The following is a 250,192-nucleotide window of genomic DNA, read 5'->3' on the forward strand; positions in this document are numbered from 1 at the left end:
ATTGCCTTTGAGTGAACTTTGGAGATGGCGGCCCTGTGAAGTCCTTCATCCAAAGCTTGCTGAATGCATGGACTGAAACAATCAGAAAACTAAATTAGGATACTGTAAACAATTTATATTTTGTAATCTTAAAATGTAGAAATTCACTTATGCCTAATATGGCAATTCATATTTTCTTTCCAAAATTAATTATTGTTACACAAAAAAAATGCTGTGATAAAAATAACCCAATTTGGGTAATTTCGACAACCCAGCGTTGGGTCAATGTTGGACAAGCACAGCATTGGGTTAATTCAGCCCATTGGGTTTGGGTTGTGCTTAGCGCCTTGGTTGAGCGCTTGACCTAACTGCTGGGTAAATTAGACTATTTTGGGTTAAAACAACCCAATTTATTTTACCCAATAAATTACACATATGGAGTGTGTGACTTTGTTTTTATAGCTTGCAGTTTATTCACCATTAGTCAGCACTACAATAAATAGTTCTGGGTGTGCGCCAGCTCATGCTTTTTTATTAGGGTTGTGATACAAATTCAGCACATTGGGTTGGGGGATTGACCCAGTGTAACAGTTGTCGTCGAGGATAGAGGACCAAAACGCAGCAGGCGGAATGTGGATGCTCATCTTGTTATTTATATTAACTAAAGAGACCACCAAAATAACAAAAAACACACGAACAACAAAACAGTCTTGTCATGCTCACACAGGCAAAACAAGAAACAATCTCCCACAACACCAAACAATTACCCATATATAGGACTCTCAGAGGCAACGAGAAAGCACCTGCCTCCAATTGAGAGTCCAACCCCCCATAAACCTACACAGAAATACCACAAACCAGAAAGAATATAGAGATACAAAACATAGAACATAGACCAAAACCCGGAAATCAATCAAACACCCTACTACAAAAATCACCACCCCGAACCACAAACAAAATACCCTCTGCCACGTCCTGACCAAACTACAATAACAAATAACCCTTAACTGGTCAGGACGTGACACCCAGCAGCTGGGCAATTTACAGTATTTAATCCTTTGGATATTTTCAGTGTTATCCTAATTTCATATTTTTGACTTCTACCTTCCCACACCCTCCCTTTAAGATACGTTGAATTTCAAATAATTTCTATTGCCTGCATTTCAGAACATGCATCACTTCAGAGAATGTACAAGAATATATAATTTTTTTTAAATAGCACATTGAAACAAAGCCCTATTGTCTAAATATGTATTATTTCACGAGATAATATAGGCTTAATTAGAATGCATTGATATCATTTCATGAACCAAACAGACTAAAGCTTCAGTTGAACTTGATGTGCACACGCAGATTGCATTTTGAGAAAAACAAAGTGTGTGTGACTCTGTCTTAAGTGGTATTAACACAGATCTGTCTATCAGACAGTGCCAGAGCTAATCAATAGATATTCACATTCACTGACACACTTTGGCTGTCTTGGATGACAGCACACACCATGCTGTTTTTCCATACAATAATGTCTGTAAAATATTACAATTTAAGGTCACTCTACTAAGGACATGGACTAATGACTCATTACTTAATAACTGTATTTCATTCAGAAAGCACTTTTCACAATCCCCAAAATGTAATATTTGTATTTAAAATAAATTGGTGTGATTGAATGAAAGCGTACCAGGACGCGTTTCAGTAGTTGAACTAAAGGCAAGTGAGCCACATATCGTACTGTAGGCAAAAAGCAGGCACAACGGCATTAAAAAACTACTAAAAGTCAATCTAACAGAGCTATAAATAGTGCCTCATGAGCATATTAGCATTGGAATGAAACAGTCATGACTCATCCATCCATCTATTAATTCACAGGAGGGCTTTGCTTTCTTCTGCCACTTCTCACACTACATACAACAGCAGATACTTATCCACTATTGTTCAGTGGAAAAAATACATTCTCGCAACTGCGGGGGATTCTGTTCCTGGCAGCTGATATAACATGATCTGTAGGAATTCCCATGCACAGTGGGAAAGTTGATAAACACAATAGGGCTTGAAGCACACATCCAGTGCCCAAAGCAGTGTACTTTACTCCAATGCTGGTCCACTAATGAATATAAACACCTGTGAGCAGTCCCTAAGAGCCAACACAAATGGTAGGGTCTGGTCACTGCACCTGGTGCAGGTACTCAACCATGTTGGTCCCATCCTGTTTGAGAAATCATTTTATTTTAGATTATGAGGACTTGTGCAAAGTATGGAGGCACACTGACAATGTCATCACATACACAATTTATTTTGTATATTTTATAGCCATTTCCATCAATTAACACCCAGTTTGATGCCTACATCTTCTATTCATTTGGTGCTGGGGCTCATAGGTTCATTTGCACAACCCTAACCATGTTCCCATCCAACCATTTCATGCAGATTAATTACCTGATGCATGAAAAAAAGCAACACAATCAATTCATGCAAATATGTAGAAAAAGTATTTCAGCAGCAATGTATTTTTGGCAATGATGTTCTACACTGCCTTTTTTGTGTCCCACATTTATATATAACAAAATATTGTTAATCTACCAGGTTGTCACAAAATACATACAGTATAATAGTTCATCAATAAATGTGGAGAAATAGAAGACCTGCAAAACTGTAATTCCCCTGGTGCAACTGCATGGTATTTGCAACTATAACGAGTTGACTATTATAAATTAAACCATATCAATGCAGTTAAACAGGTTCATGTAAAATAATGAGTTGTGTTGGCTTACACTTATGGCACTTCCAAGGCCGTTTCATAATGATTATTACAGTCATGTCAATCATGTTATATACTTAGGCTATTGTAACAAGGCACATGCCAGCAGTGTAGGCCTACTGCCTCTGCCCAGAGGACTACTTTCATGGAAACGGCTGTTAGAGCTCACTTTGCCATGTATGAGCCCTAGTTCGAGTCCCTGTTGCAGCTTTCACTTTCTTCTGCTACATTGGCGGCAGCGTTGGGATCACATCTAGTTAAGTGATCTAGTGTTGGGAAGCATTCTGTTTTTTAACATTGTGTTGGGTGTAATTACATTGATATATCTAATGAACAATGGATTTGACAGACAGAAGTACTCACTACAGGTGTGATCAAGCCTTACTGTACATCAAAGTTGCCTGAAGCTGAATGGAATGTACTATGCCCTGGCCAGTTATTCAGGAGAAAATCATCTGTGACTAGACATTTATAGAAGTTAACTTACCAGTGTGTGTCACGCGGAATGACGCTGGAGGGACGAAGCCGGTACGGGGAGTAAACGTTTAATAAACGACTGACAGACGAGACAGGAACAGCGTCAGAAACAAATACAAAGACAAAAGACAATCAATGCAGCAGCAGGGAACAGAGCAAGGGAACAGACAAATATAGGGGAGGAAATGAACATGTGATAAGTGAGTCCAATAACGCTGATGCGAGTGACGAGGGAAGGCAGGTGTGGGTGATGGATGGCAGGAGCGTGTGATGCACATTCTACCTGTTTAAAGTGCTATTAAAACCATGGTGTTACTGAAGCGTATTTATCTAATAACCTGACAATGATCCACATCATCTGGGTAGACAATGTGTTATGCAGCAAGACACAACTAACTTTTTGGGGGGGTGAAAACCAGTAATATGAATCACTGTTGATCCATCCTGTTCTGATCTAATAAGATAAATGTAGGATTTCCTACAGCCTAGAATTGAGGTCTTTCCCAGTCATAAAGGACGAAGCTAGGCCCCTCTTGGTTCTCATTGGCGAAGATAGGGTTAGGGGCTATACAGTGCATTCGGAAAGTATTCAGACCCCTTTATTTTTTCCACATTTTGTTACATTACAGCCTTATTCTAAAATGGGATAAATAGTTTTTTTCCCTCATCAATCTCAGCTATCATAGCACAGGTAAATGCATCTTCAAAAATGCTATTCTGTTATTTTGAAATTGTCTTAGTAGCATGTTTTTTTTATGACCTTTCTAAACAAAATATGAATCGATTTCTTTGTGATTGTGTATATTAAATGTATATATTAGACTGGCAGCTATTGGTAGGCTACTCATTGAGTCCCAGCTATTCTACTCTTAATATGCATATGGTGCAGGAAACATCACATGCTTATATTCCCCAGCCCTTTACAATATGAATATGATGAAAATAACAGAATACAATAGAAAGGATATTTTCCTAAAATCGGTATTTGCTGATTGTCATCAGTAGTCATGGAGCTGTGGTTATTCTAGGAAAATATTGTTGTTTGGCAAAACTAGGCTCATTAAAACCTTGGAATATGCTTTTCTGAAGAGGGTATAGCAATCAAAACGTCTGGCCTGCATTTGGAAAAGTAAACAAGCACCAGCAAGCTTCTCAAAGATGCCCTCTGGTGGTCGAACTATCATTAATGGCAACAGTGGCTGACAGTAAATACTATGACGCCATGCACTCCTCCATGCCATACAATTCCCCAGCATCCCACAAGCTGTGTTATTAAAACCATGGTGTTACTGAAGTTTATATATCTAATATCCTGAATGTATGGTGCAACTTTTAAAGGAAAACCCACTTTATGTAAATAAGGTATTTCAGTTTTTGAAAAAATTCAAAAAATCTGTTTTTGCTTTGTCATTATTGGGTATTGGGTGTAGATTGATGAGGATTTATTTTTCTTTAATCCATTTTAGAATAAGGCTATACATTAACAAAATGTGGAAAAAGTCAAGGGGAATACTTTCTGAATGCACTGTATGTCACGCTCTTATACCTCTTTGCCCAACATGTTATACCCCAGAGGTTGTAAATAAACCCTTTTTAAGGTGATATAACTTCTATCATTATTATAGGGCTGTGAAAGCCATAGCTGAATGGCTTCAGACTGAAAGCCATAGCTGAATGGCTTCAGACTGAACAGACAAAGCCATAGCTGAATGGCTTCAGACTGAACAAATTGCTGCTGACATTGAACTTATTTTGGGCAACAGACATGTACAACAAAATGCACAATGTGGATCCAGAGGATATCGCTTGAAAGTATGAATTAAAAAGCTTATTTCCAAATAAAAACAATGACATGATAAGACAAGATAAAATTACAAACCATAAATACATTCATTTATATTGACATGCTAAAAAGTGGCACTATTCACTGCACTGCACCCTAACCTTAAAAATCAACCATATTAATTTCACATTAAAACAACCTAGTAATTGCACATACCAATCCTTCAAATAAATACACCTGACCAGAATTAGGGGGCACAAGGGGCAGTGGAGTGGTTTCCCTTACTTAGACAACATTGTCCTACTTTTTAAAGCTATTTTTACATTTATTTGCTTGATCTCCAAGGGAGGCTATTCTATAGACAAATGCCTGTTTAGAAAAACGTGCTCCTCACAGTACTGTTTACTCTTGGGATTTTACAAGACATAACACTAGCTCTGGTATTGTGACTGTTGGTTATAGACCATATCTTACCTGTATAGTTCCCCTTCTCACTTTCCTTCTTAATGTGGTCAAAAAGGTGGACAAGTGTAGAAGTAACAATGTTTATTGTACCAACAGGTACCAACAGGGGCAGGCAAATGTCAAAGCAGGCAGGCTCAGGTCAGGCAGAGGTCGGTAATCCAGAGATGGAGCAAAGGTACAGGACCGCAGGCAGACTCCGGGTCTGTGACGGGCAGGGTGGTCAGGTGGGTACAGGGTCAGGACAGGCAAGGCAAGGCTCAAAAACCAGGAGGACGAGCAAGACTGGAAAAGCAGGAGATGAGACACAAACCACTGGTAGACTTGTCAAACAAGACAAACTGGCAACACAGAAAACACAGGTACAAGTACCCAGGGGATACAGTTGAAGTCGGAAGTTTACATACACCTTAGCCAAATACATCTAAACTCAGTTTTTCAATTACTAACATTTAATCCTAGTAAAAATTCCCTGTCTTAGGTCAGTTAGGATCACCACTTTATTTTAAGAATGTGAGATGTCATAATAGTCGAGAGTCATTTATTTCAGCTTTTATTTCCTTCATCACATTCCCAGTGGGTCAGAAGTTTACATACACTCAATTAGTATTTGGTAGCATTGCCTTTAAATTGTTTAACTTGGGTCAAACATTTTGGGTAGCCTTCCACAAGCTTCCCACAATAAGTTGGGTGAATTTTGGCCCATTCCTCCTGACAGAGCTGGTGTAACTGAGTCAGGTTTGTAGGCCTCCTTGCTTGCACATGCTTTTTCAGTTCTGCCCACAAATTTTCTATAGGATTGAGGTCAGGGCTTTGTGATGGCCACTCCAATACCTTGACTTTGTTGTCCTTAAGCCATTTTGCCACAACTTTGGAAGTATGCTTGGGGTCATTGTCCATTTGGAAGACCCATTTGCGACCAAGCTTTAACTTCATGACTGATGTCTTGAGATGTTGCTTCAATATATCCACATAATTTTCCCACCTCATGATGCCATCTATTTTGTGACGTGAACCAGTCCCTCCTGCAGCAAAGCACCCCCCACAGCATGATGCTGCCAGCCCCGTGCTTCACGGTTGGGATGGTGTCTTCAGCTTGCAAGCCTCCCCCTTTTTCCTCCAAACATAACGATGGTCATTATGGCCAAACAGTTCTATTTTTGTTTCATCAGACCAGAGGACATTTCTCCAAAAAGTACGATCTTTGTTCCCATGTGCAGTTGCAAACCGTAGTCTGGCTTTTTTATGCCGGTTTTGGAGCAGTGGCCTCTTACTTGCTGAGCGGCCTTTCAGGTTATGTCGATATAAGACTCGTTTTACAGTGGATATAGATACTTTTGTACTTGCTTGTACCTCCAGCATCTTCACAAGGTCATTTGCTGTTGTTCTGGGATTGATTTGCTCTTTTCGCACCAAAGTACGTTCATCTCTAGGAGACAAAACGCGTCTCCTTCGTGAGTGGTATGACGGCTGCGTGGTCTCATGGTGTTAATACTTGCGTACTATTGTTTGTACAGATGAACGTGGTACCTTCAGGCGTTTGTAAATTGCTCCCAAGGATGAACCAGACTTGTGGAGGTCTACAGTTTTTTTTCTGAGGTCTTAGCTGATTTCTTTTGATTTCCCCATGATGTCAAGCAAAGAGGCACTGAGTTTGAAGGTAGGCCTTGAAATACAGCCACAGGTACACCTCCAGTTGACTCAAATTTTGTCAATTAGCCTATCAGAAGCTTCTAAAGCCATGACATCATTTTCTGGAATTTTTCAAGCTGTTTAAAGGCACAGTCAACTTAGTGTATGTAAACTTCTGACCCACTGTTATTGTGATACAGTGAATTATAAGTGAAATAATCTGTCTGTAAACAATTGGGAAAATGACTTGTGTCATGCACAAAGTAGATGTCCTAACTGACTTGCCAAAACTATAGTTTGTTAACAAGAAATTTGTGGAGTGGTTGAACAAAGAGTTTTAATCACTCCAACCTAAGCGTATGCAAACTTCCGACTTCAACTGTAAGTGGGGAAGATGGGCGACACCTGGAGGGGGTGGAGACAACATAAGGACAGGTGAAACATATCAGGCAAGTATCAGTGGAGTGAGCTGTTCTAAAGCCAGATTGTAGTTCATAAAGAAGTTTGTGCTCAAGAAGGTATCCCTCAAGTTGATTAAAAACAAATCTCTCAACAACTTTGGATAAGGTGCTGAGGATTGACACAGGCCTGTAGATTCCTACATTTGTTTTACTGCTCTTCTTGTGAAGTGTAACCACCCCGGCTGTTTTGAGATCCTTTTTTTTAACCTTCATTTATACCGTTTTTTCTCCATGACATAACATCTCTTTTCCAAGGGAGACATGGTTCAACTAATAGAAACGTTTACAATATGCACATTAAGCATAGTAGATTGGAAAGGTTGTCCAATCAGTTGTTTTAGTCCAAATAACTGATTGAAGTTATACAGGGCATTTACTAGTGTACTTTTCTTGGGTGATAACTCCACATTTGTATTAAAATTGCCAAGCAGATGTCACGACTTCCGCCGAAGTCGGCTCCTCTCCTTGTTCGGGCGGCGATCGAAGTCACCGGCTTTCTAGCCATCGCCGCTCCATTTTTCATATATCCATTTGTCTTGTCTTGTTTCCATACACACCTGGTTTTCATTTCCCCAATCAATCTACTTGTATTTAACCCTCTGTTTCCCATCATGTTTTGTGTGTAAGTGTTTCCTGTTATTATGGTGTTTTATTTACGCCCTTTACTTTCATGATGTTCCGTGTTTTGAGCGTGTTTTATTTATGTAGTGCTCAGGTTTTTGGAACTAAAATAAAGTGCGCCTGTTTACATCACTCTACTCTCCTGCACCTGACTTCGCCTCTAATACACCCGTTGACAGAATTACACACTGCCAATGGAGTCAGCAGGAGCAGGTACCCCGATTAGAGGAGTCGAGGAGCGCGTCCAGGAACATTCGGCCATGTACAACATCTTGGTGCCTTGTATATGTATATCCCTGTAGCTCACAGTGATGCCAATTTAGCAATTTTGTTGCTAGATTTAGCAACTTTTCAGACTACCCTGGTAAGTTTTTTTTCAAACAGCACCTAGCAACAAATGTAGTTACTTTAAAAAATGTCTTTTGAACTTTTAGCAACTTTTGAAAAGTGACTCAAATGCTAAAATGCAAGCATTTTCCCTCTAAATGACACAAACTATTTTCTCTGGCACACACTCAGTCACAACACACGGGCCTGACTGCAAAAGTGCATTGTGAGTGACATCAGCAGCAGGCCAGCAGCAATTTCAGCAAATTGCAAATCATTGTTGGCTGACTGCAGCATTCGACGAGACAAACCCAATGAATATAGTTGGTCACGAATGTTTGATCTTGAATAGAATTTACAACAATTAACCATGTTAAAAAAATAACCATTGTGTACTCATTTCTGGGGCTGGTTGAATATGTGGGGGGCGATGCCAGATCAATAGTAAAGGTGGTAGTTGAGTTTCTTGAGAAGTGTAACCTTAAAAAAGAGAATCTTCAGGGTATTGGCACTGATAATGCATCCGTGATGACTGGGATGCACAACGGGGTGCACAAGATTTTAATGGAAGAATGTGCATTGCCCAATTTGGTACTCATCCGCTGTGTGTGCCATTCTTTACAATTGGCTGTCAGCACAGCATCCAAAGAAACCATCCCTAGGAGTGTTGAGTACTTAATCAGGGAAACCTACAACTGGTTTTCCATTTCCCCAAAACGGTGCGAGGCGTACAAAGCAGTGTATACCACCATTAATTGTGGCCAGAAACCCCTCCAGATCACTAAAGTGTGTGCCACACATTGGCTATCGATTGAGCCTGCGGTAACTCGTATATTGAGCCAGTGGGAAGAACTGAAACTCCACTTGAGGTGACCAAGGCCAGTGAGCATTGCTTCATGGCGGATGTGCACCACGCCATGTACATGGACAAGACCAACTATGTCTACCTGACATTCTTGAAATCAATCCTGTCTGACGTACAAGTTGCAGTGAAGTCATTTGAGGGAGAGCAAACCAGATCCTGTCAAGCTTTTGGACCATCTGGTACACCTCTTAACATCAATTTGCAGCAGAGTAGTCAACCCTATGGCAAAATTGATGTTCTGAAGGATGCCATTATTGGACATCTCAGTCCATCACCATACCTTCGGTACCTTTTAGCGAGCACGGTGTACCAACTCAGTCTTGCGCCAGAGGACAAAAAGGTCATTTGGAGACAGTGCATCAACTACATTGTTGCTTTAAGCAAGGAGCTCCAAGCAAGGCTCCCAGACAACCTTGCGAAACATGGCCTTGTTCAGTGTTATGGAGACGCTAAAGCACAATAAAGGCACCACTGAAATTACTAAAGTAGCTGAGCTACTGGGGTACCAGCCCCAAACAATGATACAATTGTTTCCCAATGGAGAAAGATCCATCTGTTTAAGTGAATAACTACACAGACTCTTCCGGATCAAATCCTTATGAAGAACTGTGCAAAGCTGCACTCGCTGCCCTCTCCTTGCCACACTCAAATGCAGAGGTTGAACGGCTGTTCAGTCAAATGAGTGTAGTCAAGTCTAAGTTAAGAAATAGAATGTCACTGCAGACTCTCAACTCCATACTCCTGGTGTGGTACGGACTGAAGCTGGCTGGTGATACCTGTTACCAGTATAAACTACCAAGTGAAGTTCTGCAGCAGTTTGGCACCACAGCAGCATACAGCTTTAAGGCCACTCCATCCTCTTCTGCTGGTTCCAGCTCCGTGACAATGCAGTTGGACAGTGAAGATGAGGTTTTCCTTGTCAATCTATGATTCATCATATTTACAGTACATATGCAAGGAGTGGACTTTCTGGAACTGGCGGAGACACACAGCTGATGGTGGCAGTGTGTACTGCAGTGTGTGCGAGAACAGTGGCAACATCTGAAGGAAACCATTGAGCAGCTAGCTAGCCACCCAAGCAGCACAACAACCTGGAGAGAGATGCCTTGCGCACACATCATTATTTGGGTTAAGTTGCTTGTTCAATAAGATGGCATATATACCTTGTTATTAGCTTGTACCTGTAATTGTTGATCAGTTAGGTAGCATGTTCACTAACTACCAAAACACTGCGTAAAACTATAATTGTTCAGAATGTGTAGGTTTACTAGTTAAAATAGATTAAACGTAATTGTTTAATAATGTGTAATTGTTAAATAAAATAAAAATATCTGATCCTATAAAATGTGTTGTCTTACTTTTACAAATAAAAATGTGATAATAAACAAACAAATCTAAACTAAAATGTCAAATGATATTTCTCACCGAGATGGCCAGTCAATTTGAGTAACGTTATTGTGTATTCTATGTAATGACGTCATCACGCAATGACATCACAATGTCATTTAGCAACTTTTAGCAACAAATCAACCTACCTCTAACAACTTCCCCTGAAAATTAGTTGTCAACACTGGTAGCTCAACCTCATTGTCCTCAAAAGTAAACTTGGAGTCTCACAATGATATGTTGTCTGGTCCTCCCTCTACGACTCGGGAAAGCATGCAGTTTATTAGGCTACAGATTAAATACATTTTGATGAACTTCACAGGATGGTGGATGCTCTTTTCCAATAAACATTGAGGGTTTATTCTGGTGACATGATGGGCGACACTTGGCTGCCGTTTGACAAATACTGTTGTTCTTATCCATAATAATCTCACAATGTAGATAGCCTACCCCCACTGTATGTGAGAGCTGTTGGCTAGAGTGCATGTGACAAGCCCAGAGTGGGCACATTTGCTACATAACGCAACAGTTTGTGACAAAACCATCAGAGATGAAAATGCGATGGAAACGCATTTTTTAAAATGCATTCGTTATTTAATGGCAAAGGTTATTTTTATGTGCACTACATCATCACTCACATCCTTTTATCCGCTAAAAGTATGTTTACTTGAAACATCTCCGGTGAGAAAATGCACATATTGTTTTCTGCAGACTTTAAGATATACACATGAAAATCTGTCACATATTGGATGGAAACCTTCCTAATGTTTTGGAGTGCGCAGCTATGCCTTACCAATTTTGGAATGCTGTTCCTTTCATTCAAGGTTTACAAAATGCCAACATCTAATTTCCCCATCAATCTATGTCTATCCACTATTAAATGTACAAGCAGCTTGTCAACCTTTCTCGTCTCATTGAAGCTGGGCCGGAATGTCTTCCTGCCTATCTTGTAGACTGGTGTTGGGAGGACCACTGGCAGAAGTCTTAAAGCGATGTCACCTTGTGTATCTGGAGTATGGTTGACCCCAGTTAGTCGACTGGTCAATTGTTTTGTCGATAGGCTGTCGGTCTTGGTTGACCAACAGCCTATCGACAAAACAATATTTTTTTTTTTTTTTAATGGCACAGGAGATGCCTGTCTGATTCACGCCCATCTCAGTGAACCTTTATTTGTATTTATTTAACCTTTATTTAACCAGGTAGGCTAGTTGAGAACAAGTTCTCATTTACAACTGCGACCTGGCCAAGATAAAGCAAACCAGAGCAACACAGAGTTACACATGGAGTAAACAAACATACAGTCAATAATACAATGGAGAAAGTCTATATACAGTGTGTACAAATGAGGTAGGATAAGGGGGGGTGAGGCAATAAATAGGCCATAGTGGCGAAATTATTACAGTATGGCAAATTAAACACGGGTGATAGATGTGCAGAAGAAGAGTGTGCAAGTAGCGGTACTGGGGTGCAAAGGAGCAAAATAAATAAAATAATATGGGGATGAGGTAGTTGGATGGGCTATTTACAGATTGGCTATGTACAGGTGCAGTGATCTGTGAGCTGCTCTGACAGCTGGTGCTTAAAGCTAGTGAGGGAGATATGAGTCTCCAGCTTCAGTGATTTTTGCAGTTCGTTCCAGTCATTGGCAGCAGAGAACTGGAAGAAAAGGCGACCGAAGGAGAAAGTGGCTTTGCGGGTGACCAGTGAAATATACCTGCTGAAGCGCGTGCTGCGGGTGGGTGCTGCTATGGTGACCAGTGAGCTGAGATAAGGCAGAGCTTTACCTAGCAATGACTTATAGATGACCTGGAGCCAGTGGGTTTGGCGACGGATATGAAGCCAGGGCCAGCCAACGAGAGCATACAGGTGGCAGTGGTGGGTAGTATATGGGGCTTTGGTGACAAAACGGATGGCACTGTGATAGACTGCATCCAATTTGCTGAGTAGAGTGTTGGGGCCTATTTTGTAAATGACATTGCCGAAGTCAAGGATCGGTAGGATAGTCAGTTTCACAAGGGTATGTTTAGCAGCATGAGTGAAGGATGCTTTGTTGTGAAATAGGAAGCCGATTCTAGATTTAATTTTGGATTGGAGATGCTTAATGTGAGTCTGGAAGGAGAGTTTACAGTCTAACCAGACACCTATGCCTTGTTAAAAGTTCATTTGTGGAATTTCTTTCCTTCTTAATGCATTTGAGCCAATCAGTTGTGTTGTGACAAGGTAGGGGTGGTATACAGAAGACAGCCCTATTTTGTAAAATACCAAGTCCATATTATGACAAGAACAGCTGAAATAAGCAAAGAGAAATGACAGTCCATCATTACTTTAAGACAGTTAGGTCAGTCAATTCTGAAATTTTGAAGAACTTCAAAAGGAGTGATCTATCAGCCAGAGTGTTACCAGCTACAATATCTCTGTATACTACATACTGCTATTGTGCCCTTGAGCAATGCACTTTAACCCTAAGTGCCCATGAGCTTCGCCCAGCCTCTGTGTGTGTGTCAAGTTGGTCACTATGACAATTTCAGTGCAAATGACCAATAAAGCAAGTATGGTAAAATTAAGGCCAGACTGACTATGGTATCTGTGCATGTAATGTATCTAGTCCCAAATTGTCTACATGGTTCTAAGAAGCTCTGGTGACGTTAAGTCTTTCAAGTTTCCATTAAGGTTGTACTATTGGTTATCGATGACAATGTGGAAGAAGTAGATGCTATTTTACATAGGGTTAATGAAAATGTGACTGACTACCTCGATTCGGTCTTATAGTATGTAGCAAAATTTGAAATGGTGTTTTACATTGGATAGAAGTAGAGACTCAGAGCTACAAAATGGTATACTTCAGTTGTGGAACCATGGGAAAGTAATTCTGCTTTGAAAGTTTAAACATGTAACCCCACTTTTGAGAAAATGGCCCCACCCATTTCTTTTAGGATTCACGTGATGCCTTGTGCTAAACAGAGTGAGTAGGGTAGTAAACAACAAAAGATTTCAAGACTAAAACTGGTAAAAGTAACAGCCTACAATAAGGAGAAACTAAATCAAATCAAAGTTTGTCACATGCACAGGATATAGAAGGTGTAAACGGTACAGTGAAATGGTTACTTGCATATTTGCGTAGTAGCAATATCAAAAATAGAAAGTCTAAATATACAGTACCAGTCAAGTTTGGACACACCTATTCATTCAAGGGTTTTTCTTTATTTGCAATATTTTCTACATTGTAGAATAATAGTGAAGACATCAAAACTATGAAATAACACATGGAATCATGTAGTAACCAAAAGTGTTAAACAAATCAAAATATATATTTTGAGATCCTTCAAAGTAGCCACCCTTTGCCTTGATGACAACATTGCACACACTTGGCATTCTCTAAACCAGCTTCATGAGGTAGTCACCTGGAATGCATTTCAATTAACCAGTGTGCTTTGTTACTATGAAATAACACATATGTAGCTAACTTTACCACAGCCAATGATATTACTGTAGTTAACTTTACCACTGCCAAAGATATTAGCACTGAAAATGGCTAACTACAGTAGCTTAACGGTCGTTGGCTAGCTAACGCTCAAGCTAACATTTGCTAGCTACCTAATTATGATAGGACAAACTATTGAACCTGAACGACCATCACATTCATAATTCGTAGTGTTAGTAATTCGTAGTGTTTGTTCAGTCAGCCAAAACACCCTTGGTCAGAATAACGTTATCCGTTTTCCACTCGTCAGTCACTCAGTCACACTAGAACTAGAATACTTACAAGTATTCTGGTGAACTTCACGTGCTGGTGGCGGGAAGATTAACCCACTGGCTGGGTCAAATATCCATAGCCTAACCTTAATAACCCAGCACCAACAACCAAACCTTGTTGTATTTACAGAAAACTCCCCAACAATTGACCCAATGCCTGCAACACAGCAACTGGGTCATCCAAACAACCCTTACATCTCAAAGCCATGCATGCAAGAAGCCTTTGACTTACCTTATAAATCTTGAAGACGATACACTCATTTATCACTCAAAATAAGTGTTATGAGTGAGTGCACCACAAACATATTTCCAGGGTGTTGATGCATCCCCCTCCCAAGCCTCTTCCAACACACCGGGAAGGGAAAGGTATCCATCTGTCAAAATGAAGGTTTGCTTTGATGTCAAATCATATCATATTGTTGCTAGCTAGCTACCTTAGCTGTTGTGCTAGCTTATGCTACTGAACCATGACACTAGCATATTGACATGCATATTGGTATTAAGTCAGTAACGTATCTACCTAAAAATGTGTCTAGGCAAATCATTAGTTAACTAGCTACCTATCACATGAATTGAGCAAAAATATGATAGCTAACGTTAGCTAGCTTGCTAAGCACTAGCCAGTCAGTCAGTGGCACTGACAGATTGAAATTGGTATCAACAAAATGTGTTTCATTGTATCCCATGAAACATGTCTTTGCTAACTAAAGTTAGGCTTTATTTAGCTAAAAAATGTTAAAGTTTATTAAGAAGTTAGACACTCACCGGACAACTTTGGTAGGTTCTGTAGCTAGCTAGATAGCTAGTTTGGTTTCCAACAGATGTTTCTAATCCTCTTGATTGATTATCAACGGTTACTGATCTTGGAACTCATGCATTCACCAGAAACAGCTTCTGGTAAACTTCTTCTTCCTCTGATATCATGGCGGTCCACAAACAATCATTTAAGTGCACCTACTGTGCTGGAATGTATGATCAATCATGATCTTCCCAATTCTGTACTACCATAAAAATAAAACCAAATAAATCCCTACTAACTTCTACCACCTCCCTAGCCTCTCTCTGCACCTGGCCTCCACCAAATGCTGCACTATGTCCCCCACCCCCCACAATTACAACACTTAACCTTCACATTTCTCCCACATTCACTGTAATCATGTTCCCCTCCACACTTGGCACATCTTTTCCTTCCTTTACATTGAACAGCTACATTACCCATTCTTTCGCATTTAAACACCGCAATCTCTGACATTGAAACTAAGGAATCCTATCTGTACTTTCCCAGGCATAACCTTCTCAAACCTCAGCAGCACTGATAGGCTTTCACTTCTTTGACCCACATGGCCTCAATCACTCTTCCTCCCTTCAAATGTTCTATAATATAATCTATGGACATAGATATTGGGACCCCAGTAATGACTCCCTTCAATCTAGCATAAGCACCAATGACATGGCTTTTTATTTTGTATTTTTTTTTTGTTACCCCTTTTTCTTCCCAATTTCATGGTATCCAATTGGTAGTTACAGTCTTGTCCCGTCGCTGCAACTCCCGTACGGACTCTGGAGATGCGAAGGTCGAGAGCCGCGCATCCTCCGAAACACAACCCAGCCAAGCCGCACTGCTTCTTGACACAATGCTCGCTTAACCCGGAAGCCAGCCGCACCAATGTGTCGGAGGAAACACCGTACACCTGGCTACCGTGTCAGCGTGCATGCGCCTGGGCCTGCCACAGGAGTCGCTAGAGCATGATGGGACAAAGACATCCCGGCCGGCCAAACCCTCCCCTAACCTGCAAGACGCTGGGCCAATTGTGCGCCACCCCATGGGTCTCCTGATCGCAGCCGGCTGCGACAGAGCCTGGACTCGAACCAGGATCTCTAGTGGCACAATCTTATTCCCATTAAGCTTTTCCATTTTCAGAATCTTCTTTTGCTGAGCCTGGCGTTCACATATTTTAATAATCTACCATTTCCAATAAACCGAGCTAACTTGACTTCACCTACCTCTTTCTCGACTGCATTAGTTGGATAGGGTGTAAATGAGCCTCTGTGGTCTCATCAAACACCATCACCACTTTCCACTCCAACACATTATTACTCTTGTTTCCTACCTTGGCCCTCTTTATGCTTTCTTTACTAGACACTCCACTGCTTTCTGTATCATGATCTCTCTTTCTGTATCATGATCTCTCTTCTTCCTATGTCTTTCCACTACCGACCATTCCGGTCCTTGACCATCATCCTCCTGCTCCATACCATCAGAACTGACACCCATATTGTTCACATTCCAGTACAGCTGTTGCTTCACCGACCTTTTTCTCAATTTCCTCCATTCCGCACTACTCGCCGCCCTTTCCCCTTAACAGCTCACGGAATCTCCACCAGTTCTTTCGTGTCCCTGACCTGTATGAAGCTACCCACAATAAGGATTAGCTTCTGGTAAACTGTTTGCCGCTAGTGGCAATAAATGTTGCTGCCACAGGTTTGCCACAGATTCAAATAGAATCTTGAGAGAATTGTCTGCCACAAAAAAAACTCAGGTGAACTGTTTGCCACTAGTGGCAATAAATATTATTGTTGCCAAAGGTTTGCCGCAGATTCACCACTAGTGGCAAACATTTGCAAACTTCTGGCAACATTTTTTGCACACGTTTTATTTTGCTGCAAATTTGCCACACACTTGCGTGAAGTTTGCATCAACAAATGTATTTTTGGAAGGGTTGGCTATAGATATAGGTGCATGACTGTATTTATACAGTCAAATTAATTGTTGTGATTTCACCATAATGGGTTGTTGTAGTTTTCCAATATTGTTTGAATAGCTCAATGTTAATATATTCTTATTTTCTGTATTAAATTGCCAGTGTATGTGGCAATATTTTATGTATGTGCAAGACGTATTCTCTACAATGGCTTTTTGTTCTATTCTATGGTGTTCTGTTGGGCCAGTATTTGGTCCTGCTTTCCTGTGCTCAAAGTTATGGGTGCAATTCTCCACAAGATGGCAGCAGCATACAGTACTGCCAAGAGGACCCTGCTACCAGGTTTTCCTAATAGCTCTGCATAAGTCTATGGAAGGTTGCTGGGGTGCTACATAAGGGGCCTGTGTTCAAACTCTTAAAGGCCAAACATTTTCTCACATTGAAAGCAAAGTATCACTTGCTGTCTTCCGACAATGCTTTGTTAAACATCTATTTTCATCTACATCCCTCAAACACAATGACTTCAAAGAGATATGCAAACGTCCCATTTGCTGATATGCAAAACTTACCACCTTTCTTTTCACATCCCCTTTAGAGCAACTTCCTGTTGTTGTTTTATAGGGGCTTGACCAACGTTTTCGATCTTTTCATCTAGGAACCATTTGAAGAACATTTTTAAGGATTGTTCTGAACTTTCACTCTCCTGGATGGGATTTTATCTCCCAGAAAATGTTCGATAACTTTCGAGAGATCCTTCAAGGCTGGAACAAGTTATTTTACTGTCTCTGTCACATGTAGATTTCCAGTTGCTGGTGTCAGTCATTAAAATTCTCATGCTGATGAAGCAGATTCTCCAATTCATTACATAGATTGGTCAGCACATTTACCAGCTTGTCCCTAGCTATGACTCATCATTGCACTGAATGACTGGTCAAATTCAGGGTGACAGCCTATTTTCCTATTTGTCCCAGTGGCAGGAAACAAAGAGGCAAAGTTGTCCTAATTGGGCAAAGGGAAAGGGTATAATGGCCCTACAGTATTTCGCCAACAGAGCAAACAGAGTACTCTTGCCACATAATTGTGGCTTGGAACTGCATGCAGTGTGCTGATGTCATGTCACCATCTTTGTTGGAGTGATGAGTTCCATTTGACACCCCGCTTTCATGCTGTGCAACGAGCCTTTCGACAGTGTCAACCTCTATTACAAAATGGTACCCTTGATGACAGGGACAAGGGCAGGAGAGAAAGTGAATGTGGGGCTACTTGTTTTGGGTACACTGGTCACAGTCTTTTGCCACCATCCACCTCCGGATCAGGTCTTGATCTTCCTGTTTGAACTCAGTGAACTGGCAGATCCCATCCCATTGAACTTTACAGTAGGTCCAGGACAGAGAGAGAATGTCAGAGAAATGATGACAGGCAAAGCTACACAGTAAAAAGTTAAAATTGCCACTACTGTACAATATGCTTGCTAGGCACTGGTTTAAAAGAGTGAATACCAGTAGTTGTTTTGAGGGAAAATGTCCTTGCGCCAGCCTTCCTCAATATTTGTGCTCTGCCATGCCACCTATACATCTTCCTTGACTGTTCTACCCATGGCCTTGTGTGTATTTACTAGGCCTACTTTCATGATTTATTAATTGTGCATAATGTCTCTCAAAGCACTTATACCATGTGTCTTTTCTCTGTACTCTGGATTGGCCAGTTTAGATGTCCATCTCCTGTGCTAGGCTGGGATTGGAGGTTGGAGGCAGGATGGAAGCAGGATGCTGGATTAGGCAGCGGGAGCAGGTGGGCCTCAGGTGTCAGAGCAGGCAGGTGGGGAGGGGATCAGGTTCCCGTCATGTGAAGTTGAGTCATCCTGGAGGCAGGGAGTATTCCCATGAGCCAGCAGCACTATGGAGGTCACATGACTGCCTGGATTAGGTATCATGTTTTTACCCGAGCTCATCCTCTCTCAAGGGAAGTCGAGGTGGCCATCGGCCAGTTCACACCCAGCCACAGCCCTCAGCCACAGCCCTCAGCCCTCACCAACAACAATTGCAAGACAAAGGTGTGTGTTTCAAACTCGCATTGGTCTCACATGCAAGATGTTCAAAAAAGAAATTGCACTAGTGAAAGGTTTGCAGTTCTGTTTTTTCAGAGGGAATAAAATGAAACACAAAGGTAAAATAAAAGTTAGGATTTGAGTTTAAATGAAAACAATATTATTGTTTAGCTTTAAGAAATGATTCCCTTCTGAAAATGATAGGTGGTAACTTTTCACAAGTGCAAATGCTTAGTAAATCTGGTCCTAATGTTACATCCTACCACAGCATCATCCCAGTGTCAGAGGTGCTAGTATCAAACCATTGTAAAGCATTTTCTTAAAATAGCAACTGTACCCAGGGGGATTACAGTCAGCACTAGGAACTGTCCAGATAAGCACTCTCTCACCTGTACTTACATGAGAGAAACAATGCGACACTGCCAGGACAGGTGAGAGGGAGGGACAGACATAATATATTATCAAATGATCCTGGAACAAATGATCAATGTCATTATTATGAAAGTGCAGACCTTGTTCTTCCTTGTGAACATCAGTTGGCTGCCCTAGCTTGTTCTGCTATCCCGGTGAAAGAGACAGGCTCGTTCATTCCAAATAAAACTTTTTAGAAGTTTTGTCTCATCATAAAAAAGCTGTTTGTTTGGCTAGCACACAACTTGGTAAAAACATAATGGGCTCTCTCTATAACTGTAGCCTCTGTGTAGTGGAAGTCCTTTCAGTGGTAGATGACGCCATGCAGGTATTGGATTGCAAATGCCCATTGTGCTCTCAACCCTACTGTTTCCATTCTAGCATTGTGGCCCGTAGTGGGTGTAATGACACAATACACAAAATATTTATCTCAGAAAAAATATAGCTGCAGTAATAAATCAAATGTTATTTTGGGAATTTGTTTACAGGACAAAATGACCAAACTAGACATTGCTTAGCTTATTATGTACGTAGGTGCAGTAGTAGTTCACCAACTAACATGTAAACAAGCAATAAGGCAGTCATTTTATTTCTCTGACTTCTAGGCCATACTGTTGTGGATGTGGTCTGTTTATTGTCTTTTCTTATCCTGAACTGTTGCTATGTTCACAATGTGTTGTGTTTATCATTGGTGGTCCATCAGTCAGTCAGTCAATGGTTGGCTAACTAACTAAGGTGACCCTTGCGAATCCCTTAGGCCTATTATCATGACAGAGGAGGACTCTATATTGGACTCTGCTCTGGTTTCAGCACAACCAAAGCAGAAACCCATTCAATAACAACCAGTCTGGTAGGTGGAAGAATGGGATTCTTGTTCCTGCTAAATGACTCATTCATTACCTGTCTATTCTGCCCTGATTCTGTCTTTCATCATATACTGTAATAGTTTGCTTGGTATTAAACTATCATCTGTACTGTTTTGTATTAATTTATTTTCCAAACCTGGATGTTTTTGATCATGTTGCATGGCTTTTGACACAAGGTGTTCACAATGGCTTGTATTCAAGTATTCTCTTTTGATATATTAAACAATAGTGATCCTACCAAATCTCCCCCCATTCTTTCTTTTAACATTATTGTTTATGTTCACTTTCAAAGAGTATTGATTAAATAATTTGGACCCAAGTTTGCATTCATTTGTTCTTGGAGCAGTAGTCTTTGCACGTAGGTCTTTCCTGCACCTCGTGAAAGATATTTTTTTGATTTTGGCATTCAGATGACCGGACAGCTCCCTACTGTCAGGAACAAAGGTTGGCGTCAATACAGCCAATGATCTCAACAACACATTTACAATTTCTGTGGAAAAGTAGTGTACTTCAGTCCCATTTTGTATTAGTAGTAAGACCAAACCTATTGATATTTGTCCTATAGTTATTGTTCCTCTGGTGGCTTTGAGCTGTAAACCAGATCTGCTAAATGTCCCATCCCTCCACTTGCAAAGCTCCAATCCAGTATTATTCCGGTGCATGTCTTTTAAAGTGTGTCTTGTACCCATTTATGGAATTGGCCTGTTTTCTTTTTAATACAAGCACTGACCATTGTTACATTTACATTTTAAATTTGAGTCACTTAGCAGACACTCTTATCCAGAGCAGCTTACAGTTAGTGCATTCATCTTAAGGTGGCTAGGTGGGACAACCACATATCACAGGCATACAGTAGTAAGTAAACTTTTCCTCAATAAAGTAGCTATCAGCAAAGTCAGAGCAAAGAGGGGGCTTCAAGTGTTGGTTAAATATCTTTTTGGGGAGGGGGTGGTTGAGGTGAGGGTTTATTTCAGATAATCTTTGAAGAGGTATGGTTTCAGGTGCTTTCGGAAGATGGGCAAGGACTCTGCTGTCCTAGCTTCAGGTTCCACCATTGGAGTGCCAGGACAGAGAAGAGCTTGGACTGGGCTGAGCGGGAGCTGGCTTCTCGTAGGGGTGGGAGGGCCAAGAGACCTGAGGTGGCAGAACGGAGTGCTCGGGTTGGGGTGTAGGGTTTGGGTATAGTGGTAGGGAGGGACAGTTCCTCTTGCTGCTCCGTAGGCAAGCACCATGGTCTTGTAGTGGATGCGAGCTTCGACTGGAAGCCAGTGGAGTGTGCGGAGGAGCTGGGTGGCATGGGAGAACTTGGGAAGGTTGAAAACCAGACTGGCTGCAGCGTTCTGGATAAGTTGCAGGGGTTTGCTGGCATAAGGGGGAGCCCTGCCAACAGCGAGTTGCAGTAGTCCAGATGGGAGATGACAACTGCCTGGATTAGGACCTGCGCCGCTTCCTGTGTGAGGTAGGGTTGTACTCTACGGATGTTGTAGAGCATTAACCTGCAGGAGTGAGTTACTGCTTTGATGTTTGCAGAGAATGACAGGGTGTTGTCCAGGGTCACGACAAGGTTCTTTGCACTCTGGGAGGGCGACACTGTGGAGTTGTCAACCGGGATGGAGAAGTCTTTGAGCAGGCAGGTCTTCCGCTGGAGGAAGAGCAGCTCTGTCTTGTTGAGCTTGAGGTGGTGGGCCGACATCCAAGCTGAGATATCTGCCAGGCATGCAGAGATGCGAGTCGCCTCCTGGGTGTCAGAAGGGGGGAAGGAGAAAAGTAGTTGAGTGTCATCCACATAGCAATGATAGGAGAGACCATGTGAGGATATGACAAAGCCGAGTGACTTGGTGTATAGAGGGAAGAGGAGAGGGCCTAGAACCGAGCCCTGGGGGAGACCAATAGTGAGAGTATCCTCTCCACGTCACATGGTAGGAGCAGTCTGCCAGGTAGGATGCAATCAAAGAGTGTGCAGAGCCTGAGACGACCAGCCCTGAGAGCGTGGAGAGGAGGATCTGATGTTTCACGTGTCGAAGGCGGCGGCTAGATCTAGGAGGATAAGAACAGAAGAGAGAGAGAGTCAGCTTCGACAGTGCAGAGAGCCTCTGTGACACAGAGAAGTGCAGTCTCAGTTGAGTGACCCGTCTTGAAGCCTGACTGGTTAGGGTCAAGAAGATCGTTCTGAGAGAGATAACGAGAGAGTTGATCATAGTGAAAATTCACTTTGTCTGAGAAATACAGAGAATTTGACCCTAATAAGATGTACTAGCTATTATTTTTTTAAGGCTATAGGCCCATTATCGTATCCAGTTGTTATAGCCAAGGTCAAGAGAATATATAAGATGCACGTGCCTAGGTTAAACGTTATGCAATTATTAAGAGGCTAAGGAACAAAGAGCTAATATCTTGCAATGTCCTTCTCAATGTCCTAGCATTAAATGATTTAGTTAACCTTAGCTCAGAGAAGCACAGTTAGAGACCGAGCATACATGCTATGTATATTGCTAACAACATTTACTGTTAGACACTTCACCAAATAATAATAAGTAATATTACTCAGAAATGTGAGGACTACGGTTCGTATCCATTTAAAAATAATCCGATTTATTACAGTTATGCAATAAGAATACAATTAACAAATGGTACATATCAGAAACCTTCACGATAAAAATAAGAAGTCTTAGCAGCATAGAAAATTCACCGCTACGACATACAAATGTGCATAAGGAGATCAGTTTTCCTAAGACTCCATGAGTAATGTTTAAACCCAGTTTTTGTTATTATTCCAAGAGCGCCAAATCCTGGTATCTCCAGTCTAATTAACATCACTTTGTATGGCCCAAAACATTAAAACAAAGACATGAAAACAACACACACATTCTTGGATCTAGTCATCACAACTCGTCGTTAAAGGTAGACCAAGGCGCAGCGTGTAAAGTGCTCATATTTCCTTTATTAATGAAAACACTTAAACCAAAATAACAAAAATGACAGCCAACAGTTCCGTGAGGTACACTGACAAAACGGAAAACAACTACCCACAAAACCCAAAGGAAAAACAGGCTGCCTAAGTATGGCTTCCAATCAGAGACAACGATAGACACCTGCCTCTGATTGGAAACCATACCCTGCCAAAACATAGAAAACAAAACATAGAAATCTAGAAAAGCCCACATATAAACAGAAAACCCAAAACCACCCAAAACAACCACCTCTCATGCCCTGACCACTCTACTATGGAAAATTACCTCTTCCAAGGGTCAGGACGTGACAGTGGGAATGTCTCTTCCTTGAGATTGCCACAGATAAGTTGTTTGACCCCTGTGATAGCCCACAGATGGTGTCATTCTACCAATACTCGGCGCCAGCAATTCACTAGGCGCATCTTCATCACTGGCCTTCATCATCGTTCACATTTGTTCACTCTCTTTATATTTCCACTACAACAGCATGCTCAAGTGTTTTGGAAAGTACATAAAGAAGGGATAAAGGTCTATAGTTTTTGACCTCAGATGAGTCGAGTGTTGGTTTCTTGAGGAGGGGAGCAACTCGGGACATTTTGAAGTCAGAGGGGACGCAATCAGTGGTCAGGGATGAGTTGATGAGGGAGGAATGGGAGAAGGATTTAGCAGAAGGGAGAGATGATAGGATAGAAGACGATGGAGTGGTGGGAGAGATTGCGACGGCTCATGACCATCTGGGTAGGGGCTGAGTGGCTATGGTTGGTGGAAAGGGAGAGAGAAAAGGAAACAAAATAGGGATCAGGGGGGTTGCAGTGAGAATACTAGGTGAACAGCCTCTAGTATTGCTTGCCTTGTGAGCGTATTGCTTGCCTTGTGAGTTGGAGGGGATTGACAAAGGGTGAGGTCAAAAGAGGCAAGGAGTGGAAAGAGAATTAATCGAAGGCAGACGTCAAGAGGTTGAAGTCGCCAAGTACAAATAGTGATATGCCATTGTCAGGAAATTTGCTTTTCAAGGTGTCAAGCTCATTGAGGAACTCTCTAAGGGCACCTATTGGGTGATAGAAGACAACAATGTTAAGCTTTAGTGGACAAGTGACAGTGACAGCATTGAATTCAAATGAGGAGATGGACAGGTGAGAGAAGAAGAAAATAAAACATCTTCACTTAGGAGAAATGAGTAGCCCTGTGCCACCACTGCGGTGACCAGATGCACTTGGATTATGAGAGAAAACGTAGTCAGATGAAGAAAGAGCAGCTGGATTGGCAGTGTTCTCTGGGGTGATCCATGTCTCTGTCAGGGCCAAAAATTCAAGGGACCGAGGGGCAGCATAGGCTGAGATGAACTCAACGTTCTTGACCACAGATCAGCAGTTCCAAATGCTGCCAGAGACCCAGAATTCCACATGGATTGTGTGTGCAGGGTACACTAAATTAGAAGGGTTGCAGCCAAGGTGTGTGGAGCGTCTGTAAAGCCTACAGGGAGAAGAGCAAACAGGTATAGAACACACATACACATAGTTGCCAAAGCTACAAAAGAGTGTCATTCATTTTCAGGCGTTTTCAAGACAGAATTTACAGTCACCTCAGGCTCCATACTCACATAGTTATTTCCATAATGTTCATTATTTGTTTTAAAAGTGGACATTACCAGGCCACTGACAGTAACATGAGGCCATAGCCTACACAAACAGATTTTAAGAGTCTATATGAAACATGTAATGTTCATGTGAGGGACAATTTCTCCTCCTGATGTTCAACAGGTTCACTTCTCAAACTATTTACAATGTCAATCTTGTATTAGTGGTGTGGCTAATTTGGCAAAGAGGTAGATTTATGTGTTCTGAAAATATTTTGATATCATGCCATCACAGATCTGGCACCTGAGGGCTGTGGCACCCATCTTACAAAGTAAAGGTTGAATAAAAAATGTAATAAAAAATATATAAACACATCCAGGAAAGAGCAGCTTAGCATTACCACGATACAGGAGTAAACAGCATATGACTGACAGGAACAACTTCTATGGAAATGTAGCCGTTTTTTCAAAATGATAATTTCTTGCAATTCTACACTTTTTGTCCAAGGGGTGGAGAGGAAATTGTGCAGTTTTAAAGCAAATGTCCTGCCATTCCACACATTTTGCCATGAGTTATGCAATATTCATATGATATCTGAATGAGAGTGACAAACAAAATCAATGGGGGCCCACTGGATGTCAGGGCCCCTGGTCACAGGTACTCAGTCAGTAATTCGGCCACTACAAGGTTTAGATAACTAGGTGAGTCTAGCCAGCTATCTATAAAATGTTAGCTGACATGGCCTAATTAAGTGACTGTCAGTAACTGATACAAGAGAGTAACTGCTGCTTTTTCATTTATTTATTTTTGTTTTGGTGGTCCCCTAGCGGATGGTTGTCGCTTATGTCTAGAAACGGCACTGCTCAAATCATTGCTGCCAGTACGACTCCTGGGTCAAGTCATCGTTCCTGTCAGTCGTGTGCTGTTTACTCCTGCATCAACGTTCATGCCAAGCTGCTCGTTCAAGGATTTGTTTATTTATTTATTTTAGTCAGTCAACCTGTATTATGCTGGCCCAAAACAATGGAGGGAATGTTCTGATCAGTGGTATAGTGATTGGTAAACACACATAAACACCCTAGTGTTTGTCTTATCAGAACAATCTGACATCTAGAAAAATCCAGAATAATTATTGTGGGAGTTTGTATATTAATTAAAAGCTCCATCGCCTATTTTGGAAGATATCTGCCATGGAGCCAGACCTGCGATTGGCACGATATCTAAATCTTTTTATATAATCTGTGCCAAATTTGGTGCTTTTATCACAAACTGAACAAGTATTATGCTTAGTCACCCCAAGATATGGTCTGATTTATAAATGTCCTCACTGCTTGAACATTTAATGAATCTAATCCCCATGTAACTCAACAATGGCCATGTTCCTAAATCAACGCTGGGCTAGTATGCACTTCCACCAGAGCACATGCCACTCAGTTACTTTCAGACCAGCCCTACATCTAAACATCTTGTCTTTGTCTTTGCTTTCTTACAAGCCCTTAACCAACAATGCAGTTTTAAGAAGTTAAGAAAAAAAAGTGTTAAGTAAAAAATAGATGGGTAAAAAAAATAGAAAATAAAACTAACAAATAATTAAACAGCAGCAGTAAAATAACATAACGAGGCTATATACAGGGGGTACCGGTACAGAGTCAATGTGCGGGGGCATCGGTTAGTCGAGGTAATTGAGGTAATATGTACATGTAGGTAGAGTTAAAGTGACTATGCATAGATAATAAACAGAGAGTAGCAGCAGCGTAAAGAGGGGTCTGGGTAGCCCTTTGATTAGCTGTTCAGGAGTCTTATGGCTTGGGAGTAGAAGCTGTTAAGAAGCCTTTTGGACCTAGACTTGGCGCTCCTGTACCGCTCGCCGTGCTGTAGCAGAGAGAACAGTCCATGACTAGGGTGGCTGGAGTCTTTGACAATTTTTAGGGCCTTCCTCTGACACCACCCGGTGTAGAGGTCCTGGATGGCAGGAAGCTTTGCCCCAGTGATGTACTGCACTGTACGCACTACCCTCTGTAGTGCCATGCGGTCGGAGGCCGAGCAGTTGCCATGCCAGGCAGTGGCGCAACCAGTCAGGATGCTCTCGATGGTGCAGCTGTAGAACTTCATAACAATTTCATGAAAGACATTTGATGAAGGTAGGCTTTATAACGCCTTTATTTCACCTCATGAATATGCCTCCGTTAATTTAAAATACCTTCTGCACACATTGAAGGCTTTACCTTTTAAAGTATCCTAACAATACATAATATTACAGCAATACGGTACAGTAACTAATGGAAAATTGAATTGCTAATCTATTAACAAGTACTCTTGCCTTAGAAAAAATAATTCTAGTATCTAAGTAGCACATGCAACATAAATATGGACTGAAGTGGAAAATAGCTCTGTCCATCAGAGAACTTTCTTCTACAGTCGTACGCAATGAGCTACGTCATCTGCCGAGCTATCCACAGCCAATTAGAATCATATTTTACAAACAGGCTCTCTCCCACTCCTCGGAATCGCTCGCTCCGAAGCTGCCGACAGCCAATAACATTGAAAGCTGATTGAATAATATTAACCGGCTTATGTCCAGTAAGAACGTATCAATGGGAGCCTATAACGAACGGTAGGTATACTTGCGTATCATAAAATAATAAGTAAAGACCGCATAATGAAAATGTAATAATGAATTGTGGATTTTAAATGTTTTTTAAAAACTTTAATATCAGTATTTACAAAGGCTAACGACGGTGTAGTAAGCGCTGTGGATTTTAGTTTCTTCACTGGAGATAAAAGGATCCTAGAAGACTCTTCTGCATAATTGTGTCCTGTCTTCTGCGAGGTATCCCGACAACCATCGATACTTCACTGATCAATCACTATGGAAGGCGAAGGAAAGGTAATGACAAAGAGATACCCCAAAACTGGTGAAATTAGCCGAGTAGCCAAAGTATCGTGATGGGCAAAGATAGTCTTGTTAGCATGTACAGTTTGGTTTGTCTGCATGACTTATGGATAGTCTACTAATGTTAACTTTTTTGCAGAGTATATGGAATAGCCTGGGCTGCACTTGGGCACATGCCATGAAACGACCCGACACAAAGGATGTTTGTAATGTAAACCTTTGACAATGTCTAGTGTTGTTGGGTTAGGGTTCAACGGGATGGTTCAATTTGTTTGTGGGACCAAAGTCTCAAACTGGCATATCAGTCTAGACTGGATCCTTATACTTAAAGCAGAGTCCATGATGGATTGTTTATTTTGTAAATTACATACAACGAAATGCTTACAATTCTTTACTTTATTTGAGCTAGACCAAGTGTCAAAACATCTACAGTTGAAGTCAGAAGTTTACATACACTTAGGTTGGAGTCGTTACAACTCGTTTTTCAACCACTCCACAAATATCTTGTTAACAAACTATAGTTTTGGCAAGTCGGTTAGGACATCTACTTTGTGCATGACACAAGTAATTTTTCCAACAATTGTTTACAGACAGATTATTTCACTTATCATTCCCTGTATCACAATAACAGTGGGTCAGAAGTTTACATACACTAAGTTGACTGTGCCTTTAAACAGCTTGGAAAATTCCAAAAAATTATGTCATGGCTTTAGAAGCTTCTGATAGGCTAATTGACATCATTTGAGTCAATTGGAGGTGTACCTGTGGATGTAATTCAAGGCCCACCTTCAAACTCAGTGTCTCTTTGCTTGACATCATTGGAAAATCAAAAGAAATCAGCCAAGACAAGAAAATAAATTGTAGACCTCCACAAGTCTGGTTTATCCTTGGGAGCAATTTCCAAACGCCTGAAGGTGCCACGTTCATCGGTGCATACAATAGTATGCAAGTATAAACACCATGGGACCACGCAGCCGTCATACCGCTCAGGAAGGAGATCTAGAGATTTACATTTACATTTTAGTCATTTAGCAGACGCTCTTATCCAGAGCGACTTAAAGTAGTGAATGCATACATTTCATTTCATGCATTTTTCTTTTTGTACTGAATGAACGTACTTTGGTGCGAAAAGTGCAAATCAATCCCAGAACATCAGCAAAGGACCTTGTGAAGATGCTGGAGGAAACGGGTACAAAAGTGTCTATATCCACAGTAAAACGAGTCCTATATTGACATAACCTGAAAGGTCGCTCAGCAAGGAAGAAGCCACTGCTCCAAAACCGCCATAAAAAAGCCAGACTGCGGTTTGCAACTGCACATGGGGACAAAGATCGTACTTTTTGGAGAAATGTCCTCTGGTCTGATGAAACAAAAATAGGACTGTTTGGCCATAATTACCATTGTAATGTTTGGGGGAAAAAGGGGGATGCTTGCAAGCTGAAGAACACCTTCCCAACCGTGAAGCACGGGGTGGCAGCATCATGTTGTGGGGGTGCTTTGCTGCAGGAGGGACTGGTGCACTTCACAAAATAGATGGCATCATGAGGTAGGAAAATTATGTGGATATATTGAAGCAACATCTCAAGACATCAGTCATGAAGTTAAAGCTTGGTCGCAAATGGGTCTTCCAAATGGACAATGACCCCAAGCATACTTCCAAAGTTGTGGCAAAATGGCTTAAGGACAACAAAGTCAAGGTATTGGAGTGGCAATCACAAAGCCCTGACCTCAATCCTATAGAACATTTGTGGGCAGAACTGAAAAAGCGTGTGCAAGCAAGGAGGCCTACAAACCTGACTCAGTTACACCAGCTCTGTCAGGAGGAATGGGCCAAAATTCACCCAACTTATTGTGGGAAGCTTGTGGAAGGCTACCCGAAACGTTTGACCCAAATGAATTATTCTGACATTTCACATTCTTAAAATAAAGTGGTGATCCTAACTGGCCTAAAACAGGGAAATTTTACTTGGATTAAATGTCAGGAATTGTGAAAAACTGAGTTTAAATGTATTTGGCTAAGGTGTATGTAACCTTCCGACTTCAACTGTATGTGTGTGTGCGTGTGCGTGTTGCCGTCCTATGTCAATGGTGCATGCATCTCTCCTGACTGACAACATTTGAAACGAATCATGTTATTTTATTACTTATTGCTCAGCCTGAAAAATTATAGGCAGAATCCTAGTTAGATAAACGCCTTATATGTTATAATCACCAGATTAATTAATGCCTTTTGGGGAACCGTGTCCCCGTATGGCAGTAAACACATGGTAATATTCCTACACATATTAAGCCACTTTTCAGCATCCTTATACAGTACATTCGGAAAGTATTCAGACCCCTTGACTTTATCCACATTTTGTTACGTTACAGCCTTATTCTAAAATGGATTAAAAATGAATAAAAACTCAATACCCCATAATGAAAAAGAAAAAAAGTTTTAGACATTTTTGCAAATGTATTAAAAATAAAAATGAAAATATCACATTTACATAACTTTTCAGACCCTTTACTCAGTACTTTGTTTCAGCACCTTTGGCAAAGATTACAGCCTTGAGTCTTAGGTATGACGCTACAAGCTTGGCACACCTGTTTTTGGGGAGTTTCTCCCATTCTTCTCTGCAGATCCTCTCAAGCTCTGTCAGGTTGGATGGGGATTGTCGCTGCACAGCTATTTTCAGGTCTCTCCAGAGATGTTCAAGTCCGGGCTCTGGCTGGGCCACTCAAGGACATTCAGAGACTTGTCCCGAAGCCACTCCTGTGTTGTCTTGGCTGTGTGCTTAGGGTCGTTGCCCCAGTCTGAGGTCCTGAGGCCTCTGGAGCAGGTTTTCTTCAAGGATCTCTCAGTATTTTTCTCTATTCATCTTTCCCTCGATCCTGACTAGTCTCCCAGTCCCTGCCACTGAAAAACATCCCCATACCATGATGCTGCCACAATGCTTCACCGTAGGGATGGTGTGAGTTTTCCTTAGTTTGACCGGGCAGCCAGCTCTAGGTAGAGTCTTCTTCCATTTAAGAATGATGGAGGGCACTATGTTCTTGGGGACCTTCAATGCTGCAGAAATTGTTTTGTACCCTTCCCCAGATCTGTGCCTCGACACAATCCTGTCTCGGAGCTCTACGGACAATTCCTTCGACCTCATGGCTTGGTTTTTGCTCTGACATTCACTGTAAACTGTGGCACCTTTATAGGTGTGTGCCTTTCCAAATCATGCCCAATCAATTGAATATACCACAGGTGGACTCCAATCAAGTTGTAGAAAGATCTCAAGGATGATCAATGAAAACAGGATGCACATGTGCTCAATTTCGAGTCTCATAGCAAAGGGTCTGAATACTTATGTAAATAAGGTATTTCTGTTTTTTACTTTTAATACATTTGCAAAAATGTCTAAACCTTTTTTCGCTTTGTCACTATGGGGTATTGTGTGTAGATTGATGAAAGGTTGTTATTTAATCCATTTTAGAATAAGGCGGTAACGTAACAAAATGTGGAAAAAGGGAAGGCGTCTGTGTATTTTCAGAATGCACTGTAATTATATGTGCCTTAGGAGGAGGCAAACATTCACTGTCTCTGAATTGTGTGGCTGGCTAGTTGTATAAAACAGAGGTTGCCTTGGTTCATCTGTCGTGCGTGTGTAACAGTATAGCTTCAGTCTGTCACATCGGTCGTCAGGAATGGACCAAGGCGCAGCGGGTTGCGTGCTCATCATTGTTATTTATTAGTGAACACGAAAAAAACAAAGAAACACGACAGTACAACAGTCTTGCAGGCTATACTAAAAGGCTGGGCCGGAGGACAGGCGGGCCGCTCTGGCTGGGCCGGAGGACAGGCGGGCCGCTCTGGCTGGGCCGGAGGACAGGCGGGCCGCTCTGGCTGGGCCGGAGGACAGGCGGGCCGCTCTGGCGGCTCCTGACTGGCGGGCAGCTCTGGCGGCTCCTGACTGGCGAGGCTGGGCTGACGCACTAGATGCCTGATGCGTTGGGCTGGTACAGGCCGTGCCAGCCTGGAGACACGCACCTCAAGGCTAGTGCGTGTAGTGGGGAACACTGGACCGTAGAGGCGCACTGGCGGTCTCGAGCGCAGGGTTGGCATCACCCCTTCAGGCTCGATGCCCACTCTCCCCTGGCACATGCGGGGCGCTGGTACTGCGCATATCGGCCTGAAAATACCAGGCCTCACCACAGCACCTACCCCAAAGCACGGGACTTGTCCAGTCTGTTTCTATCCAACAAGGGTACGGGGAGCTGGCCTGGGTCTCCAACCTCGCCCCGTCAAACAGCCCTTGTGCCCTCGGGCTCCCATACCCGCCATGTTCCCCAGTCCTCGCCAGAATTCCTCCGCTGCTTGGTCCTGGTATGGTGGGTAGTGCTGTCACATCTGTCGTCAGGAATGGACCAAGGCGCAGCGGGTTGCCTGCTCATCAATGTTATTTATTAGTGAACACGAAAAAAACAAAGAAACACGACAGTACAACAGTCTTGCAGGCTATACTAAAAGCAATGCAAAAACAACTACCCACAAAACCCAAACCAAACACACACCTAATTATAGGACTCTCAATCAGAGGCAACTAGAAACACCTGCCTCCAATTGAGAGTCCAACACCCAAACCTAAACATAGAAAAACTAGACAGAACGTAGAAATACATACAAAAACACAAACCCTCTGCCACATCCTGACCAAAACTAATACAATTACTCCCTCTGCTGGTCAGGATGTGACACCGTCCCTCTCCTCGCCCCAACCTGGGCTCAAACCAGGGACCCTCTGCGCACATCAACAACTGACACCCCACGAAGCATCGTTACCCATCCCGCCACAAAAGCCACGGCCCTTGCAGTGCAAGGGGAACAACTACTTAAGGTCGCAGAGCGAGTGACCTCACCTGATTGAATCGCTATTAGCACGCACCACTTCTAACTAACTAGCCATTTCATATCAGTTATACTCACCCCCCTTTTCGCAGCAACCAATGATCCGGGTCAACAGCATCAATGTAACAGTATAGCTTCCGTCCCTCTCCTCGCCCCAACCTGGGCTCGAACCAGGGACCCTCTGCACACATCAACAACTGACACCCACGAAGCATCGTCACCCATCGCGCCACAAAAGCCACGGCCCTTGCAGTGCAAGGGGAACAACTACTTAAGGTCGCAGAGCGAGTGACCTCACCCGATTGAATCGCTATTAGCACGCACCACTTCTAACTAACTAGCCATTTCATATCAGTTATACTCACCCCCCTTTTCGCAGCAACCAATGATCCGGGTCAACAGCATCAATGTAACAGTATAGCTTCCGTCCCTCTCCTCGCCCCAACCTGGGCTCGAACCAGGGACCCTCTGCACACATCAACAACTGACACCCACGAAGCATCGTTACCCATCGCGCCACAAAAGCCACGGCCCTTGCAGCGCAAGGGGAACAACTACTTAAGGTCGCAGAGCGAGTGACGTCACCCGATTGAATCGCTATTAGCACGCACCACTGCTAACTAACTAGCCATTTCATATCAGTTATACTCACCCCCCTTTTCGCAGCAACCAATGATCCGGGTCAACAGCATCAATGTAACAGTATAGCTTCCGTCCCTCTCCTCGCCCCAACCTGGGCTCGAACCAGGGACCCTCTGCACACATCAACAACTGACACCCACGAAGCATCGTTACCCATCGCGCCACAAAAGCCACGGCCCTTGCAGTGCAAGGGGAACAACTACTTAAGGTCGCAGAGCGAGTGACCTCACCCGATTGAATCGCTATTAGCACGCACCACTTCTAACTAACTAGCCATTTCATATCAGTTATACTCACCCCCCTTTTCGCAGCAACCAATGATCCGGGTCAACAGCATCAATGTAACAGTATAGCTTCCGTCCCTCTCCTCGCCCCAACCTGGGCTCGAACCAGGGACCCTCTGCACACATCAACAACTGACACCCACGAAGCATCGTTACCCATCGCGCCACAAAAGCCACGGCCCTTGCAGCGCAAGGGGAACAACTACTTAAGGTCGCAGAGCGAGTGACGTCACCCGATTGAATCGCTATTAGCACGCACCACTGCTAACTAACTAGCCATTTCATATCAGTTATACTCACCCCCCTTTTCGCAGCAACCAATGATCCGGGTCAACAGCATCAATGTAACAGTATAGCTTCCGTCCCTCTCCTCGCCCCAACCTGGGCTCGAACCAGGGACCCTCTGCACACATCAACAACTGACACCCACGAAGCATCGTTACCCATCGCGCCACAAAAGCCACGGCCATTGCAGCGCAAGGGGAACAACTACTTAAGGTCGCAGAGCGAGTGACGTCACCCGATTGAATCGCTATTCGCGCACACCACCGCTAACTAACTAGCCATTTCTCATCGGTTACACATGCATGTGTGTGGTTTGGTTTACATCCTGTTTTGTTGGTGTTTAAAGAATGTACTCATTGACCCCAAAAGCTAGTTTGCTCTCTCATTTACTGATGTTTACCTTTCGGCAAAGCCCCCCACCCACACACACACACACACACACACACACATACACTTTCCATTCAGACTCCTCGGCTTTTCCTTCACAGGGGACAGTCTTCCCCCGCTGGGCTCGTCCTTCACAGGGGAGAGACTTCCCTCGCTGGGCTCGTTCTTCACAGGGGAGAGTCTTCCCTCGCTGGGCTCGTCCTTCACAGGGGAGAGTCTTCCCTCGCTGGGCTCGTCCTTCAAAGGGGAGAGTCTTCCCTCGCTGGGCTCGTCCTTCACAGGGGAGAGTCTTCCCTCGCTGGGCTCGTCCTTCACAGGGGAGAGTCTTCCCTCGCTGGGCTCGTCCTTCACAGGGGAGAGTCTTCCCTCGCTGGGCTCGTCCTTCACAGGGGAGAGTCTTCCCTCGCTGGGCTCGTCCTTCACAGGGGAGAGTCTTCCCTCATTGGGCGGCCAGGAAGCTAATGGGCATCCGATACATGTCCATGGCCACGGTGAAGAAGGTGGAGTGAGCATGACACAGCAGCAGCTGATCTCTCACAAAGCTGCACGCTGGTCGACTCCGCTTCCCTGCATATAACCTCCACACAGGAGCACTGTCAGACACAAGATAGGAGCCAGATTACTAAACTATTAAAAGTCCACTGACGTAACATGTTCAAGCCTGAACAGATAAGATGGATATTGTTTTGCTGTTTAAGCATGGGCAGGACATATGTTTTTGTTGATACCCAGTTTTAGAAGAAGTTATGGTATGTATTGGTGTAGTGCATGCTGCATAAGGTCCAAAAATAATTTCACTAAGAAGATTTGTAGAAGTAGGAGTAAAGCTACTCTTAGTGCGTCTCTCTTTTGACATAATAGATTCTCAATGCAGATCCTAGAAGGTGAAATGGCTGAGAGATTCCTGTCGATTTGAGTAAGGGTGAAACTTCTATGGATGTTATTGTGACTGCAACTATTTCACATGGGGTTGAATAGCTAGCTTCCTGTTGATGTGATCCCAACATGTGTGGCTAGATCTTGGAGATGGTGTCGCTCACTAAGACGACCTGACACAAAGGATGTTTGTGATGTAAAACTTTGACAATATACACTGAGTGTAAAAAACATTAGGAACATCTTCCTAATACTGAGTTGCACCCCCTTTTGCCATCAGAACACCCTCAATTCGTCTGGGCATGGACTCTATAAGGTGTCGAAAGCATTCCACAAGAGTGCTGGGCAATGTTGACTACAACGCTTCCCACAGTTGTGTCAAGTTGGCTGGATGCCCTTTGGGTGGTGGACCATTCTTGATATACACAGGAAACTGTTGAGTGTGAAAAACCCAGCAGTGTTGCAGTTCTTGACATATTCAAACCGGTGAGCCTGGCAAGGCTTAAAAATCCTTCTTTAACCTGTCTACTCCCCTTCATCTCAAGGTCCTAAACGATATCTTAACCGCCATCGATAAGAAACAATACTGTGCTGCCGTATTCATTGACCTGGCCAAGGCTTTCGACTCTGTCAATCACCACATCCTCATCGGCAGACTCAATAGCCTTGGTTTCTCAAATGATTGTCTTGCCTGGTTTACCAACTACTTCTCCGATAGAGTTCAGTGTGTCAAATCGGAGGGCCTGTTGTCCGGGCCTCTGGCAGTCTCTATGGGGGTGCCACAGGGTTCAATCCCTGGGCCGACTCTTTTCTCTGTATGCATCAATGATGTCGCTCTTGCTGCTGGTGAGTCTCTGATCCACCTCTACGCAGACGACACCATTCTGTATACTTCTTGCCCTTCTTTGGACACTGTGTTAACTACCCTCCAGACGAGCTTCAATGCCATACAACTCTCCTTCCATGGCCTCCAACTGTTCTTAAATACAAGTAAAACTAAATGCATGCTCTTCAACCGATCGCTGCCTGCACTTGCCCACCCGTCCAGCATCACTACTCTGGACGGTTCTGACTTAGAATATGTGGACAACTACAAATACCTAGGTGTCTGGTTAGACTGTAAACTCTCCTTTCAGACTCACATCAAACATCTCCAATCCAAAGTAAAATCTAGAACTGGCTTCCTATTTCGCAACAAAGCATCTTTCACTCATGCTGCCAAACATACCATCGTAAACTGACCATCCTACCGATCCTTGACTTCGGCGATGTCATTTACAAAATAGCCTCCAATACCCTACTCAATAAATTGGATGCAGTCTATCACAGTGCCATCCGTTTTGTCACCAAAGCTCCATATACTACCCACCACTGTGACCTGTACGCTCTCGTTGGCTGGCCCTCGCTTCATACTTGTTGGCAAACCCACTGGCTCCAGGTCATCTACAAGACCCTGCTAGGTAAAGTTCCCCCTTATCTCAGCTCGCTGGTCACCATAGCAGCACCCACCTGTAGCACGCGCTCCAGCAGGTATATTTCACTGGCCACCCCCAAAGCCAATTCCTCCTTTGGCCGATCTTTCCAGTTCTCTGCTGCCAATGACTGGAACGAACTACAAAAATCTCTAAAACTGGAAACACTTATCTCCCTCACTAGCTTTTAACAGCAGCTGTCAGAGCAGCTCACAGATCACTGCACCTGTACATAGCCCATCTATAATTTAGCCAAAACAACTACCTCTCCCCTACTGTATTTATTTATTTATTTATTTTGCTCCTTTGCACCCCATTATTTCTATTTCTACTTTGCACTTTCTTCCACTGCAAATCTACCATTCCAGTGTTTTACTTGCTATATTGTATTTACTTCGCCACTATGGCCTTTTTTGCCTTTACCTCCCTTATCTCACCTCATTTGCTCACTTTGTATATAGACTTATTTTTCTACTATATTATTGACTGTATGTTTGTTTTACTCCATGTGTAACTGTGTTGTTGTATGTGTCAAACGGCTTGCTTTATCTTGGCCAGGTCGCAATTGTAAATGAGAACTTGTTCTCAACTTGCCTAGCTGGTTAAATAAAGGTGAAATAAATAAATAAAAATAAAATCTACACTGAATGAGTTTAACAAGTGACATCAATAATGGATCATAGTTTTCCCCTGGATTCACTTGGTCAGTCTGTCATGGAAAAAGCAGTTGTTCGTAATGCGTTGTACACTCAGTGTATATTGCTGTTGCGTTAGGGTTGAACTGGATGGTTAAATTTGTCTGTGGGACCAAAGTCTCAACTGGATCCTGATACCTAAAGCAGAGTCTATGATGGTTTGTATATTTTCTGAATTACAAAAGGCGAAATGCTTAGACTGAGAGATTCATGTCGATGTGAGTAAGAGGGAAACTTCTATAGACATGAGTGTGACTGCAACTATTTCACATCTTGGAGGGGGTGTCACTCACTAAGAGCCTACGCACTTAGGTGTGTTTGTTACGTAAGTTTAAGTGTTTGCGTGTGGCTTGGCTCAGTGTGGCCTGTGTAAGCAAGCTGTCCTGTTTGCGTGCCCTGGTTCTGATGTTCCTCATTCCTTAAGTGGATTATACTGAATGGACCACCAGTCTCACTCAGCCAGTGCTACCATAGTGTCACAATGGTGGTGCACCTGCGAAGCTCAAGGATATGACAGGTGTCCAGATCAATGAATACTTTTAATAAAGCGGATACTCTTTGTTGTGAACAGTTTACAGACTTCAGACGTGTTGTTCCAACATCAGACATAGCTAGAACATTTGTCATCAACTGTTCCCTCCAGAACACACTACTCTCACTACAGAAATGTCCTTCTTCAAAATAACAGTTATAACAGGCCTCACATTAGAGACACCCATGAAAAAGAAATGTGCACCGCATTTCAAGCATAAACAACTAAAACAAGGACAACTTTAGCATATTACTGTAACAGAACATTACTGATGTTCCTCAGTCCCTAAGGGGATTACACTGAATGGACCACCTGTGTCAGCCAAGTGTTACCGTAGAGTCACTATCACTTGTTAACACAGAAGAGTCCAAGTCAGGTCTCAATTTCTTGTGCACATTTATTAAGTCTTAGTCCCAATTCACCTGTCCTCTCATCCAAGTCCGAGACTTCTTAAATAAAAATCAGATTAGGCTAAATATACCCTCTCTCAAAGATAGTAAAAAAACAACAACAATTACTTGTAGGCTAATGCTTTAATGCATGTGTTCTGAAGCGGATAGAGCACTTTTAGCTATTCTTTGTTAAACTGAAGAGATGTTTGTTTTTCCTCTGTGCCCACAGGGGGTGACGCTCCAGCTGATGATGGCAGTGGGGACAGCTGTGATTGGCTCGCTGCAGTTTGGCTACAACACAGGGGTCATCAATGCTCCCCAAAAGGTGAGTGAGAAAGGGACAGTTTCAAATGGCACCCTAATCCCTATATGGTGCACTATTTTTGGACAGAGCCATAGAGGCCCTGTATAGAGAATAAAGTTACATTTTGTATGCATATTCTATGTTTGTGACCCTTAGAAGCCTGTCCAAATCCATTGAATGTGAAGACAGTATTCTTCCGATTCTTTCTTGACACCCTTGACTAGCTCAGCAGGTTAAGATGTTCCTCAGTGATGCATGGCGCTCATAGATCTCCTACCCAAAGGTGCCGTAATGCATGTCCCGACAGATTGCATCTCATCTCTCCAGCAGGAGCCCTGCCAGGTCAATCAAAGGTGATACATCACATACATGTAGGATCTTTGACTGACGTGGTGAGACTCGCTGGTGAGATGCAGTCCTTCTACTGAATTTAACACTTGGCTAAGTGACAGTCTGGCAGATATACTGGAGAGACTCTGGTACTGTATGTACTTCACTCCAGCAGCTTCTTAAGAAAGTTACTTGAGGTTTCACTGATGCCTGCTCTGTAAATAAGAATGTGTGAGTGCATGCACTTACATTTGTGTGTGTGTGTGTGCGGGCGTACGTATGTCCCATGTGTGTGATTTGGGAGGTGTAAGGCGAACGGTGAATCCTGGAGCCTCTTCAGGACACCTGAGCACATAAGCACTGTAAATAGTAGCGGAGATTAAAGATTACATCAGTCTGAAGGTGTGTAGGCCAGTGAGGTAGCTACTAGGATCCAAGCCTCTTTGATACTTTGTTATGCAAGGCGTGTAATTGCCTCCATGGTCTAGGGTGGAAAGTCACCATCTATTATAGCAAATTCTAGTAACTTTCCCAAAATGCCCAGGTTTTCCTGAAATCCCAGTTGGAGGATTCACCGATTTCCATCTTATTCCAGGAAGCCTCCAACTGGGAAGTTTGGGAAAGGTTTACCATTGTGATCAATTCACTTGTGGTGTGTCCATTACACCTGGCAGAGATAACAAGGATTATTGTCAAATTCACAGGATTTAAGGGGAGGCTAGAGGAGTGTAACTGAGTTGTCCAATGAAACGAGTGTTTTTTGCATCCCTCTGATTTTTGAAGTGGACATTGTGCACCAATATAGCATTTTAAAAGCCTGTTATATTAAATGAAGTGCCCTTCTATAAATCTCATTCAGCATTTTGACATGTCCATCCGTGTCACTTCTAGGAACATTTTAACCCACTTAACGAAAAATTTTACCATGTCATTGGATTTAGGTTCAAAGTTGGGTGTAAAAAATATGAAATTCACTTACCTTGATGACTTTCTCAAATTCAAATCAGTTTTCCACGTTGATTCAACGTCATCACATTAACTTTTTTTGTTAAAACATGCTCCAATGTTTTGTCACGATCATTTGGACAAATCACAATTTCGCAGATGATCGCATTGTTCCAATTTCGGAAGGGGATGGGACATTTGGCACATACTTGCCCGTAACTTGCAAAGAGAGGGGGGTGGAGCTACCGCCCTACTTCTGCTCCTCGTTCTAGTATCTTTTATAACACATCTTTCTCTAGAATTTAAACAAGCATCTGACTCAATTATGCAAGATTTTAGTTCTGGGCAATATCTATAATTTCACTGTATGGTTGGTAATTTACTATGAAGTGAACTGTGACTGTGTATGTATGATAATTATATTATTTAACGTCTCCATCAACCTTCAATGATGACTATAGTTTATGTATATTCTTCATGTGTTATGTTGTATTGTACCGTAGATCATCGAAGGCTTCCTGAATGACACGTGGAACAGCAGGTACTCTGAGCCCATCCCTACCACATCCCTGACCACCCTGTGGTCCATCTCCGTGGCCATCTTCTCTGTCGGGGGCATTTTTGGCTCCTTCTCCGTGGGCCTCTTTGTCAACCGCCTGGGCAGGTAAAACTGCAGTGTTCATGTATTTTAGGCTGGTATTCACATTAAAAGGGTGTGGTAATCAGTGGCGATTTTAGCATGTAAGTCTTGGTGTGGCAAACTCAACAACAACAAAAAATGTGATGCATGCCAGCAAAGCCCACAACACAACACTAAACAGTACATGAATTGCACAATAACGGTGACAAACGGTGCCCACAAACTTTTAGGGCCATAAAGCTGCCCCAACAGCAGAGTCCCAACAGCAGTCCCAACACCTTACCACTGCTACACCTGGCTATCAGCGGAGCCTTCTCTGGCAGCGAAACAGTTCGTTCAGCCTCATTTACTGCCTTTTAAAAAAACATAGCTGACATGTCTGACTTGCTTAAACAAATGTGGTTTCTAATGACAATTGAAAAGTACAAACTATGGCATAAGGCGATGACGAGCGGATAAGAGGCAATCCGTATTTTCGATTAAGACATTAATGAGCGAGCTAGGACGGACGTATTCAATATAACTATTTGTTCAGCATTTTGAAATGTACAGCGACAAAATCCAGAACATGGGCCGTTCTTACAGTATTGTCCCTGTACAAGTCAGAACCGTAGGATAAATAAAGGAGGCATTTAAGCAGACAATGAAAGCTCTTACATTTCTCTAAAACAGGCTATAGGCTACATGTGCACCATCAAGTCAGAACAGTAGGCTGTTATGAGGGAGGAAATGGACCAAATTATTACGGTGAGGCACATGGGCTAACAGCTTACTACACAACATACACTTAGTATTACTTTCTTGGCTACAGTATACATATCTCCCTGGCATATTACATCATTCATCCAGCAGCATACAATACATTTTTGGACTCACTTTTTTGTGCTGTGCTCACTTGAACAGGAAGGTGGCGCGGCGGTCCTTCTTGTGGGCTCTGGAAAGAGGTCCAAAATCCCGACTTGGAATTCCGAGTTGGTTAACCGTTATTTTAGGTATTTTCCCAGTCGGAGCTGGTTCCCAGTTGTCTTGAACTGAAGTCTGAGATTTCCCAATTCTGAGTTTCCAGTTGATTTGAATGCGGCAGAACTGATGCTGAATTGACACCATGGCAAATGTTTTCAAACCTTTCTGCCCATGGCGTTACTCCTTTATTCGTGATATTCGTGATATCCAATTGGTAGTTACAATCTTGTCTCATCGCTGCAACTCCCCTACCGACTTGGCGAAGGTCAAGAGCCAAGCCGCACTGCTTCTTGACACACTGCTCGCTTAACCCGGAAGCCAGCCACACCAATGTGTCGGAGGAAACATTTGACCTGACGACAGCTTGCAGTAGCTCGGCTCGCCACAAGGAGTCGCTAGAGCACGATGAGACAAAGACATCCCGGCCTGCAAAACCCTTCCCTAACCCAGATGACGCTGGGCCAACGGTCACTGCCGGCTGTGACATAGCCTGGGATCGAACCCCGGGCTGCAGTGGCGCCTTAGCACTTATTGGTGAATTTGCGATTTCCAACTTGTTGTGTAATGTTTATGTCCAATGGCCGATGAGCACCGATACGCTTTATCTATAATTTCTCTTCATATGACAAGGATTGAAAAGGATTTGCCAGTAGATTGTCGACTTGATTCATGATGATGAATGCTAGCTTGCTAGCTAAGATTTTTAAAGTATGATGTTGACATGATCAGTCCAATCAAGGCTACTGTAGATATAATGTGATTTGATGTCATTTTAACTGTGGCCAATGATCTTGAGACTTCTTGGATTGGCACTTCTAATGTAAGTCTCTGGCAGCACCCAGGGGGCTTGAATTTTCTAGCTCTCCCCATAGCTTTTGCGGTGAGTAGTGTCCCCATGAGTGACAGAACACTGAGCCAATCACGGCACAACTAGAGAACTGGCTGTCTCACCACCACAGAAAGCACTGAGCTAGGCTGAAACACCTGCAAAAAAGAGACCATGTTTCTATGCAGCTTTATTAACTCAGTTATTATTCTTTTTTTTACATTGTTCGCAAACTGATATGTGACACGTATTAATGGCAAAATAATAACATGCTAAACAGGCAACAACAACAAAAAAATATATATATATACATATTTCTTTAGCTAAACAGGTGGGGTTCCCACCTGCCCTGAATGACGTGTCGCCACTGGTGGTAATCATGGGTCATCTCGGTTTGTTGTGCTGTTCTGTGCACCTCAACAACAGTATAGCATTTTTGTGCCTTTAGGAAGTGAAGAAGACCTCTGTGAATGATTTGCAGGAGAAACTCGATGCTCATTGCCAACGTGCTGGCGTTCATCGCCGCTGGGTTCATGGGCTTCTCCAAGCTGGCGGCGTCGTGGGAGATGCTGATTATCGGGCGCTTCGTTGTGGGGCTCTACTCCGGCCTGTCCACTGGCTTCGTGCCCATGTACGTGGGGGAGATTGCGCCCACCTCGCTCCGCGGGGCGCTGGGCACTCTGCACCAGCTGGGCATCGTCCTTGGCATCCTCATGGCACAGGTAGGCACTGTCCGTCGGGTGACTTTATTTTTTAAGCTAGTGATACAGCACAATCATCTGGACAAATATGGGCTTCTCACCAACCAGTACTCAAGTAAGTACTCAAGTAACCTCACAACCTTACCACAGTGTATTTCCATGGTAGTTTATCTTTCATTGACAGCATAATTACAGTGTAGTTAAATATTGTTTCTTACAGGTGTTTGGGATCGAGTCGATTATGGGGAACTCCACTCTGTGGCCCTTCCTGCTGGGCTTCACATTCATCCCAGCAATGCTGCAGTGTATCCTGTTACCCTTCTGCCCCGAGAGCCCCCGCTTCCTCCTAATCAACCGCAACGAGGAGCTCAAGGCCAGAGAAGGTAAGCCTCTGACCAGCTACTGCTACACCCTACACCCCTCAAACTCAACTCTGGACATCAAAGCCAGTTCCACTGCATTTTTTCATTGTTCCCCTCTAATCAGGGACAGATTTAGACCTGGGACACCAGGTGTGTGTAATTAATTATCAGGTAGAACAGAACACCAGCAGGCTCCAGACCTCGTAGGGAAACAGTTGAGTACCCCTGTCCTACACCCCTATTCCCACGAAAAGTAGGAGAGCTCTTGGGTGTGCTGGCTTTTGTTCCAGCCCTGCTCTAACACACCATTGAACTTATCAAGGTCCTGACCAGAAGCTTATTAATAGAATCTGGTGTGTTAGAGTAAGACTGGAACAAAGGGCTTAACCTCGAGTAGCTCTCCAGGAGGGAATGGAGCTGAGATGTGTATTTCCCTGCAGTGCTGGAGAAGCTGCGAGGCACTGAGGAGGTGGGCGCCGACATGCAGGAGATGAAGGAGGAGGCCAGGCAGATGATGAGGGAGAAGAAGGTGACCATCCTGGAGCTGTTCCGCTCGCCACTCTACCGCCAGCCCATCTTCATCGCCGTCATGCTCCAGCTCTCCCAGCAGCTGTCTGGCATCAACGCTGTGAGTGTGGGACACTCTGGGAGACACACACTGACTTGCAAATACACACATGCTAACTCATGCACAAACACACACACACACGCACTTCAAACTATATGGTCCACTCAATTATTACATTTTTGTGCAGGTTTTCTACTACTCCACCAGGATCTTTGAGAAGGCGGGAGTCTCTCAGCCAGTCTACGCTACGATTGGTGCCGGAGTGGTCAATACAGCCTTCACTGTTGTGTCTGTAAGTCTGATAAACACTGTACAACATCCATAAACAGGAGCCCAGTCCCAGTGATCATATGAGCATCTCAACAATGAGTATTAAGATATTTGGGTGGGAATGGAATTGATCAAATAGGATTATTGTTTCCATTATAATAGATTAGGAGATAAATGTATTGTCCATCTGACTGTAACAACAGAAATGTGTCTTGGAAATGAATCCACTTCCCAACCCCCACTAACACCACCATTCTTCTCCTCTTTCTCTCTCTCTTTATTTAGCTGTTCGTTGTGGAGCGTGCTGGGCGAAGATCCCTTCACCTCACTGGGTTACTGGGGATGGCATTCTCAGCTGTCCTGATGACAATCGCTATGGCGCTACTGGTATGTATAATGGCGCAATAAAAAACATCACTGGATTTGCATATATCATATTTTATGTAGACGATTACCTCAGCTAGCCTCCTCCACTGATGTTCCCCATGTTTTTCCTCAGGACCAGCTGCCATGGATGTCCTACGTCAGCATCGTAGCCATCTTTAGCTTTGTGGCCTTCTTTGAGATTGGCCCGGGCCCCATCCCCTGGTTCATCGTGGCTGAGCTCTTCAGCCAAGGTCCTCGGCCCTCTGCCTTTGCCGTTGCTGGATTCTCCAACTGGTCGGCTAACTTCATAGTGGGCATGACCTTCCAATACGTTGAGGTAAGGAGACAGAAAAAACTCAGATTTCTGGGTTATTGCCTTGATGGCTCTATTACATATGTATATCAATTATTACAAACCGTGTAGTTTGGGTCCTGGGTGCTGATTGGCTGAAACAGCATTTCAGCCGTGTCTATATCCAACAATATACCACAGTTATGACACAAAAATAGTTGTTTCCTATTCTATTTATGTTGGTAACCAGTTTATAATAGAAATAAGGCACCTCGGTGTTTGTGGTATATGACATTAGGTTGTGCCTAAGAACAGCTCTTAGCCGTGGTATATTGGCCATATACCACACCCCCTCGTGCCTTATTGCTTAAATATACCACACCCCCTCTGGCCTTTTTTCTTAAATATCCTCTATGGGCTAGGTGGGACACAAGCGTCCCACCTACTCAACAGCCAGTGTAATCCCGTGGCGCGTTATTAAAATACCTCAAAAATGCAAAAACTTCAATTTTTCAAACATATGACTATTTTACACCATTTTAAAGACAAGACTCTCGTTAATCTAACCACACTGTCCGATTTCAAAAAGGCTTTACAACGAAAGCAAAACATTAGATTATGTCAGCAGAGTACCCAGCCAGAAATAATCAGACACCCATTTTTCAAGCTAGCATATAATGTCACATAAACCCAAACCACAGCTAAATGCAGCACTACCCTTTGATGATCTTCATCAGGACAACCCTAGGACATTATGTTATACAATACATGCATGTTTTGTTCAATCAAGTTCATATTTATATCAAAAACCAGCTTTTTACATTAGCATGTGACTAGCATGTGACTAGCATTCCCACCGAACACTGCCTGTGAATTTACTAAATTACTCACGATAAACGTTCACAAAAAACATAACAATTATTTTAAGAATTATAGATACAGAACTCCTCTATGCACTCGATTTGTCCGATTTTAAAATAGCTTTTCGGTGAAAGCACATTTTGCAATATTCTCAGTAGATAGCCCGGCATCACAGGGCTAGCTATTTAGACACCCAGCAAGTTTAGCCTTCACCAAACTCCGATTTACTATTAGAAAAGTTTGATTACCTTTGGTGTTCTTCGTCAGAATGCACTCCCAGGACTGCTACTTCAATAACAAATGTTGGTTTGGTCCCAAATAATCCATTGTTATATCCAAACAGCGGCGTTTTGTTCGTGCGTTCAAGACACTATCCGAAAGGGTAAATAAGGGTGGCGAGCATGGCGCATTTCGTGACAAAAAAATTCTAAATATTCCATTACCGTACTTCGAAGCATGTCAACCGCTGTTTAAAATCAATTTTTATGCCATTTTTCTCGTAAAAAAGCGATACTATTCCGACCGGGAAAGCCTGTATACGTACAAAGAGAGAGAAAATAAATACATCTCGTGCCCTCGTGCACGAGCGTGAGTCTCAGAGTACTCTGACCAGCCACTATCCAAACGCGATAATGTGTTTCAGCCAGAGGCTGCCTCGATATCATTCAGCTTTTTCCCGGGTTCTGAGAGCCTATGGGAGCCGTAGGAAATGTCACGTTACGGCAAAGATCCTCAGTCTTCAATAAAAAGAGCCAAGATGAACAACAACTTGTCAGAGAGGGTGCTTCCTGTTTGGAATCTTCTCAGGTTTTTGCCTGCCATATGAGTTCTGTTACACACAGACACCATTCAAACAGTTTTAGAAACTTTAGGGTGTTTTCTATCCAAAGCCAATAATTACATGCATATTCTAGTTACTGGGCAGGAGTAGTAAGCAGATTAAATCGGGTACGTTTTTTATCCGGCCGTGTCAATACTGCCCCCTAGCCCTAACAGGTTAAACACAGAGTATACAAAAGATTAAGAACACCTGCTTTTCCATGACATAGACAGACCAGGTGAATCCAGGTAAAAGCTATGATCCTTTATTGATGTCACTTGTTAAATCCACTTAAATCATTGCAGATGAAGGGGAGGAGACGGGTTAAATAAGGATTTTTAAGCCTTGAGACAATTGTGACATTGATTGTATGTGTGCCATTCAGAGGGTGAATGGGAAAGACAAAAAATGTAAGTGCCTTTGAACGGGGTATGGTAGTAGTTGCCAGTCACATCTGTCTGTGTCAAGAACTGCAACGCTTCTGGATTTTTCACGCTCAACAGTTTCCTGTGTGTGTCAAGAATGGTCCACCACCTAAAAGACATCCAGTCAACTTGACACAACTGTGGGAAACATTGCAGTCAACATGAGCCAGCATCCCTGTGGAAGGCTTTCAACACTTTTTAGAGTCCATGTCCTGTCGAATTGAGGCTGTTCTGAGGGCAAAAGGGGGTGGGGTGCAACTCAATATTAGGAAGGGGTTCCTAATGTTTGGTATACTCAATGTACATTGATAGTACATTATATATAATTAAATATATTATTATATACCTGTAGTTTTATAATAGACCTGATGACTTCCATTTTCAATTTGAAATTGAAGTTGAAATTCAATTTATGAATGGAAGAATGTGAAAATAATGTTACTTTTCTGTCTTCTCTGTAGCAACTGTGTGGCCCCTACGTCTTCATCATCTTCACTGTGCTACTGCTGGGCTTCTTCATCTTCACTTATTTCAAGGTGCCTGAAACCAAGGGACGGTCGTTTGACGAGATCTCCGCCGGCTTCCGCCATGAGGCCGGACAGTCAGGGGAAAAGTACACTGCTGATGAGATGAACAGCCTTGGGGGAGCCGACTCTCAACTCTAAGCTCTCCGACAACACCCCCAACCACCTTCAATACTACTGATAGACTGGGTGGGCAACATACGCCTGGGCATTTCTAGTTTAGGGACGAGTGTAACTCCTATAGGCCTTCAGAGTCCCACCTCTCCTGCTCTCTGTGGTAAACTGATGACTGCAGTATGCATGGGGTTCCAGGAGGGGGCGATGAGAGACTGCGAATTCACAATAGAGATGTGTAGAGATCGCAACGTTGTATGTTTCATTATGGCGTCTGTGACAGCATGGGCAGCACCATTGAGGCTATCGCCATTTTAAAGTAGTACATTTTCTTTTTCTTTTGATGTTTGAAAAAAGTGTAAAGCTATTGTGATTTACCACCACCTGCAGTGCTGTAGTCTTGAACCAAATCTGGTTAATTTATTGTGTCCACTAGATGGCTGTGATATAGCTTAAAAGCCCTTTACAAACTAGGCAAAACAATTTGAAGAAGACAATGCTCTGATCATTGGGAGAATCTCAATTGCATACTCCTCTTGTCTCCTTTTCCAAATCTATTGGAAGAGGTCAGAGGCGAGGGACCTCTGGCTTTCTCATCCAATGGGTTTTGAGAAGGAAGAGAGGAGAGAGAACGCGAGGAGTATGCAATTGAGATTCTCCCATTGGCTGATCCCCACCCAGCTGACTACTTTAAAATGGTGGAAGACCTCAATGGCAATGTCCATGCAAAAATTGGTTATTTCCAAGTAGCGATCTCTATACATCTCTATAGTATTCACAGGAAGTAGAGGCTCTCCTTGTGAACCCTTGGGTAATATTGGCAGATATCCATATCAGAGACGGAAGAGAAAGCGAGACATCTCACAGGCAAAAAAATGTCATGTCCATTCGGGTGGTGCAAGAGGGGGAGAGGGGAATAAGTAGACCAGAGCCAGCTGTTATAAAAGGGCATTTATGAGACATCTTCATTATCTTGTTGGTTTAAATCCTCATCAGCCTGAAAGGGAAAATAGCTCCTTATCCTCTTTTGGTCTCTTCCTGCAGCTTAAAAGGGCTGACTAGGTTGCTATTAAGATAACAAAGTGAAACATTGAATTAAACATGCTTAAAGATGCTTTCCATTCCACTTATCCAATACTTAATATCACCACAAACTATGCAGTTAGTGAGACACATTCTCAATTCCAACTGTTCATCCACAATTTACTTCAGCAATCTCTGACAATAAAAACAAAAACCCCCGACCAATCTTATTGACAAAAGGTTATAACAAGGCACCATATCCCTGACCTAGCCGAGATATTGTAAAATGTATGTCAATATTTGACTTATTTGTGTCTTGGCTCTTCTGTTACTGAGGAGCAATATGAACAATCTTTGCTAAAACGTTCTATTTACGCCATTAGAAATGAATGAATTATGAAGCCAACTCTATTCATGGAAGTTTGTGATTATATATCCCTCAATTATTTTCTTTATTAGGTGAAGTGTTATATTGTATCTTAATATATGACTCTGGTAGGACCTAATGCTTGTATGTAATGGAATACCAACAGTAATAATGTCTTTTTCATCCCTTTATTTAATGAATTAATTTAATTAAAGTTTTACAATAGCCTTGATCTTTGCATAAAACCTTACTGTGACTAAGTGGGACTTAGTAGTTTCAGCACACCATTCCCTGAAAATAACCTTACATTTCCTCAACCACTGTCTATTGGCATAATGATACTGCACATTTGGTTGAAAATGAAATGTCAAACTATACTAGCAACAGTGGTGTAGTGGAGGGTAAACGCAAGTAAACACAGTTTACCCAGCATTTTTTGCCCAACAGTTTACCATGGTCTTTTCAAATTGTTGAACTAGATCACATTTTATAATTATTTAATCCGTTTTTTTCTCTCAACACAATTGATTTATATAAAACCAAAAAAAACAGAAACTTTAAAATTATATTGCATAATTAGATAATGTCAACTAACCAGGCCTATCAAGTGTATTATTGAACTATATTTATAATATTTCTGTATCTGCCCTTTGATCTGTTTAGCAAATTGTAGCTGTTGTTGATCCTCAACGTTGCTTTTGGAATATGCATTTAAATGTGTTCACCACCACAATATAAACTCAGCAAAAAGAGAAACGTCCTCTCACTGTCAACTGCGTTTATTTTCAGAAAACTTAACTTGTGTAAATATTTGTATGAACATAACAAGATTCAACAACTGAGACATAAACTGAACAAGTTCCACAGACATGTGACTGACAGAAATGGAATGTGTCCCTGAACAAAGGGGGGGGGGTGTCAAAATCAAAAGTACCAGTCAGTATCTGTTGTGGCCACCAGCTGCGTTAAGTACTGCAGTGCATCTCCTCCTCATGGACTGCACCAGATTTGCCAGTTTTTGCCGTGAGATGTTACCCCACTCTTCCACCAAGGCACCTGCAAGTTCCCAGACATTTCTGGGGGAATGGCCCAAGCCCTCACCCTCCGATCCAACAGGTCCCAGACGTGCTCAATGGGATTGAGATCCGGGCTCTTCGCTGGCCATGGCAGAACACTGACATTCCTGTCTTGCAGGAAATCACGCACAGAACGAGCAGTATGGCTGGTGGCATTGTCATGCTGGAGGGTCATGTCAGGATGAGCCTACAGGAAGGGTACCACATGAGGGAGGAGGTCTTCCCTGTAACATTGAGATTGCCTGCAATGACAACAAGCTCAGTCCGATGATGCTGTGACACACCGCCCCAGACCATGACGGACCCTCCACCTCCAAATCGATCCCAATCCAGAGTACAGGCCTCGGTGTAGCGCTCATTCCTTCGACGATAAACGCGAATCCGACCATCACCCCTGGTGAGACAAAACCGCAACACGTCAGTGAAGACCAGTCCTGTCTGGTCCAGCGACCATAGGCGACGTTGTTGCCGGTGATGTCTGGTGAGGACCTGCCTTACAACAGGCCTACATGCCCTCAGTCCAGCCTCTCTCAGCCTATTGCGGACAGTCTGAGCACTGATTGAGGGATTGTGCGTTCCTGGTGTAACTCGGACAGTTGTTGTTGCCATCCTGTACTTGTCCCGTTGGTGTGATGTTTGGATGTACAGATCCTGTGCAGGTGTTGTTACACGTGGTCTGCCACTGCGAGGACGACCAGCTATCCGTCCTGTCTCCCTGTAGCGCTGTCTTAGGCGTCTCACAGTACGGACATTTATTGCCCTGGCCACAACTGCAGTCCTCACGCCTCCTTGCAGCATGCCTAACCACGTTCACGCAGATGAGCAGGGACCCTGGGCATCTTTCTTTTGCTGTTTTTCAGAGTCAGTAGAAAGGCCTCTTCAGTGTCCTAAGTTTTCATAACTGTGCCCTTAATTGCCTACCGATGTTAGTGTCTTAATGACCGTTCCCTGGTGCATGTTCATTAATTGTTTATGGTTCATTGAACAAGCATGGGAAACAGTGTTTAAACCCTTTACAATGAAGATCTGTGAAGTTATTTGGATTTTTACAAATTATCTTTGAAAGACAGGGTTCTGAAAAAGGGACGTTTCTTTTTTTGCTGAGTTTATAATAATACAATGGGGTGTTCACAGGGTAACCTTTTCAAATGAAATATTGAGCAATGAAACCTTTTATGGTATTTTCTATAATCTATACACCGAAGACTAAGTTTCAACATTAATAAGTAGGACAAAGATATCAGCAAATGTGAATATATACTTTTACTAGCAAATGTTACATACAATCCACTTGAACCTATGTATTTTAGAGGGTGACTGCTTTGTGACAACAAATGGGGATTTGTAGTGTGTTCTCTGATTTTTAGAAGTATAGCTACTGTAGTCTTTCAATCATCTGAGGCAAAACATTTTGGAATTAACTGATTTTATCCTTGTCTTTGATCAATACAATGTATAATAATTTCCCTACTTGTTTCAAGCTGTGTGTGTGTGTGTGTGTGTGTGTGTGTGTGTGTGTGTGTGTGTGTGTGTGTGTGTCCGTGCATGCATGCAATTGTGTCCCTCTCTCTCTCTTTCTCTTGTGTGTGTCCGTGTACACACCACAAGTCACTAGGCTATGTATAGTGACTTTTCTTTAGTATTGAACACTTGCTGTAAATAACATAAAATATAAATAATTGTAGTTGTATAACCAGAACAAAAGAAAATCCCATGTAAGCTCTAACTTGTCAATTACAGAGTGGGGACATAAATAATTTTCTAAAACAAATAATTTATTAGTGAGCTGTACAAATGTATTGTATAATAAAAATAAAATCTGTGTGTTGTGCCTAGGGGGTGGGGGTGTAGATTTTTAGCTTTCTTTTTTATGTAAAAACAATGTGCCAAGACTGCTATGTTCACGGTTCTTCCCCTTTTTATGAGATATTGTATCGTAGCTGGATATTTGTCTCAATAAAAACCAGCTGCACCCAGGGAACCATGTTCATGGTTGTCTTTTCTGTTATTTTTTCTGTTCAACACATTTAAACAGAGTTGAAGGTTTTCCAAATAATATCATATAGAACTGTATTTTTGCTGTACAATTTTGCCATATCTTTACCACATCAAATCAAATTTTATTGGTCACACACATGGTTAGCAGATGTTAATGCGAGTGTAGCGAAATGCTTGTGCTTCTAGTTCCGACCATGCAGTAATATCTAACAAGTAGTCTAACAATTTCACAACTACCTTTTACACACAAGTGTAAAGGAATTAATAACAATATGTACTGTGGCGTACAGCAGGTCAGCAACCAGGGGGAGACTCCTCGAGGCCTGGTGACAGACGGAGTATACGTCGAGGCGATGGCTCCATCTGTTGGACGTGCCAGGTCTCGACGGGCTCTCCGGCCAGGACTAATTGGGGCTGATTGGGAGTTTGTGAGTAATCAAGGGCTGATTGCTCACCAGCTGTACAAGTCCCATAAAGCTGGGGGAAGACTGAGGGAAGAAAGGACTCCTGTATAGTTGGGGACAGTTACAGAGGTAACAGGAGTGAGGTCAGTTTTTGATCACCACAGGATACAGCAAGACCCGGAGCCCAGAAGATGGTATCTCGGAGAGGGTCTCATGGGGGAGACCTTTTCTTTTTGAACTATTATTTTTAATAAACACCTTTGAAACTGAGCTAATCTTACTCTGTCCGTCTCTGATCTGTGTAAACGTTTTGACCCAACCCCCTGGTCTGCCCACAGTACACATACATATATGGATGAGCGATGGCCGAACAGCATAGGCAAGATGCAGTAGATGGTATACATTTACATTTAAGTCATTTAGCAGACGCTCTTATCCAGAGCGACTTACAAATTGGTGCATTCACCTTATGATATCCAGTGGAACAACCACTTTACAATAGTGCATCTAAATCTTTTAAGGGGGGGGGGGGGGTTAGAAGGATTACTTTATCCTATCCTAGGTATTCCTTAAAGAGGTGGGGTTTCAGGTGTCTCCGGAAGGTGGTGATTGACTCCGCTGTCCTGGCGTCGTGAGGGAGCTTGTTCCACCATTGGGGTGCCAGAGCAGCGAACAGTTTTGACTGGGCTGAGTGGGAACTGTGCTTCCTCAGAGGTAGGGGGGCCAGCAGGCCAGAGGTGGATGAACGCAGTGCCCTTGTTTGGGTGTAGGGCCTGATCAGAGCCTGAAGGTATGGAGGTGCCGTTCCCTTCACAGCTCCGTAGGCAATCACCATGGTCTTGTAGCGGATGCGAGCTTCAACTGGAAGCCAGTGGAGAGAGCGGAGGAGCGGGGTGACATGAGAGAACTTGGGAAGGTTGAACACCAGACGGGCTGCGGCATTCTGGATGAGTTGTAGGGGTTTAATGGCACAGGCAGGGAGCCCAGCCAACAGCGAGTTGCAGTAATCCAGACGGGAGATGACAAGTGCCTGGATTAGGACCTGCGCCGCTTCCTGTGTGAGGCAGGGTCGTACTCTGCGAATGTTGTAGAGCATGAACCTACAGGATCGGGTCACCGCCTTGATGTTAGTGGAGAACGACAGGGTGTTGTCCAGGATCACGCCAAGGTTCTTAGCACTCTGGGAGGAGGACACAAGGGAGTTGTCAACCGTGATGGCGAGATCATGGAACGGGCAGTCCTTCCCCGGGAGGAAGAGCAGCTCCGTCTTGCCGAGGTTCAGCTTGAGCTGGTGATCCGTCATCCACACTGATATGTCTGACAGACATGCAGAGATGCGATTCGCTGCCTGGTTATCAGAAGGGGGAAAGGAGAAGATTAATTGTGTGTCGTCTGCATAGCAATGATAGGAGAGACCATGTGAGGATATGACAGAGCCAAGTGACTTGGTGTATAGCGAGAATAGGAGAGGGCCTAGAACAGAGCCCTGGGGGACACCAGTGATGAGAGCGCATGGTGCGGAGACAGATTCTCGCCACGCCACCTGGTAGGAGCGACCTGTCAGGTAGGACGCAATCCAAGCGTGGGCCGCGCCGGAGATGCCCAACTCGGAGAGGGTGGAGAGTAGGATCTGATGGTTCACAGTATCAAAGGCAGCAGATAGGTCTAGAAGTATGAGAGCAGAGGAGAGAGAGTTAGCTTTAGCAGTGCGGAGAGCCTCCGTGACACAGAGAAGAGCAGTCTCAGTTGAATGCCCAGTCTTGAAACCTGACTGATTAGGATCAAGAAGGTCATTCTGAGAGAGATAGCAGGAGAGCTGGCCAAGGACGGCACGTTCAAGAGTTTTGGAGAGAAAAGAAAGAAGGGATACTGGTCTGTAGTTGTTGACATCGGAGGGATCGAGTGTAGGTTTTTTCAGAAGGGGTGCAACTCTCGCTCTCTTGAAGACGGAAGGGACGTAGCCAGCGGTCAAGGATGAGTTGATGAGCGAGGTGAGGAAGGGGAGAAGGTCTCCGGAAATGGTCTGGAGAAGAGAGGAGGGGATAGGGTCAAGTGGGCAGGTTGTTGGGCGGCCGGCCGTCACAAGACGCGAGATTTCATCTGGAGAGAGAGGGGAGAAAGAGGTCAAAGCACAGGGTAGGGCAGTGTGAGCAGGACCAGCGGTGTCGTTTGACTTAGCAAACGAGGATCGGATATCGTCAACCTTCTTTTCAAAATGGTTGACGAAGTCATCCGCAGAGAGGGAAGAGGGGGGGGGGGAGGTGGAGGAGGATTCAGGAGGGAGGAGAAGGTAGCAAAGAGCTTCCTAGGGTTAGAGGCAGATGCTTGGAATTTAGAGTGGTAGAAAGTGGCTTTAGCAGCAGAGACAGAAGAGGAGAATGTAGAGAGGAGGGAGTGAAAGGATGCCAGGTCCGCAGGGAGGCGAGTTTTCCTCCATTTCCGCTCGGCTGCCCGGAGCCCTGTTCTGTGAGCTCGTAGTGAGTCGTCGAGCCACGGAGCAGGAGGGGAGGACCGAGCCGGCCTGGAGGATAGGGGACAGAGAAAATCAAAGGATGCAGAAAGGGAGGAGAGGAGGGTTGAGGAGGCAGAATCAGGAGATAGGTTGGAGAAGGTTTGAGCAGAGGGAAGAGATGATAGGATGGAAGAGGAGAGAGTAGCGGGAGAGAGAGAGCGAAGGTTGGGACGGCGCAATACCATCCGAGTAGGGGCAGAGTGAGTAGTGTTGGAGGAGAGCGAGAGGGAAAAGGATACAAGGTAGTGGTCGGAGATTTGGAGGGGAGTTGCAATGAGATTAGTGGAAGAACAGCATCTAGTAAAGATGAGGTCAAGCGTATTGCCTGCCTTGTGAGTAGGGGGGGGAAGGTGAGAGGGTGAGGTCAAAAGAGGAGAGGAGTGGAAAGAAGGAGGCAGAGAGGAATGAGTCAAAGGTAGACGTGGGGAGGTTAAAGTCACCCAGAACTGTGAGAGGTGAGCCATCCTCAGGAAAGGAACTTATCAAGGCGTCAAGCTCATTGATGAACTCTCCAAGGGAACCTGGAGGGCGATAAATGATAAGGATGTTAAGCTTGAAAGGGCTGGTAACTGTGACAGCATGGAATTCAAATGAGGAGATAGACAGATGGGTCAGGGGAGAAAGAGAGAATGTCCACTTGGGAGAGATGAGGATTCCAGTGCCACCACCCCGCTGGCTCGATGCTCTAGGGGTATGCGAGAACACGTGGGCAGACGAAGAGAGAGCAGTAGGAGTAGCAGTGTTATCTGTGGTAATCCATGTTTCCGTCAGCGCCAGGAAGTCTAGGGACTGGAGGGTAGCATAGGCAGAGATGAACTCAGCCTTGTTGGCTGCAGACCGGCAGTTCCAGAGGCTGCCGGAGACCTGGAACTCCACGTGAGTCGTGCGCGCTGGGACCACCAGGTTAGAGTGGCAGCGGCCACGCGGTGTGAAGCGTTTGTATGGCCTGTGCGAGGAGAGAACAGGGATAGACAGACACATAGTTGACAAGCTACAGAAGTGTTGTTTCTTGTATTATTGTCTCTTGTGTCTTTAGAGAACTGTTTCACTTTGATATCCTTTTTCTTCTGTCCTGATTTTCTCTTTCTTTTCTTCTGTTAACTAGATATTCTTTGTTGTTCTTCGTTAGCTAGCTAGCTTCTTCAAAAAGAGTCCCTAGCAACTGCTTAGCAACTGGTAAACAATTCAGCTAGCTAAGATAATAGTTATTTTTCAAAAGCCTATCTTCTTTGTTTGTTGCTTGTTTTTTTTTGTATAGAGTACAGTATATACATATGAGATGAGTAATATAGGGTATGTAAACATTATATAAAGTGGCATTGTTTAAAGTGACTAGTGATACATTTATTACATCCAATTTGTAATTATTAAAGTGGCTAGAGATTTGAGTCAGTATGTTGGCAGCAGCCACTCAATGTTAGTGATGGCTGTTTAACAATCTGATGGCCTTGAGATAGAAGCTGTTTTTTAGTCTCGGTCCCAGCTTTGATGCACCTGTATTGACCTCGCCTTCTGGATGATAGTGGGGTGAACAGGCAGTGGCTTGGGTGGTTGTTGTCCTTGATGATCTTTTTGGCAGTGTAGGTGTCCTGGAGGGCAGGTAGTTTGCCCCCGGTGATGCGTTGTGCAGACCTCACTACCCTCTGGAGAGCCTTACGGTTGTGGGCGGAGCAGTTGCCATACCAGGCGGTGATACAGCCCGACAGGATGCTCTCGATTGTGCATCTGTAAAAGTTTGTGAGTGATTTTGGTGACAAGACAAATTTCTTCAGCCTCCTGAGGTTGAAGAGGCGCTGTTGCGCCTTCTTCACCACACTGTCTGTGTGGGTGGACCATTTCAGTTTGTCCATGATGTGTACGCCGACGAACTTAAAACTTTCCACCTTCTCCACTACTGTCCCGTCGATGTGGATAGGGGGGTGCTCCCTCTGCTGTTTCCTGAAGTCCACGATCATCTCCTTTGTTTTGTTGACGTTGAGTGTGAGGTTATTTTCCTGACACCACACTCTGAGGGCCCTCACCTCCTCCCTGTAGACCGTCTCGATGTTGTTGGTAATCAAGCCTACCACTGTAGTGTCGTCTGCAAACTTGATGATTGAGTTGGAGACGTGCATGACCACGCAGTCATGGGTGAACAGGGAGTACAGGAGAGGGCTGAGAACGCACCCTTGTGGGGCCCCAGTGTTGAGGATCAGCGGGGTGGAGATGTTGTTTCCTACCCTCACCACCTTGGGGCTGCCCATCAGAAAGTCCAGGACCCAGTTGCACAGGGAGGGGTTGAGACCCAGGGCCTCCAGCTTAATGACGAGTTTGGAGGGTACTATGGTGTTAAATGCTGAGCTGTAGTCAATGAACAGTATTCTTACATAGGTATTCCTCTTGTCCAGATGGGTTAGGGCAGTGTGCAGTGTGCAGTGTGATTGCGATTGCGTCATCTGTGGACCTATTGGGGCGGTACGCAAGTTGGAGTGGGTCTAGGGTGTCAGGTATGGTGGAGGTGATATGGTCCTTGACTAGTCTCTCTTTTTGTCGTCCGTGATTGCCTGTAGACCCTGCCACATACGTCTCGTGTCTGAGCCGTTGAATTGCCATTCTACTTTGTCTCTATACTGACGCTTAGCTTGTTTGATTGCCTTGCGGAGGGAATAGCTACACTGTTTGTATTTGGTCATGTTTCCGGTCACCTTGCCCTGATTAAAACAGTGGTTCGCGCTTTCAGTTTTGCGCGAATGCTGCCATCAACCCACGGCTTCTGGTTGGGGAAGGTTTTAATGGTCGCGGTGGGTACAACATCATCGATGCACTTGCTAATAAACTCGCTCACCGAATCAGCGTATACATCAATGTTGTTGTTCGACGCTATCCGGAACATATCCCAGTCCACGTGATCGAAACAATCTTGACACGTGGAATCAGATTGGTCGGACCAGCATTGAACAGACCTGAGCACGGGCATTTCCTGTTTTAGTTTCTGTCGATAGGCTGGGAGCAAAAAAAAGAAGTCGTGGTCAAATTTGCCGAAAGGAGGGTGAGGGAGGGCTTTGTATGCGTCGCGGAAGTTAGAGTAACAATGGTCCAGAATTCTATCAGCATTCAATATGCTGATAGAATTTAGGGAGCCTTGTTTTCAGATTAGCCTTGTTAAAATCCCCAGCAACAATAAATGCAGCCTCAGGATATGTGGTTTCCAGTTTACATAGAGTCCACTGAAGTTCTTTCAGGGACGTCGAGGTGTCTGCTTGGGGGGGGGGGGGGGGGGGGGGAATACAAAACTGTGAATATAATCGAAGATAATTTTCTTGGTAGATAATGTGGTGGGCATTTGATTGTAAGGAATTCTAGGTCAGGTGAACAAAAGGACTTGAGTTCCTGTATGTTGTTATGATCACACCGCGACTCGTTAATCATAAGGTATACACCCCCGCCCTTCTTCTTACCAGAGAGATGTTTGTTTCTGTCGGCTCGATGCGTGAAGCAACTGGGTGGCTGTAACGACTCTGATAACGTATCCCGAGTGAGCCATGTTTCTGTGAAACAGAGAATGTTACAATCTCTGATGTATCTCTGGAAGGCAACCCTTGGTCGGTTTTTGTCTTCCTTGTTGTCAAGAGACTGGACATTGGCGAGTAGTATACTCGGGAGCGGTGGGCGATGTGCCCGTCTACGGAACCTGACCAGAAGACCGCTCTGTCTGCCCCTTCTGCGGCGCCGTTGTTTTGAGTCGCCTGCTGGGATCCGATCCATTGTTCATTGTAACAGTGTAAGAAATAATACATAAAAAAACTAAATACTGCATAGTTTCCTAAGAACGCGAAGCATAGATTAAGGACGATCCAACTTGTGTAACGGCCGTCGTTGAAGAGAGTAGACCAAGGCGCAGCGTGGTTAGTGCTCATCATGAATTTATTAAAGATAGAACACTTTAAACAAAAAAACAAGAAACCGACAGCCAAACAGTTCTGTCAGGTGCAAAACACTAAACAGAAATTAACTACCCACAAACCCCAAAGGAAAACAGGCTGCCTAAGTATGACTCCCAATCAGCAACAACGATGTACAGCTGTCCCTGATTGAAAGCCATACCAGGCCAAAACAAAGAAATACAAAGGATAGAAAAAAGGATATAGAATGCCCACCCAAATCACACCCTGACCAACCTAAATAGAGACATAAAAAAGGCTCTCTCAGGTCAGGGCGTGACAGTACCCCCCCCCCCCCCCCCCCCCCCCAAAGGTGCGGACTCCGGCCGCAAAACCTGAACCTATAGGGGAGGGTCTGGGTGGGCATTTCTCTGCGGTGGCGGCTCTGGAGCGGGACGCAGACCCCGCTCCACCACTGGCTCACCCCACTTTGGTGGCGCCTCTAGAGCGGGGTCCCTCGCCGCGGGCCCCGGACTGGAGGGCGACTCTGGCTGCGCCGGAGGACAGGCGGGCGACTCTGGCTGCGCCGGAGGACAGGCGGGCGACTCTGGCTGCGCCGGAGGACAGGCGGGCGACTCTGGCTGCGCCGGACTGTAGGGCGACTCTGGGAGCTCCGGACTGTAGGGAGACTCTGGGAGCTCCGGACTGTAGGGCGACTCTGGGAGCTCCGGACTGTGGGCCGTCTCTCTACGGGGCACTGTCGCCGGAAGCTCTGCACGGGGCACTGTCGCCGGACACTCTGGACGAGGCACTGTTGCCGGACACTCTGGACGAGGCACTGTTGCCGGACACTCTGGACGAGGCACTGTTGCCGGACACTCTGGACGAGGCACTGTTGCCGGACACCCTGGACGGGGACTGCGCACTGAAGGCCTGATGCGTGGGGCTGGCTTAGGAAGCGCCAGACTAGGGACACGCACCACTGGGCTAGTGCAGGAGCAGGAGCAGGACTGGCACCGCCCGTACTGGCTGGGTGCACACTTCCCCACGGCAAATCCAGGACGCTGGCACCGAGCACACCGGCCTGTGGATACTCGGCCTCGACGCCGTGGGCATCACCCCATAGCACGGGGCCTGACCAGTACCACGCTGCCTCTGGTAAGCACGGGGAGTTGACTTAGGGCTCAACCCTGGCCCTGCCAAACTAACCGTGTGCCCCCCCCAAAAAAAATGTTTTGGGGCGGCCTCTCAGGTTCCCATAGCTCCCTTCGCTTGTCCTCCCAGAGTTGACGTTCCAACTCCCATGTCCATCCTTCCCCCCGATGCTCCAAACCACGCTGCTTGGTCTTCTGTTGGTGGGTAGTTCTGTAACGGCCGTCGTTGAAGAGAGTAGACCAAGGCGCAGCGTGGTTAGTGCTCATCATGAATTTATTAAAGATAGAACACTTTAAACAAAAAAACAAGAAACCGACAGCCAAACAGTTCTGTTAGGTGCAAAACACTAAACAGAAATTAACTACCCACAAACCCCAAAGGAAAACAGGCTGCCTAAGTATGACTCCCAATCAGCGACAACAATGTACAGCTGTCCCTGATTGAGAGCCATACCAGGCCAAAACAAAGAAATACAAAGCATAGAAAAAAGGACATAGAATGCCCACCCAAATCACACCCTGACCAACCTACATAGAGACATAAATAAGGCTCTCTCAGGTCAGGGCGTGACAACTTGTAGTAACCTGGTATATTTATTTTAAGTATTATGTTTATAAATAGATTGCAGTATCACCTCAATATGGAGTTTGCTTTCCGCTATCTCTAGCCCTTAAAATGTCTGCCATATAATTGTGCTCAAGAGAAGCCTCAGGTAGCTTATGCCAGGTGCATTCTTGCAATGTTATTTTTAAGTTACAATTAAATACTAAAAGGTACTTATGTGTCCGAAGTCATCGATCTAAGAAGCATCCTAAGATACTAATACACGCTACATTGATACTAATATACGCTACAAAAGTATGTGGACACCCCTTCAAATTAGTGGATTCGGCTATTTCCACCTTCCAACAAGTCAGTTCATCAAATTTCTGCCATGCTAGAGCTGCCCCGGTCAACTGTAAGTGCTGTTATTGTGACGTGGAAACGTCTAGGAGCAACAACGGCTCAGCCACCAAGTAGTAGTCCACACAAGATCAAGAAGAGCATAGTGCGTAAAACTCATCCGTCCTCCGACGCTCGTCGGATATGGCAGGGCTTGCAAACTATTACAGACCACAAAGGGAAGCACAGCGGCGAGCTGCCCAGTGACATGAGCCTACCAAAACAAGCTAAATTACTTCTATGCTCGCTTCGAGGCAAGCAACACTGAAGCATGCATGAGAGCATCAGATGCTCCGGACGATTGTGTGATCACGCTCTCCGTAGCCGATGTGAGTAAGGCCTTTAAAAAGGTCAACATTCACAAGGCCGCAGGGCCAGACAGATTACCAGGACGTGTACTCCGAGCAGGCGCTGATCAACAGGCAGGTGTCTTCACTGACATTTTCAACCTGTCCCTGGCTGAGTCTGCAATACCAACATGTTTCAAGCAGACCACCATAGTCCCTGTGCCCAAGAACACTAAGGTAACCTGTCTAAATGACTACCGACCCATAGCACTCAAGTCTGTATCCAGGAAGTGCTTTGAAAGGCTGGTCATGACTCACATCAACATCTTTATCCCAGAAACCCTAGACGCACTCCAATTTGCATACCGCCCCAACAGATCCACAGATGATGCAATCTCTATTGCACTCCACACTGCCCTTTCCCAACTAGACAAAAGGAACACCTACGTGAGAATGCTACTCATTGACTACAGCTCAGCGTTCAACACCAAAGTGCCCTCAAAGCTCATCACTAAGCTAAGGACCCTGGGACTAAACTCCTCCCTCTGCAACTGGATCCTAGACTTCCTGACGGGCCACCCCCAGGTGGTAAGGGTAGGTAACAACACATCTGCCACACTGATCCTCAACACGGGGGCCCCTCAGGGGTCCGTGCTCAGTCCCCTCCTGCACTCCCTGTTCACTCATCACTGCATAGCCAAGCACAACTCCAACACCATCATTACATTTGCCGACGACACAACAGTGGTAGGCCTGATCACAGACAACGATGAGACAGCCTATAGGGAGAAGGTCAGAGACCTGGCCGTGTGGTGCCAGGATAACAACCTCTCCCTCAATATGATCAAGACAAAGGAGATGATTGTGGACTACAGGAAAAGGAGGACCGAGCACGCCCCCATTCTCATCGACGGGGTTGTAGTGGAACAGGTTGAGAGCTTCAAGTTCCTTGGTGTCCACATCACCAACAAACTTTTATGGTCCAAACACATCAAGACAGTCGTGAAGAGGGCACGACAAAGTATATTCCCCCTCAGGAGAAAGAAAAGATTTGGCAAGAGTCCTAAGATCCTAAAAAAGTTCTACAACTGCACCATCGAGAGCATCCTGACTGGTTGCATCACTGCCTGGTATGGCAACTGCTCGGCCTCCGACGGCCCAGTACATCACCGGAGACAAGCTTCCTGCCATCCAGGACCTCTATACCACGCGGTGTCAGAGGAAGGCCCTAAAAATTGTCAAAGACTCCAGCCACCTAGTCATAGACTGTTCTCTCTGCTACCGCACGGCAAGCGGTACCGGAGCGCCAAGTCTAGGCCCAAAAGGCTTTTTAACAGCTTCTACCCCCAAGCCATAAAACTCCTGAACAGCTAATCAAATGGTTACCCAGACTATTTGCATTGTCATCGTCCCCCCCCCCCCCCCCCCCCACTCTCTGGTTATTATCTGTGCATAGTCACTTTAACTCTACCTACATGTACATATTACCTCAATTACCTCGACTAACCTGTGCCCCCGCACATTGACTCTGTACCGGTACCCTCTGTATATAGCCTCGCTACACTTATTTTACTGCTGCTCTTTAACAATTTTTTTTATTTTTTTTTACTTATCTATTTTTTACTTAACACTTATTTTTCTTAAAATGGCATTGTTGGTTAAGGGCTTGTAAGTAAGCATTTCACTGTAAGGTCTACACCTGTTGTATTCGGCGCAAGTGACAAATAATATTTGATTTGATTTGATTTGACAAGCATTACAGAGCTGAAATCCTATCGCTTCCTCCCTAACCTCTCTACCCTCTTAGCTCCACTGCATCAACTGTTAAGGAAGGGTGTGGCCTGGAAATGGTCAGAAATACAGGAAGAAGCTTTTGCTACGTCTGAAAACAGCAGAAGTACTGGGGCACAACTCAGCAGACAGACCTCATCTTATCGTGTGACGCCTCATCGTATGGTGTGGGGGCGGTTCTATCACACCAGATGGAGAATGGAGCAGAACATTCACTATTGTGACCGACCATAAGCCTCTGAGCTCTATGTTCCATGAACAAAAGCCAGTACCACAATGGTATCTCCAAGAGTTCATCGTTGGGCTGTGTGGCTCAGGGCCTACGAGTACAGAATAATCTACAAGCCAGGTAGATACCATGGGAACACTGATGCTCTGAGTAGACTGCCCGTTCCAGAAATCATCACTCAGGAAGGAGTAAATTAGCAAGTCTTGACGATCGATGTGTTGGATGATGCATCGGTGAACACAGAACATATCAGGCAATGGACTTTAAAGGATGTAACGCTATCACAAGTGCATGAATTTATCCTGAAAGGATGGCCTACAGTGACAGAGCCTCAGATAATGCCTTACTACGCTCACCACTTGGCCTTGAGTGTTCGAGATGGGTGTGTACGTACTATGGGGTTCAAGAGTAGTTATCCCACCACAAGGGCGGGGTATGCTACTGTAGTTGTTGCACCGGTCGCATCCAGGTACGTCGAGAATGAAAGACTAAGCGAGGTGGCCAAAGATGGACAAAGACGTGGAAAATGAGGTCAGCCTGTGTACAGATTGTCAGAGTAATAGGAAGTCACCCCCCACCGTGCCATTACATCCATGGAAATGGCCAGGAAAACCATGAACACATGTGGGCTGGATCCTTCCTAGGAAAAATATTCCTTGTGCTGATCAATTCTCATTCAAAGTGGATGAATGTTACCCCATGAGCACATCACCATCACACGCTATGATTGAGAAGTTGAGATAAAGCTTCAGTGTCATGGGATTGCCTCAAATGTTGGTTAGCGACAATGCTACTTGTTTCACAAGCACACAAGTTTCATGAAGCAAAATGGAATTCAGCATGTAACGTCAGCCCCTTTTCACCCATCTTCAAATGGATTAGCAGAACGTGCGGTTCAGAACTTGAAGGAGGGGATGAGGAAGATGCAAGGGGACAGCATTGAAACAAAGGCGTCAAGATTCTTGTTTATCTACAGGATCACTCCTCAAGCTACAACTGGGTTCTCATCTGCAAAAATGCTGATTCCAAGGAGGTTAAGGTCAACCTTGGATCTCATCAGGATCACTTTTTACTTGAAAGTGAAAATACAACAAAAACAATGGAATCAAAAACGAAATCATGACAACAGAGCCAAACTCAGAAGTGTCTCACCTGGAGACGATGTCTACACAAGAAACTATGGGTTTGGTCCCAAATGAATTCCAGCTACAATCGAGGATTGCTCAGGACCAGTATCATATAATGTGATCAATGGAAGTGGACAAAGACTAAGGAGACGTGGATCAGTTCCGAGCTCCAATTTCAGTTCTATCCATGGACTTGGATCAATGTTTAAACGAGCAGGACAAGACATTGGAACATTCCCCAGAGATGCAGTTGGACAAACAACCTGAGACCAACAAGACTCAACTTCCTGAGACCACCAGTCCGGGACAACCACTTCCTTTGAAGTCTCCACAAAATGACTTTGTTACATCAGCAAGTGGTGAAGTGCTGGTGACACCAGCTACACCACCTCTGAGATGCTCTATTAGAGAGAGATGTCTACCAGACAATTTCAGATCCTAAGGGAGATCATGTTATTAGAGGTCAAGGAAGTGAGGGTAGTCCACTCTGATCTTCTCAAAAGACTTTATAAAAAAGGGATATTGAATTGTGGACATTGCTATATATATATATATATACAGTGGGGAGAACAAGTATTTGATACACTGCCGATTTTGCAGGTTTTCCTACTTACAGAGCATGTAGTGGTCTGTAATTTTTATCATAGGTACACTTCCACTGTGAGAGATGGAATCTAAAACAAAAATCCAGAAAATCACATTGTATGATTTTTAAGTAATTAATTTGCATTTTATTGCACGACATAAGTATTTGATACATCAGAAAAACAGAATAATTGGTACAGAAACCTTTGTTTGCAATTACAGAGATCATACGTTTCCTGTAGTTCTTGACCAGGTTTGCACACACTGCAGCAGGGATTTTGGCCCACTCCTCCATACAGACCTTCTCCAGATCCTTCAGGTTTCGGGGCTGTCGCTGGGCAATACGGACTTTCAGCTCCCTCCAAAGATTTTCTATTGGGTTCAGGTCTGGAGACTGGCTAGGCCACTCCAGGACCTTGAGATGCTTCTTACGGTGCCACTCCTTAGTTGCCCTGGCTGTGTGTTTCAGGTCATTGTCATGCTGGAAGACCCAGCCACGACCCATCTTCAATGCTCTTACTGAGTGAAGGAGGTTGTTGGCCAAGATCTCGCGATACATGGCCCCATCCTCCCCTCAATACGGTCCCCTTTGCAGAAAAGCATCCCCAAAGAATAATGTTTCCACCTCCATACTTCACGGTTGGGATGGTGTTCTTGGGGTTGTACTCATCCTTCTTCTTCCTCCAAACACGGCGAGTGGAGTTTAGACCAAAAAGCTCTGTTTTTGTCTCATCAGACCACATGACCTTCTCCCATTCCTCCTCTGGATCATCCAGATGGTCATTGGCAAACTTCAGACGGGCCTGGACATGCACTGGCTTGAGCAGGGGGACCTTGCGTGCGTTGCAGGATTTTAATCCATGACGGCGTAGTGTGTTACTAATGGTTTTCTTTGAGACTGTGGTCCCAGCTCTCTTCAGGTCATTGACCAGGTCCTGCCGTGTAGTTCTGGGCTGATCCCTCACCTTCCTCATGATCATTGATGCCCCACGAGGTGAGATCTTGCATGGAGCACCAGACCGAGGGTGATTGACCTTCATCTTGAACTTCTTCCATTTTCTAATAATTGCGCCAACAGTTGTTGCCTTCTCACCAAGCTGCTTGCCTATTGTCCTGTAGCCCATCCCAGCCTCGTGCAGGTCTACAATTTTATCCCTGATGTCCTTACACAGCTCTCTGGTCTTGGCCATTGTGGAGAGGTTGGAGTCTGTTTGATTGAGTGTGTGGACAGGTGTCTTTTATACAGGTAACGAGTTCAAACAGGTGCAGTTAATACAAGTAATGAGTGGAGAACAGGAGGGCTTCTTAAAGAAAAACGAACAGGTCTGTGAGAGCCGGAATTCTTACTGGTTGGTAGGTGATCAAATACTTATGTCATGCAATAAAATGCAAATGAATTACTTAAAAATCATACAATGTGATTTTCTGGATTTTTGTTGTAGATTCCGTCTCTCACAGTTGAAGTGTACCTATGATAAAAATTACAGACCTCTACATGCTTTGTAAGTAGGAAAACCTGCAAAATCGGCAGTGTATCAAATACTTGTTCTCCCCACTGTATATATATATATATACATATAAATATATATATATAAAATTGTATATATATATATATATATATATATATATATATATATATATATATATATATATATATATATAGCAAGGACTCAATATGGAGTTTGCTTTCCACTATGCGTAGCCCTTTAAATGTCTGCCATATAACTGTGCTCAAGGGAAGTCTCAGGTAGCTTACGCCAGGTGCATTCATGTAATGTTACTCTAAGTTACAATTAAATACTAAAACGTACTTACGTGTCCAGAGTCATCGATCTAAGTAGCATCCTAAGATACTACACAACTGATTCTGAATTATATTTGCTTTGTTTCATTCTCAACTCCTTGCCTATGGTGAGTAAGAGGATCCATATTAAAACTATTCGGATATAGCCACCAGATGGAACCACATTTAATAAACATATCAATGAGTAAATAATAAGAAATATAATAATCTGATTTTCATAATTCATTATTTCTTTCTGTCTTTAACGCTTCCTATTCAGGCATTATTTTGGCCAACCGCTTGCTGGTGCGAAAGGACCTCTGTTTATTTTCATGTCTCACCGTTATTATACCAATATTTGGTCTCACATCTCAATATTGATAATATATATTGAGAATATACAATTATATGCAATGTTGAGTTCGAGACTACCTAAAGCGAGACCGATTCAAGACCAAGACCGGAGCAAATGGAGTCTGAGTCAAGACCGAGACCTGGAGGGGGATAAGGGGTTCACCAAGTCAAGACCAATCATCACCATAATAAGAGTTCAAAATGTCCAGTATTTCTGTGTTCATATTTCAGATCAACATATGGATTCTTTAGACATTCAGAATAGTGAATAAATGCATGCTGAGGGAAGATAGAGCCGCTCTACAAATTATTACTAACCCAAACACAGTGGGGAACAATGGGCCTTCTACGCCTTCAGAGAAGGGCTAAGGATTAAAAAAAGAACTGTTATAATAATATAATAATGATTATAATTATATTATTACTTTCAATGATATTCTGATTTCACCTCTTCAGTTTTTGTTGGAAAGGAAAGGGTTAATACTGAAGAGAAAAAAGATCCAATCAGGATTTTTCTTTGCTGGTCTCTGGGGAGATAAATCTAGCTAGCTAACTCAGCCATTGCCTAGGACATCAGAAGCTAGATAATTCTACTGTCACTCATTTTGGAGTGACAGTAGACTCCACCAATCACATTTTGACTTAATGGGTGAGACCATTTTTTCATAAACTTATAGAAACTTCTGCCTTCATGAAGGCCTGACACGCCTGCTCCCGCTCTCCCTCGAGAGCGCCAGGCTGCCCTTCACTACGCACACCTGTCACCATCATTACGCGCAGCAGCCGCTCATTGGACTCACCTGGACTCCTTCCCTTTGTTGATTGCCTCGTCTATAACTTTCTGCTCCCCCATTTGTTCCCTGTGTCTGCATTAATGTCGTTCTGTGTTCATGTCCAGACGCTGTCCTGTTCCATGTCCGTTGTTAATTAAATGTTCACTCCCTGTACTTACTTCTCGTCTACCAGCGTCAAGCCTTACAGAATGCTGACACCACTAAAAGAAGCATCAGGGAGTTTTGTTTTTTGTTTTGGTTGGTGACGTCGGGTCCGGGTGCCATCAACGAGGGAACCGGGGGTGCATCAGCTAGCTCACCGGGCTTCCACGCCTTAGCTGGCGGCTCGAGATCTTCTTGCCTCGGTGGGATCGTCGGGCTCCCATGCCTCAGTGGAATCGTCGGGCTTTCACGCCTCAGTTGGATCGTCGGGCTCCCACGCCTCTGCCGGTTCGTCAGATTTCTACGCCCCAGCCGGCTTGTCCAGCACCCATGCCTCGGACGGCCAGTCAAGCTCGCCCAGGTGGGACGCCGGGGGGGGGGGGGGGGGGTACTGTCACGCCTGCGCCCGCTCCCCCTCTCTTGTCCTCGAGGGCACCAGGCTGCCCTTCATTACGCACACCTGTCATCATCATTACGCGCAGAAGCGCTCATTGGACTCACCTGGACTCCTTCCCTTTGTTGATTGCCCCGTCTATAACTGTCTGCTCCCCCGTTTGTTCCCTATGTCTGCATTATTGTCGTTATGTGTTCATGTCCAGACACTGTCCTGTCCTCTTCCATGTCCGTTGCTAATTAAATGTTCACTCCCTGTACTTGCATCTCGTCTACCAGTGTCGATCCTTACAAGGCCAACAGGTCACTGAGCAATAGTGAGCAGTGGTTTTCCCACGGTCTAGCTAGCTAGCTTTTGTTGTCGGCTAGTTTGCGGCTGCTGCAGCAGGTGTTATCAAAGAGGATGTGGTTGCTAATTTGTTAGCTTCTCCCTTTTAAAGAATAACTCTCAACAAGAAGTTAAGTTTCAAATTATCATCATCTGGTGAGTGGAACTGTGTTATTTTTATTGCGCATGCTTGCTGTTAGTCATCTCTTTGAAAATAACTTGTGTGTGAAACCTTGTGCATTTAAAGTGGAACTAATAGCATTTTAGCAACATGAAATCTTATTCAAATCTGTCATATACACCCCCAGGAAGAATATGTATATATTTTATGACAAGTGACCACTCAGATATGGTCATTTTCATAAATTCTTAGAATGTTTGGTAATTACGTACACTACCGGTCAAACGTTTTAGAGCAGCTACTTATTCAAGGGTTTTTCTTTAGTTTTACTATTCTCTACATTGTAGAAGACATCAAAACTGTGAAATAACACATATGGAATCATGTAGTAACCAAAAAAGTGTTAAACAAATCTAAATATATTTGAGAATCTTCAAATAGCCATCTTCAAATAGCCCTTTGCCTAGATGACAGCTTTGCACACTATGGCATTCTCTCAACCAGCTTCATTAGGTAGTCACCAGGAATGCATTTCAATTAACAGGTGTGCCTTGTTAAAAGTAAATTTGTGTCATTTCTTTCCTTAATGCGTTTGAGCCAATCAGTTGTGTTGTGACAAGGTAGGGGTGGTATACAGAAGATAGCCCTATTTGGTAAAATATACCATGTCCATATTATGGCAAGAACAGCTCAAATAAGCAAAGAGAAACAACAGTCCATCATTACTTTAAGACATGAAGGTTAATCAATACGGAAAATTTCAAGAACTTTGAAAGTTTCTTCAAGTGCAGTCGCAAAAACCATCAAGCGCTATGATGAAACTGGCTCTCATGAGGACTGCCAAAGGAATGGAAGACCCAGAGTTACCTCTGCTGCAGATGATAAGTTCATTAGAGTTAACAGCCCAAACAAATGCTTCACAGAGTTCAAGTAACAGACACATCTCAAAATCAACTGTTCAGGGGAGACTTTGTGAATCAGGCCTTCATGGTCGAATTGCTGCAAAGACACCCCTACTAAAGGACACCAATAAGAAGAGACTTGCCTGGTTCAAGAAACACGAGCAATGGACATTAGACCGGTGGAAATCTGTCCTTTGGTCTGATTAGTCCAAAATTGAGATTTTTGGTTCCAACCGCCGTGTCTTTGTGAGACGCAGAGTAGGTGAACGGATGACCTCCGCATGTGTGGTTCCCACCGTGAAGCATGGAGGAGGAGGTGTGATGTGTGGGGGTGCTTTGCTGGTGACACTGTCTGTGATTTATTTAGAATTCAAGGCACACTTAAACAGCATGGCTACCACAGCATTCTGCAGCAATACGCCATCCCATCTGGTTTGGGCTTAGTGGTACCATCATTTGTTATTTTCATGCTAACTGGCTAAAGTTGACTAGCTCGCTAGCTAGCTACTTCCAGACACAAATGAGCGAACACCTCACTGACCATTTTACTCGCCATAGCAGAGCTGGTTAGGCTGTTTACATGTTATCTAGAGAGTTCTTGACTAACTATAACTTTTTTTGCCTACGTTTACTGACACTGATCATATTCAGCGGGTGTTGCACGTTCATAAAATCATCAGTAGTTCTGCGCTCTGGCACACTCAGATGAGAGTGCTCTGAAATCGGAGTAGATAGCCAGAGTGAATTTGCGAATACAAGAGATATGCTAACTGGATAACAATCGTTCAAGTTCTTAGTAGCTAACCAAATGACACCTGCATCTCTAGATGTGTATAGCCAAAGAAAAACAATATGAGGGGGAAAAGTCATTCACTCACCCAGTCCTCCAATGCCATGACATCCTTCTTACAGCTAGCTAGTTAGCTATCTAACTAACGTTAAGCTCTGTGTTTTTAGCTTGCTACATAAATAGATATGCTAGCCTATTAGCGACATTATGACTGACTTGTGACAAATGCCCTTGCTAGTTTGATTGTATTGACATTCCCAGCCTTAGTTACACTCGTCCGTTTTTGTCGAGAATATTGAGTCATTGAAACTGAAACAGATCACCCCCAATGGAGGCAGCAAACAATGTGCCATGCCACCTGTGATTTACAACCTGATAGCAATATTTTTTGGTCTACCAAGAAATGTTTTGGTGAATTATATTAATCAAGCATTGAACTTCATCCATCTATTCTGCCAACAATGCCTTAGTATACGTTGTGGAACATTGAGTCAAATAGAACCTATTTTTAAAACTTCTTATGAAGTTGGTTTTATAGAATCAACTGGGAATTTGATATGTTTGACTGATATTATGATTGTCTGTTTGTTTCATATCTGCAAAGTGGTTAAAACGCTGTCAGTTCCACTTAAAACTTTAGGTCACCGGTTACTTTGTGTGCTAAACATGAAATGTTTTTGCAATGGGAACTAATAGTTGTACATTTCGATTGGGAAATGCCTAATGTTTTTTTGTATTGTTATGATTTGGACCTACTTGCTTATTATATCCAAGTTTATGGACAGCTTATCCTTTAACATGATGCTGTGTGTGACTGCTGTCTTTCCATCGGGCCCAATGCAGTGGTGTAGAGGTGCCTGGAGAAGTGGCTATACTCTAAAGTTCCCAAACGTTCCACCCAGCGAAGGAAAGGCACCCTGTGTGAAAAATCCTATGTTTTTTTTATGAGTTTTCCTGTAGATTTTTCTGATTTTCACTGGTAGATATCATAAATTGAATTGACATAAATTATTGTATTGTTGCTCCTTAATTATATATAATATGTCTATTTTTTATTATAACTACATTGTTGGTTAACCTTTCTGGGAAGGGGGTTCCGCTAGCGGAACACCTGGCCTACAGCCAGTGAAATTGCAGGGCGCCAAATTCAAACAACAGAAATCTCATAATTAAAATTCCTCAAACATACAAGTATTATACACCATTTTAAAGAGAAACTTCTTGTTAATCCAACCACAGTGTCCGATTTCAAAAAGGCTTTACGGCGAAAGCACACCATGCGATTATGTTAGGACAGCACCTAGCCACAAAAAACCATACAGACATTTTCCAGCCAAGGAGAGGTGTCACAAAAGTCAGAAATAGCGTTAAAATTCATCACTAACCTTTGATGATATTCATCTGGTGGCACTCCCAGGACTCCATGTTACACAATAAATGTTTGTTTTGTTCGATAAAGTTAATCTTTATGTCCAAAAACCTCCTTTTTGTTCGCGCGTTTAGTTCAGTAATCCATATGCACACAAAGCGCGGGCACAACATCCAGACGAAAAGTCTAAAACGTTCCATTAAAGTTTGTAGAAACATGTCAAATGATGTTTCTAGTCAATCCTTGGGGTGTTTTTATCATAAATATTCAATAATGTTTCAACCGGACAATACCGTTTTCATTAGAAAGGAAAGGGAACGAACGTTGTGCTCACGGCCATGCGCGATAAACAACTCATGGCTTTCAGCTGAGCCACTTACTCTGAGTGCTCTTATTCTCTCCCCTTTCACAATAGAAGCCTGAAACAACTTCTACAAACTGTTGACATCTACTGGAAGCCTTAGGAAGTGCAATCTGACCCCACAGAGACTGGATATTCGATAGGCATTCACTTGAAAACTACAAACCTCAGAATTCCCACTTTCTGGTTGGATTTTTCTCAGGTTTTCGCCTGCCATATGAGTTCTGTTATACTCACAGACATTATTTTAACAGTTTTGGAAACTTTAGAGTTTTTTCGATCCAAATCTACTAATTATATGCATATTCCAGCTTCTGGGCCTGAGTAACAGGCAGTTTACTCTGGGCACACTTTTCATCCAAACTTCCCAATGCTACCCCCTATCCCAAAGAGGTTTTAAGGGCTTGTAAGTAATCATTTAACTGTAAGGTCTACACCTGATGTTTTCGGCACATGTGACAAATACAATTTGATTTGTATTGTGTGGGTTGTGGTGTAAGTGAGTGTGTGTGTGTGTGCAGAGTCCAGTGTGTGTGCATAGAGCCAGTGCAAGAGAATTAGTGCAAAAAAAGGGTAAATGAAGGTAGTCCAGGTAGCCATTTGATTAGCTGTTTAGCAGTCTTATGGCTTGGAGGTAGAAGCTTTTCAGGGTGCTGTTGGTTCCAGACTTGGTGCACTGGTACCGCTTGCCATGCAGAGAGAACAGTCTATGGCTTGGATGGCTGGAGTCTGACAATTTTTAGGGCCTTCCTCTGACACCACCTGTTATAGAGGTCCTGGATGGCAGGGAGCTCAGCCCTAGAGATGTACTGGGCTGTACTGTACTCACCACCCTCTGTTGTGCCTTGTGATCAGGTGCCTTGCAGTTGTTGTACCAAGCGGTGATGCAGCCAGTCAAGATGCTCTCTGCAGCTGCAGAACTTTTGTGTGTGAAGTTGGTATGTGATGATTGATCAAGATGATCTTGAGATGAACAGTACTTATGTTCTTCTGACACATTATTCATTTATCCACAGGTACATTTCAGGTCATGATCCAGAAAATGTAGCATTCTCCGGAGGAAGGTGTATTCACTCCAACCACACCCATCTCTGTTTTATTGTCTTTTTTTAATTGAACAAACGCTTGAAATATCCTGCATGCAGACATTAGCATTGTGACATACAGTTGAAGTCCAAAGTTACCATACACCTTAGCCAACTACATTTAAACTCAGTTTTTCACAATTCCTGACATTTAATCCTAGTAAAAAAAATCCCTGTTAAAAGTCCGTTAGGATCACCACTTCATTTTAAGTATGTGAAATGTCAGAATAATAGTAGAGAGAATGATTTATTTCAGCTTTTATTAATTTCATCACATTCCCAGTGGGTCAGAAGTTTACATACACTCAATTAGTATTTGGTAGCATTGCCTTTAAATTGTTTAACTTGGGTCAAACGTTTTGGGTAGCCTTCCACAAGCTTCCCACAATAAGTAGGGTGAATTGTGGCCCATTCCTCCTGACAGAGCTGGTGTAACTGAGTCAGGCCTGTAGGCTTCCTTGCTCGCACACGCTTTTTCAGTTCTGCCCACAAATTTTCTATAGGATTTAGGTCAGGGCTTTGTGATGGCCACTCCAATACCTTGACTTTGTTGTCCTTAAGCCATTTTGCCACAACTTTGGAAGTATGCTTGGGGTCATTGTCCATTTGGAAGACCCATTTGCGACCAAACTTTAACTTCCTGACTGATGACTTGAGATGTTGCTTCAATATATCCACCCAATTTTCCTCCCTCATGATGCCATCTATTTTGTGAAGTGCACCAGTCCCTGCTGCAGCAAAGCACCCCCACAACATGATGCTGCCACCCCCGTGCTTCACGGTTGGGATGGTGTTCTTCGGCTTGAAAGCCTCCCCCTTTTTCCTCCAAACATAACAACGGTCATTATGGCCAAACAGTCCTATTTTTGTTTCGTCAGACCAGAGGACATTTCTCTAAAAAGTACGATGTTTGTCCCCATGTGCAGTTGCAAACCATAGTCTGGCTTTTTTATGGCGGTTTTGGTGCAGTGGCTTCTTCCTTGCTGAGCAGCCTTTCAGGTTATGTCGATATAGGACTCGTTTTACTGTGGATATAGACACTTTTGTACCTGTTTCCTCCAGCATCTTCACAAGGTCCTTTGCTGTTGTTCAAGAATTGATTTGTACTTTTCGCACCAGAGTACGTTCATCTCTAGGAGACAGAACGCGTCTCCTTCCTGAGCTGTATGACGGCTGCGTGGTACCATGGTGTCAATACTTGCGTACTATTGTTTGTACAGATGAACGAAGGTACCTTCAGGCGTTTGGAAATTGCTCCCAAGGATGAACCAGACTTGTGGAGGTCTACAATTTGTTTTCTGAGGTCTTGGCTGATTTCTTTTGATTTTCCCATGATGTCAAGCAAAGAGGCACTGAGTTTGAAGGTAGGCCTTGAAATACATCCACAGGTACACCTCCAATTGACTCAAATTATGTCAATTAGCCTATCAGAAGCTTCTAAAGCCATGACATCATTCCTGGACTTTTCCAAGCTGTTTAAAGGCACAGTCAACTTAGTGTATGTAAACTTCTGATCCACTGGAATTGTGATACAGTGAATTATAAGTGAAATAATCTGTCTGTAAACAATTGTTGGAAAAATGACTTGTGTCATGCGCGAAGTAGATGTCCTAACCGACTTGCCAAAACTATAGTTTGTTAATAACAAGACATTTGTGGAGTGGTTGTAAAACGAGTTTTAATGACTCCAACCTAAGTGTATATAAACTTCCGACTTCAACTGTACATATCATATTTGTTTTCATCTAATTTCTTTCTACTGTATTATTGTTTATTATGATTAATGAATTTAGTATTGTCACAAGCATTGCACATGAATCATATTATTTTGTCTTTATATCTGAAAAATATTATTTGCACTGAGTGTTTATTAAAGACCCAAGTCTATTTTGCCTTTGTATCCATATAATTTGTTATATCGGCCTAAATAAGTAGGCCTAACTTGCAAAAATAGATACTTGTTTCCCACTTCATGAATATTAGGCATACAGGGCATGCTTCTGTGCAAATGCACATGTATTATCTGCAGTTGATTGAATCCTGGATTGAATAATAACAAAATGAAGACGTGTTTTTAGAAATCGTTGCTAATTTATTGAAAATGAAATACAGAAATATGAATATCATACTTACATAAGTATTCACACCCCTGAGTCAATACTTTGGCAGCGATTACAGCCGTGAGTCTTTTCTGGGGTCAGTCTCTAAGAGCTTTCCACACCTTGATTGGGAAACACTTGCCTGTTATTATTTTTTTTAATTCTTCAAGCACTGTCAAATTGGTTGTTGATCATTGTTAGACCACCATTTTCAGGTCTTGACATAGATTTTCAAGTAGATTTAAGTCAAAACTGTAACTCAGCCACTCAGGAACATTTACTGTCTTCTTGGTAAGCAACTCCAGTGTAGATTTGGCCTTGTGTTGTATGTTATTGTCCTGCTGAAAAGTGCATTTTCCTCTAGGATTTAGCCTTTGCGTAGCTCCATTCCGTTTATTTTTTATCCTGAAAAACTCCCCAGTCCTTAACAATTACAAGCATAACCATGACATGATGAAGCCACCACAATGCTTGATAATATGGAGAGGTACTCAGTAATGAGTTTTATTGGATTTGCCTCAAACATTCCACTTTGTGTTCAGAACAAAAAGTGAATTGCTTTGCCGCATTTCTTTTGCAGTATTAGTTTAGTGTCTGTTTTGGAATATTTGTATTCTGTACAGGCTTCCTTCTTTTCACTCTGTCAATTAGGTTAGTATTGTTGAGTAACTACAATGTGGTTGATCCATCCTCAGTTTTCTTATATCACAGCCATTAAACTCTGTAACTGTTTTAAAGTCACCATTGGCCTCATGGAGAAATCCCTGAGCGGTTTCCTTCCTCTCCGGCAACTGAGTTAGTAAGGACGCCTGTATCTTTGTAATGACTGTGTGAATTGATACACCATTCAAAGTGTAATTATTAACTTCACCATGCTTAAAGGAATATTCAATGTTAGATTTTTTTTTATTTGACCCATCTACCAATAGGTGCCCTTTGCGAGGCATTGGAAAACCTCCCTGGTCTTTGTGGTTAAATCTGTGTTTGAAATACAGTGCTCGACTGGGGGACCTTACAGATCATTGTATGTGTGGGGTAGAAAGATAAGGTAGTCATTCAAAAACCATGTTGAACACTATTATTGCACACAGAGTTAGTCAAATCAAATCAAATGTTATTAGTCACATGCGCCGAATACAACAGGTGTTGACCTTACAGTGAAATGCTTACTTACAAGCCCCTAACCAACAGTGCAGTTTCACAAAATATGGATAAGAATGAGATAAAAGTAACAACTAATTAAAGAGCATCAGTAAAAAATAACAATATATACAGGGTGGTGCCGGTACAGAGTAAATGTGTGAGGGTACCGGTTAGTTGAGGTAGTATGTACATGTAGGTAGAGTTATTAAAGTGACTATGCATAGATGACAACAGAGAATGGCAGTGGTGTGGGGGGGGGGGGGGGGGGGGGGGGGGGGGGCAATGCAACTAGTCTGGGTAGCCATTTGACTAGATGTTCAGGAGTCTTATGGCTTGTGGGTAGAAGCTGTTTAGAAGCCTCTTGGACCTAGACTCGGCGCTCTGGTATCACTTGCCATGCGGTAGCAGAGAGAACAGGCTGTGACTAGGGTGGTTGGAGTCTTTGACAATTTTTAGGGCCTTCCTCTGACACCTCCTGGTATAGAGGTCTTGGATGGCAGGAAGCTTGGCCCCAGTGATGTACTGGGCAGTTCGCACTACCCTCTGTAGGGCCTTGCAGTCGGAGGCTGAGCAGTTGCCATACCAGGCAGTGATGCAACCAGTCAGGATGCTCTCGATGGTGCAGCAGTAGAACCTTTTGAGGATCTGAGGACCCATGCCAAATATTTCCAGTCTCCTGAGGGGGAATAGGTTTTGTTGTGCCCGCTTCACGACTGTCTTGGTGTGCTTGGACCATGTTAGTTTGTTGGTGATGTGGACACCAAGGAACTTGAAGCTCTCAACCTGCTCCACTGCAGCCCCGTCGATGAGAATGTGGGCATGCTTATTATGTGACTTGTCAATCACATTTTTACTCCAGAACTTAATTAGGCTTGCAATAACAAAGGGGTTGAATACTCATTTTTAAACCTCCAATATGTAACTTTTTGGGAGACCTGACAAAATTCACATAGAAATGTGATTTATAGATATGTCATTCTCATTGAAAGCAAGTCTAAGGAATGGTAGATTTGTTCTATGCGCACAATTTCTATGCTTGCCTGTTTTAAGTTTCATTTTTGCATCTTTTACTTTCGAGTTTTGTACACTAGCTTCAAACAGTTTGAAAATACAATATTTTTGGTTATGGAAAAGATATTTCACAGGGGTTTAGACAGTGATTCTCTACACTATACTTGCTTGTTTTGTCACATAAACTGAAATTAGGCAACCTATACTAATTTTAGCAATCAGGAAATGGCAGAGGGATTTCTACATAGTGAATCTTTAATTAATTAGTAAAAAAAATAAAATAATAATAATTCCACTTTGACATTATAGGTTATTGTGTGTAGGCAAGTGACAAAAGAAAAATCAAAATGTAATCCATTTTAAATTCAGGCTGTAACCCAAAATGTGAAAACTTTCTATAGTTACTGTACATTTTTGCTGATAGCTGCTTTTTTAGGGCAATGACTGTGATATGTGGTTGTGATGCCTACATTAGTTGACTGTAAATCGCTCTCAGGTTTGGGTAGGTTACTTTCTAAGTGTAATCCCTTATAGTTACCTGTCCAAAATTGTCAACAGTAATGTAATTTTTGGTTTATCAAAACTCAGTAACATAATCCTATTATTTTCAGTTACATTTGGATTACATTTCCCATGAGGAATTAGAAAAAGACAAAAATAATCCATCAAATGCATTTGGTGTGTGATCATAGTGGTCTCTGACTTGTGGTCAGACATGCTCAGGTGGAACATATTTACTTGAGCCTATTTTCAGTGCTGAATTGAATGTCATAGACACCTGAAACACCACCTCTTTAAGGAATAGGATAAAGTAATCCTTCTACCCCCCCCCCCCCCCCCCCCCTTAAAAGATTTAGATGCACTATTGTAAAGTGGTTGTTCCACTGGATATCATAAGGTGAATGCACCAATTTGTAAGTCGCTCTGGATAAGAGCATCTGCTAAATGACTTAAATGTAAATGTAAATGTAAAACACAAAGGTGTCATAATGTTTTTCTTCTTTTTTACAAACATCCTTTCTGAATTTAAAAGTTATCCAATAAGTAATAATCTACTTTTTCAAAAGTATCTGTAATCTGATTACAATATTTGTGCTAACATTACAGTATTTTTTTAAATCAGATGTAGAGGTTATTCCCCAACTCTGGTCACTCTCTGGATAAGAGCGTCTACTAAATGAGCAAAATATAACTAAATGAAAAATAACAGAATGTGGGCAGAGATTGTTGGTTTTAAAGTTTGGGGTGGCAGGTAGCCTAGTGGCAACCGAAAGTTTGCAAGATCGAATCCCCGAGCTGACAAGGTAAACATCTGTCGTTCTGCCCTTGAACAAGGCAGTTTACCCACCGTTCCTAGGCCGTCATTGAAAATAAGAATTTGTTCTTAATTAACTGACTTTCCTAGTTAAATAAAGGTAAAATAAATTTAAAAAAGTTACAGAAACTCCTCACGTGACAGGAAATGTAACTTGAGTATTCCGTAACGTAGACAATCGGGAGCCAATGGAAAACCGATTGATCTGGACGAGGCTGTTGATTGGCTGGTTCAAATGGCGAGAAACTTTAAACGGTTTCGCCAAACCTCCTTTGTTATTTTGCGCTCGCAACACTGCAGTTCAGCTGACGGCTCACGCGATTTCTATTACGTGTTGGTTGTGTTTAAGAGGTACATTATAGTATTTTGTATTTTAATGGACATCTCTTCTGTATATAATTTACCCAGAGAATTTTGATCAACAGTAAACTTACAATAGTTAGCTAACGTTACCTGGTCGACTAATGCTACCTAACGTTGCTTGTTTTTTCACGAACTTGTTGCGTAGTTAACTTCAATACACAATTTCTGGTATTAATTTGGATTTTATATAGCTCTCGCGTGTTTGCTGTAATAACGCATATTTTGTTGCAACGCAGTTAAATGTGTTGTGAATGAATAACCTTAACTAACTAACTCTGCTAGCCCCATTTCAACAACTCATCATGTATCTAATCTGCTTGTTTAGGGGGAGACAATAGTTGCGGCGATGGATGCTGAGATGGCGCAGGGTGAATCCGCTAGTCACTACGAATTCGATGCACCGTCACATGTCATTGATTTCCAAGCATTGGATACGGAGGACAACGCAGATATTTGGTTTGGTAAGATGGGTTGCTAACTATGTTTGCGTGCTTGTGAACAATATTTTGAATGTCATTGAATTCTGTGTGAGGCTCACGTAAGGGCATAAATGATAGAAGAAACGTTCCTGATCCAAACTAACGACTTCAAGTCAATGTTTTATGAAGTTATATTATAACTTTACCAGTTTTCCGTGTGTTTGGTCCTTTTGCAGGTAGGAATGAGACAATATCCATCTACAGGAAAATATAATTACATCAACTTTTCAAGTGCCAGAAATCTGAACGCACTTGAAGCATGTGCACAAGATGAAAATGCATGCAGGAGACTCATTCATAGGTGTAGAGTTCCTGCACATGCTTCAGGTGATAGAAGTCTTAATGCCCTGCCAGGCTTTGAAAAGTTTATGTAATTACACTTTCTGGTGGAAATATGGTCTCACAATCCTACCTGCAGAAGGACCAACTGCAAGGACTTTGGTCAATTAAGTTAAAACCATTTTATCCAACATACTGGCTTTTAGAGGTCTTGACAGGTAACTTTAGCTGACTAAATGCAATTCAACTTCAGGTCTCCAGGCTAGTAAGAATAGTGCTTCTTAGGATGAATGCATGTATTTCAATGTTTGTCAGCATGCTCCAATGGGGGCCTGACTACATGCTTTTGAAGTGGCAGCTAACTTGCCAAGTTCTTGAATTCCCACAATGTATTCCTGAATCGTTTGATGCTCTGCAGACCAATGTGCTGGCCAGGATGAGAGACTGTTTGGCCATCTTGCCACCCCAAACAGAAACAACATACCATTTGGTGCGACCCCCAAAGCACACTTGCCCAGGGCGATTGTATCTCCCAGGGTGAAAGAGAACTCCGACTCGGGTTGGTACTTTAGACAGTTGTGACTATCTGGCCTAGATAAATCACACAAGTTTGACTGACCATTGTGTAATGTGCTAATTATTCATGTTTCCACAATAGAAGCCCCAAGCACATCCTCAGTACCCACCAGACCAGATGCCCCGAGCACGTCCTCCAACATTGTCACATCCTGGGGAAATAGGCCAGCACCGGTAGCTGCCCCGCCAAAGAAGGGACCGTCTGCCCGACCACGCAGGTATTTTGTTTCTAGAACACTCGGCTAACATCTTGTTTGAGAGTTCTGTGAGGCTCTACATTGGTCAAGTTGCGTTTTCACAAACCCACAGATCATTTATTGCAGCTTTCGTCCTGCTACATTCATGGGTGTTCATAATATTTTGTTTATTGTGAAGGTTAAAAGGAAAGATCACAAGGATTAAAAAGGTTTACTCTAAAGTATTGTCTCTGTTCCAAAACAAGTTTCTGCCTGTTTAGCTGTAGACCAGTCCAGGAGTAAATGAAGTTCCAGTTGTATTTGACCTAACTAGTCAGCATTAGACCAACCAACTGTATGCTTCCAAGTGGCAATCCTGTTTCTTCACTGAAGGGTGTCAAAACGCAAAGATGCAGCCAGCAATGAGGAAGGACTGCACACAGCCCCTGAAGCCACACCACCTGCTAAGAAGCTGAGGAGGTCTGTAAACATTTGCACTATCCTGCCACCTGTCTATTGTTATCATGAGCAGCTTTGTGCCTGGGATGATTAAATCCAGCCCTGGACGTAATCATGGTAGTCATCAGTTTAACTGTTTACAGCTCAAACCCAACTGCTGTAAGAACCTTTCGCCCACGTCGAAGGTAAACAACTGGAGGGTCTTCCCCCTTCCCACCATGGTGAAAATGTTTAGAGGGGGCTATTTTAGCATGGTCAAAATCTACATTTTTGGGATTGGAATTATAAACAAACATTGGCTGTTGGTCAATAGTGACTGTGCCAATGCATTACTATTTCACATGCGTATATATATTTTTGTCACCGTTGCATGGCATACGCTTTTAGTGTAAGGACTGATGTTTAATAATTAACCTTGACCAATTGTCTTGTGGAGAAAAGTAACCAGACTGTCTTGGTTTGTCTGTTTCCCAGGAGCTTATCACTACCCCCCAGACGCAGTGGTAGTGTGCAACTCAACCTCAGAGCAGCCAACCAGGCCCGGCCTGCTGCAGCAGCCGCGAGCACCACACAGTAAGGGATTCAATCACTAATGGATTCGGCAATTGGTCAAGGAGGCATCATGACCTGATTGGTGCCGACAAGCCTGTCAGTCCTTTCGTTCATGGCTACGTTAAGGAATTTGAGTTTTTACATTTCCCTAGACACATCTAACAGTGTTATAGCCCTAGCAGTAACACCTTATGCAACTAACCAAGTGTTTGCACATGGCTAGGACAAAAGCCCCACAACCAGTGGTTCTCTAGGACCAGGATTGTAGAACACTGCCTTTGAAGGTTAATATCCTTAGATTGTGTCTTCACCCAGGCATAAGAGCTCTGAGCAGCAGGAGATGGTGCACATCAAGACTCTTCAGAAGGAGGTGGCTGATAAGCTGAAGAGGAACGAGGCCAGCTACAGGGCTGCCTTGGCAGGCAGTAAGTACCCCCTCCTATCTTCCTACGAGTGAAGCGTTGCAAGTCATCATGGCTTAAGAGGGATTTCATCTTGTCACTCAGGTCAGCTCCCTAAGAAGCTGGCTCTGGCCACCACCGTACCCAAAGAGTTTAACTTCAGCACAGATGGACGCGTCAAGGCGGGCACTGCATCAACCCACAGGGAGGTGGACTTCACTGCTCAGCTCCGCAAGCACCCGTCCTCCCCCGTAAGTTGCTAGCTTTCTGTTTGGCCACATCCCTGCTATGGCAGTTAAAAGGATAGTTCACACAAATGATTTTCCACTTACCTACATTGTCAATTCACCAGACATATCTTTGTTTTTCTTTTAATTAAGCTCCTGAATTATTTCCTTCTCAGACCAAGGTGCCAAAGGGTGCCACTGTTCCCAAGCCCTTCAACCTGTCCACTGGCAGCAAGAGGAAGGTGGCGGACCCTGTCCCTTTCATGCCCATGGCCCAACAGATCGAGCTCTTCCAGAAACGGACTCCGACCCGCTACCACCTTCGTAGTCGACAGAGCCAGGAGAGGGGTGCGTATGTTAGCTTTGGCTCTGTTGTACATTACAGATGATGGCTGGCAGTCACATAGCATACCCTGGGATGTGCTCACTGTATGCATGGCTGGGATTCATGGGAAGTGTGACGTTGGAGGGGGGTGGCAGCAAATTACCATATCATTCCTTCAGGCCCGTCACCTGTGAAGAGTGAGCAGCTTAAGATCACCCACCCTCACACCCCTCAGCTGATGACCCGACAGAGGAGCCGTCCCACGGTGGTCAAGAGTAGCGCTGAGCTGGAGGCCGAGGAGCTCCAGAAACTCCAACAGTAAATCCACACTTATGGCTTCTTCACGATCTAGCCTTCTACCCTCTGCATAGTAGTTATTAGACTGGGTTACTTTTACCTGTGTACTCCCAATGAGACTTGAACAAAGCCAAAATGTTTACTGTTGCTCCAGCTCATCCATAGTCCAACAACCTTCAGCCTTGAGGCCTGTTCAGAAGGACAGAACTTTCAGATAGTAATACATTGTGTAGAACCGATATGATTGTTCGACTAGGGAATTGTCTCTACTTATTCTATTGCTATTTGCAATGAACACGTTCAATAAATTAATCCACCCCTGTCCTGTATATTCCAGGTTTAAGTTCAAGGCCCTGGAGCTAAACAGGAAGATCCTGGAGGGGGCACTGAACCCCAAGAAGCCCACTGTGAAGGAGTCCACACACCCAGAGGTATTCCATATGCATATGGACAGGAGACTTGCGGAGCGGCAAGCCAGCAAGAAGCCAGATGAGCCTGAGGAGCAGCACACCTTCCACTCCCGACCGCTGCCTGTTAGGATCCTGGAGGAGGTGGTGGTGAGTGCTACACGACCAACTTGTTTTTACTGGATTGTCATGAATTTTTACATCGGATTGGTTATACAGTTTTTCACGTCTGCTCCATAAGCAAAAGATAACCGAAGATGGGCACCCAGGCTAGTAGTATGCGGCTTTCAGATTTTTTTTACCACCATACCTTCTATTCAAAGCATTCTAGCACTGGTATAACACTGACTCTATGGTGTGATGGCTCTGTTAATGGTCTACCAATACCTTTTGGTTCACAGGGTGTCCCTGAAAAGAAGGTGCAGTGTCCCACTGTTCCAGAGTCCCCTGCATGGGCCCTGAAGAGGATGCGCATGGACAGAAAAGTGGAGGAGGTGAAACCCCCAGCCCCGCTCAAGGCCCACGCTGTGCCCCACTTTGGCCTGCCCTTTCTGCCTAAGCTCCAGGACAAGACCCAGGTGGAGGTGTGCCCCTTCTCCTTTGAAGAGCGGGAGCGTGAGAGGCAGGTGCTGAAAGAGAAGAGGCTGGAGGAGCTGAGGCATGAAGAGGTAGCCCCATTAACTGCCTTAAAATAGTTTTCTCCTCGTATCATTTGCCTTACATTCTATCAATATGGGTAGACCTGATGAATGATGCCACTAATGGCATTACAGATGCAGTTGCCTGTCATTCGATGGCGGCGAGAGGTTTTATTTTTGGATGCTTTGTAAGACTTATGAATCAACATTTTTGGGGGGGATAAAGAATGATAGCCTTTTGCTGTAGAACTAAGTGTTGGTCTGACAATATAGCCTAAATAGTTGTCTGTTAATTATTTAATGTTCTTAACCCCTCAGGTGCCAACGTTCAAGGCCCAGCCACTGCCAGACTTCCATGCAGTAGTCCTGCCAGAGAAGAAGGTGGCTGAGCCCACAAAGCCTGAGCCCTTCAAGCTCCTCCTTGACGAGCGGGGAGCCGCCAAGAATGACCGCTGGGAGCAGATGGTAAGAAACCTTTATTCAATTCATGCCCTTCTGTCCAATGTCATGCTGTTGCTTTCATACTTTGACCATATACAGTACAAGGAATAACTAATTGTTTGATTCTGGCACCAGAGTGTCAGTCTTCATGCATGTTTACAACAAATGGTACAATCATATTCCCTGCCCCATACAGTATTTCCTCCGTTTTGTTCTCAGATGAAGGAGGAACAGAAGCACCAGGCGGAGGCAGCCACCTTCAAAGCTCGACCAAACACGGCAATTCACAAAGAGCCGTTCATGCCCAAGAAAGAGAACCGCTCAGTCCTGGGTACGTATGACCACAACTGCCTCGCTTACCTCTGCTTTCTGCACTGGTGGCCATGGACAACCCTGAACCTGTTAGACTTCTTTATTCAACTCCTGAAATGTTTCCACCATTTTTATATAAGGGATTCCAACATTTTGTCACACAGCAGTACTGTTGGATCATTACCCATCTCCAGGGGAAGGATGTATCAGTTGAACTGGAGCATATTTATTCCCCCACTACGACTGACTGTCTTGTTTTTCTTAAGTCTCTAATTTCTGGATAAGGTTGCCTACTCCTTTACATGGGCTTTGTTTGGGAAACACTGAGCTTGGCTTCTGCACCCCTAACCCTTTTTGCTTCCCACATTTTACTTTCCAATTTTGCTCCCACCTTTAAACACCTCACCACCCAAACCCTCTTCACCCCCACCCTCTTCCTTCTCTTCCAACCCCTTTTCCTTGGCACTTTTTTAGAAGACATTAATAATTCCGTAGTTCCAGAGGTCTTCCAGCTATCCACAGAGCGCCGTGCCAAGGAGCGGCTGGAGTTTGAGCGGGCGGTGAGTGAAAAGGAGGCGCTGAGGGCTCGCGTGGAGGAGGCGCAGCGGATGGAGCTGGAGGAGTGCGAGAAGGAGAAAATGGCCAGGCTACGCCAAGAGCAGGTAACTACGCAAACCTTAGACCTTAAACCTTTTAATTTAATTAGGCAAGTCCGTTAAGAACATTCTTATTTTCAATGACGGCCTAGGAACAGTGGGTTAACTGCCTTGTTCAGGGGCAGAATGACAGATTTTTACCTTGTCAGTTCGGGGATGTGATGTTACTAGTCCAACTTACAATATAATGGCTAATGTGAATCCAAACAGAAGGGGAAAATTGTTGCAGTGTGGTAGCACTTAGTGTCCATAGACCATTATGAACCATTTTCTCTACATGAGGTGCTGGCTTTTGTTCCAGCACACACACTACTGGGTATTATTCCTTGGGTATAATCTAGGAGGGACTACCTGAACTTCTTCATGAAATATTTCTGTTACTAAATGTTTACCCTAATTAAGACGTGTCTGCTCCACCACCAACACACCTGATACTACTAATTACTTGCCCTTTAGGCCCTTTGATTTTAGTTGAATTAGGTGTTAATGTTGGAACAGAAGCCCTGCTTGGACCTTGGTGTAAACAGGTGCATGGGTGTTTGAACTGCGTCTTAATGTCCCCTCTCTGTCCCTCAGGTCCACAAAGCCCAGCCCATCAGACGCTACAAACAGCTGGAGCTGAAGAAGAGCGACGTCACACTCACTGTGCCCCAGTCCCCAAATTTTTCTGACCGTTTCCGCATGTGATGGCTGAGGGAAAGGTTTTGTGTGTTTGTGTATATATCCCTTGCCATTTTAGTTGCCAGACATGCATTTCCCAACCTAAACTACACATTTCTATGCGACGTGGCCACGTAACTCTACACGAGGCATTTCTTGCGCGATGTAAAATACATGCGTTGTAATCTTCATTATTCGCTTGCTTTTGGAGAACCACCTGCAAATGAACATGCATTACTTCTGAGTTGAGCACAAAAGTATTGTATCGTAAAGAACAGGTTAGTTGGAAAATTTGCTTCTGACCCCTTTCTACTAGCCAAAGTGTAACGCTATTATGGGACAGTTCACAAACATAAGTAACTACTTCTAATCCTATGAAATATTTTAACTTCTCATTCCCATCTTAATTGTAAATGACCTGTACTTTTTGTTTGTTCTGATTTACTGTCTGATTTCAATTATGTATAATAAAGCTTTCACTTTTAATGTAGTAAAGATTTAGTTCATACACCAGAATTGACATCATTACTATCTTTTGAAGTAATATCTGCATACTGAACAAGGTTTTTTTGTTTTTTTTAAAGCAAAAATTTCATTTTTTTTTTTAACTGAGTTACAGTTCATGAGCAACTCAGTCAGGTGAAATGTATTCACTAGGCCCTAATCTATGGATTTCACATGACTGGGAATTCAGATATGCATCTGGTCACAGATGTACAGTGCATTAAAAGAAATGGGCCTCAGGATCTTGTCCCGGTATTCTTGTGCGTTGATTTTGCCATCGATATTACAATTGTGGCCGTAGCTTATGCTTGCCCATGCCATAGCCCCACCGGGGCACTGTCCCCAAGGATAACGTCAGCAAACCGCTTGCCCACATGATGCCATAGACGTGATATGCGGTTGAGGCCGGTTGGACGTACAGCCAACTTCTCTAAAACGACGGTGACTTATGGAAGAGAAATGATCATTCAATTGGCAGTGGATCTGGTGTCTATTCCTGCAGTCAGTATGCCAATTTCTATTCTTACAAAAGGAGATGTCTGGAATTGTGGCAGCTGCAGACATGTCATAAACAACAGATGCCATTAATAAGGGGCTAGAAGCATCTTACAGGGTGAGTTACCGAGTGACTAGGACAGGCAAGCTCCATACTATTGTGGAGGACTTCATTCTTCCTGCCGCTCCGGATGTGGCTGGGGGAAAGGCCAAAAACTACACAGTGCCTTCATCAAACTGCTTCAGTGACATGGCAGGAGATGCTTTGAAATGATTACTGCTTCGCATACAAGCCAGTGAATTATATGCGTTACAGCTGGATGAGTGAACGGACGTGGCCGGCCTGGCACAGCCCCTGGTATATCTCATGTTTATGGGGGGTCAATTAACCCTTGTATAGTCTAAACATTGTCTAAAGGGTCAAAAATGACCTGCCTTCACTAAACCCCTAAAATAAAGCCGCTTAATTGAATTTTAAACCCCGAATCTAATTTGCATGAAACAACCTGTCATTCATCAAACTTTGTGAATATCTGGGTTTAATCAGTGGACACCACTCGTTTTTATTACAACACACCTGTCATTTCTTTACTAAAGTAGGGAATTATTATTATTGCTAAAGGTACTGCATAGGTGTAAACATTGTTTTGTAAGAGATAGCACTTGTATAGCCTAAGAAAGTAGCAGATGTGCAGAAAGTCGTTTTGAAAGCATTTTATTGAAGGGGAACAACAGTCTTGAACTTTTTTGCCAACATAGTGATATATTCTTATATACTGTACAATGAGGAATTCAACTACAAAATACTAGTCTTCCATTTTTCTTACCATTGCCCCCACCCACAAGCTGTATGAACAATAAGAATAAAATAAGGTAAAATATACAAAACAGAAATGTGAAGAACCGAATTCATTCAACTCTAATTAGCACATGTAGGACAGTGTGTAAGTGTGTGTGCATGGACTTTACAGATGTATTTCTGCAGCACCTAGTATTTGTTTTACAGTCCTTTGGGGGGCAGAATTGGCGTCTCCTCTTGCCTGCCCCAGCTGCAGCCTCAGGTGGACCAGGACAAGATTCAGCCCCATGAACCGTTTTCACAAGTGCTGCAGAGGCAGCTGTGCGGGGGAGGCGCTCCCTTCTTTGAATGTGTGGGGTTACAAGTGCCTTTCCCAGCTGCTCCAGGAACACCCTCTTGTTCCGCTTATCAGGCATCCAGGTAGGGTTGGTCGTGTTCCATATCACGAAGGCATTGTATGAGGACACATCAATGATGTTATGGAAGATGACCAGGGGCCAGTGGACAGTCATCCTCCTGCAGCTGTAAGTTCCAATCACCTTGTCCAGGTTGTCCACGCCTCCTTTATTGTGGTTGTAGTCCAGGATGATGGCTGGCTTCATGTCCTCACGATCACTGATCTCAGCTGTTTTGTGCAGTGTGCTCAGGAGGACCACATTCTTGTTCCTCTTTGGGAGGTAAGAAACTAGAGCGGTGGGGGTGAAGGCAAACTTTGATGAGAAGATCTTTCCCCCTTGTTATGAAGAGTGAAGGGGGGAGCTCAGGCTTGTTCTTTCTAACTGTACCAACCATGGTGATCTTCCTCTTCAGGAGCTGCTGGCTGAGTTCATAAGAGGTGAAGAAATTGTCACACGTGACATTGTGTCCCCTCAGTCCATCTGTCACATCAAGCACAACCTGCATCCACTGGTTCTTCTCCGGGCCTCCACTGGTCGGCTTCCCTGTGTAGACTTGCATCTTCCAAGGGTAGCTGGATTGCGTGTCACAGGCCACCCATATCTTGATGCCATACTTTGCTGGCTTGCTGGGCATATACTGCTGGAAAGGACAGCGACCTTTTGACAAAAGAGATTACTATCAGTAATTAGTATCAGTGTCACAGAAAACAATCACATAAATCAATAATATTACAGGAATACATAATACAATTAAGAGTGAAAATCACTTACACTACAGATATAAACATGTACCTCTGAATGGAACCAGTTGCTCATCCACTGTTACTTCAGGCCCAGGGTTGTAGAGGTATGGCAGACGCTCCACCCACTTCTCTCAGACCTCTCTTATGGCCGCCAGTTTATCTCTCACACGTCTTGCAGGTCTTGTCTCACGGTTATAAAATCATAGCATTCTTGAGAAAGTGTGAAAGACTTTCAGTGGAATCGTGGCACAGAAAATCGCCCTTCCACTCTCTGCATCCCAGAGACTACATGTAGCCTCGCCTCGGGACCTATACACACCCGCTAAGATTAGCAGCCCTATGTGGGCACGCAGGTCAATCTCATCCATCCTTTTCCAGTTGTCTCCATATTTACAGAAACCCTCCAAATCTGTCATCTCCAGGATGATTTTTTTGATGGCTGGTGTGATGAAAATGTAGAATGTTGAGGCGATGTCCTGGGCATGGGCAACTGCATGTCTTGTGGGCCCTGGGGTCATCCTTATGACATTTTGTGCTGCCATCCTGCCCTGGTTGTCATATGGTGACAAGGACCATTTTATTTTGCTGTTCTTTGACAAAAATGTCTCTCAGCTTGGGGGATTTCATCTGAAGATGTTGCATTGTGCCCTGGGTTGTATTCTTCCCCATCTTCTTCTTCAGAGACCTCCTCCTCTTCTAAATCATTGTTCTCTTGTTCCTCCTGGACAAAAAAAATCTGATCTACATCCCATTGGGCACTGAAACGTGCACTCATGGCTTCAGCAAAGAGAGAACTGGGGGGACTGTCATCTGTAGCACCTTTATAGCCTCTGACTGCATTCCCCATTAGTAAACAATGCTTTCAAGAAATATTTCTTTTGGCTGAAATGTTGTTTATTTTGTCTGTGAACTTGAGTCATGTGTGGGGTCGTGGAGGGGAGATGCTGCACATGCACAAGAAAGTTGTAGTTTTGTCTGAGTTCAATCAGTAGCGCACATAATCAACATTTTTCATTGTGCGTGTGTGTCTTTGTGTTTTTTGTGGTGTGTAAATTATTTTATAACTGCCGGGTCAAAAATGACCCTAAGACAATCTTTGTACCCTGGTGGTGCACAGCTTTCATGAAAATATGAACAAAGGCGATGTTTCACTTTTTCTAATGTTGGGGTCACTCTAGGAAAAGTAATCACATTTCAAGTTGAAACAATATAATTTAGTTTTTTTTTCTGCTGTTAAACATAGTGGCGGATCATTTTTTACCCTTAAGACAACACAAGGGTTAAGGAAGACTTCCTCTTCTGCAAACCACTGGAAACCAGGACAACCTGAGAGGAAATTCTTTAAGTACAGGACAGCTTTGTGACATCAAATGGACTGTGGTGGTCAAGATCTGTTGGTATCTGTACTGATGGCACAAAAGCCATGACAGGGAGACGCGTGCAAGCAGTTGCTCCCGATGCCACTTGGGTTCACTGCAGCATCCTCCGAGAGGCTCTTGCTGCCAAGGGAATGCCTGACAGCTTGAAAGACGTTTTGGACACTACAGTGAAAATGGTTAACTTTGTTAAAGCAAGGCCCCTGAACTCTCTGTATTTTCTGCATTATGCAATGATATGGGCAGCAACCATGTAACACACTGGTAATCAAGGGGCAAAGTATGACACGTTTTTTTAAATTGAGAGACGAGCTTAGAGTTTTTACTGACCATAATTTTCACTTGTCTGACCGCTTGCATGATGACGAGTTTCTCACATGACTGGCCTATCTGGGCGATGTTTTTACTTGCCTGAATGATCTGAATCTTGGATTACAGGGACTCTCCGCAACTATATTCAATGTACGGGACAAAATTGAGGCTATGATTAAGAAGTTGGAGCTCTTTTCTGTCTGTATTAACAAGGACAACACACAGGTCTTTCCATCATTGTATGATTTTTTTTGTGCAAATTAACTTAAGCTTACGGCCAATGTCAAATGTAATATAGCGAAGCACCTGAGTGAGCTGGGTGCTCAATTACACAGGTACTTTCCCAAAACGGACAACACAAACAACTGGATTCCTTATCCCTTTCATGCCCTGCCTCCAGTCCACTTACCGATATCTGAACAAGAGAGCCTCATCGAAATTGCAACAAGCGGTTCTGTGAAAATTTAGTTGAATTATTTCTGGATAGGGCTGAGCTCAGAGTTTCTTGCCTTGGAAAAGACACTGATGCCCTTTGCAACCACGTACCTATGTGAGAGTGGATTCTCGGCCCTCACTAGCATGAAAACTAAATACAGGCACAGACTGTGTGTGGAAAATGATTTATGTGCATCATTTCAAGCACACCCACCATTTTTTATGAACAAATAAGGTTTTATATGTAAGATGCCTAAATAAAGAGCAACATTTTTTATTACTATTATATTATTATTTGTGCCCTGGTCCAATAAGAGCTCTGTCACTTCCCACAAGCCCGGTTGTGACAAAAACTCACACTCATTCTTATGTTTAATAAATGTATTGTATAGTGTGTGTGTGTGGCAGGCTTACAATGATGGCAAAAAACAACATTTGAGAGTGTGCTGACCCTGGTGCTAGAGGGGGTACGCAGCTGGAGGTTGAATGTTTGAAGGGGTACAGGACTATAAAAAGTTTGGGAACCACTGGTGTAGACTAACCATCTTGGGGACCAGAGCTTGAGACACTGAGCTAGTGGGTAAGGTTGGATGGAGGCCAAACTGTGTCATTTTAGTAATCAGCTCATTGGGAATAGTATTATGGGGGAACAGTATCTGATAGTTTAGTGAGACTATTAACACACCAATAAATATGCAAATGAGGGGTCTGGTCCAAGCCTGGAAAGGATTGGTTGTAATTTGATTAGCCAAGACCCAGACATTTGGATCACTGCCTTCTATGCCCAAATAAAAAAAGAATTGTGTGCACATGCTCTCCTTCATCAGAGGAACTGCGTATGTCCTCTTGACGTCTGTCTGGCCTGACATGCATACCTTCGTTATCTGCTATTGTTTCCCAACCCTCGGCGCCCTTGCCCTCGCTTGCCTATTTCTGGACCATGAGGCTGTCGCTGGAAGAGATAACGGAGCAAACCAGCTCACTGCGGCATTCTGCTCTCTGGACAGGACCAACCCCTACTGTCTGACTCTCACCAATACTGGTCTTTCTGCTTGGTTACCTGATATGACATTCTTCCTACTCTGCCTTCTACAGCTTTCATTGATCTAAGAGGTAGGTACAATTTTAAGAGCTCTGAGAGGAGGCCTGAAGAGTGACAACCTTTATATTTTTGGAGGGAGTTGTAACCAACTGTCCTGACTTTTTTTATAATCTGTAACCCGCCTTTTCATTTCTTGAGGATAACTCTGCCTATGTCTTCTATTCTAGAGGCTTGTGTTTTGCGGAGGCCTATTGAGGACCACTGTTCATTATGGGTTCCGTGCGGTGTACGCCACCTGTCCCACTCCCCACAAACCTACCTGTCCTAGAGGCCAAAGTAGATAACTTGACTCACAAGTTGGATGAGCTCCTCTCCAGACAAATAGGTTCCTGCTCCATCTGCTCCACCTGCAGTCTGCACAGCGGCCAGACAGATGCAACAGAAAGGCAGCTTGTGGCCCAGTCCAGGCTGCTAGAGAACTTTGAGAGGAAGATCGGTGAGATGCAGAGGACCTTAGAGGCCCTGGCCAAAGGTAACGTTCAATCGATCTGAAATGACACATGGAAGTATTGTATTGTTATTGACAAGTTAAGTTTGACTGAGCTCACTACAGGATTGACCCATGGTTTAGTATTTCAATGTCTCAACCAATACCGTGTATCTGCATTAAAGTTTCAAACTGCATTTCAAAGGAGATAAATAACTGTGAAGTGGACATGAATTACAATGATTTTGCTCACACAATGTTGATGTTACAACAACGTCCATGCTACTGTGAAGATGACAGAGGCTTGTAAGAATTGTGTCCAATTTCCTTTGAGGATAATTCTGTTTTGTCTTGTAAATGAGGTCTGGAGCAAAGGAACCCCCATACCTGCCAGGAAGCTTCCCCAGCCCCACCCATTGAGCCATCACCTAGGACAGTATATCTGCCAGCCAGGACCTCACTAGTCACTTCTAAGGTACTTTCAGTCTGTTTCCTCATTGTGTGAATGGTTGTGTATACACTGCATTGTTTTTTTCCTTGTTGATACATGTCAACATGGTAAACATGTATATCTAAATGACAAAACATAAAGCAACTGTTTTAGTCTGTCTGGTGCTATGTTCTCTCATGGTCAGGATGAGATCCCGGATCAGTTGGAGACAAACAGACAGCAGGATAAGACACAACACACTCCTACCACCCCAGCAAAGAAAGGTAACTATTCATACTCAAATGAGCTCTAGACCAAATGTAGGTGACTATAATCCAGGGTGGATTCAATTGGTGTATTATTTGATAGAGACAGATGCAAAGAAAACATTGACACGGCTGGCAGTAGCAGTTTTCCCATCAATGGCGCACACTCAAAAGATTTTGACTCAGACAAGGACCACAGTGACGAAGAACCAAGCGGTGAAATCCATCGAGGCGTCACTTAGGACAGCATCTCTGCCCGTCAGTGATTCATTAAGCACTGAAAAGGTACTCTTATAATATGTTTCTTCATTGTGTGAATGGGTTTGTGTATACATTGCATGGATATGTGTCTACTTCATATCTCTAATTGGCAAAACATAAAACAAGCCTTTTAGTTGATGATTGGTCAGTGGCACACCTGGTGAGATGCTCAAGCTGCCTCTGTTTCTCTCATGCTCAGGCTGAGACCCAGAATCAGTTTGAGATGAACAGACACCAGGAAACAAAACAACAGACTCCTATCGCTCCTGCAAAGAATGGTAACTCACTTCCATTTTAGTGGTATGCCTATAGTCATGTCATACTCAAGAACTACATTTGGCTAGATTGAGCTGACCAACATTCATGAATTCGATGGGTGTTTATGTGTTATATGATAGATAGGAACACAGAGAAAGCATTGAATTGAATGAAACCATATGAATGGATAGACATACAGTTGAAGTCGGAAGTTTTCATACACCTTAGCCAAATACATTTAAACTCAGTTTTTCACAATTCCTGACATTTAATCCTAGTAAAAAGTCCCTGTCTAAGGTCAGTTAGGATCACCACTTTATTTTAAGAATGTGAAATGTCAGAATAATAGTAGAGAGAATTATTTATTTCAGCTTTTATTTCTTTCATCACATTCCCAGTGGGTCAGAAGTTTACATACACTCAATTAGTATTTGGTAGCATTGCCATTAAATTGTTTAACTTGGGTCAAACATTTCGGGTAGCCTTCCACAAGCTTCCCACAATAAGTTGGGTGAATTTTGGCCCATTCCTCCTGACAGAGCTGGTGTAACTGAGTCAGGTTTGTAGGCCTCCTTGCTCGCACACACTTTTTCAGTTCTGCCCACATATTTTCTATGGGATTGAGGTCAGGGCTTTGTGATGGCCACTCCAATACCTTGACTTTGTTGTCCTTAAGCCATTTTGCCACAACTTTGGAAGTATGCTTGGGGTCATTGTCTATTTGGAAGACTCATTTGCGACCAAGCTTTAACTTCCTGACTGATGTCTTGAGGTGTTGCTTCAATATATCCACATCATTTTCCTCCCTCATAATGCCATCTATTTTGTGAAGTGCCCCAGTCCCTCCTGCAGCAAAGCACCCACACAACATGATGCTGCCACCTCCGTGGTTCACGGTTGGGAGGGTGTTCTTCAGCTTGCAAGCCTCCCCCTTTTTTCTCCAAACATAACAATGGTGATTATGGCCAAATTGTTCTATTTTTGTTTCATCAGACCAGAAAACATTTCTCCAAAAAGTATGATCTGGTCTGGCTTTTTTTATGGTGGTTTTGGAGCAGTGGCTTCTTCCTTGCTGAGCAGCCTTTCAGGTTATGTCGATATAGGACTCATTTTACTGTGGATATAGATACTTTTTGTACCTGTTTCCTCCAGCATCTTCACAAGGTCCTTTGCTGTTGTTCTGGGATTGATTTGCACTTTTCGCACCAAAGTACGTTCATCTCGAGGAGACAGAACACGTCTCCTTCCTGAGTGGTATGACAGCTGCGTGGTCCCATGGTGTTTATACTTGCGTAATTTTGTTTGTACAGATGAACGTGGTACCTTCAGGCGTTTGGAAATTGCTCCCAAGGATGAACCAGACTTGTGGAGGTCTACAATTAATTTTCTGAGTTCTTGGCTGACTTCTTTTGATTTTCCCATGATGTCAAGCAAGGAGGCACTGAGTTTGAAGGTAGGCCTTGAAATACATCCACAGGTACACCTCCAATTGACTCAAATGATGTCAATTAGTCTATCAGAAACTTCTAAAGCCATGACATCATTTTCTAGAATTTTCCAAGCTGTTTAAAGGCACAGTCAACTTACTGTATGTAAACTTCTGACCCACTGGAATTGTGATACAGTGAATTATAAGTGAAATAATCAGTCTGGAAACAATTGTTGGAAAAATTAATTGTGTCATGCACAAAGTAGATGGCCTAACCGACTTGCCAAAACTATAGTTTGTTAACAAGAAAATGTGGAGTGGTTGAAAAATGAGTTTTAATGACTCCAACCTAAGTGTATGTAAACTTCCGACTATAACTGTATATTAATTAAGGGGTGTCTGCTGGTATGGGAGCAGAGCAAAGAGACTGTGTTGGAGAGCGGTGGATTGGAGAGAACCAGCAGGGGGTCAGAAGTCAACCAATGGCAGCAGATTCCCACAGACAGAGTGAAACTAAAAGGGGTGGGATGAGAGAGGTTCCAGCTGTAGCGGTTGTACCATCAATGGCGGACACTCCAAAGACTGAGACGAGGACCGCAGTGACGGAGAACCAAGCAGCTGCTCCATCAAGTCCCGCCCCCGCCCCAAAAAAGCAGTCTGGGTTGGCTGTCCTTATGCCAACCGTGGAGAGCTCCCCCCTCAGACAAGTGCACAGCTGTCCAGAGTCCTTGCAGAGGTAAAGGCACTTACTCATCACCTAAAATACATACTAATAAAAATGATAAATTATTCGATATCATATCTATATGTGAAAAACTCAACACATCCACCACCAATTTGAATCACATTGCTTTCCACCAAACAAATTATAAATGCTACTCAGGTCTGATTGTGCTGGCCTTCTTTCTGGTCCAGGCTCCAGAGCTCAAGGCCCAGGCCCCAGTCTGTCTGCCCTGCCCGTGGACCTGCTGTTGGGAAGACCTGCAGTGTGTTGGCAAGGGATAGTCCAGTTGCAGCCAGTGGAATACAGATCATAGTAGTCCCTACTACAGCAGAAAGGACCCGGCCCAAGTCCCCTACCAAAACTTGCCATAAGGTCATAGGTGAATATTGACTTCCGTGCACAAAAGGCCTTAGTGTGTTTGAGAATTTGGGGATTAGTATGCTATTATACAGAGACGTGTACTGACGTTGCGCTAATGAGTGTTGCCCTCCCAATCTCTCCCTCTCACTCTCTCTCTTTCTCTCAGATGACGTTCCCCCCCAGCCAGCTCCTTTCCTTCACCGCTGTGTGTCGTTGCGATCCAACCCCCCATCTGACACCTTCATCATCCACACCAGAGAGGTGCTGGGGAGGTAAACTGACATCTGTAGCCTACTGGTCTGGAATAGTGGTAGAACTAGTAATCTCCCAGATGTTATCTACTAGCTATTGGGTTTGTGTGTTAATGAGTTAAGAAAACATATTTTTCCCTCAGCGGACGCTTTGGCAAGGTGCACAAATGCACTGAAAAATCCTCTGGACTAAAGCTCGCAGCTAAGATAATCAACACACGAACTGCTAAAGAGAAGGTGAGTGAGTGAGTGAGTGAGTGAGTGAGTGAGTGAGTGAGTGAGTGAGTGAGTGAGTGAGTGAGTGAGTGAGTGAGTGAGTGAGTGAGTGAGTGAGTGAGTGAGTGAGTGAGGTACACATTTGTATGTTCACATACACATTTGCCTGTGTTGTTCTCTCAGGAAAGGGCAAATAACGAGGTGCAGGCAATGAACCAGCTGAGTCATCCCAACATCCTCCAGCTCTACGAGGCCTTTGAGGCCAAGCACCAGCTGGTGTTAATTCTGGAATAGTAAGTGGCTACTATTCCTTCATATTCCACTTTGCTATGCAGTGTCATTGGTTAGCAAGATCTCCATTACACTGTGATGCTTCCAAACATTCTACAAATCATTTTACAGGGATCAATAAATTAACAATTAATTAATATACTTTAATGATCTCCTGAGGGGGGATTTGGTTTGCTGGCAGCAGACACTAAAGTACAAAGTACAGACACTCAGAGACATAGATACGGAACACTGAATCACCACAAATATGGATACATTATTAAAACAAAGACAAAGTGCATTACATACAGTATACCTCAATCAATAGTACACAATGGAAAGGGGAGAAAGGAGCAGTGGAGTTGCTCAACCTGATGTCTGTGTGTGGCAGTGTTGAGGGCGGGGAGCTGTTTGACAGGATTGTGGATGAGAGCGCACCGTTGACCGAGGTGGACGCCATGGTGTTTGTCAAGCAGATCTGTGAAGGGGTCAGCTACATGCATCAGATGTACGTCCTCCACCTCGACCTGAAAGTGAGTATGGTGGACTGGATGTGCATTCTAGATTTCAAGGCTTACCACCGTCACAAATGCCAGGCATTTTAATAACCACTTGAAGCACAGCGTGGTCAGTCCCACCATAACTCAGAGGCATCCATATGTGTGTTGTTGTAAGAAAAGTAATCAATGGTTAATCTGATGTTTACAGCCGGAGAATATCCTTTGTGTGAATCGAACTGGCCATCAGGTGAAGATTATCGACTTTGGGTTAGCAAGAAGGTAATGCCTCTCTTCAGCTGTGGGTGTGACTTTGGGGGATTTATTGTGAGCATTGGTAGCAGCTCTCTCAAAAAGAACCTTGAAGATTAATTTTCTTTCTTCCTCGGAATCAGATACAGGCCTCGGGAGAAGCTCAGAGTCAATTTTGGAACCCCTGAATTTCTGGCCCCAGAGGTGGTCAACTTTGATTTTGTGTCCTTTCCCACAGACATGTGGACCTTAGGGGTCGTCACTTATATGCTGTGAGTCTAAAATATCAGTCTCATATTCCCTAACATCTAAGTTAAACCGTAAGTTGTATGGGGCAAATTTACTTCCACGTAAATAACATTTTTACTTAGTGTCCCATTGACATCAATGCATGACTAAGTACAAATGTGACTTAAGTGGAAGTTAGGCCCCCCCCCCCCCCCCCATGTCCCTACCATGCATGCTCTTTCATTCTGACCTGTTTCCCTGTGTATGTGCATGCGGCACTTCCTTCCTCTCATCCTCCGCAGTCTAAGTGGCCTTTCACCCTTCCTGGGTGATGATGAGAGCCAGACCCTCAACAACGTCCTCTCTGCCAACTGTTCTTTTGAGGACGAGGCCTTTGAGCACATCTCAGCTGAGGCCAAGGACTTTATCTCCCACCTTCTGGTCAAGGAGAGGGGGTGAGGGCCAAAGCTGAAATAATAATCATAACACTCATGATTGTGATGATTATTACAGTTTATTAGTTATACTTCTACCCTGTTCCCTGTTTGGCCAGAGGGCGAATGAGTGCTTTACAGTGTCTAAGACATCCGTGGCTCAACAACATTGCAGAGAAGGCCAAGGGCAGCAATATAGTACTGAAGTCCCAGGTCCTGCTGAAGAAATACCTGGCCAAGAAACTATGGAAGGTCAGTCCAACAGATTTCCTCCACCACACAGTGTGGTTCATTTAGTTGGTTTTGTAGTTGGAAGACACATTGTTCACATTATGGTAGTTTTATCCTCTTTGCACTGCAATCAGCTGTTTCATGTCAATTGTTTCCGGCCAACCATTGTTGATGAGACGCATCCAACCTTCCTGCCCTGCTCACTTTGTTGTAAATGTGCTTCTGTGCTTGTTGACAGAAAAACTACATTGCGATAGCAGCAGCCAACAGATTCAAGAAGATCAGCAGCGGTGGGGAACTGACCTCTCTGGATACGGAGACGGATACAGTACCTATAGCAACGTAACAATGTCACCCATTAATACAGTACCTGCACTGCCACCTTACAATGTCACACCCTGTGAAATCTGTACTGACCTACGCTGGACAAACTGCATACTTGTAAAGACCTCCCACATAATCTGTCAGAGAAGGTACGCTTGTCATGGTCTGTCTGTGTAAACAAAACTGGACACAGTGTGTGAATAAATAGTGGCTACACAACATAATTTCACTCATAAAATGAACAGCAATTTTGTACTTTAATATTTTTATTTTCTTGTGTGGAAATGTATGGAAGCGGATTCATGCCAAAAGATATGACACTACATCTATAAAGGAAATAGTGAAAGTGTTTTTTTATTTTAACGTAACCTTTATTTAACTAGGCCAGTCAGTTAAGAACAAATTCTTATTTACAATGACGGCCTACCTCAGCCAAACCCGGGCGATGCTGGGCCAATTGTGTCCCTATGGGACTCCCATTCACAGCCGGATGTGATACAGCCTGGATTCGAACCAGGGTGTCTATAGTGACGCCTCAAGCACTGAGATGCAGTGCCTTAGACCGCTGCGCCACTCAAGAGCACTAATAACGAAATAACGAGAAACCAATCCAATCTAATAGGTACTTTATTGTTTACATTCATACAATAAGAAAATGCTTCAAAGATAATATGATAAGAGCAGTTCAGCAATTCTTGTTTTGTATCTTCTTCTATAGGGTGATGGAACAAACAGCTAGAGCCTTGTCCTAAGAGCTAACGAGAATGTGATGCCTGCATACTAGTAACGCTTCCAGCTAATTTTACTGCAGGCAACAATGCAATTGAATTAAATGGAATCCTCATTCAATACAATATGATGGGAACTTAACTATTGGGCATAACATCCTTTCGTCAATATGCTCAGCTAACCTCAATACAAATCTATTACTATAAAGTGTGCGTTCGTTGAACTGACAAAAATAAACTCTACACAAATGTTTTCTCTGCAATTACAAGTTGCTCTTTTCTGAGGTAGTCAAAGGACGCGTTCCAGGCTGACTACATTTCAGACAGTTGCATTGCATCAACCAATGGTTGCGTGCTACTTAATTGACTGCGCAGTCGGGCCTCAGATTGCTATATCATATGATGTGGTTAGGTGATATGTTAAAACACCTATCCAGGTGTTGTGAGATTTGGCAGGCGTCTGCAATGTAGTCTGTCTAAAACGCTGCCAACAAGGATACAATCATCATGGGCGTGGAGGAACTGATCTCTACTTATCAGGAAAGGATTCAATACATAAGTACTGGTAAAAGAGAACAATGTTCAAGGAGGAAAGATGTTATTCCGTACTGATTGTTCATTTTAACGTAACAGTTACCTCCACGCCAAGAAAGAAACGGGTACTGTAATAGGATAAGATAGAGGTAGAGATTTTATGGGTCAATCAATGTCACTGTCTGTTGTATCTAAACAAAACAAGCAATTTGATTAATAAAACCTACATTTTCACTTTAGATCTAATGGCACAAGTTAGAGCCAAAGTAACTAGGAAAGAGATTCAAATGATATACCCTAACCCCAAAGGACAGAGTTGTGTATTAATCTGTTCATCTAGGAGAGCATGTTGTTGAGGTAAAAGGAACAAAACATTTCATAAGACATCAATTCTATCCTTTCATAATGTCTTAAGTGCTTAAACCCAGTCAATAGAGTAGACACCCAAGAAAAACAACAGTAGCATTTTTTTAAGACATCGGTGCAACATTTCACTGAATAAAGGATACAGTCAATGATATGCAGTAATATGAAACCCATTTCAGTAACACTCTCTAAAGCAGTGTTTGACAAACCTCTCCTCGAGTACCCCCTGCCATTCCACTTATTTGGTATATTCCAGAACAAGCACAGTTGATTGAACTGGTCAACTAATAATCAAGCTCTTGATTACTTGAATCAGGTGTGCTAATACTGTCTGGAACAGACCAAATAATTGGAATGGGGGTCCTGGATAGAGGTTTGGGAAACTGCTTTAAAGGAACTTAAAAATCAAACATCTCTAGTTTTTGTATAAATAAGCAGAACATGATAACACAAGTACACTTTTATGCAAACTGCTGTTAAATATCTAACATGACCATTGTCATACAAGTGACTAACATTATTGGAAAACAAGATGAGTGGCAGATGTCATGTAGCACTTATGTCCACATTGTATAGACCTTATGCGGTCTTTTCTGAACAAAGTGCAACCATTTGGCCTATTTCTAACAGGTTTCAATAAAACAACATTTTGGTTGCTAAAACACACTTTCTATTCTCCTTCTGCTCAAGTTTCTTATTATCGGATGAGGTAATACTGATGAAGTGGTTCTTTGTGTTCAACATCATCATAACAAAAACTATTGCTACTGAAAGCTTAATTAGCATCATTAAAAAAATACAATTCCCATATTTTTTCCATAAAAAAAATAAATGCAAGCACATTGGATGCCTATATGTATCACTCGTATATTCAACACTTTCTAGACACTCGTCCTTTATGGGAGGCTTTATTCAAGAATATTTGGAGTGTCCCTTGGCCTGGTGCTGGGGTCACATGGTATCAGGCTGCTCACTGTTGAAAGGTCTGGTAGTAGCGAGGTAGGGAGGTGGAAGTGCTCATTCCAGGATTGCTGAACCCCTGAGGTAGCTGGTTGTTGTTGTGGTTGTGGGCTCCGGGGCCCTGGGGTGCGTGAAGTTGTGGGGGCTGCAGGAAGGTGAGACCTCCTGGGGCCTGATAGGGTAGGGGGCTGGAGGAAGAGGGTGGCACAGTGGAGGTGGAGGTAGACGGGTAGCCCATCACCAGACCTCCCATACTCATATGAGCACTGTAGGGAGGCAGGCTGAACGGCAAGAAGCCCAGAAGAGGACCCAGGTCCATGTTAGCAGCGCACGACAGCTCAGCTGAGGAGAGAGCGGGGCTCCTGGACAGAAGGTGGGGGTCCCCAGCCACTGGGCCCCCCTGGGTTTCTGAAAGCACTTCCCTCTGAGGGGAGGCGGAGGAGGAGGTAGAGGAGGAGGTTGTGGTCAGGTGTGGGGGCAGCCCGCTCTGCAGGTCCATTAGGAAGCTCTCCATGTCAGTGCGGGGATATGAGGTAGATCCATGCTGATACCTGGCCATGTGGCCATAAGGCTGCTGTTGCTGCTGGGGGAGGTGGTGGTGGGGATGGGGAGAAGGGCCTGGCATGTGGAGGCCCACCCCCATGGCCGTGGACAGGGAGCCTTGCATGAGAGAGTGGTGTTGGTGGCCCATGCCTGGATTGGACATGGTCTGCAGGGGGTAACTGCTGTACATGTCAATGGGGAAGGCCTCTACATGCTCCTTGGAGGAGGGTCCCATGCCGCATTGCACCGGACTTGGCTCCTCCTTTACGGGCCCAGGTGTGGTGGGGGCTGGTGTGGGGGTGGTGGTTGTGGGCTCCTGGACGTGGCTCTTCTTCAGGTGGCGTGTCAGATGGTCCCTGCGACCAAATCGCTGGGCGCAGCGCGGGCACAGAAAGTCGCGGCGGCCCGTGTGCACCACCGCGTGACGCCGTACATCCTTGCGAGTGTAGAAGCGCCGGTCGCAGCGCTCGCACGAATACTTCCTCTCCCTGACGGTGGCGGTGACCTCCAGTGGCGGAAGGCTGTCGGTGTGGCTCCCTAGCTGCTCCAGCAGGGCAGGTGCCCCCTCTTGGCAATGGAGCTCCCCAGGAATGGTGGCGCTGGAGGCAGGGGCGTGGGCGGCCAGCAGGTGGCGCCGGTAGCCCAACTGAGTGCTGTACTGTTTGCCACACTCCTGGCAGTGGAACACCTGCCTGTTGGCGTCGTGGGCCTGCAGGTGGCTCTTTAGGTGCTCCTTCTGTTGGAACATTCTCTAGCAGAGGGAACGGCGCTGGGTCTTCTGCAGAGGGCGACGGGCCATAAGCATGAGCAGACGGACCAAACACTCATGGGGTATTTTAAGAGAGGACCTTCAAACTTGACACCATTGGCTGCACCGTTAATGGAGAGTAAGGTGTTGAATGCTGCTGAATGCTGCTAGTGGAGTGTTTCGTATTCTCTCCAGGTGAGGGTCTGTCCGCCTGTCTCCCTTTCCAGTACGAGCTTCTATCAGATGGGGGGGTTCTGCGGCAGCAGCTGCCATAGCAACCCAATAGGGCCTGAGCAAAGAGAGCAGAGTCACTCACTCAGCTGCTAAGGCTCGGACTAAATATGGGCAAGCATCCCTGAGCTTGTGTGAGTTTTATGTTCTTGTGTGTGTATGTGTGCGTGTCTCCGCAGGGTAATTCTTGGGTAAGGCCCAAAGTTGTGTGCTTCTTCTCCCTGTCTCATCCAGCCACACGAGCCAGAGGACCGGTTGAACGTGAGTGGCAATTTTGCATGACCACAGTCCTAAAAAGAAGCACAAGGTTAAGATCAGCCTACAGTTGTTGTGTGATGAAATTACCAGGGTCAAGCTGATGCCGGACACACCCCATGTATAGCACCCATCCAAAGCGATGCACTTTACATTATTTTACCCTATACCTGTGTAATAACCATAGCTATACATCATTGGTAGTAACACTTTTATTACATAAACCTTTAGTCATTACTTTGTAAAGTAATGGAGTTGAGCTGTTTTTGTGATTACACATGTGAAATAAGGAAAACTTTATTAATACTGTAATAGAAAAAAATATTACTTGGCTTTTTAAGTTGAAGATTTACTATGGTTAGGCTAATTGTGCAAGTGCTGCAGATCAATATTCAGGGAACAGATAGTGTCATCAAGTGAAACCTGGGGTGGAATGATATGAGCCTTGTATTCTATATTAGAAAATGATCCTTTTTACATCTGTACAAAAGACACTCTGATCTGAACAATGTAAAGCAAGCTATGCAACTTTCACTTGGAAACGAATCAAGAGTCTATATACAACGAACATATGGTTCATCATCAACTCGCGCTGATCAGCATGTATATGAAGTCAAAAACACACAAAAACGTATTCACGTAGTAACTTAAAAACACAAAGTAAATTAACTTAATTCAATAAATGGACTCGTGTAATTCGTGAGCAATGATTGAAAAATAATGAATGGGGAAACGTAATACGAAAATAAGGACGTGAAGATAACATTCAAAAACCTTTTTTTTAAACGTTTGTATTCTGAAAATGTGATGAGCGCTAACAAAACAGTTATGTTTTTCTTAATTACATAAAGTAATGAAAATAAATATACATATTGCACAACTATTTGAAAAGTGCTAAAGAAATTTAGCAAGTTCATGTCACCGAATTTGATCGGTATGAGTCGATTTTTACTATCAGCCTGGCAGGCGTATATTTGGGACGTTTCCGTTGAAAATTGGCGTAAACGTACCTTTAAAACTTTCGCGATTCGGTTCTTGGTCCTTTTCTCTCAGATGTTTTGTAAAACAATTTTTCCAAATTTTTAAAGTTTTATTATTTTCGGGGCCTGGGTTTTTCCTCGGCGGCGCTGGAGTTGCAGAGCGCTTGCATTATGGGAGTGTGACGTCAGACACACCACTTTTTTGACAAACTTTTGTAGGGGTTGCTAACTAAATAAGGTTCACCAACACTGTGCGACCTAGTATGCAATACTTCATATTAAACCTTAAGAAATTCACAATATTTTAAAACTTGGAAAATAAACTTCCATAACATCATTGCATATACTCATTTTTTCTGTAGGAAAGTAAAACTGTTGAATTGAAGGTGTTGTACGCTCAAAAAACAAGAGGATGGTCATATGGACTCCACATCTTAACACTATATAAGAAGAGAGGATGATGGAGGTAGCGGACTCACTTAAGACGGGTATGAGGAGAAGATCCTCATCGTCTTTTCCATCAGATTTTCTGGTCATAATCTGGTTCTGGTTCTGGTCAGGTTTTAGGATGACCAAAAATCCTAATATAACCTTAATCCATGGAGGAACTGTTTGCAACATGGATTTAGGTTGCATTGATTGTGGAGTAAGGTTGCATAGCCTACTGCTTTTGTCATTTGTCTTATACCAATAGCTTCAAACTATATAATGTCAATCTCACAGACTGTCTGTCCAGGTTCGCGTTCATAGCTCCAGCTGCAAAATGTGTTTTTACATTCCCCCAGCCCCATCCCTCAGTTCACCAAACAATGTGGCAGGATCAGGCTGTTGAAATGACAGATTGTACCTATTTTATTAATGTGGATGTTCTCTGTGTGACTTGATTTGGGGGTATGGGCAATCATAATGACAAGTACTCTATTTTTTTACAGACTATAATCCGTTTTTGTTTGATAATAACCAAAATTATTTTATTCGCCCCTTACCCCAATTTTAGTGTGTGCTAATAAATAGGCAGTTAAGGCTGACACAGACACATGCCTTTTCCACTGTCATTTGAACAGCACTGCACACCCTAAGCAAACTAGACTTCTGGAACATCAATGAAAAATATGGCTAGCCCTAGGATTTTATCTTAATGCTGTAGTAAATATAATTATGTTCCCTTATGTCTTTATGTAATTAAATAGTAGCCTAGAAAAATCTTATTTATTCTTGGATTTTTTTAAATCTCAAAACAGAATGTCCCACTGGGCACACGCTGGTTGAATCAACGTTGTTTCCATGTCATTTCAATAAAATAACATTGAACCAACGTGGAATAGACATTGAATTGACATCTGTGCCCACAGGGGTGGTCTCAGATTTTTCCTCTCCATGTTTTCCTTCAGGTTGATCTCTGCCAGGTTCGGCTATAGGCAGGTTACATGTTGATGCCATTGTGACCAGTGCTTGACTTGGGCAGGAGCTCACCGGAGCTGAGTACCGGCACCTCAAATGTTCTACTGCTTGAGCTCCTGTTCCTCTTAGAGAATATTAGCTCAAAAGTATTGTGGAGCTCCTGCACCTAAATATAAACAGTACCGACACCCCAAATGAGTACCAGCATCTATTTCAGTCCAAGTGTAGCACTGATTGTGGCAAATTTTGCAGATAGCGGAGCCACAATGGCTTGATCTCTGTCAATTCTCTCCCACTAGCGTTGGTTTGTAGAGTGACTAGAGAGAGAGAGGGGGTAGGGAGAGTTGTTTTGTGTTTCATTCCTGCAGTGTTTTGACCCTTGACCTCATTGTTGTGTTCTGTCCGCCTTGCATTCCAAAGTGACTCACTGGGCAAAAATTGGTTGAATCAACATTGTTAACACGTCATTTCAACCCCCCCCCCCCCCCCCCCCCCCCACACAGTACAGCCAATGACATTTCACGTTGCTTGAATTCACCTATGTTGAAAGCTCAACCAAATGTAAATCAAAACTAGACGTTGAACTGACGTCTGTGCCCAGTATTTTTAGCATTAGCATATGTGCTAACATGCATCTATAGGTACAGTGTGGAGATATTTGAATGCAGCACCTATTTTTTTTCTCAAAACCATTCAAGGAGAACAGGATTGCAGATGATTTTGAGCATTAGCATTACATATGCAAAAATTAAGTTGTTAATAGTTTCCTTGTTTTTTTTTATATATATCAATACCAAATTCAGTGTGGTCAATCTTAGGGATGTCCATGAGGGTGATGACAAGTTTCAAGTTGAAAGACCACTGAGGAGTGGATTTACAGTGTTTTAAATGAAAACGTAAAACCTGATTTGTCAATAACTCAGCCATCTTGTGATCGATCCCTTCATTAGTAAATTCCAAATTTGGTTTTTATTCGATTTTTTTATGTATATTTTGCACATTTTAGCATATGTGCTAATATGCATCAACTGGTATAGTGTATAGTGTGGCCATCTTTGAATGCGTCAATGTTGTTTTCTCAAACTCTTTAGGGACTATTGTAGTCCAAAAACCAGATTTGGAGTGAATCTGACATTTAGTCCATGAGAAGAATATTATTTATGATTATTTTTTATGATTATTTTAAGTATTAGCATTACATAGTCAAAAAACTGAATTGTTAATAGTTTCCTTATTTTTTAAGACATCAATGCCAAACTTAACATGGTTCATCATGATAATGGCTTTGATGACCTTAGAACGTGTCAAGTAGATAAGCCATTGTGGAGTGGATTTAGAAAGGATTTAAATGGACACGTAAAATCTGATTTCCTGATGACTCCGCCATCTCTTAACCAATCCCTTTGCTTTTCTCCAACTTAGTTAAGGTTTCCACATGGCCATATTTCCATGATACAGCGCTTGTTTACGGAAAACAGACGGGAGACACCCCAAACGTGATGTCATTGAAAAATACTGTCGGTTGCAACTATTAAAACCGGTTAAAGTGAGATCCTATTTGCGCGTTCTAGCATGTATTTACATATTGAAGTGCTCATGTGAAATAACTCAATTCGCTCGTGCACTCCTTCTAGACAATGCCAAAAAAAAAAAAAAAATCGGCAAAGGGTAAAGTCTACAAAACGTAGTCCACTCTGTTCGTAGCATATTCTAGTTTTGGGAATAGAAAACTGTATTGAGATAAAATGTTTCATCGATGAGAACATTTGCAGAATGTCGGCCAAAATCCATCTCGCGCCATCTTCTCCAATGCAGGCCACTGGGCTTCCTCTCATCACCATGGTTGGTGGTGAGTGGAAACGCCAACTGGATGCTTCAGATTTATACATCCAGTGAAACATCTGGCTCATTGGTCTATCTTCGGTTTCAGTGAGACTTCTTCATACAATATGTCGGTCAGCAAACAAATGTTTAATCTTCATGCCGCCACCTACTGTGCTGGAGTGTGTTAAGTGAGACTGCTTATAACAGCGCCACCTATAGGCCAATATGTGACATTATTTTTTACCAAGTTACTCTGTGCCAATTTAGAAAAAAGTTACACATTTATGCTTCAGTTATTTCACCATGTCAAGAAATATAATAAAGAATACAGGAGAGATAAGCAATAGGTTAGCTTCGCTGTGAACCCCTATTAATACAACAATATGGTTTAGTATGCGACGTTAGCTAGCTAAGCTCATGCGCAGAAACAAGTCATCAGGTCTAACGGTCCATCGATATAAAGTCGTTTTTGACGAAAATGAAAACGTGTCAGTTTGAGGTTGGAGTTATAACACAATCAGCTACTTAAGACATTGGCTCGAATCTAATGTGCCTTCAGAAATCGAGAAAACGAACAATTTAAGGAAGAATTGTCCACTTCTCTCTTTGACTTCCCAAACCCCAGTCTCTTCTGTTGAGTCCACTGAGCTATAGGTAGAGTCTTGGGAAGTATCGCGATGTTGGGCCCTCTAGGTTTAGAAACTCTGTGGTAGTAGCTTCAAGACGACAGGCGCTCGCTCGTTACTGCGCCCCCCGTATGTGTTTATTAGCTAGCTAGCTTCTTACTAGCCTTTAGGCGCGTTACCGTGCACTAGCGTAGAACAATAATAGTTTATATAGCTAAATGAATTAGCTCAACAAGAGGCGTGCCTACCGAGCACCAGACGAGCAACTACGTGGTGGGAAGGCTAGCGAAACGGAGAGAAACAGTTCAGTTAACGTTAGCTTGCTAGTTCGGGCTTTCTTGATCCACCGACCGTATTTAGCTTGCTAGGAAGCTAGCTGCTGCTGGAGACGCAACCGATAACTAGCAAGCTACTAGAGGGGAGGAAATGAAGGACAAACAGAAGAGAAAGAAGGAACGCACGTGGGCTGAGGCGGCTCGCATGGTAATACTGTCTTTAGTATTAATATAGTAGCTAGCTAATGTACTGACAGGGAAGACGAACACTCAGCAACCAAACAAATATTAGTCGGAGCCTGGGCTGCACGTTAGCTAGCAAGGAGTGCTCGGATAATCTCAAATTAATTTAGCTAAATCGCCAGCATGTTAACAGTGAAATTAGTAAATGCATTGAGCTCCTGATAACGAAATACTTTTATTATTCATATGATTAACGTTAGTCATTCCACGTTTGGTTGTAGCCAGAGTTATCATTAGATGGCTCTGGTTGTATCTAAGCTAACGCTCATTGTTGACAGGAGCATAGCTAACATACGGGTACGTCTGCCTTCCAGTTTGACCCTTTGTTTGCTAGCTAGCGAGTTAGCATAACCCACTGTATTGGTAAATTAGCCAGACTACCAGTGGTACCACCATTCATTGAAAATGTAAACAAATAACTATTTCAGAGTTATCCACCCAAGCTAACGTTAATTACACTGTCTGCTCTTATTTTAACACATTTAGACAGGTCCCTCTGGTTATGGTCAGAGCAGGGGTCAGGGGAGTACCACCCCAAGCTATAGTTAATGTAATCTTGGTGGTAACTAGCTACAACCATTCAAAGATGGATACAGTTGTCTTTATGTAGCTATCATCATGGTTATTGGATAGCTAAGCTGGTGTATGAATGTAAAGTTTTTATTTAGCCATATTGATAAAGAAGACAGCTAAGAAGTTGCTTGTAGGCTTCCAGCTAACGTTACAACCCAATGGTATACAAATCATGTCTGTGTTCTTGTGGCTTTCTTCAATGACCATTGTAACATTTTATTGTAATTCAATTTTCCATTATGTTTTTTTCCGCAACAAGACACCCTATTCTCTATTCTTTGTAGAGTGGTCTAAATATACAGGCCTACTATATGAGGTAGATTACATTTATTTATATTGTATCAGAGAGTACTTGGATTAAAATTGTATGTAAAAAGGATATACGATTGGGAATGTCATGAGGTTGCCACTCAGAGCTGTGTCTTGATGCAGAGTAGGGTAGTCAGGTACCAACATTGTGTAGTTATGCAGAGCCCTAACACACAGTGCCCATTTACTGCTGTAAACGGTCTGCATTTGGCAACAGTCTATTCATTTAAATGGTAGGCAGACCCCTCTTCTGCGACTCCACTGCCAGATGAGGCTGTGTTGCATAGCAGTATCATTGGTGTTTCTTGAGGATTTTGACCTGGATGCAGTTAATGACATTTTATTCAGTTCTTATAGCTATAAAGCCTACCATATTTTACATTGTGCATGCATACTGTAGATGCATTATAGCTCAACTTCGGCTAATTTCTCCTTTCTAATATGGGTGTGGAAGTTACTTAAATTTTAGGGTGGGGCTCTATTCCGTTGCCAGACCCTACTTTTCTGTTCCCTGCCTATCAGCATCCTTGCACGCCACGGCAGCGCTACATAGCTCAGTGCCATTTTTGGTTTTCACTGTGTGGGGAATGCATGTATTTATAACCCAAGCCCATATGTCACTGCAGATCCTTGTGGTGCGAATGTTATGGCTAGGCTAGCTTTTGGGGAGCCTAAACAATATTCATAGGCTGAGGTGAGTCCAGTGTGTTCCGAAACTTGTGCTAGGCCATGCTAGCTTCTCATTATTCTCTGAGGCATACAGGAATAACAGACCGATTTAGTGATAAGAGATAAAAACAAATACAGACTTTCAAGCGTGGTTTGAGAACCGCTAGTGAAACACACAAATACCTAGCTTGCACGCTCACACATTCAGATAAATGGGGATGGGCCGGTGTGAAATTGTATCTTCAACGAGATAGAGGAACACGCTTCGACTGCACCCACATCACCATATGGAACAAATCCATTTAGGGTTGCATAACACCACATACAAAAAAGGAGAACCTTCAAGACACTTTTCATACTATTACCAACAATGTTATGTTGCCTAGACAACCATAAGCACAGTCTGTGTAGGCTAGTTTATCAGTTTCATATAGGCCTATCTGTAGTAAGTCAAAAATAATCTCCCATGGCATTAATCAAGAGTTTGGTAGTGGTGTGTGATGGGTTTTCTCCATGCATGACTGGGCAGGTTCTTTTCTCCACAGATTGCAGAGAACCCTGATAGGTCTAACTTATCCACCATCTGCCCCCTTGAGTTCCTCAGAGACTGTTTTCAGTTTCCTTTTTCTGCAGGGACAAGGACAACATAATTGTTACATTGAATGCCACATGTCTTGGTATTCTGTAATCAACGCCTCACTGAATCATGGTGCATACTGTTGCTCTATTGTGATGTGCATCTTTAGTGTGTGCCTGTGTTGTCAGTGTGTGTGTGTGTGTTGTGTGCGTGGAGTTGGCTTTGTCTGCTGGTCTCCCTGACCGAAATACTTTTTCCTCTTCGTCCAATTTCCTGCACGTGTGTCCTTGGGTTAATTATGTATTGTTCCTTCTCATGCATCCTGTCATGACACACTGAGAGGCGCTGGATTGATGGCACAACCTCAAGCACCTATCTCTGGTCTTATTAATGGAAATGAATCAATAATTCACTGTATTTTTAAGGGAGTGGAGGTGGCACTTAAAACCACAAATGCTGCTAGGCTATGTAGTGATGTCACTTTATTAGAATTAGTGGTGTAGTGGAGGATAAACATTGTTTATGCACCTTTTTATTTTGCGTGATTGTTTACCCACCGTTTGCGTAAAAATGCATTGAAAGTATAATGAGCGTCACTTTTTTCACCATAGCATTTACCCACTTTTATTTTTTATCACGATATCACTTATCTAAATTGTTATAGTATGTTTATATGAATTGGTTCTCCTAGAGGGATAGGCCGAGTTGTGGGTGTATTGTCTGTTGTGCTATTTCACTGTCTTAGTGGATATTAAAGCCACATGCTTTCTGCTGACAAAGCTTGAGTGGTTAACTCAGGCGTTTTGAAACATTTTAATAAATGGACGCTAGTTTTATACACTGCCTTTTGTGAATCTTCCATTCATAAGGTATGGAGTTCACATTTTGTTGCCTTTTTTCACCAGATATTTCTGAAGCTGCTGTATTCACTTACTGGATGTATGGTATAGTTGGAGGTACATCTTAAATTGTATCTGTATGGGCTATAACATGTTCGTGACTGACTGTAATTTTTCCAGGTTCTAGAGAACTTCTCTGATGCCCCCATGACGCCCAAGCAGATCCTGCATGTTATACAGACCAAGGGGCTCAAGGAAATGAGGTAAACCACCACCACACACACCTTTAATGCGAGATTCTGGCATTTAAGCTGTTCAACCACATCATTCTAGAAAATGATGTCATGGCTTTAGAAGCTTCTGATAGGCTTATTGACATCATTTGAGTCAATTGGAGGTGTACCTGTGGATGAATTTCAAAGCCTACCTTCAAACTCAGTGTCTCTTTGCTTGACATCATTGGAAAATCAAAAGAAATCAGCCAAGACCTCCACAAGACTAGTTCATTCCAAATGCCTGAAGGTACCATATTAATCTGTACAAACAATAGTACGGAAGTATAAACACCATGGGACCACGCAGCCGTCACACCGCTCAGGAAGGAGATGTGTTCTGTCTCCTCAAGATAAACGCACGTTGGTGCGAAAAGTGTAAATCAATCCCAGAAAAACAGCAACGGACCTTGTGAAGATGCTGGAGGAAACAGGTACAAAAGTATCTATATCCACAGTAAAACGAGTCCTATATCGACATAACCTGAAAGGCCGCTCAGCAAGGAAGAAGCCACTGCTCCAAAACCGCCATAAAAAAGCCAGACTACGGTTTGCAACTGCACATGGGGACAAAGATTGTACTTTTTGGAGAAATGTCCTCTGGTCTGATGAAACAAAAATAGAACTGTTTGGCCATAATGATCATCGTTATGTTTGGAGGAAAAAGGGGGATGCTTGCAAGGTGAAGAACACCATCTCAACCGTGAAGCACGGGGGTGGCAGCATCATGTTGTGGGGGTGCTTTGCTGCAGGAGGGACTGGTGCACTTAACAAAATAGATGGCATCATGAGGGAGGAAAATTATGTGGATATATTGAAGCAACACCTCAAGACATCAGTCGGGAAGTTAAAGCTTGGGTCTTCCAAATGGGTCTTCCGAATGGACAATGAACCCAAGCATACTTCCAAAGTTGTGGCAAAATGGTCTAAGGACAACAAAGTCGAGGTATTGGAGCGGCCATCACAAAGCCCTGACCTCAATCCCATAGTAAATTTGTGGGCAGAACTGAAAAAGCGTGTGCGAGCAAGGAGGCCTACGAACCTGACTCAGTTACACCAGCTCTGTCAGGAGAAATGGGCCAAAATTCACCCAACTTATTGTGGGAAGCTTGTGGAAGGCTACCCGAAATGTTTGACCCAAGTTAAATAATTTAAAGGCAATGCTACTAAATACTAATTGAGTGTATGTGAACTTCTGACCCACTGGGAATGTGATGAAAGAAATAAAAGCTGGAATAAAAGATTCTCTCTACTATTATTTTGACATTTCACATTCTTAAAATAAAGTGTTGATCCTAACTGACCTAAGACAGGGAATTTTTACTAGGATTAAATGTCAGGAATTGTGAAACTGAGTTTAAATGTATTTGGCTAAAGTGTATGTAAACTTCTGACTTCAACTGTAGAACAAGGGCTTAAATGCCAGAATCTCACATTATACTTTTAAAGCCCATCTTTATGGTAATGTATACCAGCAACAAAACCAAGAATAGAATCGCTCATGTTTTATGAAAGATAAGTCAATATGTTATGAGAATATCCATGAGAAAGGAATGTTTCAACTTTAACTCACATTTTTCACAATTCTTCCATGATCTCTACCTGGCCTGATCCACAATATGCTCAACAAAATCAGAAGGTAAGATGGCACAAGAACAAAGGGACAATATTTCCATTTTATGTTTAGCTGTCTCTTTGCATACCATAGGTATTGTTCTGTTTCTCACACTCATCTTCTCCCCACTCTTTCTCCATCACCCCACCCTGTCTCTCTCTCTCTGTCCACCAGTGGCACAGCCCCTCTGGCCTGTCTGGTGACCATGCTGCACTCCCAGGTGAGGGGGGACAGAGTAAAAAACAGCATCTTCTTTAAGCTTCCTGGCAGGATGAGTCTATTTACCTTGAAGGTATGGAACCAGCCCAATCCACACACCCATATCTCAAACACGCACGTACCTCTTATCCCTACTCCTAATAAACCTCATACAAACCCATATCTGGAATACACACGCATGCATGTTTGTGATAGCAATCTCTCTTCTGACTGTCCCTCTGCAGAAGAACGCTCTGCAGTGGACCAAGAGTTCGACGGAGGCGGAGACAGCCGAAGCCAGCACACCGGCTACTGCTAACACAGCAACAGCAGGGCTAACGGATGGTGCGGAGCAAGAGAGCTGTGACTCCATGGAAACAGTTGCAGCCAGTGGAGAGAACGATGGTGTGTATGGTTGGGATCACCACATGCCTTTATCAGTGATCATTTAGTGGAGAGTAAATGCCCTTTTTATTTGGTGTTTACTTCCACTGTAAATTAACATTGTTGAAGTTTACATTACTCAGCGCCCATCTTATCAACCGCCCTTTTACAGTTTATCCACCATTTGTTTATACCACTACATCACTGGTCTTTATTAAGCACACACATCTAACACATCACTATTAAATTTCCCTGACTGCCCTGTTCAAAGGCACTTTAAAAACAACATAGGAATATGTGTCGTGATGAAGGCGGAAAGAGCATGCCTATGATAGAATAAATTGAAGTGTTTTTAAACAACTGCAAACCAGAGACAATTTTCTTATTTTTAGGATGTGATTGTTGCTGTGGTTACGGGTGCACATGAAACTGCCAACCGTGGCTTAGATCTTTTTTTAAAAAAATTTTATTTAAGAGAAACATTTTATTTGGGTGAGAGCTCCTGTTTATCTGAGTACATGGCTGAAAAGTGCTAGATGATAAAGACCACCAATTGTGATAACGGAAACCAAAACATGTGCAGTGTGAAAAACCTCATTGTCAGTGTTTGTGGTCCATGGACCATTTATCATCAACTTAACCATTTGGAACCCAGTAAAGAGAGAACAATTTGGTATCTGACCAAAGCCCCCTCTACCCCTCACAGCGTCCATAGATGAGAGCTCTTCCAGTGCCTCCTGCTCCACAGAGCCCCAGACCAGGCTGAGTAGATCTGGAGTCTCTGGACAGGTGCGCTCTGAGGCCCAGGCACAGACCCGACTAAGTCGATCCAGACAGGTACGCTTTACCCCCTCAACCTGGGCTGTCTGTATGTGTACTGTTGCTCAATAGAGATATTATAGGTGGTTGTGCATAGAGTGCATAGAGTCTAAAGAGGTTTTTAGATGAGTACTACATGCATAGGAAATGATTGCATATCCCCTTTGTCTGGCTTAGTGACAACCTCAGCGTTCTATTACCTCTCACCATGTCCGTTTCTCTCCTTCGCTGCAGTCAAGCAGACAGAGGAAGAAGGCTGTGATGATGCCGCGAGTGGTCCTCACTCCACTCAAGGTTAATGGTGAACACGTCCCATCAGGTGAGCACTTCTCTCTGCTAGCCCTTTTGCTACCCTAACCCCATCTCGCTGTGCCCACACACACACACAACCTCTTCCTGGGCATAAAAATGTTGCAGAATTTGTAGCATTACACAGACACCTCTGAGTCATATTTCTACAGTGGTCTTGAACCATTTCTCACCCAGCATGGGCCTCTACTGCTTTGCCAGTCTTTTTATTTATGTGTTGCCTATTTACTTTTGCAGCAGCATTCTTAGACTGTAACCTCTTCAAGTTTCTCAGTAAGCTCTGGGTAACAAAAACACAGTCTGTGAATGGCCTTTAAACTGTTTTAGTGCTATCTATGGGAAGAAAGTGTAGGAATGGCTAGTGTTCCTGCAGGTGTCGTGTTGACTGAAATGTGACCTGTGTGCAGTTTTGACCTTGCTCCTCGTGCACACCGTCTTTCTCTCATTCTGAGGATCCCCTGAAACCCTCCCCTCTTGTGGCTGATTGTCTGTCAGTCTCTACGTGCAGAATAACCCTCCTAGCCACTCATTGTCTGAGTGCAACTTCTGTCCTCCCTGCTTCTTTTTGTGTGCACCTGGAAATTCCAGTCTCATATCAGTCCTTCCCTCCTGCCTCACATTTAGCTGCCCAGTAAACCCAATTGCTATCTATGAGGTGGGGGAGCTCTTTCTGAGATTTCTGCTCCACCCTACCCCCCACCCTCCTCTCTCTGTGTTAATGTGGGACTGGGTAACTGCTCCCTTTGCTTTGTCTGTATTGCTCACCTGTCCCAATCCCCCCCACCCTGTGCTATGGGCTCTGCTGCCTCCCTTTTTGGCTTGTCTGCCTGACCTGCCCACCCCCACCTTCCCGCTCGTAAGTCCCCCCTCACACACGTGACCGGAGTGTCTCACCAGGCTCCCCCTCCCCCCACCTCTCCCCCCCAGGAGCAGCGGGGAGGCGCAGGGAAGACTCTAGGGGGGGTCCAGGCCCCACGCTCCGTGCCCGCCCTGAGCTGGCTAGCTGGAAACGCCCCCAGCACTTCAAGAGCTTGCGTGGCTACCACTCAGGTACAGGGGTTAGACCCGGGTATAATAAAGCCCACCAACCCAACCAACCTCACTCCAGTAAACCCTAAAACACCAACCTCTCCCTCTCCCAGTTGTAACCCAGTTTATTTTCCTTTCATCATTGTTCAGGACACCTTTGGCAAAGAGATATGCCTGACGGAACCTGAACTGTAAACAACTTGACAAATCTGTATATCTTATGAATTTAGCTGTCACAAATGAAGAGGTCAAACAACATAATCTGGACATAGAACACAATCTGTAGAACTATTAGATGTATGTCTCAGTTTCTACACAGGCCTACGAATAAGTGTCAAACCTGGACTTTGGGTCAATCCCAGACTGACAGGGTGATTTGGTAGCTAACCAATAGTACACTGGTCCCTAACATTGTCAGGGATGCATTGGTCACTAATGCTAACTGAACAGCAGTGCATTGCAGGTTGCTAACTGAATGCCAGTGTCGGCTAGCTATCCCAACACTGGCTATCCGGCCAGGACATACTTAACCGCTCACTGACTGATAGCTGTTGTGATTGTGTTGGCTGCTAAACTAAACGCCTGAATGACTGTGCTGCTGGCTCTTAACTGGAGTTGTTGGCTTGCAATGGAACGGCCATGCTGTGCTTGCTGTTAGTTGAATGAATGAGTTTTAAACCCATATCCATTGGATAGCATTAGCCACTTGCGGGCCTGTGGTTGTGTTTGTCTGCAGGGCCCATGAAGAGGAGCCGAGGCGGGGTGGAGGTGGACTTTGAGACGCCCGGCTCTATCCTGGTCAACACCAATATCAGGGCTCTCATCAACATGCGCACCTTCTCTGCCTTCCCAGCCCACTCCCAACAGCAACTCCTGCAGCTCCTCCCCGAGGTCGACCGCCAGGTGAGGGAGCATGCTCATCATTTAGAATCCTAGTCATCATTTACAGTTGAAGTCAGAAGTTTTTCATACACCTTAGCCAAATACATTTAAACTCAGTTTTTCACAATTCCTGACATTTAATCCTGTCTTAGGTCAGTTAGAATCACCACTTTATTTTAAGAATGTGAAATGTCAGAATAATTGTAGAGAATATTTTATTTCTTTCATCACAGTCCCAGTGGGTCAGAAGTTTACATGCAATCAAATACTAATTGAGTGTATTACCTTTAAATTGTTTAACTTGGGTCAAACGTTTCGGGTAGCCTTCCACAAGCTTCCCACAATAAGTTGGGTGAATTCTGGCCCATTCCTGGTGTAACTGAGTCAGGTTTGTAGGCCTCCTTGCTCGCACACGCTTTTTCAGTTCTGCCCACAAATTTTCTATAGGATTGCGGTCAGGGCCACTACCTTGACAATACCTTGACTTTGTTGTCCTTAAGCCATTTTGCCACAACTTTGGAAGTATGCTTGGGTTCATTGTCTATTTGGAAGGCTCATTTGCAACCAAGCTCTAACTTCCTGACTGACGTCTTGAGATATTGCTTCAATATATCCACATTATTTTCCTCCCTCATGAAGCCATCTATTTTGTGAAGTGCATCAGTCCCACCTGCAACAAAGCACCCACAACATGATGCTGCCACTCCTGTGCTTCATGGATGGGATGGTGTTCTTCGGCTTGCAAGCATCCCCCTTTTTCCACTAAACATAAATGGTCATTATGACCAAACAGTTATATTTTTGTTTCATCAGACCAGAGGACATTTCTCCAAAAAGTATGATCTTTGTCCCCATGTGCAGTTGCAAACCGTAGTCTGGCTTTTTTATAGCGGTTTTGGAGCAGTGGCTTCTTCCTTGCTGAGCGGCCTTTCAGGTTATATCGATATAGGACTCGTTACACTGTGGCTATAGACACTTTGGTACCTGTTTCCTCCAGCATCTTCAAGGTCCATTGCTGTTGTTCTGGGATTGATTTACACTTTTCGCACCAAAGTACGTTCATCTCTAGGAGACAGAACGCGTCTCCTTCCTGAGCAGTATGACGGCTGCGTGGTCCCATGGTGTTTATACTTGCGTACTATTGTTTGTACAGATGAACGTGGTACCTTCAGGCGTTTGGAAATTGCTCCCAAGGATGAACCAGACTTGTGGTCTACAATTTTTTTTCTGAGGACTTGGCTGATTTTCTTTTGCTTTTCCCATGATGTCAAGCAAAGAGGCACTGAGTTTGAAGGTAGGCCTTGAAATACATCCACAGGTACACCTCCAATTTACTCAAATTAGCCTATCAGAAGCTTCTAAAGCCATGACATCATTTTCTGGAATTTTCCAAGCTCTTTAAAGGCACAGTCAACTTAGTGTATGTAAACTTCTGACCCACTGGAATTGTGATACAGTGAAATAATCTGTCTGGAAACGATTGTTGGAAAAATTACTTGTCATGCACAGAGTAGATGTCCTGACCGACTTGCCAAAACTATAGTTTGTTAACAAGAAATTTGTGGAGTTGTTGAAAAACGAGTTTTAATGACTCCAACCTAAGTGTATGTAAACTTCTGACTTCAACTGTATAACTCAAGGACAGTTTCCCGGACCCAGGTTAAACCTTTCCCTGGACTAAAGATTTTTCAATGGAGATTCTCCATTGGAGTGTGCCTTTTTAGTCCAACCCATAATGTCTCATAATTTCTCAGTGCCATATTGTTTTTTGGATTTCTCGTACAGCTCTGTCTGTGAATGTAACCCACTCTTCCTTCTTCTCCAGGTTGGACCTGATGGTCTGGCTCGCCTCAGTAACTCGGCTCTCAACAATGAATTCTTCACACACGCCTCCCAGAGCTGGAAGGAAAGGCTTGCTGAGGGTTAGTACTTTATTATAAAGTACTTACTTAATTATATACTATGGTTGGTATAAAGCCCCACTGATATCACGTGACTAGGGGTTAGTGACTGGCTACACAGGTGGGGAACTCTTTCCGTTCAGGAGTTAATTCACTAGCAATTTATTTTACTCTACAGAAATTGGCAGGTATTTTTCTAGAAATAACATGGTGTACAATAATATCCCATGAATTACTGTCTCTTGGGTATTCAGTACCAGAAAGTACCCATTGATGCTGTCACATAGCTTTCTACTAAATACCATGCGAATATCAGGGGAAACAGAAATCAGTCAATACATGAAGGTATTATATAAAACGCTATAGCCAGTTATCTGTAGGTTAATCCAATATTGTTTGACCTGCTCAGGGGAGTTCACCCATGAGATGCAGGTGCGATTCCGCCAGGAGATGGAGAAAGAGAAGAAAGTGGAGGCATGGAAGGAGAAGTTCTTTGAGGAGTACCACGGTCAAAAGTAAGTCTTCTGAACATCCACAGCCACAACATCGGCTGTTATTTCTTTAAGCTCCCTGTTATTCCATGGACCATTTGCAAATTTACTTGATTATTTCAACTGTATAACAGTGTCTTTTATAAAAGTGTATATACTCTTTATACTAATGTTGTTCTATTGCTGCAGGTCTGGCCTGACCCGAGAAGAGTCTCTGAAGTTGACGATGAGCGAAGCGGCCGATGCTGCCACCAGTGTTCTGGACAGCAAGGTGGCCTTGGTGGCGGCGGGAACGCCCAAGCGCCGCAATGTGGGCAGGCGGAGGCGCGATGGCAGGATGAGACGGCGAACGCGGGCAGACTTGAGACGCAGGGCGCAACGCACCCTCTGTAAGACCAACTCCCCTACCCTGCAGTCCTCCAAGCAGCTGGAAGGCACGCTCACTTTAGATGCAGCTTCTGTTGCCTCTGTCCCCTTGCCCGTCCCAGAGGCCACCACAGTGCCGGGAGGAGAGGTCGTGTTGCAGGCCGACTGTGAACTGGAGGTCCCAGCCCAGTGTGCCTCCCTAGAGCCCGTGCCCTGCCCTTCCCCTGTGCCTGCGTTCCCGTCTGTGACCATGCCTGTGCCCACCCCGACCCCCAGTCCCAGCCCTGTATCCATCAGCGCCTCCGATGAGCCTGAAGTCACCGCCCGCCTGCTCCCCGAAGAGCCTGCACCTGCCGTCGCCTCAACCTCCTCTCCCTCCTCCTCGTCTTCCTCCTCCTCCTCCTCGTCCTCCTCCCCTTCCTCATCTCCCTCCTCCAACTCAGAGAGACAGGGGGGGTTCACCGCCGGCTTGGATTCTTCCTCCTCGTCCTCTTCTTCCTCCACGGCCGCTGCCACCGCTGATCCACTGGACGACGGGGCCTCCATGGTCACCTCGGTCACGGGGGGCACAACCACCAGTAGCCGGGAGAGCAGCCCTGCAGCCAGCCCCGCCCCCATCATCGCCGCCGCCAAGGAGCAGAAGAGGAGGCCAGACGAGCCCCAGGCCTTCTCCAGCTTCCCCGAAAAGAGGCCGCGAATGGAAGATCGTCAGTCCTTTCGTACCACAATTGACGGTGTTCACACGGAAAAGCCGCAGCCGACAGCAGAGGAGCCCAAGGTCCCACCTATCCGGGTATGAGGTCACCATTTGTAATTGTAACCCTTTATTGTGGCTGTAGTGGTGCAGTAGCAGGCACTCAATTTCCTACGACCTGGAATCCACAACCTGTAAAGTAAGTTTGATTATTGTGATTTGTCTCCACCAAAAATGTCATTAGTGATGATTGACTGGGTTTCGGTGTGGGATTCTTAGTCAAGCAATGGATGCGAATGTCTGTTATGGCCTTAGTAAAATCCATGTTTGATATGCTCTCCTCTGTATCCCTCCAGATTCAACTCTCCAGAATCAAACCGCCCTGGGTCAAAGGGCCGCCAACCTACCAGATCTGTCCCCGCATCGTGCCCCCCGGCGAGGGCTCGAGGCGCCCTGGGACGGGGGCGCGCACCCTGGCGGACATCAAAGCCCGCGCCCAGCAGGCCCGGGCCCAGCGCGAGGCCGCTGCTGCTGTTGCAGCCACTGGGGACGGACCAGGGCCGGGCGGGGGCAGGGCTGGTGCTGGGCTACAGGATCGCAGCAGTGGAAGACGAACTCGAGAGCACCCAGGACCCGTCGAGCCCGGAGGAGCAGGAGATGTGGAGGAGCAGGGATCGCCTGCGGGCTCTCATCCGCCTGGAACACAACTACAGCAGTCCAAATTAGAGCCCTCTACCCCCACCCCCAACACAGCTGCCTCGTCCCCCTCTCTGTCTACCTCCTCCAACCCCTCCCTGTCCTTCTCCGAGCCCCCGCAGACCCCCACTCCATCCCCAACCACCCAGGAGGAGCGACCAGGGGAGCTGAGTGGGGAAGAGGGGACACCACCACCACCAGTCAAAGGCACCTCCAACGGACTCGCGGACAAGGCAGCGCTGCTGGAGCCTGAGTCTGTGTCCAGCCACCTCAGAGGGCGGGGCGAGGGGGACGACTGTGACAGGACAACGGCCAAAAATGGTCCCCTGGCGCCCACCTCCATCCCAGATTCTCTGCCCAGGTTTGGGGCCCAGGGAGTGGATGTGATCAGGTCCCTGGCTGGGGGAGGAGGGGGTGTCATCCAACATGGTTCCCACCACGTGGGGACACAAGAGAACCCCCCTACCCCGGCCAGAGAGGGCCACAGCCAGGGCGAAAAGCAGTCGCAGCCCCCAGAGAGGGGGAGAGATACAGCCTCCCTCCCTCGTCTCCCACCTTCAGTCAGAGAGGACAAAGCAGGGCATCACAGCGATTCCACGGAGACGGCCTCCGACTGCGAGAACGAGAGCCAGGAGGAGGAGCCCCACCTGAGCATGTGGAGCCACCACCTGCCTGCTCAGCGCAACGGCAACATCCAGCACCTCCAAAGGTTGTCTCAGCAGGCCCACGGACAGCCTGTGATCTGCAGCCCCCCTCTACAGCAGATCCAGCAGCCGGTCATCCAGGCTCACGTGTCAAACCACCACGGCCACAGCCAAACGGTCATCCAGCCCTGCTTCCCCAACGGCCTGCCCAGCCAGAGTCTCATACAGCCAGGCCAAAAACACCCGCAGCCTGAATCCACTCCCCACCCAGACCAACAGACTCTCGCTGCGCCACACTCCCAAACCCAGAGGGGGCACAAAACGGACCCAATGGATGACTACAAAGCGTCCAGCCGGGGCTCGGCTGAGGAGGACTGTAGGCTGGGGCTGAAGCCTTCTCCCATCCACCCCACCGCTGGCTCCAAGAGGCTCCCTAGTTCGGCCCGGCCTGTGTCCACAGTGGAGGCCAACAATCCTCTGGTCACCCAGCTGCTTCAAGGCAGCCTCCCGATGGAGAAAGTCCTGCCGCAGACGCACTCGTCTAGCAAGCTAGAGATCAACCGCCTGCCAGGGGGGCCCCAGCCAGCCCCCCAGTCCCAGCTCAGCCGGCAGCAACAGACCAGGAATCCGGGCCTTCGCTTCAGGGGCCCCACAGAGGCCCATACGGGGGAGTCCCTAGTCCCTGAGTTGTCCTCTCAGAACCAGCAGAAGTCCCCTGTTGGCCGAGGAGGCTCCCCTGGAGCAAGCCGGAGCTTCGGGTCCTCTCCCCCGGGCACAGTGCCCTCCCGCATGGCCTGCCTGCTGGAGGAGGCCTCCTCTCGGGCCACGGCCATGCAGCAGTACCTGTCCCAGCAGCCAGGTGGTGCTGTGCCCCTCGGGGCCGTGCCCGTCATTACATCCCTCTCTTCTTCATCCTCTTCCTCCAGACGGAACTCCCAAGAGTCGGCCGTCATCAGAGAGTCTCCGGAGAGGCACCACAACAACCTTGCTCAGCCCCGGGCCACCCCTGACCTCTGCCCCTCTGAGGTGGTCCCCACTGTCAAGATAAACTGGCACACTTCCAAACAGCAGCTCTCGCCTGCACCCAGCGTGAAGAACGAGGTCACCTCCCGGCCCTCTTGTCAAGCTCTTGCCAAAACCTCCCCCTCTGGCCCCATGGTCGGTGGTGGACCAGGTGTGGTGGTCACCAAAAAGGAGGCAGTGAACTCTATGGACGGTTACCTGACAGGAGGAGGAGGTGGGGCTATGGAGGGACTGCTGAACATGGAGATGTCCTTAGCCCGCATGGCTAAGAAGGAGGCGCAAAGCAAAGCTCAATACTCTTCCACCTCCCCCTCTTCATCTTCATCCTCCTCTTCGATCTCCTCCCTCCCTTTCCAGCTCTACGGTAAGCTGCCCAAGCAGGGCGGGGGCAGCGGTGTGTCGGCGCCCGGCTTCAGCTACACGGCCAACGTGTCTGTGGTGGACGGCAGCGGCTTCTCGAGGAGCATCGCCGATGGCGTCCTACAGCTGCGTCAGCGCCACAGTGCCAGCCAGAGCGCCACGCTCAGCATCCAGGCGTTCGCAGACAGCGCCGCTGAGGAGGTGGCCCTCAAGTGCTCCTGCCGCCTCAAGGCCATGATCATGTGCCAGGGCTGCGGGGCCTTCTGCCACGACGACTGCATCGGTCCCTCCAAACTGTGTGTATCCTGCTTGGTGGTCAGATAGGCGCTTTCTCTGACGTTGCTACAGTGTTGGTGGTTTGGTGTGCTACCTTCAGCATACCTGCTCCATGTATAAACTGTTAACTAACAACACACCCAGGACTTGTGAGAGAAACAAGGGTGTGGGACTTAAGGCTTCGACATGTTCCGAGGGTGGAACACGGGCAGGATGATGCCTTGTATTATACAATCGGTCTGTATTTTGTTGCTTATTTTTTCTAATGCCTTTATGATTATTATTTTGTATTATAATTAATGTGAATTTACTTGGCACGGTTGATTTGTAAATTGTGCCTTTTTTCTTTTCTCAAAAAAACATTTACCTCATCTTGACACCTGTCATCAGTTCAGTGTGAAAATGGTGGCCGTTTGTTATTGTTTTTGTTTTCCCCTCTGGGGAATTTGTTCTAGTCTCTTTCTTGCAAATAAATATTTTTTTAAATCATTAAAGCAAGCATAAATTACGTTCCTTTTTTTGTAATTGCTTTCTTTCAATTTTTCCCGCACAAAGTCAAGACTATACTCTGCAGCCAAGCACAATATTCAAAACTAATCAAGCAATACAACTTTTTAATTTGCTTGCAGTATAGTTTAACTTATTTTAATGATCGTCACGCTACAGTCCTTTTCCAAACATCTTGTCACACGTAGATATTTATTCTAAATACATAATTTTTACTTCCGCTGAACAACTTGACACATTGTAGAACGGAACCGCAAGAAACATTTGGAGCTGGCCAGTGCTAGAGAAGTTTGGCACTGAGAACATCAGACAAAACATTTTATAAACAACCAATAAACACCATCAAAGAGCATTACACTGAAGTTCCAATTAGTACTTAAATTCCTTCACAGGTGGATACACATACATTCTTCACTACTTTGATTACAGTTCTGCAGTAAGAACTGATGGTAAATTGCTATCCCACACTCATTCACTTTTTACCCCTAATCCAGGGGTGTTCTACAGTCTCCCATTATTTGAAAAGAATTCACGAAAAGAGTGAATTTGGGTAATACTGATTGACAATGTGGTCCTTTCATTTCTCTGTGTGCAAAAATGTGTTACTATACCTTAATGCCTGGAGCCCTCGACATTTGCCTGAACAGAAATGGCCTCTTCAACAAATTCCCTGCTTTCACCAGCTACATTCAATGCAGTAAGATATGAACACAGAATGAGCAAATATTTCCACAACATTTGGGGCTTTCAGTACTTGTAAGTCCATCTCAAAAGCTTCACTGAATTGTTCGGTCACAGTCAAAAGCATAATTTTCCAAACAATCACATTTACAAAATTCAAAGGGAATAAAGAAGGACTTGGAGACAGGGTGCCACGGTCAGGCACAAGACAGAAGATACCTCAAAAGATGGGTAGATGGAGTTCACAGGTAGGGCATTGAGTGAGATGATGAGAATTCAGTGTTCAGAGGAGTTGTTGGGATAGTCCTAGGAGGCTGGTGGTGGTGACGTCTCTGGGGCTGACTAAGTAAGCTTCCAATCCCTAACTCGCCATCCTTGTTTTTCCAACTCAACCGTTACCTCCTAGTCACCTCTGGATAGGCGTACCTGGGCTATCAGGGGAGGGGGAGATCCATTACCATATTGCTTCTACTTATCCAATTCTTCTAGATATTCACTTCAACATGAAGTTTTTAGGGGTTCATTTCAAATTCACCAGTTGTTGACTTGCAACTTATTAGGTAGGCTGTATAAAAAAAATAGTGGGAACTCATTTTAGCCATTCTGCTGGAGTTATCAGACTATTTCTTACTTCTGAATCCAGAAAGGGGAGTCAACAAGGGCATAGGGATGGGAACAAGTTAAAGAATGGCTGCACAGCTTCACGTCTCCTGTCCCTCCCTACTTCTCTCTGTAGTGAAGCAGGTACATCTTCAGAAGCTCAGGGAGCGGCAGACCCAGGATCCTCTCTCTTAGCAGGTTCACTGGAGCCTCATGTAGAAGGGCACCACCCTCCCTCCTCTCCTCTTCCTCCTGCTCCTCAGGATCTCCTAGAACCCTGCAGTTCCCCTCTTCTTCCACCTCCTCGTCCTCCTGCTCTTCTTCGGTGTCGGTTCCAGAGCGGTTGTTGTTGTTGTCCATCGGCCCGGGGATGAGGCGGCTCATGAATACGTAGCGGTTGGAGAGCAGGGTGGAGCCACGGTGTTGGACCCGCCTCCGTCGGAACCGCTCCCCGCTGTGGGCCAACCTCCTCCTGGGCAACGGCCCTGGCCCCGCCACTGTCTTCTTCAATGTCAGGCGGATAGAAATGCGAGCCAAGTCCTGCAGAGTCCGCACCTCAAACATGGTCGCTGAGGAGGCGCACACACACCACAGGATGAGACCATTTCACCCTCCCCACATAGTAAGTGATGGAAGTTCTGCATTCTCATTTTCTAACTATTCCAACATGCATTTGAGACAACAGTGTTCAGCTGCTTTCACCTCCTGCCTCCTTCCCCAGTCTCTTGAGTCTCCAGGGCCTGTATTCACAAAGCCTCTCAGAGTAGGAGTGCTGAGCTAGAATGATAATCATTTAGAGGGTGCCTATATTTCTTATTATAGTTTTTGCAAATCCTAACTCCCCCAAGACACCCTTGGAGAGTGGGTTCATGGCTAGGGTTCACCCATTATCAACGGCGACCCTGGAGAAATTAGGGTTAAGTGCCTTGCTTCTGCCTCCCCATCAGTTCCCCCTGTTGTATTCTTTATAATCTAAAATAAAATGTTTTATCCTAGATCAGCACACCACTACTCAGACGCTTTGCGAATAGGGGTCCAGAACTCCAACATGGCTACTCATCACACAAAAGGCTCACTTAGAAAACTACCTCTGCTACAAAGACAATTATATGACAGATATGCTAGTACAGTACTTACGTAAAGGCACTGCTTTAGGTTTACTGTTGTCTCTGTGTTTGGGCAACACCAGTGGGGCAAATGACACAGCAATGATCTTTTTGGTCTCCCAGCTGTTGTAGCCTGTTCGAGTAATCTTGGTCAACTAAGGAGAGGAAGGACAATGATGTGTTTATGTGTACTGGAAATGTGTTTGTATTAAGCAGGGTTAATAAATACATCTACAGTGCATTTGGGAAAGTATTCACAACCCTTCCCTTTTTCCACATTTTGATTGAGGGAAAGATGAATGGAGCAAAGAGATAATTGATGAAAACCTGCTCCAGAGCACTCAGGACCTCCGACTGGGGGTGAAGGTTCACCTTCCAACAGGACAACGGCCCTAAGCACACAGCCAAGACAACACAGGAGTGGCTTCGGGACAAGTCTCTGAATGTCCTTGAGTGGCCTAGCCAGAGCCCGGACTTGAACCTGATCAAACATCTCTGGAGAGACCTGAAAATAGCTGTGCAGCGATGCTCCCCATCCAAGCTGACAGAGGTTGAGAGGTTCTGCAGAGAAGAATGGGAGAAACTCCCCAATTACAGGTGTGCCAAGCTTGTAGCGTCATACCCAAGAAGACTCAAGGCTGTAATCGCTGCCAAAGGTGCTTCAACAAAGTACTGAGTAAAGGGTCTGAATACTTACGTAAATCTGATATTTCAGTAAATTTTTAATAAATTTGTAAACATTTCTAACAACCTGTTTTTGCTTTGTCATTATGGGGTGTTGTGTGTAGATTGAGAAGGGGGAAACTATTTTATCTATTTTAGAATAAGGCTAAAATGTAACAAAATGTGGAAAAAGTCAAGGGATCTGAATACTTTCTGGGAAATAAAGTGCATTTATATGGAGCCCTTCTCTAAACCCAAGTCACAAATGGAGCACAGAGCATTAGCTACACACAAAGGAAACAAGTGTCAAAATGTGTCGATGGTATAAAAAACATTTCTAGGAGCAGGACCAAGAAAGATGAGACAACACAAACTCTACAACAGAGAATGCAAGGGACAGGGGAGATGAAACCACAAGACACCAGAATAGATTCAAGTTCTAAAAATAGCACTGGGTGAAGAGATTAGTTTATTCTAGTTCAGGGATCATCAACTAGATTCAGCCGCGGGCCGATTTCTTTCTTGAGCGGATGGTCGGGGGGCCGGGAACATAATTACAAATCATTTGGAGACTGCAAATTGACCGCAAGTAGCCCAAACAGATAACGTTTGACTAAGACAGAATCATTTCAAACCTTGCTTAGATTTGTATATGATCACGTGTCTCTCTATTATTTGTGGGAATACTTGGGAACAGATTTATTTTATTAAAATCACTTGGGGCTGATTTCCTGGTGGTTTTACAGTATATTATGCCCCCCCCACACACACAAAAAAATGGTCTAAATACTTAGGTACATGTGTTTTTTATATACATTGGGGGAAAAAAAATCATAAAACCAGTTTTTGCTTTGTCATTATGGGGTATTGTGTGTAGATTGAGGGGAGAAAAATATTTCATCAATTTTAGAATAAGGCTGTAACGTAACAAACTGTGCAAAAAATCAAGGGGTCTGAATACTTTCCGAATGAACTGTATAGTTTGTGGGTGTGCACACATGCTGACCTTTTCCTCCAATGGCAGCACTAGGATTCCTCCTACTTTGAGCAGGTTCTTCATGTAGTCTTCCTGCTCCCGCTGCACCCCAGCTCCACAATACACCCGATCATACTGACCACTCTCTGGGGCTATCTCCAGACAGTTCCCTATCACGAAACAGGGCTCGCAGAACTCAAACCTACACACACACAGACAGAAACACACGTTTCCCCCATTCCAGTCTGATGTTTCTTGGATACCTTTAGCCCTCCCGAAACAGTTTTCTCGACAATCTTATCAACGACACTTAACCCAGAATAAATGTAACCTGTACACCAAAGACACAGACTTACTCTGTGTGGTGAGTAGCCTACTCTCAATAACTGTTATCGTACTAGCTTGTTACAGAGTAATTACATTTAACTGGTTGTGCCTGATGGCATTATACCAGAGTTATGGGAGCTTCTGCTCTGTTGACCTCCTTTCTGTTTCTATCACCTTCTCTCAAGCTCTCTCATCATGAAACCCTCCTACCTGTCGAAGCTGTCGCTGGTCTTAATGAAGAACTCCAGTTTCTGGTACGCATACTCAATGACATCTTGGTGCAGCTCCACACCATGGTTCACTCCAAATGGACCTACAGTAAAGGATGAGAAAAGGAGTCAGTCCATCAACAATGAGAGTCCATCAATAATTTACACTTCTCCATTTTCTTTCCCTTAACAGGGCACATCCACAGGCTTGTGTATAGCAGTGGAGACCACAAGTGGCTGAGAGTCTCAATGGCAAGAACTGTGCTCAGCCTCTCTTGCTCCATTGCAATGCACTTATCTAATTTAAGTCACCAAAGTTTTGAGAATATCTAGTGAATCTGGAGCAAGTCTATCCCTTTTCACACAGCCTAGATTTTACCTGGCCAGGTGAGGTTTGTGTTGTCCTGACTCACCCAGTATGAGTCCCACCATGGTGCTGAGGTAGCCCGTGCCACTGCCCAGGTTGAGGAAGGAAAGGCCAGGCTGGAGGTCCAGGGCCTCCATCACCTCTGAGTAGATGCAGGGGGCTGAGAGGTGGATGTTGCCGTGCCTCCAGGCCAGGTCCTTGTAGGCGCTGTCCCGGAACTCTTCCAGATAGTAGTCGGCCCGGTCGATTGCCCTGAAGGCCTGCTCCACTAGGTCCGAACGGATGTACTGGGCCTCCTTCAGGTTGTCAATCAACTCGTCATTGTCCTCCCCCGCACTCACTGCTCCTCCCATCTTCACGGTCTCACAGAGAGAGAGAGAGAGAGAGAGAGAGAGATCACGCTGGTTTAACTAGGATAGAGTCAGACAAAAGGTGTCCAATATTGATCAATTGATTCATCATCCCCCTCTCTCCCCAATGATCCGTACCAGCTTCTGTATTTTCTGCAATGCTGACCTCAGGCTCCAGATAATAACTTTCTATTGCTATATTTGGATTAACCACTGACTTGGGACATTATAAAAAATAAAAATTGTTATTTTCCATCTGCATTCAACAGAGCCAAGCGGTAGCTGGAGAAAATAATTTGTCTTTTAGGGTCTTGAAGGTGTGTGTAAAATACAGGCCTGTTTTATAACCACTTTCTTCAAGTCTTTCATGAAGTTCTTATATCATAAACAAGTCAAATAAGCCCTTTCCCTGTGTTTTCACCAGTAGCCGGGCGGTGGCACTGCCACAGTACACGAGAATCCTGGTGACGATGGTAGAGAGGCATATTTCCCACCAATCAACGAACACACAAAATACAGCTGCGCCACTGAATAACAAAAGAGTCTGTATTACATAAATATATTCTCATTGCCACCAAAACTACTGCAACCAACATTTAGGTCAGCATTTCATACGCATTCGTCATAGTGTTTTGTTATGCCTTATTTCAAATAGTTGGTAAGGCTTTGTTATCAACAACCAACCAAGACGTGCACAAACTGCAGCCGCAATGTGAGCTACATAAAAACAGTATCACCTTTGTCTCTGTTGATGTCGTCTATGAAGAGCTGCTCAGCAGAGAAGAGAAATTATGGTCTGGTTGGAGCTAACAAATACGAAGCAGCTGTCTTTACCTTATGGAAGTGACGTTTAATCGACGCTGCTTTATAGTGTCAACTGTACTTCTGAAAATTATGTTGAAATGGTATATGTTGTTACCTTCTCGTTTCCCCCATACACATTCAATAGATTTCACCACTATTATGGATGTAAACATTGACCAGCTGACACTTAACGTCACACGCAGTAACACCCAAATGTGCGCTCAGCACCCCCGGTGGAGTAATATTAAAAGATCTGACAGGCGCCAGCAACACCTGGGCAGAGGAACGCGCCATTGTGAGAAAAAAAAAACATATTTTTTAATGTAACCTTCTAGGCAAGTCAGTTATCTTCGATTGAATATTCGTCTTGCATCCGCCGAGATGTAAAGTGGCAATTTTTGTCCAATAGAAATGAGGCTTTAAATGCGATTTCGTAATATCCATTTAAAGTTATTTACCTTGTTTGCCATGAAACATAAAGCAGTATGTGGGGTGGGATCTATGCCTATAATATTGCCACGTTCATGTTCTAGTCGGAACTAGGAAACTCTGACATTTCCAACATGCTGATAGTAATTATAAACGTGTCGAGTTCAACCAATCAGCAATTCGGACATTTTCGAGTTTCTTAGTTCCGACCAGAATATGAACGCGGCATAAGACAATTGTAAGCCTATATGGATACAGTGCCTATCTATAGACAGTCTACACCCCTGTCAAAATGTTAATATTTTGTTGCCTTATAGCCTGGAATTAAAATGCATTAAAATAGTTGTTTTTCACATTTATCTACACATCCTACCCCACAACCACAGTGTCCACAGTGTCTCCCGACCCCTCTTGTCTCAGCCTCCAGTATTTATGCTGCAGTAGTTTGTGTCAGGGGGCTAGGGTCAGTCTGTTATATCTGGAGTATTTCTCCTGTCTTATCCGGTGTCCTGTGTGAATTTAAGTATGCTCTCTCTAATTCTCTCTTTCTTTCTTTCTTTCTCTCTCTCGGAGGACCTGAACCCTAGGACCATGCCTCAGGACTATCTGGCCGTGCTGCTGCTCCAGTTTCAACTGTTCTGCCTGCGGCTATGGAATCCTGACCTGTTCACCGGACGTACTACCCGTCCCAGACCTGCTGTTTTCAACTCTCTAGAGACAGCAGGAGCGGTAGAGATACTCTGAATGATCGGCTATGAAAAGCCAACTGACATTTACTCCTGAGGTGCTGACCTGTTGCACCCTACAACCACTGTGATTATTATTATTTGACCCTGCTGGTCATCTATGAACATTTGAACATCTTGGCCATGTTCTGTTATAATCTCCACCCGGCACAGCTAGAAGAGGACTGGCCACCCCTCATAGCCTGGTCCTCTCTAGGTTTCTTCCTAGGTTCTGGCCTTTCTAGGGAGTTTTTCCTTGCCACCGTGCTTCTGCATCTGCATTGCTTGCAGTTTGGGGTTTTAGGCTGGGTTTCTGTACAGCACTTTCAGATATCAGCTGATGTAAGAAGGGCTTTATAAATTGATTTGATTTGATTTGAACTTCGGGGTGAAATTTGTAAAAAATAAATGTAAAAAATTGATTTATCTATAAAAATTACAAAATGAAATAGTGTTGGATAACTGTTCCACTCTCCTTGTAATAGCAATCCTAAATTAGCTCAGGTGTAACCAATCACCTTCAAAATGACACGCCAAGTTAATTGGCTTCCATCTGTGTTAAATTGTAGTGATTCACATGATTCCAGGATAAATTCAGCAGTTCCTGTAGGTGCCTCTGCTGGGTAGTGAATTGCAAAGCAAACATGCAACCATGAACACCAAGGAGTTTTCAAAAGAACTCTGGGACAAAGTTGTGGAAAGGCACAGATCAGGGGATTGGTATACAAAAAGGCCTTGAATATCCCTTGGAGCACTGTCAAGACAATTATTAAGAAGTAGAATGTGTATGGCACTACCTAGACCAAGCCGTCCCTCCAAACTAGATGACCGAGCAAGTAGGAGACTGATCAGAGGGGCTACCAAGAGTCCAATGGTAACTTTCTTATTTTATGGTATTACAGCGGTCTGCAAATAAGCCAACGGCAACTTTGAAAGAGCTACAAGCTTTTATGGCAGAGACTAGTCAAAGTGTGCATGTGACAATATCCCAAAGCACTCCACAAATTTGGCATGTATGGTACAGTGGCAAGAAGGATGCCATTACTCAAGAAAGCCCACCTTGAATCCTGTTTTTAAGTATGCAAACAAATACTAACTCTGTATCCATGTGAAACAAGTTGTGGTCTGACAAAATTGAATTTCTTGGCCTAAATGCAAAGCATTAGGTTTGGTGCAAACCTAACACGGCACATCACCTAATGAATACCATCCTTACTGTGAAGCATGGTGGTGGCAGCATCATGTTATGGGGATGTTTCTCATCGTTAAGGTCTTATCCAGATAGAAGGGGAAATTAATGGAGCAATGTACAGAAAAGTCCTTGAGGAAAACCCCGCATAAATCCAATTGAACATTTGTGGCATGACTTGAAGATTAATGTCCAACGCTCCGCAAGGAACTTAACAGAGCTTGAACAGTTTTGTAAAGAAGAATGGTCTGAACTGGCCAAATCTACGTGTGCAAAGTTGGTAGACCTACCTGACTCACAGCTGTAATTGCTGCCAAAGGTGTTTCCACAAAGTATTAACTCTGGAGATATGCAGTTATGATATCAGTTTTGTATTTTTAATATATAAACATTTTTTTCCACACAAATCCCCTTAAGTGTGGAGTATGGTGTGTGTAGATAAGTGGGAAAAATCCTTATGAATGCATGAAACTAAGGCACTGGCAAAATGTGAAAAAAAGTTCAAGGGTGTGTGGATTTTCTATAGGAACTAAATATATATATATGTGTGTGTGTGTGTGTGTGTGTAGATCGATCGATCTCTCATGGAAATCAATTGCTATTTGCATGTGACATTGTCATGGAATGCACTGGAATATTTATCCACCGTTTACATTATGGCTGGTGGGACCCACTCTTTGATGGTAAACAAAACTAAGTGGTTTTAATTTCATTGAACAATTGTAGATATGCTTTGTGATATTAGCATTTCCTGAACTGGCCGACAGATGTCATCAGAGCTTAGCCATAGGTTATAAACCACCATGTAATACACTGCTCAAAAAAATAAAGGGAACACTTAAACAACACAATGTAACTCCAAGTCAATCACACTTCTGTGAAATCAAACTGTCCACTTAGGAAGCAACACTGATTGACAATAAATTTCACATGCTGTTGTGCAAATGGAATAGACAACAGGTGGAAATTATAGGCAATTAGCAAGACACCCCCAATAAAGGAGTGGTTCTGCAGGTGGGGACCACAGACCACTTCTCAGTTCCTATGCTTCCTGGGTGATGTTTTGGTCACTTTTGAATGCTGGCGGTGCTTTCACTCTAGTGGTAGCATGAGACGGAGTCTACAACCCACACAAGTGGCTCAGGTAATGCAGCTCATCCAGGATGGCACATCAATGCGAGCTGTGGCAAGAAGGTTTGCTGTGTCTGTCAGCGTAGTGTCCAGAGCATGGAGGCGCTACCAGGAGACAGGCCAGTACATCAGGAGATGTGGAGGAGGTCGTAGGAGGGCAACAACCCAGCAGCAGGACCGCTACCTCCACCTTTGTGCAAGGAGGAGCAGGAGGAGCACTGCCAGAGCCCTGCAAAATGACCTCCAGCAGGCCACAAATGTGCATGTGTCTGCTCAAACAGTCAGAAACAGACTCCATGAGGGTGGTATGAGGGCCCGACGTCCACAGGTGGGGGTTGTGCTTACAGCCCAACACCGTGCAGGACGTTTGGCATTTGCCAGAGAACACCAAGATTGGCAAATTCGCCACTGGCGCCCTGTGCTCTTCACAGATGAAAGCAGGTTCACACTGAGCAAGTGACAGACGTGACAGAGTCTGGAGACGCCGTGGAGAACGTTCTGCTGCCTGCAACATCCTCCAGCATGACCGGTTTGGCGGTGGGTCAGTCATGGTGTGGGGTGGCATTTCTTTGGGGGGCCGCACAGCCCTCCATGTGCTCGCCAGAGGTAGCCTGACTGCCATTAGGTACCGAGATGAGATCATCAGACCCCTTGTGAGACCATATGCTGGTGCGGTTGGCCCTGGGTTCCTCCTAATGCAAGACAATGCTAGACCTCATGTGGCTGGAGTGTGTCAGCAGTTCCTGCAAGAGGAAGGCATTGATGGTATGAACTGGCCCGCCCGTTCCCCAGACCTGAATCCAATTGAGCACATCTGGGACATCATGTCTCGCTCCATCCACCAACGCCACGTTGCACCACAGACTGTCCAGGAGTTGGCGGATGCTTTAGTCCAGGTCTGGGAGGAGATCCCTCAGGAGACCATCCGCCACCTCATCAGGAGCATGCCCAGGCATTGTAGGGAGGTCATACAGGCACGTGGAGGCCACACACACTACTGAGCCTCATTTTGACTTGTTTTAAGGACATTACATCAAAGTTAGATCAGCCTGTAGTGTGGTTTTCCACTTTAATTTTGAGTGTGACTCCAAATCCAGACCTCCATGGGTTGGTAAATTGGATTTCCATTGATTATTTTTGTGTGATTTTGTTGTCAGCACATTCAACTATGTAAAGAAAAAAGTATTTAATAAGATTATTTCTTTCATTCAGATCTAGGATGTGTTGTTTAAGTGTTCCCTTTATTTTTTTGAGCAGTATATATTCCTGTTCTCCTTTAAAAAAAAATTATATTTGTTTTTTGTTGTTGTTATATATATATATATATATATATATATATATATATATATATATATATATATATATATATATATATATATATATAATATACCAAAAAAAATATTGCAGAAAAAATAGTATACATACAAGTATACAAACAGACAATGATAACATATGCTAGGGGGTACAACAAATTACAGATTATACAACGACCTTAAAAGATAAACACATATTGATTGTTTTAACAGCTTTCTTATTACAATAATGTAGAATGGTCTTAATGTACTGCTCAAATTCCTTATAGAAAACACAGAAGAGTGTTTTTTTTATTAGTGAATTTACATTCATGAATATGACATTTTTCCATTAGCACAATTTGATTTGAGGTCAAATTGTTTTTCTTTATCCTTTTTATAGTTAAGGAAACCGAGCAGCACATTCTCCCATAAAAAAACTAAAATCATCAAGAATATTAACAATTATTAAACTATTAATATCTTTCCATCATTTCTTTACATGTAGACAATGCCAAAATCAATGCAAAACTTTTTCTGGATTCTCAACACAAAAAGTATGGTTAATGTTAATGTATTTTGAGTTTCTTCATGATTGGCAGGGTAATACTTATGGATCATTCTGAAAGAGACCTCTTTGACCTTGTTAACAAGCAGGTATTTGTGTGGTAATAACCAGACTTTTTCCCGCAACAGATATATATGTCTGTTCTCACCATTTCAATGGTTGCATTTCACAACCTGTGAAAACTATCTTGCTGTAACTGTTGGTTTGAGTTACAGAGGGCTATCGTGGTGGTGTGTCCATTAAAACACAGATGGTGGTTTGCGGTTCAATGGGCTGTTGCCCGGTTTATTATTTCAGTTGAATTGAAGATGAGATTTAAGGATGTGATGGTTAACAAGGATATAAAAACATACATGCATAAAGCAAACAAATTTATCAAAAAGTAAATGTTCTCAATAAAATTATAGTATAAATTAAGAAATGAGAACAAACTTACTTGGTCATAAACGCATCCAAAATACACAATATTACAAGAGAAAAGGTGTCTTGTAACAGAACACTGAAACTGAAATAGTAAGGTCTGCCACACTGATTCTTCTTCTTCTTTGGGATTAGGTTGGCGGATCACATCCAACTTAAAGGTGCATACACTGCCACCTACTATGCTAAAGTGAGGCCAGTCACGGCGTACCTACATTCAATTATCTTAATTATTCCTCTTCCTAAAAATAAAATAAAAAGTGCAACACCAACTAACCCTACACCTATATACACCACTATTTCATAAAAATATAAATCACCACCCCATTAACTCTTCTCCAGTAAAATATCATTGAACCAGGTACTTCTCTGCAGTTGGCATCTACACTCAATAAAAACCCACTACCCCATTCCACTACTTTGACCATATCTGCCCCTGCCAACAGCCTGGGAGGATGGGACACAAATAACTGATGATTGGCTGAGAGAAATTGATGATAAAAACATTTTGGAGGCTGTTTTGTTAAACTTCAGTGTGGCTTTTGACATTATCGATCATAGTCTTCTGCTGGAAAAATGTATGCGTTATGGCTTTACACACCCTGCTATATTGTGGATAAAGAGTTAGCTGTCTAACAGAACACGGAGGGTGTTCTTTAATGGATCTTCAAAATATTCCAGGTAGGATCAGCAATTCCCCAGGGCAGCTGCATAAGCCCCTTACTTTTTTCAATCTTTACTAAATGTACTGATTAACTTTGAGTAAAGCCAGTGTGTCTATGTGTGCGGTTGACTCAACACTATACATGTCAGCTACTTCAGCGACTGCAACACTTAACAAAGAGCTTCATTTCATTTCAGAATGGGTGGCAATGTCACGACTTCCGCCGAAATCGGTCCCTCTCCTTGTTCGGGCAGCGTTCAGCGGTCGACGTCACCTGCCTTCTAGCCATCGCCGATCCACTTTTCATTTTCCATTTGTTTTGTCTTTGTTTTACACACCTGGTTTCAATTCCCCAATTAGATGTTCATTTTTTTACCCTCTGTTTTCCCCATGGTTTTTGTGCGTGTTTGTTTATTGTATTTTGGTCCGTTTGTGTGGGCTTGGTATTTCTACATGTACTTGGTAATTTTGAGTAAAGTTACTTTTATTACTTATCTCTGCTGTCCTGCGCCTGACTCCTCTGCACCAGCTACACCCAGACCTTTACAGAAACACGCCCTAGATAGTTGACCATTAGGGTCAGGGCTAATTAGGGAGGCCACCACTCCACTGGGCATGGTTAAGCAGGAGGGTCACAAGGAGAGAATTCGTTTTTTCCTTATTGATTCTCCTGCGTTTCCCGTGGTGCTTGGCATACCCTGGTTGGCCTGTCATGACCCCACTATTTCGTGGCAACAGAGGGCTCTCAAGGGGTGGTCACGAAGGTGCTTGGGGAGGTGTTTAGGGGTTTCCGTCGGTGCTACTACGGTGAAAAGTCCAGACCAGGTCTCCACCGTGCGCATCCCCTCTGAATATGCCGATTTGGCTCTTGCCTTCTGTAAGAAGAAGGCGACTCAATTACCACCCCATCGATGGGGGGATTGTGCTATAAATCTCCTGGTAGACGCAGCACTTCCCAGGAGTCACATGTATCTCCTGTCACAGGAGGAGACTGCGGTTATCCCTGGGGCAGCGGAACATTCGGCCCTCCACTTCCCCTGCCTCTTTGAGTTTCTTTTTTGTGAAGAAGAAGGATGGAAGTTTACGCCCGTGCATTGACTATCGAGGTATCAACCAAATCACTGTGAGATACAGCTACTCGCTGCTTCTCATAGCCAGTGCGATAGCGTCAATTCATGGGGCGCGCTTCTTCACAAAATTGAATCTCAGGAGCGCTTACAACCTGGTGCGTATCCGGGAGGGGGACGAGTGGAAGACGGTATTTAGTACCACCTCACGGCACTATGAATACCTCGGCATGCCGTACGGGTTGATGAATACTTCATCAGTCTTCCAGGCATTTGTAGACGAGATTTTCCGGCACTTGCACGGGCAGGGTGTAGTGGTGTATATCGATGACATTCTGATATACTCCGCTACACGCGCCGAGCATGTGTCCCTGGTGCGCAAGGTGCTTGGTCGACTGTTGTTGGAGCATGACCTGTACGTCAAGGCTGAGAAATGTCTGTTCTTCCAACAGTCTGTCTCCTTCCTAGGGTACCGCATTTCCACTTCAGGGGTGGAGATGGAGAGTGACTGCATTGCAGCCGTGGGTAATTGGTCGACTCCCACCACGGTAAAGGAAGTGCAGCGGTTTCTAGGGTTTGCCAAGTACTACCGGAGGTTTATCCGGGGTTTTGGTCAGGTAGCGGCTCCCATTACCTCACTGCTGAAGGGGGGACCGGTGCGACTGCAGTGGTCGGCTGAGTCGGATAGGGCTTTTGGTCACCTGAAGGCTCTGTTTACCTCGGCTCCCATGCTGGCTCATCCGGATCCCTCTTTGGTGTTCATAGTGGAGGTGGACGCGTCCGAGGCTGCGATAGGAGCCGTGCTCTCTCAGCGCTAGGGTACGCCACCAAAGCTCCGTCCCTGTGCTTTCTTTTCGAGGAAGCTCAGCCCAGCGGAGCGAAACTATGATGTGGGGGACCGGGAGCTGTTGGCTGTTGTCAAGGCTCTGAAGGCGTAGAGACATTGGCTTGAGGGGGCTAAACACCCTTTTCTCATCTGGACTGACCACCGCAATCTGGAGTACATCCGGGCGACGAGGAGACTGAACCCTCGCCAGGCAAGGTGGGCCATGTTCTTTACCCGTTTTGTTTTCACCCTGTCCTACAGACCAGGTTCCCAGAACGCTAAGGCAGACGCACTGTCCCGGATGTATGACACAGAGGAGCGGTCCATGGATCACACTCCCATACTTCCGGCCTCTTGCCTGGTGGCACCGGTGGTGTGGGAGCTGGACGCGGACATCGAGCGGGCGTTACTACAGAGCCCACTCCTCCCCAGTGTCCAGCTGGGCGTCAGTACGTCTGCTGTCCGCGACCGTTTGATCTATTGGGCCCACACGTCACCCTCCTCTGGTCATCCGGGCATCGGTCGGACAGTGCGCTGTCTTAGTGGGAAGTACTGGTGGTCCACCTTGGCCAAGGACGTGAGGGTTTATGTTTCCTCCTGCTCGGTGTGCGCCCAGTGCAAGGCCATTCGGCACTTGCCCAGAGGGAAGTTACAGTCCTTACCCGTTCCACAACGGCCGTGGTCGCACCTATCGGTGGATTTCCTCACGGATCTTCCTCCCTCACAGGGTAACACCACGATCCTGGTCGTTGTGGATCGGTTCTCTAAGTCCTGCCGTCTCCTTCCTTTGCCCGGTCTCCCTACGGCCCTACAGACTGCGGAGGCCCTGTTTACACACGTCTTCCGGCACTCTGGGGTGCCTGAGGATATAGTGTCTGATCGAGGTCCCCAGTTCACGTCAAGGGTCTGGAGGTCGTTCATGGAATGTCTGGGGGTCTCGGTTAGCCTTACCTTGGGCTTTCACCCCTAGAGTAACAGGCAGGTGGAGAGAGTTAACCAGGATGTGGGTAGGTTTCTGTGGTCTTATTGCCAGGACCGGCCGGGGGAGTGGGCAGCGTTCATCCCCTGGGCAGAAATGGCCCAAAACTCGCTCCACCACTCCTCCACTAACCTCTCTCCCCTCCAGTGCGTACTGGGGTATCAGCCGGTTCTGGCACCTTGGCATCAGAGCCAGATCGAGGCTCCTGCGGTGGATGGTTTAAGCGCTCGGAGGAGACCTGGGACACTGCTCATGTGCACCTGCAATGGGCTGTGAGGCGTCAGAAGGTGAGCACCGATCGCCACCGCAGTGAGGTGGACCGGGTCTGGCTCTCGACCCAAAACCTGCCCCTCCGCCTGCCCTGCCGGAAGCTGGGCCCGCGGTTTGTGGGGCCATTCAAAGTCCTGAGGAGACTGAATGAGGTTTGCTACAGGTAACCCTCTGTTTTCCCCATGGTTTTTGTGCGTGTTTGTGTATTGTATTTTGGTCCGTTTGTGTGGGCTTGGTATTTCTACATGTACTTGGTAATTTTGAGTAAAATTACTTTTATTACTCATCTCTGCTGTCCTGCACCTGACTCCTCTGCACCAGCTACACCCAGACCTTTACAGGCAAGGAATGTTAGTCCTAAATATTTCTAAAACTAAAAGCATTCACTAAACCCTAAACCTCAACTAAATCTTGTAATAAATGATGTGTAAATAGAGCAAGTTGACTGTCATGGTCAAAACATATTGATGCAACAGTAGCTAAGATGGGGAGAAGTCTGTCCATAATAAAGCGCTACTCTGCCTTTTTAACAGTGCTATCAACAAGGCCGGTCCTACAGGTCCTAGTTTTGTTGCACATGGACTACTGTTCAGTCGTGGTCAGGTGCCACAAGAAGGGACTTAGGAAAATTGCAATTGGTTCAGAACAGGGCAGCACAGCTGGCCCTTGGATGTACACAGAGAGCAAATATGAATAATATGCATGTCAATCTCTCCTGGCTCAAAGTGGAAGAGAGATTGACTTCATCACTACTTGTATTTATGAGAGGTATTGATATGCTGAATGCACCGAGCTGTCTGTTTGAACTACTGGCGCACAGCTCGGACACCCATGCATACCCATTTTACATTTTAGTAGACACTCTTATCCAGAGCAACTTACATACATTTCATAATTTTTTCCCCGTACTGGTCCCCCGTGGGAATCAAACCCACAACCCTGGCGTTGCAAACACCATGCTCTACCAAGTGAGCCACACGGGACATGCCGCAAGGGGTCTCTATACAGTCCCCAAGTACAGAACAGACTATGGGAGGTGCACAGTTCTTTCATTGTTATGAGAACCTGCTTGTTTTTACTTAGTGACTACATGGAACTCTATTCCACATCAAGTAACTGATGCAAGCAGTAAAATTAGATTTAAAAACATAAAAATACACCTTATGGAACAGTGGGGACTGTGAAGCAACACAAACATAGGCACAGACACATGCATACACACACGTATACATGGATCTTGTATTGTAGATATGTGGTAGTGGTGGAGTAGGGGCCTGAGGGCACACAGTGTGTTGTGAAATCTGTGAATGTATTGTAATGTTTTTAAAATTGAATTAACTGCCTTCATTTTGCTGGACCCCAGGAAAGATAGCTGCTGCCTTGGAAGCAGCTAATTAGGATCCATAATGAATAAAAATAAAAATACACCACACTTCAACTCACCCTGTAAACCAGGGGTGTGCAACTCCAGTCCTCGAGGGCCTGATTGGTGTCACACTTCTTCTCCATCCCTAGCAAACACAGCTGATTAATCAAATTGCACTCTAAACTGAAGATCATGATTAGGTGATTATTGGAGTCAGGTGTGTTAGCTGGGGCTGGGGCAAAACTGGGACACTAATCAGGCCCTCGAGGACTAGAATTGCCCACCCCTGCTGTAATGCTTCTGAAGATAAATCTCATCTACCCAAATACTTCTCTGCAGCTGCCACCGCAACATCTATTTTCAGTGATTTACTTTCCATTTCTGCGGTACAGTTGATAACCATTACTATGAACGCTAAGATGTCAACCTTACTGAAAAATAACTCACGCGTTACCCTATCCCTCTGTACTGGCTCAAATCTACGACTGACTGGAATCCTATCAGGATCCTTCACCTTTGACCCATCCTCCTCCATTTTCTTCACTGCCTCAGCATATGACACCCTCTGCACTACTCTGACTCTGGCCACTTCTATCTGCCTCTCTCGCAGCTGACACTTCCGATCCCCAGCAACATGAGCACCCCTACGATTGAAACACACACAACTTTATCCTCCGAACCTCCACAATCCTCTGTCCCATGGTTGCCTCCACACTTCCCACATCTTGGAATCTCCCCCATACACACTGCTGCAACATGACCATAAACGTTGCACCTGAAACAGCGCAGTGGATTCTGGACAAAAGCTCTAACAGGATAATTGATGTATCCTAACATGACTTTGTCTGGTAGAGACTCTGACTCAAAAGGACTGACAATGACACTATCTCACCATGCTCCCCACCGGGTCTGCGTCGCACCAAATGGTGGGCATCACAAACACCAGGAATTTTCAACTTCAATTGCTCCACACTTAACTCAGAAATCACTCTTTTCGATACAAAGTCTTTGTTGCCAACCGTGTAACTAAAATCCTGGACCACACATCACCTCAGAACTGGAGGTATGTTGACACACAGATCAACCCAGCAGATGACATCCCCAGAGGAAAGAGTGGCTGAGTTGTCGGCTCCACACAGGTTGAATCATGGCCCTCCATTCCTTCACCTACCCCCGAATCAGTGGCCAAAGACTCCCTCTGTAGCACCACAGGAGTAACTATCAGAGTTGAGAAAACCACTGTGACTCCGCTGCCAGACGCCACTCACTTCAATACCTGGAATAAACTGATTGAAGTCACTTACCAGTCCATCAACCAAACTCCCTCTCAAAACCCTGGTTCTCCAGCTACTGGCGGTTCTCAATGTGAGATCCTGCTCCTCCAGCACTCCCAGAGAAATTCCTTCCCAGAAGACCTCCATACGCTGGAAAGTTGTGAAGTAGTCCCTTTGAAAAGCAGCCTCCAAAACCTCACTCCTGAATTGGACAAGTCTACAGGTCTCATTCGAGTTGGGAGCATGCTCTGGAGAGCTGAGACTCTCGAACCAGAATTGGTGCACCCAGGAGTGCGGGATCCGAAGAACGCAATCACTCGCCTCATCAAACACTATGACAAGCTTTTCCATCCTGGCCCCGATAGGTTGTTTGCTGACATCCACTGCCATTTCTAGGTTCTGAAGGGACGTCAACAAAATATCTGTAGCCATAAACAATATTCATACACTTTCACAATAATTACGCATAATTATAATTAATCATGAAATATTCCATGATGCTTAGTTATCTTAGCACAGGTTTTCCTTTATTTCAAAATCAACATATGGGCAAAGACTAATCCATACACAGCCATCATCACTAACACGTGACATAGACAATACAAAATAAATATACACCAACATCTCCATTCACTTTGTTCTTAATTATCAAATAAATATGAAATACGTTCATCACATTTTTCCTAGTTCATTGCAAAGGTCTCAAAATACTTTATGGAAAGAAAAGAAATGATATAAACAAAAATCGAACTCTTTAAAAAATTATCAAAACTTGTCGGTTACAAAATATTTGCACTTAAAAAAGATCCCAGTATTTCAAATAAATAAGATATATAAAACAATTTATAGTTGATATTTTAAAATATTTCCTCTTTCTCAACAATGCAGAGGATAAACAAGTCCTCTCAGTCGCCGTTTAAAAATGTCTTCAGTGTCTTTTTTTTGTAAAAATAAATAAATAGGTCAATAAATAAATGCTGAATAAATAAGCAAAATTAACACAACATGAATAAATAATATATTAAACAGACTCAAATTCATACACAACAATAATAATGAAACCACAAACTATTCCTGGAAGTGCAATATCTATGCCCATAAATACTATCAACATTACGCAATAGGGTTGGAACACAAGTACACTATTTTGGAGCGTATGTTATGATGGGGTATTGGAGCCAGTATACTGCATTCTTAGTCTGTTCTGTACAATTAAAGTGGATGTCTTTTTTTTATTATACCCCTCAAAAGGTTCCCAAACACCCACACCAACACAGTTTACTCCAATGCGCACAAAAACACTCGTGTGTCCATTGATCCTGTTAACCTTCATGCAAACAGGGAGGGGAGCAACATGAAATGGACAACATATTTTCTCCAAAACAAATCAGAGAAAAACCAAGTATATATTCCAAAAACAAGGGATGATTATTTATGGTTGTTGGGTTTTGTATACCCAGACACCATGTCACCTTGCCTCCTCTCTCCTCTTCTACCTCTCTTTCTTATGTTCCATTATGTCTCACCACACTTTTAGAGACTACACTTCAATGCCTTTTACTGCTTGGTTGATGGACTCCAACAGAGCGCGGTTCTCCGGGTTTTGGTAGCAATCTTTATTGGAGAACATATGGGTCAAGGTGTCCACGTAATTATCGAAGTTCTGGTCCGACATAGGTTCCTGCTGAAGTAAACACAAGTAACGCTTTAAAGACAAGTTGTATGCGTTAATTTGTAAGCGAGTGCGTTGCATTTCTGGAGAGTATGTGGGTGTGCGTGAGTTCATGCATGCTCTGAGTGATCCATCCCTATGTGTAACTCACCATGTGTGGCAGCCGGATGTTGGACAGGCTGCGGATCAGAGCTTGGCTCAGGCCAGACAGCTCCATGTACAGGGCATCATTCCTCTCCTCGATCTGCTTGTTTTCCTCCTCCATACTCTTCAGGTTCTTCTCCATGGATGAAATCTGGAGCAGAGAACCACCAATCAATCAACCACAGTTCTTCAGTCAGCCACAAACCAGTCAGAAACACCCTTTATACAATCTGTTTTTGATTTTGAATTGAATTAGGAATGTACGGTCGGGACAGTATTTAGTGGGTATTGTTAACAAGTATCAGACTCACCTGTGTGTGCAGGTTCATCATATCATCCTCCATCTCTGAGTTGGACTCACTCAGTTCCCCGATCTCTTTGTTCAGCTGCTTGATATCTTCATCATTATCCAGAACTGGGGAAATTAAGCAACCAGTAACAACCAATAAATCAACTAGAAACAGTCAAACACCAGTTTTGCTGATGTATTGTTGACTTGACACACTCATAATGTTGGGACAAATCCTAACTTCCACTGAAATCAATGCATGACTAAGTGAAAATTTGAGTTAAGTGGAAATTACGATTTTCCCTATTATGCAGAAACTGTCAGATTAAACATTTCAGTTACTGTATATCCCCAGACTTACCATCGCTGGCCTTGAACTTTGCTGTAATGTACTCGTCTCCAGGGAACCTAGTTCTCTTCTTATTAGCGGAGGCTTTGGGACAACCAGAGAGACTTGGAACAACAGAAGAGGAAAAGAGAGATGAGGCTGGTGATGGAGCACTGCTAGAATACGGACAGTTAGTTTAGTTCATTTTAATATGCCAATCAGTTTTTTGTCTTTATACAATATGTTTTGCTGGGCTTTAAAAACCTGACTAGATGTAGAAATCTATGAAATGAAATCATAAAATAAACAAACTCAATAATAACCTATAATAGGTTAATAATATTTCAGGTTTAGGCCCAGCTTTTTGTAAAGTGTTTGCACGAACCCCGCCAAAAAACGATTGAATTTGATTGAGTGTAATACCTGCGGTGTGTGAGGAAGCTGCCGTTGGCGTGTCCTGATCCATCACAGCCGGGGGTGGGACAGGTGGGGCCCTCCGTCTTAAAGGCCTTCCAGGAGAAAGGAGAACCGTTGAGGAGCCCCTCCTTCTGACGCCGCGCTGCCAGCGGGCACCCGTAGGCACTACGATGGGTGGCATACTTCCCACTGATGTGGCCCAGGCTGTCACAGCCGGGCACCGGGCATCTACTAATGGAGTGGGGAAAGCCAGGGACAACAGGGAATGAGAGGGGAAAGGATAGAAAGAGAGAGACAGAGGAAGCAATCAGTAATAGTTTGAAAACTAGAGGGCCGAATAAAGGGCGGTCTGTTGTGTGGATGGTAAAGAAAAGGAATGGTTTGTCGTGGACCGACCTTAAAAGCTCAGAGTCTTCCTTGTCATCCTTGGTGGGTGTTGTCTTGACGGCACCTTTCTTAGCACGGGGGCATCCAGACAAACTGACAGAGACGTAGAGAGAAATTTGAATAAAGTCCTTTTTAGATTATCCTCCAGTTGGATTTTCTAGGATTACTTTTGTTTTTAAAACAAAAGCAATAAATGATCTGTGCATACCTTCTATGGGAGGCGTAGTTTCCAGTGATGTGACCTGATCCATCGCATTCAGGGGTCGGACACCTGGGAGTCAACCAGAGAAAAGTCAGGTCAGCATAGCACTGCATGAGATATTCATATTTGTTGCAAATGTAGAGATCATATGAAAGCGCTTTGTCATAAAAGTAGCTAACACTTTCTCTATGGGATAGAATTTGTTTGATACAGGAGTTCGCAGCAGAGGGAAAACACATCCCCGCGCATTGTAGTGACAATACAAAGGGTTCAGTCATGTCAGTATAAAGTAGGGTTAGAACAGGGATAGGAAACTCTGGTCAAGGAGGGCCGCAGTGTGTGAAGGTTTTTGTTCCAGCCCAGCACTAACACCTAATTAAAATCCTTGAAGTCAGACAACAATTAGGTTTTTAGGTGTGTTGGAGCTGAACTGGAACCAATGCCTGCACACATGCCTGGGTTAGAAACAAGGAAGGAAGGAAGGAAGGAAGGAAGGAAGGAAGGAAGGAAGGAAGGAAGGAAGGAAGGAAGGAAGGAAGGAAGGAAGGAAGGAAGGAAGGAAGGAAGGAAGGAAGGAAGGAAGGAAGGAAGGAAGAGGTAATACAAGCACAGACATACTTCAGTTCAGCAGAGTGGGCAGCCATGAGGGTCCGAAGAGACTTATCAGCAAGAGGACAGCCTGACAGACTAGAAGATATGGAAAATATATACATAGACAGAGTATATTGTGTAGTCATTTAATAAGGGCAGAATTAAGGAAAGATCTCAATCACAATCATAACAATGAATACTGTTTACAGGACTCATAAGAGCAATAGAGTATAGTAATTATTGAAAGTTCAGGATTTTTTATACAGATGTGTAGATTAGTTGACATTCAGTGTCAGTGCCTGAAAAACACTATAAATGCAGCTGTAAGACGTACAATGTGAAACAGCGCTACCGACTGCATTGGTTGTAATGCAGGGGAGTAGGGCTGTGTCATACCTCCGATGTGAAGCGTAGTTTCCAGTGATGTGCCCACTGCCATCACAACCTGGGGTGGGACATCTGGAGATAATTGGGAATGATTAGAAATTCATTCATGAATTCATTCAAAAACATGAGGGTGGATGGCAGTACTACTTTGAACTGAATTCTTTATAATGGTGATGTGTCAGCCTTGATATTAGAGTACTAGGTAGAGAGACATAGATAATTAAAATGTAGGTTCTTTTTTACTTATAACATTGTTATGAATGCTGGATTGAAGTTATTTTAGAGTATTCTTACAGTAGAACCTCTTTTTTGCAGTCTTTGGGTGAGAACTGGACCTTGAAGCTGGACGTGGTGACCTCGCCTGGGTACTTCCTGTCCTCCATGCTCTCCTGGGTGATGTCATCATCTTCTGCGTCAGAGGAGGTGTAGGAGTGGGCCACATAGTCCATCTGGCAGAAGGTCAAACAAACACAGGTAAGGGTGGAGATTATAGTTTATCTTGTAATCCACCCTTTATTCAAACCAGGTTGTCCCATTGAGAAAAAAAAAAGCTATTTTACAAAGAAGATCTGGCAAAGATGACAGCTCCAGTATAAAAAATCATGCAATCAGAACATAATCACACAAGTCTCACCTTGCCATATTTCCAATTCTGGTGTATCACTGGAAGCTGAGATTGGAACACACACTAACCTCTCTCAAGACTATTACATTATCATCATTCCAATGGTTTGGTGTTAGTCGCAGGCTTGGCATAAGGCAGTTACCTCATCCTGCTCCTCCTTCTCTTTGGGACAGTTTGGCTTAGTGAAGTCCAGAGGCCCCTCCAACTCCTCTTGTAGGTGGCCCTGGGACGAGGGAACGTCTCCCGGGTGCTGCGAGGAGGAGGAAGAACAGGGGTCTGGTGATTGCATCCCTTCCATCTTGATGGGCTTCTTCATGCTCAGGTCCAGTGTCCCATTCTCATCAACTTCAATATCTATGTCCTGAAGGTACAAGGACTATGTTAGCGCGTGTGTGTGTGTGTGTGTGTGTGTGTGTGTGTGTGTGTGTGTGTGTGTGTGTGTGTGTGTGTGTGTGTGTGTGTGTGTGTGTGTGTGTGTGTGTGTGTTCGTGTGTGTGTGTGTGTGTGTGCGTGTGGGTGCGTGTGTGTGTGTGTGTGTGTGTGTGTGGGTAGTAATGAGGAGGGAAAAATATATTCTTTATAAAGTCAACCACCAACAGGCTACGCTGGGCTGAGCTGGGTAGCAGAGAGGCCTACCTTGCCAGCTGGATCCTGTTGTTTGGTGCTAAGGTTCTCTGGACTCTCCCAGCAGCGTGTGGACAGGTTCAAAATGGCAGTGGCAGCCATGTGAGCAGCCTCAGCATCATGGGTGTAATCATAGCCACTGGAGGACGAGGAGGAGCTGCTCTTTGCATATCCTCCCGAGAAGCTATGGCCCGGGGACGTGGCCTTAGGGAATGGTTTAGCTGTAGAAGAGAGAGAGGGTGGGTGTGTGCTAATTGGAATTTACCTTCACAGTATAACACGCACCAAGCCGCCATTACAGTTCCCCTATAACCAGCAGGGTCATGATCGTAGACTACCAACCAATTTCTCTCATGAATACTGACGTGAAACGAAAAAGTTATGTTTTGTTAGTTAAAGGGACAGTTCACCCAAATTACAAAATGACATACGTTTCCTTACCCTGTAAGCGGTCTATGGGCAAGGTATGACAGCAATACATGCCTTAGTTTAGTTTCCCTGGCATTGTTTTCACATGCTAACGTTTTAGGAAGTCATGGGACTTATATTTGCATTTTTCATGCATCATGTTCAAATCATTTATAAGTGACTTTGTTGAGCTTCAAAATCAATTGGGTGAGACACTCTAGACCCAAACTGCTACAGACCTATTTCTATCCTACCCTGCCTTTCTAAGGTCTTCGAAAGCCAAGTTAACAAACAGATTACCGATCATTTTGAATCCCACCGTACCTTCTCCGCTATGCAATCTGGTTTCAGAGCTGGTCATGGGTGCACCTCAGCCACGCTCAAGGTCCTAAACGATATCATAACCGCCATCGATAAGAGACATTACTATGCAGCCGTATTCATCGACCTGGCTAAGGCTTTCGACTCTGTCGATCACAACATTCTTATTGGCAGACTCAACAGCCTTGGTTTCTCAAATGATTGCCTCGCCTGGTTCACCAACTACTTCTCTGATAGAGTTCAGTGTGTCAATTCGGAGGGCCTGTTGTCCGGACCTCTGGCAGTCTCTATGGGGTGACACAGGGTTCAATTCTCGGGCCGACTCTCTTCTTTGTATACATCAATGATGTCGCTCTTGCTGCTGGTGATTCTCTGATCCACCTCTACGCAGACGACACCATTCTGTATACCTCTGGCCCTTCTTTGGACACTGTGTTAACTAACCTCCAGACGAGCTTCAATGCCATACAACTCTCCTTCCGTGGCTTCCAACTGCTCTTAATTCCAAGTAAAACTAAATGCATGCTCTTCAACCGATCGCTGCCTGCACCCACCCGCCCATCCAGCATCACTACTCTGGACAGTTCTGACTTAGAATATGTGGACAACTACAAATACGTAGGTGTCTGGTTAGACTGCAAACTCTCCTTCCAGACTCACATTAAACATCTCCAATCCAAAATTAAATCTAGAATCGGCTTCCTATTTCGCAACAAAGCATCCTTCACTCATGCTGCCAAACATACCCTCATAAAACTGACCATCCTACCGATCCTCGACTTCGGCGATGTCATTTACAAAATAGCCTCCAACACTCTACTGAACAAATTGGATACAGTCTATCACAGTGCCATCCGTTTTGTCACCAAAGTCCCATATACTACCCACCACTGCGACCTGTACGATCTCGTTGGCTGGCCCTCGCTTCATATTCGTCGCCAAACCCACTGGCTCCAAGTCATTTACAAGTCTCTGCTAGGTAAAACCCCTCCTTATCTCAGCTCACTGATCACCATAGCAGCATCCACCCGTAGCACACGCTCCAGCAGGTATATCTCACTGGTCACCCCCAAAAGCCAATTCTTCCTTTGGCCGCCTCTCCTTCCAGTTCTCTGCTGCCAATGACTGGAATGAACTGCAAAAATCTCTGAAGCTGGAGAATCATATCTCCCTCACTAGCTTTAAGCACCAGCTGTCAGAGCAGCTCACAGATCACTGCACCTCTACATAGCCCATCTGTAAATAGCCCATCCAACTACCTCACCCCCATATTGTATTTATTTATTCATCTTGCTCCTTTGCACCCCAGTATCTCTACTTGCACATTCATCTTCTGCACATCTACCATTCCAGTGTTTAATTGCTATATTGTAATCACTTCGCCACCATGGCCTATTTATTGCCTTACCTCCCTTATCCTACCTCATTTGCACATGCTATATATAGACTTTTAAAAATGAAAAAATGAAAAAAAATTTAAATGCTTTTGGATGATTTGGACATGATGCGCGAAAAATGCTAATATCGGTCTCATGACTTGAATAAGATTTGTGCCACAAATGCTAAAAAGTTAGCATGTGGAAACAGTGCCAGGGAAACAAACCAGAGCATGAATTGCTGTGATACCTTGTCCATAGAATGCTTACAGGGCAAAAAAACGATGTCCTTTTGGTTTCCAACAGAAATTCAACAAATGCCAAGATCATCTTACATTTGAAGGCTTTGGGTGAGGTTTGACTGGTGGCGGGTATCTTTGGAACCAGCAAAGGCTTCCCAAACACCTGGACGTCGAAACTTGCATAGTCGAAGGAGACCTTGGAGTATTTCTCCAGCTCTTTGGCCAGGTTGGCGCGGGGTGTGGCAGGCACCATGTTGGGTCTGTAGCCGTACTGAGGGATCTCCAGCTGCTTCACAAAACACATAGGTCTGTAGGAGAGAGAGAGAGAGAGAGAGAGAGGTGAAAGGTAAGACAGAGGTGGTGAAACAGTCAGAACATTTTGTATAAGAGAAGGGGTAAAAGATTAGTAAAATGCATCAGATGGACAGCTATTGTAGTAAGTGGAGATATGGAGAAAGGGAGGACCAGAGAGGGCTCACCTGAGAACTCTGTCTGAATGGGGGCTCCCAGTTGAGGGCTCGCTGACTGAAAGCTGGGGGTGACTGGGGGTGACATGGCCCCCCTTGGAGAGTTTCTCTGCAGCTGCTATGGGACAACCGGACAGACTGAGAGGGACAAAGAGAGATAGTGAAAATGTATACATTTTCTCATAGAATTCCACCAGAAATACAAGGTCAATGTCAGGTTGTAATCGTTGGATAGTATAATACCTGCGGTGTGTGTTGCGATTGCTGTTTACGTGACCCTGGCCTATGCATCCTGGAGTTGGACACTTCAGCACATTCTCATGCATGGCCAGTACTAGGGAGAGATAGACAGAGAGATATAAGAATGTGGGTCAGATATGCAAATTGTTCAAACGAGTAGGTGTAATGTTTCGCTGTTAGAACTTTGGTATTAGCGTGTTAGTGCTCTGCTAGTACTCACTCTCAGGTGGGATCCTGTCTTTGTGAGGGCACCCAGAGAGGCTGCGGTGGTGGGGGTACAGCCCAGTCACATGACCCGTCCCATCACACCCAGGGGTAGGGCATTTCACCTCCTTCTTTTCTGGATGGGAAGGGGAGGGATGTTGAGTGAGCAAAATCCCTAACAATTGGAACATGATTCTGATTCTATGGCGTGTTAAAAGATATCCTGATAAAGCATAAACTGTCCTACCTTTGCTGTGGTGTCCTCTGTGTCGCATGGCTTGGTCCATGGCTTTGCTGGCCCTGTCGTCGGGGCTGTGGTAGTGCTGGTGCTCTGGAGACTGTTGGTCGACGTGCGGCCCTCTCACCTGCTCGGCCTTCAGGGCGATGGCTTGCTCCAGCAGTCCCAAGTTCCCCCGGGTCATATCCCAGGTCTCTGAGTCATCTGTCACACCAGAACCCTGTGAGAGACAGTCATCTTCCTCCTCATCTTCCTCCTCCTCTTCCTCCTCCTCAGATCGTATCTCAATGACCACTGTGGTAGGTGGGGCTTTGTGAGAGTTGTGGTCCTCTTCTTCTACCTCCCCTGCTTCTGTTTCCTCCTTTTCTTCCTCCTCCTCTTCCTCGTCTTCAGTCAACGGGGAACCAATCTTTACCTCCCCCGCTGCCAGTTCTGTATCCTCACATTCCTGAGCAGGAGTACTAGGGGCAAAAGGGATGGCAGGCTCCATGTAGACCACCTCATCTTCCTCTTCCTCCTTTTCTTCTTCTACCTCCTCTTCCTCCTCTTCCACCTCCTCCTTCTCTTCCTCCTCCTCCTCCTTTTCCTCTCCCTTCTTCTCTTCTTCCTCATCTCCCTCCTCTTTTGCCTGATGCCTGCTATAGTCACCACTGGAATACTGGTGATCTGAGATCTCCTGACTCACAAATTGCCTCTCCTCTTCTTTCTCTTCCTCCCCTCCTCCCTCCTCCTCCTCTCCTACCTCCTCCTTTTGCTTCTCCTCACTCTCTGCTCTCCCTGTTTCATTGTCACCCTTGTTCTGCTCTATTGTTCTGTGTACATCAACTGTATCCTCATCTTCCTCCTCCTTCTCCTCCTCAGCGGCCTGTATCGCTGCCACTACTTGCACCTCCTCTTTGTGTCTGTCTGCCTCTGCCTCTGCTTCTGCCTCTGTGGAAGCTTGCTGTTGGGTTATGGTGGCTGTGTCCTTCTGCGAAGTACCTGCTTCAGGTACAGCTATGGTGTCGGACTCGAAAGACGTCTCTTTTTCGGTGTCTTCGGGTACCACCTGTGAGCAATCGGCTGTGTACAGTGCAGAGTTGATAGATTATTGCTAAATAATGAGTGCTCCCTGTATTTGTCTTTCCATCAATACTTACTTTAGTATCATTATCAATCTGTACCACTGCAATGGCCAATAGCAATCCATGATAAATGTGATATATTCCTTGGATTCTGGTCTTCTCTTGACTCACCTTTCATGGACATGGCTGGGTTTGGCATTTTGTTATTTTCCTTCTCTTTCTGCTCCTCCTCCTCTGACTCCTCCCCCTCCTTATGCTCTGCCTCACTGGTGGCATCACTGTCTGCTGTGTTGAAGCCCTCGTCCATGGCCAACTTCAGGGCCAGGGTCTTTTTCTTGGGGGAAGGTTGATTCTCTTCTGCCTCCGCCTCCACAAGTTTCCTCTTCTTCACTATTGGGCATCCAAGAATGCTATGGGTGCAAGGTGAGGAGATGGGTGTTAAAGTCTTACTCCAGTCTCCTTTTCATCTCTTTTAACACCTGATTTACTTAACAAAAGGCACATCTCAATAGGTGGTCCAGGTATCCTCATGACATGGCACAAGTGGGGGGAGGAGCCTTTCCTCTTTTGTTCTCTACTGTTCCTTGAGCAAGGAGGGTGGCCGATGACATCACAAAGTCACCATCAGACCAATGCCCTACTCCTTGAAGTTTGCAGTTGTCCAAAAAACACTATTTTGCTCAAAACACATTTTTTTACCCTTTAGTGTATGCACTTTACTGTATTTATACATGGGATATTGTTTTTCAACAGGTAAAGTAAAACAATCGCTGGAGAATGTCTTTAAGAGACTATTGAATTACCCTTAATACCACTATATGTGGTATTTTTAATGGAGCTTTTTCTCAATTGAATAGTATTTGTATTTAAAAACCGGTGTTAACAGAGGAGCGCTAAGAGTTGGTGGTGGTTAGTGTAGTTAGTATATCATACCTTCTGTGTCGTGAATATCTCCCTATGACATGGCCTGAACCATCGCACCCGGGGGTGGGGCAGCTACTTAGTGGTACAAACAGAAAACAAACATTTGTTTTATTCATTTTGCACAATGAATACGTTCAAACTCTGTATGTGCTTTTCAGTTCATCACCAGCCTAGTTTATTTGCTCTGAATATCTGCATGCTCTGGTTTTAGTGCACCCGACCAGTCTAAAGCCATATTGCATTTATCAGGAGTGGACTACATGTATACAGAAATAGGACAACTGTGTGGCTGGATTCAATACAGTAGCAGAAAACAAAAGTATTCTCTCACCTTAACTCTGCTCCCACGAGTTCAACGGGTACTGGGGAATAAAAAGACAGAGAGAGAACATCATAAGACACACACTTATCCTAAATACACTACAAATGAAGCCGTTTCAATTAGTGTGTGTGAATGTGTGGCTGCGTGCGGTGGCTGCGTGCGTGTCTACTGTACGTGCATGTGTGTTTGGCCCCAGCTCACCTCTGATGCCTTTTGAGCGGGTCCGGGTTCTCGTTTCTGCTGTGTCCTGACTCATCTGAAACACACAGAGTGTCATGACACTGCACTTACTATCTGTCTCTCTTTCTCTTTTTCACACACACACACACACACCACACACACACACACACACACACACACACACACACACACACACACACACACACACACACACACACACACACACACACACACACACACACACACACACACACACACACACACACACACACACACACAGCTTCTGACTTTGATTCGAAGGCTCCTCTTGGTCTCACAGAATCTGCTTATTCTGTCTCCTCGCGTCCACCTCTGGTTCAGCAGCTGCCCTCTGAACTCATTTTCTATTGGAGAGGAGAGACATAGGACACACAGTCAGGGTTATACATCAACAGCATACAGCATACATCAGGGTTGGGCAAACCTTTTGGCTCGAGAGCCACATGGGGATTTCGAAATTCAATGGAGGGCCGCACAGAGGCGCGCAAAAGTTTGCCCACCTTTGACATACACTACATGACCAAAAGTATGTGGACACCTGCTCATCGAAAATCTCATTCCAAAATCATGGGAATTAATATGGAGTTGGTCCCCCCTTTGCTGCAACAACAGCCTCCACTCTTCTGGGAAGGCTTTCGACTAGATTTTGAAACATTGCTGTGGGGACTTGTTTTCATTCAGCCACAAAAGCATTAGTGAGGTCGGCACTGATGTTGGGCGATTAGGCCTGGCTTGCAGTCGGTGTTCCAATTCATCCCAAAGGTGTTCAATGGGGTTGAGGTCAGGGCTCTGTGCAGGCCAGTCAAGTTCTTCCACACCAATCTCGACAAACCATTTCTGTATGGACCTCGCTTTGTGCATGGGGACATTGTCATGTTGAAACAGGAAAGGGCCTTCCCCAAACTGTTGTCAAAAAGTTGGAAGCATAGAATTGTCTAGAATGTCATTGTATGCTGTAGCGTTGACTTCCCTTTCTTGGAACTAAGTGGCCTAGCCCGAACCATGAAAAACAGCCCCAGACCATTATTCCTCTTCCACCAAACTTTACAGTTGGCACTATGCATTCAAGCAGGTAGCGTTCTCTCCACCAAACCCAAATTCGTCCACTGGACAGCCAGATGGTGAAGCGTGATTCATCACTCCAGAGAATGTGTTTCCACTGCTTCAGAGTCCAATGGCGCGAGCTTTACCGCACTCCAGCCGATGATTGGCATTGCGCATAATGATCTTAGGCTTGTGTGCGGCTGCTCGGCCATGGAAACCCATTTCATGAAGCTCCCGACAAACATTTATTGTGCTGACGTTGCTTCCAGAGGAAGTTTGGAACTCGATAGTGGGTGTTGCAACAGAGGACAGAGGATTTTACGCGCTACACGCTTCAGCACTCGGTGGTCCCATTCAGTGAGCTTGTGTGGCCTTCCACTTTGTGGCAGAGCCGTTGTTGCTCCTAGACGTTTCCACTTCACAATAACAGCACTTACAGTTGACCGGGGCAGCTCTAGCAGGGCAGATATTTGACGAACTGACTTGTTGGAAAGGTGGCATCCTATGACGGTGCCACATTGAAAGTCACTGAGCTCTTCAGTAAGGCCATTCTACTGCCAGCGTTTGTCTATGGAGATTGCATGGCGGTGTGCTCGATTTTATACACCTGTCAGCAACCGGTGTGGCTGAAATAGAAGAATCCACTCATTTGAAGGGGTGTCCACATACTTTTGTATATATTGTGTACATACTTAGACAGGCCTATACTGGTGACTTCCTAACCTATTAGGGATACAAGATATTAGACTGTGTGACATGCTTTATTTTTTCCATGTTTAGCAATTTCATTCCATGACATAATGTAATGTTAATTGTTGGTGTTCTTATTTGTTGTTATTCTTATTTGTGTACAAAATGTTCTAAAAAGATTAAACACAAAACGATCCTTGAAGAGCAGCCCTAGAAAATCATCACATGTTCAATCTGGACAGAGCTACAGGTAAAAACGGTCGATGGTTGATAAGAGGTCGATAAATAACCATGACTGTTATTGCAAACACAACAAGCTCCCCATACACAATAGGGCTGTGTGGTTGGGATTCTCCCAGAGAAATAAAAGAGAACAATACAGTAGGCCGACAAGTACAGAAGGTCTGCCCATGTGCTATCACTAGCGCTGTTAAATCAATGACATTACACTGTTCCAAGATCATGTTGCGTTAAACATGCAGCAATGTGCAAAAAAATACGTATCATATAGCATTTTAGGCATACCTATGATTAGGCCTACTTGGCCTATATACTTGGACGTTATAACCGGTGGTGATTATATTATTTGAGGAATAGCCTTTAATGAACTAGACAGTTAATCAGTATATACTAAAATATTAAACTGCATTTACAACGGCACTGCAACTAGCCTACCCAAAGCCTCCTCCTCGACCATGTTAGCCTATTTTTCTTCTCTCTTTCACATAATGGAATTAGACCTCAAGGCATAGAGTAAGACACATTTTAATACATTTAAATTATTTATGAATATGTGTTTAAAGAGAAAGAAAATGGCTTCGTGGCTTTGTTTATCGGCCTTGCACAAAAACACCACGGTGCTGTCCATGGTGCTGCTAACACGACCTCACACACTCCGCTATGACACAACGCCTTCGAGTTTATCGGTCTTGCTTTAGTGAGAGAGAGAAAGCCTTCAAATATCAAGTTTGGGTGTGTTTTTCTAGTGCTATTATAATAATAAGGTCGTTGTAATGGCACTCTTAGCGCACATAGCCCCGGGAGATGGTGACATTTGAGGGGCACATGATCATCGGCTCTCAGATATGTAGCTCCACCTCCCCCAGTTTCCTACTGACACATTTTACAGTCATCGACTACAAACACGACCTCCTGCAAGCCGAGTAGGAAAGCACAGGCAGATATATAGCAACGCAGCAGTAGGCCCATTGCAAAGTCACTTTGTAACCAAATAACATGCCGGTTTATGCCTTGATCATCGATTGAACATCCACATACAACTGAAATATAAAGACAAAAAACATACACGAGATAAGAACAAGAAAAGTAGGCTACGTTGCGCGTATAAAGGCCTATGCCTCTCCGGATCGCAAAAACACTCAATTACTTTCACAATAGAACCCTAAACCGAAACAAATATGCCTAGTGGTTCAAATATTATTTTATATTATCACCCCGGTAGCCTACTTTTCTATAGGCTCTTCGTAATGGAAAGAAAGGATAAACCATAAAATACAATTACATGGCTATGTACAATGCCACACAATAGGCCTACAGCTTTCAAACTTATCAACATTAGGTCTATATGCCTCTTTTCTCGAAGTTTCAGAAACCCTAAGCAACACGAAGTCCGATACAAATCACACATTAATGTTTTTACAAACTGTGAACAATATAGCTTATCTGAAACTCACATCAAAACGATCAACGTTTTTTTTAAAGGGGACTATCAAAAGAGTTCGTCATTCGTCCGAAATGACATTCTCTGGCCGTTCGGATTACTTTTGGATTACCAAAACAGAACTGTGTGTTCTGTTTATTCATGCCATAAGTCTATAGTACTGAAGGTTGTGTGAAATAAGATACAATTATGTTCTATACGAATTAGCATCCTAAAGAGACTGCATCTTTAAGAATTAAGACCGGGACATCCATTTGTCGATAGAAACCAACAGCAATGGATGTTCGCGAAAAGATAATAAATATGTTTCAATCTGATTTCAAATACATTTGAGGAACACACGCATTTAACTATACTACAGAATTTGAAACCATAATATGATTATAAATACCATTATTGAATGGCTCTGGTTGCTTCGTTGTTTTCAAGTAGGTAAGGCGGGCCTCCTGATTCCTATTTCAACAACTTCTTCTCAGCGTTGAATACTACCTCCACAATATCCCCGCAACTCTTTAATTGACCGTTAGAGACATCAAACATAATCCGGAGCTCAGTGCTCTTCCACCAGTCTTCAGTTTACAAAAGCGGCATTACTCCAACTTTAAATGTAGAATAGCCTACTCCAAAATTCATAAGCAAAAAAACATGGCTTCATTTGCCTTTGTCAGCGAGAACAGGCCTACGTAATATTGCCTTACCTTTCGCTCATGGGTCATTGTTCACCCCTCCCCCCATGCTCTGACATCACCATAGCAAAGCCCATAACATAGGATAAGAGGTGGCTTCGGGTACTCCGGTAATTTTTTTATATCAGTTATCATGCTGCAGCATCAATCATAATTTGTTGTAGTCTACACCCTCCATCAGCATCAGTATCAAGGTAAATCTAAGCACCGTAAAAATATTTTGAAGATTTCAGTAGCCCGGGTGGTGCGTGCCTTAGTTTCAGCACCATGGACAGTAGCTTGAGCGCTCTGCTAAAACGGCGGTCCATAAACATACTGTAACGTTGGTCCTTATAGATGTGGTAACTACTCTCAGAGCTAAATATAAACCACTTTCCAATTCACACCGATTTAAATTCCTTCAAAGTTAACTTAAATACCGATGTTTTATTGGAGAAGAAAAAACGATCGATTGCATGGTGTCTGTTAAAGACAATGTCTTCGTAGCACAAAAACTGAAACATTGTTGTCAAGGCAAAAAAAAGCGTAACTTACCCTTCTCAGAGGGAACAAGTTTTTCTTGTGCAACAATACATAGGCAATACGATTAGGCCTACAGCCTGAGCGCCTCTGGACGAAGTAGTAGTAACCCAACAGTTTTTATTTAACCTTTCTTTAACTAGGCAAGTCAGTTAAGAACAAATTCTAATTTACAATTACGGCCTACCCCGGCCAAACCCGAACAACGCTAGGCCAATTGTGCGCCGCCCTATGGGACTCCCAATCATGGCCGGTTGTGATACAGCCTGGAATCGAACTAGTGACCCCTCTAGCTCTGAGATACAGTGCCTTAGACCGCTGCGCCACTCGGGAGCCCAATAAGTATCTTTGCCTATATTTGCTCTCTACTGATTGTGTTTTGAGGAAAATCAAATAATGTTACAGAAAAAAAGCTACTTTAGAACAATGTATTGTTAAAATAGAGCAGGCTAATAAATGCTAATATAACCACGAATATATAGGCTATGACCATAATCTAGGTCTAATCATGAAGCCTATACCTATACACATTAGGAAAACCAATCAATAATTAAACAAAACGAATATGCTATTAGTAGTTTTATAGTAGTATACACTTTTGAATGCGTGTAAATCAATGTTTTTACTTATTGGGCATATAAAGTACCCTAGTAGGCCTAGTCTATACCCCTCAAACGTCCGGTTGTAAATATGGTGAAAAAATGATCAACATTTTGGCACTATTAAAGCTGGAGCAACTTCAAAAGAGTTTTGCATATTTAAAGTCTCAACTCCTCTTCGGTTACCAGCTGGGGCCATGTTCTCCCCCATCTCAGTCACGTTTTAAAGCCCCAGTGCAGATGGACAGCCCTACTCTGGAATACAATCAGCGTCGGATCTGCTGTGACTGGGACAGGCTGTATAAATATTACATGGTGGGTGACCGACGAGAGGGTAGGCTGCTCTCTCGACTCCCCAAAAACAGATGGACCAATCTGACAGACTCCCCCACCCCGCACAAAAATGTTTAATACGCTTGCAGCCTGACGTCTCCTATACAGAGTTAAGAGCCACTAATCCCTGAGGGGACAAAACTTTCCTTTGTCTAACAAAGTGTCTGAACAGAGTGTGAGTTCAGGAAATCTTTGGTCAGCACAAAGGGCCTTGTGTGGTTAGGATTCAACATTGTTTTTCTGTTAATATAAATTCGGGCATATACTGAAAAACTTTTCATAAACGGCTGAACGGTTAAAAGGCCCAGAAAATTCAGCAACTGGGCACAGACTACAAATCAACCTTTTTTATACGTTGTCGACAAGCTTATAGCTTCCGTACATTTTGGGTTCAATTTAGACATTGTGTAAATATAGTTGATGAGTTTTTGTTAATGAAATACGAAGAAGTACATTAACATAATTGGAGAATGTTTAAATAATGTTGACGCCACCTGTGAGTGTTTTGTAGTGGATGGAAGATGCTTCTTTATCATCACAAAAGCCAATGCAAATACTGACACTTTCTTTACGATGAATAGGCTACTGTGTCTTTAAATGAGTTTGAATAGAGAACATGCCAGTTTAGGCTACAACAGAAGAGCAGGCAAGGCCTATCCTAACAGTCTAAAAAGTGACAGATGCGTAGACCGTCACATCTGCTCCTAACCATAGTTCAGTTAGCCGTCAACACATTGCTTGCTGAAGAGAGAGCGAGAAACAAATGATAAATAGGTGACTCACCTAAAAAAGTTTTACACAGCTTCATCTTCATCTTTGCTGTGACTTTTCCCCTTGCACACCGCTTCCAAATGCAGCAACTTTACTTCATACTATGGAAAGTTGGGTAGAGAAACTTACGATTCGGGAAGGGGGGTATTATTGGGCAGCTGTCGATTTGAACCAATCAGAGGCCACCGGTCCTTTTATTGTTTCCAAAAACAGCCAATGAGAGCGCCGCACACTGTCAGCGTTCCAAAACAATGCCCATTGAAAAGGAACACAAAGGGGTCGCGGTATCCCTAGTAAGTCACAAGTGAAATTCAACTTCTTCCCGGCTCTCTCATCGCAACTCCTCAAAGATGCTTGAGCTTTCAAAGTGTCTCTGAAAGGAAGCTTTCATTTCTTAGAATGCCTCTCTCAGAATCTTATAAGCAGGTGAAAGGAAGGCATACCCTACCAATTTCCCATAAAATGTAATGAAACTAATTATATAATACTGAAGTAGTGTGTACAAATGCACAATCAGATTAATTTAGTCAATGCAATTATGTTGGTAGCACTTTATAGAATAGCATGCAATAAAGTGGTTATAACATGGCAATAGTGTGGAAACAAGTTATAGGCCTAGTATGCCTACTCATAGGTTAATGAAATCTCACATAGCCTATACCCTTAATTTCAGTGTAATTACGTTCTTCCTTCAGGCTATTACACCACATTTGTTGTGCTATAGTACAGCAACATGCTACAGTAAGGTTGTGTTCTGTCAGATAGGGATGCCAAACCCCGATCACTGAGTTCTAGTCAAGGTTTGACAGGTCTATCAATCAGTTACTTACAAATCAATGAAGGACGTTTCTCAGACACATGCCTACCATTTGACACACTGTAGCCTGACTGTCATCTACAAATGCCATCTCTCTCTCTTACTTGCTTCCCATTCTCTCATTGTTTTCAACCGTCTGTCTGTCTGTCTGTCTGTCTGTCTGTCTGTCTGTCTGTCTGTCTGTCTGTCTGTCTGTCTGTCTGTCTGTCTGTCTGTCTGTCTGTCTGTCTGTCTGTCTGTCTGTCTGTCTGTCTGTCTGTCTGTCTGTCTGTCTGTCTGTCTGTCTGTCTGTCTGTCTGTCCCTGTGTCTCTGTTAGTCTGGCCCTTCTCCTCTCCCTGTGAATGGTGCTCTGTAACTTTATGGTTCACCATATGTCCTTCTCGTCCTGAGTGGAGACTGTGCACCTCCATAGACCCCTATGACAGATGGCCTGCAGATATTGATGACCGCAGGCTGCAGCCCCCCCACCACCTCCTTTCTGACAGTGTTTCTGGTTGTCGTAAAGGTATTCTGCAGGCTCAAACTTTTGAGAGTTGAGGCGTATGGCTGAGACCTGATTATGATTACCTTGAAATTTCCTTTTTCGATTTGGTGTTTTTCACATGGTTTTCATCAATGGTTTTCATCAAAATAAACTGTATTTTCTAGTGTTTGCATCAATAGTTGTTTTTTAAAATCTGATGCTGTATGGGCCTATGGATGGGAGCTGTGAGGAGGCGTACTGACGGATGGCCAAGTCCTGCTGCACTGCACACACGCACACACATGCACCCCCTGCCCCCTGCACACTAAGAGCCTGATTACAATAACAAAGGCTGCTCACACTTTGGGGCGGAGCCAGCGGGATGATTTCCAGACCATTGGCTGCTTAATGAGGACTCTGTGAGTGCGTGTGTGTCTGCGTGTGTGTGTGTCTGCGTGTGTGTGTTTGTGTGAATAGTGAAAAAAAGGCTTTTTGCCACAGCTGTCACTCTTCAGTGTAATATCACTCTAGTCTGTCTAAAGTTAGTGTGAAAAGAACGACAGCATCAATATCCCTGGGTCATTTCAATAATTATTTGAAGCTCAAATACAAAAAAAGACACATTTCAGTATTTTCAAGTAAATTTTTCTATTTGTAAAAATGCATCACACTTAAAATACCAAAATATTGAGGACATATTTGGAGTTGTTAGAGAACTGCAATCAAGAGGAGTGTTCACCAATGGGTTTGCGCTCAAAGTTTTAGTACTGTGTGGATAGTATTCTGCCATGCCTTGCCAAATAAGCTCAGCAGATGTCGAAAATATAGGTTCACTTGTTTTGGTGGAGTGAATATGACAACGTGCCAATAGTCCTCTTTTTTCATTCATCCCTCAACTTCTCAATAGACCCCCCACCACACCCCTCCCAATAAGACAATTTGCCTTCTACTCTAGATGTTCATGCCACCTGCCCTCATACACCCTCCCTCCCTCCCACCCAGCTCAGCCCCCCCCCCCCACTCACTTTCTGGTCTCCAGACTATTTTTGTTTCGTCACCTTGCCTCCGGCTATACAGCAGCCCCCATTCCCCCTCGTTCAAAAAGAAAGACAGAAAAATATAAAATCTACCTGCAGACTGCTGAAGCCCAGCCAATATCACTGTTAGATTAGACATCTTCAAAGATGAATTAGTACCGGCCAACACTCCGAAGTATCCATGGTCATTTTAATTCCACATTCCTGTCGCCATGGCGCAGAGCCAAAGGACTGGGTGAATTGCCCCCCCCCCCCTTTCTCATCCAACTAGCCCTAGCCAGGCTGAGTTGGCATCTGTATGCAAATAACGTTCATGGTATATAGATCATGTATGGAGGGTAAGGGGATGTAGGACTCCCCCATATTTATGCACTAAGATATAAATTGTGGGACATTATAAGCAGCTGCCGGCCTGCTTTCTATGGCTGTCATCCAGAGAGGCAAAGCCCCTTGCAATTGCCATTCGTAAAATATTGATTATGAAATTGTTACACATGAAAAAAATACTTAATTAACTCAATCTGCTTACATTATTACATTGTGAACATCTTTTAAACAGTACTTCAAAACCGGGCATTTCTGTGCCTTTGTTATTAAGCTGTTTCCCCATGCATGTTCCTACATCTGTTTCACACACACATCTAAAATAAACAATACAATAAAGAACACAATATTGCAGACAATGTTTTCATGTAGTATTATAATGGCTGGAGACATTTTGATGTCTAGACCTGCACAAAATGAGGACATTTATTAATGAATGATTTACTTATTTGTTATACAATAATGTATGAAAATGTCTTCTGATGACCAACTTTTCACTCTATTCCCTGGAGGTCACAGGGAAACAGGACACCTCTCCCAGAGAAGAAGTGTCATGATGGGCAGCCACACCGGTCACTCTTTGACCCCTGACCTCACGGAGGTGCGTGGTAACAGAGGTCGCCACCCCGGAGAGGTTTCTCTTTCTCCTCCAGTGGGAGCAGGTGTTGCAAAAGGGCTGACCTCTTGAGGAGAATGAAAGGGCTGTTTGATTATTTACTGGAGTTGAATGTGCCACACGTGCCTCTCTCCCTAGGGGTGAGGGAGACACTGCCAACATAGACACTGCCAACACTGCAACTCAATTAAACAAACCTAATAATCACATATGGCCTGCTTATCATTTATTATATACTGCATGAACAACAGGCTTAAAAACATATTATTATCTTAGTATATATTGAATGTATACATGTGCATCTGTTTGAATTTAAAGTATTCATGACAAGGTTTCATGTCAATGCTCTCTGTTACCGCTCACTGACAAACTTCTCTCACCAGGAAAGTGGGGATAGAAGGTGAAATGTGGACCTCTTCAGGGCCTGACTGTTCTCAACACAGAACAAACAAACATGTGCAAAGCAGTGGGTCTACAGAGCCGACCACCTGGAGGTAAACTCATTAAGAGTCCTATAAAAACCTTCTGCCAGCACAGCAAGCCTTGCACCATTCCCCCACCAAGAAAACTATAACAACCACTACTACTGCTCTGAAAAAAGAAACCTGACACAATAGGAGCCTCTTATTAGTAGAGAACTGCCCAGTCTTAACATATGCTCCTACAAGAGAGAGGGAAAGAGGAAGTAGAGAGAAGAGGCTCGGCATTAAGACAGAAGGACAGGGGGGGATACTGCCCAGGACCCTCAGAAGGAAAGGGGAGATGAAGGGAAAACATTTATTCTTTCCTCTCATCTTTCTTCCCTCTTCCAGATCAGTTTCAATCTCATTTCTCTATGACAAAAAAATAGAAGTCTGAAGCTTACAGTTGTGAACACTGGTATTGAAGTGAATTTACAGTCATCTTTTGTTAACATACTAAAAATATTGGTTTTCATTGTTTCTTAGGTTGATGGTGTACAATTGAATAGAATAGGCTATTTCATGCAAAGACATCTCATTATCTGTCATGAAGAGAAAGGTGTGAGTTAAGAAAGAGTGGTTTTATTTCAATAAGGCAACATGCAGCTAAGGCTGAATAGCAGCTAAGGCTGAATTACTTGAAACAAATGTAACATTTTCATTAATACACAATACACAAGAATTATCCATTGCATCGACACAATAAAATCTACACATTTAAAATATATAGTTTCTGGAATGATTGTCAGTGCTGTGGGTATGGTACATACAGTTAAAGGTAACATAAGTCTGACAAAAGTGGTAGTTCATATCTCACGGGTTGAGTAGCCTTGTCATGTAGGATATTCTGCTGTTTTGCTAGAAATTAGATTCAAAGGTTTGGGTGCTGATGCATGTTTGGATATTATTCAAGCCAGTGTAATTATGTTATTAGAGTAATTGTGTTTTTCACATTCGCACTGTTACAGCAGGGGCCATGCGTTTTCTCAGTGAGCAAAATGACAAAGAATGGCAGTCCAATCCGTTCAAAGTGTGACTTGCATCTTAACCCTCTCAACACGTACATAAGGTTTATACAAAAACAGCTTGATCATTTGGAATATAGCATGTGGATTCCGCTTGCATTCAGTATGCAAACACAGAGAGAGCTCAGAGAATGGTGTCCCCTGGTGGACAGTGTAGCCAGTGACTATGAAGAGTCGAAATACGAATGTCTTTCAAGGTAATGCGTTGCATGAGATTTCCTATTCCAAAACATTTTTGGAATATATTGATTCTAAAATAACTTGATTTTCAGTAGGAGACGAATGGACGCGGACATTGGCATAGTACAGGACGAGTAGGACACGAATCAGACAAGTGAAAACTGTTTCAGGTGAGCTCTGGCTGGCTAGCGAGTTAGCTAGCGTTTCACTTCGCCTGCTTTATTAGTTAGCCAGCAGTGTTGGCTGCATGTTAGCGAACAACTCATTCAAGTTTAAAGTTAGCTAGCGGAGGTTGGCGTTTCTTCAACTTTCGTCCAGATATCGAGAGTTGGCACAAATACTCTGCAAGCTAGCTAGCTATCCTTTCAATGTGTTGCACTCTTGCTGCCTCTGCCTTGTGCCATTGTCTCGAGCAACAGGCAAGTTTGCTATTTTTGCCAACCCCGCCTTAAATTAGTAGCCACTGCCATAACATGACAAAACCTCGTTAAAAATTACAATGTTTTAGAGGATTTCTTATTTTTTATTTCAACAGTTTGACCCAGCTACTTTTGTAATGGAGTTCAGACATTTACTCAAACATTTTACGTTATTTACAGTGTTGGGGAAACTACTCTGAAAATACAGTTTACCAAGCTTGCTACCAATGACTTCACACTGGAAGAAGTTAGCCTTTTAAACACAAAATCAGAATTAGGCAGGTCTGATGCTGAAAAAGAAAGAACGTTATTGCCTACTTCACCTATCTTTTCTTTTTGCAAAATAAGTAGAGTATAGTTAGCTTCACCACTACATGGCAAAATAAACTACTGCAAACACTACCAAGGTTTGAATTTAGTTAAACTACCACGAAGCTACTGAATATTTATTAAATTACTTGTTGAACTACATGTAGTTCACTACTCCCCAACACGGATTATTGACAACACAAAATACCGGTAATACAAATCAAATGAAATCAAATTGTATTGGTCACATACACGTGATTAGCAGATTTTATTGCGGCTGTAGCGAAATGCTTGTGCTTCTAGCTCTGACAGTGCAGTCATATCGAACAAGTAATATCTAACAAATTACACAACATATACCCAATACACACAAATCTAAGTAGGAATGAATTAAGACTATATACATGTATGAACAAGCAATGTCAGAGCAGAACAGACTAAGATAATGTAGAACAGTATAGAATACAGTATATACATTTGAGATGAGTAATGCAAGATATGTAAACATTAAGTGACTAATATACCCAAGAAGTATAGAAAACAGTATATACATATGAGAGGAGTAATGCCAGATATGTAAACATTATTATTATGTATTTGTTTTTTAATTTAACATTTATTTAACTAGGCAAGTCCAGTTAAGAACCAATTCTTATTTACAATGAAGGCCTACCAGGGAACAGTGGGTTAACTGCCTTGTTCAGGGGCAGAACGACAGATTTACCTTGTCAGCTCTGGGATTCAATCCAGCAACCTTTCGGTTACTGGCCCAATGCTCTAACCACTAGGCTACCTAGTAAGATACCGTAGAATAGAATACAATATATATATACATATAAGATGAGTAATGCCATATATGTAAACATTATTAAAGTGACTAGTGTTCCATTCCTTATAGTGGGCAGGGATTTCAAGTCTATGCCTATAAGCAGCAGCCTCTAATGTGCTAGTGATGGCTGTTTAACAGTCTGATGGCCTTGAGATAGAAGCTGTTTTTCAGTCTCTCGGTCCCAGCTTTGATGCACCTGTACTGACCTCGCCTTCTGGATGGTAGCAGAGTGAACAGGCAGTGGCTCAGGTGGTTGATGTCCTTGATTATCTTTTTGGCCTTCCTGTGACATCGGGTGCTGTAGGCGTCCTGGAGCGCGGGTAGTTTGCCCCCGGTGATGCGTTGGGCAGACCGCACAACCCTGATTACAACCTGTTGTGGGCCATTGTACCAAGCTCATAATATATAATAAGTTATACTCAAGAAAGCCAAGGCATTCATTTAAATTACACTGACAATTGAACAGTAGGACATTTTATACATTATCCCTTTTTAACATTGATCACGCACATACAGCTGCATTATTTTCATGTTTCTCCACTCCAGTGAGAGCCAGGCAGAGTTGAGGCTACACCATGGAGTTCAGCAGGATAGAGTTCTTCCAGGAGCTAGGGGAGAGCTGTGTGCTCCCTACGGCACAGCAGGGAGTGGAACAGGTCTGGCAGCTACTGCTCCTCTGCCTGCTCTGTCGACTCCTCTGTAGGCTGGGTGAGTTCACTTGAACACTTGACCAATAACATTATTTAATGAGGATTAAACAGAGGATGTGCCAAACTTTAGAGACAAAGACTGAATCATGTAATGTATACTTTGCCATGACACAATCCACAGTGTGTGGGACACATGTAATGATGACAGATAAAGCATTCAGTATTACCTTACAGATGTCTAGAAAAGCACCCCAATTTGTACAAAGGCCTTTGGTGGTGCCAGCCTGGTACTTAGTGTTTCCTGTCCTCCAGTAGGTCTCTCGTCCTCTGTGAAACACTTTGGCTCAGTGTCAGCGGGTCTATATGCCCTCTACCTGTTCTTTGAGCAGTCCATGGTGTGGGTGTTAATGCTCAGTATGCTCTGCTACACTGTCCTGTTCCTCAACCGCCATTCCAGCAGCCGAGGAATCTTCCTCTCTGCCACTATCCTCATCTATCTACTCATGGGGTAATGAATGAAAATGATAACTCCATCTATTGCTAATGCTGCATCATAGGCAATGTTGCTCCACTTAACTGTTTTCTCCTGGGCTTTTTTCTCTCCAGAGAGCTGCATATGATTGACACAGTGACCTGGCATAAAATGAGAGGTAAATGTCCTGCGCAGATGTGAATGATTGGATGGAAAGACAGTATGAGACAAATGCATGATTTTATAGATTCAGACACAGACATCCTCCTGTTACATTGTATTCGAGTCCTTAGTAAAGGAACAACTGTGCATGCTTTGCCTATCATCCCCACTTCCTCAGGTTCTCAGATGGTGGTGGCCATGAAGGCCATTTCTCTGGCCTTTGACCTGGACAGAGGCACTGTGCTCGCTGTGCCCAACCCTCTGGAGTTCACAGGTTACATTCTCTTTGTGGGCACTGTCATCTTTGGACCCTGGATTAGCTACTCAAACTACAAAGAGGCCATTGAGAGCCGTAAACTGGTAAGCCACAGCTGAAGAGATGTGCTACTGTTTTACAAAAAAATTATGTATTCTCAGTCAACTTGTTAAAAGAAAGCTGAATAGATTCCTGGATAGTATCTGAATTTCCATTTGACATATAGGCCTATAACATAATGATCCAGATTTAACTAAGTGTTTGCGCTGGTGCAAAGTTTACACCTCTTTTCACCGCAGTTAGATCCACATACTGTTGCTGCTTTAAGTCAAAATGGCTGCTAAAATCTGTCCTTTTTTAACTTGGCTTCTCTGTCCCCCAGAGTTGGTCCTGGCTCCAGAAGTTTTCAGTCAGCTTGGTGAAATGCCAGGTATGCTTGGTGATATCCAACTGCATCGCCCCATACCTCTTCCCTTACTTCATTCCAATCCACGGGAGCAGAGGACTTCGCACGTGAGTGCACATTTCACTGAGCAATTCCTTGGTCATTCCAATGTCAGTGCTATTTTGATATGTGAATGTACACCAACTTTATATTAGTGATTTCCATTTATTTCTGTTTCTCTGCTTCCAAGAGGCACATAAGCAAGGTAAGGGTTATTGTGATGAAGAACATCAAGCAAAGTTCTTCAGACAAGCAGTGGTAGTAGCAATAGTTAACACTTCAAGATGGTGTCAGTGCATATTGCTATTCCTGGCATTATTGCTGAATGAAGAAAGGCTATAAACAGTATCTTAGAGCTATCCTGTCTATTTTCCCTGTGTACAGGTGGCTCCATGCGTATGAGAATGCTGTAGCCTTCCACTTCAGTAACTACTTTGTGGGCCACCTCAGTGAAAGTACTACTGTGCTGGCAGGAGCAGGTTTCACTGAAGACAAAGACAATGTCAAATGGGGAGTTCAATTCATACGATCTATGGTTCAATTAGTGGTACACATATTTCAAATATTATCAATTTGCCTGTAGGTTAAGTTTATAATTGCAGTATTGTGATAGACACTGTGTTACTATACTATGTACCTATTGTAATATCTGTCTAGATAAGATATGTGAAAATAATGTGTGCGTGCATGCATGTGCATATCCATGAATGCACAAAATGTGTTTTTAGGGATCTGAAAGTGGTTAAGCCTCTGAATGTGGAGTTGCCCAGGTCCATGGTGCTGGTGGTGACCTCCTGGAACATCCCCATGTCTCGCTGGCTCAACATATGTAAGCATCATTACACCTTCAATTTACTATAAACAGATTAGACAGAAATGTTAGAACTATGGGCCCTGTTTAACCAACCATATTTATTTTTTTACGCATTAAAATGTCAACTGATTACTGTGTCTTTCCCCCATTTTGTTATAGATGTTTTCAAAAGTGCTTTGAAACTTGGCACATTTTCTTCCATCATTGTGACTTACACAGCCAGTGCCCTGCTACATGTGAGTATGAGTCAACCAACTCAGTGATGTCATCTTACGTGATGATTCAGAAAAGGTCACTCACCATTGCACTTTAATACTGTTTTTTTGCTTTAGTAAGATTTGTTCTGATTTTGAAAATGTCACTGCCTTATCCCTCTGGCTGAGGCCAAAGTGAATAGTTGGTTGATCAGCTTCCGATGTTGTAAAACCAATCTGCCATTTTGTTTTCTCCAGGGCCTCAGCTTCCATCTTGGGGCCGTGCTGCTGTCTCTGGGCTTCATCACCTACGTGGAACATGGTGAAGTTACCGCGCCTATCTGCTTTTCACATTCACATGCTCGCTTGTTTTATGTGAGTTTTGTTTCAAAGGTTGTACATCACCTTATTGTCTTGTCATCCTCTGTCAGTTCTGAGGAAGAGGCTGGCAGCCATCTTTAGTGCCTGTATCCTGTCCAAACAGTGTCCCAACAATTGCCATCATCAGCAGAAGAAGGTACATGCTTGTTGCATCCAGGAATGTTTTACACTCACGTTTGTATATCATATTTTGAAGGTGCTTTCCATAAGAGAAGCTATTGTTAATTGCACATTGAATGGGTCCATGTGGGGTGAGTGAGCTAGCTAGTGCACATTGAATGGGTCCATGTGGGGTGAGTGAGTGAGCTAGCTAGTGCACATTGAATGGGTCCATGTGGGGTGAGTGAGTGAGCTAGCTAGTGCACATTGAATGGGTCCATGTGGGGTGGGTGAGTGAGCTAGCTAGTGCACATTGAATGGGTCCATGTGGGGTGAGTGAGTGAGTGAGCTAGCTAGTGCACATTGAATGGGTCCATGTGGGGTGAGTGAGTGAGCTAGCTAGTGCACATTGAATGGGTCCATGTGGGGTGAGTGAGTGAGCTAGCTAGTGCACATTGAATGGGTCCATGTGGGGTGAGTGAGTGAGCTAGCTAGTGCACATTGCGGGGAGGTTTGGGATTCAGAACACATCCCCAGTGTAGTGAATGATCTGTGCCTCTCTCGTAGGAGCTGTGGGTGTATGGCATCAACCTGGCCTTCAGTGCCATGGCCATCTTCCACCTGACATACCTGGGCTCCCTGTTTGACGCTGAAGTAGACAACTTGGCTGCAGAGGAGGTAAGGCCCACCAATGACCTGCTACTGCTGGCTGGGGCCAAGTTAATGGAGAACATAAGAATTAAACAGCGGTCTATATGAATGTATTACTTTTACACATTTAGTCACCATTGTCCTCCTTCTCAGGGTTATGTGGCCAACCACACCATTCAGAAGTGGTCAGAGTTGAACTGGGCCGGCCACTGGCTGGTGTTCGGCAGCTGGCTCTTCTACCGCCTCATTCAGTAATCTCATTGGGCGAAGGTCTGCACTGAACAGAAGACAAAAGCCTGGTCCAAAAAGAACAGAAGACAAAAGCCTGGTCCAAAAAGAACCCTTAGTTCACAGGTGGGCCATCTTACCTAGCAAGGTCTGGTGTGGGTAAAGACTTAGTGGACACGGAGTAGCGATTGTCCCACACCATCATGACTGGAAGAATGCTGCATTGTTTACTAGGGTCTTTCTGTATTTGTTTGTTGTGGTGAACACTAACAAACCAGTCACACACAAGTTCCTTGCTATGATGCATCACACTGTTGAGATTGAGAACCAGAGGTAGGCTGAAGATTTGTCAGTGGCTTCTGTATAGGCTACTGTTCATCTTCAGGTCTTTTGGAGTTTGATCACACACAATCATTATGAATATTTATGCTTCTGTGTATATTAGTAGCACTATTAGCCTTCTCACACTGCATTGTTCTTAGCCCCAGGCTAAGACTGGGCCCTGGGCTAGCTTATCCTGTGTTCATACAAGCATTTGTTAACCTGGGGCTAAGGTGCAGTGTGCCTTAAGTGAATGTATTATGTTGGACCATTGATGTTATATAATTAGGCACGGGGGGGGGTGTGGCATTTGGCCAGTATACCACGGCTAAGGGCTGTTCTTACGCACGACGCAACGTGGAGTGCCTGGATTCAGCCCTTAGCTGTGGTATATTGGCCATATACCACAAACCCTGAGGTGTCTTATTGCTATTATAAACTGGTTACCAACGTAATTAGAGCAGTAAAAATACATGTTTTGTCATACCCGTGGTATACGGTCTGATATACCACGGCTGTCAGCCAATCAGCATTCAGGGCTTAAACCACCCAGTTTATAATACATGATGTTCTCGATGGAGGTAGTTTTTTTCTACTTGTGTATCTGTTTTTCTATTAAAGACATTTTATTTCTAGTTCCGTGGCCCTACTTAAACACTAATCAAGGAAGGGTTTATTTGGTAATGGGAGGTAAAACGCACCCTAGTAGTAACATTATTTATTCAACAAGGTGAAGGATTGTACTGTATTTTGCAGCAAATTATATAATTTAAAATGCCAGATCAAAACAATGGTTAGTACATCAAGTATACTGAACAAAAATATAAATGCAACATGCAACAATTTCAATTTTTTTACTGAGTAACAATTCATATATGGAAATCAGTTAATTGAAATAAATTCACAAAGCCCTAATCTATGGATTTGACATGACTGGGAATACCGATATGCATCTGTTGGTCACAGATACCTTAAAATAAAAAGTAGGGGCATGGATCAGAAAACCAGTTAGTATCTGGTGTCACCACCATTTTCCTTATGCAGTGCGACACATCTCCTGCGCATAGAGTTGATCAGGCTGTTGATTGTGGCCTTTGGAATGTTGTTGGAGGCGATTGATGCTAGAGAAATTAACATTTATCTGGCAACAGCTCTGATGGACATTCCTGCAGTCAAGATTGCCAATTACATTCAACTTGAGACATCTGTGGCATTGTGTGACAAAACTGCACATTTTAGAGTGGCCATTTATTGTCCCCAGCACAAGGTGCACCTGTGTAATGATCATGCTGTTTAATCAGCTTCTTGATATGCCACACCTGTCAACTAGATGGATTATTTTGGCAAAGGAGAAATGCTCACTAACAGGAATGTAAATAAATTTGTGCACAAAATTTGAGAGAAATAAGCATTTTTTGCATATGGAACATTTCTGGGATATTTTATTTCGGCTCATGAAACATGGGACCAACACTTTAGATGTTGCGTTTATATTTTTGTTCAGTGGAGTTAATCTTAACCACTAAGAAGAGTATCATGCTTATTACAAGTGTTGTGTACAAAGACAATTGTATATAATTTGTCTTAATCCTTAAGAGTCTATGTGTCAATCTAATTAACATAATACAACAATTCCCATCAAAATCCGTCAGTTTTAAGGTAGAGATACCTGTATGGGCTTTTTTGCATGGGCTGCATCTCAATCCACCGCATCTGCCGATGTCGGCCTTCCGTATCTGCGGTGGAAAGTGGTAGAGCTACAGCACTGTTTGTCAGACCAGGAGACATTGAAAATGGATCTTCTCACGAAAACGTAGTGTCCGAACGGTTTGGCCGACTAACTAATATGACCACTATATGGAAAGATGAGACTCATGAACACGATGGTGTACTCCATTTTGCTCTACGACCCCCACAAGCCCCATGGGACTGGTCTAAAATCAGTACCGCCGATGTGCCAATGTCTGTCTGTAGCATCCGAACCGTTTGGGCTACAAACTAATAATACCCACAGGAGGTTTGTGGAACCTTCATTGAGGAGAGCGGGCTCAGTTGAATGGTATCAAATGCATCAAACAAATGGTTTCCAGGTGTTTGATGCCATTCCATTTGCTACGTTCCGACCATTATTATGAGCTGTTCTTCCCTCAGCAGCCTCTGCTGTTATGACCCCATATTGGAAAGGGGAGACTTGTGAACACGGTGGTATTTCTGTTTTGCTCTACAACCCCCACAACAATGACAGGACTCGACTGAAGGTAACACCAATTAAAAAAAATTATGGAACTATGGAGGTAGTTTTATACCAACAAAAAAAGGGGTTAAATATGTGTCCAAAAAAGTAAAATATTTCCTGAGCGTTCTTATACTGTATCTCCTAGAGACACTCATTCCTTATGATTTTTTATCCTTTTTTTTTTACTGTGTTTTTCCATTTATGAATGTGTTATTCAATGCATTTCTATGGGCTATACTAGTAAAGCCCAAATTCAATATTTTATCAAATAATTTTAAACAATTGTTTTGATACCTACAGGGGTCCTAGAATTCCAAATCAAATAGCTAAATGATACATGGTATGACAACTTTAAAACAATTTGTTACGTTAGTTTCACAACCCAGCTTGTTTAGAGCCCCCTCATAATTGGTTCAGAGACAACACAAGTTGACACATTCCAGAGTGGACTTAGCTCCCCATCTGTTGGCTTACCTGTGTTTAGTCAATCATTAAACACTGCTATCAGGAAAGCATCGTTCAGACGACAGGACACCATCTCAACACGGAACTGACAAGACACTCGCCAAGTGTCTGTCCTTTGAGAATAGAAAAACAAAGTCTCGTCCTTTATTACATCAGTCTTTCTATACGAGGTCAGTTAGTTCAAAAGTAATTGTCCCTCCCTAAATTTGAGATCTACTCTAAATTCTGTCCTATTCATAATACGTCTAGGGTTTGTGGTGTTTGTTAGTGGGAACTGTGCTCTCTGAGAGGATGAGGAGAGGAGTTAACTGCAGCTGGTTAGGAGCAGAGATCCCGCTGTCCTGGGAGTTCTTCAGCGGTAAGACCAGCATTTATGCATTCACATGAACTGTATGGGCTATGTTTTTGACTTGCCAGAGATTTTACAGTCATTGGATCTGATACATATCAAGTTCTGTGTGATAAAGGTCCGTGTTTGAAGACACCAACATTTTCTTTCTATGCCAAAAACGGCACAATGCATTTTCAATACTTTGACTATGTGCAATATTGGTGTTTGCCGTCTTAGATTCTGAGTGATGCTAACTGAGCCATTCTCTGCTACACCAACCCTGCTAATGTATTGGGGCATTTCCGCCTGAGACTTACCTCACACCAGTGTGTCACCAGTGTTTATGATAATGTTAGCTCTAGTGTTGTCTTCTGGGAACTACAGTGAGGGAAAAAAGTATTTGATCCCCTGCTGATTTTGTACATTTGCCCACTGACAAAGAAATGATCAGTCTATCATTTTAATGGTAGGTTTATTTGAACAGTGAGAGACAGAATAACAACAAAAAAATCCAGAAAAACGCATGTCAAAAATGTTATAAATTGATTTGCATTTTAATGAGGGAAATAAGTATTTGACCCCCTCTCAATTAGAAAGATTTCTGGCTCCCAGGTGTCTTTTATACAGGTAACGAGCTGAGATTAGGAGCACACTCTTAAAGGGAGTGCTCCTAATCTTCAGTTTGTTACCTGTATAAAAGACACCTGTCCACAGAAGCAATCAATCAATCAGATTCCAAACTCTCCACCATGGCCAAGACCAAAGAGCTCGCCAAGGATGTCAGGGACAAGATTGTAGACCTACACAAGGCTGGAATGGGCTACAAGACCATCGCCAAGCAGCTTGGTGAGATTATTCGCAAATGGAAGAAACACAAAAGAACTGTCAATCTCCCTCGGCCTGGGGCTCCATGCAAGATCTCACCTCGTGGAGTTGCAATGATCATGAGAACGGTGAGGAATCAGCCCAGAACTACACGGGAGGATCTTGTCAATGATCTCAAGGCAGCTGGGACCATAGTCACCAAGAAAACTATTGGTAACACACTACACCGTGAAGGACTGAAATCCTGCAGCGCCCGCAAGGTCCCCCTGCTCAAGAAAGCACATATACATGCCCGTCTGAAGTTTGCCAATGAACATCTGAATGACTCAGAGGACAACTGGTGAAAGTGTTGTGGTCAGATGAGACCAAAATGGAGCTCTTTGGCATCAACTCAACTCACTGTGTTTGGAGGAGGAGGAATGCTGCCTATGACCCCAAGAATACCATCCCCACTGTCAAACATGGAGGTGGAAACATTATTCTTTGGGGGTGTTTTTCTGCTAAGAGGACAGGACAACTTCACCGCATCAAAGGGACGATGGACGGGGCCATGTACCGTCAAATCTTGGGTGAGAACCTCCTTCCCTCAGCCAGGGCATTGAAAATGGGTCGTGGATGGGTATTCCAGCATGACAATGACCCAAAACACATGGCCAAGGCAACAAAGGAGTGGCTCAAGAAGAAGCACATTAAGGTCCTAGAGTGGCCTAGCCAGTCTCCAGACCTTAATCCCATAGAATATTTGTGGAGGGAGCTGAAGGTTCGAGTTGTCAAACGTCAGCCTCGAAACCTTAATGACTTGGAGAAGATCTGCAAAGAGGAGTGGGACAAAATTCCTTCTGAGATGTGTGCAAACCTGGTGGCCAACTACAAGAAACGTCTGACCTCTGTGATTGCCAACAAGGGTTTTACCACCAAGTACTAAGTCATGTTTTGCAGAGGGGTCAAATTCTTATTTCCCTCATTAAAATGCAAATCATTTTATAACATTTTTTACATGCGTTTTTCTGGATTTTTTTTGTTGTTATTCTGTCTCTCAATGTTCAAATAAACCTACCATTAAAATTATAGACTGATCATTTCTTTGTCAGTGGGCAAACGTACAAAATCAGTAGGGGATCAAATACTTTTTTCCCTCACTGTATATGATTTGTCCCACCACAAGTCCTTGTGTTGTGCGTTTGTACCCAGTGATCAAGGATGAGCTATGGCTGTTTCTCATTCCTGCTGGGTTCGCTGTGATCATGCTGGCCCTGTTCCTAGAAGAGGTGGGCTTCTTCCTGCGTCACGTGCCCTACTCCAGACGCCGGCGCCTCTACCTGTGGATACTGGGCATGTACCCGGTAAAGGGACCTCTCATTTTTGCCACACATTTCAATTGTTTCGGATAGGTATTTGTACATTTTGTCATTGTTGCCTAACTACACTCATTCTCTTTCGGTCAGGTCTTTGGCTTAACCTCAATCATTGCGCTGTACGTTCCTCGCTCCTCCTCACTATGTAGCTTCATAGCTTCTCTGTAAGTATCGAGTACAACCTCTTTCTGACCATCACTTTGTTTTGTGTACTAATTTAAATTGTTCACATCATTCTGGGCTAAAACATCCATCAGTAAAACTATCTCTCCATTTGTCGCTCTCGCTCTGTAGGTACCACTCCATTACTTTGCTAAAGTTTATGGGGCTCATCACAGACTTCTTTGGGGGTAAGGCCCGCATGCTGGAGATCTTAGCTGGAGAGCAGGTGTCTCCGGATCCGTTCCCATGTTGCTGCTGCTGCTGCCTCCCTATGATAGCCATCAACAGGTACTTTATAACTGGGTGTCCTCCTCAGTGTGCGAATCCATATCCTGATAATGATAGATTCATAAGATATGGCCACATCGCAATAATGATAAATGCACAAAATATCACCATAATCTCCCATGTTGCGATAATGATAAATGCACATATATTGCCGTAATCACCCTGCCCTCTACCTCACCCTCCATAGGACCAGCCTGGGATGGATGATGGCTGCTGTGCTGCAACTGTCTGTGGTCAGAACCATCCTGTTCTTTGTCACTCTGGTCCTCTGGACAGATGAGCAGTATGATTATGGAGATGTGAGTGGATTGCATATATCGCAAGACATATTTGCATTGTAATCAATTTATTTTTGTCCTTAATTTAAGCAAATGAGTCCCTGGTTAATAAGTCAATTAGTTCATTATATATATATAAATATATATCTTCTTTTTTTTTTACCATATCCATGCAATTTTTCACAGGTGGATTATGCCAATCCCAATATGTACATGAATGTCATCATAGGCGTGTCTACCTTCTTGTCCTTCTATGGCCACCTGCTGTTTTACAAGGCCACCAAAAAGGCCTTGCCTGGCTATGGGCTGAGGGCCAAATTTGTCTGTATCATTGTAGTGTTGGTGCTGTGTGGCCTTCAGAGTGGAATCCTGGAGACCATGGGGGCCCTGGAGGTGGTGCCCTGCACCCCTCCCTTCTCTGTCCTCATGCGTTCCCAGCGTAAGTGCACTGTGATGGAAGTCCTCCCCCATACATCTCCCTCTCAACATCATCTCCATGTCAATATTGTAACAGTGGAGATAAATGTTTATTATGAAATTATCAATGTGACATTGGTGGTAACTTTTTCTATTTTATTATCTTCCTCTCTCAGTAATTTACCACTACTCTGTGATTGTGGAGATGTTCTGCATATGCCTCTTTGCCCGCCACACTTTCCGTAAAGTGGAGCCTAGTCTAGAGGAGGGCTTTGGGCTGGAGGAGAGGCCCCCGAGAGGCATGCTGATGGAGAAGGCGGTTCAGACTGAAGACGTGGTGCCACTCAGGGAGAACCCCTGGCCTTGCTGGGGCGGCGCCAGAGTCTCCAATCCCGACTGTAGTAGTGACAGCAATGAGGACAGCCTCTGTAAAGTCGAACACGCCCCTTTGGATTGCTTCCCTTTCCCTCTTCAACCAAGACGTCAAGAGACGGTGAGGCCAGAAAACGTAACTGATGAAAGTGGCACTTTGGAGTTGCCCAAACTGACTGTCACTGCTGACATCAATGTTGTAGAGTCTAGAAATGTTACTGTTGTATGACAATATGGAATGTACTGTCCTGGAATCTCCTGGTGGGAAGACAACATAGGGGTCACCTCCAGAAAATGGAAGAAACACACCACACCGCTTGAGGTACTACCTTAACCAGTTTGTTCCTTTTTGCGTATATTGACTGAGACTCTGGCTCTATCCATTCTATCTATTCCTTAGCTGAATGAAGTTGGTAGCTACTGGTGTGATAGGCTGTGATTTTTTTATTTTTTTTCCTACCCAGATTTTTTTCCTACTTTTTATACTCTACATTTTGTTTTGCAATGTTATCTCAAAAAGCCAATAAACTCATTTTTAAAACGCCTATTGCATATTTATTAATCGGTCTCTGCGTCTCTAATGCCGTCTCTCAAAACGTACAAAAAATCTTTGGAGTTTGATATGAATTTGATTTCCTTCATGGGTTAATGTAATGTTCAATTCAAAGTAAGCACTAATATAATCTGTTCTCATAACTGCCCCATGGGGCAGATGATATTGGCTCCCTATGAGCTTCTCACACCACATACATAGTAGGCCTCTGACCTAGCCTTCCCTCTGAAGTGCCTTGATACCAAAGATACTTTTGTGTGTATGTGGACACACCTTCAAATTAGTGGATTCGGCTATTTCAGCCACACCAGTTGCTGACAGGTGTATAAAATCGAGCACACAGCCATGCAATTAACATAGACAAACATTGGCAGTAGAATGGCCTTACTGAAGAGCTCAGTAACTTTCAATATGGCACCGTCATAGGATGCTACTTTTCCAACAAGTCAGTTCCTCAAATTTCGGCCCAGCTAGAGCTGCCCCAGTCAACTGTAAGTGCTGTTATTGTGAAGTGGAAACGTCTAGGAGCAACTACGGCACAGCCGCGAAGTGGTAGGCCACACAAGCTCACAGAACTGGACCGCCAAGTGCTGAAGTGCATATCGCGTAAAAATCGTCTGTTTTCAGTTGCAACACTCACTACAGAGTTCCAAACTGCCTCTGGAAGCAACGTCAGCACAATAACTGTTGGGAGCTTCATGAAATCGGTTTCCATGGCCGAGCAGCTGCATACAAGCCTAAGATCCCCATGCTCAATGCCAAGCGTCGGCTGGAGTGGTGTAAAGCTAGTCGCCATTTGACTCTGGAGCACTAGCGGTTCTGGGGGGGGGGGGGGGGGGGGCTTGCAGTGCCCCTGTGACAATAATTTTGGACCCCCTTGTGGCCCCCCTAAATGTGGAGTATGAAATAATTTTTACATACATTTTTGCTATCGTTCTTTTTTTACATCTGTTATTAGACAGTGGCAACAATGATGATTATGAACATGGTCTTTTGCCTGCTAATGCCTGCAATGCAGTGAAGAAAACAACATGACAACAATAACGTCTAATGTAACTGGCCCCTCTAACAGTACAACTGGCCCCAGCTTGGCCCCCCCAGTTGATGGTCTAGAACCGCCACTGCTCTGGAGCAGTGGAAACGCATTCTCTGGAGTGATGAATCACGCTTCACCATCTGGCAGTCCGTCGGACGAATCTGGGTTTGGCGGATTCCAGGAGAACTCTACCTGCCCCAATGCATAGTGCCAACTGTAAAGTTTGGAATAATGGTCTGGGGCTGTTTTTCATGGTTCGAGCTTGGCCCCTTAGTTCCATTGAATGGAAATCTTAACGCTCCAGTATACAATGACATTGTAGCTGATTTTGCGCTTCCAACTTTGTTGCAACAGTTTGGGGAAGGCCCTTTCCTGTTTCAGCATGACAATGCCCCCATGCACAAAGTGAGTTCCATGCATAAATTATTTGTCGGGATCAGTGTGGAAGAACTTGACTGGCCTGCACAGAGCCCTGACCTCAACAGCATTTGGGATGAATTGGAACGCCAAATGCGAGCCAGGCCTAATCGCCCAACATCAGTGCCCGAGCTCATTAATTCTTTTGTGGCTGAATGGAAGCAAGTCCCCGCAGCAATGTTCCAGCATCTTAGTGGAAAGCCTTCCCAGAAGAGTGGAGGCTGTTATAGCAGCAAAGGGGGGGACCAACTCCATATTAATGCCCATGATTTTGGAATGAGATGTTCGACGTGCAGGTGTCCACATACTTTTGGCCATGTAGTGTACTGTAGGTCTCATATTGTAAAATATAATGTCAAACAAATATGAAGTAGTTTACGCTGGCTACTGTAACTCCCCCAGGCATGTAGTAAGAGCCACGTTTTGAAACAATGTGTCTACTGTGACCTTTTAGTGATACACATTTTTCCAATGGTTTAATTAATAAATAAGAATATCCATTCCCCACCAATATTATCTGAATATTAGAGTGAGAATATGCATATTCTTCTCTTTCCATACCTTGCTGACCTTGCAAAAGAATTACATCCTTACAAAGCTTCGCTTGCAGCAACAGTTATTTCTGCTCCAATAGAAATACCGCTAGAATGTGCTCCATCCAATCAACAGCATGAAACCGCTGCTTCCTCGAAAGTCTTTCCCCCAATCGAAGGATTGTTCCATTTTGGCGGTGCGGAAAACATGGCGGAAGATTTGAACGGTAAGGAGGGTGGGAAGTTAATACGTGTATATTTGCTGTGTTTTGAGGTTATTGTGGCTGTTTGAACTGATCAAATGTTACACTTAATTCTGTGACCTTTAATACACGCTTGTCATGGAATATTTAGCATTGATAAAGCAATAACAATGACATTGAGTAGGCAGCTCTATCTGCGCACTTCGATTGTGTGGTCTTTAAAAAAATAAATTGTAGCGGCTAACGTTTTGATTAAAAGCTAAACGAATGCATACGGATATCGAATAACTAGTAACTAAACTAGCCAAAGAAAGGATCGCAAGCTGCATGGCAATATAAAGCGTAAATTCGAGGAAAATCGGCCCGGTTTTCAGACAGCCATAGCTACTTGCAAACAACGGATAACTTCATAACGCGCCAAAACACAGACCTCGTTGAGTAGCTAGTTAGCTAGAAATGTCTGGCAGTGTCTGCAAGCTGTCTTGCAATCATTTCACAGAACCCGTTAGCCTGCACAATTCCAAATTACAACAAATAACAATATGTTCAAGCTGAATATATTTAATTGTCTCGTTCATTTGTTGCCTTCTAAACCTAACGTAGTTGGCAGCTATTAGCTAACGTAGCTAGCTAAACATGGTGGCTACAATTACACCATTGCAGGTTGCAGCGTATCCTGCAAGCTGTCTTTGGACGATCTGCAGGCTGTCTGCCGCCAGGAAAGGCTTCACTGTAAAGAACTACAGGTGAACAAGCATAACATCGATGACTATGAGGTTGAGTACCTCTGTGACTACAAGAAGTCTAAGGTGAGTGAATTAATTCACAATGGGACTATGAAGGCTGGGACAAGTGCTCGGTAGAGTTATCTCGAGCATTGCAACTGTCAGTTGGTGTGGCTCCTTTAACTTTTGGTTTCATATGGATACTGAGAAAGAGTCAGCAGTTACAGCACGCAATGACTACATCAAGCTTATAACTCGACAAATTGTGATGCATTTGCAGTTTGTTTTGGTTTCAGATTATTTTGTACTCAATAGAAATGAAGAGTAAATAATGTAGTGCCATTTTGGAGTCACTTTTATTGTAAATAAGAATATAATGTTTTTGAACAATGTGGATGCTAACATGATTACAGGCAATCCTGAATGAATTGTGAATAATGAGTGAGAAAGTTAGAGGCACAAAGGTCATACCCCCAAGACATGCTAACCTCTCACAATTACCAATAACAGGAGAGGTTAGCATCTTTGGGGGGGTGTAAGATATTTATCCCTTTAACTTTCTCACTTATTATTAATGATTCATTCATTAATGTAGAACTGTTTTGAAACATTCTATTCATATTTACAATAAAATTGGCTCCAAAATGACACTACATTATTTACCATTCATTTCTATTAAAGCTGACAGTCTGCACTTTAACCTCATAGTCATTGTATCATTTAAAATCCAAAGTGCTGGCGTACAGAGCCAAAACAACAAAATGTGTCACTGTCCCAATACTTTTGGACCTCACTGTAAAATGTACCACGTTCAATATAATTATTTTGTGGCTTAATACGCAATCCAAGTCATGTGTCCTCTTGTCATCTATCAGGAGCAGGAGTTGTACCTGGTCAAATGGAAGGGCTTCCCTGAGTCGGCCAATTCTTGGGAGCCCCGCAAAAATCTCAAGTGCAGGAAACTGATGACTCAGTTCCATGAGGACATGGAACGTGAGCTGAGGCGGCAAAAGAGACGGACCACCTGTCCCAAGCGGCTGGACAAGGACGTAGCCTGGATCCTGGTGCAGAAAGCCAAACTCCGCCAGAGGCTCCAGCACTGGGAGGCCGACCTGAACAAGACGCGCAACCACCCAGGCCGCATCTTTGTCCTGAACGAGGTGGACCTGGACGGCCCTCCCAGGGACTTCACCTACATCAACACCTATAAGGTGGGCGAGGGCATCGTGCTCAATGAGATGGCCGTTGGCTGTGAGTGTAAGGACTGCTTCAGTGATCCGGTCGGAGGCTGCTGCCCCGGGGCCTCCCTCCACCGCCTGGCCTACACTGACAAGGGCCAGGTGCGAGTGCGGGCCGGGGAGCCCATCTACGAGTGTAACACCCGCTGCAGCTGCGGTTCTGACTGCCCCAACCGAGTGGTCCAGAAGGGCATTCCATTCGACCTGTGCATCTTCAAGACTGGGAACGGCCGAGGCTGGGGCGTGCGCGCACTACAGCACATCAAAAAGAACACCTTTGTCATGGAGTATGTTGGAGAGGTAAGTAGTATAAAGTATTGGCCAATACTTTAGGTAAAATGTATTGGCCTATGTCAACTGCATTTACCAGAATTAGCTATTCTGTCATGAAAATGTATAAATTGGATTGGAGTAATGGACAAAGAACATTAGACAAACGTTGTGCTAGTGCTGTGTTTCTATTACGAGTGTTTGAACAGTTTCTGAAGTGGTGTGTGCGTCTGTTTGTCAAGATCATCACATCGGACGAGGCGGAGAAGAGAGGACACCTGTACGACCGGCAGGGCGCCACCTACCTGTTTGACCTGGACTACGTGGAGGACGTTTATACAGTGGATGCTGCTCACCATGGCAACATCTCCCACTTTGTCAACCACAGTGTGAGTGGCACATTATCATATATGTTCTCCTTTTAAAACCTGAGGCATACCTGCAGAGTAGCCAAAGCACCATGTCGTACCTTTTTGGTAGTAGTATATTTTGGTATTCTAGGTGCAAGTGAAAGCAGTCGCATCGTAGACACAGCCGAATGGATGAATGTTATAGTATTGCATTGTAATATGCTTCCTCAAACAGCATGAAGTGCAGCAAATTTGTCAATATTATAGAGCATTCTTTCTCAAAGTTGTATGAAAATCTGAATAGAATTGTGTTTATGAATGTATTATAAGCAGTAGGCTATTCTGAAATAAAGCATTAATTGCTGAAATGTGATTTGACCATAAAGTATTGACCTTTAAGTTGTCTCTTCTCTGTTTTGCAGTGCAACCCCAACCTGCAAGTATACAATGTGTTTATAGACAACCTGGATGAGAGGCTCCCGAGGATAGCTTTATTTTCAACACGCCCCATCAGAGCAGGAGAAGAGCTCACTTTTGACTACAAGATGCAAAGTAAGTGTGAAGTTTCACTGCCTGACATGTAGGGCTGTGACGACACTAGTATCAAGATATTTTTTACATTTCAAAAATGAAAACACAAGGCTAACTAATCGCTTTGCTCCTTTAAAAACCTGCTATATGTAAAATATATATAGTGTGTTATAACTTAGAAAATAAATACATGTGACTGTGGATGACAACATAATGATGTTTCCAACACTAGGGCTGTTTTCCTAAAGAAGGTAAATCTGCTTCGTGTTTTGTTTACGTGCCACGATACTAACGAGTATTGCGATTCTGGTTTCGTCCCGGCTCTACTAGCTTGACCCAACATGACAGTTTACACATTAAAGGTAGATAATACAGCTACTGTTACTAATATCAACTGAAAGCAACAAGTCACTTGGTTTTCCAACAGTTGATCACCATGTGGGTGACTCTTTCGAGCAGCAAGCCCACAGCACGATAGGTAGTGGATTTATCAACATCCAATACAGCATCGGCTGGAAGCTATCGTGAGCCTCTATTGGTAATCGTGCCGCAATATCGCTGGAGATTTGCATAGAGTTCGGCTTTCTCCATTTTTCTGCATCGCTCTCTTCGCTTTGCACATTTCACCTGGCTCATTGAAAATGAATAGGCTCTGTCATTTTGTCATCACCCATCACTGCTAGTGGGCATTGCAGGTAACTTGCTAGCTACTTTCACTAACTGTAAAAGTGGGAGTGGGCACCAAATGTGTCATATTACCTAAACTCAGTCCTTTCAGGGCTAGGTAGGAGAGTGCAGCTGGGAAAACCCAACTTTGTTTTTGTACTACAGTAACACATTAATTACATTGAGTTATACAATTTCAATGAACACTGGACATTTCAACATGAAACTTTGTTTAGCTTTTCACTCTTGAGTGTGTTTGATGCTTAGGCAAAATTATTTTCATATTTGGCTTGTTAAGCAGTTTGACAATTATGTGGTGCAGGTGAGCTAACCATAACGCATATATCTCAGATGTGCTGTCTTGGCTGAATTTGACTCTTGACATTGTCATTGCAGTTGATCCAGTCGATGCGGAGAGCACGAGGATGGACTCAAATTTCAGTTTAGCGGGACTCCCAAGCTCTCCCAAAAAGCGGATTCGGGTGGAATGCCGGTGTGGATCTGACACATGTCGGAAGTATCTCTTCTGATATGGATTGTAAACGGAACAGCAAAGCTTGAACAGACACTGTGTAATATTTGGGGGAATTATGAAAATTGTACGGCTTTATTTGTATTTGTCAATTTTTTTTAATTTTATTTTTTTACTTTCATTAACTTTTAAGCCACATTGGTGCATGTTGGGTGATATCAAAAGTGATATGACGCATTTTTGTAATATTATTATTTTTTACTTCATTTTAAATGTCGCCAAATGTATCTAGTATGTTGGTAAACTATTTTAGTAAAACAATGGCCAATATGACCCAGCTTAAACATACATTTTACACAAATCTGGATTTTAGAATTTCTTCAGAGCTTACATATCTGTAGTGCACTTGTCAGTCTGTACATTTTGTCAGTGTTTGAGAATTCAAAATCTCAACCTATAAATTCAGTGGAACATAGTCATTGCAAATTCTATGGTGCCCAGTCATTTTCGCTAGCAGTTCGTCCTGTCTCAAGTTTATTGAGCTTCAAGCCTTGTTGGTGTAAAGAAACATTATAACGTGTAAAAGGTGTACTTTTATACTGATATGCTTTCAATGACTGTTGAGAAAATGACTAAGTTGCAATTCTTCCCCACTTCTTGTAGATAGTGCTGTATGTTGTCCTGAAAAAATGTTTAGGAATTTTGTGTACCTCCAAACTGTCCCAGTGCTTTTTTTGTTTTTGAATTGGCCTACTTTTTCTTAAATGTGAATGAATCCCCTCTGACACTCCCATTTTGTTGTCCTTCAATTGGTTGTTTGTGAGCTGCAGTATAATTTCACAACAAGCCACACCATGAAACGGCTCTCCATGGTTTAACCTATTTTTGTGTGAATCAGATGAGAAATGTCCTTTGTGTGGAAGTCAATATTATTGTTCATGTAGTAATGTGATGGCCAAACAAAGCTGTTCCTTTTTATTTTTTCCTTAGTCATTTATATTTAACTTTCTTTTATTCACGTTCATTTTTATCAATGCAAATCTTTTTTAAGGTTACAGCCAGCAAAAACATTGTAAATAAAAGTTTTAATCTGATTTATTCTTCTGGACAATATTTTGAGTGATGCAGCACTAAAAGTGTAATGTAAATGTAGCTGAATCAAAATGTAAAGTTTAAAATTAATTTGAGTACAACCTCAATACCACTAGATGGTGCAACTGCATTCCTATGACTTCACATCAAATCCCCCAATAATATGGTGCTGCTGTAGCTACAGTGAGTGTACAAAACCTTTAAGAACAACTTCCTAATCTGGAGTCCCCCTCTTGTCCTCAGAACAGCCTCAATTTGTCAGGGTATGGACTCCAAAAGGTGTCGAAAGCATTCCACAGGGATGCTTCCCACAGTTGTGTCAAGTTGGCTGGATGTCCTTTGGGTGGTGGACTATTCTTGATACGCATGGGAAACTATTGAGTGTGAAACCTAGCAGCGTTACAGTTCTTGACACAAACCGGTGTGCCTGGCACCTACTACCATACCCTGTTCAAATGTACTTAAATATTTTGTGTTGCCCATTCACCCTCTTAAGTGCCCCCCCCCATCCATTTCTCAATTGTCTCATGGCTTAAATTCTCCTTTAACCTGTATGTTCCCCTTCATCTACAGTGATTGAAGTGGATTTAACAAGTGACTAAATCAATAAGGGATAGCTTTCACCTGGTCAGAATGTAGATATTTTAGGTTTTTAAACTCATCAAGCAATGGTGTTCTCATTAAAAAAAAAAACCTGTAGCATGATTTCTATACTGGCGATACCCAACAACTGAAAATGTATACTTTCCTTTTATAATTGTCCTGACATTAAGTATTAGCACTAGCTCAAACGGCAAAAATATGACATGTCTCTGGGTCGACAGTAATTTTGTTCTATCAACATTTAGACATCAACATCAACATTTAGACAGCAATACCTGTATCTTCCATCCCAGTCTTTCAGTAAAGAGTAGTGCTTGTCCCTCTATGTATGTCTCACACACAACACACTCCTCCCTCTCTGTCCCTCCACTGCCTGTTCTCACCTCCCACTCTATCAGATGAATTCACCAGGCCACAGCTCTCTCCGCTCTTGGCTCAAGGATATGTACTGGAGCTCTTTTTAGTCAAGGCTGTATAGGCAGTAACTGGCATTAGTGAGCACAGCACAGGGCCTTTTCCCTTCCCCTCTCAACGTCAATGCAATGGCACCAATACACACCATTTCTATTGACACGTCAAGGGTCAGGAGGCTGCTCCCTATTAGCTATCATGGACTATCATATCTCAGTCTTCAGAATCTTCTGGTCAAGCAGTTGCCTCTGGTTAGCATTAGCTTTACTTTGGAATTCAGATGTCTGCAGCAGCACCAGAGCCTGGGGCAGCAGGACACCCATGGGGGGCTGCGTTAGGCTAGGTGTCTGCTGGGTGAGAGGGCATGACTGGGACCCTTATTGAATTGGCTGGATTTATGGAGGATCAGAGATGGAAATGGAGAATCAACCAAAGCACCCAGATTGCCCCTGTCTGGAACAGGCATGTGTGAGAACAGGGATTTGATTTTATGAATGGACTGACTAGAGAGTTGTTTTCAGGTTGCTCATCAACAATGATGAGCAACCTGTATGAGGATGAGGTTATATGACAAATATGAATTCTCTAAAGAACCATTAGAAATATCTAGATTTGTTCAATACTTTGGTCATATTGAATAAAATATATACATTATTTGAACCTTTATTTAACTAGGGAAGTCAGTTAAGAACAAATTCTTATTTACAATGATGGCCTACCCCGGCCAAACCCGGACGACGCTGGGCCAATTGTGTGCCGCCCTATGGGACTCCCAGATGTGATGCAGCCTGGATTCAAATCAGGGACTGCAGTGACTCCTCTTGCACTGAGATGCAGTGCCTTAGACCGCTGTGCCACTATGTACAGGTATGTCTATTTAATTTCAAGCATGTGGGATAGCATTAGTTGTAAATTAATTTGAGGGGAAGCTTCCCAAGTTTGATGCCAAAAGTTGGTATAAAGGAAAGATAACATCAAAAGTTGAAACATAGCTTATCATAATATTACGGATCTGCGAACTGATCATGAGCTTCTTTCTACCCACAAGTGCTGATCATCTAAAAGGCAGATTAAATGACAAAATGTATGCTAATCTGGGGTTTTGTAAACTCTTGACAACTTGGTGACCTTAAATATGGATAACAAGGCATGGAAAAGGAATACCGTATCTTTACTACCTTTACAATGGTCTCTTGTAACCCTGTGAACTCATACTCTTTCTGTTGCGTGTGCTAAAAACCATTATGAGTGCAATACACAAAATACATGTTAGCATTAATATCACAGGTGAGGAGCAACATACTCTAGCAGAGAATAGTTTCAAAGGAAATTTATTTTTCATTACAAAAACCAACAACAAAAATCCTAAATGGCGCGAGACATGCTTAACAGCTCAACCATTTTCTTTTTAAATAATACAAGAAAGAAATGGAAATCACACACTCTGACTTGCTGCTTCCATAATATTTAGGGGTTTAAAGACATTTACATAGGTATCCTTCAAACCTCTTGTATTTTACGTTTGATATTCATCTGCGGATTGTTCTGTGAGCTTTGACATTTTGGGTCCAGCTTAAAGGGTAAAGTAAAAAAAAACTGTTTAAGTCCTGAAATTCAGGATTTGTTGTACTATTCAGAGACTATTCTTATGATTCTGTGTTTTCATAGATTTCATGTATAATAACACTGTGGATGCACACATGTGAAATTTCTTATTTTAAATCCACAACATAAGTATGTATGTAGTCTCTCCACATACAGGGTCATACTAACTACAGCTACACTGTAAAATCCGTGAACTTAGATGAGACATCAAATGAAATATTCAAAGTCAAATTGGCTTTTGGATGGTTTTGGGCTTTTACAAAGCCCAAACACTACAGAAGAGATAGAAATTGAATCAGTTCTATGACTAACAAAATGCAGTGTATTTCAAACCAAACAAAAATCATGTATAACATTATTTTATATGATGTTATTCCTTTCACTGAGACACATTGGAAATTAATAAGAGTGCAATAATCATAGTATCTGTGTGGATAGAACCACTCGCCCCAAGACAATCTCAAACTGTCTTCAACCTTTATATTCCCATACAAGCAATAACATAATCCCCATTCAGACAGAAGGCTCTGTCGTCCAATTTAGAGGAACTGCACGTGTAAAAAATGTTATACCTCTAGAGGCTTTTCAATTCAATGGTTTAAGAAGACACACTCGTTGCATCAGGTTTTTGAATGAACCTCATTGGTTTTAGCACATTCAATTCTCTGTGTCAGGAACAGGCTGAGGGTGAAAAAGACTCGAATAAGCATTGCAGGACTGACATTTTTCAAAATGCAACGTGTTTCTGGCCATTCCTATTCCCCAAATATCCTTGTTTTCATCCCTCTAGTCTAGCCTCTAAACATACACACCATCATACTTACGTACAGAAACACTCACACACACATGCATGGTAAAAATATGATGACCGGGACCCCCCCCCCCCCCAATTCCAAGTTAGTCCATTGTCCATATACACATTAAATAGTACAGAGGTCACAGTTAATTTACAAAAGGTAGTGTGCCTGAAGCAACAAAAAAAGCACTGTCAGGCATTTCTGCTTATCAAAAAATCCCTCCCGGTCTCCCTCCTTCCCTCCCCAACACCAACCAACCCCAAAATTCACACATCTTTTTTCATTCCTTGTTTTCACAGATCAATACACAACACCAGCCTCATCCCCTCCCCCCTTCCACTGATAAGAGAAGAAACAACAACAAAAATTCTGAAAGAAATCCACATTAATCCAGGAAGGGCTTTTGTTAATTCCATTAATTGTCCATTTTGGATTAAAGTTTCCTCTGTCCTTTGCACAAAATTGTACACTCCCGTGTTACAATTTGGCAAGTGTTTTTTCTCTAATACCATCCTTGTTAAAGTTTTTGACTGGAGCATTTACTTTTAGGTTGCGAGGGGGAGAGTTATGTGTTCCCACCGAAAGTCATTAATTCCACAGTGTTGTGTTTCCCCATTAGTTGGAATAATCCCTTGATGTTTATTACTTCAACACATAGAGGCATACAGCTGTCAACTCTTTCTTGCATTGGTTATAAACCAACTTTTTTTCATTTTTTTTTTACAGAGTAAGGCCATAACCCAGATAATAGAAATAACAATTCAAATTTCTGTTGCTTTTTCATTGTTATTGTTAGTTTGTGTCATTGTTATTGTTTGCAGACAACAGTTGACAATTAGAAAACCTAAAGAAACATACAGTTGTACCCACAAAGGGATAGTATCACGTTCCAAACCTCTCCTTGACATTCACTTAAGATATTACAATCTCTGTGTCCTGACCTACACTTGGTTAGCATTCTGGTTCAATTCTAAATCATGTTAAGAAAAAAACAATTGATTTATCATCCTCCGATGTGCAAAAACATAAATGGGCAAGTTTTTCCCCCCACCCCTCTTCCAAGACCTTCATGTGAAGTGATGTTGTCATCAAAGATAAATAACTTTATTCTATCTGAAGATATAAACATTCTGATTTAGCTTTTATGAACATTACTATCAACTGTCTTTTTAAACAATTTGTGAGATTTAAAGAGATTTCCAAGGTGTTCAATCATCTGTAACAATACCACCTGCAGCAACAGGAATTTAGAAAGAGCACTGAGCATTTTCTGTCAATGCATCATTGGTTTTCTGTTATAAAATGGACTCAGATTCTCATAGTTTGTCCTTGATTGGGGCATTGTTTTGTTTAAGTTATCCTCAGGAATCATGGGATAACACAAATATCACCTAAACATGCACTTCATAATTCTGTCTTACTATTAACACTTCACAATTAGTATCTGCTCATTTCTGTTCAACGCTAATGAATACAAGATCAAACTTTTCTCGATGGCAGCTCTTCTTAACACGTGTTTTTCCCATCTCCCACTGATTTGAGGTGTTCATTAGACCAAATGAGAATGTTAATTGCACATTTTCGTAACGTATGACCATGCCATAATAACTCTTGCTGACTTTCCATGATAGCCTCTTGTCAGTTTCTACTTCCGTCGACTTCACTAAATCTTGCATGTTTTCTTTCAAGGGTATTAGTTGTTCAAATCATCAAAATTAATGTAGATCTCAAGATGGACAAATAAATAAACATAATAATTAATCTGAGAAACACCAAATAAACCCATGAGAGTGCCTGAATATGCTATTTGTACAAAACTCATATTTTGTATGTTTGACTGTGTTACTGATGCCTTTGATTGAAGCAGTTGAAGGAAGCAGTTTCATATTTGTTCCACATTAAAAGTAAGAATACATACATGCATCTGAGATGGACTCTTTTGTTGTTGGTTCAGTCTCCTATTCTTTCTGTGTGGAGAAGGCCATTTATTAAAAAAATAAAAATGGCAGTTAGCAGTTTAATGTAACTGATCTAAAAATCTATCCAAATCTATAAGCTGGAGTCAAAGGTGTTTTTGGTTTGATAATAAAATGCGGAAATCATACATTCTTTCTATAATAATTTTAGACCAACAATTGGTTTCATGATTTCTACACTGCAGCAACCACATGCCTGTTACTGTGTGTAATACTCCCCCAATAAGACTTTAGAAAAACTATTTAGAACATCCCAAATGAGCTTGAAATACCTCTGCTCTCCTCTGACAAGGAGAAACCCAGATACATCACATGGAGGTGAATGGAATTCTGAAATTCTAACCTCTTCAGCAGTTCCAGACTGACACCCACCCCTTTTAAATCATCTTGCACTGAATCAAAAGCCACAACAACTCAAATGGTCCCTCAGCCAACCAAACAACTCCCAGACATCCCTGTCACCCCACCCTCCCCAGGTAACGACCGCCCACCGTCCCCTTCACATGACGCGATAAGGCTCTCGGGGCAGATGAGGTTTAGTCCTACAGCTGGCTGGCAGGTGTGCCAGGAGCCCCTTCTTCAGGTCCTTGTTGAGGAAGAAGCAGACAATGGGGTTGACCCCTGCCTGGGCAAAGCTCATCCATACGGTGGTGGAGAGGTACCGGTGCGGTATGGTGCAGGCCTTGACAAACACCCGCCAGTAGCAGGCCACTATGTAGGGTGACCACAGCACCAGGAACAACAGGGTGATCACGTAGAACATCCTGCCAAGCTGCTTCTCCGCCTTGAACTCCTCCATGCCCAACAGGCGCCGGTTCTGGTTGTGCAAGTTCTGCCGGATGCCCAGCAGGGTGGGCGGCATGGGGCCCCGACCAAAGCCTGCGATCCAGTTGGCTGCCGCCTGGCCGGTGGCGCCAGGCCCGTGGAAGGTCCAGTTTTGGCTAATAGCTGGCACCATCTGGACAGGCTTCATCTTGCGGTGCTTGTACTCGAAGAGCAGCAGTTTCATGTAGACCACGTGCGTGGCCAGGATCAGCACGGCCAGCATCAGCATAAAGCCCAGTGTGTCGTTTGCCTTGAAGTAGCGGTGCTCGAAGATGCACTGGTCCTCCTCGCGGATGAACTTGTAGGTGCCCACATCAAAGACAGGTGGGAAGGCCATGGCCACCGACAGTGTCCACACCATGCACACCACCGCCACACACGTCCAGAAGGTCATGCGCTTGGAGTAGAAGCGGTGGTGGGCGATGGCCATGTAGCGCGTCACGCTGATGCAAAACAGCATGAAGGCGGCATGGAAGCAGAAGAGCACGGCCATGAAGGCCACCACCTTGCAGCTGAGCACGCTGTAGGTCCAGGCCGAGCCGTTCTTGATGGACACCAGCACGAAGGGGAAGCAGACGGCCGAGCGGATGGTGTCGGCCAGGCACAGGTCCAGCAGGAAGTAGTAGGGGGCCTTGTGCAGGGCCCGGTCCCTGAGGACCAGCAGAGACACCACCAGGTTCCCCACCAGGCTGATGCAGATGATTAGCCCCAGTAGGACCAGTTTGATGTAGGTGGACACAGCTGACGATGGGCCCCCGACTGCCATCCCTCCCGTCGTGGCCACCACCGCCGCCAGGGGACCGCCGAGCCCCTCACTGGTCTCGTTGCCATTGGCCATCCCTTTGTCTCCCAGGTTATGCCCTCTTCTCTCCTGAAATCCACTCCTCCTTCTCCCTCTCCTCCTCCGCCTCCTCCTCCAGCTGCCCTTTCGTTCGTCCTCGTGGTTGCCTCTCCTTTTGATCTCACATGGAACCGGAGCGCTTCAGTCCGCATTGCCCCATTTTTCACTAAGCCCCTCGTTTCCTGTAGCTCTACCTCTCGTGCCTCTTCTTCTCACAGCTTCAGCTCCTGTAAACAGGAAGTAAGAACAGCAAGCATTAAACGTTTGGATGGACTTCCAGGTCTTACATCAGTGTGGAATAATACAACAGTGTAAGCGTTTACAGGGAGTATACTGTATAAGGTTAATATGAGAGGTGTGTGTCTCTTGGCTTTTCTAGTATTAAAATACAATGCTTTTATGATTCCAGCATTGGCCTAGCTGGACTGCAGCAGTTGTTTTGTAAAATGTCATAATTTCCAGGAAGTGGTGGTTATGATATGCAATGATTACCTAACTGTCAATATCGTGCTAGGCCAATATGGAGTTAGGTAAGAGTATGAAGTGTTAGACACAGCCGTTCTACCAACCGTGTAACTACCTATATGCAGATGATTAGCCCTAGTAGCCCCAGTTTACATACAGTGGTTTCCAGAATGATTGGATCCCTTGATAAGGATGAGCAAAAAATACGGTATCAAATAAATAATACAAATACTGAGCTAAATTGTATGCTCATTTAATAAAAAAAAATATGAAAGATATTTGTCAAAATGATTATTTGTCAAAATTGTTTTCAATACTCCAGCAGCATTTTTTTACATTTGCATTGATGTCATTTAGCACAGTGGTTCCCAAACTCTGGGGCCCGTGGGTCCCCCCTCCCCCCCAAAATAAATAATAAAACAAAATCACGCCGGCTTTCAACTTACTCTTAAAAGTTGTAATAGTAGAATGCACAAAGTGCAATTTGAAATTGGCTAGTGCATCATCAGTTCCTCTTGTCATGTCAGTCATTGCAGACCTTAGAGAGATATTTATAACTTGTCAGAAATGTCCAGATCAACTAGCCCATGTCAGCTAATGTTTTTTTAGCCCATATATACTGTTGTCAATTTTTTTGTCACTCAAATATCACATGGCATGGCAAAATGTATAGAATTGCAAGAAAATTTGCTTTAAAACTTAAAAATGTTCTTTGCACCCTGACAAAATGTGTAGAATTGCAAGAAATAAGCTTTAAACCTGCAAAATTCTCTGATCAGTGATGGTGCCCATAGATATAGACGTGGCGGGGGATGTTCCCCAATGCTGGAAGGGGGGCCCCGAATGAAAAAGTGTGGGAACCCCTGTCTTAAGAGAGCTATTTATAACTATTCAGAAATCTCCAGATCAACTAGACCATGTCAGCTAACGATCCCTTAATAAAGATGAGGACAAAAGACTGTATAAAATGAATAATACAAATACTGAGCTATATTGTATGCTACCAAAAAATAGAACAATTCCATTATTTTATACTAATACAATTGCTCAGAGAAAGAGGTTTTGTTCAACAAGTAATAAAAAATATTTAAAAGATATTGATCAAAATGATTGGATCATCTGTTTTCAATACTCCAGCACCCTCCCAATGCGAGGATAATGACACTGAGCCTTTTTCTAAAATGTTTTATGAAATTAAAGAACACATTGGGAGGGTTCTTAAACCATTCCTCCATTCAGAATCTTTCCAGATCCTCGATATCCTTCATCTGTGCTTATGGACTGCCCTCTTCAATCCAAACAACACATTTTCAATGGGGTTCAATTCTGGAGACTGAGATGACCATTGCAAAATGTTGATTTTGTGGTAAATTAACAATTTCTTTGTGGATTTTGGTGTACACTTGTGGTTATTGTCTTGCTAGAAGATTCACTTGCGGCCTCCAGGCAGAGGCAACCAGGTTTTTGACTAGGAATGGTCTAAGGTCCCTCCCAATGTGTTCTCCAATCTCATAAACATTTTAGAAAAAGGTTCAGTGACTTTATCCTCGCAGGGGGAGGGTGCTGAGCAGCTAGGCAAAAATGGAGGAAAACTAAACTTCCGGAGAATCTATCATCCTTCCACTCCCTCCTCTTTACCTTCTCTTCTGTATCCTCTGCTAAAGCCACTTTCTATCACTCTTAATTCCAAGCCTCTGCCTCCAACCCTGGGAAACTCTTTTCCACCTTCTCCTTCCTCCTTAATCCTCCACCTCCTCTCCCTCCTTCCTCTCTTGATAAAAAGGTTGATGACATCCACTCCTCATTCACTCAGCATACTGAGTCCACTGGTCCCACTCACACAGAACTCCCTACACCTTGACCTCTTTCTTCCCTCTCTCTCCAGCTGAAATCCTGCTGAAATCCAGCTGAAATCCAGCCATGCCCTACAACCTTCCCACTCGACGGCCATCCCCTCTTCCCTTCTCCAGACCATCTCTGGAGACCTTCTCCCATTCCTCCCTCATCAACTCATCCCTGACCACTGGCTGCGTCCCCTCTGACTTCAAGATGGTCAGAGTATCTCTCCTCCTCAAGAAACCAACACTCAACCCCTCTGATCGGTCTCCCTTCATTCTTTTCCAAAACACTTGAGCGTGCTTTCTCTGACCAACTCTCTCGTTATCTTTTTCTGAACGGTTTTCTTGACAATAATCAGTCAGACTTCAAGACGGGTCACTCAACTGAGACTGCTCTTCTCTGTGCCAAAGCTGACTCTCTCTCTCTGCTGTTCTTATCCTCCTCGATCTATCTGCTGCCTTCGACACTGTGAATTACCAGACCCTCCTCTCCACCCTCTCAGGATTGTGCGTCTCATGCTCTGCACACTCCTGGATTGCATCCTACTTGGCATGTGCTCCTACCAGGTGGCGCGGAGAGGATCTGTGTCTGCACCATGTGCTCTCACTACTGGTGTCTCCCAGGGCTCAGTTCTAGGTCCTCTCCTCTTTTCTCTATACACCAAGTCACTCGGCTTTGTCATATCCTCTCATGGTCTCTTCTATCGTTGCTATGCGGATGACACTCAACTGCTTTTCTCATTCCCCTCTTGACACCCAGGTGGCAACACGCATCTCTGCGTGCTTGGCAGATATCTCAGCTTGGATGTCAGCCCGCCACCTCAAGCTCAACCTCAACAAGACGGAGCTGCTCTTCCTCCCAAGACCTCTCCATCATGTTTGAAAACTCTACTGTGTCCCCCTCCCAGAGTGCAAAAGACCTTGGCGTGACCCTGGACAACACCCTGTCATTCTCTGCAAACATCAAAGCAGTGACTTGCTCCTGCAGGTTCATGCTCTACAACATCCGTGGAGTACGACCCTACCTCACACAGGAAGCGGTGCAGGTCCTAATCCAGTCACTCGTCATATCCCTTCTGGACTACTGCAACTCTACTGGCTGGACTCCCCGCTTGTGCCATCAAACACCTACAACTTATCCAGAACACTGCAGCCCGTCTTGTGTTCAACCTCCCAATTTCTCTCTTCATCCCACTCCTCCATACACTCCACTGGCTTCCAGTCGAAGCGGGCATCCACTACAAGACCAAAGTACCTGCCTATGGAGCAGCAAAGGGAACTGCCCTGCTCTACCTTCAGGCTATGCTCAAACCCTACATCCAAACCCGAGCGCTCTGTTCTGCCACCTCTGGTCTCTTGGCTGTCCCACCCCTACGGGAGCAGTGGTCAAAGCTCTCCTCTGTCCTGGCACCCCAATGGTGGAACCAGCTTTCCCCTTATGCTAGGACAGCACTGTCCATGCCCAAAATACAAAAATGTCTGAAAACCTACCTCTTCAAAGAGTATCTTAAATAATACATCTGCCTTATGTCTCAGCTAGTTTAACTGTAAGTTGCTCTGGATAAGAGCTTCTGCTAAAAAAAATTAAAAAGACTAAAACGCAAATGTAATTAAATGGTTCTGGAGTATTGAAAACAGGGGATCCAATAATTTTGACCCATATCTTTTTTATATTACTTGTTTAACAAATGAGCATACAATTTAGCCCAGTATTTGAATTATTTATTTTATACAGTATTTTTTGCTCATTGTTATCAAGGGAACCAATAATTCTGGACCCCACTGTATGTAGTACATCATAATAATAAGGTATGTTATTCCATTTCAGTTAAATCTTTAAGGGATAGTTCGGGATTTTGACAATTAACCCCTTTATCTACTTCCCCAGAGTCAGATGGACCCGTGGATACAATTATTATTATTTTCCACAAAGCTAACGCTAGTGTAACGTTCGTCGCCTGGTGACGAGGAAGCGGACCAAAACGCAGCTGGGAGCGAACACATGTTTATTCAACACACTGGAATTTTAAACATGTACACAAAACTCAAGAAAAATGCAGCTACGTTACGTGCTCAAACAAAGAGACAACACCCCACAAACAGCGTGGGGAAAACAGCAACTTAAATGTGATCCCAATCAGAGACAATTAGCGACAGCTGTCTCTGATTGGGAATCGACAGAACCCAACATAGAAATAAACCCACCTAGAGCTTACACAAGGCTAAAACGTAAACCAAACACAAACCAATGAAAAATACCTAACATGACACACCCTGACCCAATATACCTGAGTTCACCTGGTCAGGGCGTGACAGCTAGTTAGAATTGGCTCGCAAAACTACCTCTAACTTCCTTCATACTGGACGCAGAGACATACAAATGGTATCCTGAACTATCCCTTTAACTCATTTTCCATCTTTATGTCTAAGTCTGTCCCACCTGTCCCACCCTTTACCCCAAAATAAAGTTCTGACTGTAGTTGTTTACAACATTAATACATTGTATTAAAGCCCCTATCTTCGAGCATTATACAAGGCCTGTAATACAGAATCAAATGTCATAATAGTGGAGGAAGATGTTCAAGTCATCATCCTCGGAATTACACAAATCATTTGTCCCATGGAATCAATCAACTGTTTCTACAAGGGGCGAAACAGGGCTCACATAGGCATCTGCTGTAGCATGCTGTGGAACATCTTCTCCTTCCCCCTCAGCACCAATCATATCAGCTGTTTTCTCCACACGCTACATGGCATGCCAGCAACTAGTCTGTCACGGTAATTACCTCGCTTGTTGCTAGGCTACAACACCTTATATTATTTTGTGTGTGTGTGTGTGTGTGTGTGTGTGTGTGTGTGTGTGTGTGTGTGTGTGTGTGTGTGTGTGTATGTATGTATGTATGTATGTATGTGTGTGTGTGTGTGTGTGTGTGTGTGTGTGTGTGTGTGTGTGTGTGTGTGTGTGTGTGTGTGTGTGTGTGTGTGAAGGAGATGGGGGGAAAACAAATCACTTGTGAAGTTGAGATGGCATTTGCTTGATGAAGCCTCATTGGTGCAGTCACTTTGGGGACCACTGACCGGGCATTTCCAAAAGAGGTTGCATTGCACAGTGACACTTGAGATGTACAGTATGTCTGATAGCTCAGTGGTGTGCATGTGTAGGTGTCTGTGCATGCTCTCTTGTGTATGAGTGTGTGTGTGTGTGTGTGTGTGTGTGTGTGTGTGATGGGAGTCAATCGGTATTGACCACTCCACCACCATCATTTGTATTGATGAAACCGTCGGAAGTGATCGGGGGAATGCACAGGTGATGATTATGGAGTATGTGAGTCCTACAGGAGAGAGAAGGGCTTAGACCCATTGTTTCACCGCAGGCATACTAATGTATTTCTGTCACAGTAATTACAGCAGCTTGTTGCTAGGCTACAGGACCATTCTGCCTTGTGCTGTGCTATTCTGTGTGTGTGTGTGTCTGTCTGTCTGTCTGTCTGTCTGTCTGTCTGTCTGTCTGTCTGTCTGTCTGTCTGTCTGTCTGTCTGTCTGTCTGTCTGTCTGTCTGTCTGTCTGTCTGTCTGTCTGTCTGTCTGTCTGTCTGTCTGTCTGTCTGTCTGTCTGTCTGTCTGTCTGTAAGACTATATGAACTATTGTGATGAATGGTGGGGACATTGATAGTTTCAGATGGAGAATAGCTATGGTTTCGTTTTTTCTGGGGAGTGCATACCATATGAGAAAGCCAATGAAGGTATCACACAATAAACTGTTTTCAGTTATTAGTGCACCCATAGTTAGTTCTCAAAGTCTATGATAACACTTCAGAATAATTTTCTTAGTAAACAATTATTTATACGTAGAGTAAAATTATTATACACATTTAGAATAATTTCTAAAACATTTATAAGCATACCTGAGTATTTATGATGGCGTACTAATTAAAGTTATTATAAAGTGCTAACACAGTTACTCATAATAACCCAGTGGTCCCTGATGAACCCAGTTCTCCTTCATTTAAAACAACACCCATATTATTGAATAATAATGCTTATATTAATGAATAAGAGCTGAAATACATAAATGTACACTACTGGTCAAAAGTTTTAGAACACCTACTCATTCAAGGGTTTTTCTTTATTTTTACTATTTTTTGCTATTTCTACATTGTAGAATAATAGTGAAGATATCAACACTATTAAATAACACATATGGAATCATGAAGTAGCCAAAAAAAGTGTTAAACAAATCTAAATATATTTTATATTTGAGATTCTTCAAATAGCCACCCTTTGCCTTGATGACAACTTTGCACACTCTTAGCATTCTCTCAACCAGCTTCATGAGGTAGTCACCTGGAATGCATTTCAATTAACAGGTGTGCCTTCATTTGTGGAATTTATTTCCTTCTTAATGCATTTGAGCCAATCCAGTTGTGTTGTGACAAGGTGGGGGGGGGGGGGGGGGGGGGGGGTATACAGAAGATAGACCTATTTGGTAAAAGACCAAGTCCATATTATGGCAAGAACAGCTCAAATAAGCAAAGAGAAATGACAGTCCATCATTACTTTAAGACATGAAGATCAGTCAATCCGCAAAATTTCAAGAACTTTGAAAGTTTCTTCAAGTGCAGTCGCAAAAACCATCAAGCGCTATGATGAAACTGGCTCTCATGAGGACCACCAAAGGAATGGAAGACCCAGAGTTACCTCTACTGCAAATAATACGTTAATAGTTAAATAAAGGTTAAAATATATATATATAATATAAAAAATATATATTTGAAATTGAGTTACCAGCCTCAGAAATTGCAGCCCAAATAAATGCTTCACAGAGTTCAAGTAACAGACACATCTCAACATCAACTGTTCAGAGGAGACAGTGAATCAAGTGAATCATGAGACCATGAGTGAATCATGGTCGAATTGCTGCAAAGGAACCACTACTAAAGGACATCAATAAGAAGAAGAGACTTGCTTGGGCCAAGAAACACGAGCAATGGACATTAGACCGATGGAAATTTGTCCTTTGTTCTGGAGTCCAAATTTGAGATTTTTAGTTCCAACCGGATGGTCTCCGCATGTGTATTTCCCACTGTAAAGCATGGAGGAGGAGGTGTTATGGTGTGGGGGTGCATTGCTGGTGACACTGTCTGTGATTTATTTAGAATACAAGGCACACTTAACCAGCATGGCTATCACAGCATTCTGCATCGATACACCATCCCATCTCTTTTGTGCTTAGTGGGACTATCATTTGTTTTTCAATAGGACAATGACCCAACACACCTCCAGGATGTGTAAGGGCTATTTTACCAAGAAGGAGAGTGATGGAGTGCTGCATCAGATGACCTGGCCTCCACAATCACCAGACCTCAACCCAATTGAGATGGTTTGGGATGAGTCGGACCGCAGAGTGAAGGAAAAGCAGCCAACAAGTGCTGAGCATATGTGGGAACTCCATCAAGACTGTTGGAAAAGCATTCCAGGTGAAGCTGGTTGAGAGAATGCCAAGATTGTGCAAAGCTGTCATCAAGGCAAAGGGTTGTTATTTGAAGAATCCCAAATCTAAAATATATTTTGATTTGTTTAACACTTTTTTGGTTACTACACGATTCCATATATGTTATTTCATAGTTTTGATGTCTTCACTATTATTCTACAATATAGAAAATAGTACAAATAAAGAAAACCCCTTGAATGAATAGGTGTTCTAAAACTTTTGACCGGTAGTGTACCTTTAAACCAATTTCAATATGGCATATTTTTTTAAAAAACCTATAGGGGCCTATATTCTTGTTAATTGCCTAATCTCTCATATACATATATTCTTCCATTTTTGATTTGTTATAGTAAATTCAATATTTCAGATATAAACAGGGGCTTACCTAATTAGTCATGAGACATTTTTAAACCAAAGCAATGTCACAGTTTTGTGTTGCTAGCTATAGAAAGGGACTGTGGTATCATTTGACTCTGTTCACATGATGCAATACTATGGTCATGGAGACATAATGTCTTCTATATTACCATTCCCCATGGTTACATTTGTGGAATACTATAGATTCCAACAAACGACCGGGGGCCCTGTGACTGCTTATGGCTTATGCCTGGGGCCGGTCCTGGGTGGCACCTGATATATTGAGTTAGTAGATTAACAATAGCTAGATGAAGTATGTGGTTGAGGGTCACTTGTCTGTGTCAATAGCAGAATCACAGCAGAAACACACACCTGTCATAGGCTAATAATTGGTAAAGTATTAGAATCATTTTTTTTTATTGTAGCATACACTATTGGTGTCTCCTATTCAATCACCTCTATCATTACACCTCTATCATTACACCTAAGATATTTAGAATGAATTAGGCTGTTCCAGAGCCTTATATTGAGATAAAGAATCTATAATCCAAATATAAGGCTCTGGTCTATTACATTTCATGTGACTTTATTAGTCTAAGTGGCATGAACCTTGGTGGCTAGAACATGAGAACAGTTTGTAGAAGCCCTACAGTCAGGGCCGGCTCTAGCCTTTTGGAGGCCCTAAGCGAGATTTGGTTTGGGGGAATGCTAACAAGCAGGCCAACTCTTGACAGCAGAGAATTTTGAAGTTCATTTCCTGCAATTCCACAAATTTAGCCTCGGGGCAGGGAGACATTTTTTCTGTTTTAAAGCAAGTTTTCTTCAGTTCTAACCATTTTCCAATGGGGCGGAGAGAACATTTAGCAATTTTATTTCACATTTCTTGCAATTCTACTCATTTTGCCGCTTATGTTACTTATGCCTGGAGGCCAAAAAGGTATTAGAGAAATAGGCATATGAAGAATAGATTATTAATTTACAGAAAGATGTGAGTGGAAAAAGAGTTCAAACGTTGGGAAAAAAGAAAGATATTGATGAGGTAAGATTACATCACCATGTGTAGGCCTATATAATTTTGATTGCAAAATTAATATACTGGCTATAGGGATATAAGAGCTTCACAGGAATACCGAAAGGCTATTGATCATGAGGGGAGGGGCCTGGAGAAATTGGAGTGGGTTGGTGGTAGCTGAGCCATTGTCAAGAACTGGATAGCAACAGCAATAGAGTACCGCTGCCATGGTCGCGGTGGGAGGAGGCGACGCGGAATTCACCAACCAAAGGAGCCGGAATCACTCTGACACTGTTCAACACCGACCGAATGCAATTATAAACAACGGTATTAGAATATGAATAAACACATCCGGGGCTAGGGAAAATACAATAGGTTTAGTGGTGGGCTTGACGCGTCATGTTTGAAGTTAAGTAAATGCATGAACAATTGCGAATAGGCCTAGAGCCTATGGTAGACTGGGTCATTTGAAGCATTCAACTTGATCCGATCCTTTCAGAATTCATGAACAGATGATGTTGATAATAATTCATCACCGAGGGCTGATGACGAGACCCCAACACCCCAGTTGCATCGCATTCGCAAATGGGTAGACCTGTATCGATGCTGTCATAACGGAAATTCGCCCAGTGAATAATATAGTTACCGATTGATATAGCCTCGTGTCCATAATGCGGTTCCTTGATGTAATTTACATAGGGCATAGATCACACAAATGGCACTTAAATCTGCAGTGGTGTGTGTCGACTACAATAACCAAAATATATTAAGGCCCTACATGTACAGTTTGTCTATGGCATGCGTCATGGGGCTGCATGAATCATAACAGAAATAGGCTATGTTGTAGCCCCAAAAATGGGTTTCACTCGCGTTAACGAATTAACCAGGTACCCGAGAGAAAAAATAAGGCTACGTGGGGCCTGGGAGTAATAACAAAAACACCGAAACAAAAAAATGACATAGGAAGGTGAAAGGAAATCTTACCTTATTTATTATGCTTGTCCTCGAGACAAAGGCTTAGGATTTTATTCTAGGCCGCTTGTTGCAGTCCACATTAAATATAAAATGATTCAAAGATCATGGTAAAGCAACAGTAAATGGCATAGAGGGGTCAACAAAACGAGCATAAATTCCAAATATAATCCACAATGAATGTCGACATCCTTCACAATTAAATGACTGAAAACATAATTTATACAAGGTATTGTCACCTCAGTAGAATCAGATCTTAATGCACATATACTTTTACTTTTGCAAGGCTCCCCCGTCAATTAAGCCTGTTGCAGACTTCTTAAATAAACACAGGTTTTAAAGAACAAAAAGGATCGTTTCCTCTTTTTTCGTGTGCATGTCATGTCTTCGGGTTTTCCATAAAGCTCTCCCAATGTTCAGCAATAAATTCCCATCACATTGACAGAATAGAACAAATGAGTAAATTCCAATTCTGACAATCTTTTCTGTTTTCAAATACTTATTTCTCGGTGAATGTCATCAACTGGATCCTATCACTGGTAAACGCATCTCAATTGTGAAAATAACGGTGGTCATATTACAGAACATCACGCTTTTATCGTGGGTCTTGCTCTGCTTGTTGGATTCTCCATCAAAAAAAGAGACGCCTTTTTTCGACCATTCTAGTCTCCAGTGATTTATATTTTCAGTGATAACCCATCCTCTTCCATATTCAACTGTAGGCCAATATGCGGACTCCGTTCAGAGTGCAGTCATCTTTTTTTTTAAAATATGTACACTGTGTCTGTAGGCGCCCTATATATTTAAAAATGCACCCGTCTGGTTTGGTCTTTGAAGGGATTGAAAAAAACGATTCATTGTTTGCGGTGATAAATCCCAAATCCCAGGTCTTTCACGGACATGTCAAGTCGTTCGGAATCCATCCTCGGTCCTTGTATAAATAATGAAAACTAGAAATGACCTAAATGAAATGGCTGTTAGCAATGGTGAATTGGAAACAGCGGCTCTCGTCTATGCGCGGAGCCTCGGGTTTCCCTCGGCTCCCTTCGGAATTAGCGAGGTAAGATTCGGGATCTTTCGGAATAGGACAGGCGCGTGGTACCGTGTTCTAGAGAGAAAAAAGAATCCGTGTAATACACAATCAGTCACATAACTTCACTACATGGAAAGGATATTGGAAATATTATCTCCCCTCTTCATGATGTGACAGTTTGAAGTTACTGTGCCCTTTTTTTTTAACAAAGCATATATTTCAATTGCTGTAGGCTATTGTTTTTAATGTTGTCGCTTTCCCATCATGGTGGTAGGCCCTATAATAAAGTATTACTTGACCTGATCATGTGATAGCAAAGTATATTTATATGTAAATATAGATTGTTTATACAGTGAGCTCCAAAAGTATTGGGACAGTGACAATTGAATTTGAAATGATATGAGGTTAAAGTGCAGACTGTCAGCTTTAATTTGAGGGTATTTTCATCCATATTGGTGAACCGTTTAGAAATTACAGCACTTTTTGTACATAGTCCCCCCATTTTAAGGAACCAAAAGTAATGCCCTTATATGTGTATTAAAGTAGTGAAACGTTAAGTATTTGGTCCCATATTCATAGCACGCAATGACTACATCAAGCTTGTGACTCTACACATTTGTTGAATGCATTTGCTGTTTGTTTTGTTTATTTTTTGTGCCCAATAGAAATGAATGGTATATAATGCCTTGTGTCCTTTTGGAGTCACTTTTATTGTAAATAAGAATAGAATATGTTTCTAAACACTTCTACATTAATGAGGATGCTACCATGATTATGGATAGGCCTGAATGAATCGTGAATAATGATGAGTAAGAAAGTTACAGACACCCAAATATCATACCCCCAAGACATGCTAACCTCTCACCATTACAATAGCAGGGGAGATTAGCATTTTTTGGTGGGTATGATATTTGTGCGTCTGTTACTTTCTCACTCATCATTATTCACAATTCATTCAGGCCTATCCATAATCATGGTAGCATCCAGATGAATGTAGAAGTGTTTAGAAACATATTCTATTCTTATTTACAATAAAAGTGACTCCAAAATAACACAATACATTATTTACCATAGCCATTGTATAATTTCAAATCCAAAGTGTTGGAGTACAGAGCCAAAACAACAAAAAAATGTGTCACTGTCACAATACTTTTGGAGCTCACTATATATCAAGGGTCAGACTGAAGCAACAGCTGCCACTCTAGAGAGCTAAAGAAAAAGTCAGGTGCACTGCAATTTCTCATCTGTCTTTAGTTTAGATGACTATCTGTTTAGATGTTGTTTTTTTACTTGAATCATCGTCATCCTCATCATCATAATAATCATCATCGCCCTATCATCCTCCTCATCATAATAATCATCATTATCATAATTATAATCAAAATCATAATCATCATCATCCTCAACCCCATCCTCATCCTTATCATCATTATTATCACCATCATCACTATCGTCATCTCTACAAATACTTCCATAGTATTAGTGAAGGTCAGACTGCATTGTGGATGCATCAGACCACATGGCTTCACCAGGTGATGTTGATATTGACATAAAAAGCGGTGCTGTAAGTCACTTCCCTTGTAAGGCTCTTGGTGCCCAATCATTTAATCCTGCTCTAAATCCCTGGTAAAAAGGTGTTTTGTCTCGGCATGACACAACACTGTGCCGAGTGCCGTCATGCCTGCCTCGACAGCTGTCTAAACCGCTGGAAGCTAGGGGACCAGATGGCATCTCCTGACAAAGGGAAATATTTAGGAAAGAGAGCTGGACACAGAGTAACTCTCCCAAAAATCATAGCAACAATCCATTGGAGGTTTTTCTTCATTCTGTGGGGCCGGGGAAGAATGTAAAACTGTCTTTTTTCAATTGAATTTGTGTCCTAGTATAAGCTTGTTCAGCCAAGGTCAATGTCAAAGTAAATGGTGAATATTACATAATAATGGACTTCTAGGAACTTCTTGCCGTTGTGTGTATGGCAAACGAGGCATATAGTGTGCATCTGCCAACCGGGAAGCCTGGTCCCAGGTAAGATCTTGGCTGGGAGGCAAAGTGAACTGTAGCCTGTCCCTACTGCTCATGATTCCTGGACAACTGTTCCTATCTGTCTCGACAGACCATAAAAAAGAGCTGAATATCATATGGAGTAGTCTGGGAACCTGCAGTCTTTGATGTGTAGGCTAAGGATCTGGGGAGTCTATGACCCAATACTATCTGGAAGAACAGGGCTTATTACCCCCCATTGTTTTATATTTTATGGTACTAATATTAAGATGATAATATATTCGTTAGCATTGCAAAACTATGGATTGCAGATTCTGTATGCCTTTAGAATACTTTATTAATACAATTACTTAAATCTGTAATTTGGGTGAACTTTCCCTTTAACAGAGATGGTTCATCTCTCTCAATAGCCTTGTACTCACATGTTTATGGTTCATCTGTTGGTATGACAACAGTGTTATCTGAATGGTCTGTGAAACTGATGGGTATTTCCCTAGAATGAGGGCCAGACTTAGGTTTTATTGAATGAGAATATAAAATACTGTTGTGTAATGTTTACCATTGGGTAGTTAGAATTAAATCAAATGACCTCAATGTTGTTATACTGTATACGGTGGTACTGGAACTAAAACATCTCAATTCCATCTGCATTAATCAACGTCAATGTTAGCTCTGTAACAGGATGAACCACATATGAGTATTACCAAGTAAAGTCATTATCTAACTCTATATAACCTTGTACTAAATTACTAATACTGTATGTTGGCCATTGTCATAAAATAGTAATAGAAAAAGGCCACCTTGAAATTTGATGAGACTATTTTCAATGACAAGTTATTAATACAGCATGGCTAATGAGTTCTGAAATAAGTTTTAGGACAAAACATTTTAATAAGTTTTAGGACAAAACATTTTGTCAATCTGTATTCAGTCAAAGTCATGTGATATCAATGGATATATTTCTGTAATTTTCAGTGTATTTTGTTGCTTCACTTAGCAGATTAAACTATTGGTTTTTAACAAATAGATTTGTGATGAATGAAAATAGGCCTACTATCATACAGTAACTGTTACAGAATTTCCAAATTATATCCTAAAAATTTGAAAAACACACCATGGCATTAATTAAAAAACAGTTATGAAAAACAAACCCCACACAGGTTTTTGTCAAGGCCTGTATTCAGTTGTTATCTAATAAGGGTAATGTTTAATAAGAATGTATTGAAAATGAAATTGAGATGCTCAAGTAGACAGCTTCCTTGCAACTTCCTGTGGTGTATTTTAGATAGATGACCTTTGAAAACCTGAAAAATAACTTTTCAGAACAAAGTGTTTACACCTGCTTAGAATGTCGTACTTTACCTCGCGTGGGCTTCCCCGTTGCGTAATGGACAATTTTTCGTTGGTTATGTTAATGTTTCCTCTGTAAAATGCCTTGCTAACAATTTTCGGTGGTGATGGTGGTATTAATGATACTGATGATCATCATCTTTATTACAGAATAAATGAAGAAGTAAAGTAGACACAACAACAGCAAGAAATTCAATTTCTCTTAAGAAATACACATTTTGATGTCATCAGCTGTAACATTGATATTTTCATAAACTGTTTAATTCTAAAACGATACTGATCAGTCTACTACCCAATGGTAAACATTGCACAACTTCTTGCAGTACCTTATATTCTCATTCAATATAAACCTACGTCTGGCCTTCATTCTAGGGAACTTTTCATGCTGTTACTGTTTTGAGCATGTACTACTGTACGTCATAATGAAAATGTAACCTTCAGCAAGTCACGATTATGACACCTTGAGGTCAACAACTGCCTACTTTCACCACCACTCCTCTCACGCGAGGAAAGAGGAAAAGTTGAATAAGAGACATATTCATTTCATTATGAATCACTTTCAAATTAATATGTAGGAGGTAAGGATGCAAATTCACAAAAAAGTGCTTTTCAAATGTCTTGTCAGCAAGTATCAATACAATATGTGTGGTCAGGAATGTCAGAATGTGTGGTAAAAGACAGAACAATCTGTGTCCTTTCTCTGTTCCACCGCAGAATGAGGTTAATTTCATTGTTTTCCCTCAGCTGTGTTTTACATTCACACAAGAATACAAGTTTCAGGCAAATGTGTCTTGGTACACATGATAAACCCTACTCCTCATAGCCAGTCCAAGAGTTAAATGGGTAAAAGGAGTTAAGAGAGAACTCTGGAAAGTTATTTAGGGATGTGGTTTGGAGACAGTGCTGGTTAATTGTAGGCTAGATGCAGGGTTTAGAGCCTGCAGATAGCTCTGCAGAGAGTGTAGGCCCCTCAGGGTCATGGTGTCACGTAACGTGGTCTCATAGTCTAGATATAACATAGTAAATGTACATTTACTCAAATTAGTAAAATATGTTACATTTGGTATGGTTACATAAGACAGATGGTTAATTAAGGCAAACATGAAAGTGGTTGGTCAGCGTGGATGGGTGTTTAACGCGAATGTCTAGCAAACCAAAGGTTGCAAGTTCTCATCACGAGTAACTTTAGCATTTAAGCTAATTAGCATATTTCCAACTGCTTACTACTTTTCAAATTAGTAAAAAATGTTACATTTGGTATGGTTACATAAGACAGATGGTTAATTAAGGAAAACATGAAAGTGGTTGGTCAGCGTGGATGGGTTTTTAACGCGAATGTCTAGCAAACCAAAGGTTGCAAGTTCTCATCAAGAGTAACTTTATCATTTAAGCTAATTAGCACATTTTCAACTGCTTACTACTTTTTAGCTACTTTGCAACAACTTAGCATGTTAGCTAACCCTTCCCCTAAACCCAAACCTTAACCCTTTTAGCTAACCCTTCCCCTAACCCTAACCCTTTAACCTAACTCCTAAACTAAACCCTAACCTTAACCCTAACCCCTAGCCTAGCTAACGTTAGTCAGCTAGGTAACATTAGCCACCTAGCTAGAATTTGTAACATATCAGAAGTTCTGCAAAATTTGTAACATACACTGAGTATACCAAACATTAGGAACACCTTCCTAATATTGACATGTCGCATGCAGACAACCCAACTCATTTAACTTACTTATGCTAATTCAGTGCAATACAGTGGATTACCTAACTAATCAACAGTATCACAACACAAACTCTTTCTGTACACTGCCATTGTCACGCCCTGATCTGTTTCACCTGTCCTTGTGATTGTCTCCACCCCCTCCAGGTGTCGCTTATTTTCCCCAGTGTATTTATCCCTGTGTTTCCTGTCTCTCTGTGCCAGTTCGTCTTGTCTGTTTCAAGTCAACCAGCGTCTTTTCCCCCATGCTCCTGCTTTAGCTATTCTTTCTTTTACTAGTCCTCCCGGTTTTGACCCTTGCCTGTTTTCTGGACTCTGTACCCGCCTGCCTGCCCTGACCTTGAGCCTGCCTGTCACTCTGTACCTCCTGGACTCTGATCTGGTTTTGACCTTTTGCCTGTCCACGACCATTCTCTTGCCTACCCCTTTTGGAACTAATAAATATCAAACACTCAAACCATCTGCCTCCTGGGTCTGGCCCTGAGCCCTGAGCCCTCATAGCCATTGTGGCTTGAAGGATTTGTTTGGAATGAAATATATTGTGTTTCAAACTATTGAGGGTAGGGTAAGTCACTTAAATTATGCAAGCCCTATTTGTGTCAAACCTGTCCCAGTTACAGTTACAGTCACATCCCAAATTATTGGCACTCTTGATAAAGATGAGCATAAAAGACAGTGTAAAATAGAAATTCCAAATACTGAGCTAAATTGTATGATATATATATATATATATATATATATATATATATATATTTTATTATATTATTTTAAATGAATACAAATGATCAGAAACAAGTCATATTTATTCCCTCCTCAAAAGATAGGTGTCGAAATTATTGGCACCCCTGTTTTCAGTACCTTTCTATACCTCACCTTGCGAGGATAACGGCACTGAGCATTTTTCAAAAATATTTTATGAGATTGGAGAACACATTGGGAGGGATTGTAGACCATTCCTCATAAAAAATGTTGATGTCAAATTATTGTGACCTTCCATAGCTTCCTGTTTCACTGGGGTATAGCTCTTTGGCCACACAGTGTTTGGTCTCAAATGAAGGATGCATATGCCGAAAAGAACCTCATACCTACTGTAAAATATGGTGGTGGATCTTTGATGTTATGGGGCCGTTTTGCTTCCACTGGTCCTGGGGCCCTTGTTAAGGTCAATGGCATCATGAATCTTCCAAAAAGACAATAACCCCAAGCACACATAAAAATCCACAAAGAAATGCTTAATTGACCCACAAATGAAAATGTTATTTTATTATTTGTTAAACAAAATATTATTTTCTGAGCATTGTACTAGTATAAAATAATATAATTTTAAAATGTTTTTGAGGATTCAATATAGCTCAGTATTTGTATTATATATTTTATACAGTCTTTTTTGCTCATCTTTATCAAGGGTGCCAATAATGTTGGATGTGAATGTATGTAGTACATTTCTATTCTGTTGGCAGGCTCAAACTTTTTTTTTGAGAAAGCTTTTCTTACCTTCAGTAACTTCCAGGTATAAATACAGACTGGATTCTGCAAACACACATTTCACACATCTGTTCCCTCTCTCGCACATTGCGTGAGGCATCTTTAGGTGAGTGTTGAATAATAGACGTCAAACATCATTAGTGGAATACTACTCCCCCCCCTTCCTCTGACACATTTGTTACCTTTTTTCATTTTCTAGCATCTCTTCCTCCTGAGAACAGGAAGACAGAAAGTGAGCAGGAGATACAGAGTAAGGTGAGAAAACTGTCTGTTTTAGTGTGTGGCCTTTGCATTTTAGGAATGTACTTCTTTGCTTTCAGCTAGAGTATTTGTTGGCAAACCATTCTGAGCATCAGAAGGGAGATAATTCAGTGGGCAAGTGTCTCTCAAATTGGGGTGCGTGTCCACCAGAGGTATGCTAGGTACGCAAAACTCCAGACCGTGGTGTGATCTGTAATGGTGGATTGTATGTAACTGTGGTGTATGAGCTATTTCATAGTGTAGTCTAATGATCATGGACCTTACTCCTTTAAAAATGTAAAAAGTATCAATATTGTATACTAGTTGGGTAACATAGATGAGAGATTGTAGGCATATAGCGAAAGAGTGAAAAAGGCATGTTTTGTGAAAAGCGGCTGATAGATTTTTTTAAGTACACACGATCAAGAAAAGTTTGCAATGGCTGATGTAGTGAGGAACCTGTTAAAAGGTGTTAACAGGTGTAAAAGTAAGCATTTAAAGCATCACTAATAATTTAGGCTAAAACAATCTAATCATTCCTCTTCACATTGAAACATTATGTTCAATGCCTTTTTTTTTTTTTTTTTACTTCTCAGTGAATGGATTATTCAATGACACCCCAGTCGACACAGTTCTGACACAATCATTCACAAAATTGAAACGACTCTGGAATGATATCTATTACATTTCGGGTAGATTATTTGAATTCAGTATGTTCAAGAGAAGAATAAATAAAAAATGATTGACAATCTCATCCAATATAATTCTTAAATTGATTTGGGTTAAGACCCAAGACCTGATATTCATAACACAATGAACTGTTGATGAATTGATCTCTTCACTTGCATGGTAGTCATGATGCGAAAAGTAATTTGTGACTAACATGGGGACTTGTCCTGGATGTGTCTTTTATTATTAACCCATTAATGTCCATAATGGACATTTCTAATTTCATTTGGTTAACTTGTTCTCTGAGCTTACTGGCGGACAAATCTGAACATCTTTTTCTACTATGTACGTTTTGATATTGTACAATATTTAGTCCTTGGATACATGGGGTTACAGTTTTTACACATTTCATGAATCAAGTCATGTGAATGAATACATGTTCAAATCATCAGATCTTTAACATGTTTGGTATATATATTGCCTGGACTAATATACAGTGCCTTCACTAAGTATTCATAACCCTTGACTTATTCCACTTTTTGTTGTGTTACAGCTTGAATTCAAAATGGATAAAATAGATTTTTTTTCTCTCATCCATCTGCACACAATAGTCCATAATTACAAAGTGAAAACAGGTTTTTAGAAATTGTTTTTAGAAAAATACAAAAATACAGTATATAATTTATATAAGTATTCACACCCCTACACCCCTACTTTGTAGAAGCACCTTTGGGAGTGATTACAGCTGTAAGTCTTTCTGGGTAAGTCTCTAAGAGCTTTCCACACCTGAATTCTGCAACATTTGGCCATTATTATGAAAATAATTGGTTGTTTATCATTGCTAGACAACCATTTTCCAGCCGTTAACAATTACAAGCATACCCTTAACATGATGCAGCCACCACTATCCTTGAAAATATGGAGAGTGGTACTCAGTAATGTGTTGTATTGGATTTTCCCCGAACATAACACTTTGTATTCAGGACAAAAAGTTAATTGCTTTGCCACATTCTTTGCAGTATTACTTTAGTGCCTTGTTGCAAACAGGATGCATGTTTTGGAATATTTTTTATTCTGTACAAGCTTCCTTCTTTTCACTGTGTCATTAGGTTAGTATTGTGGAGTAACTACAATGCTGTTGATCCATCCTCAGTTTTCTCCTACCACAGCCATTAAACTCTAACTGTTTTAAGGTCACTATTGGCCTCATGGTGAAATCACTGATTGGTTTCCTTCCTCTCCGGCAACTGAGTTAGGAAGGACACCTGTATCTTTGTAGTGACTGGGTGTATTGATACACCATCCAAAGTGTAATTACTAGCTTCACCCTACTCAAAGGGATATTCAATGTTTACCAATAGGTGCCCTTGTTTGCGAGGCATTGGAAAACCTCCCTGGTCTTTGTGGTTGAATCTGTGTTTCAAATTCACTGCTCGACTGAGAGACCTTACAGTTATCTGTATGTGTGGGGTACAGAGATGAGGTAGTCATAAAAAAATAATGTTAAAAACTATTATTGCACACAGAGTGATACCATGCAACTCATCATGTCACTTGTTAAGCACATTCTTACTCCTGAACTTATTTAGGCTTTCCATAGCAAAGGGGTTGAATACTTATTGACTCAAGACATTTCAGCTTTTCATTTCTCATTCATTTGTACAAATATTTGTAAAACATTATTCCACTTATTTCACTGATATTATAGGGCATCTTGTATAACCCCATGCCCCAAAAAATTGCTATGTAATCAATTCTAAGTTCAGGCTGTAACACAACAACATGTGGAAAAAGTCAATGGGTGTGAATACTTTCTGGAGGCACTGTCAACATATCTAAAAAAATCCACAAACACGCTTTCTCACAAACACACACCTGTAGCGTATATTAAGCAACATAAGCAAATCCATCATTTTTACAACGTTTTCTCTCCTTCTCAGATCTTAAACATGTTCAGATCTTAATACATTTTGGTGTATATATTGCCTGAACCAATATATATATATATATATATAAACAATATCTAAAGAAATACACACACACTCACACTAACACACACTCCTAGAGTATATTGTACAGTATAAGAAAATCCAATGCACATCTATAGAGAATGAGGCATGCTAAATAATTCTCTCTATTTATCTCCCACAGACTTGTGTAAAAAAAAACAGTAACCACATGCCCATAGACTAAATATAGTATGATACAGAAACGGCTGTATTTCACAAACGACAATAAGTTGAATCATTCATTGAGTGTACAAAACATTAGGAACACCTTCCTAAAATTGAGTTTCACCCCCTTTTGCCTTCAGAATAGCCTCAATTCATCCGACATGGACTCTACAAGGTGTCGAAAGCATTCCACAGAGATGCTGCCTAATGTTGACTCCAAGGCTTCCCACAGTTGCGTCAAGTTGGCTGGATGCCCTTTGGGTGGTAAACCATTCTTGATACACACAGGAAACTGTTGAGCATAAAAAAAACAGCAGTTGCAGTTCTTGACACCCTTAAACCGGTGAGCCTGGCACCTACTATCATACCTTGTTCAAAGGCCCTTCAATCTTTTGTCTTGCCCATTCACCCTCTGAATGGCACATATATCAATCCTTTTTTATTTTTTTACCTTTATTTAACTAGACAAGTTAGTTAAAAACACATTTTTATTTTCAATGATGGGTTAACTACCTTGTTCAGGGGCAGAACAACAGATTTTTTTACCTTGTCAGCTCAGGGATTTGCTCTCGCAACCTTCCGGTTACTAGTCCAACACTCTAACCACTAGGCTACCTGCTGCCCCAATATACAATCCATGTCTCAATTGCCCTAAGGCTTAAAAATCCTTATTTAATTAACCTGCCTTCCCCTTTATCTACACTGATTGAAGTGGATTTAACAAGTGACATCAATAAGGGATCATAGCTTTCACCTCGATTCACCTGGTCAGTCTGTCATTGAAAGAGCATGTGTTCCTAATGTTTTGTACACTCAGTGTATATTTAGCATATTTGGGCTTAGAACAGGTCAAATAACAATAGTATTTGTTTCTTTTGTATTTAAAAAAATATATGCTTTAGTATTTTAGATTTTTTCATATTTTCTCTAAATCCCAACTTTGATTGACACTGGAAGTGTGATCGATAATGACCATCTTAAAATCCAATGTGGCCTGTCTAGACACTTTTACTGTTGACGCCAAATTTCATGTATTTACACCAAACAGAATTTGTTCTGTGGCACATTTGGATTTTATACCTAATTATAAACTGGGTGGTTCGAGCCCTGAATGCTGATTGGTTGACAGCCGTGGTATATTAGACCGTATAGGTATGACAAAACATGTATTTTTACTGCTGTAATTACATTGGTAACCAGTTTATAATAGCAATAAGGTTCCTCTGGGGTTTGTGGTATATGGTCAATATACCACGGCTAACGGCTATATCCAGGCACTCTGTTTTGCATCGTGCGTAAGAATAGCCCTTAGCCGTGGTATATTGACCATATACCACAACCCCTCATGCCTTATTGCTTAAATATAGTACAAGGATGTAATTTTTTCAAGAATGTGTACCGTTATCATCACATGTTGCCGTGTAATCAAAATGACCCTACATTCTGGTTTATCTGACTCTGTCAATAACTGTACTTTCTTTTACCACAAAAAAGCAAATGATGGAATAGGATAATGTTTTCGGTACATCAATGTCAAAAACTATGAATCACCTTGCAGAATTTGTACTGTTATGCTTTGGTCTTTCAATTGTATTACTTTTGATCTGTGAGATATACATTTTTAGGTTAGAAACCAAGAAAGCATTTAGTCTCTATGATTTATTTGCAGTGAGTCTAAAAATAAAGTATTGAGGCTTCACAACATGCATTTAATCAGAAACTCATCAAAACATTCCAGGAAGATTAGGTTGTGTTTCTAATGGACATATTGATGCTTAACCTAATTTAAAGATCAGATTAGGATGAACAGATTAATACATAAGGGAATGAGCACAATTCTTTGTATTGTAGTTTATAGAATAATAAATGTAGGTTAAATTCTGGTGAAAGCCAATAGTGATGTACTAGTCATAGTTATAAATGGAAGCTCTGAGTCAGTGTGACATGATTGTAGAGTGTGGGTTTGTAGAATGTGGGAACTGCTCATTCCAGCATTTACACCCCTCACTTGTTGTGGCTGGATTTACGCTGCATGCTAATGCCGCATGAGTAATCTTGAGTAGACGTTCATGTTCTATCTCAATTGCTTTTTAAATGTTCCTTTACAGCCAAACATCTGGAAATATAGAATCTGGACATAAATGTTCAAGTAATATCCTGACTTTGTAATTTAAACTGCAAAAATGTTAGCAAATTCCTAATTTGCTCAGTATGATAAAAATAAAAAGCTGTAGGACTTGTATTACATGAAGATCAAATTCGTAGTTTGGTTTCATACTGATTTTGCTATTTAGATTAATTCGGTCATTTTGGACATGAAATTGTCACCACTTCAGTATACTCTAATCTATTTTATATATGTTTTGTTCTCATTCAAATAGAACATTTTATTTTGAAGAAAATATATTATGAGTTAAACGTAATAGAATTTAGAAAAATATCAAGTTAAATAATGTCCTTTGTGGATCAAAGATTAACAATAACATTTCCTCTGCTTATGAAGTCTCCCTCCCCAAGTGTAGTGTTATAAGCCAAAAAAAGCTCCTGTTCAAATCAATGACAACCATAGGTTCGTACCAATGCGCCAACACCAGAATAATATCCTAGATATGGGAGGATGGTGAGTAATAACAAAACTCAAAGAGAAATACTTTAGATATGACACACGATGAATAGCTTTACATACAGTGAGGGAAAAAAGTATTTGATCCCCTGCTGATTTTGTACGTTTGCCCACTGACAAAGAAATGATCAGTCTATAATTTTAATGGTAGGTTTATTTGAACAGTGAGAGACAGAATAACAACCAAACAATTTCAGAAAAACACATGTCAAAAATGTTATAAATTGATTTGCATTTTAATGAGGGAAATAAGTATTTGACCCCCTCTCAATCAGAAAGATTTCTGGCTCCCAGGTGTCTTTTATACAGGTAACGAGCTGAGATTAGGAGCACACTCTTAAAGGGAGAGCTCCTAATCTCAGCTTGTTACCTGTATAAAAGACACCTGTCTACAGAAGCAATCAGTCAATCAGCTTCCAAACTCTCCACCATGGCCAAGACCAAAGAGCTCTCCAAGGATGTCAGGGACAAGATTGTAGACCTACACAAGGCTGGAATGGGCTACAAGACCATCGCCAAGCAGCTTGGTGAGAAGGTGACAACAGTTGGTGCGATTATTCGCAAATGGAAGAAACACAAAAGAACTGTCAATCTCCCTCGGCCTGGGGCTCCATACAAGATCTCACCTCGTGGAGTTGCAATGATCATGAGAACGGTGAGGAATCAGCCCAGAACTACACGGGAGGATCTTGTCAATGATCTCAAGGCAGCTGGGACCATAGTCACCAAGAAAACAATTGGTAACACACTACGCCGGGAAGGACTGAAATCCCGCAGCGCCCGCAAGGTCCCCCTGCTCAAGAAAGCACATATACATGCCTGTCTGAAGTTTGCCAATGAACATCTGAATGATTCAGAGAACAACTGGGTGAAAGTGTTGTGGTCAACAGACCAAAATGGAGCTCTTTGGCATCAACTCAACGCGCCGTGTTTGGAGGAGGAGGAATGCTGCCTATGACCCCAAGAACACCATCTCCACCGTCAAACATGGAGGTGGAAACATTATGCTTTGGGGGTGTTTTTCTGCTAAGGGGACAGGACAACTTCACCGCATCAAAGGAACGATGGATGGGGCCATGTACCGTCAAATCTTGGGTGAGAACCTCCTTCCCTCAGCCAGGGCATTGAAAATGGGTCATGGATGGGTATTCCAGCATGACAATGACCTAAAACACATGGCCAAGGCAACAAAGGAGTGGCTCAAGAAGAAGCACATTAAGGTCCTGGAGTGGCCTAGCCAGTCTCCAGACCTTAATCCCATAGAAAATCTGTGGAGGGAGCTGAAGGTACGAGTTGCCAAACGTCAGCCTCGAAACCTTAATGACTTGGAGAAGATCTGCAAAGAGGAGTGGGACAAAATCCCTCCTGAGATGTATGCAAACCTGGTGGCCAACTACAAGAAACATCTGACCTCTGTGATTGCCAACAAGGGTTTTGCCACCAAGTACTAAGTCATGTTTTGCAGAGGGGTCAAATACTTATTTCCCTCAATAAAATGCAAATCATTTTATAACATTTTTGACATGTGTTTTTCGGATTTTTTTTGTTGTTATTCTGTCTCTCACTGTTTAAATAAACCTACCATTAAAATTATAGACTGATAATTTCTTTGTCAGTGGGCAAACGTACAAAATCAGCAGGGGATCAAATACTTTTTCCCCTCACTGTACAGTATGTAGTTGATTGCAAATATGGTATTTTGATCATCAAACCCACTCCTAGACTACAGTAAAAGCTGAATGTCATTGCCCTCAGTTGAGAGAAGTGTTGAAAGAAGTGTTAATATCTTCTACTTGTAATGTTCTTGTAGCACATCCATTCATCAGATCACACTCTACAAATCTGTGTGATATCAACACGTAGCTCTCAATTCCAAATAAAAAAGATTTGCTTATTCATTTAATGCCTGTTATGTGACTTGTTGATTCAGTCTTCTCTTTACTTTGATCTGAGCTCTCTGTACAGGAGATATGTTTGGTTTGCTCGTGAAGTGGAGATAAAAACGAGAAACCACAAAGAGCTTCAATACTTTCTATTTCTACTGAATTCCTGTTTCCTCTTCCTGGGTTGCTGGGTGAGGGCGTGCATTTGCAATTGTACACGGTGGTCTGGTCTTTTTCCACATTTTGTTATGTTATAGGCTTATTCTAAAATTGCCTAAATAGTTTACTTTCCTCATCAATCTACACACGATACCGCATAATGACAAAACAAAAACAGCTTTAAGAATTTTTGCAAATGTATAAAACAAAAAACTGAAATATCACATTTACACAAGTATTCAGACCCTTTACTCAGTACTTTGTTGAAACACCTTTGGCAGTGATTACAGCCTTGAGTCAAATCAAGCTTTATTTGCCACATGCGCCGAATACAACAAATGTAGACCTTACCGTGAAATGCTTTCTTACAAGCCCTTAACCAACAGTGCAGTTCAAGAAGAGTTAAGAAAATATTTATCAAATAAACTAAAGTAAATAATTATAAAAAGTAACACAATAACATAACAATAACGAGGCTATATACAGGGGGTACCGGTACTGAGTCAGTGTGCGGGGGTACAGGTTAGAGGTAATTTGTACATGTAGGTAAGAGACTATGCATAGATAATAAACAGCGAGTAGCAGCAGTGTACAAAACAAATGGAGGGGGGGGGGGGGGGGGGGGGGGTCAATGTAATAGTCTGGTGGTCATTTGATTAATTGTTCAGCAGTCTTATGGCTTGGGGGTAGAAGCTGTTAAGGACCTTTTTGGTCCTAGACTTGGCGCTCCGGTACCGCTTGCCGTGCAGTAGCAGAGAAAACAATCTATGACTTGGGTGACTGGAGTCTCTGACAATTTTATGTGCTTTCCTCTGACACAACCTATTATATACATCCTGGATTGCAGGAAGCTTGGCCCCAGTGATGTACTGGGCCGTACGCACTACCCTCTGTAGCGCCTTACGGTCAGATGCCGAGCAGTTGCCATACCAGGCGGTGACGCAACCGGTCAGGATGCTCTCAATGGTGCAGCTGTATAACTTTTTGAGGATCTGAGGACCCATGCCACATTTTTTCAGTCTCCTGAGGGGAAAAGGTTTTGTCGTGCCCTCTTCACAACTGTCTTGGTGTATTTGGACAATGATAGAGCGTTGGTGATCTGGACACCAAGGTACTTGAAACTCTCGACCTGCTCCACTACAGCCTTGTTGATGTTAATGGGAGCCTGTTCGGCCAGCCTTTTCCTGTAATCCACGATCAGCTCCTTTGTCTTGCTCATATTGAGGGAGAGGTTGTTATCCTTGTACCACACTGCCAGTTCTCTGGCCTCCTCCCTATAGGCTGTCTCATCATTGTTGATGATCAGGCCTACCACTGTTGTGTCATCAGCAAACTTAATGATGATGTTGGAGTCGTGATTGGCCGCGTGGGTGAACAGGGAGTACAGGAGGGGTCTAAATACACACCCCTGAGTTGCCCCAGTGTTGAGGATCAGCGTGACAGACGTGTTGTTGTCCACCCTTACCACCTGGGGGCAGCCCGTCAGGAAGTCCAGGATCCAGTTGCAGAGGGAGGTGTTTAGTCCCAGGGTCCTTAGCTTAGTGATGAGCTTCGTGGGCACTATGGTGTTAAACACTGAGCTGTAGTCAATGAACAGCATTCTCACATAGGTGATCCTTTTGTCCAGGTGGAAAAGGGCAGTGTGGAGTGCGATTGAGATTGCATCATCTGTGGATCTGTTGGGGCGAATTGGATGCGAATTGGATTGGGTCTAGGGTATCTGGGAGGATGCTGTTGATGTGAGCCATGACCAGCCTTTCAAAGCACTTCATGGCTACCGATGTGAGTGCTACAGGGCGGTAATCATTTAGGCAGGTTACCTTCACTTCCTTGGACACTCGGACTATGGTGGTATGCTTGAAACATGTAGGTATTACAGACTCGGTCAAGGAGAGGTTGAAAATGTCAGTGAAGACACTTGCCAGTTGGTCCGCGCATGCTTTGAGTACATGTCCTGGTAATCCATCTGGACCCGCGGCTTTGTGAATGTTGACCTGTTTAAAGGTCTTGCTCACATCGGCTAACGAGAGCGTTATCACAGTCATCCAGAACAGCTGGTGCTCTCGTGCATGCTTCAGTGTTGCTTGCCTCGAAGCGAGCATAAAAGGCATTTAGCTCGCCTGGTAGACTCGCATCACAGGGCAGCTCACGTCTGGGTTTCCCTTTGTAGTCCGTAATAGTTTTTAAGCCCTGCCACATCTGACTAGCGTCAGAGCCGGTGTAGTAGGATTCAATCTTTATCCTGTGTTGACGCTTTGCTTGTTTGATGGTTCATCTGAGGGCATAGCGGGATTTCTTATAGGTGTCCGGATTAGTGTCCCGATCCTTCAAAGCGGCCTGTAATCCATGGCTTCTGGTTGGGATATGTACATACGGTCACCGTGGGGATGACGTCGTCAATGCACTTATTGAAGCCGATGACTGAGGTGGTATACTCCTCAATGCCATGGGATGAATCCCGGAACATATTCCAGTCTGTGCTAGCAAAACAGTCCTGTTACGTAGCAACTGCGTCATCTGACCACTTCCGTATTGAGAGAGTCACTGGTACTTCCTGCTTTAGTTTTGGCTTGTAAGCAGGAATCGGGAGGATAGAATTATGGTCAGATTTACCAAATGGAGGGCGGGTGGGCTTTGTATGCATCTCTGTGTGTGGAGTAAAGGTGGTTGAGAGTTTTTTTCCCTCTGGTTGCACATGTGACATGCTGGTAAAAATGTAGTAAAACTGATTTAAGTTTGTCTGTATTAAAATCCCCGGCCACTAGTAGCTTCTGGGTGAGCATTTTCTTGTTCGCTTATGGCCTTATAGAGTTGGTTGAGTGCGATCTTAGTGCCAGCATCGGTATGTGGTGGTAAATTGATGGCTACAAATAATATAGATGAGAGCTTTCTTGGTAGATAGTGTGGTCTACAGCTTATCATAAGGTACTCTACCTCAGGCGAGCAATACCTCAAGACTTCTTTAATATTAGACATTGCGCACCAGCTGTTATTGACAAAAAGACACACACCCCCACCCTTTGTCTTACCAGACGTAGCTTCTCTGTTCTGCCGGTGCATTGAAAATCCCTCCAGCTCTAAATTATCTGTGTCGTCGTTCAGCCACGACTCGGTGAAGCATAAGATATTACAGTTCTTAATGTCCCGTTGGTAGGATAATCGTAATCGTAGATCATCAGTTTTATTTTCCAATGATAGCATGTTAGCAAGTAGAATTTATGGCAGTGGGAGTTTACACGCTTGCCTACAGATTCTCAAAATGCAGCCAGATCTGCATCCTCTTTTCCTCTGTCTTTTCTTCATGTAAATTATGGGGATCTGGGCCTGTTCACGGGAGAGCACTATATCTTTTTCGTCAGACTCGTTAAAGGAAAAGGCTTCTTCCAGTTCGTGGTGAGTAATCCCAGTTCTGACGTCCAGAATTTATTTTTGGTCATAAGAGACGGTAGCAGCAACATTATCTACACAATATAAAAAAAGTTACAAACAACACAAAAGAATGAACAAGTAGAGTTGGTTACGGGCATGTAAAACGTCAGCCATCCTCTTTGGCGCCATCTTGGGTAGGACACTTCACCTTTATTTGGTGAGTTTCTCCCATTCTACTCTGCAGATCCTCTCAAGCTCTGTCAGGTTGGATGGGGAGCGTCGCTGCACAGCTATTTTCAGGTCTCTCCAGACATGTTCGATCGGGTTCAAGTCCAGGTTCTGGCTGGGCCATTCAAGAACATTCAGACACTTGTCCACAAGCCACTCCTGCGTTGTCTTGGCTGTGTGCTTAGGGTCGTTGTCCTGTTGAAAGGTGAACCTTCGCCCCAGTCTGAGGTCCTGAGGGCTCTGGAGCAGGTTTTCATCAAGGATCTCTCTGTACTTTCCCTCGATACTGACTAGTCTCCCAGTCCCTGCCACTGAAAAACATCGCCACAGTATATTGCTGCCACCACCATGCTTCACCGTAGGTATGGTGCCAGGTTTCCTCCAGACATGACGCTTGGCATTCAGGCCAAAGAGTTCAATCTTGGTTTCATCAGACCAAAGAATCTTGTTTATCATGGTCTGAGAGTCCTTTAGGTGCCTTTTGGCAAACTCCAAGCGGGCTGTCATGTGCCTTTTACTGAGGAGTGGTTTCCGTCTGGCCACTATACCATAAAGGCCTGATTGGTGGAGTGCTGCAAAGATGGTTGTCCTTCTGGAAGGTTCTCCCATCTCCACAGAGGAACTCTGGAGCTCTGTCAGAGTGACCATCGGGTTCTTGGTTACTTTCCTGACCAAGGCCCTTTTCCCCCGATTGCTCAGTTTGGCAGAGCAGTTCAGCTCTAGGAAGAGTCTTGGTGGTTCCAAACTTCTTTAACTTCTTTAAGAATGATGGAAGCCACTGTGTTCTTGGGTACCTTCAATGCTGCAGACATTTTTTGGTACCCTTCCCCAGATCTGTACCTCACCACAATCCTGTCTCCGAGCTCTACAGACAATTCCTTCACCTCATGGCTTTTTGCTCTGACATGCACTGTCAAATGTGGGACCTTATATAGACAGGTGTGTGCCTTTACAAATTATATCCAATCGATTGAATTTACCATAGGTTGTTTCCACTCAAGTTGTAGACACATCTCAAGCATGATCAATGGAAACAAGATGCACCTGAGCTCAATTTCGAGTCTCATAGCAAAGGGTCTGAATACTTACAGTTGAAGTCGGAAGTTTACATACACTCCACAAATTTCATGTTGACAAACTATAGTTTTAGAAAGTCGGTTAGGACATCTACTTTGTACATGACACAAGTCATTTTTCCAACAATTGTTTACAGACAGATTATTTCACTTATAATTCACTGTATCACAATTCCAGTGGGTCAGAAGTTTACATACACTAAGTTGACTGTGCCTTTAAACAGTTTGGAAAATTCCAGAAAAGAATGTCATGGCTTTAGAAGCCTTTGATAGGCTAATTGACATCATTTGAGTCAATTGGAGGTGTACCTGTGGATGTATTTCAAGGCCTACCAAACTCAGTGTCTCTTTGCTTGATATCATGGGAAAATCAAAAGAAATCAGCCAAGACCTCAGAAGAAAAAATGTAGACCTCCACAAGTCTGGTTCATCCTTGAGAGCAATTTCCAAACGCCCGAAGGTACCACGTTCATCTGTACAAACAACAGTACGCAAGTATAAACGCCATGGGACCACGCAGCCATCATACCGCTCAGGAAGGAGACGCGTTCTGTCTCCTAGAGATGAACGTACTTTGGTGCGAGAAGTGCAAATCAATCCCAGAACAACAGCAAAGGACCTTGTGAAGATGCTGGAGGAAACAGGTACAAAAGTATCTATGTCCACAGTAAAACGAGTCCTATATCGACATAACCTGAGAGGCCGCTCAGCAAGGAAGAAGCCACTGCTCCAAAACTGCCATAAAAAAGCCAGGCTGCGGTTTGCAACTGCACATGGGGACAAAGATCATACTTTTTGGAGAAATGTCCTCTGGTCTGACGAAACAAAAATAGAACTGTTTGGCCATAATGACCATCGTTATGTCTAGAGGAAAAGGGGGAGGCTTGCAAGCCGAAGAACACCATCCCAACCGTGAAACACGGGGGTGGCAGCATCATGTTGTGGGGGTGCTTTGCTGCAGGAGGGACTAGTGCACTTCACAAAATAGATGGCATCATGAGAAAAGAAAATTATGTGGATATATTGAAGAAATATCTCAAGACATCAGTCAGGAAGTTAAATTTGCCTTTACTTTCTATTGGGCACAAAATAATCTGACACACAACCAAAACATCAGAAAATGAATCCAACAAGTTTGTAGAGTCACAAGCTTGATGTAGTCATTGCGTGTTAGGAATATGGGACCAAATACTAAACTTTTGATTACTTTAAAACACATATAAGTGAATTTGTCCCAATACTTTTGGGCCCCTAAAATAGGGGGACTATGTACAAAAAGTGATGTAATTTCTAAATGGTTCACCCGATATGGATAAAAATACCCTCAAAATAAAGCTGACAGTCTGCACTTTAACCTCAAAGCCATTGTATCATTTCAAATCCAAAGCGCTGGAGTACAGAGCCAAAACAACAACTAAATATGTCACTGTTCGATTCACTGTATGTTTTTGAGATACCTGCTGCTATCAGTTCCATCTCTGTACGCTTCAATGTCTGTGTAGTTGCACCTGTGCGCAACCACAACATCTCTCAGCCCAGACTGTGTTTGAACTCCTTTACCTTTCATTATGTCTGATAAGGGAACAAAAGACACCATGCCTCCAAACCTGTTGCTGTCTAACATTTATCAAAGAGCACATTGGTTTGCCCCACCTCCTCTCTCTCTCTCTCTCTCTCTCTCTCTCTTTCTTATAGTAGCGATGTGTTGTTTTAATATCATATGTTGAAATATATGCAAGACCGAATACAACATATCCTTACAAATATGAACATCTCTACATAATTGGTGCCCTGTGTGGGGACGATCTATTGTGACTTTTGATTATTTGCAAATGTTTATGTTGTCTACACATTCACAACTTTTATCCACCACCACCCATGCATTCCTGGCGGAGGCATGCACTTAGCACTAACCATCCGTTTCCTCTCTTCTACACCAAGCCCAGGGATGCCACAGACTGAGAGTGAGAGGTTGAAGAGTGGGCGGCTGAACAGTGGTAGACAGCAGCAGCAGCGAGATCGGCGGGGTGAACACGGAGAGGAGCCAGACACACGTACCAAGCCAAATGATTCTTTCTCACCTCGGCTCTATGCTCGTACCTCTGTTACTCAGGTATTGGTTGAACTGCTAGCGTGGTTTCAATCAACATGTAACACATAATTGGAAGAAGACTAAAATAAATATCAATGGAAAGTATAGAGCTAAAGTGTAAATCAAGACAGTTCCATACAGTTGGCTTTTTCATGTTGTTTTTGTTTATTATATTTTGTATAATAATGCTAATTTAAAGACAAGTTCCCAGGAGGCAATATCTATATTTTTATTACATGGAGTTTTTCCTAATAGTGAGATAGATGAATGATATAGATAAATGTCCATTATTTATAGATGGGTTTCCCATTGATGATTAGACCTGGACGTCCACTTATGGCCTCATCTCAGCTCCAAAGCATACTGTTACAGCAGGTAGGATATTATCCTCTTCTTATACCTCCTATTATAACATGTTTCAAGGCCCTATTCTGAACTGGGGATTCATGTAATGCATACACTGATATTCGCAAAAAAAGCTGCTTGTGTTTGCTCAGAGCACTCCCTGCTGGTAAAAGGGGGGTACTGTAAGTGTGAGCATGTTATTCGTCCTTCCCAGTGTTCCAGTGAGGAGGAGGGGAAACCGTTCCTGCAGCGGGTGTCTCGGTGCACCCAGCTGAGCCAGCACAGACCCTCTGTCCTCCGCCAGGGTGTCCTAGCTGCCCACGTACGACCACAGGGTAAGCTCTGCTCTGACTGACCCTCTGCACCAGCACCCTTACAGTACATATACAACTGAACTATCATGTCGTATGAGAAGATAGAATAAAACAGCTCTGTATGGAGAAACACTGTCCATGACACTGCTGTGTAATAATGTAGAATGGATGTAGAATGGATGTATAGAATCCAAAACCAACTCCATAGTTCACTTCTCTCCGACTGCAGCATCCTTACAACCAAACCATTATAGCTTTTCATTGTATTTAAAAAAAATTTTTATTCCCCCTTCCCAACATAGGTCATTTATATTTAACTAGGCAAGTCAGTTAAGAACAAATTCTTATTTACAATGACGACCTAGGAACAGTGGGTTAACTGTCAGGGGAAGAACCACTGATTTTTACCTTGTCAGCTCGGGGATTCAATCTAGCAACCTTTCGGTTACTGGCCCAACACTCTAACCACTACGCTACCTGATGCCCCAGGTAATGCGGGTGTAGGGTCGCACTTTTGAATGGAAACACTGCTGGCTTAATAAAAAAATTGTGTCATTACATATGTTGTACACAATTCTATACAGCCATTATGCATAATTCATATAGGAGGTTCATGGAAAGTGTTTCTACAGTGGCAAGAAAAAGTAGGTGAACCCTATGGAATTACCTGTATTTCTGCATAAATTTGACATAAAATTGATCTGATCTTCATCTAAGTCACAACAATAGACATACACAGTGTGCTTAAACAAATAACACACAAATTATTGTATTTTTCTTGTCTACATTGAATACATAATTGAAACATTCACAGTGTAGGATGAAAAAAGTATGTGAACCCCTAGGCTAACGACTGCTCCAAAAGCTAATTGGAGTCAGGAGTCAACTAACCTGGAGTCGAATCAATGAGACGAGATTGGAGATTTTGGTTACAGCTGCCCTGCCCTATAAAAAACCCTCACAAAATTTGAGTTTGCTATTCACATGAAGCATTGCCTGATGTGAACCATGCCTCGAACAAAATACATCTCAGAAGACCTAAGATTAAGAATTGTTGCCTTGCATAAAGCTGGAAAGGGTTACATAAGTATCTCCAAAAGTCAGTCCACGGTAAGACAAATTCTCTATAAAATGGAGAAATTTCAGCACTGTTGCTACTCTCCCTAGGAGTGGCCGTGCTGCAAAGACGACTGTAAGAGCACAGCGCAGAATGCTCAATGAGGTTAAGAAGAATCCTAGAGGGTCAGCTAAAGACTTACAGAAATCTCTGTAAGATGCTAACATCTCTGTTGACGAGTCTACAATACGTAAAACACTAAACAAGAATGGTGTTCATGGGAGGACACCACGGAAGAAGCCACAGCTGTCCCAAAAAAACATTGCTGCACATCTGAAGTTCGCAAAAGAGCACCTGGATGTTCCACAGCGCTACTTGCAGAATATTCTGTGGACAGATGAAACTACAGTTGAGTTGTTAGGAAGGAACACACAACACTATGTGTGGAGAAAAAAAGGCACAGCACACCAAAAAAGGTACAGCACACCAGCATCATGGTTTGGGGCTGCTTTGCTGCCTCAGGGCCTGGACAGCTTGCTGTCATTGACGGAAAAATTCATTTCCAAGTTTATCAAGACATTTTACAGGAGAATGTAAGGCTGTCTGTCCGCCAATTGAAGCTCAACAGAAGTTAGGTGATGCAACAGGACGACATCCCAAAAGACAGAAGTAAATCAACAACAGAATGGTTTGAACAGAAGAAAATACACCTTCTGGAGTGGCCCAGTCAGTCCTGACCTCAATCCGATTGAGATGCTGTGGCATGACCTCAAGAGAGCAGTTCACACCAGACATCCCAAGAATATTGTGGAACTGAAAAAAATTGGAAAGAGGAATAGTCCAAAATTCCTCCTGACCGTTGTGCAGGTCTGATCCGCAACTACAGAAAACGTTTGGTTGAGGTTATTGCTGCCAAAGGATGGTCAACCAGTTATTCAATCCAAGGGTTCACATACTTTTCCCACCCTGCACTGTGAATGTTTACACGGTGTGTTCAATAAAGACATGAAAAAATATAATTGTTTGTGTGTTATTAGTTTAAGCAGACTGTGGTTTGTCTATTGTTGGGATTTAGATTAAGATCAGATACAATTTTATGATCAATTTATGCAGAAATCCAGGTCATTCTAAAGGGCTCACATACTTTTTCTTCCCACTGTAGGTCTTTTTCCATAATATAAATATTTCTCTACCTTTCTTTTCCAACACCGTGCACTATAGCAGCGGCCGGTTCAGCTCAACCCATATCACTGTGCAAGGTGGAGGTGGACACAGGGAGCCGTGGACAGTCCTCACCCCCACACTCTGAGCACTCTCCTGGGCCCACTCGTCACCCCTCGCCCCTGAGGAGAGCCAGTCCTAAGCAGAGCTCCATCATCACCAGGCATCATGAGTGAGTTATGTGTGTCACAGGAGGTTGGTGGCACCTTAATTGGGGAGGGCGGGCTTGTGGTAATGGCTGGAGTGGAATGAGTGGAATGAGTGGATTGCATAAACTGTATCAAACACATGGGTTCCATGGGTTCCATGTGTTTGATGCCCTTCCATTCGCTCCTTTCCAGCCATTATTAGGAGCCGTCCTCTATGTGTGTGTACGTGTGTAAACAGACACTGCATAAACAATGCAAGGCTGGTTTGATTGCGTTCAGTCCTGAGTTGATAATACTCCTCCCTTCCTTCTGCAGGCCAGGTCACCCAACCCTACGGAGCTCCAGTGCTCTGTTTCTCAACGGACTCTGCTGCTGGCCAGGCTGCGATGCGGTATTTGAAGAATTTCCCCGTTTTTTGAAGTGAGTCATGAGCACCAGTACATTTCATTGGTCATTGTTATGCAGTTGGAGTGCTGTTCTTTATAGTCATGACTTTGATTACATCTCCAGACACCTCCACTCTGACCATGGCCATGGAGACAGAAGCATTGCACAGTGGAGGGTACAACAAGACATGGTGCAATACATGGAGACCCAGGTTTGTTCCTGTAGTTCTACACACAGTATAATAGACAGTTTTACAGAAAAGCTCCAAATAGTGAACACTGACAACAGAGAAAGGTTGTAAAGCTCCAAGTCCAACTAAGTGGAAATGTGGCCCCTAATGAACCTTGATTAATCTTCTCTCTTTTTTAGCTGACTGTGGAAAAACAGAGACTCTTTGCAATGCAACTCCATCTGCACCTGTCTGAACACAAGTCAACTGGCATGGTAACTCCTCAAGGCTTCCCTATTTTGGCTAATGCCTTCAAATGACTATAGTAACCGCCCATGCCATTGCCCATTATCCTTCCCTTTTTAAGAAATGTCCTATGCACCCCAACCTGCCCATATTGAATGTCTGTGTTGTTGGTTGTCTCTCCCTGTCAGAAGGCAGGTTCAGATTGGCCCTACAGCCACAGCCTGGCACTAGTCCTGCCCCAGAACCCTTCCCCGGCCCGGGCAGCAGATGGAGTGCCACGCTGCGCCACTAAAGAGCCAGAGGAGCTGGCACAGCAGGAGTATTGGCCCGCTGCCGCTCCCCACCACCTACTCCCAGGTAACACCATTTCACGCTCATCTTCAACACGGAGTAACATTCACATAACATTCACATAGCATGACTGCTGATTCACTTTTCTTAAGCTAGAGAAAGTTCCACTCCATTTTGCATTCCTCCAAGTGTTTTGCTTGTTTGTTTTGGTGATGATGCCTTTCGCGTTGCCACAAAATCTGATCCAAACTCAAGACCCAGCATGTTTGCTTTCATTGGGCACCCCACAGATCTTGTCCCGAGTGTTGAGTGTTACAAATACAACAACATCCGGCCTCCGTACACCTACGCCTGCCTGATAAGATGGGTGAGTTGTCTGAATCAGACAGTAGAGTCCCTCTGAACACTCAGGTAAAGGCACACTTGAGTAAAGGAAAAGGTAGACTGTCGAGAGTCTGGCTGAGCAACTAATACAGTTTGATCTGTAGTTCACGCATCTTTGTTGAGCTGAAAGACAACAACATTCTACCTTTTCGTCTACACAAGTGGGACATTAATATCGAATCCATTGTATTGGACTACATGAGTAGCAAGACTTCTATTTATGTCTAGACTTCATGTGAGCTGTTTCAATTGCACAAGTCTACTGTGAATGTCCACCATGTCTGTCTGCAGTCTATAATGGAGACTCCAGACAAGCAGCGCTCTCTGAATGACATCTACAACTGGTTCACCACCATGTTCTTCTACTTCCGACACAACACGGCCACATGGAAGGTTTGGCTTCTCCTTGGATCATTATGTTAACTTACATTTGAGTCTTACATTTGAGTTTTGAGGAATATTGGCTCCCGAGATCCTAACACAAGCTGTATTCCTTTGCCACCACAGAACGCTGTCCGTCATAATCTTAGCTTGCACAAGTGTTTTGTGCGAGTGGAGGGAGGCAAGGGGGCTGTCTGGACAGTGGATGAAATGGAATATCAAAGGAGAAAGGGACAAAAATATCACAGGTAGGCCTCTGCTTTGGATGTGCTTTCTTCATTCACTCTTAGTTTTGCAACTTCATTCCAACTCAACAAGTGAGTGTGCTATTGTTAACCCCACCCATTAACAAAGGCATGTTTTTTATTATATTGTAATAATATGAAAAACTATTTCAGGGATCATCATGTGAAATGGTTGGCACCCTTCTCCTTATTCCGTCCAGAGGAACCTTGAACATAGCCACCCCTTCAGTGAATGAAAACTACAGGAAAAGGAAGTCACCAGGACCTATAACTGAATCAGGTATATTATAACAGGGCTGGAGCAAAAGCCTCCATATTAGCTCTCCAGGCGGAGGGTTGACCAGTCCTGGTCTACAGTATCTACAGCACCCAGCATCACCTTCTTTGTTCAGCAGCAGATGGTGCTATAATACATAGCATAGCCCCGGACTCTTTTGCCTCTCTAGACTCTGATCATGAAGAAGTGTGCATGGCTGGAATGGCAATATATTTTGCAGCCTTTGAAATACAAATATACACTTAAAAAGTATTTGTCAATAAAAACACAGTGAAAAGGTGAACAATCGTTTTGTTTTGTAGTGTTGGCTACATATGTGTTACGCAAGTAAAAATTTGATATCTGTCAAAAATTCATAAAATAATTAATTAAATTAATATTTGAAAGTATTTCTGATTTTGGATCACCGGTTGCAGTCATTATTTGATAATATTTTGTGAGAAAACAAAATCAGTTAACCACTTTACCCACAAACCTTCAAATAACAGCTACCCTCCACAATCCCTTTTACATCATTCTCCATAAGTCCAGATTAACTCTGTGAAAGACAAAGGGAGAATGTATCTTCCTGCAATGTGAAAGCCCTGTTTAATAGTGTTTTCACCTGTGAGTAGCAGCCTGCTGCAGTTCTCTCAGCTCCCTGGTGAGTCTCAGTCAGAAGGTGAAGTATAAATAAAACCCATTCTCCTCGCTCCCACATGCATGATTCCTACAGTACATGTACTCCTCAATGCTCTCACAACCTTTGAGAACCTCCGCCTTGCCTCAGTGCCTTCAGCCTCTTTTGTTGCTCCTGACACTCCTTCATTGCCATTGAACTTTAGCCACTTAATCTTTACCACAAACTGAATAATATCTCATGAACACAATGGGTCTAACATTTCAGTGTCACTGACATCAAGCAAAATATTGTCTATAAATTAGCCCTACGGTTTCTAAATGTCTCCATTGTGTTTTTCATATTTCACAGCTATTAGTCAGTTTTTCCACAGACACAGCAGTTGTCCTTCTGTATGAATCAGTCTTTCCACTAGAAAGGGATATCCAGTTATTTATATCCAGAGTTATTTTTCTAAAGGACAAAAGGGATTTATCTGGTGTGCATGGGTAAACATGAGACTGTGTGATATGAGGCTAAAATATAACTCCTTACTCTAGGCACACCTCAGGCTGGACCAGATCCATTTCCCAGGCCTGTCATTTGAAGCATTTCCTTTAGGAGAATCCTGTACAGTGTTACATCCTCTAAAACCTCTACTCTTATGGTTTATGCTGGCAGGTGGTTATTATTACCGATTCAACTTCCTCTGTAAACGCTAGCCATCAAACCCCTTGGCAGCATTTACAATGACACAAACAGACTGCCAATACAAGATAAAATCGAAAGCTATTTCCTTTTGGGGAAAACACACCATCTCAAAGTATAAGGTGTAGTCTTGAAAGTGAGGACAGTTTGAGCTAATCACAGTGTTTTCCTCATCTGCTTAAATAAGCACTTGGACAAGTGTTTTGTTTCTGTGGAGATGTGAAGTATGGAAAGTCCAATATATCCAGATGTGCAGTATGAAGTTCAATATATCCAGATGTGCAGTATGAAGTCCAATATATCCAGATGTGCAGTATGCTCATTCATGAGTAGACCTATAGTAGTTGTCACATTGACCTGATCGAATAAGATCACTTTGGAAGTGTTTTCATGTGAGATTACTTTCATAGGAGATACCATTGCACATCTTGTCAATGTCTGTTTTATGTGTAATCCCAAAATGTAACTCAATTAAATTGAAGACTACAGTATCAAGTGTTTTTACAATGTACTTCTTAATATAAACATGCATGACAGAAAATATGCACAAGCCTTGGGTAATGCGAATAATTATATATGGTGTAGATCTCTTTTCCTTATGACTTGGAAGATAATGCATGCTAATTATGCTTTCTAAACGCAAAAGTATACTACAATGTGAAAAACATTTCTGTGTAATTCCATATGAGGTGAGTCATTTTGCACATTCCTCTTTGCTCTCTCTTTCCAGAGATATATGCATATTTCCCCCCATATTTTGTTTCAAGTTTGTAAAGTGTCTGCCTCTTATCTCTCACTGACAAGCTCACATCCACAAACCTGCTAGCTCTCAGAAAAGTGCCTCAGGCAAGGTATTTTTGACAGGACAAGACAGAGACAGTTCTGTGGAGATGACACTTTTCCACTTTTCAGACCTCGAGTCGTAAATATAAAAGTGTTCACCTGTAAAATAACCATCCAAAATATGGAAAAATGTTAACTAGCCGACGCCTGTTCAAGGCAACCGCTAAATTATAAAAGTGTTCGCCTGTAAATCAATAACAAACTGATCTCATATCATGATTAACATTTTTACTCCTAACTCAGATACATATACTTCAGATTGTTTGAGGGGGTATGGAAACACAATAAACAAACAAAATAAAAACACAAAATAAAACTAGAAAAGTACATATAGAAAAATAAAAGAGTTACTGTTGGTGAGTTATATTATGCAAATGTATGCACATTTATATAGTTAAAGTTGATAAACATTATTTAAGAATTTGAAGTTAGGATAGCCTGAATATGTGAAAGTTGGTTTGGTGTCACTTGAAAGATTCAAGAGTTACTGTACTGTTGGTGTGTTATGTTATGCATATTTATGCAAATGTATATAGTTATAATTGATCAAAGTAAAAACTAATATTGAAGTTAGGATAGCTAAGTTAGGATAGCCTGAACATGTGAAAGTTAGTTTGGTCTCTCTAGCTTGAGTTACTATAGGTGAGTTATTTTATGGTAATTTTGCTAATACTAAAAAAAAAATAGTTTATAAAGGTTTTAGAGAATTTGAAGTTAGGATAGCCTGAATGTTTTAAAGTTGGTCTTGTAGCTTAATTAACCAAGGAGCAGGATCATTTTGAATAGCTACCACTTTATTCCTATGGTTCTCATTCAAGATAACCAAGGAGCAGGATAATTTTGAATAGCTCCCACTTTATTCCTATGGTTCTCGTTCAAGATAACCAAGGAGCAGGATAATTTTGAATAGCTCCCACTTTATTCCTATGGTTCTCGTTCAAGATAACCAAGGAGCAGGATCATTTTGAATAGCTATCACTTTATTCCTATGGTTCTCGTTCAAGATAACCAAGGAGCAGAATCATTTTGAATAGCTCCCACTTTATTCCTATGGTTCTCGTTCAAGATAACCAAGGAGCAGAATAATTTTGAATAACTACCACTTTATTCCTATGGTTCTCGTTCAAGATAACCAAGGAGCAGGATAATTTTGAATTGCTATCACTTTATTCCTATGGTTCTCATTCACACCCATGTTAATTTATTACAATTTAAAATGGTTATAGTTCCAAAAGTATACATAGTATCAAATATCCTTTGACACGCAATCTAAGTTTGGCCAGTCTGAACATCTCAATGTTGGTTTGGTGTTAATGGTCTAAACAGTGTAGGAGGAGATAGTTCTAGAATGTTTAGTTTTTTTTTAACATTCAAGTCTATGGGACATTTTTTTGCCATTGAAGTGCATCGGGAGCTCATTTAAATATTGTTATAGTTCAAAAAGTATAAATGCTATGACATTTTTTTTCTCAAGCAATCACAGTTGGGGCAGTCTGGACATTTGGAGTTGGTTTTGTGTTAATTACTTAAATAATTTAAGCTCTAGAGCGAACTAAATAAATCAAATAATAATATGAGTATGTAATACATTTGGAGTTGTGTTTTGCTTTGCAAGCACACCTAACATTTTATTAAATAAAAACACAATAAAATGTCCCAGAAATGCCTTCAGAAAGTATTTACAACCTTTAACTTTTCCACATTTTGTTGTGTTAAAGCCTGAGTTTAAAATGTATTACATTTACATTTTGTGTCACTGGCCTACACACAATACCCCATAATATCAAAGTGGAATAATGTTTTTAGAAAGTTTTACAAATGAATAAAACATTTATGCTGAAATTTCTTGAGTCAATATGTATTGAACCCATTTGCTATGGCAAGCTTAAATAAGTTCAGGAGTAAATATTACATAAAAGGTCACATAATAACATGCATGATCTCACTCTGTGTGCAATAATAATGTTTAAAACGATTTTTGAATGACTGCTTCATCTTTGTACCCCACACATAGAGTGCATTCGGAAAGTATTCAGACCCCTGGACCTTTTCCATATTTCGTTACATTAGAGCCTTATTCTAAAATTAATTAAATCGTTTTTCCCTCACTCATCAACCTACACACAATACACCATAATGACAAGGCAGACAGGTTTTTTTTTTTAATTGCAAAAAAAAAACAAAAAAAACAACCCACATTTACATAAGTATTCAGACCCTTTACTCAGTACTTTGTTGAAGCACCTTTGGCAGCAATTACAGCCTCGAGTCTTTTTGGGTAGGACGCTACAAGCGTTGCACACTTGTATTTGGTGAGTTTCTCCAATTATTTAGTGCAGATCCTCTCAAGCTCTGTCAGGTGGATGGGGAGCGTCTCTGGCTATTTTCAGGTCTCTCCAGAGATGTTCGATTGCGTTCGAGTCCGGGCTCTGGCTGGGCCACTCAAGGACATTCAGAGACTTGTCCCCAAGCCACTCCTGCGTTGTGTGCTTAGGGTCGTTGTCCTGTTGGAAGGTGAACCTTCGCCTCAGTCTTCATCGAGGATCTCTCTGTACTTTGCTCCGTTCATCGTCTCTGCTGCTGAAAAACATCCCCACAGCATGATGCTGCCACCAACATGCTTCAGGTTTGCCAGGTTTCCTCCAGACGTGATGCTTGGCATTCCGGCCAAAGAATTCAATCTTGGTTTCATCAGACCAGAGAATCTTGTTTATCATGGTCTGAGAGTCCTTTAGGTGCCTTTTGGCAAACTCCAAGCAGGCTGTCATGTGCATTTTACTGAGGAGTGTCTTCCATCTGGCCACTCTACCATAAAGGCCTGATTGGTGGAGTGCTGCAGAGATGGTTGTCCATCTGAAAGGTTCTCCCATCTTCACAGAGGAACTCTGAAGCTCTGTCACAGTGACCATCGGGTTCTTGGTCACCTCCCTGACCAAGGCACTTCTCCCCCGATTGCTGACTTTGGCCAGGCGGCCAGCTCTAGGAAGAGTCTTGGTGGTTCCAGACTTCTTCCATTTAAGAATGATGGAGGCCACTGTGTTCTTGGGGACCTTCAATGCTGCAGACATTTTTTTGGTACCCTTCCCCTGATCTGTGTCTTGAAACAATCCTGCCTCGGCGCTCTACGGACATTTCCTTCAACCTCATGGCTTGGTTTTTGCTCTGACATCCACTGCCAGCTGTGGGACCTTATATAGACAGGTGTGTTCCTTTCCAAATCATGTCCAATCAATCGAATTTACCACAGGTGGACTCCAATCAAGTTGTAGAGACATCTCAAGGATGATCAATGGAAACAGGATGCACCTGAGCTCAATTTCGAGTCTCATAGCAAAGGGTCTGAATACTTAAGTAAATAAGGTATTTCTGTTTTTTATTTTTAATACATTTGCAAACATTTCTAAAAACCTGTTTTCCCTTTGTCATTATGGGGTATTGTGTGTAGATTAAGGAGGATAAAATTAATTTGATCAATTTTAGAATAAGGCTGAAACGTAACAAAATTGGGAAAGAGTCAAGGGGTCTAAATTCTTTTTGAATGCACTATACAATTATCAGCTGGCTGTAAATTACAAATACAGATTCAACCACAAAGACCAGGGAGGTTTTCCAATGCCTCACAAAGAAGGGTGCCTATTGGTAGATGGGTAAAACTAAACAAAGCAGACATTGAGGTTGCTTACTAAGACAAAATTGAATGTTCCCGTGTGGCCTAGTTACAGTTTTCTTATTTTTTATTTTTTTATTTCACCTTTATTTAACCAGGTAGGCTAATTGAGAACAAGTTCTCATTTACAACTGCGACCTGGCCAAAATAAAGAAAAGCAGTGCGTCACAAACAACAACACAGAGTTACACATGGAATAAACAAATATACAGTCAATAATACAATAGAGAAAGTCAAGTAGTGGTACTGGGGTGCAAAGGAGCAAAATAAATAAAATAAATAACAATATGGTGACGAGGTAGTTGAATGGGCTATTTACAGATTGGCTATGTACAGGTGCAGTGATCTGTGAGCTGCTCTGACAGCTGGTGCTTAAAGTTAGTGAGGGAGATATGAGTCTCCAGCTTCAGTGATTTTTGCAATTCGTTCCAGTCATTGGCAGCAGAGAACTGGAAGGAAAGGCAGCCGAAGGAGGAATTGGCTTTGGGGGTGACCAGTGAAAATATACCTGCTGGAGTGCGTGCTACAGGTGGGTGCTGCTATGGTGACCAGTGAGCTGAGATAAGGCGGGGCTTTACCTAGCAACGACTTACAGATGACCTGGAGCCAGTGGGTTTGGCGACAGATATGAAGCGGGGGCCAGCCAACAAGAGCATACAGGTTGCAGTGGTAGGTAGTATATGGGGCTTTGGTGACAAAGCAGATGGCACTGTGATAGACTGCATCCAATTTGCTGAGTAGAGTGTTGGAGGCTATTTTGTAAATGACATTGCCGAAGTCAAGGATTGGTAGGATAGTCAGTTTTACGAGGGTATATTTGGCAGCATTTACATTTGACATTTTAGTCATTTAGCAGACGCTCTTATCCAGAGCAACTTACAGTAGTGAATGCATACATTTCTTTTTTTTTTCGTACTGGCCCCCCGTGGGAATCGAACCCACAACCCTGGCATTGCAAACACCATGCTGGCATTGCAAACACCATGCTCTACCAACTGAGCCACATGAGTGAAGGATGCTTTGTTGCGAAATAGGAAGCCGATTCTAGATTTAATTTTGGATTGGAGCTGCTTAATGTGAGTCTGGAAGGAGAGTTTACAGTCTAACCAGACACCTAGGTATTTGTAGTTGTCCACATATTCTAAGTCAGAACCGTCCGAGTAGTGATGCTGGATGGGTGGGTAGGTGTGGGCAGCGATCGATTGAAGAGCATGCATTTAGTTTTGCTTGCATTTAAGAGTATTGAAGCTCGTCTGGAGGTTAGTTAACACAATGTCCAAAGAAGGGCCAGAAGTATACAGAATGGTGTCGTCTGCGTAGAGGTGGATCAGAGAATCACCAGCAGCAAGAGCAACATCATTGATATATACAGAGAAAAGAGTTGGCCCGAGGTTTGAACCCTGTGGCACCCCCATAGAGACTGCCAGAGGTCCGGACAACAGGCCCTCCGATTTGACACACTGAACTCTGTCTGAGAAGTAGTTGGTGAACCAGGCGAGGCAGTCATTTGAGAAACCAAGGCTGTTGAGTCTGCCGATAAGAATGTGGTGATTGACAGAGTCGAAAGCCTTGGCCTGGTCGATGAATACAGCTGGACCGTATTGTCTCTTATCGATGGCGGTTATGATATCGTTTAGGACCTTGAGCGTGGCTGAGGTGCACCCATGACCAGCTCGGAAACCAGATTGCATAGTGGAGAAGGTACGGTGGGATTCAAAATGGTTGGTGATCTTTGTTAACTTGGCTTTTGAAGACCTTAGAAAGGAAGGGTAGGATAGATATAGGTCTGTAGCAGTTTGGGTCTAGAGTGTCTCCCCCTTTGAAGAGGGGGATGACCGCGGCAGCTTTCCAATCTTTGGGGATCTCAGACGATACGAAAGAGAGGTAGAATAGGCTAGTAATAGGGGTTGCAACAATTTCGGCTGATAATTTTAGGAAGAGAGGGTCCAGATTGTCTAGCCAGGCTGATTTGTAGGGGTTCAGATATTGCAGCTTTTTCAGGACCTCATCTATCTGAAGGAGAAATGGGGGAGGCTTGGGCAAGTTGCTGTGAGGGGTGCAGGGCTGTTGACCGGGGTAGGGGTAGCCAGGTGGAAAGCATGGCCAGCCGTAGAAAAATGCTTATTGAAATTCTCAATTTTCGCCGATTTATTGGTGGTGACAGTGTTTCCTAGCCTCAGTGCAGTGGGCATCTGAGAGGAGGTGCTCTTATTCTCCAAGGACTTTACAGTGTCCCAGAACTTTTTGGAGTTAGTGCTACAGGATGCAAATGTCTGTTTTGACTTAAATCTGCTTGAAAATCTATGGCAAGACTTGAAAATGGCTGTCTAACAATGTCCAACAACCAACTTGACAGAGCGTGAAGAATTTTTTTAATAGTAATGTTCAAATATTGTACAACCAAAGCTCTTAGAGGCTTACCCAAAAAGACTCAAAGCTGTAATCGGTGCCAAATGGGTGTATTGACTCAGGTGTGTGAATGTTTATGTAAATAAGATACAGTATTTTTGGATTTCCTTTTCAATAAATTAGCAAACATATCTAAATCCATGTTTTCACTTTGTCATTATGGGGTATTGTGTCTAGATGGGTGAGAGAAAAAAATCTATTTAATCCATTTTGAATTCAGACTGAAAATATCCGTTAAACTTTTAGCACTGTTTTTAGTAAATGTTTTATGGTTATTTCCAATAGTTTACATGTAAACACTCTAAAAAGTAATGCAGGTGTTCCCTGAAGTCTACTGATTGCAATGATATATAATATGATATTGTGTTTTGTTTAAATTCGAAGTAAAATGACAGGAAACCTGCTCTAGCTGTATCTGTCACTTTAGGTAAAATCCCATAGGAATGTATTATGTCCAGCAGAGAGACAGGTAACCCATTTTAACTAAATACTTTTATGATGAGACCTTTCAGCCTTTACACAAAGTAAGTAGAAGTCTAACAAAGATGTCTAGCTATATTGCCATTGCAGATTGAACCTTATTCTCACTAGTGAAGTACTATGTGTCTTAACCTGTTGAATAATATAATTTTATATGCATAAAACGCATCATCCAAATGCAGTGTCTGCCGTTGGCTACACACACTGACTTGAATAAATGTTTGGACATTTAATACCCCCAAACGCCAAATTAGGCAAACCTAATTTCAAAATAGGCCATCATAGGCCTAATTCTTCTCATTTTACGGGTGAAACGTCCAAGCTGCCTACTATGCCAACCATAACCATTTGATCTCATGCAGTTTCATGACAATATGCATTTAGATCTTCTTGAGTGATATGAGTAAATACTCTTTGATCGGATTTCAGAGCAGGGGATATTAACAAGCTATAGCTTAGCCTACCTGTATTGCTTCCATCAGAGCACATTTATCCTATGTTGCGTGCTGTTTAGTTTTGGCCACACTATGAGAAGAAACGTGAATATTCAGCACAATCATCCTTAAATCTAATAACAAATGACGTGTTGCTTTTGGTCTTACAGTTACGTTATGGTATGTTACGCTATACAGTGCATTTGAAAAGTATTCAGACCCCTTCCCTTTTTCCACATTTTGTTACGTTACTGCCTTATTCTAAAATTGATTTAAAATTAAATCCTCATCAATCTACACACAATACCCCATAATGGAAGAGTTAAAACAGGTTTTTAGAAATGTTTGCAAATGCATTCAAAATTACAAACAGAAATACCTTATTTAGATAAGTACTCAGACCATTTGCTATGAGACTCAAAATGAGCTCAGGTGCATCCTGACAGAAGCCACTCCTCCGTAAAAGGCATATGACAGCCCTCTTGGAGTTTGCCAAAAGGCACCTAAAGGACTCTCAGACCATGAGAAACAAGATTCGCTGGTCTGATGAAACCAAGATTGAATTCTTTGGCCTGAATGCCAAGCATCACGTCTGGAGGAAATCTGGCAAACCTGAAGCATGGTGGTGGCAGCATCATGCTGTGGGGATGTTTTTCAGTGGCAGGGACTGGGAGACCAGTTAGGATCGAGGGAAAGATAAACAAAGCAAAGTACAGAGAGATCCTTGATGAAAACCTGCTCCAGAGTGCTCAGCACCTTTAGACTGGGTGAAGGTTCACCTTCCAACAGAATAACGACCCTAAGCACACAGCCAAGACAACAAATGAGTGGCTTGTGGACAAGTCTCTGAATGTCCTTGAGTGGCCCAGCCAGAGCCCGGACATGAACCCGATCGAACATGTCTGGAGAGACCTGAAAATAGCTGTGTTGCGACGCTGCCCTCCAACCTGACAGAGCTTGAGAGGATCTGCAGAGAAGAATGGGAGAAACTCCACAAATACAGGTGGGCCAAGCTTGTAGCGTCCTACCCAAGAAGACTCGAGGATTTAATCGCTACCAAAGTTTCTTCAACAAAGTACTGAGTAAAGGGTCTGAATACTTATGTAAATGTGATATATATATATATATATATTTTGTAATACATTTACAACATTTTCTAAAAACCTGTTCTTTCATTGTCATTGTGGCGTATTGTGTGTAGATTGATAAGGGAAAAAAACGATTGAATATATTTTAGAATAAGGCTGTAACATAACAAAATGTGGAAAAGGTCAAGGGGTCTGAATACTTTCCGAATGCACAGTATATACAAAAGTATGTGGACAGCTCTTCAAATTAGTGGATTCGGCTATTTCAGCAACACCAGTTGCTGACAGGTGTATATAATTGAGCCAACAATCATGCAATCTCCATAGGGGTAACATTGGCAGTAGAATGGCCTTACTAAAGAGCTCAGTGACTTTCAACATGGCACCGTCATAGGATGCCTCCTTTCCAACAAGTCAGTACGTCAAATTTCTGCCCTGCTAGAGCTCCCCTGGTCAACTGTAAGTGCTGTTACTGTGAAGTGGAGACTTCTAGGATTAACAAAGGCTCAGCCTGCGAAGTGATAGGCCTAACAAGCTCACAGAACGGGTCCGCCGAGTGCTGAAGCGTGTAGCGCGTAAAATCGTCTGACCTCAGGCAGTCCGACAGACGAATCTGGGTTTGGCAGATGCCATGAGAATGATACCTACCCGAATGCATAGTGCCAACTGTAAAGTTTGGTGGAGGAAGAATAATGGTCTGGGGCTGTTTTTCATGGTTCGGGCTAGGTTGAAGGGAAATCTTAACGCTACAGCATAAAATGACATTCTAGACAATTCTTTGCTACCAACTTTGTGGCAACAGTTTGGGGAAGGCCCCCCCTCAGAACAGCCTCAATTTGTCGGGGCATGGACTCTACAAGGTTTCAAAAGCATTCCACAGGGTTGCTGGCCCACGTTGACTCCAATGCTTCCCACAGTTGTGTCAAGTTGGCTAGATGTCCTTTGGGTGGTGGACCATTCTTGACACTTGGGAAACTGTTGAGTGTGAAAAACCTAGCAGCGTTGCAGTTCTTGACACAAACCTCTATGCCTGGCACCTACTTCATTTAAATATTTTATAGAAAAGTGGTTAAAAAGTGCTCAAAAAAATTACTGATTCAATGCATTCAATGACTACATCTTTCAATTTTCATGAACTCTTTTCTCACTCAGACACAACCACCACCAAAACTCTATGTACCTACAGGCCAATTTGCACATGTTTACATACTCTTTTCAAAACTGTTAAACTTAAGTTCAAAACCTAAAATAACACAAAATTGAATATGATATACATTTGCTACATTTCTACAGTAATACCATATTGAAATATATTCCAAATCTAAAAAATGAAATACTATCAAAACAATTAGACCAACCACAGCTGATTCCAATTGTAGCTGAACACCTACACAGGTGTTAGTCTTTCAATTACATTACCATCTATACAAAAGGGGACATCTTAGGAATAATGCTGTAGTGTAATGTAAACATGGACCCAGCCAGAGATAGAGAAGTGGCTGACAGAGGAAGAAGAGTGGCTGGGAGAGGGAGAGGAGTACGTACGCGTGGTGGAAGAAGACTGAGAGGAAGATCAAGAGCTGTCATCTCAGATGAGATTAGGGCTACTATAATTGATCATGTAATAAATCATGATCTATCAATGAGAGATGCTGGTCTGAGAGTGCAGCCAAATCTGCAACGCTCAACAGTGGCATCTATTCTGAGAAATTTCCAGCAAAACAAAAGGTAAGATGTGCATTCTGCAAGGGCATCTTACTGAACTTCACATTACAGAAGTAAATTGAGCAAAGCCTCCAAACCTACTTGTGTGTAATTGCTTTTGTATTTCTGCTTAGGACCTAACGGTTACCTCCTACAGGCGGGAGAGGTAGGATTTTCACTGCTGTGCAGGAAACTGCAATCGTTGATATGGTCATCAGAAACAATGACATAAAACTCACAGAGATTCGGGACGAGTGTTGGCAGACAATGTAAGCATAACAAATATTTATAGAGTCCTGAAACAACATCAAGTCAGGATGAAGCAGTTGTACACTGTCCCCTTTGAGAGGAACTCTGAACGAGTCAAGCAACTCAGAAACCAATAAGTCCAGGTAAGATGACTATAAAATACAGAACTGGTTTTGAACTAAACCAAACAGGGCAGAGGCACACAATGGCATGTTTTAAGGTATAATGTAAACTACCGTAATAGCCTAACTCTTATGTTGCCTTGTGGATTTATTTTAGAGAGTTATGGGGATTGAAGCCAGGCAAACACCCCACATATTCATCTTTGTGGATGAGGCTGGTATCAACTTGGCCAAAACACAGCGGTGAGGAAGGAATGTGATTGGAAAAAGAGCCACAGTGGATGTCCCGGGCCAGAGGGGTGCCAACATCACAATGTGTGCAGCAGTATCCTCTGATGGATTGCTGTTACACAAACCGCTAATTGGGCCATACAACACCGAGCGTCTCACTTCATTCCTGGATGACCTCTATGGAAGGGTTGTGCCAGGTGAGGAAAGGGTTGCAGTGAGGCCAAATCGGCCAACGTTTATAATTGTATGGGACATTGTGGCATTTCACCACTCCCGTGCAGTCACAGAGTGGTTTGCAGCCCATCCCAGGATGATGTCACTTCTTCTCCTTCCTTACTCTCTATTCCTCAACCCCATAGAGGAATTATTTTCCTCATGGAGGTGGAAGGTTTATGACCACCATCCACATGATCAAATGTCCCTGCTGGACGCAATGAATGCTGGATGCCTGGACATATCTGCAGAAGATTGCCAGGGATGGACCAGGCATGCCAAAATATTCTTTCCTAGGTGTATTGCCCAAGATGACATAAGATGTGACGTGGATGAGAACCTGTGGCCAAATGCAGAAGACAGGGTTGACTAGTATTGCTACTGTATCTGTATCGGTAGATGGTGTATATACAAATTATTGTATTTTGGAATCACTCAATGACATAAAACATATTGAAGCATATTGTATCATGTCTGATTCATTCCTGTAACATATACTGCAGTGAATTCTAAACAGTAGAGAGGTGTCATTCTTGTTTTGTAAAGAAAACATTGTGTAATGCTACCTGTTGTTAGTGTTGTTTAGGTCGTTGTTTTATGAGTGACAACGTGTGCTTGTTGGGGGACAACCTTTGCTAGTGTTATGGAAGAACGAGTTGATTTGAGACATGTATGAAGTGTTTTGGTAGTTTTAGGGCATTTTGAACGTGAAATTAACTGCTGTGCCAAGCTGAAAGTTAGTTAGGAGAACTGTGTGAAGAGTTTTGAAAAAGTGACCTAAGTATTGAGAAATGGGTCCTAGCGATTGTAAAAAAAACTGTAATGTCCATTCTAGAATACCGTTCTAGCCAATCAGAAACGAGTATTCAACAACACTGTGGTATATTAGGTTATTAAATCTGCAATGGCACTATAGCTAGACACTTTTATGTACTATTTTATTTACTTTGTGTAAAGACTGAAAGCTCTCATTTTAATGGCTCACCTGTCTCTCTGCTGGACATATGGCATTTTAACTAAACATAATATCATATTATTGCAATCAGTAGACTTCAGGGAACACCCATATATTTTTTTGGAGCATTTACATGTAAACTATTGGAACTAGCCATGAAAACATGTACATAAAAAATTCAGTTGGCACATGTTTTTGCCACTTTTCTACTCACATTTTTAAGGATATGTACACTATCGTTCAAAGGTTTGGGGTCACTTAGAAATGTCGGTGTTTTTTAAAGAAAAGCACATTTTTTTCTCCATTAAAATAACATCAAACTGATCAGAAGTACAGTGTAGACATTGTTAATGTTGTAAATGACTATTGTAGCTGGAAACGGCAGATATTTTATGCAATATCTACATAATATCTACATAATATCTACAGAGGCCCATTATCAGCAACCATCACTCCTGTGTTCCAATGGCACGTTGTGTTAGCTAATCCAAGTTTATCATTTTAAAAGGCTAATTGATCATTAGGAAACCCTTTTGCAATTATGTGAGCACAGCTAAAAACTGTTGTCCTGATAAAAGAAGCAATAAAACGGGCCTTCTTTAGACTAGTTGAGTATCTGGAGCATCAGCATTTGTGGGTTCAATTACAGGCTCAAAATGTCCAGAAACAAATTTCTTCTGAAACTCGTCAGTCTATTCTTGTTCTGAGAAATGAAGGCTATTCCATGCGAGTAATTGCTAAGAAACTGCAGATCTTGTACAACGCTGTGCACTGCTCCCTTCACAGAACAGCACAAACTGGCCTAACCAGAATAGAAAGAGGAGTGGGAGGCCCCGGTGCACAACTGAGCAACAGGACAAGTACATTAGAGTGTCTAGTTTGAGAAACAGACGCCTCACAAGTCCTCAACTGGCAGCTTCATTAAATAGTACCCGCAAAACACCAGTCTCAACGTCAACAGTGAAGAGGTGACTCCGGGCTGCTGGCTTTCTAGGCAGCAATGGATTCAGATTCAGAGTGTTTAATAGTCACCAGAACAATTATTTCACCCATCTGCTGGACTATCCCAAAAAGATAATGTTCAAATAATTTGATTTTGCAAGATAACATTTATTTGGCGGGTATGTTGTGTATACAATCATAAGTGTACCCTTTGGATAAGTTTACTGTTTGGATAATGTGGTTCTGTTATACTTCTGTCACAGCTCAGAAGCATATTGCATGACCTGGTGGCTGCAGTTTTGACAGTTGTAGTCCTTTCCCAACTCTGTGTTTTGCTGTTGGGGATTATGGGTTCAAAGGTCATGCTTAATCCCCAATGAGTTATTCTGAATATCAAAGCCCTCCAAGCCAAGCCCATCCTATGGGGGACACATTTAAACCCAATCTTGAAACTAAATGCTTCAAGATGGTTCTCAGTTTTTTCCTGTTTTTCCAGGAAACTACAAACTATAAAGGGATTCATGTCTGATATGAATTCCTATAATGATTGCAAAATACATATTCAGGATTTAGTTCAGAGGAATGACATCGTCTGTGTTTTCCTCTGTTATGGTGCCGCTCCCACTGTCTTTGAGAGAGAAGATGCTGTATCTGAACAGAGAACATGAACAGAGAGCTGGTTTCCATTTCACTGGATGGGGTTATCCCACCGGAGGGCCTGACAAGCTCCTGATGCTGTCTGACAGCCCAGGACTTTCCACCACTTTGATGCCATGACATTTGAATGGAGCAGCCTGGGGGGAGACGGATGATAACTTGCATGAGTTCACCCATTTCTCTGTCTCCTGCTGGCGGGCTGTATAAAATATAATTGCTCAGAGCATGATTAAAGTCCCTCAGCAAAGTGTGAACACATTAAACACACCCGTTGAACACACTTAGCAGTCAAAAGAGAGATGCAACACTCTTGTGACTTTGAAACATATCTCATAGAAAATAAAAACAACTGTGCTGTGCTTGACAACAGTGAACAAAGAGGGACAGTTGTCCTACATTGAAGATTTATCCCTTGGGTGGATTTACATGTCCACCGTTGGTTCTGAGTTAGCGCTGGAATTGTCCCATTTTGGCACTAAACATGCTTTTGTAAACAGCAATACTATTGCCTGTGATTTCACACAGCAGAACTACACATAGCCATACATCCACAATCATTGACTCACAAATACATATGCACACAAATCCAGAAAGACAGACAACCCCCTCCCCCACCAACACACAAAGGCACACGCACGCATATTCTAGTAGAGGGCAGAATGGTGCATAGTTGGGTAATTAGCCCCATCTCCTTTGATATGACAGAGTTATGCAAACCAGATGAATGGCTTGATCCAACCTTCCAACACCCCATTGCCTAACCCCCCCCCCCACACACACATACACCACCACCATTCCGCTAGGGTGATAGGTTGTTTACGTTCAAAGAAACCACAGTGGCGTCTTTTGAGTTGGCTAAATGAAGTCCATTGTGGTAAAATGAACAGCTACAGGTTACCTTCATCCATGTCTAAATGTAATGCATGTTTTCTCCCAAAAAGGAACTTTTGAATTATATCCATGCACAACAAGATTTTCCCAAGACGTTTTTTAAAGCCTATTGATTTGTTGTAGCTGCTTTGAAAACTTTCCCATCCCTGATAGCCTACTGAGATGTCAGTAAACATGATATAAACCATTACAGTAATCCAGATTAATTTGGGCTTCTCTGTCTCATTACTTTTCAAGAGCTATCTTGGAGAATGATCTGTGCCAAATGAAAAGAGTATACATCATTAATGAGTTAAAGCATTTCCAGAATCTTCTTTTTTTCTGCAGTTTCCTGCACTTATGTACTGTAAGGAGTGAAAGATTTATTGTTTCATTGGACAGATATCCCAGACTCTCCATTCCATCTCTGCAGCCAGAGTACTATCATGAGTATGCTTTAGAGCAGCTGCGAACAGTAGGACTCTGTTATGGCGATTCTACTGAAGAAAAATGTATTGTGTAGTATTTTGTTCTCAACAATTAAAGGGATCCTGTTGGGAGCACATTTCTGAAAACAGCTTGGAGTCCCAGCCCAGTGGGGGCATGGCTAATTTATGCAGAACATTATAGTTAGAGCCAATTAGGATTTGTGTCACGTAAAACACAGCTTGTCTCTGTTGTTTTATTTCATAAAATGTTTTTACATAATTAATGCTTGCTCAGAGGTTAGGTGGCTTCCAGGTAGGACACCTGTTTGTCACAAAATACTGTTTTTCTGGCCACATTGGAATATTAGCTAACAGCTATGGATATACATGTAGCATTTCCTTGAGGTAGTGTTTACACCATATCCTGGGACTGAATGTGAATTTACAATGCATGTTGGCATACTGAACATGAATCTCCTTTCACAACACTGGTTATTCAAACTCAGATCATTTAAGGTCTGTGGAGGACAGCAACAACAGTGTATGTCATATCCACAATACATAGAACAGGAGATACTTGAGTGTTTTGTTCAAAGCACATAGAGGTTTGGTTCAAAAACAGATGGGGGATAATTTCAGTATGGAGTCAGCAAGTTATGATGGGGATGAGTTTGTGAGAGAACACCCACACACAGAAGTGGGACGTCAACTCTGTCAACTCTGTCTCTGTTTTACATCTCGTAAGGGATATTGTTCATTTCCAGCTCAGGAAACTCTGTCACACACACCCTGAATGTCAGTTACACTAGAGTCAACCAACCCAAGGTACTGGATTCACCCCAGCCAATGAATGACTTATATGATGACTTTAGGAATTCTTAATTTTTATCAATTAACGATATTCTACAAATAATTTGCATTTCTTTATTTCTAATATCTACAGTATGAGTTCTTTTTAGATTATAATATTTACAGGAACATCAGGTCTGCCAGTTTTATGCATAATTATTCATTACGGGACTTTTCCGCAGCTTCTGTTTTTCACCCAAAGGACAACCAGGACTAAACTGGTTTATAATTCATGATAATATATCATTTTAAAACACTAAATCTTAACAAAACACAATAAAACACAATAACTTGATATATCAGCAGCGTGTAGATTACTAAAGGGGAAGAGTTTAGCTGTCATTACGTTCAATGAAAGTAAAATTCTCCATCGTTCTCTGTCATCCGAAAATGAATAAAGGCAGGTGGTAGCCACAAATAATACATTTCCTTTGGGCCAGTTGACATAAGGATCACACAAAGTCACAGCCCCATCATCAGTCATACTGTAGCTATTGTTCTCTGAAACGTCAGGATGAGCTCCTCTAAGATGTGGCTATATTTATATTCCTACACTTTCAGGGGTACACTGACTCAGAACAAAATGCATTAAGATTTTGTTAGATGACTGTTTGCTGGAAAACTTTAAAACAAGTGTAAATAGTTAAGCCAGTATTAGTACAGAGTAAGTGGTGTTCACTACCGATTTGGAACTGTATCCTGTAATGGATAAGTCACTTCCTCAAAAAAGGAAAGCTTAGTTCCCAGTGCACAATACTTCCCAGAACTGTAGTGTGTGGAGCGGATATGGAAGGCTGTGGAGTAGCCCCTCAGTGCCTAGGTGGACCAAGAAATGACAGCCTTGGTCACAATGATGACGAATCATCATTCCTTTTCGGATTTTTTGTTGTTGAAAAAAGGGTTCCAAAAGGGTTCTTCGGCTGTGGAAAGGGTTCTACAAGGAAGCCAAAAGGGTTCAACCTGGAACCAAAAGGGTTCTACCTAGTACCAAGAAGGCTTCTACAAAGGGTTCACCTATGGGGACAGCCAAAGAAACCTTTTAGGTTCTAGATAGCACCTTTTTTAAAATCTAAGTGTAGTAGATAAATACAGACAACATCAAGGGACCCCCCATTTGTCATTGCCTTTCAGTTATTCACTAAGGAAGATGTTTCACTAAGATCTTGCTTCGTAGTGTTTAAGGTTAGCTACGGTACAATTTTGCACAATGAGCAATGGAGACTGCTGATTTGTTTTGGGAGTACACAGGCAGGGGACG

The 250,192-nt window shown here is 43.0% G+C and overlaps 12 protein-coding genes and 1 long non-coding RNA gene across 31 annotated transcripts; 8 read left to right on the forward strand and 5 right to left on the reverse strand.

The window, feature by feature from the left end:
• Nucleotides 1-4,938: 4,938 nt before the first annotated feature.
• LOC145859995 (uncharacterized) lies at nt 4,939-17,014 on the reverse strand. The gene is made up of 3 exons (XR_014379931.1): nt 15,267-17,014; nt 14,734-14,875; nt 4,939-5,741 (listed from the first exon to the last, which is right to left on the reverse strand). It is a non-coding gene; the product is annotated as an uncharacterized LOC145859995 (long non-coding RNA).
• A 10,538-nt stretch (nt 17,015-27,552) lies between these two features.
• Nucleotides 27,553-52,154, forward strand: LOC106566818 (solute carrier family 2, facilitated glucose transporter member 1). Of its 2 annotated transcripts, XM_014135246.3 has the most exons (11): nt 27,553-27,669; nt 27,819-27,942; nt 38,619-38,714; nt 40,472-40,632; nt 42,879-43,119; nt 43,319-43,481; nt 43,901-44,088; nt 44,216-44,320; nt 44,584-44,685; nt 44,798-45,001; nt 47,524-52,154. In XM_014135246.3, the coding sequence occupies exons 2-11, from the start codon at nt 27,925-27,927 to the stop codon at nt 47,725-47,727; spliced, it is 1,482 nt and encodes a 493-aa protein (XP_013990721.1). In that variant the 5' UTR covers nt 27,553-27,669; nt 27,819-27,924; the 3' UTR covers nt 47,728-52,154. The 2 variants fall into 2 exon arrangements, with proteins under 2 accessions (XP_013990721.1, XP_013990723.1); XM_014135248.3 differs by having other exon boundaries at nt 27,553-27,942.
• Nucleotides 52,155-79,301: 27,147 nt separating this feature from the next.
• Nucleotides 79,302-86,783, forward strand: LOC100195150 (Targeting protein for Xklp2). 7 transcript variants are annotated; one of them, XM_014135140.3, is made up of 17 exons: nt 79,302-79,396; nt 79,734-79,869; nt 80,585-80,725; nt 80,825-80,960; nt 81,312-81,398; nt 81,521-81,562; nt 81,852-81,950; nt 82,245-82,354; nt 82,436-82,581; nt 82,734-82,905; nt 83,062-83,200; nt 83,517-83,736; nt 83,988-84,254; nt 84,543-84,689; nt 84,885-84,996; nt 85,452-85,639; nt 86,210-86,779. In XM_014135140.3, the coding sequence occupies exons 2-17, from the start codon at nt 79,755-79,757 to the stop codon at nt 86,318-86,320; spliced, it is 2,232 nt and encodes a 743-aa protein (XP_013990615.3). In that variant the 5' UTR covers nt 79,302-79,396; nt 79,734-79,754; the 3' UTR covers nt 86,321-86,779. The 7 variants fall into 7 exon arrangements, with proteins under 7 accessions (XP_013990615.3, XP_013990616.3, XP_013990618.3 ...); XM_014135141.3 differs by having other exon boundaries at nt 85,455-85,639; XM_014135143.3 differs by having other exon boundaries at nt 85,473-85,639.
• Nucleotides 86,784-87,190: 407 nt separating this feature from the next.
• On the forward strand, nt 87,191-99,664 carry mylk2 (myosin light chain kinase 2). Its single transcript, XM_082959716.1, has 17 exons — nt 87,191-87,212; nt 92,654-92,929; nt 93,247-93,359; nt 93,520-93,598; nt 93,684-93,865; nt 94,041-94,119; nt 95,922-96,264; nt 96,444-96,631; nt 96,779-96,884; nt 97,007-97,100; nt 97,263-97,372; nt 97,741-97,882; nt 98,058-98,128; nt 98,242-98,370; nt 98,629-98,781; nt 98,880-99,012; nt 99,230-99,664. The coding sequence occupies exons 1-17, from the start codon at nt 87,191-87,193 to the stop codon at nt 99,335-99,337; spliced, it is 2,328 nt and encodes a 775-aa protein (XP_082815842.1). The 3' UTR covers nt 99,338-99,664.
• A 260-nt stretch (nt 99,665-99,924) lies between these two features.
• LOC106566822 (zinc finger protein PLAGL2) lies at nt 99,925-104,848 on the reverse strand. The gene is made up of 2 exons (XM_014135257.3): nt 104,691-104,848; nt 99,925-103,715 (listed from the first exon to the last, which is right to left on the reverse strand). The coding sequence occupies exon 2, from the start codon at nt 103,192-103,194 to the stop codon at nt 101,914-101,916; it is 1,281 nt and encodes a 426-aa protein (XP_013990732.1). The 5' UTR covers nt 103,195-103,715; nt 104,691-104,848; the 3' UTR covers nt 99,925-101,913.
• Nucleotides 104,849-108,520: 3,672 nt separating this feature from the next.
• LOC106566823 (polycomb group protein ASXL1) lies at nt 108,521-124,463 on the forward strand. Of its 2 annotated transcripts, XM_014135258.3 has the most exons (13): nt 108,521-108,994; nt 112,177-112,259; nt 113,905-113,907; nt 114,058-114,175; nt 114,327-114,486; nt 115,172-115,302; nt 115,519-115,603; nt 116,521-116,643; nt 117,359-117,525; nt 119,330-119,426; nt 119,815-119,920; nt 120,086-121,055; nt 121,313-124,463. In XM_014135258.3, exons 1-13 carry the CDS (start codon nt 108,938-108,940, stop codon nt 124,001-124,003), a joined length of 4,791 nt encoding a protein of 1,596 aa, XP_013990733.3. In that variant the 5' UTR covers nt 108,521-108,937; the 3' UTR covers nt 124,004-124,463. The 2 variants fall into 2 exon arrangements, with proteins under 2 accessions (XP_013990733.3, XP_082816080.1); XM_082959954.1 differs by lacking the exons at nt 108,521-108,994; nt 112,177-112,259; nt 116,521-116,643 and having other exon boundaries at nt 113,493-113,907.
• Nucleotides 124,464-124,624: 161 nt separating this feature from the next.
• On the reverse strand, nt 124,625-130,999 carry LOC106566824 (protein-L-isoaspartate O-methyltransferase domain-containing protein 2). 2 transcript variants are annotated; one of them, XM_014135263.3, is made up of 6 exons: nt 130,479-130,999; nt 129,438-129,744; nt 129,026-129,128; nt 128,519-128,690; nt 126,881-127,004; nt 124,625-126,312 (listed from the first exon to the last, which is right to left on the reverse strand). In XM_014135263.3, exons 2-6 carry the CDS (start codon nt 129,742-129,744, stop codon nt 125,864-125,866), a joined length of 1,155 nt encoding a protein of 384 aa, XP_013990738.1. In that variant the 5' UTR covers nt 130,479-130,999; the 3' UTR covers nt 124,625-125,863. The 2 variants fall into 2 exon arrangements, with proteins under 2 accessions (XP_013990738.1, XP_013990737.1); XM_014135262.3 differs by having other exon boundaries at nt 129,438-129,753.
• A 12,251-nt stretch (nt 131,000-143,250) lies between these two features.
• LOC106566825 (myelin transcription factor 1) lies at nt 143,251-160,883 on the reverse strand. 5 transcript variants are annotated; one of them, XM_045693113.2, is made up of 23 exons: nt 160,772-160,883; nt 154,686-154,780; nt 154,419-154,473; nt 154,227-154,257; nt 153,905-153,967; nt 153,143-153,381; nt 151,917-152,969; nt 151,686-151,805; nt 151,469-151,559; nt 151,238-151,363; nt 150,852-151,066; nt 148,424-148,632; nt 147,930-148,148; nt 147,457-147,611; nt 147,172-147,234; nt 146,803-146,871; nt 146,191-146,253; nt 145,992-146,075; nt 145,602-145,826; nt 145,212-145,303; nt 144,873-144,976; nt 144,569-144,712; nt 143,251-144,429 (listed from the first exon to the last, which is right to left on the reverse strand). In XM_045693113.2, the coding sequence occupies exons 1-23, from the start codon at nt 160,800-160,802 to the stop codon at nt 144,286-144,288; spliced, it is 3,690 nt and encodes a 1,229-aa protein (XP_045549069.1). In that variant the 5' UTR covers nt 160,803-160,883; the 3' UTR covers nt 143,251-144,285. The 5 variants fall into 5 exon arrangements, with proteins under 5 accessions (XP_045549069.1, XP_045549071.1, XP_045549070.1 ...); XM_045693115.2 differs by having other exon boundaries at nt 147,930-148,037; nt 153,905-153,970; XM_045693114.2 differs by having other exon boundaries at nt 143,251-144,426; nt 153,905-153,970.
• Nucleotides 160,884-165,586: 4,703 nt separating this feature from the next.
• Nucleotides 165,587-172,548, forward strand: porcnl (porcupine O-acyltransferase like). 4 transcript variants are annotated; one of them, XM_082959955.1, is made up of 14 exons: nt 165,587-165,700; nt 165,779-165,853; nt 167,787-167,948; nt 168,203-168,398; nt 168,497-168,540; nt 168,703-168,884; nt 169,163-169,293; nt 169,610-169,734; nt 169,953-170,054; nt 170,199-170,275; nt 170,492-170,555; nt 170,665-170,750; nt 171,281-171,391; nt 171,518-172,548. In XM_082959955.1, the coding sequence occupies exons 3-14, from the start codon at nt 167,816-167,818 to the stop codon at nt 171,617-171,619; spliced, it is 1,353 nt and encodes a 450-aa protein (XP_082816081.1). In that variant the 5' UTR covers nt 165,587-165,700; nt 165,779-165,853; nt 167,787-167,815; the 3' UTR covers nt 171,620-172,548. The 4 variants fall into 4 exon arrangements, with proteins under 4 accessions (XP_082816081.1, XP_082816083.1, XP_082816082.1 ...); XM_082959957.1 differs by having other exon boundaries at nt 168,206-168,398; XM_082959956.1 differs by having other exon boundaries at nt 165,596-165,700; nt 165,776-165,853.
• Nucleotides 172,549-174,634: 2,086 nt separating this feature from the next.
• Nucleotides 174,635-179,187, forward strand: si:dkey-16n15.6 (organic solute transporter subunit alpha). The gene is made up of 7 exons (XM_014135534.3): nt 174,635-174,972; nt 176,962-177,113; nt 177,216-177,289; nt 177,420-177,575; nt 177,763-177,874; nt 178,040-178,292; nt 178,447-179,187. Exons 1-7 carry the CDS (start codon nt 174,906-174,908, stop codon nt 178,869-178,871), a joined length of 1,239 nt encoding a protein of 412 aa, XP_013991009.1. The 5' UTR covers nt 174,635-174,905; the 3' UTR covers nt 178,872-179,187.
• Nucleotides 179,188-181,331: 2,144 nt separating this feature from the next.
• On the forward strand, nt 181,332-185,975 carry LOC106566827 (histone-lysine N-methyltransferase SUV39H1). Its single transcript, XM_014135277.3, has 6 exons — nt 181,332-181,408; nt 182,048-182,193; nt 182,985-183,647; nt 183,860-184,006; nt 184,390-184,519; nt 185,561-185,975. The coding sequence occupies exons 1-6, from the start codon at nt 181,390-181,392 to the stop codon at nt 185,692-185,694; spliced, it is 1,239 nt and encodes a 412-aa protein (XP_013990752.1). The 5' UTR covers nt 181,332-181,389; the 3' UTR covers nt 185,695-185,975.
• Nucleotides 185,976-189,057: 3,082 nt separating this feature from the next.
• On the reverse strand, nt 189,058-204,950 carry LOC106566828 (putative G-protein coupled receptor 173). The gene is made up of 2 exons (XM_014135278.3): nt 203,933-204,950; nt 189,058-194,013 (listed from the first exon to the last, which is right to left on the reverse strand). Exon 2 carries the CDS (start codon nt 193,781-193,783, stop codon nt 192,620-192,622), a length of 1,164 nt encoding a protein of 387 aa, XP_013990753.1. The 5' UTR covers nt 193,784-194,013; nt 203,933-204,950; the 3' UTR covers nt 189,058-192,619.
• Nucleotides 204,951-211,548: 6,598 nt separating this feature from the next.
• foxp3b (forkhead box P3b) lies at nt 211,549-231,876 on the forward strand. Of its 3 annotated transcripts, none has more exons than XM_014135151.2 (14): nt 211,549-211,614; nt 211,708-211,763; nt 225,871-226,042; nt 226,319-226,396; nt 226,581-226,701; nt 228,959-229,130; nt 229,423-229,527; nt 229,618-229,705; nt 229,864-229,938; nt 230,098-230,266; nt 230,491-230,567; nt 230,876-230,977; nt 231,092-231,213; nt 231,364-231,873. In XM_014135151.2, exons 3-14 carry the CDS (start codon nt 225,878-225,880, stop codon nt 231,419-231,421), a joined length of 1,332 nt encoding a protein of 443 aa, XP_013990626.1. In that variant the 5' UTR covers nt 211,549-211,614; nt 211,708-211,763; nt 225,871-225,877; the 3' UTR covers nt 231,422-231,873.
• Nucleotides 231,877-250,192: the final 18,316 nt, after the last annotated feature.

Source organism: Salmo salar, chromosome 13 (genome assembly GCF_965601325.2).
Source record: "Salmo salar chromosome 13, fSalSal1, whole genome shotgun sequence".
NCBI classification, from domain to species: Eukaryota; Metazoa; Chordata; class Actinopteri; order Salmoniformes; family Salmonidae; genus Salmo; species Salmo salar.

What these genes read in the sequence shown, in the direction of transcription:
- LOC106566818 (XM_014135248.3), top strand. An exon ending in TTTGTCAACCGCCTGGGCAG is followed by an intron (nt 40,633 to 42,878) that starts GTAAAACTGCAG and finishes AATGATTTGCAG; the next exon opens with GAGAAACTCGATGCTCATTG. An exon ending in AGCTGTCTGGCATCAACGCT is followed by an intron (nt 44,089 to 44,215) that starts GTGAGTGTGGGA and finishes ATTTTTGTGCAG; the next exon opens with GTTTTCTACTACTCCACCAG.
- LOC100195150 (XM_014135140.3), top strand. Translation starts at nt 79,755, where the DNA reads ATGGATGCTGAGATGGCGCAGGGTGAATCCGCTAGTCACTACGAATTC. An exon ending in CAACGCAGATATTTGGTTTG is followed by an intron (nt 79,870 to 80,584) that starts GTAAGATGGGTT and finishes GATGCTCTGCAG; the next exon opens with ACCAATGTGCTGGCCAGGAT. An exon ending in AGGAGCTGAGGCATGAAGAG is followed by an intron (nt 84,255 to 84,542) that starts GTAGCCCCATTA and finishes TTAACCCCTCAG; the next exon opens with GTGCCAACGTTCAAGGCCCA.
- mylk2 (XM_082959716.1), top strand. Translation starts at nt 87,191, where the DNA reads ATGCGGTTGAGGCCGGTTGGAC. An exon ending in TACCACCCCAGCAAAGAAAG is followed by an intron (nt 93,599 to 93,683) that starts GTAACTATTCAT and finishes ATTATTTGATAG; the next exon opens with AGACAGATGCAAAGAAAACA. An exon ending in GGGGTCGTCACTTATATGCT is followed by an intron (nt 98,371 to 98,628) that starts GTGAGTCTAAAA and finishes CATCCTCCGCAG; the next exon opens with TCTAAGTGGCCTTTCACCCT.
- LOC106566822 (XM_014135257.3), bottom strand. Translation starts at nt 103,194, where the DNA reads ATGTTCCAACAGAAGGAGCACCTAAAGAGCCACCTGCAGGCCCACGAC.
- LOC106566823 (XM_014135258.3), top strand. Translation starts at nt 108,938, where the DNA reads ATGAAGGACAAACAGAAGAGAAAGAAGGAACGCACGTGGGCTGAGGCG. An exon ending in CTTGCGTGGCTACCACTCAG is followed by an intron (nt 116,644 to 117,358) that starts GTACAGGGGTTA and finishes GTTTGTCTGCAG; the next exon opens with GGCCCATGAAGAGGAGCCGA. An exon ending in GAAGGAAAGGCTTGCTGAGG is followed by an intron (nt 119,427 to 119,814) that starts GTTAGTACTTTA and finishes TGACCTGCTCAG; the next exon opens with GGGAGTTCACCCATGAGATG.
- LOC106566824 (XM_014135263.3), bottom strand. Translation starts at nt 129,744, where the DNA reads ATGGGAGGAGCAGTGAGTGCGGGGGAGGACAATGACGAGTTGATTGAC. An exon ending in CATGGTGGGACTCATACTGG is followed by an intron (nt 129,129 to 129,437) that starts GTGAGTCAGGAC and finishes CCTTTACTGTAG; the next exon opens with GTCCATTTGGAGTGAACCAT. An exon ending in TGCTGCCATTGGAGGAAAAG is followed by an intron (nt 127,005 to 128,518) that starts GTCAGCATGTGT and finishes TCCTCTCCTTAG; the next exon opens with TTGACCAAGATTACTCGAAC.
- LOC106566825 (XM_045693112.2), bottom strand. Translation starts at nt 160,802, where the DNA reads ATGAAGATGAAGCTGTGTAAAACTTTTTTAG. An exon ending in CCCAGCCATGTCCATGAAAG is followed by an intron (nt 152,970 to 153,142) that starts GTGAGTCAAGAG and finishes CACTGTACACAG; the next exon opens with CCGATTGCTCACAGGTGGTA. An exon ending in ACATCCGGCTGCCACACATG is followed by an intron (nt 144,430 to 144,568) that starts GTGAGTTACACA and finishes TGTTTACTTCAG; the next exon opens with CAGGAACCTATGTCGGACCA.
- porcnl (XM_082959955.1), top strand. Translation starts at nt 167,816, where the DNA reads ATGGAGTTCAGCAGGATAGAGTTCTTCCAGGAGCTAGGGGAGAGCTGT. An exon ending in CCATTGAGAGCCGTAAACTG is followed by an intron (nt 168,885 to 169,162) that starts GTAAGCCACAGC and finishes TCTGTCCCCCAG; the next exon opens with AGTTGGTCCTGGCTCCAGAA. An exon ending in GTCTCGCTGGCTCAACATAT is followed by an intron (nt 170,055 to 170,198) that starts GTAAGCATCATT and finishes ATTTTGTTATAG; the next exon opens with ATGTTTTCAAAAGTGCTTTG.
- si:dkey-16n15.6 (XM_014135534.3), top strand. Translation starts at nt 174,906, where the DNA reads ATGAGGAGAGGAGTTAACTGCAGCTGGTTAGGAGCAGAGATCCCGCTG. An exon ending in GTCCTGGGAGTTCTTCAGCG is followed by an intron (nt 174,973 to 176,961) that starts GTAAGACCAGCA and finishes GTTTGTACCCAG; the next exon opens with TGATCAAGGATGAGCTATGG. An exon ending in TGTCCTCATGCGTTCCCAGC is followed by an intron (nt 178,293 to 178,446) that starts GTAAGTGCACTG and finishes TTCCTCTCTCAG; the next exon opens with TAATTTACCACTACTCTGTG.
- LOC106566827 (XM_014135277.3), top strand. An exon ending in GTGACTACAAGAAGTCTAAG is followed by an intron (nt 182,194 to 182,984) that starts GTGAGTGAATTA and finishes GTCATCTATCAG; the next exon opens with GAGCAGGAGTTGTACCTGGT. An exon ending in CCCACTTTGTCAACCACAGT is followed by an intron (nt 184,007 to 184,389) that starts GTGAGTGGCACA and finishes TCTGTTTTGCAG; the next exon opens with TGCAACCCCAACCTGCAAGT.
- LOC106566828 (XM_014135278.3), bottom strand. Translation starts at nt 193,783, where the DNA reads ATGGCCAATGGCAACGAGACCAGTGAGGGGCTCGGCGGTCCCCTGGCG.
- foxp3b (XM_014135151.2), top strand. Translation starts at nt 225,878, where the DNA reads ATGCCACAGACTGAGAGTGAGAGGTTGAAGAGTGGGCGGCTGAACAGT. An exon ending in ATCATCACCAGGCATCATGA is followed by an intron (nt 229,131 to 229,422) that starts GTGAGTTATGTG and finishes TTCCTTCTGCAG; the next exon opens with GCCAGGTCACCCAACCCTAC. An exon ending in GAATTTCCCCGTTTTTTGAA is followed by an intron (nt 229,528 to 229,617) that starts GTGAGTCATGAG and finishes TTACATCTCCAG; the next exon opens with ACACCTCCACTCTGACCATG.